Here is a 258390-nt window from a genome sequence, read left to right on the forward strand (position 1 = left end):
CAGCGAGCTGAGTTGCTCAGCCTGCGTCCAGGATGAACCAAGGCTCCTCGCTGACGCTCCAGTTTCAAAACAAAGCTTTGAAAGAGAACTGCATTCAGTGGAAAATCCCCCAGTAACAAGGCCCCTGGGAGCATTCAGGGAACACCATCTGTCAAGCATCACTCCCACAACCTGTGACCAGAACAGCCTTTCAGTGTCAATACCAATCGCGATCATCACATCCTGTGTCTTTAGACAGTGGTCCTGGACCCTGTAAAGCCCTTCATCCGGGCTCAGTTTGGCCCCGTACGACTCTCTGAAGTAGGTGAAGCAAGGGACTTTCAAGTAACTTAGTCCTGTGTTAGAGATGGGGACTCTGAAGCCCAAAAACGTAACAGAGGTGGAAAGAGGGATACTCAGAGCTTTAACAAAGTCTCCCGAGCAAAGTTCGATGAGCTCCCCCACGCCAGTGCATCCCACGTGCCCCTGGCAGACGGCTGTCCAGCTGGCTGCACCACAGCCATCTAGGCGCCACCACAATGATGCTAGAGGTCTTGGAGGTTACCCCAAACCTGTATTTTTCATTTTCCCTAGTGATGCACAGATTTGGGGACCACTGCCCACCATGCCATCTGCACAGAATCTGGGAATCCTGGAAACTGCAGGCTTAGAAGGACCATCAGAGCTCCAGGAGGACACTCACCTGCCCAGTGCAGTTGTCTCTCCGCAGCGTCCACAACTGCTGAGGATACGGATGGTGACGCGGTGACAGAGACCACCAGTAGTCACAGCTTGAATGAAGGAGCAGCATCGTTCTCACATAACACTCCAGGGCTGATAGGGCAGCTCCTTAGGCTTGGGGACACAGGACTCTTCTGCTTGAATTTGTAGGGTCTACTGATGTTTGGGCATGGCAGGAAGCAGACTCCAAGCTGGAGGTCAGCGTGCAGGATCCACACCTGTGGAAAGGGGTACCGGCTGGATTGAGCAGAGGGAGGAGTCGGGCTGTGATACGGGCACGGCCAAGGCTTCAGCCGACCCCTTGGAGACCACTGAGGCTGTGATATCCTTTCAGGTTTTTCATACTGAGACGAGGGAGCCAAGCCTTTATACACACACACAAGGACTAGTCGTTGGATACTGGCTGCCCGTGGGAGAGGATATGACCTTGGTCCAGAAGACTCTCTTCAGCTGAGGGCGATTCTCAGCATTGGCTCATAGCTGAGGGTGGGCAGCTGTGGGAATGAACCCTTCGCTCCTGAAAGGTAATCTGAGCAGCACATCACAGCACCCACTCTGAGACTGTTACATGTTGAATTGTGCTCCACCCCCCCCCAAAAAAATCTGTATGTTGAAGTTCTAACCCCCAGTACCTCAGAATGTAAACTGATTTGGAAATAGAGTTGTTGCAAATGTAATTAGTTAAGTTTAAATGAGGTAATACTGGAGTAGGGTGGATCCCCCCCAATCCAACATGGCAGCTGTCTTTACAAAAAGGGGAAGTTTAGGGGTGCCTGGATGGCTCAGTTGGTTAAGCGTCTGACTCGGTTGTGGTTCAGGTCATGATCTCACGGTTTCATGGGTTCAAGTCCCGCGTCAGGCTGTGCACTGACAGTGAGGAGCCTGCTTGGGATTCTCTCTCCCTCCCTCTCTGTCCCTCTCCAGCTCACGCTCTTTCTCAAAATAAATAAATAAACTTAAAAAAATTCAAAAAGGGGAAATTTAGACACAGGAAATGCACACAGGGAGTACTCAGTGAAGAACAAAGATTGGGGTGATCCTTCCACAAGCCAAGGAACGACAAAGATTGCCAGCAAACCACCAGCAGCCAGGGGAGAGACATAGAACAGCTTCTGCCTCACAGTCTCAGAAGAGACTAACTGCCAATACCCTGACGTTGGGTCTTTGGCCTCCAGAACTGTGAGACAATAAATCCTGTTGTTCAAGCCACTAAGTCTGCAGTACTTTGTCATGGAAGCCCTCAGGAAACTAATATGAAGATGTTGCTTTCATCCATATGGTCTGCACTCCAGCCCAAGGAGAAAGAAAAGGGAGAAGGCAGACAGACCTCCTCCCTCACCTCTAGTCATATCCCATTGGTCACAACTTGATCACATGGCCACATTAGCTGCAAGGAAGGCTGGGAAATGGAGTCTTCATGCTGGACAGCCACGTGCCCAGGTAAAAATTCTGCTACTAAAGAGGAATAAGACTGTGAGTAAAATGAAGTGAATCCCTTCAAGGAGGTCAAGTAAACTTGGTCAGGGGGGAAGGGGGCAGACATAACAACAAACACTCCACCTAGAAACTTGCTAGGAGGTCTCCAAGGAAGGAAAGCATATGGGATTTTGAGAGTAGAAAATAAATCCAGTCTGATCCTGCCTGAGAGCTGGGGAAGCTTCCAGGAAGAGGTGACACAGGAGCTGGTCCTGGAAGGGCAGAGAAGACATTCCCAAAGTTTGTTCTATGGGTAGTGTACAAGGAGCTCTACACCCATTCTCTCATTTCCTCTTCAGAACAACCCTGCAAAGCAGCCACTCCTATCTCGATTTCGCAGAGGAGGAATTTGAGCTAAGTAGAGAGATTAAGTAACCTCGACAGGTTTCTTGTCAAAGGTCCCATGACTAGTAAGGGGCAGAGCAAAGGTACAAACTAGGTCTTATAATTCCAAACAAAGGTCCTATTTGTAACCCAGATATCATTTTGGACCCCCCAACCCCTGAGATCTACACAGGACGCTGTTAGGAGACAGAGTCACAGTTAAGAACAATTCTATCCAACGTGTGGGCACATTCTCAGGGACTCATTCATCCATGGTCTCCTATCTCTGCCTCCAGAGTTCTGGGCCTTCATAAGCTGTCTGGCCCTTCCTGGTATCAAACTGGATTTAAGCCCTTCACCAGTTTTCTAAATAAGTAAGTAGAATGTTTAACTAGGAGAGGTAGGGGGAAGGGTCACAGCTCTCCTGCATGACCATTTCCTGACCCCAAACCACAGCCCCCATGGCTCTCCCCAATAGCCTCCACACCCAGCTCTCTTTCAAGCTCCACCACTCTCTTTGATGCCCTGGTGATCCAGGAAACCTTTGTTCAAATCCCTCATTGATAGACTGGGCTCATAATTTACTTACTGATGCTCATCTCTGCAGCTGCCTTTCTGTGCTCTGGTCTGTACACCTGGGGCTACGTATATGCGAACTACATTTCCCAGGCTCCCTTGCCTACTGGCTTCCTGGTTCTTTCCACCAATGGAAAATGTTGTTGGTTGGAGATGAGCAGGTGGGTGGGAGGAAGTGAGAAGTTTCCTCCTCTGGCATTCTGACTGGTGGGATGGCTGGGGCTCACTACAGTGAGAGCAGCTGGGTGACTCTGGACACCAGCCACCCTGACAGAAGCAGCTTCGTTTCAGCAGCCAAGGCTGAGAAGGCACCTCTTCAACTGAGCTAGACCTCACTGCAACGACACCCCCAGCAGGGCAGCAGCTCCTGTCGGGCACACCAGTAGCTGTGGTGCCCGAGCATCTTCCCTATTGTTCTTCCTGCCCTCCTCCTCCTTCTCCTTTTTGTTTTTCCAGCCCTTTTAACATCTTTATAACAAAACCCTGAGTTAAATTCCCTCTGTTAGAAATACCTAGTGTGAGGGGCACCTGGGTGACTCAATTGGTTGAGCCTCCAACTTTGGCTCAGGTCATGATCTCATGGTTCGTGAGTTCGAGCCCCACATCAAGCTTTGTGCTGACAGTTCAGAGCCTGGAAGCTGCTTCAGATTCTGTGTCTCCCTCTCTCTCTGCCCCCTCCCCTGCTCATGCGCGCGCTCTCTCTCTCTCTCTCTCTCTCTCTCTCTCAAAAATAAACATTTTTTTAAAAAAGAAAGAAGAAGAAATACCTAGTGTGTTTTTTATTTCCTGACTGAGCATCTTCAACCTCAATGAACATTTTAAGATTTTTTCACCTCTACTTTTCAGGAAAAAGATGAAAATATATTTGACTATCTCTCTATGCCTCCAGTGAGTCACACTGATATCTGTGCACATGTTTTTCAGGAATATGTATTTTGTGTTGTTAACACAAATGGAACATAGAATACTTGGAATATTACTATAAATAATAGTCATTCAATTACTGGGCCATCCTTGTTGTTTAACATTAATTTTCAATTGCTAAGAGAGACCTGTTAAAGCCACCTCAACTGAACTTTTGGAGTTTTGAGCTACTGTTATCCCTCTAATAGTAGTTTCCCCAGGGCACTTCATAAAAATGCCACCTCCCCAGGGGCGCCTGGGTGGCTCAGTCAGGTGAGCATCCTTGGTTTTGCCTCATGTCATGATCCCAGGGTCGTGGGATCGAGCTCCATGTCAGGCTCCACATTGAGCATGGAGCCTACTTGGGATTATCTCTCTCCCTCTCTCTCTCTCTGCCCCCACTTCTAAAATAAAATATAAATCAATTAATTAAATAAATAAATAAACATACTTAAAAAAAATACCACCTCCCCCTTCAAAGCAGATATCCGTGTGTGGATGAATCTCTTCTGCCCCAACCCAAGCTGGGAGGTCTCTCCAGACAGATCGAAAACAAAGTCATGTCCCAAGCTGAGGACTGAGAGTGGTGTGGCAATAGCCAAATGTTGTTCCAAGTTGATACAAAAGGTCAGAACAGTCTTCGAGTGGTCCCAACATCTCCTTGTGTCCAGAAGCTTCTGCTCTGTTGCTTAATTTAAAGAATTAAAAAGTTGTGCCCAGTCTAGATAAGGAAATCACCCTGGATTTGGGGGATCTCCTAATACTCTCGGGGTGCACTCCAAGGGCCACACCCCAACCAGTTTCATCAGTGTTTTCGCCAATAAAGTTCTCTCCCCAAATGGAATTCTCCTATCAGCTATAAAGACACGGCTGCCTCCAAGGTTTTTACTACTTGCCTCCACTGCCTCAAGCAAAGATAACAGTACTGGAAACAGTTCGGTGGCTGAAACCATGAACATCAAGGCCACCTTCGATCGCCCTGTGGTCAGTAAGCACACATCTCTCCCCACCTCCAAGACGTCACAGCATAGAAGGGTCTGACAAAGGCACAGCTTTGTTTGGATACAGCCTTATTTTGCCAGTTATCTTGTGTTGAGGGGTGCAAAGAAACAAGTTGGAAATCAGTGCTGCCTGGAGGCCAGGGTACCTTTGGTGGCGGGAGTGGGGGGAGATGTCTAGCTGTTACTTGCGTTAGGGCTGGGATTGAAGTAGGAAGGAGTCGGAGAGCCAACGGACGAAGTACCAAGACAGGCTCAAAACATACTCTAAACCAGGACCCAGGGAGGATCTCTGTGTAAACAAGAGCGTACCAGCCTCCATGGAAACTTGGGAAGGAAACATGACCTTCCCCTGTTCTCACACATCTTTCAAATAATGGTGGTTGCATCACCCAATCCTTAACATTCAGAGAAGCAATATATGCCTCACGGGCCTGAGTGTGAATACTGGCTGTGGCTCTTATTACCTATGTGTCTTGGGCAAATAATGTAATCTTCCGAGCCTCAGTTTCCTCCTATGTTAAAAAAAAAAATGGGGGCAGTAATGCCTCCCTCAAAGGATTGCTGTAAGGATGAGATGAAATCACGAATCAAGGCACCGTGCCTCACTTCTAGAAACACTGGACAACAGTTTAAAAAATTCAGTCAGGTCTCGACAATAAGCACACTGCCTGGTACTTAAAGGCCCGTTAAACGCTTGTTGGCCCCTTGACCCATGCCCCCACGGCCCCTCTCCAAGAACCCTGACCCGAGCTGGGCCAGCTGGGTTTTGTCCATCTAAAATTTGTAACAGGTACAAGAAATTCTGGTTCTCTGTTGGTGCTTGAGTCAAGATGACGGGTAAGAGCTGAGGCGGTCATTCTGTGTCCTGTACCCAGAGACGCACAGAGAGCCCATGGACAGAGGGAAAGAAGAAAACAGAGGAGCAGAGTGGGAAGCAGAGATGAGAAGCCACTGCCAGAGAAGTGGGGGTTGGGGAGAAGTAAAGAAGGAGGAGAGAAGGAGCACATATTTGCTTTTCCTGAGACACCCTAGGATCCTCCCACTGAATCCCCTTTTTGCCTAAGCGACTCACTGAGCCCAATCTAAGACATCCGTTCCTTCGGGTTTCCCCTCAGCTCGCCGATTCCTCTCCTTCCCTCTGCTTATGGGGATGCTGGTTCTTCCCAATGTGCCCTCCCCTCCCCTCCCCTCCGGGCTTCTGGATAAAATACCATATGCGAATATACTTTTGACCTGCAAAGCACTGTACAGATCCTAGCCATTATTCATTCATAGATCTGCCTATATCTTTGTCTGCTTCATGGGATTAGATCTGAGATAGGAACCATGTCTACTTAAATGCCCCCCAAAGCACTTGGAAGTCTGCTGGCCCTTGGAAAATGTTAAACAACTCCAAGTTGAGAAATCGCAAACACATTTCTTTTTCTAAAGCAGAGGATGCAGATTTCACAAGGAAAATAAATATGTTAAGAAATTACTCAATTTCTTAACTCACGTTCCCAGCTGTTCTTTGGAAACACTGTGGATGGCATTTGGGGTGATTAACAAAGAAGAAATAATTTATGTGAGTGTCTGTGTGCTGTTTCTTAGAGTAGCTATTAAAAACACAACTAACGAGCATGTGTTTTTCCATTCTCTGGAAAGCAAGAAATATAGAGCTGTTTTTACTCAAACTTTTCCAAAGCAAATCACCTTTTGTGATGGAAAATGTTGCCCTAAGGAGAGAAGTTTTCAAAAAAATTATGAGTGAGTGAAAAAAAACAGCACCAAAGAGAAGCCCTATTTAATGAGAACAAGAACCTTGCTTAGCAGGCCTGAATCTGTTTGCCGCCTCTGTTAATCAGCTGTCTCTCACCTGCATGAGCGTTGAAGTCAGACAGACCTGGGTTCGAATCCAGCTGTGCCTGTTGTTAGCTGAGTAGCCTGGGATATATCATCACCTCTCTAAGCCCTGGTGTCCTCAGCTGTAAAATGGGGATGAAATACTTTCCTCACAGGCTCCTGGAAAGACTAAATGAGGTTGTGTATTTAAAGTACCCACCACGTTGGGGCTCCCGAGTGGCTCAGTCGGTTAAGTGTCCAACTTCAGCTCAGGTGGTGACCTCATGGTTCGTGAGTTCAAGCCCTGCGCCGGGCTCTGTGCTGACAGATTGGAGCCTGGAGCCTGCTTTGGACTCTCTCTCTCTCTCTCTCTCTCTGTCCCTCCCCCATTCGAGCTTTCCCTCCCTTTCTCAAAAATAAACATTAAAAATTTTTTTAAAAATAATAAAATACCCACCATATTGTAAACTTTGAACACTGCACTGTTTCTCTAGTTGTTCCAAAGGTGCATAATCCCAGTAAATAAATAACACTGCTCTGTAAAGCACCTCCTGGGTCTAGGGACCATGCACTTCCTAGAGGCGCTTGCTAGAATATTCTAGACCTCAAAACTGAGATCTTCGGTCTCTCGTTCTAGTATCTAACAGAATAGGGATTGGGTAAAGAAAGGTAAAGTTTTTTCTCATTTTTATCATTCAAAACAACGTTGCCAAGTATAAAAGAAAGATGGGGAGGAGGCCCCATCTAGACGCATGATACCAGCACCTGCAATGCACGAGGCGGGAAATGTGGGGAGAAGGAGGAAGAGGGAAGTGGATTGGGAAAGAAGGGAGAAGAGAATCTCAACTTTATCTGTAATTTTTTAAATTTTTATTCACATAAAAATATTTAAAGCAAATAAGATAAAATGTTAAGAGTAATCCAAGGTGATAGGTACATGGACGTTTGTTCTAATATTCTTTGTACCTTTCTGTATGGTTCACTGTCAAAATTACGTCTAACTACACGAATTATCTATTATAACCATAATAATGTTGCATGTAAAGGACTTCACTAGGGGTGCCTGGGTGGTTCAGCCGGTTGAGTGTCAGACTCTTGGTTTCGGCTCAGGTCATGAGCTCACCCGTTCGTGGGTTCAAGCCCCGCATCAGGCTCCACACTGGCAGCACGGAGCCTGCTTGGGATCCTCTCTCTCCTTCTCTCTCTACACTCCCCCCCCCACTCTCTCTCTCTTAAAATAAATAAATATACTTTAAAAAAATAACTCCACCAGTATCCTGGCTACCCTCACAAGTGATGTCATTTATATCCTGGCATCGTGTGTGTGTGTGTTACTTGTCTTTATGCATGGGCATCGCTATTTTACAGAGTGTCACGTATGATCCGTGTCCACTTAGGGGTATGCAAGGAAGGCAGAGTAGCAGCCCCGGGGCGGGGTGGGGGGGCGGGGGAGAGGACGGAGGGGTTCATTGGGCAGTTTGCTTAACATACATGAAAGGGCAGAAATCTGATTGCTCTCATTACAAGCATTCTGGGCTCTGTGGTCTCAAGTGCAGACAGTCTCAAGGATTTTTGGTGTCGTTTTTATCAGCCTGGATGTTAAATCTGCAAGTTCTACATCATAACATATCGTCTTTCTGCTTTAGCTCATCATTGGTCACCGATCCATCGGTTCATTCTAGATGTCTATTGAGCATCTCTATGTACCTGACCCTGTGCTAGGTTCCAGGAAGGCGAATGGGTCAGGCCAGGTAATCCGTCCCCCCCCCCCCAATAACTCAGGGACGAATGTGAGAATCAGACAGGTAAGCAGCTCCTAAGAGGTTATGCAAGGTGATGAGGGATGGAGAGAAGCAGCAGGTTTGGGGGGTGAGGGGTAACTCCCCAGGAGGGGGGATAGCTGGAGGAAGTCTTAAAGGGAAAGTAAGCGTTTGCTAACATTTCAAACTTGGGAGATCGCTTTAAAATCCAAATGTTTTGGCTTCTCCTTCAAAAATCTGAAGATCTGGCAGGACTGGAGAAGAGCCCCCCAGGGCGAACATCAGCTAGACCTGAGCGGAGGGCTGTGGGCCTGAGCAGAGGAGAGTGGGAGGTGAAGGAACTCGGTGGCCAAACCTCTTTAGACCCCACTGGCACCACCTGCACAGGGACCACCTTCACACGTGCCTTTGGATTCTCACAACGTCAAGAGAAAGGGCGCTTTGGCTCCTCCCGGCAGAGGAGACTTGATTCGGAGAAGCTCCTTTCCAGGATCTTTGAGGACAGAGGCAGAATTCAAAGTCCACTTTCTGATAATAAGTCCAGGCCTCCAGCCAGAGCCCTTCTCTAGGCCAGAGGAATCTGCCTCACAGGGGAGATACTGGGCACCAAGGGAGGCCACTTGGGGAGATAGCCATAGTCAGCTGCCTTCAACTTCCAGGAACCTAGCCTAAGAGATAATCTCAAATTTAGAAAAAAAGCCTGTTATGTGTAATAGTGTTCACCCCAGAACGATGTATACTCTTACAAAAACGGACACAAGCTAAGCGTCTAACAGTTTATATAGTGCCTTGCCCAGCCTGGGCCTCGGCAAACATCTCTCAATTGAGCAAAAAGAAAATAGTTAATATTATGTATTAGCCTCCTGGTTTTGGCCCAGGTCATGATCTCAGGGCCCCGTGAGATCTCGGGATCAAGCCCTGCATCCGGCTCCATGCTGGCGGCTCGGAGCCTGCTTGGGATTCTCTCTCCCTCTCTCTCTCTTACTGCTCCTCCCCTACTCATGCATTCTCTCTCCCTCAAAATAAATAAACTTTAAAGATTTTTTTAAAAAGGTAACTGGTATGAAATCACCGTACAGGTGGGAAACACCTGAGAGTTGATCGGCACCAGGGATTTCCGGAACTAACTGTGTATCACAAACTCTGGGGTAATACTTTTTAAAAGTAGGTGATGTCATCCGGCCGCTCAGCTAGCAGAGTGGACAGGCTGAGGCTCGAACCTTCGTGTGACCACTATGCCACATGGTCTTTGCAGGGTAGGACATAGGAGCCGCAGCAAGCACTGATTCCCCGGGGTTGCTGTCGTGAAAGAGACCCCCCCGCCCCCGGTAATCCCCGGACCCAGCACCTCAAGCCTGATCTTGCCAGTGGTCCTGAGGTTTTCTTGTGTGTTTGTGAATCCCTACACACACGATAAGTTCATGGTTGTGGACTATTAGAGTCAGGAGACAGCTTAGAGATGACGTAGTTCAACCCTCTCTTTGACAAATGAAGACACTGACACCCAGGGAAGTCAAGGGACTTGCCCAAGGTGACACAGCCAAGCCCCAAGTCTGTCTTAGCTCTGCTGGGACGAGAACCCAAATGCTTTGGCTTCAAGCCCACTTTCCATTTTTCCCTCCCTACGCTCAATTTTCCCCAGTGCCATTTCATTCTGCTAAGGAGAATCAGCAGTCCCAAATAAGCGAGAAAGCAAGCTTGTTTTGTGCCCTAAAGATTTTATTTCCAATTTTCAAGGGATTATTGAAAATGACAATAATATTAAGTTATTAAAGCAATCCCATGTAAAATGAAAAAGTCACTTCTCAGAAACCAATTCCCAAGTCATTTTTCTGAAATTAGAAGAAAAAAAGAAAGAAAGAAAACAAAACAAAACGAAGGTTAGAACAAGGCAGGAATATCACAGTCGATCCAAACTAAACACAGGTAAGGTCCAGGGCTGAGCCAAAGGAGGCCGAAATAGCCAGTTTCTTTCAATTACCCACATTTTCTATCCCCTAATTTAAATGAAGACTGTCATTTTATTGGCTGGTCACCCTTTAAGAAATTTGACCCCGTTCATTTATTCAGGTGTGTCCCCATCTCCAGCACTCCAGAGGAAAGCAGGTGGTCCGGCAACTCACTTGTTCCCCTGGGCTCCTCTGTTTATATTCAAGGAGCCACTCATTCCTCTATTCGATTACTTTTCACTTTCCAACATCCCTAAAATCCAACTTCTACCCACCACTCCAAGAGCATAAACTTTGGAGTCAGCCTGAACTTGGGTTTTAAACCCAGCAGGACCATAAAGTACCTGGGTAGCCTTGAATATTTGAGCTCTCCAAGCCTCTGTTTCCCAATCTATAAAATGAGGATAATAAGCATATACATGACCTTTGTGAGAAAGAAATAAGATTATGTGTGTAGTAACTAGCACATTGTTAGTGCTCACTCAATAAATTCCGGTTTTATCCCACACAACTCTTCCTGTGACACACTTATCAATCAACCCTTTAGCTCAGGAAACCTTGCTGGTTAACCACAAAAGATTCCAGGTACTTTAAGATTTAGAGGACACAAAGGGGAAATAGTTCCCAAAAAATAAATGGAAAAGTAAAGTTTTCCCTTAAAAAGGAATCAGAATTAGTAAACCTAAGAAACATGAACAGAAATGGAGTTGGACAAGACCCCAGTTAAAGGCACTGAGAAGTCCTGCAGAGAGAAATTGATATCTCTTGCTTAACTAACTAAGCATTTCTTAAGCTTATTTGGCCACAGAAACTTTTGACAAGTAATACGTATTAATTCCCAAAGAACCTGCGTTTTCTTAACACACATTTGGAACTGGTGGTCATTATTTTAAAAGTATTAATAGCTATCACTGGTCAAGTTGACTCCTCCAGGTTAGGTATTTCAATGACTTCGTCTCCACTCACATGTACATGAGGGCCGTTGTCCATATGAGGTGGCGGTCTCTAAGGATTCACCCAGAATCAGCAGACAGTAAGGTAAGGCTCCAAGTCTGCCCAACTTGAAGCCTGTGACCTTTCCCCATAACTGTATGCCCTCCCAATTTTGTCTGATTTCTATCCCCTTTTCCCCAAATTGAGCCATAGTTAGTTCTCTCTCCTTAAGTTCCACCAGCTCAAACATTTACCCAAACTCCATGATGTAGAAAGTTCTCCTTTAGTGAGCAAATACACACCATGAGCTCACGAGGCACTATCCAGAACTCACCTGCCTCCAGACGCTTCTTTCAGAGTGTCTCATAGGACGTGCTTCTGGAAATGCTTCATTGGAGTCTCTGTCAGAAGCCAGAGAAGAGGTGGAATTCTGGTTGTTTTCGTGTAATTGGAGTTTGATTTTTCTTTCCTGTGTGAGTGAGGTCGAAGTCGGGGACCAGGTTCTTACACAGCTTCATTTCCGGTCACGAGTACGGCACATCTCTGAGCAAATCCTCAACACTCTTCTCAAGACTTCTAACGTGCCAGCTATGAAATAAACAGGGCATTCTAGATAGGTAAGCTTTGGCATTCCCGACAAGCACTTAGGCAATGAGATAATCTGAGTTTATTTCATGCAGACTTAGGTTCTAAAGTCCAACTGCTTGGATTGGAATTCAGGCTCAACCACTTACTGGGTGACCTTGGACAAGTTACTTAACCTCTGTTCCTTGGTTTCCTCATCTGTCAAATGGGGTTCAGTAATAGCAATGGGAACAAGGCCTGGCACGTGTAAGGTGTGATAATTGCTGTCATTATCAGCATGGGCCTTGTTACAAAGTGCTGCCTGAGAGGTTACAAACCCCCACATGCCCTGTTTCTGGACAGAGCCTACCTCTCACCCAAAAGTTCCGTTCACTTCTCCCCTTTCTCCCCGTTCCTCCTCTCCATTCCTCCCCACTCCCCACCCCCAGCCCCCCACTCTGAGTCTGAATCCCTCCAAGAAGAGTTTCTGAGGAGTCTTAATGGAAGATTCCCTGCCTGAGGGTAGAGAGGCCAACCTCCCACAGCTGGACTGGGCTCACAGTGACCAGTTGAGCCACCCAAGGTCAGGGGCAGCAGCAGGGTCACCCAAGATATTGAACGGGTCACCAGCCCATTCATGAAGGCCTGGCCCCTGCCTGTCCTCAAGCCTTAGGGCCTCAGGCCTATTCTGAGGGCAGAGTCCCCCTGCTCTGGTGGGCTCAGCCACCTGGGCCTCACAGCACCTGGCTGCCCACAGCTACCCCCAGAAGGGGCTCACGGCGACAGGGGGGTTCACTGCTGCATCTGGACCAGGGAAGAGCTGGCAAGGGGAGGAGGGACATGCGGGAGTGGGCAACTGTTCCATGCGCTAGGGATTTCTGCCACAGACTCATTACAGGATGGTAACGCGCAGGCGCTGGGGAGGGAAACAGGTGAGCTCAAACAGCCACACCACAGTGCCGCCTACGTGTCCCGTGTCACCTAGCCCATCTGTGCCTCAGTTCCCTGAGAGGAAAAAATGAAATCATATGTGGAAGGCTCTTGGAAGGATGGTAAGCTGGCAATAAATCTTAGCTATTTTTATCAACCATTACTCCTTTATTCCTCACAACAATCCTCTTAGAGACTATGTCCACGTCCCCAGTGAGAGAACCAAGGTTCACGGAGCCCATAAGCTTTGGAGGCTGGGTTCAAATGCAGCTCTGCCCCCACCCCAAGTCCATGGTTAGCAATGTCACCACCCACCCTGGGGCGTCCCACTGCCCCTCTGCCCACATTATTCTCCGGTACAGACAAAAGCTCTACAGTCTGTCAGTGCAGCCAGCATCTGGGACGTGCGGGGCACCGACCACGGGGTCAGGGAAGCAATGGGAAGGAAACGACATCATGTCTACCCTGGTGGAGCTTAGGGTCTGTGACTGAGACAGAAACCGATCGAACCAACAGGAGCGAGGGCGTATTGAACTCCAACTTTGACCTAATTAAGACAAATTAATCGAACAAAAGGAACGATTCAGTTCTTCAGTCACGCGAGCCAAGTGCCCAACAACCAATGCGGCCAGTGGCTACCGGACTGGTCCGCACATACATGGAGCGTTTTCATCTGAATTCACGGAGTCTTCTGTCGGAGAGCATTGCTCAAGAGGAAAGGAGCCAAAGCTCTGATCTCCGGGGGCTCAGACACAAAGAACCGGCCTGGGGAAGTGGCATCGGAGCTGGAAATGAAGGATGAGGGGAAATCCAGTGGTGAAGAAGGTTGGGGAAAGGGCAGGAAAGCAAGCTAGGTGGGGGCAAGAGCGCCCATAAAAGCCTGTGCTGGGAGGGAACCATGAGACTAGGGTGCAAGAGAGGAAGTACTGTGGTTAAGAACAGCAGCTCCAAGGGGCTGGCTGCCCGGGTTTGAGTCCCAGTCCTAGTCTTCCCAGCTCTTGCTGTGTGCTCTTGGACAAGTGACTTGACTTCTCTGTGCCTTCCTTCCCTCCCCTGTAAAGCGAGGATAACAGTACTTCCTGCCCAGGGTTGTCCTGAGGATTGAAAGAGCCTGGCACATGTTCAGTGCTGTTGTTTATGTGTTTGCTATCATTATTATTATTATTATTGGTATTATTATTCCCGGCACAAGATGAGATTGGGAGTCAGGCTGTGCGGGCTTGTGGGCCATGGGAAGAATGTTGGTCTGTATCCTAAAAGCAAGGGGAAGCCTGAAGGGTTTTTTGAAATAATTATTTAAATCTTTATTTATTTATTTTGATGGGGGGGGGGAGAGAGAGAGAGAGAGAGAGAGAGACAGCGGGGGAGGAAGAGAAAGAGAATCCCAAGCAGGCTCCGCACTGTCAGTGCAGAGCCCAACGCAGGACTTAAACCAACCAATCAACTGTGAGATCATGACCTGAGCTGAAACCAAGAGTCTGATGCCGAACCGACTGAGCCACCCAGGTACCCCAAGCCTGAAGGGTTTTAAACAGAGGGCAGAGGGTGGCTGTGGGCAACGAAGAATCCCAACCCATGTGAATGTGGCAGCCGGGCACGGGAATGTGGGACAATACCTCCTGGCCTTGCAATTTTCCAGAAGAGGCTGAAAATCCAGGCTTTTGTATGTAAAACACCCTAACTTTTTTAAAAGCAGGCCTCTTACTCTCAAATTTTTAAATGTCTTGCGGGACAAACCAACCACCTGCTGGGACCTCTGGTCTACCCACAATCTGCAGATCCCCAAACCCCAATAAGCCAAAGCCTGTAACTAAAGCCCCATCACCTGGTGAGTCAACTGCTCCAGGAAGAAACCAATAGATTTCCTGGAACAAAAGTGGCACATCAAAAGAGTCGCCAAATGAAACCTGAACCAAACTGCTACACGGTGGGGCTAGAGGCCCTCGGGGCCTGACTACAAAGGGCCCAGTGGTAAAAGTGTGCATTAACAGCACAGCCTTTTTATTTTCACTTTTTAACCTTTTGGTGGTAAAAAAGAAAACTGTAGGAAAGCCAATATTCTCTTCTCTCTGAGGTTGTTAAACTAATGTATGATCGGCCCTTCCATTGAGTTCATCCGTCCTTCCCTTCAAAAAATACAGGGAGCAGGTGTTCATTTGGGAGGTCTGTGGTTCGTGTCATTTCCTGGTGCCTGGTTATAAAACAAAACCACCTAATCAGGACATGGCATAGGGTGGGAGAAAGAGAGGGCGTAAAGAGGAAAGACTGGTGTGATGAAGAAAAACTCGAATGAAAGCCTTAGGTCTGAGCAAGAATTGGGTATTTTGGGTTCTCATTCTGGAGATCTAAACCTTCACGAGAATAAAGAAACATCTGATGGTCTCTAGCATCTTATTAAGTCCCTCCTTCCCCGTGCAATCCCTCAGTCCGGAAGGAAAGATGGGCCTTGGGTTCCTCGGGGAACACTTTATGAACACCAGGAAAGTGGAAACTGAAGACAGAGGCTTCGAGCACTTCCTCCAAGGGTCGAGCCAGGGAAACATCAATGAGGAAACACTGGATTGCTCTCTCCACAGGGTGGGAACTTTATGGGATGAAGTATGCCAGTTTGGCCTGGCACTGAATCGAGCCGGAGATTGGAGCTGAGGCTGAAGGCTGCCAGCCTCCTTTCCAACCTTCCCCAGCGCCCCCACACCTCTTGTAGAGGACAGAAGGGTGGGTTATGGGCTGGCTTATGGGGCCCATACGTCACGCTCCAGCTTTGAGAGCAGAAGAGGAGAAAGGGTCGTGATAGACACACACAGCATGTTTCCAGATCTGCGGTCAGGGGCATCTAAATTAGATTAGGGCAGAGCTGCTAACCCGTGGTCTGTAGATTGAAGTTAAGGGCTCCCTGGAAAGCATAAGAGACTCTTAAAAAATGAGAACAAACTGAGGGCTGATGGGGGGTGGGAGGGAGGGGAGGGTAGATGATGGGTATTGAAGAGAGCATCTTTTGGGATGAGCACTGGGTGTTGTATGGAAATCAATTTGACAATAAATTTCATATATTAAAAAAAAAAGGGGGCTCCCTGGACTTGGACGAGAAAAAAAAATTATCTGATTTTCACTAACCTCTAACTGAAATGAAGCATGCCTTTCTATTATGAGTGGAGGCAACAAACCACAGCGGTATTAGCCGTACCTGTGACCTTTCCACAAGTTGAAATCACAGATACTCTAATATCACATTTCATTTGTGGCAGAAACCTTGAAAGAACACCTATGTGCATCATTCCAGAGAAACCATGGTAGTGATTAGACTCGCTGCCGGGTCTTGTTATAAAATACATTAATAAAGAAGCACGTATATGACTATATCACTATTTCATTTTTTAAAAATAGGTTCCAAGGCATAAAAAGATTAATAGTCCCTGGGCTAAGTGATGCAGGTGTGGTCTTTTGAAGGCTTGGTTGCTTAAATTTATTTATGCACTTATTTGTTTGTTTGTTTTTTAAAGTTTATTTTGATTTTTTTTGTTTTTTAATTTTTATTTATTTATTTATTTATTTATTTATTGTAATTTACATCCAAATTAGTTAGCATATAGTGCAACAATGATTTCAGGAGTAGATTCCTTAATGCCCCTTCCCCATTTGGTCCATCCCCCCTCCCACCATCCCTCCCCTAACCCTCAGTTTGTTCTCCATATTTATGAGTCTCTTCTTCTGTTTTGTCCCCCTCCATGTTTTTATATTATTTTTGCTTCCCTTCCCTCATGTTCATCTGTTTTGTCTCTTAAAGTCCTCATATGAGTGAAGTCGTATGATATTTATTTATTTTGAGATAAAGAAAGAGAGCAAACCAGGGGAGAGGTAAAGAGAGGAAAGACCGAATCCCAAGCAGGCTCCATGCCATCAGTGTGGAGCCCATCGCGGGGCTGGAACCCACAAACCCAGAGATCGTGACCTGATCCGAGATCAACAGTCAGATGCCTAGCCAACTGAACCACCCAGGCTCACCTTAAATTTAAAGGGCATGAATTTAAAGAGCAGGCAAAGGACAGGGGTAAGGGAAAGGCATCTCGGGCTAAGGAACAGCATTTGGGAGAGCCATGTTTTTCAGACACTGTAACTATCTGGTGGGAAGAGTTGAGGGGTCAAGAGGTGGACAGTGTGACTGGAAGCCCCTTTGGCTTGGGCCTCACCATCACAGAGGGCCCCAAATTCAGGCTCCTGACCCTGATCATCAAATGAGATTCTATGACCTTGGAACTCTTTTTGCATGTGTTGAAAGTGTTCATTAACCAAAACATTTAAAAATGTACCACAATTTTCCCAACCCTATTTTGACATGTCCTCATTTTTCTTTTTTTAAATTTTTTTGTTTTAACATCATACAAGTGACATAACTAGTATACCACTCATTTGCTGACTTCCCTGCCAACATCCAACCCCTTTCTCCTTGCAATAGTAGCTCAGATTTCTTTTGGAGAACCACCCCTCTACAACTGTTAGAAATGGGGAGGGCATATGACCCAGACCTGGCCAACCAGATCATAGAATCCCTAAGCCACAGTGATTGATTTAGATGTAAGCCTATCACAATAACTCCATCCCTCTGGTCTTGTACGGATTGTTTCAGGAATGGATACTCACCCAAGACGGTCCAATTGGAGTAAATCTTGGGATTTGTATAAGCACCACTGCCAAAAGAGTGCCTTTACTAGGCAGTATTGAACCTAGAAAGATTTAAGCCTACAGTAGGTAGCTAATGTGGCTATCCTACTACCATATAAAGTCCAAGAATGAAGCCAAAGATGGGAAAAGAGTCAGGAGATGGATAGAGGTAGGATTCTGGTGATAACACTCTGGATAAAGCCGGACCAAATCTATTCTGAACTTCTCAGTTAAATAAACTAATCAACTCCTTTTGTTCGTTTCTTTGTTTTGATCTTGTGCTGGTTGAGTTGGGTTTTCTGGAAACTGTAACCAAAAGAGTCTTAAGGGATACAATCAGACCTGATTTGAGAATGGACATGCCATCTGCTGGGAGAGGAATGATCAAGGCCATCCTGCACTGGACGTGAGAGGACCCAGGGTTTCAAAGTTGAAGACTACTAATTCACTTTCCCTGGGTAAGGCTGCAGTAACAGCCGGCCCCAGCTTCCAATGGCCTAGGATGACAATTTACTTCCCACATTGCTTGTTGACTGTAGGCTGAGGCTGGCCTTGTGGCTCCACTCCAAATCACTTCTCCATCCCAGGATCCAGGCCGGGGAGTAGCTCCTAACTTGGTTTCATGGCAGAAAGTAACAGAACAGTAACTGAACCACACAGTGCCTCTTAAAGCTTCTTCCCATTGGGGTCATATCTGTCATGCCTGCCCATATGCCATTGGCCAAAGCAAGTTATGGCCAATTCCAGTACCAATGGAAGAAACACTGGATACCGTGTGGCAATGGGTGGGGATGTGTAATCCTCTTACGAGAAAATCAGTGACTAACTGGAACAGTAATAAGATACACTGCCAAGACTTTGGGGGTGGTTTGGTTCAAGCACCTCATTACTCAGAGAGGAAACTGAGGCCCGGATTAGTTAAGCAGCTCACTCACAGTCACACGGGTCACCAGTGGCAGAACATGGATGAGGACCCCGGTCTCCCGGCTCCCAGACTAGAGCTCTCCCCTAGACCCCAGCTGCTCTCCTGAAGCTCTGCTTTGGCAAGTGCGGAGCGAATGTCCACAGTCCTCTCTGTCCGCCTCCATTCACTCACACAGTATATCTCCCAGCAGAGAGCTGGCTGATAGGGCCAAAGAGAAAGTTCTCCAGAATCTTTATTTGAGCTTGTTTCTCCCTGGCGTCCAGTAAGAAAAGAAAGCTGGTGGGCGGTGATCGAACAGAGCCTTGGAAGCAAATGCAAGAAATTATGATTCTGCAACATATTTGGATTTGGATTTGGAATTGGGGATTTGGGGCTCCTTCCTTTTATTCTGATTTTTTTTAACCAGCTTCTAATCCCACAGAGAATAAAAAATACTGGTTAACTGAATATCTAGAAGGTATCAGACACTGATAGATCTGATACATACGTAACCTTTGTTACATCATAATTTCTCTGATAATTTGGAATTTTTAAAAATATTTCTCAAATGCTTCTCTTCCCTCTCTATCCCCTTTTTTAAACACTCCTGAGAATACACAAAATGTAAGAGAAGCCCTGTTATCATGTGGGACTACTATCTAGACTTTTGCTCCGCCAAATATTCCATAAAATATATTTCAAGCTCTTAGTATATAAACTGATTACAGACGCTAAGGATTTTGGAGAAGTCACGGTCTGAGAAACCCATTCACCTTGACCCAACCAGGTCTGAGCTTCAGATCTGGGCAGAGCATTTCGGTTTGTGTTTAGCCTCCCAATGTCCTGACATTCCACTGGACCCAGTGACCTGCATCCTGTCCCAGAACTACTCCCAGTAGGAATTCCCTCAATGGAGTGAGGGGACCCTCTATACCCCAGGCTAAATGGACAAGCCAGGCAGGAGCCTTAACCAGTCTCCCTAGTGGGACCTCTAAGGCTCTGATCCGGAAAGATAGAGTATACTCACTGTCAGTAGTTGTTCCTATTACCACTGAGGAAACGGATGAATTCTACACTCTTCACTGGCCCTCACTGTACCCTCTCCCCTGCCTCCCTCTTCCTGCTCTCATCCCTGTGACTTTACCACCTCTATATTCCTTTCTCCCAGAATCGCCATGGATTCTCCAAGGGGCTCTCTTTACCAGATTTCTTCATTACCTCGTACATTAGCTTATCCAACCCTCAAGATAAACTGTGTGTGACAGACGCTGTTATCCTCACGATGCAGAGGAGAAAAGTGAGTCTCAGAAAAGCAGATGATCGATTGAGGCCATCTGGTTGTGGAGCCAGCATTTGAAACCACATCTGCCGGACTCCAAAGCCACAGACACTGAAATCCATTCATTCCCAACTATGACAGAGTACCTACCATGTCCAAGTCCAGTGTGGCACTAGAAATAAATGGTGGATAAGACCAAGCCCTCGTGTAGCTTGTTCAAAACTCACTCGACAAACATTGTCTGAGCTCCTTTCGTGTGCCTAGGCCATAGTTTACAGTCTACTAGTAAATGCGGAAAAATGCACAGGGCACTGACAGTGTGATTTGCTGAGTGCCGCAATACGGGTGAATAAGGGGTAGGTGAGAACAGAGAGGGGGAGTGAGAGACACAATACCTACCACTTGTCTAGGACTGGTTTTGACAAACCTTGGGGCCTACCCAACCCCACTCTCTCTAAATCTAATTAATCATCCCCTTACTGGATAGCTCATCAAAAGCAGGGACCTGCAGGGATTTATGATATACCGGCCTTTGTCCTGTTCTTTGCAGCTCTAAGAGAAATCCATCGGAGCACTGCCTTAGGCCAGAATCAATTTCCATCCAAGCAGACACGTGGATACTGGCAGTTTAGTAATGAGGGGGTGCTGGGAGAAAGCCTGAGACGGTTCTGGAGAAGTCCAGAGCTGGTTCTGCAGTCCATTACTGATGGTGAGTGAGAAATGAGGTCAGCTTCCTGACAGCAAGGCCCAGGAGAAGCAGCGAAATACCACAGAACCCCCATTCTCTGTGGTCCCCAGGACACGGCCTCTAAAAATAGACACACAATACCACTGGATCTGCTGTAGATTTCACAACTGCTGGCCCAGCACAAAATGTTTGGCTTTGGCCAAGGCAGGATGCAATGAAAACCAGCCGGGAAGCTTAGCATGACCAAGATCAACATTCACCAGGACAACAGCAATCCCTCTGTCCATCAGGCCTTGACCATGCAGCTAAGTCACCCACTGCCCTAAGCCCTTGTTCAGCTTGCTCTGCAACTTACAGAAAACTTGCCTTGCACGCCAGGGACTTTCTAAAACATTTCGTATCAGGGACGCTGGGGGCAGAGGTACTTTGTGGAAGTTTGCCCTGAGAACTAGAAAGTTAGTGAGAAATGTCCATGATTTCAGTGGAAGGGGAAACACAACTGCAAGTGTGGGATGTGGGTGGGATGGGATAAGAAAACATTTTAAAGAGAAAATAATTACAAACACATGAGATGGAGAAAGGGCATGGCCCGGGCTCGAAATGTGCAAGAAAAGAAAATGAAAACAAGAAAACATTTGGCATTATATGTGTGGATTTAAAACCAATTGTAAAGTTGACAACTCCACTCTACAGGCAGATATCTATTTCTATAATTTATGAGACAGTATTCACTGAGTAAGTAGCATGTGCCAGAAGCTGCTCTCGACCTTTTGTATGTATCATTCCATTTAGTCCTCACGCCAACTCTGCGGGGCAGACACTGAGACTATTCCCATTTTTTAGATAAGGAAATCGATTTGCACCCCTTAAAGCTGGAACAGAGCTTAGCAATCATCTTCAGCAGTGGTTAGTAGCTGACCCGTATATCAGAACTACCTAGGAAACCCTGTAGAATCCGGAGCCCTATTCTAGACACCACCACCCCCAGTCAGAATGAGAATAAGAGTGGGTCCAGGGATCTGTGTTTACAGAGCACCCCAACTGGTTCTCACATACAGCCTGCTCTGGAATCCACTTACCAATCCAACTGACCTCTTTGTTTTCTAGACTAGAAAATCGAAGCCCAGAGTGTTCTAATGGTGTGCCCAACATAACCAGTCAGCTGGTAGCAGATCCGGGACTGGAAGAGCCCAAAGCTTGGAATATGTCACTCTTGCCAACACATCATACATTCCTCACCGGAATTGTAAGTGGGGAGGAGGTGGTTTCCTCCTCTCCCACCAAATCACTACACTTACCACTGCGTTCTCCCAACTCTTGCCTAAACCTTTCAACTGAACTCAGTGTAGTTAAAGTTTCACTGAGCACCTGCTATGAGCTGCACACTGTATGGGTGCTAAGAATCCCATGATGAACGACACAATCATGGAATCTTGCCCTCATAGGGTAGAACATCTTTTTTTTAGAACATCTTTTTTTTAATGTTTATTTATTTATTTTGAGAGAGGGAGAGCACACACAAGCAGGGGAGGGGAAGGGAGAGAATCGCAGATGGGCTCCACACAGTCAGCACAGAGCCCGATTTGGGAACTGTGAGATCGTGACCTGAGTCAAAACCAAGAGTGGGACGCTTAACTGATTGACTCTCCCAGGCACTCCCAGAAAGAACATCTTTAAAATGTAACAGCTTACTGAATAAACTGGAATCAGCCAAAAACAATTTAATTTTCTCCTCATTGCCCCTTCAAAACCACTCTATCTTTCCATTCCCTGGAAATCCTAGACATCTTAGATGGATTCTATAGCTATTCTGGTCAGTCTTTGGTGTTAAAGGACAGCCTCATGCTTCCAGTAACTTGCAAAGTCCCATTCGGTCTAATGACAAAGCTCCAACCTCTCATCCAGTTAACAGTTTCTCCCCACTGTGGACTTGGGACTGGCTCAGGCTCAGAAGCTGCAGGGGAGGAGGGGGTTGTGTGTGCTCCTTTGCTGGTTCTTGTCTTTCTCCCTAGCTCACTATGCCTCTTTAGGCTCCTCAGGAAGGGGTGGGGAAGGGAAAGGGGCAAGGGGCTCAGGAATCAGTAAGCAGAAACGGGAAAGGTAAAGAGGTGAGGTCTTATGGAGCCAAGGTCATCTCTACTAGCCGAATTCATACCAAGGTCCAAACTCTGGTTCTTTTCCTCCAAGGACTTTCTCCCCACTCCCTTCTGCCAGTGATGGAATTGGCCTCCTGCAATTCCCTAATGAGGGCCATGCCTCTCCCTGCTGACCTCTCAAGCCCTGGCTTCTGCTATCCTATTCACAGATCCTTTGCTGGGGTCACCTTGTACCTTGCAAGGGATCTCTTGGGTGGGGACCCCTTTCAAAATGACACAAGTCTGGGTCTCCTTCCTGGGACCATATCCTGGCCCCCATTGCCATTGGGAGGACCGTTCACACCAGCATATGGTCCACCTTCCTATCTTTCTCAGCAAGGCAGCTCCTGTGGGCCCCTCTCTAGACCCTCCAGTCATGAGTTGTACACCAGTCACCGAATCCTTTCAATGCCAGGGAGTTTTCCAACTGATTCTCAGAAGTCCTCTTCGTCCAGCTTGGAGGAAGGGAAGAGAGGCACGCGCCTCCCTTCCCCCACTCTGAGTATGTATTCTCCAGCGTCTCTCAATCTGATCCTCCCCACCCCACCCCATTGTATGTCCTCTATGTGGCTGATAAGCTAAGAATTCTTTTCAATAAAAACTGATTTCACAATCTCTTAGCATGTACTAAACAGATGGTCTCCACTTTTAGGATTTTGCCAAAACACCAAAAGTCAAACTAAACATCCTGTGACACAAGAAATTATGAATTCAGGGTACCAAGGGAACATAACAGTAAAGGCATTTGAGGCCAGCCCACTTTACCCAGTCCTGAGGTCAATTACCAGTTCCTGCTTTTCTAGAGCCTTTCCAGAGGGCAAGTGAGTAGCTCTTTGCTACGGCTCACAATTCAACCATTCACTTCACCATACTATAGTATATATTTGACACCGTTCATGTGTGGATGTTGCACTTCTGTCCCTGGAGGTAGTCTAGGACATCTCTAGAATGATGAGGATGTGGATGTTGCCAAGGACAGTGATGATGTCAATTAACAATAATGATAATGATTAGGGGTGAAGGAGCAAAGGGAAATTATTAGTTTTTCCCTCTTTTCTATTAATATACTGTCCAGCCTTCTAGATCCAACTCAAAAATCTATCACTTCCACCAATAACCTTTCCAAAGATGTGACATATTTTATCGAGTACTTTCTGTGTGTTAAACAATCTATTGTAGTGGCCAGCCTCCAAGACAGTCCCCAGTAATCTTTGCCTTGTGGTATTCACACCTTTGTGCAGTCTCTGTCCTCACTGAATAGGGCTGAACTATGTTGCCAAAAGAATATTGTAGAAATGATCATGTGTGACATCTGAAGCTAGGTCATTTAAAGAAAAAAAAAAAAAACCACAATTTCCACCTGGCTGTATCTTTGAACATTCATTCACTCATTAGAAAGCCAGCTGCCATGTTGTGAGGGCACCAGGCAGCCTTCTGGAGAGGTCCATGTGGTGAAGAATGGAGGTCTCTTGCCCACAGCCACGCTGACTGCCAGCCATGTGCACGAGCCTTCTGAGACCTGGATTCTCCAGCTTTAGTTAAGCCTTCACATACTGCACTCCCAGCTAACACTTTGACTTTAACCTTATAAGAGACCGTGAACCAGAATGAGAGACTCTTTATGTCCAAGGTAAACAGCTCCTCAAGTGCTTACTCACAGACACTGTGTAAGATAATAAATGCTCATTGCTGTTTTAAGCTTGTAAGTTTTGGGGAAATTTGGGGCATAGCAAGAGATAACCAATATAATATGATGGTTAAAAGCAGGGCCTGCATTTACATTGCGTGCGCTCAAATCTCACCTATGTTAATCATGACTGTGTGATTTTGAACAAATCATTCAATGTCACTGAGCCTCAGTTTCTTCTGAAAAGTCAGGAAACAATGATAGTTGCTTCCTAGACTTTTAAGAAGATCAGATTAAATGTGCCTGTAACACAGACAGTCCAGGGACTGACATAACAAAGGCCCCAAATAAATATTAGCTATTATTTTTAAACTCCTCAAAAGCTTTCCTGGCATGCCACATAAAATGAGCCCTGCCTTCCCTGAATGCTGAGAGTATTTGCTTTTGTGTTTGCAAAAAACAGAAAGGGAATGGGGGTGGAGAAAACATCATCCGAGCACGAGTCACTATCCTGCGGACCTGCATGTATTATCACAGTTGATCTTTGCACAGTCCTCGGGGTAAGGGACTTGCAGCTTAGGCAGGTAAGTCATGTTCAACCTAGTATTTTGCCATGTATGGCTTGTCCAGCAGATGGATGAGGCTAGCCTGCCAGACGTCCATTTGCATGAGGGACCAGGGAAACCCCATTGGGGGAGCAGAAATTTAGCCAATTAAAGATGATCATAAATCCTTTGGTACTCCACCCACTGAGAGGTGGGATCTATTTCCCCTGAATCTGGGCTGGTCCGTGACTGTTTCTGACAAATAGAGTATGGTGGAAGTGACGCTGCTCCAATTCTAGATCTAGCCTCTGAAGAAGACTCACAACTTCTTCTTTGGTCTCTTGGAGCCTCCAGATCAGACCAGCCATCAGACAAATGCCACCTAGTGATTCTTTTTTTTTTTTTTTTTTTTTTAAATTTTTTTTTTAATGTTTATTTTTGAGAGACAGAGACAGACACAGAATGAGAGAGGGAGTCACAGAATCCAAAGCAGGATCCAGGCTCTCAGCTGTTAGCACAGAGCCCAACGTGGGGCTGGAACACACAGACCGTGAGATCATGACCTGAGCTGAAGTCGGACGCTTAACCAACTGAGCCACCCAGGTGCCCCCCACCTAGTGATTCTAGTTAATACCACGTGAGCAGCAGAATCGCCCAGCAGAGCCCTGGCCAGATACCTCTGTACAATTTTATGAGATATAATAAAATATTGTTGTTTTAAGCCGCTGAGTTTTGAGGTAGTTTATTTTGCCACGTAAGATAGAGGTGGGACATCTGGGGTCCACTTATTCCTAAGTGCCTATGGATGGAATTCAGGAAGTCTATAAATTTAGAGAAGAAAAAATTATACCTTTATTTACACAACCTGTAACTCAAAAATAGCATCATATTTTTATTTAGAATGTAGGCAGAAAACTACAGTAGGTATCAGCTACATCTATGACTTTGACACTGAGAAGGGATTTATAGGCGTTTCCCAACTGTCAGATGGGTTCATGGTGCACGTACACATGCACACACACACACAAACACACACACACACACACACACACACACACACACACAGTGTAAGAATGCTGGAAGAAAGAGTAGTAACACACAAGCAAGAGCCCAGGGCAATGGGCCAGTGTTACATGGTTGAGTCTGAGCATAAGGCTCTATTCACAAACTGTCTCTGACTCAAGCCTGAGCACTGAAATCAGGGAGGCTGCATTGAAAGTGGACCAACAGGCTGTTTAACTGAGATAACGGGGAGACTGAGTCCAAAGTGGCCCTGACGCAGCAGCTCAAGCAGACAAGTCAACAAGAGCCAGGGAAGAAAGGACAGTGTGGCCAACATCTCCAGACCTCTGAAAGGGATCCTGTGAACACAGGCTTGATTCTTCTTGGAGCTATTCAGACAGCGTTGGGGATAATCGTGAACCTATCTATAGTTCCACAAAGTACAAGGGGGGAAAAAGTAAAGATATTTTGGGGGCACAATTTGGCGGTACCATTTTTCCCCCATGTTGAAATGGCTTTGAAAACATGGCTTGTATGACATAGGCAAAATGATCACTGTTTGGCAGGGACTCAACAAGAGTCAGAACAGAAGAGATTGAGGTGATTAGTGGCAGAACCGGGATTCAGATTCATGTCTGCCTGGCTCCAGAGCCCACATTATTCTGGCAAAGTTGGCCCAGTGTCCCCTCCTATCACTCCTTCTCAAGGTTTCTTGGTTTTTGTAACACATCTTGAGTTCCCAAACACCTGTGTCACTGCTCATATGTTCCCTCTGCTGATCATTCTCCCCCAGTTCCTCCTACCCCCACTTGCACTCTTGAAAATCCTTTCCTTCATTCCATCAGAAGAGTTTACCATTCTCTTCTCTGTGTCTCGGTAACCCTTCATTCAGTATAGACTTTATCACATTGTGAGATTTGACCTCTTTGTCTCCCTGCTAGATTGCTAGTAGAATTATTAATAATAATAACCAACATTTACTGAACACTTACTAGGTTCTATTCCAAAGACCTAATATTTAAGTCATTTAATAACAGCCCTACAAGAAAGGCACTACTATTATCCCTATTTTCCAGACACAGAAACTAAAACATAGAGCTAAACCAACTTGCCCAAGGGCACTCAGCTACCAGAGGGCAGGTGTGGGATTTGAGCCCATGTCTACCTGACTCCCCACCTCACATTCTTCACCACTAGGTTATAAGCCAGAGACCATGTCATATCATTCTCTGCTTTCTCTGCACCCAACACAGGATCTGGCCCTCAGTGTAGACTCCGTAAGTAATCACTGGATGAACGATGGCATAAACACATCATCTTTGCTTGTGTACTGCTTCATCCAGCTCCAGGTCTGGTGCCTAGAGCATGGGAACATGGCCACTGATGTTGTTGATCGATCAACCAAATAAGTCGGTTTTCAGCTCTGTGCCTGGTGACAGTGGGGCAGGAATACTGAAAGGAAATCATCCTTCCAGACAAGAATTGTTAGAACTCTTAATTCTGGAGTCTCTGTTCTTCCCTGGGATCATCATCACCGAAAATACTTTTGAAAAGCCTAACCGGGGGTGCCTGGGTGGCTCAGTCAATTAAGCATCCGACACTTGATTTCGGCTCAGGTCATGATCTCACAGTTTGTGAGTTCGAGCCCCGCATCGGGCTTTGCGCTGACCGTGCAGAGCCTGCTTAGGATTCTTTCCCTCGCTCTCTTCCCCTCCCCCACTTGCTTTCTCTCTCTCTCTCTCTCTCTTCCCCTCCCTCTCTCTCTCTCTCTTCCCCTCCCTCCCTCCCCTCCCCTCAAAATAAATAAATAAACTTTATTAAAAAAAAAAAAAAAAAAAAAAAAGCCTAACAGAACCCAAACCCCTGCCAAGTTCTTGGACTGACTCCCTGATATCCTGGGGAGCCCAGAGAGCAGAGCAAGAAACGACTGAACGTGCAGTCTGTGGCATTCATGCTACACTTATTTTCCAAACCAGACCCAGAGGCCTGGTCTTGAAGCCAAAACTCATAAAAGGCAAGCTTAGCGTTCTTGAGCCACGACTTCAATAAAACAATAATCATAATGAGTTGAAAGAATCACTGCTTCTAGGCCATTATTTATGAGTCCCTGGGCCAGCCAGGCGGGTTCAGTGTAAACCCTTTTAGGTGTCACAGGTGACAGGGAAAGATGAGGTGTGGATACAGATAGAAAAGGAGGCCCCTTTGGCTCTCCTGGTGTTGGCCTTTTCTGGCTTTGCTGGAGGTGTTGGTCCCAGCCTGAGCCGCATGGCAGCCCACTTTCCCTAACCTGTTTTTCATCACCCACTGTGGTCCCAGGAGAGCCTTTTTACCTGCCAGGTGCACGGCTGAAGCGGGCGCGGGGAGAGGAACGGAGAGGCCCAGAGGAGAGAGAACGTCGGGGTGTGCAATCTGAGTTTATTTTGAAATAAAACGAGATAAGCCGTGGAGTTAAATTAAATAATAGCTATAAAAGGCCCAGCCCAGGACCTGGCACAACATTAAATGCTAAGAAGCTACGAGTTCCCCTTTCTTCTGCTAATCACAGAGCCATTGGCTCTGGCAAGACCTGTTCCGGGAACGTGCCTAACACACGGCAAAAGACACGCTGCGTTATTGTCCCAGTCGGGGCTAACATTTCAGCCAGTGTGCCCATACCAGTTTTTGTACAGTAAGTCTCCATCCCAGTTGGATCATGCCTGTGCCTACTGGTTATGGCATATTTTGAACATTACAACCGGTTTTCAAATACCTACACTTTGAGTCTCTACCACATGCCAGAACCCGGTCAAACAGCAGTGAAAGACTGGGTGAAAAGAAAAATCGAAAATGTCTTCTCTCTGGGCGCCTGGGTGGCTCAGTTGGTTAAGCGTCCGACTTCAGCTCAGGTCATGATCTCGCAGTTCATGAGTTCGAGCCCCCCGCCGGGCTCTGTGCTGACGGCTCAGAGCCTGGAGCCTGCTTCAGATTCTGTGTCTCCCTCTCTCTCTCTCTCTCTCTGCCTTTCCCCTGCTTGCACTCTGTGTGTCTCTCTCTCTCAAAAATAAATAAACGTTTTAAAAAACTTTTAAATGTCTTCTCTCCTATGGCACTTACACTCCAATGTGAGAGACCAGCAATATAAAGTAGTGTATGTAATATGTCGTTGGTTAGATGGTGATAAATGCTATGAAGAAAAAGTGGAAAAGGCATAGCAAGTATAGGACTGCCATTTTTGCAATTTTTCTTGAAATGTATACACGTAAGGAGAAGTGAGCAAGTCATAAGAGCTCAGCTCAACACATTTTCTTAAAGTGAACCTACCCATGCAGCCTGCACCCAGATCAAGGCACGAAACACGACCAGCGCATACGGAGTTCCTTCCGGTTGTCAGAGACAACTTCCCTGAGATGAGGGAGCCACTGGGGATGCTGAGCACGTATGACCAGCTCTCTGCCTCCTGGATTTGAGGTAAGACTGTACTTCTCTGCTTCCTGTCAGGGACAGCCATTCCTTTGCTTCTGGGGGCAGAAGTGACCAGGGTCACTTCTCCAGGGCCCCTACCATGCTGTGGTGATTGAGGAATCTGTGTTGCCATGGAGCCTCCATCAGCCTGGGCCCCAAGGGACTCGTGAACAGCACACCCTTGCCAACCCCCAGTGGGCATGTAGCATGGGCACAAATAAATCATTCCTGGGCGAACCCCTGAGATCAGGAGCTTGTTTGTTACCTCGGAGTAATGAACCCACCCTGATCGATAGTGAAGGTGACCTCTCAGGAGAGATCTCAGGAGACAAAGGAGCGAGCCTTCCAAAATCCTAGGGGAAGAGACAGCCAGGGATGGCGAATCCAAAGAATCTAAAACAAGGGTGCGTGTGAGGAGTGAGGAAGAGTGTCTCAGGATGGAATCCCCCAGAAGCGAAAATTTGAGACAGGAATTTGAAAGTGGCGGATTTATTTGGCAGTTGATCCCAGAAACCCTGAGAAGGGAATGAGGAAGTGAGACAGGGAAGGACAGGAAGCCATTAGAGGGAGGAGTCTTTCATGAACAGGTTGCCCCTGGGGCTCAGTTCCACTGGGAACCTCTGAGAGATGGTGCAGAATGTGCCCCAGAGCTGTTCCCCACCCCGGGGGGTGAAGGGACTGAGGTGCTCATTCGTCAACACTGGCCAATGGCAGAGGCTGGTCCCCAAGTGTTAGCTCCCAGGCAAGCCAGCAGGCGGGGCTGTAGACGCCCGTGGGGTGCCTCAGGCATGAGGTGGGATGGGAAGTGACAGGGCCAATGGGCAGGACACGAAGAGCATCTGCAACAAAGAGCGAGGAGGCCAATGTGGCTGGAGAACCAGCATAGGTATATAGACAAGTATAAATTACAGGAACCACCCAAAAACCACTGGCAACATCCCAGACTAAACAAATTGTTCCGGCTCTTACTCCTTCATCAGGACTCCACAACCCTTTCCTACCTGCTATCCTGCCTCCGGCCTCCCCTGGTCTAATCCATCCTTCATATGCAACCAAAGTGGCCTATAAAACATGAGAGGCTGTTTTATATGAAAGTGACACATCCCTGCACAAAATCCTTCAGTGGTGTTTCCCATTTCTGTCAGGACAAGCTCTGAGCTCTTGGGGTTGGCAGACAAAGCCCTGTGGGAGCTGGCCCTGCCCGTCTCAAAAACTCATCTCCTCCGCCCTCCATCTCCAGCCGCATCGGAAGGCTGAGCAACCCCCACTGCCCCAGTTCCCTCCACCTCCCTCCACCCGGTCAACTCTTATTCATTCATTCAGCAAACACTTATTCCGGGCATACCATGCACCAAGCAAGCTATAAATTATCAGACCGAGTCCTCCTATGCACAATGAAGCCTATCAGGGGGTGGGAGATAGGGCTGGGGCACAGCCCAATAATAAAAAAAAGTAAATGAAAAAGACAATCAAATAATAGTAAATGCAGTGAAACAAAAATAAGGGTTACATGACACAAAGTGATGATTCCAAGTGGAAGTGTTGTGGCAATTTTGACTGAATGGTCAGGGAAGCCTCCTGAGGAGGTGATATGTGACGTGGCTGGTCTGAATGACAAGAGGTTGTCAGCCAGGTAAGAACCAAGGCCGTGTGTTCTAAGCAGAGGAGTGACAAGTGCAAAGGCCCTGAGGTAGGAAGGCATTTGGAGTGTTAGCATAACTGAAAGAAGGCCAGTATGGTGAAGTGTACAAGCCAAGGGGGTAGGTAGGAGATGTGCGTGGAAGGCAGGGGCCAGGCCATCATGGATGGCTTTTCTGGCCATGGGAGTGCTGGACTTAGTCTTACCATCTTCTGTTCAGGTGACACCTCTCTGTGCTTCTCTCTCTGTCCTGTGGAGAAGGTGAAGGAAGGAGGGGCCCCTTCTCCTAGCACCCCTTTCATACCATAAATAATCCTTGACTCAGAGGTCCCAACAGTTGGATTGCTTCAGGCACTTAGTCCTGGCCTTACCTCTTCCTGGCTGTGTGGCTTTAGGCAAGTTATTCAACCTCTTTGTGCCTCGAATTTCTCCATAAATTTTTGTTCTATACTCTGAGTGGTATTGAATTAACTCACCCTTGTAGGTAAATTGGGAGAAAAATGTATGGTTTTTCGTCCATTTCATTGGGAGAAAACCATACATTTTTCTCCCCTCCCTTCCCCCGGAAGAGCGTGTTTTGAGTCCTTCCTTTGTAGTCGTTAAGAACCTGAGTTCTGAAGTCAGACAGCACTGATGTTGCATCTGGGTTCACTGCTTTCCTGAGCAATTTATTTAATTTCTGTGAGCCTTGGTCTTCTTAGTTGTACAGCTTACATTTGGCCCTACTGCATAGTGTTTAGGGAATGATTTTGTGAAGTAAAGTATTTAATCATTTACCATAGTCTTAGCACAAAGTGAGGCTCAGTCTATAGTTTCTGTAATTTCTTAACCAATCCTGCTGACCCTGCCTGGGCTTGGGCCGTCTCACTGCCTCCCTTCTAACAAGGTTAAGACATGCATCGCAAGGACCCCCAGCCACCCTCAAAAGTTCACCCTCACATTCTGGTGCAGTGGAAAGACAGGAAGGGGGCCCTAAACCAGGAACTGAGTCCCATCTCTGTCAGTGACCAGCTCTCCAACTTAAAGCAAGTCCCCTCTGTCCTCTGGGTTTCGCCACATGACTTAAGGCAACTGTCTTTCAAAGGGGTCTGTGGAAGACATGGTCCCCATGTGGCAGATGTGGTCCCCCAAAGATGTTCACATCCTAATCCCTCTAAATAGGTCACCTCCCTTTGCAAAAAGGACTTGGCAACTGTGATTAAGTTAAAGACTGGAGATGGGGAGATTATTCCAGATTACCTAGGGGAGTCCAGTTGATTACATGTCCTTAGAAGAGTTAGAGAAAGAGATTTAGTGACAAAAGCCAAGTCTCAGCGTGATGCCCTGTGGGTCTGCAGATACCACACTGCTGGCTTTGCAGGTGGAGGAAGGGGCCATGAGCCAAGGACTCTGAGTGGCCTCTAGAAGCTGGAAAAGGCCAGGAAGCAGATTCCCCTCCAGAGCCTCCAGAAGGAACACAGCTCTGCCAATACCATGATTTCAGCCCACTGAAACCAATTTCAGAATCGGACTGCCAGAACCCTAAGAGAATAAGTTTGCGCTGTTCTCAGGCACTAAGGTTGTGGTCATTTGTCACAGCGGCCATAAGAAACCGATGCACAGCCCGTCTGGGCAGGTTCTTCTAAAACCCCTCTCTGCCTGCCATTTATCCCGCCCCGACCTCTAACATTCAAGGTGAGTGACCTGGCATGCCAGCAGGTAGTTCAAAATTGAGCAGGGGGAGAAGTATAAACACAGGGCTTTATTACCCAGGGGCCAGGGTCACTGAACCTTCAGTAAACCACAGCCGGATGTCACCAAAACTGAACCTGGAGCTTCAGGATCACAGCTCCCCAGGACACCCAGAGCCTGAAGAAGGTCAAGGAACTTAATGATCTTTCCAATAAATACACGTTATGCTTTCCACCCTTACTCAGAACCAAAAGATTTTGTCCCGGCCAGATCCAGCCTGGCGGAAAACAGGACCATCCACAGGAATTTAGCATAGTCGTGGCTATTTCACATCCAACATGAAAAGCACTAAGAAATAAAAAACACAACAGCTTCTTTTCAACCATCACCCGCAGTACACTCATCCTCTGCGATTACCCTGTGTTATTGTTGGGTTCGTGTGTTTTTCTTTTTTCTCCATAAACAATGTAAGTTGCCTTTGCTTTTGAGAAAGTTCCTTGCATAAAATGCTGAAAAGGCGGGGGTGGGGGGAGCTTTCTCAGGATCCCTCCCCATGGTTTAAAACTGCTAGGCTCCAGGTTTTTCTACAGAGAAGTTCCATAAACATTCTGCCACGCAGAGGGCTCTCACCCAGCATCAGGAGCATTGACTTTGGCAGCCAGACGGGTCACCGGGGGCACCTGCTGAAGGCAGCCCTCTCTTGCACTGAGCAGAAGCTGAAGCTGTATGCAGAAGGGACCAGGATGGGCCCTGGCAGGGGGGCAGGGCGGAAATGAGATCTGAGGGCGGGGTCTAGGGGACCCCTAGGGCTTAATGGGACACACCTGTTAGAAACAGCCTCACCAGGGAGCCCTCTAGCCAGCTGGGTAGTTCCGGAAGACCACAGACTTGGAAAATGTGGACCAAGGAAGAGTAATAATAAAGAAGAGGGGAGTCTAGTGTGAGGACAAGGGACGGTGGGTTGGTGGAAGTGCGTAGAAAAGGAAGAAAAGGAATGGGACAGAGAGAGTGGAAGGAAGAAAGGGAGGGAGAGGAGAGGAAGGAGAGAGAAATGTAGTATAAGGATTATACATATTAGTTTTCAGAATGTACGGCTGGGAAAAAGATTCACCCCCCACTCCCAAACTCTGACATATTCTGAGAGATTCAGTGGTCTGTGTCGCCCAAAGTCTTCTCTTTCCTAGGACCCTGGGGCAGGGGCAGCCAGCCCCTCTCTTCCTAGCTCACCCTCCATTGCACCCTCCAGGCTTGGTTGGGAGCCCCCTGCCTCTAACTACTCAAATGTGCCCGCCCTCTGGAATAGGCTGACCAGACCCCACCATAGCAAGCTGCTAGGTCAACCGACAGTGTTAAATGCCTGGTGGAGGATTTGGGACCCAGCTAGCTTGTAGCTGACGGGTAGCTGGGGAGAGAGGCTTGAAAGGAACATTGGAAGGTAATGAAACTGGTGATCCCTGGCTGGGTGGATTACAGAAAAGGTAAAAGGAAAAAGCGTGGAGGACAGGAGAATTTTGTGACGTTCCGTAAGGAGAAGAAAGGGATGACCAAAGGGAGGGCTAGATACAGAGCCTTTACAAAACCAGATTGCCCGGCTTTATTGTCCCCATTTTCATTCTGGAACACATAAAAAAAAAAAAAATGATAAGATGAAAGTGATTCATAATCCTGCCATCAAGAGATACATTTTTAAACAACCTTACTGAGAATAATTGACACGCATAAAGGGCGTGTTTAAAGTGTACCATTTAGTAGGTTCCATTGTACGTCTACAACCGCAAAACCACCGCCACAATCGGGCAATGATCCTTTTCGTCAGCCCACAGAGTTTTCTCCCACCCTGTTACAACCCCTCCCTTCTGTTCCCTTCACATTCCATCTCCTGTGTCGGCTCACTAGCTATAATTTGACTCTTGGCGTTGTGAGTTTAGCGGATGCTCTAGGGTTCCTAACATACATCTCGAACTTACCACAGCCTTCCTCCAGGTGGGATTTTTTTACATACGTCAGCCTCTGTAATATATGCACGTATGCGTACATTCAATAAATCTTTATCCAGAGCACAGCAGTGCCAGGTACCGTAATAGGGCTGAGATCATAGTGGTCACCAACATACACATGACTTAGGGTCTAGGAGATACACCAGGTGAACAAATAACTTTATAATTACCATAGTTCTGAGCTTGTACCTTTCATGGGTCTTGCCTGCAATCAACACAAAACAACTCTGGCTTAGAAGGATATCTGGTGGCTCACCAGTTCATCAGAAAGACTGGAGACCCAGTCACTGAAAATATTCAGACAAGAGAGAAGCAAAATTCATGTGTAAACATCCTGCAGTGGATGCTGCCAGGGGCATCATGACCCCAGGACATTCATCACCTCAACCCTGGACACTCAATTTCTTCAGCATTGATGTAAATAACCTCCGATTATCTCTGTACCTCAAAGACTCACAGCTCCAAATGGAAAGTTTGTGACTGGCTGGGAATAAAAGACAGAATATCTGTGCCCCTTCCACCAAATAAAAAGGGTATTCCAATGATGGGGAGTCTTCTGTAAGGTCTTTGGACAACAGGTAGAAATGTCAAGTACACATTTAACCAGAGTTGGAGAGAACTCAGGAGAGAGGTCTGGGCTGGAGATAAACCCTCGGTGTCCTTGGCTTAGGGAAGGGGCATGTTGAGCCCAGGAACAGATGATATCACCCAGGGAGAGAGAACAGACTAAGGGGAGAGGACTGCCCATGACCAAGCCCTTGGGTCTGGTCAAGGAAGAAAAGCCCACACAGACCCCAAGAGGTAGTGGCCAGACATGTGAAGTAACGTGGACGCCAAGGGAGGGAGTGGGCCCCTGCAGTAAACACAGGCATGAGGTCAAAGGAGAAGAGGATGGAAAGATCTCAGATCTTGGAAACCTTGATGGCTTCAGCAGAAAAGGTTGTGACAGCACAAAGGGGAATTCAGGTAGAGGGGAGTGAAGAGGGTGGAAAAGAAGACAAGCCTAGGCGACGCCTTCAAGAATTCTGCCGTGTCTCAGAGGCAAGAGGTGAGATGGGCACTGGAGGTCTTCTTTTCTTTTTCTTTCCTGAACAGGAGAGACATGATCATGTCCAAGACTTGACTGGATAGAGCCAGGAGAGAAGGGGCTGAAGATACAGGACAAGGAGGGGGAAGATGGAGAGTATCTCATTCCTGGTCATTCATTCAACAACCATTACTGACCACTGAGCTGCATACTCAGGCCGGAGAGCACAGCGGTCCCCTGGAATGTCTGGATCTTGACTCTGCCCTGACTAGCTAAGTGACCTTGGTTAAGTCCTGCACCTCAATCTTCTTAGCTGTAAAATGAGACTAAAAATAGAACATCGTTCACACATTTGTTGTGACAAAGAAATGAGCTGAGGGGCGCCTATCTGGCTCAGTTGGTAGAGCACGCAATTCTTGATCTTGAGGTTGTGAGTTCGAGCCCCATGTTGGGTGTAGAGATAACTTAAAAATAAAATCATTAGTGAGCTAACTAAGATTTAAATTAAAAAAAAAAAAAGAAAATCAAATCTTTAAAAAAACAAAGAAATGAGTTAAAGCACAAAAACAAGAACACCAGTAAAAATGTCATAAGCATGTGTTATGTGCTTAATATATGGTTGTTTCCAACAGATGGGTAAAGCCAGTCCCTGCTCCCCACATTAGCCTGACACAGAAGTGAGGATAATAATTTTTTAAAATGTACTTTCCCTGTGGGATATTTCCCCCTCTGGATACATTAGTTTCTGTAATGTAGATATGAATGCATATATTTCAAAAATCTGTAACAGGCGCCTACTTACAATGTGCTAAGCACTTTAATCTTCCTGAATACTGTGAGGTAGGTCCTATTATAATCAGTCCCATTTTACAGGTGAGGAACAGAGGCCACAAAAGTTAGGTAACTTGCCCTGAGTCACACGCCCAGACAGTGGAGCTCCAGAGTCTGTGCGTCTAGCCGCTGGACTATCCTGCCCCCACTAGCTCCAGGAAGTCCAAGGGTAGTAACAGAGTGAGGCAAGATGTCCACAGCCAACAGGAATAAGCTGGAAAATGGGAGGCATGGTAGGAGACTCCCGAACAAGGCTCACCTACCCAGATTTATACTTTCACAGCTGGCTTTTGGGTGAGGCTGGCAGTGTCAGAGGCCAATGGAGATACATAAAAACAAAACCACCAAAAATACCCATTCATCTCTTAATGACAAGCTAGGCCCCTAGTGCTCTCTTAAGCACTCACAGTGCTCTCACTGTCCCTGGCTTCCGGGGCATCCACTCTAATGACTCCAACAGAAAAAGACCCTGTCCAAAGCCAGTGGGGAGCCCCAGGACCCGGATGGGGCTTCCAAAGCATAACAAGGCATGTTCGTGGGAGCCGGGCTGAGCCAGAAAGGGGTTTGCCTGCGGGCTTCATCTTGTATCCCTGCCGAGGGGCACCCCGAAGCTACCACAGCCTTGCATCAAGCCATTTCTGGAAGGAATTTCCATCAAGAAACAAAATGTAGAGATGGGCAAACCACCAGTGTGTAACTTTAATTGCTTCTTTGGGATTACGCATTTGCCCCAACAATGGCCCAAGCAGACTATAATGTTGGATTCCAAACTATTTGGGGTGGTTTGACACACCGCCCATCTAGAGCACGTGACCCTAAGAGTTTAAGGCTCCTCCTCCCCACCCCTGCTGGATTTGCTTAGAGAGATTTGAGCCCCTGCAGTAGAAAATGCCAAGCTGCACACACCATCACCCCATCCCTCATTCCTTTCTCCCCCTCTACTCCCCACCCCCGCCCCCCGCCACACACACACTTCTGGTTTCTGCCTTACATAAACGTATTTGGAGTTCTTGGCCAACTCACTCCAATTCTCTCCGGACAGGACTGCAGAACCTTAGAGCTAGAAGGGGCCATCAGGAAAAATCAGGCCAAGCTTATTCTGCACACCAATGCTACGTCCAAGCAGAGTCTGGACTAGAACCCCCAGCTCCCGGGACCAATTTCTCCTCTGTCCTCTGTGCTACACTGCCCTCTTCTGGCAGTGGAAGAAAATTAATTGCCTTTTTGGTCTGTGCCTCATTTTCAAGACCGTCGGGATGCTCTGACCCACCTCCGCAGGGTTGACTTTCTCTGCAGACTGACTCCAGGGCTTGAGGTTCTAAGCTGTGCCTCTCTTGGCAAATATCACTCACTCTCTCTTGCACCCTCCTTACCTCAGGGAGCCCAGTCCTCCCGGGGAAGGATGGGAGGAGGGTAGACATCCGAGCAAGGAGGTAAGGAAGCACCGTGGAACGGGGGCCAGGCTAAGGAGAGGGACTGCCCTGGGCCTTGGTTCTTGGCTAGAAGACCCCCTGTTCTTGGCGGGAGAAACCATGCTGCACGACGGCAGAACCCAAAGATCTCGTCTGATGGAAAACTGTGAAGTCACAGGCCTTAAAAGAGATTCACAAAGAGCCCGAAATTTCCGTTTCTCAGGGTCAGGATTTCTATTCAGTCATCTCATACCCTGCAAAGATCAAAATTCCAAATGCCTTTGACAGCCAGGCAACTGTCCTCAATGGATGGAGAAGCAGCGGTGTGTGCATGGTGGCAATCGTGAGAATCCACAAGACACAGGCCCACCTGAAGGTGCCCACACTCAAATTCTAAACACACATTCTGCTGGCCAACTACAGGCAGGCTCGTGTCACAAACCTCATAGTTTCAACGCCCTGCCTTCCAGTCAGTTTTAAGTGATATTTACTGAGCTCCTTATTACGTGGTAGGCACTGCTCTAAGCACTTTAACTGTAGTAACTATTTGAGCCTCACCCAACTCTATGAGGTGGGTGTTCTCATTAGCATCATCCCCATTTATAATGAGAAACTGAGGCATGGAGCACTGCAGTAACTTTCCCTATGTCAGACCAAAAGTTAGGTTAGGATTTGGACTCAGTCTGGCTCCAGAACCCCACCCCTAACCACCAGTATTATATACACAGTAAAAATATGTGGAGTTGTAGCCTTGGACATTATGGAGTGCCGATTTTCTCTCTATAGAAAAGGGGGTGTGATTTTTAGTGGACTGAGAGACAGACAAATGTGAGTCTGAATCCCGGTCCTACTGACTATGTGACCCCAGGGCAAGTTACTGAAGCTCTGTTAGCTGTAGTAACAAGGTCAACAAATCAAAGATGGCCATTATTACTACCTAAAATGATTGTCAGGATTCAGTGAGATAGTATGCGTTCAACCTGACTTGTGATATAAAACACAGATACACAACTATGGATGGCTACTGCTTATGTTAACCACTAAGCATACAACCCTGGGCTGAGCTGCTCTAAGGGCCAGTGCCTGCCTTTCTGGGCTAGCTGGATATGGGAAGGATAAAGGCCCTTCTACTAACAAGAATCCAATTAACAAAATCCTTGATCACTATCGAAGTTTTCAGAGGGAGCTAATCAGAGGGAGAGTGGACATATTACAAAGTTGTTTGTGTCATATAGTAATACATTCGTTGGTCTTTTAAATAGTGGGTTTTCTTGGTGTATTTCAATGGTGCAACTGGATTTATCCCTCCTTTCTGAAACACAACAGCTAAAAAAAAAAAAAAAAAAAAAAAAGTTCTTGTAGTCCCAATTTAGACACCAGATGGCGCTAAATTCTCATTTCAAGGGGCATCTCTGGCTCCCACAGCCCCCAGAACTACTGATTTGGGGCAACTCCACAGCCGAAAGTTGAAGAGTTTGAGCTACCCCCGACTCCTGGCTGGTGCATCCAGCCATCTTCTAAGAGTGAACAGTCCATATAAGGTTATATGAGACATCAGCCCAGCCCGGCTGACCTCCCCAGTGACAAAATCTAACAAATCACTTGCCCCACCCCAATAAGAAAGGGAAGATTTGAGCACCCTGTGCATGCCAGGACCATCCCAGCAAATGAGAAAGAAAGACCTATGTTCCCGAGTTTCTAAGAGTGACCTATGTTCCTAAGTTCTAAGTGGGACGGTAAGCATCTTAACGCCGGGATGTACCCGGTTGCTAACAGGCATTTCAACAGAACATTACCAGGTATTTAAACACAGGCCACGGTTTCCCCATAGCTCATTGCCCAACAGGTACTGCCCCTGGGTGTTGATGAACAACAAGCTCAGCACGCCAAGTGCCACTCCCCTTCCACCCAGAATGCAGTTCACTGCCTGCAGGAGCTCAGCTGTCCTGATCCTTTGCTTGCTCTAGGCATTTTGGAAATTTGCTTAGGCTTGGGATGGAGCCTAAACAAATACTGGGAGAGAAGAGAAGGAAGTAAGCCCTGCCTTCTTCTTAGTTTGAGAGCAGGTGGGGGGTGGGGAAGGGAGCAATGTTCTCTCTCTCAGATTCAGCCTCCCCATCTGTACAATAAAGGAGTTGGATCGAAACCCCTTTTCAGCCTTTGCTAATACCCGCCACATGTTATGAGTGAGGAACATTCACTGTTATGAAAAGGAATCACTGGTATGAAAAGGAATTAATAAAACTGAAATAGAGCCCTTCGTGAAGTAGATGGAGGTCACTGTCTGTGTTCTGATTTATGCTATTTTAAACAATAAAAAATGTGACTTTTCCCCCTGTATTTCTCCCCCACCCTTTTTTTCACTTTTTTTTTTTTTTTTACATTTATTTATTTTTGAGAGACAGAGCACAAGCGGGGGAGGGGCAGAGAGAGAGGGAGACGCAGAATCTGAAGCAGGCTCCAGGCTTTGAGCTGTCAGCACAGAGCTGGATGCGGAGCTCGAACTCACAAACTGTGAGTTCATGACCTGAGCCAAAGTCGGACGCTTAACCAACTGAGCTACCCAGGCGCCCCGTTCCCCACCCTCCCGCCCACCTTTTAAAAGGTTTTAATTACAAAATATTTCTGGCATACAAAAATGAATCAAGAAAATGGGGAGATGGAGACATACATGACAAACAAATGTAGCAAAGTGTTCATTGGGCTAAGGTGTACTCACTGGACAATTCTTTCAACTTTTCTCTTGGAATTTTCATAATAAAATGTTGAGAGAGGAAAGGCACTAAGAATAATATCATGAACACCCAAGTAGCCCCTACTTAGCCTAAGAAATCAAACAACATGAGTATGGATATTCTGTCTCCTGGTTGTTTCTTGATACTTTTACTATATGATTATTTTACAGGGTTTCTTAATTTTACATGCAAGTTTTCATACTGTGTATTTTCACTGAAGCTCTTCTTCTTTCAGCATTTCAGTTGAAAGATTCATCTGCACTGATGTGCAGGATTCTAATTTATTCACGTTTATTATTGTTTCGAGGTCCATTGTATGAGCAAGTGACAGTGTCATTATTGCATCCATTATTGATCAGGATGCCAGACCTTTTAGGTGTTTCTGATTTTTTTAGTCATAAGCTATTATGTCCATTCTTTACATGGCTCCATGTCACCCTGTATACATATGAAAGGTGGCACCACAGTATGGCATTCTGTGTAGTAAAAAACATGGCCTGTGGAGCTTCAGGCACAGATGGATCCAGGTGTTCAAAGTATGTCATCAGGAACCTGTCTGTTACCATGTCTATGCTCCACTTTCTTCTATGCTGGCTTCATTCTCAGGGGTCTCTCCGTATAAGGTGGCCCCTGGTGGCACTGGGCTTATGTCCTGCCAGCTAGGCAACCCCAATAGACAGAGGGCACTCCTTTCTAGAAAGTCCCCACAGTAGTCAGCAGGTCAGATGATCACCGGTGTTCATCTTGAACAAATCGGACTAGGAAAACGGGATTTCTCATTGGCCAAAACTGGGTCATGTGCTTGTGATGGTCATTCTTCTCTGAGCCAAATGGACTCAGAGTGGGGTAGAGGTGATTCTCTAGAGAAAACTAGGGGAATTATTACCAGTCAAAGGATGACTGGATGCTGGGCAGACCGCAACCAAGGTGCAGGACTTCGTCAGTCCCTCCCACAGGCACATGTCACACTACATGTGATTACGTACCGTGTCCCCTGTTTGTCTGGGACCCACATCTTTCATCCCGCCTCCCAGAGGAGATGCAGCTCATACCCAGTACATAATAGTCACTCGCAGAACCAATCCCTTGACCAAACTCAGCCTGAGGAGGGGCAAGGGCCGTCGAACCCTCTGCCTCTGTGGTTTTCATCTTCTCTCCTATGGACCCAGCCTGAGAGGCGAGCGGAAGAACCTGCACACCATGCCGCACCCTCCCTTTTCTCTCGGAGTCACTGAGCAGCAAGATGGAGATCCCAGAATGCACTGTCCAGTTCAAAAGTCCATGTGTACTCAAACATCTGCTGGCTATTGAACACCTATGTGCCACACAATTTTCTATATCCAGCAGGGGCAAGATTTATCAGAATAGGAATGTGTCCAGCCTTCTGTGACTATACTAAGAACAGGTGTACATTTTAATAGGGTGGATTTTATGGTATGTGAATTATATGTTAATAAACGTGATTTTTTTTTAAGGAATACCAAGGGTGATATGGCATGATTTATATGAAATTCATAAATGGGCAAAAGTAGCCTATGGTGATAGCAGCCAGAATAGTAGCTATCTTTGGGGGTTATTGACTGCAGGGCACAGGAAGTTTCTGGAATGCTGGAAATGTTGTATACCTTGATCTGGTGGTTCGTATGTGATGTGACATGTGGAGAGCTTCATTCAGCTGTGTACTTCAGACGTGCATGCCGGAAAGTGCCTGAAAGCACGCACGTTGTCCTTCAATGAAAAGTAAACTCCCCCAGATGCTAGGTGTTTTTAAGTGGAGAAAAGAAACCAGTCTACAGTAGTAGTTCAGAGCACAGGTTTTTAACTTAGACCACTGGGTTCTAAATCTGTCCACTTACCAGCTGTAACTAGTAAGTATCTGGAACAAGATACCTAACCGCTCTGTGCCTCAGTTTCTCCACCTGGAAAATGGGGATAACAATAGTACTTTCCCTAATGACTGCTGTAACAGTTGAATGAGTTTGTCCTTACATACCCTCAGAACAGTGGTTCTGAGTAAGTACTCAATAAATGTTTGTTATTTTTATTGTGACTGATGTGGGCGAAGCACAGTGATATCATTGTGGATACAGAGATAAAAGACACAACCCAGTCATCCGTGGAGTGCAACATCCAGTGGGAAGACAGACAAAAAAGCAGTCACAATGCAGAGGGAGGAGCCCTTTCATAGCGAGGAGCCTGGAACGTAAGAGCCTGTAGGAAAATCTCCCAAATTCATCCTGGGGTTCAGGTGCAGGGAGGTGGGGAGCTCTGAGTAGAAGAAGAGTGTGCAAAGGCACTGAGGTGAGGAATGGTTCCATTGATCGGTGCACCTACCAGCAGAGTACATGGAAGATAGGCTGGATGGCAGGGAGAGAGCAGTCAGAAAGCTCTTTCTCAGCCACACCAGGGAGCTGGAATTTTCCTCCGGAAGCCAAAGAGAAGACACTGAAGGATTTAGTGGAGAAGGGTCATAGGCAGATGTGCTTTTGAGAAAGATAACGCTGGTCACCCATAGGGAATTCCTTGAATGGGAGCCAGGCTGGAGACAGAGAGGCCACTTGAGCTGTTCCCGTCCCTCAGGACATGTACCGCCATTTGCACACTTATATCCGTTTCCTTCCATATTTACTGTTGGTCTCCTCCCAACTGGATCATGAGAATCCTGAAAGCAGGAAGCCTATCTTTTTTTTTTTTTTAAAGAGAGAGAGAGAGAGAGAGAGAGAGAGCAAGTGGGAGAGGGGCAGAGAGAGAGGGAGACAGAATCTCAGAATCCCAAGCAGACTCCACGCTGGCAGCACAGATCATGACCTGAGCCGAAGTCAAGAGTCAGATACTTAACCGACTGAGCCACCCAGGTGCCCCGGAAGCCTGTCTTGTTCTCAGTCATCTCCTTGGTGTCTGGCAGAGAGCCGTACTCTCTGAAAGTTGTTGAATGACTACTGAATGCACACCTGATATTCCTGTTTCCAGTTAATAGGCAGGGGCGCAGTGAGGGCCCTGCTGGAATTCAGACATCATCCGGTGATGGAGTGGAGAGGAGGCTAGGAGAAGTGGGTTGGGGCGGCTGTGTCAGGGCTTCAACAGGAGTGGATGTGGAGAGGCAGGGAGACAGGGATCCCCTGAGCTTCTGGCTCAAGCAATTGCAGGGAGCAGTGGCCCCACTTACTCCTGGGGGAAATCATGACTTCTGTTTGGAACCCATGAGATGTCTGGTGGGGGGTGGTGCCCAAATGTTACTCGAAAAACAGATCGATGATTTGGAGGCATGCTTTGAGGAGGACACAGGGTGATTTCAAAATATTTAACCACTGGTAAAGCATGGGTGCCCGCTCATCAGAACTAATGCCGGTCATGGGGCCGGTCCCTCAGGACCCTGCTGTGCCAGGGTGTTAACCTATTCGTTGCTGGACTGTATGTCTAGCGGTCCCTAGAGAGAATTGAGAGCTCAGGGCCACAGCTATTTACCAAGCAGCACAGAGCTATTTCAGTTCTTTTAGCTTTAGGTATGACTGCGCATGAGCGAGCCCCCAGAGCCCTCACTGTGTACCAGATGCTGTGCTAAGCTATACCCTCTCCCCCCGTGCCTTCATCCCGCCGTCCCAACCACCCTGTGAGTCATCCTTCCCAGTCTCAGGGATCAGTGTGCTGACAGTCTTGCCTAGGGAATTTCACCGCAGCCTCTTACCCTGGTGCTGGATCATCTGCAGTCTAATCGATACCGTCAATAACTTGTGCCTATTCCCTGTACAAAGGGTAGGGCAACCGGTTTACTGAAAGTGGGAACCTCTACCCATGAAGGCATTCCAAGAGACTTCCCACTGGCCTGTGGGAACCCTGTTCTAACCATCCCAGCTGAACCCGGGCAGAACTAGGCAATTCCCCTGTGCGCCCCGTTATACCTGCTATAGCACCTGTAATTCCCTGGGATGTCTACCAGTTTACATGCCCATCGCCCCCATTGAGCTGTAGGCCCTTTGGCCTATAGGCCCGGATCCGGACAAGGATCCGGTCACGTGCATCCTGAATTCACGTAGCAGAACGTCTAGCTGTGGGGTCAGTAATGTTCACTGAAGGAATGAGCAGGCATGTGAGCAAGACTGAATTGTGATTGTTGTCTGGGATAAACTCTGCCTCCAGCTGCCCCACCATCAGGACTATGTGAATTTGTAATACATTCTTTTTATTTTCACCACCTGAATTTAAATTCGGTTACTTCTCTGACCCTTTGTAGAGGTTTTCTACTACAATATTAAATAAGCATCTATTAAACCACTATACGGTCTGAGATTAAAGACTGAAGAAATGATGGCAAGAGGAAGATGAAGAAAATGCCTGATACAAGCGACTAACCTGAAAAGAAACCAGGACTTCATTTTCTCCATGCATGGAAATTCAGCACCGTCCCCAAATGGAGGCAAAACTAGTTATTAAACTAGTTATACCTTGCAACTCTTCTGTTTTAAAATAAAATCACAAACTCTTCTGTTTTAAAATAAAACTACAAACTGGGGTGCCGGGGTGGCTTAGTCAGTTGAGCGCCCAACTCTTGATTTCAGCTCAGGTCACGATCCCAGGGTCGTGGATGGAGCCCTGCATGAGGCTCCGCACGGAGCATAGAGCCTGCCTAAGAGTCTCTCTCTGCCTCTACCACTCATGCTGTCTCTAAAAAAAAATAATAAATTAAATTACAAATTACTTCTAACACCAATAAAGGGTCCATCCTGATTTGCAAACTGCTTTGGAAAAGCATCAGCAGAGTTGATGCTGTGCTGCCTGAGACCCAGAATGACTGACAAAGAAGTTCAGGAAGGAGGGGACCTCCAGGCAGAAAGGACAAGAGACCACATAGGCACTCAGGTCCTCATCTCCCTCTGTACCCTGGGTGGAAGAGAAAGGAGCCCCTGCAGCCCCTGGTTCTGCAACAGCAGCTGCACGGGTCAGCTGGCCCTGCACTGGTGCTGGTGGGGGGTGGCGTTCACAGGTTAAGAGCAGGACTGGGTTCAAATCCCAGCCCTACCACTTCCTAGCTAATGATCTTATGTGATGCTTCCCAGCCTGCTGCTCCTCTGTCAAATGGGGAACGATACTGCCTGCCTTCGGGAAATTTAGAAGGAAGATACAGGGACCTGTTAAGGGCTTGGCATGATGCACAGCACACGGGTACTCCATAAACAGCATCCGATATTAGGTGGGAGGTGGAGAGCAACCTGGGAAGGAAACCCCGGGGGCTGAAGGTCACTAAGATGGTCTAAGACCGTGGTTGTCAGGCCTGGCTGCACTTTACAATCAGACGGGGGCCTCGGAAATGCTAGTGCCAGCCCTCTTTACACGTACCGTTGAATCAGAATCCCAGGGGCCAGGCCCAGGCTTGGTTTCAAGTTCCCAGAAGATTCTATCAGGGAGTCGGGGTTGAGACCCTCTGCTGTGACTAAAAGTTAGAGTCAAACAGTGACCTACAACCAAACCTGCTAACAGTCAATCGAAAGTTATGTGCCCAGGCCTAAGAATGAAGCAATCTTGGTTTCAGAATCGAAACAAAGCCTTACAGCTGAAAACTTCCCTATCTTTCTAATTAGTGTATCAGAACTGCTAAATCCTCAGAAAGCAACCACTCCAGAAAAGTCGTAACAAAGCTCAAGTGTTTATTAAGAATTAAAAATACTGTAAATAAGCCATACAGTTCATTTCACAGTAAACTAAACAAACCTTTTTTTTTCTCTTAATTTTCTTTTTTTTTTTTTTCCTTTTTTCTTTTTTCTTTTCTGAAGGGCAAGACAGCCATTAAAGAACAGTACAGCTCGAAGGTAAAGGGAAACAGCAAAAAACTACAGAAAATGCACACCTTCCTCACTGACAGATGGGGGTCTGCCTTGACAGCAAACCTCTTCGTGGACACTGTGGTAAAATAAAAACATTTGGCCTCCATTCCCTGGGGAGACGGCCCAGGCCTTTGTGGACAGCTCTCAGACACATTTCCCGAAAGAATCCAAGGAGTCCCCTTTCTCGGGATTCTCAACCTGTGCATTATTTGGGGACCCTACCAAGGGATGACACAGGTTGGCCACGGGGGAGCTCCGTGGGGTGTTGTGCCTTCACATTCAGAACCATCTGGATTCTTTGCATAGTTACCTTTGAGATCACAGGATGATTCAGGAATGGAAAAGACACCCCACGCCACTGGAGGCGACCATCAAGTCAAGCAGCTGGTTCTTTTCAACCTAAAGCCCGAGGGGCTTGCTCCCCTCCCAATGGAGAGCTGACACTTGTGAATTTTAGCCAGTTTAAAGTGGAAGACGAGAAGTGAGTGACAGCTCATGAAAACTTCGGCCAGAAATATTAAAAAAAAAAAAAAAAAAAAAGGAAAAGCAATTTTCCTTAAAGACAATTAGAAAGAAAAGTGCCTCCTCCCCCCACTTTTTTTCCTTGAAATCTGCCAGCCAGGCAGGGTTTTCTGAGGTTACAGTTAATCTGCTTCTGTTAATCCTCAGTTGAAGCCATTCTTCTCTGACACGAGAAACATCCCTTCTAAAAGGCGCCCCTGATTTGCAGGGGCTGGGCCTTCCGCAAACCAACCAAAAGCAGAAGCGGAAAACTTGAGAAACCAATGGTGTGTGGTAATGATCGTAAATAAATTAAGCAGGCATGAGAATATAAAATGCCTTGGTGTTCGGGGGGGTGTCCACTGCTTTTTAAGAGGGGACAAGAACATGGTGGGGGGGGGGGCGGGACACGTGGGAGAAAACAACACAGTTTTTGGTCATGAGAAACTGGACTTTAAATCCGCACCCTGCAGACACAACTCGCTTAGACTTTTTCATGAATCTTTTCCACTTTCACAAACAACCTATCCAGGTCATTCCTCAGATCATCTAGCAAGCCCCTGGCTGATTCCAAGTTGTTCTCGTTGGTTTCTATTTTCACCGAGTAGGCGACCAAACTGTCCACGGCAGTCCTGAGCATCCTCAAGTCTGATTCCACTTGGCTGACTGAGGCTTTGAGGTTGTCTAGAGAAGAGAGTCTGTCCAGGAAGTCCTGAGGAGGCGAGGGGGCCGCCCGGGCCGGGTCCCGCCCCAGCAGCGTGTGCACCTGCTCTTGCACCTTCTGGAGAGCCTCCACAGTGCTGGGGAGCTCGCCCATGCTTCTCTTCAGCTCCTCCACGTCGCCGTAGAGCGAGAGCTGGGCCTCGCCCAGGCTCCTCACCGTGCTGGCCAGGCCGCCCGCGTCATCCTCCGAGGGGCCCAGGCCGGCCACGCGCTCCTGCAGGGCGGCCAGGCGCCGCTCCTGCTCCTCGCTCTTGGCCAGCAGGGCCTCCAGGCTCTCGCTGTGCCGCGCGGAGGCCGTCTGCACGGCATCCACTCCGTCTTCCACGGTTTGGAGCCTGGAGTCCAATCCCTGACTCTTTTCCCGGAGCGCTTCTAAGGCGTCAGAGTTTTTGTAAACCCCTTCTTCCGGCCTGAGGGCCTCAGTTTCCAGGTGGCGCAGCTCCTCCTTGAGTCTCCTGATCTCCTCAGGGAGGCGGGAGGTGGCCTCCTCCGACTGGAGAACCTTCTCCGTGAGGGCCTGCAAGGTGAGGTGCTCCGAATTGGCTGCCTCCTGGAATTTCTGCTGCTCCTGTTTGAGGCTCACCAGCTCCTTGACCTCTGTGTAGACGTCAGATTCCAAGGTCTGGAGGGTGCTTCTCAAGGCCTCGATGTCCTTTTCTCTGGACTTCACAGAGGACTGGATTTCCTTCACAACTTCCTTCAAGGCTTTCAGATCCTGCTTGTACCCCTCGGAGTTTTCCAGAGAGGCGACCTTCGCCTTCACGTCGTTGATTTCCTTCTGGCTCCTCTTCTGGACGTCAGTAAAGATGGCAATGTTGTCGTTGATGGACTTGGTGAGCTCTGTCAGCCTTTCCTCCACCGTGTTCTCAAGAGACGTGAAGTCCCGCTCCCGGGCATCCTTCACCACGTGGATGCCGTCAGAGAGGTCTTTGAGAATCTCGTTCTGGAGCTTCTGCAGAACTTCACTGATCCGGTTAATCTCACTCTCCCCTTGCTTCACAGCTTTCTCCGTGAGGTCTTGTTTATGCTGGGAGCTCCTCAAGATGGACTCAAAAGTCCCAAATGTAGCTTGAAGAGACAGCACCTGCAACCAAAATCCAGATGTTAACTCCTGAGAAGAGCTGAGAAGTTTTATGCAACAGGCTATATTTCTTTTTGTCTGCCCAGCTTCCAGGTCCCTCTTCTGGAACAGAACGATAATTGTCCTTGGAGAAACTTCCTTCCACACATAGTCCACATGGTTTGGGGGCCAGCCTGAAGGCCCGTTCCGAGTGCTCCAGAGATGGTTTGTAACCAGCCTGACCAATCGGCACTTTCCGTCTACCCACCCCTCCTTCCCTTCCAAAGCCATAGTGATTAGCCCAGGGATGGGCATGTGGCCTAAGGCAGGCCAGCAAGTCAATTCCACGACTTCTGTTAAAACTACTAGTAAAGAGAGGAACCTGGGTGGCTCAGTCGGTTAAGTGTTTGACTCTCGATTTCGGCTCAGGTCATGATCTCACAGTTTGTGAGATAGAGCCCTTCCGGCTCTGCACTGACAGTGCAAAGTCTGTTTGGGATTCTCTCTCTCCTTCTCTCGGCCCCGCCCCAATTCACACACACTCTCTCTGTCTCTCTCTCTCTCAAAATAAATAAATAAACTTAAAAAAAAAAAACATTGGTAAAGAAAGCTTTTTTCCGCTGGGATTGCTAGCCATAGGATGAGGAAAGCCTGGAGAGGCTCAGACCACACACAAAGTAGGCCAGTTTATGAGTCAAGGAAGGCAGAAGTAGAGACAGCAAGTTCAAGTTCTGAAGACACAATCTGAATCTCTGAATACAGCTACACCTTTAGGAATCTGCTTTTGAACTTCTTAGTTTAAGCCAATAAATTCTCTCTCTCTCTGTCTCTCACCCTCCCTCCCCCTTTCAGCCAGTTAGGCTGAGTTTCTGGCTCTTGGAACTGAAAGAGTCTTGCACCTTATCACAGGAAAAAAGCGGAGGCACATGGGAGACAGTGGGCTGGGAGGCAAGAGACGACGGCACAGGCACCTTCTAGCTGGGGGTCCTGACCAAGTCACTGTCCTCACCCGAAAATATGACTGTGGATCAGGCGATTCCTCAGCATTCTCAGACTTTGTGAGCACATTATGATCCCATGTGTCACGACACACTCGGTTCTAAATAAATTCTCCCCTAAACAAAGTCTGACCTGGGAGCCACTCCAGGGAGCGGTTTCATGCACCAAGGCTGACCACGTAAGGACCACTGACCTGGCCTTCATCCTGACGTGGTGCAAAGTGCCACCCAGGACACTTTATTGCAAAAAAAGAAAAAAAAAAAGGAATCTGAATCTCTCAAGTCTCCAGTTCTAACCACCAATTCACAGGAAACGTGCAAGAGGAAAACACACCATGCGGATGCAATCAGCCAAACCCACAACAGATCACCAGGACCTTCAATAATTAAATGGCATTTTTAAAGGCAGAAAGACAGGAAACTGTTACACATTAAAAGAAATTTAAGAGATTTATCATCCAAATGTAATGTGTGGACTTGTACGGATCCTGATTCAAACAAAGCAAGACGTTTTTGAGAGAGTCAGGGAAATCGGATTTTGAACTGGGTATCAGATGAGAATCAAGAATGACCAGTAACTTTGTTAGGTATGATATACTGTGCTTTGCCAAAAGGAAAGGGAGAAGAAGGAGCTCTTATTTGTCAGAAATAAATCCTAAAATACTCTAGGGGAACTAATGTGTCAGTAAAAATTAGATCCTGGTTCCACATCCACCGCGTCTGCCAGAGCAACGTGGGCCCTTCAGAGGGCTTAGACCTGAACGGCCAGCTTTTTCTGCAGGCTCGCACCTGCCTGTGTCCACCGGATCTTCTGAGTAAGGACAGGCCGCCTTTCTGCCCAGCCTACGGTCATTCAGCTGACCTGGGCTATTTCCCAATGCCCAGAGCATCTGAGAACAAGAGAGACCAGGGGGACAGCCGACAAGGGGTGGAAGAGACGGCTTCAGTGTCACCCTGCTCTGACTCCAGCCCAAAAAGGACAAAACAAAATGGGAGGGAAGGGGTGGGGAAAAAATGAAACGAGAAAAGCAAAAGAATGAGCATTATTAAAACTGGGGTTCATTACATTGATCTCTTCTGTTTATGCCTAAATACCTCCATGGTAAGAAGTTAAAACATAAAATAGCATGGGCCTCTGGAACCAGACTGCCTATGTTTAAATCTTAGCTTGGACACTTCCTAGCTGTGTGATCTTGGGCAAGTTATTTAGCACATCTGTGCCTTAGTTTCCTCGGCTGCTGGATGGGAACAAAAATAGCACCTGACTCATAGGCTCGTTTTGCAAGGATTAAGTGAATTAATATATACATAAAGCTTCAATTGTGCCTAACACATAGTAAATGATCAACAAACAGCAGATATGGTCTTCATTATTGTTTAATCTTTCTTCTGGAAGTAGCTCAGAAGTCTGGAGATTCTGAGACCATCCTTAGCTCAATGCCAAAGGGAAACACTATAGAAATGAGAACAGGACACCTGGGCTCTAGTCCCAGCCCCACTTATAACCAGCTCTGTGAGCACGAATAAGTCACATTCACTTTCCAGGTCCCAAGCTCCTCGTCTATTAACAAATAGGTTTCTAAAGTCCCTTGTGGCTTCCAACGGTCTGTGATTTTAACACAGATTAGAATCCGGTTCTCAGGGACTCGAGAATACTAGACAATTTCCCTGTTAAACCAAATATGACCTGAGCCATAAAGGGCACTTTGAGAAGGTACGGGAGAGAGATCACCTCTGAAACTAAATTATTCAATCACAGTACCTGCCGGTTCTACACAGCACTCAGAAAAGAGGCATGAACGGGTGAGCACAGTACCTGCAACGTAGCAGGCGTTCATTCAGTGTTTTCAGTGTTTTCTGAATGAATCAGGATTTAATTAATTAATTGAGCAAAGCCTGATGAAGAAGGAGCTGGTCCATTTCCCCTCTGATCCCTGTCACTCCTAACCTGGGCTGACTCTTTGCAAATGGCCAGGAAGCGGACTAGCTCAGAAATCATGGCGGAAACCAAACACCCCAACCTCCAACACTATAAAAAGAACACAGAAATCGCCCCCCTCCCGATGGTGCTGTGCACTGTTCATCTTTACATGCAAAGACCCCATTATAATCAATATGCAATGATGCATCTGTTCCCCCAACATATGCAGGGTGCCCACTACATGGTGGGCAAGACACCAGAGAAAAGTAATAGCTAGAACAGGATCCCTGCGCTCAAGGAGCTCACAGCACGAGGGGAGACGGTAGTAGCTGACCTTCAACGAGGCACTTACTGTGTACCGAAAACTATGCAAAGTACTTCCGAGACATCATCTCATTCCACCCTCATAATAACCTCCTGAGTTGGTGGCTCCCACTGATCTCCAGTTTACAAATGAGGAGACTGGGAAGCGGTCATGCTGAGCATCAAACTCCCAGAATGGGTGACTTCACCACTGAGCTCTTAACCTCCAGGGATGAGCCGGAGCAGAGGCGTGTTCCAAGTGCACCGTGGGCTCAGACGCTGCCTCCGCCACAAGCCCGGACTCCTCCAGAGTCAAAATGAGAAACAAAGAAATACAACCAGAGGACTCCGTCTTCTACAAACAGCCGCTCCTCTCATCCAGCCGTCCGTCGGAGGCCCGTTCCTACCTTACGCCACCCCGGATCTGCCAGGGCAACACTGGCCCTTCAGGGCCTCAGGCTGAACAGCCAACATTTCTGAAGTCCCCGCTCAGTCTTCCATGGAAGGACAGACCAGCTTCTCTGCCCAGGCTCCAGGCATCTGGCAGGGCACGTGCAGACGGAGGCCAGGTGGGCACCCACTACACAGAGTAGAGGGCTTCAGGTCACACTGCTCTGACTCCAATCCCAGTTCCAATACTTAAGGTCTGCATGTGACCCTGAACGATAACACGACCACTCCAGATCCAGCGGGTCCATCTGTGAAACGGCGCTAATAAAAGGGACCTGCTTCAGAGGGTGGCTGGGAAGCACTTAAAAGGATGCCTCGCCCACAATGGGGCCACCTGGGCGCCTCAGTCGGTTAAGCATCCAGCTCTTGGGTTCAGTTCAGGTCACGATCTCGAGGTTCCCTGCATCTGGCTCTGCGCTGGCAGCGTGGAGCCTTCTGCCTGCTTGGGATTCTCTGTCTCCCTCTCCCTCTGCTCCTCCCCCACTTGCACTGTCTCTCTCTCTCTCTCTCTCAAAATAAATAAACTTTAAAATAAAAACGGACGCCTAACCCGTACCGAATACTACTTATGAATAATAATATTGCAGGTCTACATTCCTGCAAAGGACCAAACCCCACCCCACACGGAGCATCATACAAAGTTACAAAGGGGCTCACACTTAGGTTGTCAGAGCAGCCAGCACTACTCTCTTCAGAGCAAAGGAACTTCTTCATTGGCCACCTCAGAGGTGCGGACAGAAATGGCCACACGCCGTGACAAATCCTAATACTGTTCTGGGCACATTCTGAGTTCCACATCACTGGAAGCAGCCTTAGCCGAAGACCTACTACGAACCTGGCAAGGCATGGGAAAGACAACAAGATGAACAAACGGTTGAGGGTGTTGCAGGAGCTAACTGCAGGAGGAACACTAGCCCTGCCACTTACTAGCCGGGAGACCTTGCCGTTACTCTGCCTCCTGGGTCTCACGCTCCTCATCTGTGCAAGGGGAGTATCCTAGTGCTTACCTCTTGGAGCTGCTGTGAGGGTCAAAAGACAGGAGTACCCAATAAAGACGAGGCATTACATAACAGCTGGCCTACATGCTAAATGAAAAAGAAAGGTCACTGTTTCAAGAGTCTACGGCCAGGTGGATTCTTAAAACTCTGGACAGAGCCCTCCCCTCCCTGTGTAGATGAGAAAACTGAGCCCCAAAGAGGAAAGTCATCTGCATACAGCTTCCATAAGAGGAGAGGTGGGAGCCGGAAGGGAAGGAAAGAGGGAGAGGCAGGAGAGAAGCAGAAAGAAGCCCAATGTCTTCAACATCGATTCAAGACCTCAATTTCATCTGGGCCTCAGCTTCTCTCTCCCGTCCTGCTACAGGCCAGGTAGCCACTGCTGTCCCAACATACTCAAGATAGAACCTCCTGCCTGTGTCTTCATTCCTTGTCTCAACAGTTATTGACCACCAGCTAGATCTAGACTGGCACCACCTTGGCCACTGGGCATACGGGCCTAGGCAAACTCTACACACTCTCTCCTTCGGAACTCACACAACGGTGACCCTCAACTGAGACCCACTTACGTGCCGCTTCGCAAAACCGGATTTGTCTACTGTACCTCTGTACCCCCCACAGGGCCAACACGCAGCCCTATCACTATCAGACTTCAATAAATATTGTGATGGATTGGTCAGTGGGTGGATGAAAGAGAGGAAACAGAGGCTAGTGATTATCCTCCAGCAGTTTGTCTACTTCTTAAGAATGACTTGACATTCAGGATAGGCAAAGCGGCGCTGCCTACTTAAATCCCTACAGAAAGTCACCTCCCTTGGCCTGCAGCATTGAGCAGGCTGACTCATTCCAGTTGCTCTGCCAGTCTTAAGAGGAAATTCCTAGTCCTGCATACTCCACAAAAGTCGATAGAAACTTGGCAGGGCAGGCAGCATGCTGGGAAAAGGAGGCAGCAGTTCCGGGCTCAGAAGTGGTGGCGGGATTTTTTGTTTCGATCATACAACTAACTTTCATTGAGCGGTGACATTCGTGGAGGCCGGAGGAGGAGGTAGGAGGCCAAGAGAGCTGCGCTTGGTGTGGAAAAACACAGACAGGGTGGAACGTGAGAAGCTTGGTGGCAAAAGTTGGGTCCATCCACACCTGAGAGAGGCCTCTGTGGACCCCCCCACTGGGCAGTGGCCTAGGCATTCTCATGCAGTTTGCCACTCACCAGCTGGGATCTTTATCAATTCACTTAATCTCTCTAAACCTCAATTTTCTGATCTGGAAAAAGGAGTCAAAACTGCTAGTCCTCCCTCCCAGCCAGGGTGGCTATGATGATTAGATAATGAGTAAGCCCTCTTAACATCATGTAAATGTGCCTTGTGATATTACTCACCAGTACCCTCTAGTATTTTGGGCCTTTCCTTTCCTCTAAAGCTGGTATATGCTATTTCAAAGGCCCACATGGAGACATTGGTCCACTAAAAGGCAAGGGGCCTGAAGATATGTAATATTTCATTTGAACTTCGCAAATGAGTATGATTACTTGTTTCTCCTTCCCCGGGGTCTGGATCTATTAAAACCTGGCTCAGACGTCTCCCACGGGAGAGCCCAGGTGTGGCCTTGCCCGAGGCTTCCAGGGATGCGCTGGCGTCCCTTCCAACCTCCTTTTCAGATAACTCTGCCCATTCAGCGGTTTCTAATCCAAAAAGAATGGGCTCCCCAGAGCCCGGCGGCTTCCTTACAGGTCACCGCTAATGCCCTGTGACAGGCCCTTGGCCCACCCTGGCTCGTTGGCCTGACCATCCTCCCAGCGGCCCATCCCTCGGGGCCCATTCCTCCGCGGCCATTAACAAAGAGGGTCTGGGGACCGCCCGGGAACCGGGGGGGGGGGGGGGGGGGGGGGGGGGGACCGGGGACGGGGCATCCCCCGGCCGTGGAGAGGGCCTCGCTCAGGCACCGAGGCCTGGGCAGAGTCAGGGGCCCGGCCGTGGCTCGGGGGCCGCGGGTGGGGGCCCGGGGTACCCACCTTCTGCTCGACGCCCTGCAAGCCCTGGCCCAGCTCCTCCCTCTGCCGGGAGAAGTCCTGGTGGCCGCGCCGGACCTGCTGGACCTCCTCCAGGACGTGGTGGACACACCAGCCCGAGAAGGCGGCCGCCGCCACCAGGGCGAGGTAGAAGAGAAAGTTGAGCGCCCGGCCGAGCCTGCGCGAGCAGGACGCCGAGGACGAGGCGGCGGCGGCGGCGGCGGCGGCGGCGGACTTGCCGCCGCGGTGGCCGCCCTTGCCGTGCGCCTGGTTCTGCGGATGCTGCGGCGGGTGCTGCTGCGGGTGCGGCGCGGGAGGCGGCGGCTGCTGCGGCGCCGGCGGCGGCTTCTTCGCCACGTCATCCGCGCCGCCCGACGGGTGGGCGCCCTTCTCCGAGGGGCTCGCGGCGCCGTGGCCGCCCTTGGAGCCCCTTTGTTTGGCCGAGGGCATGGCGGGCGCGGCGGCGGGTGAGGCCGCGGACTGCGAGGCGAGCGAGCGGGGCGCGCGGCCCGGGAACTTCCTCGGGCTCCCCCGGGGCTGGGCGAGCGGCACGCAGGCGCTGCTGGCGTCGGAGCGGCCGAGAGAGAGCCGGCGGGCGGGCGCGCGAGAAAGGAGGCCGGACGAGGGAGGAAGGAGGAGGGGGCCTGCCTCCGCCGCCGCCGCCGCCGCGGCGCCGACCCCGCCTCCCGAGAAGGAAGGCCGGGAGAGCCGAGCCGGGAGAGCCTGCCACGCACGCGGGGGCCGGCACGGCCCCTCCCCCTGCCGCCACGACCCCAGGGAGGGGGCCGAGCCGGGGGCGGCGCGGCGGGGTCCACGCGGCGGGGGTGGGGGTGTCTACGAGGCCCCGGGTGGGAGGGCCGAGGCGAGGGTGGTGGCCGAGCGCGGTCCGGGGCGGCTGGTGGGAGGGGGGCGGGTGTCCCGGCGGGGTCTACGGAGGCCGGGGCAGGCGACTGAAGTGGCCGAGTGGGAGGGGGCAAGAGGCGCGGACGTAGGGAGGGCGGCTGGCCTGGGTCTGCTGAGGCGGGGACCGGGAATCGAGGTGGCCAGAGGGAGGAGCGCAGGGCTGGGTCGACCGGCGGCCGAGACTGGCTACTGAGCAGGGCCACGAGGGCCCCAGGGATAGGCGGCTGAAGTGGCGGTGGCCCAGGCGGATCGGCGGGGAGGAGAGCCGGGGATGAGCTTTTGCCTTGGGCCGAGTTCGAGACCCCCTTCCTTCGACCTATTCCGAGAGAGGAAATGAAGCGGGGGGGAGGGGGGGTGCGGAGGGGGGCTCCCGGGAGCCCGGTCCCTGGGAGTGGGAGTAAGGAGGTGGGAACGGACACCTCCCGAACTTTGCCCCTGGGAGTTGGGGAAATCCCGCCTCCCCATCCATCCCATCCTCTAAGCCCGCCACGGGGTTGGGCCTTGACTCTTTCCTGGAGATTGAAGGCGGAGGCAGAAGGAGCTGTCGAGAAACCAGTTGGCTCTGCAGAGGCATGTTTAGGGAGAGTTAGCAAAGATTCTTAAGTCTATTCAGGGAAACATCCCACTTAGCATCCCACTTAGCCTGGTCAGTCCATGTCCATGCTGTTTACTTTTTTTTCTGAAGTCCTTTGCACCCCCATTTTCTCTTTAGGGTTCCTGCAGTCTGTCCATAGCCCAACTTCGGACGGACTCTGTGCTGTGCCCTGGGGAAGTCTGCAGGGAGGAAGATGGGGGCTGCCACCCCTAGTCTGGTTGAAAGAAATAAAACACATCTCGGCATTTAACAACTTAAATGTGTACTTAAACCCTCACAAACAGCCTTGTAAGGTAGGATTATTTTACCCCTTTTATAGGAAGGAAACTGAGCCCCCTCCCCAGCTGATTGGATCAAGGTCACAGAGCCATGACTTGAACCTGGATCTCTTTCTTCCAGAGCCCATGCTGCTTTGGAGTGGGAAGGAAAGGAGAGGGGGCAGGGAAGTTAAGCAACTTGCCTTCTCGCTGAGGCTAGTTGGTGCTGGAGCAAGGACAGAAGGCCACTGCTTTCCCCCCTGAACCTGGTGGCTGCTGTATGCCTGGCACTGGTGTGCCTGACGGTGCTGTAGGAACACTGTTTCCTCTGCCAATTTTGTTTTTAAAATAACGTTCCTTGTCCTTAAGGCCTAGTTCAAATGCCACTTCTGTCATGATGCCTTCCCTATAACACCGCCTCTCGTGACACTTAGAGACAGCTAATAGTTGCAAGAAGAGGCATTATATATCTTTATATATAATCATATAGTTCAATATAACAAACCTGTGTGGAGGGTCCACTCTGTGCCAGACAGACATCTACAAACTAGCCTCCCCTCCTTGAGGACAAGAAGCAACCACTGCTTCTACTTCTCTTTGTATCTCACCATATAAAGTGCTTTCAAAAATCTCTAGTGAACCGATGAACACATGGGCCTGCCCTCAAGGGGCCTGAATTGCATTTGGAGGAACGTGCAGAAACACTTCAAGGGCCAAATTATGTACTTGAAAAAATAAATGTAAAGGGAGCTTGGAAAGCATATCGTGGGGCTGTAGGTACATGGGGAAATCTTCTGGGGCAGCAAGGTCTGAGCAAAGCTGTGAAGAATGGATTTGCACAGAAAGAGAGCAGGGAGGGTATTTCTGTGGCGGAAACGGGGTGAGCCCACGATCCCGATCTGATGTGAAGGGAGTGTGTCACGATATAGGGAAGAAGAAGAGGAGTTGGGTGGAATGGGTCCAAATTGCAGAGGTCAGTAGAAGCCAGGCAGGCAGGCAGAAGAGGCATAGTAGTGTGGGAGGCCAGAGTAAATTACAGCAGGTTCTGAACTAGAAATATAATCATCTGCCCCAGACAGAGGAGCACCCACTCCAGCTAAATACAAGGAGTGATAGTAGGACTCTCCTAGTTCAAAAGAGCACATGACCTAGGAGCGGGGAAAGGAGATGGCAGAGACTTACTCATCAGAAGGTGCTAGAAAAGCCTTGTTTAAAAACTGTTCGGCTGAGTTCAGCTTGTGTTTAAAACCTCTAGCATGCAAAAAAGCAGTCCTCCTCCTTCAAGCACTCATCCATTAGGGCAGGGCAATGATAACCTTCAAAGGAGCTCTGGGGACCCAGCCCCACCTTGGCCTGGGAGGCAGGAGTGCTGCCCTTTTGACCTTAGTTCTGCCACCTTGAAGAACTTGACCTTGAGAAGTATACTTACCCTTCTCTGTGGATTTCAAGGTCAGCTCTTTGCATCTCTAAAGACCTTTCTTATTCTATTAATTTATTTCCTAGAGAAAAACAGGCATCTGATATCAGAAATAATTGTATATTTTTTTAAGTTGATACAGACCTTAGGCCAGAAAGCATGGAAGGTTTCTCAATTTTCTGCCTCTGCAGAGCACCGGAAGCAAAGCAGGTGGGGGAGGGGAGTGTTACTATTTTCAGCGTTTCCCTCTTCACCCTTTCCTCTGGGAGGCAGTAAAGTGTAATAGTTAAGACACAGCCTCTGAGGGGCATCTGGGTGGCTCAGTTGGTTGAGTGTCCAACTCTTGATTTAGGCTCAGGTCATGATCGCCCAGTTCATGGGTTCGAGCCCTCCATGGGGCTCTGCTGGCAGTGTGGAGCCTGCTTGGGATACTCTCCCCCCCTCTCTCTAGCCTTTCCCTGCTCGCTGTCTCTCTATCTTAAAATAAATAAATAAACTTAAAAAAAAAAAAAAAAAAGACACAGTCTCCGAAATAGACTGACTTGGTTTCCAATTCAGCTCCATGACTGACTGGAGAGTGTGACCTCTCTGAACCTCTGTGTCTTCATCTGTGAGAGGTGGGTAATAAAAACGACCTCACCAGGTTGCTGTGAGGGTTAAAGGAGAGACACCATATGATATTAGGCACATAGCAGGGCTCAGTGGCTAATACAACTTGCAGTGTCACTGAGCAAAAGTAGAGCTGTATAGAGCTTCTATGTCTAGATTTCAACCATTTTCTTTCATCACTATTTCTTGGCACCCCCAGCACCACATGTGGCTTATAGACCACAGTCGCTGATGTGTTTGACTTGAGAAAGCGGGCAGTGTTTCCTCTGAAGCGTGGTTCCACCGTGGTGTTTGGCGAACCCAGAGATCAGTGCGTAGTCGTGGATGTGCATCTTTTAGGGCCAGAAGGCGTCAGTGGTTCTTGGAGATTTCCATCCTCCTACCCCATTTTCTGAATCAGCACAGCATGCATTTAAAGGAAGTCTCCCTTCTCCTTTGCCTCCTGCTTTTGTTTACCTCTATCCCTTGTCCTCTTCTTCCCCCCTAAAGCATATTGGATGGTCAGGAACGTGGGTGGGGAAGAGGAGGAGGAGCTGGAGACATCTCTTCCTTTCCCCCAGCTTGTGCGAAGACACTTCTGAACACCCTCCGACTGCATGGACCATGCATTCTAAGATAGAGATTTGCAGGCCTGCAGCCCTCTTGGTTGTCTGCATTTTGGTTGGAATGCCTAAGGAGAAAGCCCCTACCACTTACTGTTGGCTGCCTCTTGGTTCCAGGTTGACAAGAAGCCCCCTGAGGCTAGGACAGGTGCCTGAATGCCCTGCAAACAGGGTGTGAGTTAGAGGTGGGGGCCTCCTGCGTAGTTGGCTCTGGAGTGCTAGGACACAGGCTCAGCAGTTCCCACCCTCAGGAGCTCCCCAACTCCAAACGCTCTAGCCCCGTGCCACAAGGGAGTTCTTTCTTGGAGCTCACAGCACTGTGCATGGCGTATGGACCACAGGCTTCACCTCACTGAGTCCCAGTTTTATGGAACATAACCGTAGCACCTACCTTATAGAGGCGATGTGAACATTAAGTCGATTTTCTCCTCCACCCCTGCTCCACTCAGTCTTCCTCGTCCCAGCAGTAACATCCATCCAGTTATTTAGGAATCATTCCTTGACTCTTTCTTTGTCTCTCACCCATCCCCACCCCCAACGTCCAGTGCAATATATTAGTAAACCTTGTTGGCTTTACCTTTGAAATACATCCAGCGTCTTCCGCTTCTCACCACCTGCGCCACTGCCACTGATCCAAGTCGCCACCAGCTCACGCTGGCCCCCCTGCTAAAGGACCCGTTGCCCGTGATCTGTTTTCAAACCAAAAGCCAGAGCAGTCCCTGAAAACATAAGCCGGGTCATGTCACAGCTCTCTCTAAAACCCCCCAATGACGTTTCATGTCAGAGTAAAAGGCAACGTTTTTGCAATGACCTCCACAGCCCCATGACAGGGCTGCTGCTGCCTCTCTGATGTGAACCCCTCTTAGCCCCTGGATCACTGACGTACAGCCACAGCAGCCTCTTTATCACCCCTCAATATGCCAGGTATGTTCCTACCATGGGGCCTTCGTAATGTCAGAACCTGCGTCTGATGAACCTTACCCCCAAGTATCCCCATGGTGGTGTCCTCCGTCACCTCAATTCAAATGTCACCTGTAGGTGAGCTCGTCTTTGACCATCTCATGGGAAATAACAACTGCCCCACCTGAGACACTGTTCGTCCGTCTTCCCTGTTTTTCTCTGACAAACTACATATTTGCTTCTTTATTTATTACCGCCTGCCTCTTCTCATTAGAGTGGAAGTTCGGTGCATGAAAACTTTACTTAGCTCACTCTTGTGTCCCCTATTACCTAGAACACAATGGCCAGCACATAGTAGGAGCTCAATAAATGTTATGACTTTCACATGAGTAAAATCCCTCCATGTAGGGCCTTCCCTTTCATAAGGACCACAAGGAGGGACAGTGGAGGGGAGGAACCCAGTGAGGAATGACCTCGTAGAATGTCAATATCATTATGATGATCTCAGGAATGGTGGAGGGAGCGGTGATGATGATGGCAATGATGACGACGGCGATGAGAGGGATGTCAGAGAGAGTGGTTGCTAACACCGTTAGGCTGCAGGGTACCTGCCATATCACAGCAAGTTCACATTTACCGATCACTTACTGTGTGCCGGGCGTTATACCAGGGGCTTAACATGTATGACCGCCTTCCATTCTCAGCGAGCCTTTGATCGAGATGCCACAGTAGTACCAATCCAGTTCACCAATGAGGGTGGGCAACTTGGACAGGGTGACACAACTTGAGAATGGTAGGAATCATGGCTAGATTATTGAGAGCTCACACTCCCATTTAGCACATGAATGTATAGACAGATAAGAAAACAAACCTAGTCTGATGGAGTAATTTATCCAAGGCCTTTTGCTAAAATCCACATGTTTAATAAGCATCATGAATCTTGAACTGGGAAGGAGAGGACAGGGCTATATCACTGGTTATTCACCGCCACAACGGCTCCCTCTCACCATGCTGCTCGTGGATGTGTTTCACCCCTTAGGTGTGCTGTAGGGGAAAAAAATAAAAATAAATGAAATGAAATGAAATGAAATGAAAATTATATATGTATAAATCCTTCACAATCTGACCCTTGCTTCTCACCCTAGCCTCATTTCTCCCTCAAATCCCTTCCTATTCTCTGTAGCCAGACTGAGCTCTCCTACAGTTGCCCTAATTTGCCATATTCTCTAAGGAACACAGCTTCCTTGACCCTTTTCCTGCACCCCCACCCCCAACCTGCATAAAATGTCCCTCCCTGGTGCTTCTCCAGTTCCTAGAGGGTCATAGCACCTACCACAATGTATGGTGATTGCCTGTTTATGTGCTGTCATCCACACTAGAGCTTTCAGGATGGAGACTAATCTGTTCCTTTTCTTATCCCTCGTGCCAGGCAGCTTGCCTGGATTGTAGGAGGCACTCAAAACATGCTGGATGGATAATTGCATGGATATGACAGTATGTAACGTACAATGCCTTCTGATTCTCAGCATCCTGCGCTGTCAGACTACCCACTCTTCAGGGGGTGAAATGTTGGGAGTGTCTCAAAGTCTTGAAAGTTTAGTAGAAGTGGGTAATATGTGCAAATGCAGTGTCTTATGATAGGTTCAGACAGCATGTTACAAATGTATGTTGCTAAGTTAGCCAGATAAATATAAGAGGCACATGGCTATGATGGATTTCTAACTAAACAGGATAGAAGAGTTGCTGTAAAAACCCAGCCCCGCAGAGAACATTTTCATTCCTGCCCCAGTCTTGCTCAAGAATCTCCCATACCTCCGTATCACAGTCAAAGCGCAGGACAAGGAGGGGGGGGGGGGCGGGGAACGAGGGTATGGGAGCTACACCTCCCCTCCCACCTAGGATTCTATTCGACCCACCTCTCCCTGCCCCACAGCCACCTCCAAGCCTTTGTTCTTTGTTCAAGCTCTTCTCCCCGGCCTTCCAATCTGGAAGTCCCAGCAGCCTCCTTCTAAGGAAAATCTAGTCCCTGACCACCTGTCCCCTGCCCCCATCAGTCCCTCCATCATTTGGGCTCCTCAGAATGAGAGAGAGTGGTAAGGATACAGATTGGGTTTGATCCTATCTGGAAAACATACTAGGGTGTATGGTGCTGGAAAGTTACCTAACTCGTCCTCAGTTTCCTCATTTATAGAGTAAGATGAATACTTTGCAGGATTCATGGGAGATCACACATATGAAAAAGACCATTATACCTGTAAGCTTCATATACATAATCATCATTCGTGTGTGCCAACTAAATAAAGCTAGCCCTTCTATAATTCCGAGCCTAGCTGGATATTTTCAGCAATAGAAAAAAACCTAAAATACCATCCATAAACTGTGGCTTATAGTACCAATGGCCTAGGGTTGTGGTAAGATTTCAGTGAAACAATATCCCTAAAGCACCCAGCATGCTCTGTTTCAGCAGAATGGAGATTAGTATGTAATTAGCGCAATATCCTATCCCTACCAGGCCCTGAATCTCTAGAGGGCAAAACCTTGTCTGTCTCATTTCACTGCACCGTCCTTAGGGCTATTGATGCATAGGTAACTGACCCAAAAAGTATTATTTTCTTCTGATTCATGCATTGAACAAATCTGAGCATCTGACCTAGGCAAGGGGGCTACAGCAATGATGAAGCAGTTCAAAATCCCCATCCTTGTCGAGCTTTCATGCCAGCAAGGGAAACCAGGTAATAGCACATCAGTAAAATACAGTATGCCAGATGGTGCTAAGGGGGGTGGGGAGGGAAGTAAAGTGGAGAAAGGGAAACAAGAGGGCTGTGGGATTGGGGTTGCTATTTTTTTTATTTTATTTTATTTTATTTTATTTTTAAATTTTTTTAACGTTTATTTATTTTTGAGACAGAGAGAGACAGAGCATGAACAGGGGAGGGGCAGAGAGAGAGGGAGACACAGAATCCGAAACAGGCTCCAGGCTCTGAGCTGTCAGCACAGAGCCCGACGCGGGGCTCGAAATCACGGACCATGAGATCATGACCTGAGCCGAAGTCGGACACTTAACCAACCAAGCCACCCAGGCGCCCCTATTTTATTTTTTTTTTAATGTTTATTTATTTTTGAGAGAGAGAGAGACAGAGTGTGAGCAGGGGAGGTGCAGAGAGAGAAGGAGACACAGAATCTGAAGCAGGCTCCAGGCTCTGAGCTGTCAGCACAGAGCCCGATGCGGGGCTCGAACTCATGGACTGTGAGATCATGACCTGAGCTGAAGTTGGATGCTCAACCGACTGAGCCACCCAGGCGCCCCGGGTTGCTGTTTTAGATCAGTTGGTCAAAGGGATCTCACTGAGAAGATGACATTGGCGTAAAGACCCGAAGGAAGTAAGGGAGCCAGCCACGCAAATATCTGGAAGAAGAGCCTTCCAGGTAGAGAAAAGAGTGATTGCAAAGGCCCTGAGGTGCATCTGAGCAGCAGAGAGGAGGCCAGTGTAGCTAGGGTGAGTGAATAGTTCATCCAGCAAGTATTTATGGAGCCCCTACTCTTTGGGGAATAAACAAATGAGCACAATATCTGGCACATAGTCAGCTCTTAGCACATGTAACTGTTTTCATCACTGTCGTTATCACTATTTTCTCTGGATCTCTCCCACCGTCACCACTTGGCAGTATCCAGCCCCAAACCTGGCATCTAATAAGAGCTCAGTAACTGCCTAGTGAACTGAATCTCACTGTCCTGTGCAGGCTGGATCCCTAACCATTAACACCCAGTTATCCCTTGAAATTGAACGGTACCAGAGACTTATTGTTTCCTTACATTGGCCTTTTGCTCTGAAAATCCTTAGGTCTTAAAACGATACCAGAACTGTATGTAAATGCAGTATTCTATTGCTTTGGTTGAATTCCTCAACCTGCAAAAAGGTAGGGAGGGGAGTCTAGTAGTTGAGATTCTGTGACTTCTGATAAGCCCTGGGCCGCTTCATTTCATAGGGACCCCTTAGGGGAACAGACATTCCGGGTTTATCAGCTTTGGGCTATCACATGGGACCCAGCAGCCAGAACTAGGTGCCTGCTGTTTACAACCCAGATGAGCCTCGGAAAAGATTTCACCTAGAAGGGGGTGGATGAGAGTGAGGCCACTAGGTGCTCCCCGGAAGCTTTCACACACAATGATCATCACAGTAATTCAGGAGACCTGTCCAGCACGTGGAAGAGATTGAGTCAGTAATGAACTAATGAACTCCCCTCTGAACCTCTGTCAGCCAGGAGATTTCAAGTCTCTTGGAAAGGCAGATCCTTAATGACTCAAGGCCCTCTTGCTCCAATAAGCCTAGGTCCTATTGTTCTTTCTTCAAGTGAAAGAAATCCCACCCTTCTTTTGACCTATTTGTCAGAAGTGAAGGGGGAGCGGACGAGCACTCCACTCGGAGGAAACTTTCAATTCAGTTGCAACACAACTTCGGTGCGTTCATCTCCCGCCCAGCCACCCACTCAGAAGCTCAAGCCCCTCCATCATCCAGAAACTTCCAAGACCCCGCCTTAAAATACTGCACTTTTAGGGTGTGACCGGTGTACCAAGCAGAAGTGCCCTTCTTCCGTTGTCACAGTGTTACCTCTCGTTCCCAAACACACCCTCCCCCTTGGCAGGCTGGCTTGCTTCTCCATCTCTCTCTCTCTCTCTCTCTCCTCTCGGGTACCATGCAAGTTTCTCTTTTTTTTTAATGTTTATATTTATTTATTTTGAGAGAGAGAGAGAGAGAGCAGGGGAAGGAGGGACAGAGAGAGAGGGAGAGAGAATCCCAAGCAGGCTCCGCACCATCACTAACACAGGGCTTAATCCCATGAACTGCGGGATCATGACCTGAACTGAAATCAAGAGTCGGCCACTTAACCGACCGAGCCACCCAGGTGCCCCACCATGCAACTTTCTATCTTCTAGACTGAATAAGTTTGTTCTTCTTTTCCACCTACCAAATCTGCTCTTCCAGGAAGAGAGCACTGGCTTAAGAGTAAGAAAGTCATTTTAGAGAAAAGTAAGACCTGGGCCCAGTGTGTTTTCATGATCGACTTAAAGTCACATAGCTTACTCCTATCAAGAGTTAGGGTTTGAGACACATGCTTCTGATTCCAAACTCCTCTCCCTTTCTCCCCATCCTCACTGCCTCTTGGATGAGTGACCTCCAAAGAATACCGATTAGCCTCCTAATTAGCATTCCTCCAAGGAGTACTAATTAGCACCCAAAAATAAATATTTGGTGTCAACTTATATGCAGGGCAGCACGGAAAACTGTTTTCAAGTGAGTGCTATAGAGAGGCCAGTTCCAAAGTACTTGTCAAACAGAAGTGATATCAATAAATATTTGTCAAATCGCTGAATGAATACCAATGGCATGAAGTTAAGGCAGGTGGATCTTCGGAGAAGTGATGGCATTTTCCATTCTGGAGAAAGGAGATTCTTTCTCTGTAAACAGATTTGCGTGAGAATTTTCTTTCATAAAAGTGACTCTGCCTGCCTTATTTTCACAACAGCCATCCTTGGTTTATAGACTAAGCTGCCCAGGAGCTGGGGTTATCTTTGCTACTGAGCCAAAGTGGCCTACAGTGAAGCCAGATTTTGCCTTTGCCAAGTTTATGAAGGCAAGACCCTTGGGAAGTCCAAAGCTTCTCTACATTTCTCTAAGGAAGGAAGGTTTGTCTCCAAAAAGGTATAGCTTCTGGGAAGGCTGCTGAAATGTCCGGAACTAAAGGCCACCTGGACCTCTCTTTGTTTCTCATCCTGACATGTATTTGCATGTTTTCTCTAGAAATATCTTGCATCAGTTCATCTCAAAGGCAGCCATGAGGCAGGCCTGGCATGGGCCAAAGGCTTGGTCAAGAGGAAGAAAGGAGAATTAATTAAAATGTCAGGTGCTGAGCCAGGCATTTTATACTTGATTTCCCACTGATTCATCACAATCCTATAAGGTAACTATTAAGTTTGTTTAGGACAGAAAAATAAGATTCAGAGAAGACCAGTGGTCTGCCCCAATCACACAGCCTGCAAATGGCATAAATGGGATTAAAACCTATGTCTGCCTGAGTCCAGAGTCCATGCTCCTTCTACTCTCTCTCAGAGGCTTCCTGGACCTACAGTTCAATTGGGCTTGGCATTGACACCTCCCTCAGTCTGCTCCCTATTCATCTGACTAGCTTTATCCCCTGAAGTTTCCCATATCAGCAGTGCCCAGGGAGCTTTTTAAAAACTAGGTAAACCCTAGTCTCATATCAACCTACCAGTGGAAGAGCCTAAACATGGGTACTTCTTTAAAGCTGCCTGGTCAACAGGTATGTCCATCCCTGGTTAAGAATCATTGCAATATATTGGGGCACCTGGGTGGCTCAGTCGGTTAAGCGCCCGACTTCAGCTCAGGTCATGATCTCATGAGTTCAAGCCCTGTGTCAGTCTCTGGGCTGACAGCTCAGCCTGGAACCTGCTTCAGATTCTGTCTCCCTTGCTCGTGCTCTCTCTCTCTCTCTCTCTCAACGATAAATAAACATTAAAAAAAATTTTAATAAAAAAAAATAATCACTGCACTAGACGGACCCTTTATTCCAGAAAACCTCTACCCCACCCCCATATATGCCCATACTTCTCTCTTCCTCACCATTTTCCATACATATTCCTTAAATTCGGCAAATCCAGTTTCCCTTCAACAACCCCCACCTCACCTCTCCAGAGCAAAATTCATTCTGTCATCTCTACAAATCAACGGAGAAAGGAAGACTTCATTAAGTCCAATGTTGGCAAAAAAAAAAAAAAAGAAAGAAAAGAAAAGAAAAAAAAAAGACCCATTTAGATGCTCAGCTCACCCACACACTACAATAAATTACAAATAAATTAAATCATTCAATACAAAGTTTCAAGCCTAGAAAAACAGGAAATAAATAAAATGAATATTAGCTTAGAATATGGGTAGGGGAAATGGAATTGTAAGCATGAGAGGAAAAGTTTTTATTAAAGGGAAAGTGGATCCGATTTAACTACACAAAAATGTAAAGCTACCTATTAAAGAAGAAGGATAGCATATAGGAAGAATTTTTGCTGTAAATATGACAGACAAAAGTTAGTAATATTATCTTCTAAAAAGACCATACGAATAGGATAAGAGCTCTGAAGATGGGAAACTATCTTGTTTGGTCTTGTATTTTCTGTGTCTATGGACACTTGGCCTATAGTAAGGCCGCAGGATTTTTTTTTACCCCAACACCCAGGGTTTGTTGTCTCACCGCTTCAAAGAATGAAGAGGAGGACACAGAATAAAATGAGCAGCAGGCAACAGTTTATTAGAGTTTAAGAAAGAATAGAATGAAAGGTCTCTTTGCAGAGAGGTCGTTCGAAGGTGAATACCCGCGGCACTAGGCATGGGACCTTGTTTTATAAGGTTCTGGTCAACCCTCCCTCCCCTTCCCCCTTGTTCCTTCTCACGTCCTACACTTATTGACTCGATTGAGCTCTAGGTGCTGGGTTGTCCATTCCTGACTGGCTCAATTCCATTGTATGAGGGGCGGTCTATGGCCATATTCTTCCTTGTGGGGCATGCGTTTTATGGTCTACTTACTTGTAGTCAGGTCTTTTGTCAAATTCCTGAGGGAAACCTGAGGGGGAGTAGGTGGGGCCTGTTACATTCTTAAGAGGAACCTTACACCAGAGGGGGTTTGGCCGGAGTCAGACACTCCCAGCCTTGTTCCAAAATATGTGTTTTTCCCCACCCAGGGACCTCAGGTCCTAACCTTTCCCTCTCTGCCTACTGAATCCTATCTTTTCCTATCATAGTAGTACTTGTTGAAGAAGAGATTTTTTTTTTTAGCCTAAAACCTCAGGAGATTGAGTGAAAAAAAGAAGACATAAAAATCAGTCACAGAAGAAGAAATATGATTATTCAACACATGGGAGCATATTGCAGACCTCACTTGTGATATGAGAAATAGAAGTATTTAAAATACTGATGGGCTATTATTTTTGTCTAAGAAATTAGCTGAGATTTTTTTTTAACTATAAAATATAATACTAAAGCGAGTGGGATGAAATAGCCCTTTAATGCTGTCATTGATTCAGCCACTTTGAAGACTCGTAGAAATGGGAACCAGGTTCTGATAGTATTGAGATGGTCACTGTAATGGGAATTACTGGTTTTGTCTGACCAGAAACTCAACCTCCCCCTTCTGACAGACCCCATGACCCTCAGACAATGCACCTATCCTGGTCAGCCTTCACTGGGATTCTTCAAACCAGCCCTGTCTGGAAGAGAAGCCCTTTTTCCCCTCTGGACATGGACATGATTGAGGACATGATTCTGGAAGCTGCCAGTAGTCTCTGGTAATTTGGAAGGAGTATATCTATAGTAGGAAAAAAATAGGTTGGTTTGCAGGGAATCCTGTTAGCATTAGACTCCCCGGTCCCCGTCATTCCTGAGGTCATTTTCTGTGTCTGGGCTCTTCTCACAGGGTAGTGACCTGAGTCCATCATCTCTCCCACCCTTAGTGTACCATAGTAGGCTCTTTCTGGCTTTCAGGCCCATGCAAGTCTGAAAACACTGCAGATCGGTGCCTCTAACCACCCCCCGCCCCTGCCGCAGCCCCCGTCCAAGGGCCAGTTGTTACACATTTACCAGCACATCACTTTCCTTTAAGGTACCTGGGCTGGATTTCTGTCACTAGCAATCCAGAGAATATTGGGCAATGCAGCCAGAGACGCTGAAACCCAAATCCCACCTGAGACTTTTATCTCCGGTTTACAAATGGAAAACCCTCCCCAGGCGGTCCCCAAGGGACACAAAAGCCACAGGGAGTTTTATTTTTATTTTTAGCTGGGCTTTAGGCTGTGCATGAAGCTGTTCGGCAAGGTCACAGCCAGACACTTAGGATATTGGGTAAGCCATTTTGCAAGGAAAGGTGACACAGTGCATATCTGTCCATGCTGGATGAGATGCAGCCACAGAGAAACAGATCCCAAGAGAAAGTCCATTTGCCTCTGAACCCAGCAAGGAGTCCGGGAAGGAGCCAAGGAGGATCCCAAGCCTGCTTGCCACAGGGAAGAAAAGAGAGAAAAATAAATAAATAAATATAAATATAAATAGATAATTAAAAAGCCCATCCAGACCTCCTCCTGGAATTCATGCTCTGGGTCAGGTTTCCCTCAGACTATATTCAACAGATTGGCCGAAAAAAGAGAACGATCTCCATCTCCAGACTTTTTTCTGCCTGGTGCCTCTGCCCACCGGCAAAGATCACCCAATGAGTGCCTGGGCCTCTGGTTAATCACATTCCGCCTTCACCTGATGCCTACAAAACTCTTTTGACGGTAAGTGGGAGCATTACAACTGTTGATCCCTTCTACATCAGTGACTTCATTTCTAAGAATTGCTTGTAAAGAAATTATACAAAATAGAGGAAAGGGTTTAGGTACAGACTTGTTTATTACTGAATTATTTAGAATCCGGGGGGGGGGGGGGGCGGGGAGAAAAGCCTGAAATCCACACAAATGTCTAACAATAGGAGAATGACTAAGTAAATTACAATACGCAATCAGAATGTATCACAGTCATTAAAAATGTTTTGAAAGGATTATAATAATATGGAAAAAAATCTTACGTTAACTAAGTAAAAATTCAGATTTAAATTTTATATTCGGAATGGCAATACAAAAAGAGAAAAGGCCAAACTAAATTGTGCATTGACTGAAAACTGGAAAGGTGTACTCTAAAGCATTAACTGTGGTTTTCTTCTTTGGGTAGTGAAACTATCAAAGGTTTTTAGTTCTGCTTTTGCCTATATTTTCCAAGCTGTGTTTAATAAACGTACAGACAAATAGATACCACTTAGTATGTCTCAGTGTTTATCCTGGGCCAGGCCTACTACATAGCACATTTCATAGATTATTTTGTTTAAATCTCCCAACAACTCTCTGAGGTGGCTACTTTCATTATCTCCATTTTACAAATGAAGAAACTAAGGCTCAGATAACTTAATTATCTTGCCCAAAGTCATATAGCTGATAGCCAGGGTTTTAAGCCTGGTCTGTTTGATTTCAGAGCCAAAGCATCTTACCCACCCCACTCTCCTCGATAAGAGAAGAAAATAGATAAATAATTTACATATAACTATATATGGAAATATAGATATTAAACTTCTTTTAAGCAGTAGATCCATTCTTCAAGGTTAATTCAAGACTGATCTCCTTTGTGAGAATTTCTACTTCCTGCCCCTAAGCTCTTATGCTGATGTTTGCTCCCTCCGTTACTCTTACGCTGTCCTACATTATTGGCAGTCTTTCCACATATAGCATTTATACCTCAGGTAGACCAGAAAGCCTGAGTGAAGGAAAAGCATCTTCTCCTCACTCTGGTTCTTTTCTCCTTTCCTACCTCCTTCATTTTGCACCATACACTTCAGCTGTGATCCTTCTGCATGGTAAGACAAAATAAGCTAGGGTGCCTGGGTGGCTCAGTCGGTTGAGCATCCGACTTCGGCTCAGGTCATGATCTCCCAGCCTGGTGGTTCAAGCCCCACATCGGGCTCTGTGTCTGATAGCTCAGAGCCTGGAGCCTGCTTCGGTTTCTGTGTCTCCCTCTCTCTCTGCCCTTTCCCATACAGCTCTGTCTCTCTCTCTCTCTCAAAAATGAATAAACGTTTAAAAAAATAATAAAACAAAATAAAATCACTGTAACTAAAAAAAAAAAAAAAAAAAAAATGAGCTAAGACTCCCAAATTTGTGTCTAAAGGGAAGTTGGAAAGCCTTACCCAAGATTTCCACTTACTTTTGTAAGTTGACTTTGTTATGGCTGTTGCTACCTCTAACTCCTGACTCCACTGCCCCAGTTCATTCAGAAAATGGTCTCATCTTTGCTGTCCCTGACCCAGGTGGAAACTCAACCCCTTCCTCCTTTCTACAGTGAACCCACACTACAGGCCTATCTGAACATGTAGACTTTATCAAGGATGTTGGAGGGCAAGGACAGGCTTACACTGTTGCAACTCAAACAACTTCAATATGAATATTAAACATCCCTATGAAAACAAAACAAAGCAAAACAAAACAAAACAAAACAAAACAAAACCCTTTGGCTACCAGGCCCTGGAGAAGTACTATTTATTGTCTGCTTTGCTCTACGAGTATCTCACGTAATCCTCTCCCTTCCTCCCATTGCTTTCCTACCCCACCCTCCCCCCACACCCAACTCCACACTCCTCCATAATGCACAGCTATCCTGCTCACTCAAGCCCCAAGCTCCAGACTCAGCTCAACCTTTCCAGGTGCCCCACCAAACAAAAGAACCTTTCACTGAAACTGAATCCACTCTGCTTGGACTGTTGTGTTGCTGGACAGCAAACATTTTACCCTCCTCTATTACTCTCACATATATAAATTTCATTGAGAATCTGCTTTGTGCCGGATGCTGAAGATACACAAAATTGGAAAAATACACAAACGATAATCCTTAAGAACTTAATGATTAAGTTCCTTAAGAACTCACAGCTTATAGAACAGGTAACCACCATACCAGACCATTGATGCTATAACTGAAGAAGATGCAAAGGGTCATGGGGCTCAAGGGGAGGGTGCATCCTGTAAATCTGGGCCTCTTAAAGAAGCAAGGGCCAGACATGAAGGAGTCTTAAGTTCTGAGTTCCTTTCTCTAGCCATGGGTTCAGCTGATGTTCCTCACATTTATTTCCCTTCCAAAAGCTTCTCTTGGGCTGTGGCTGCCAAGATTCTTTCCACTGCAATACACAACATACAGCAATTTATGACAGACACTAATCCAACAGCCCTGACTTGCCCTTAACTCCAATTTGAAACGTGCAGCACATTAGCCCTGCACCATCTCTGCCGCACCCTGCCGGGTACCATGGGCACCTGCAAGACCACCTGGTGGGCTGAGCAACAGAGGATATTGAGGATTCGTCCAAAGAAAGTCAACATGCGCTAAATGTTCACTCAGTCAAGTCAATTTTCAGCCTAAGTTTCCTGTTTCCTGTTCTCCCCGCTTTCAGAACCAAATGCAAACCAGAGCTCTTCTTTCAGATTCTTTAAAAGTAAAGGGGGACGAGGGAGGGCCAGTGATCTCTGTTATCACAAAGGAGGTTGCCTGTCTTGACACTAGTTTCAAAAGTTCGTTTACAAAATACTGTGACTGTGCTTTATTTTAGCCCTTGCTTGAATTTTAAGCATTGAACATCTGGTTGTCAAGACACTCAAGCTGCTTATCATAGAAGTTCTAATATTTGTGGAACCGTGGGATGTGCTATTTATTGTGCATGCTCATTACAATATCAGGTCTAATCCTCATAATGAACTTACGGGATAAGGGGCATGTCTTTTCTTTAAAACAGAAAAAAAAAATTGAAGCTCTCAGCATTTTCCCAAGAACACGGGGTTGATAAGTAGAAGGGCTGTGAGTTTTGAAGCCCGCCTCATTGGAGTCTAAACTCACGGTATCGCTCACATGCATTCATCAATGGAAATAAGAATCATAATGATTTTGAGGTCTCTTTTCCTAGTAATTTGAAACGGAAAACCAAATATGTCATCTTTTAAGGGTATAATCAGGATTTGCATTTACCCTAGCATAATATACTGCCATTAAGTTCAAAGTTCAAGTCGTAATTATTGTTGTATTCTGGGTTGAGATATTTAAAAATTTTTTTTTTAATTACAAAAGAGATATATGCTCATTGTAAAATTTAAAACTTTATGAAGTGGGGCACCTGGGTGGCTCAGTTGGTTAAGCATCCAACTTTGGTTCAGGTCATGATCTCACGTTTCATGAGTTCAAGCCCTGCATCGGGATCTGTGCTGACAGGTCAGAGCCTGGCGCCTGCTTCAGATTCTGTGTCTCCCTTTCTCTCTGCCCCTCCCCTGCTCACAGTCTATCTCTCTCTATCTCAAAACAAAACAAAACAAAACAAAAACCTTTAAGAAGTATAAAGTGAAATATAAATGTCAATAGCCCACAAAAATTTGAATAAACACTTCACCAAAGGAGATCTATAAATGGGAAATAAGTATATGAAACATGTACATTGTTAATCATCGAAGAAATGAAACTTTAAGCCATCCATTAGAAGAGCTAAAATTTAAAACAATTTTTTTTAACGTTTATTCATTTTTTGAGAGACAGAGAGAAACAGAGCGTGAGTGGGGGAGGGGCAGAGAGAGAGGGAGACACAGAATCTGATGCAGGCTCCAGGCTCTGAACTGACAGCACAGAGCCCAACATGGGGCTCGAACTCACGGACCATGAGATCTTGACCTGAGCGGAAGTCGGATACTTAACCGACTGAGCCACCCAGGCGTCCCAAAGAGCTAAAATTTTAAAGTCTGATCATGCCAGATACTGGCAAAGATATAGACAAACAGAAATGCTCATACAGTGCTGGCAGGATGTAAAATGGTGCAACCACTTTGGAAACCAATTTTTCAGGTTATTAAAAAATTAAACCTACACCTACCATATGATCTAGACAGTCCACTCCTATGTATTTACACAAGGGAAATGAAAGCATATGAAAACACAAAGACTGGTACACAAATTTTCCTAGTGGGTTTTTTGTTTGTTTTCTGGTTTTTTTTATAATAGCCCCAAGCTATTAATAATCCAAATGTCCATCAGCAGGTGAGTGATAAGCAAATTGTGAAACATCCATACAATGTAATGCTATTGAGTAATTAAAAGGAATTAATTATTGATATACTTAACAATGTGGATGAATCTCTAATTTTGTTCAATGAAAGAAGCAAGACGAAAAACAAGACATATTGCATGATTCCATTTATGTAAAATTCTGGGAAATGCAAACCTTTAGTGACAGAAAGCAGATCCATGGTTTCTTGGGGATGGGGGACAGGGAAGAATGGCAGGGAGGGCTTACAAAGGGATGTGAGGAAAACTTTTGAGGGCAATGGATATATTCACTATTTGGATTGTGGTGATGGCTTCATAGCTGTATATGTATGTCAAAACTTATTAAATTGTACATTTTAAATATGTGCAGCTCATCGTATGCCAATTATACCTCAATAAAATGGTTACACACACACACACACACACACACACACACACACACACTCACTCACAATTAATAGCCCCTAAACCCTCTCTTGAAATTACCACTAATATCAATTTTATCATCATCTTTCTCTAGATTTGCATAGCAAGAATCATATTATACATATTTTACAACTGGCTTTTTTCACGTGGACGTTTTTTTTCACATGAGTGTTCATGAAGCTACTTCATTCCTTTAAATGGTTTCTCAGTCATCCAATACTTGGATGTTTTGTGATAGCACACAGGCTCTCTATTTGTGGACATTTAAATGACTTCCAGCTTTTTCTAGAGATTTTTTTTTTTAATCAAGACAGTTATTTCCAGAGTTATGAACACCTGACTTAGAAGCTTCCTGCTCTTGGAAACAGTCCTTTGCTGGTGGTTTCTCCTGCTCCACCCCAGCAGCCAGCAACCAAGCTGTTCTGGCCTACTTGCTCCACCTGGTGGGCAGTGTAGGAACTGGGCAAGGCTTATTATTTCTCCTGTGCGAGTGGTTCTCCCGGACTCCAGTTTGCCCTTCTGAAATCCATCTTGCCCTGAATGCCACGGTGATCTTTATAAACACAAATCTAATTCTCTCAGTCTCCTCCTGAAAACTCATCAACTAAAATTAGCCTGAGCCCCTTATCAGAGCATACAAAGTGTTAACTACTCCAGCCCCTGCCCAGCTTTTCAGCCTCAATTTTGGTAACTCCCCTCCTGGCACTTTGTACTCCAGAAATACATAATCAGCTGTGGTTCTCTAAATACACAGTGCTGCTTTCTACATCTGTATCTTTGTACCTGCTATTTGCTCTCCCTGGAGTGCCACTGTGTCTTCTCCTGTCCAATAGGTGCTTGGTAAACTTCTTTTCACCTTCAAAACCATACTTACTAGTCCCTTGCCTCTCTGCAGTCTTTTCTGTTCCCTCCACATGAAGTTGATCACTTCTTCCAACTGTGCCTTGTATATACATCCAATTCCACGCCTATAACATTTTATTATAGTTACCTATTTGTATGTTTGCCTCCTGCACCAAACTGGCTCCCTCACTAAACTTGAGAACCACAACTATCTCTTGGTCACTGTGCATCTTTCACGGTGCACAGAACAAAGGAAGGGAGGCTTAATAAGCAGACACTAATAAAATGAACTGACCACATCTGCAGCCTAAAGGGAATGGTGTCGAGTGCTTCTTTTTCTCATGAATGTAGAGCCTGCCAAAGTTAGGATGCCATTGGTTGGGACACAAAGTCCAGAGGCTGAGACCAGTCAGAGGGACCACACACTCTAATCTTTACCAAATACATTGTCAAGTGATATCCACCACTTGGTTAAGCCCGAAGATCCTTGGAATTATCCTGAACCTAGCATTCCTCATTCAGTACTTGGGGAACAAACAATGGGGTATGGTTTGCAGTTTACAGCCTGGTGCCTTTGGCTGCCACAGGGAAACTGTTCCAGTAAATGCAGAGTTTCCTGACTTTTTTTTTCTTACGTCCCCAGGAGAGAAACTATGGGGCCATCATGACACCCCCATGTGCCTTATTTGAGATCCAAAGGAAGACGTTTCTTTCTTTTACTCATTCATTCAACAAATATTTATTAAGTGCATCCATGGTTTTAGGCACCATTCTAGGCTTTTAGGATACGTAAGGAACAAAACAATAATCCCTGCCCTTTCGGAGCTTAATGCTAATGGAAAAAGAAAGACAATACTAAAAACATAATAAGTAAGTGCATTTCATAGTGCACATAACTGGAAGTTAAGTGTTGGGGAAAAAGGAAGAGTCAAGCAGTGTACCCCCAGGACAAGATACAAGGTTCAAGATTCACACTCATTTGCTATTCAGAGGCATGCTCCATCCACAGGGACCAGGCCACCAGCAAGACCCCATCTCCCAGCACCGTCTCCAGCCTGAATAATTGTCACAGCCTCTTAACTGGCGTCCCTGCTTCCCTCCTGCCCAGCCATACCTGGTTATTCTCCCAGCAGCCAGCATGGTTCTTTTAAAACATGTGCAACAACCTATCCCTTCTCTCCAACTTCTTATCACTTACTTATCCCTTTCTTATCCCTTCTCTCTCACTTCTTATCACTTACAGGCTGTGTGTGATCTGGCTTGGGTTAGCTCTAACCTCATGTCCCACCCCTGACCCTTTCCTTACCAGTCACTCTTCCTTAAGTATGCCAGCATGCTTCCATATCAGGCCCTTTGCATTTGTTATTCCCCCTACCTAGAACATTCTTTCTTCAGACATCTGCAGGCTTATGCCCCCACTTCCTTCAGATTTCTGCTCAAATATAAGTTTAGCATTAAGGCCTCGCCTGACCAAGCTCCCTAAAATAGCATGCCACACCTGTCTGTCCATCTCCTTACCTTGCTTCATTTTTCACCATAACACTTGTCACACCTGAAATTATCATATGGATCCATTTATTTCTGTGCCCCCTTCCTCCTCTACTAAAATATGAGCTCCTTGAGGACAACGACTTTGCCTACTTCATTCACTGCTTGGCTCTCCAGATACAAACAGCACCTGGCACACAGCAGGTTCTCCATGAAAGTTTGCTGAATAAATTAATGATAACTTGCCTGACTCTACCTCACTCAGTGGCCAAGTAGGACATGCACATAAAGACACACATCCCTTTAAAGCCTCTTGTTCCTTTTCACTCCTCTTCTGAGTCTTAACAATATTTTTAGGAAAGCCTGCCTCCCATCTTCTCTTTTCATTCCCTTGAAGAAAATAAAATATAACCCTTTCAAGAGTCATGTCTGATAAGAATCTGATTACTGCTACAGTTATTGTGTTGCACACTAACAGAACTGTCTCCTGGATACCAAGCTGTGTGGGAACTGATAAAGCCAGACCTCGTGGGGCCTGAAGCATGAGCAACCAAGGTCAGGGAGGGAGGATGACTTCCACCTCAGCACGGAGCCCAAACAGAAAGTTCAGAAGCTTCAGAAGCATACAGAGTTAATCTACTTGGCATGGATCCTGGCTGTCCTATGGCTTACAGGCAGAGGTGGCCAACCATCTCGGTGAGCATTGGATGTAGACACTCAGGAATCTGAGTAGGCGGGGACAAGCGGGATTAGTGCTGTGTGGCCTCTGTAGGCTCAGAGGCACATTTTGCCGCTCAGGAATATCTGGGCGATGCTTTAAAGGAGATTCATTTCCAGCAACACAGTTGGGAGGCCCCCATGCTGTCATAATTTAAGTACAAGAAGGAAGTGTGACATCATTTTCCACTCCCAAGCTTGTGAGGGCTGGGACTCTAGGCCTATACTTTAAAAAAAAAAAAAAAAAAAAGTGCAGAGTTGGAGATCAGAGTTAGATTTAAAAGCGAACCAGATAAATCAAGCTTCAAAGTCATGGAAAAGGTCAAGAAGACTTTAGTAAACATGCCCCCAAATTCTGCTACTACCTCAGTTTTTCTTTCTTTAAATTAGCTTTTTCCTTCAAACATGCTGGAGCAAACATGCTGGAGAAGTTGTTGCAAAAACTATACTCATTCTTTTTCAGTTTTATTTCATTGCTGGCCTTGTATTTTTTTTTTCCAATATAACCAATTGCCGTTTTGAAGACATTATTGCTTGAACAGTGTTTTGTGAGTCACCTAAGGAACTTTAACTAGATATTCTTGTAAAGTATCCATTGAAAATTTTTGGAACATTCACCCGTTTACAAATCAAAACTGCTCAACAGTAAGTTGTTTGTTTGAGCACTGATATCTACTATGAGCAGAACGATCTTGGTTAATCCATTTGCTGTGGCCCAGAAACTTCTGCCTTTGGAGAAGAGAAAGTCAGAGAAGGGAGGAGTGTGAAAGGATGGGCTGAGGGGTGACCCTTGTCTGTTTGGAACAACACCATCAATCTTCTCCAGGAAAGTGGTTGTTAATTGGACAGTAGCCATGATAAAGACCATTAATTCTGACTGATGGCATCTGGTGAATTAAGAGCACTTTATGTTCTTTCAGCATTTGGAAGTATTTCTTCCAACTGCTCCAAACTGCTTCAAACCAAATATCACCTAGTTAATAGAAAAGTAGCAAATTAGCAAAATATGCACACGAGTGTGTGTGTGTGTGTGTGTGTGTGTGTGTGTGTGTGTCTGTGTGTGTTGAGGGAAGCAGGCTTATTCATTTTATTATCCCTCCTTGAAAGTCTACTGTGGCCAGAGTAGTTCTGGAAGAGTTGACAGTGGAAGGGTGGGGCGTGGTTATAAAAGTAAGTCAAACTTGCTCCTTACTTTCAAGACAGGAAAAATTCAGAAGAGAAAAGAACATGAATAAGAATAAACTCATAAAGGATGCTGTAAGTAACACTTAAGGTCACTTTCACACCTGAGATTTTATTATTCTGTTCGTTTATCTGTCAACAAATACGTATTCAGATCACCTAAGGGAAATTGAAACAGGGGCCCACTGGGCAGAACAAAGAAGGTGTAATTACTTCCAAGTGTGGGGCTGTAAAACATTATAATGCAGATGGAATCTAAGCTGAATCTTAAATGGTGAGTAGAAATTTGGGAAGTAAATTTGTGGGCTCAGTGGCACTGCAAGAAGTATGTAGAAGGTTGGCCACAAATTCAAGGATCAATGGGTGGCTTGATGTCCCTAAAGCATAAGCGGGGTTTGTGGTAGTTTCAAATTGTGTCTACAGGGGTGCCTGGATGGCTCATTCGGTTAAGCACCTGACTCTTGACTTTGGTTCAGATCATCGTGATCTCAGGGTTCATGAGTTTGAGCCCCACATCAGGCTTTGCACTGACAGCACAGAGCCTGCTTGTGATTCTATCTCCCTCTCTCTCTGTCCCTCCCCTCCTTGCTCTCTATCTCTCTCTCTCAAAAAAAATAAATTCAATAAATAAAATAAAATTTGTCTACAAATTCTTTGAAGCCCCTCCCACGGTAGGCCTAAGCATGTTATATATTATATATTGTATATGCTATATGTTATTATATATAATGTAAAATGAAGGCATATAATATAGTTATATTATTACATAGTTTATATATTTATCATATATCATATATAATAAATGAAGGTATATAATTATATTATACATAATATATTATGTATAATAAATGATATATTTATGTTTGTAAATATATACATAAATAGATCACTCATTTTATACATTGTGTATAATAAATGAAGGTATATATAAAATTATATATATATATATATATATATATATATATATATGAAATAAGTCAAGGTAAAGCCAACTGTTCCAAATCTAAATAACAGCTTACATCTTACTGTCATAAAGTCCAAGTGGGTATTTCTGACCAGAAGGCAGTCAGGGACCCAGGGTCCTTCCATCTTGTGATTCCTCTCTTCTAGGCTTCCACATTATCTGCACAGTCCATGTATGGGGAGAGTGGTGTTTAAGAGCCAGTCTAGGGGCACCTGGGTGGCTCAGTCGGTTAAGCATCCAACTTCAGCTCAGGTCACGATCTCACGCTCTGAGAGTTCGAGCCACGTGTCGGGCTCTGTGCTGACAGGTCAGAGCCTGGACCCTGCTTCAGATTCTGTGTCTCCCTCTCTCTGCCCCTCCCCTACTCACGCTCTGTCTCTGTCTCTCAAAAATGAGTAAAATGTTAAAAAAAAAATTAAGAGTCAGTTTAGAAAGTGGCACACATCACTCCCCTCCATTCTATTGACCAGAACTCAGTCACGTGTCAATATCTAAACATAAGGGAGGATGTGCAACAGGGGGAAAAGAAAATGGATATGCATGGTTTGTCAATTTCTGGTGCATGTTCATATTACCTACATTTCACTTTGCTTTTGCAGGATTTCCGGGTAATTAGGTATTATTATTTCTATTTTTTTTTTTTTAGCGTTTATTTATTTTTGAGACAGGGAGAGACAGAGCATGAACGGGGGAGGGTCAGAGAGAGAGGGAGACACAGAATCTGAAACAGGCTCCAGGCTCTGAACTGTCAGCACAGAGTCGGACGCAGGGCTCGAACTCACGGACCGCGAGATCATGCCCTGAGCCGAAGCCGGGTGCCTAACCGACTGAGCCACCCAGACACCCCTATTATTTCTATTTTATAGGTAGAGTAGCTCAGACTCTGTAAGATTAAGCAGCCTGCCTAAAATCATGTAACTAATAGATAAGACTACAATTCAAATCTAGGTTTATTTTAATAAATCCAGACTCTTTTATGCTAATTTCTCTTATGCCAATTTCTCCTACCCCTGCTATTCCCTAAAGAAATATTTAGATTGTTCTGTGTCTTTATAAGTAGTTATAACTGTTTGAAACACTGCTTGATCAAACATCAGTTTTCACAAAGTTCTGTGTAGTCCTAACTGGTCCCTAATCTTTCTTGGTTTGCCTAACATTTATTTCAGCTTATCCTAGCTCCAGAAAATCTATCTATCTAGATTTTCCTCAAGAACCTCTACATTCAGCATTCATGTATCTTTTGTTCTTCTTTAATGGGACAACCAGATTTTTTCCAGTTTAAACAGATAACAGAATACACTTCCTTCTTCAATTTCACAATTAGCTCTCCAATCCCTCTGATTAACTTGAATATTTCCTGGTTTTCTTTTTCTTTTTTTTTTAAGTTTATTTATTTATTTTGAGAGAGAGAGAGAAAGCGTGAGCAGGGGAGGGACAGAGAAAGGGAGAGAATCCCACACAGGCTCGATGCAGAGCCCAATGCGGAGCTTGATCCCACAAACTGTGAGATCATGACCTGAGCCAAAATCAAGAGTCAGATGCTTAACCAACTGAGCCATCCATGCGCCCTGAATATTTCCTGTTTTTCAAGCAAAACAAAAAGAAGACAAGAACAGTTATAAAGCTTATCAGAGTTAATTCTCCTCTTAATCATTGATCTTTCATCAACTAGCTTTCTGCCCTCCAAACCAATATTTAGAAGTTTTGCCTCTAAGGTCATCTCATTGATCACTATGCACAGCACTGAATGCCTGCTATGGGACGGGCATTGTGTAAGAGAATACAGACTGATGTAAAGATAGATTATTATCTGACAGAGGGTTTGGGGCAAACATCAGCATCACTTACTGCAGGCTTCAATGCACCGCAGGAGTACCTCCTGTTCTCTTAACATCTGAAGAGAGGCGCGTTTGGATGAGGGCACAGCTCAATGTGCTTCAGAAGAAGAACCCCCATCCCAGGTTCTTATGGAGCAGGCATGGCAATGACCATATTCAGAAGACACAGGGTGGTCTCAGCCATGGCCACCAGGCAGTCTGCGTGTAAGAGGTGGCTGTTGAGAGGACCACCAATAAACACCAGTAGCCCAGGTAGACCTAAAGCACTAGTGAAATTAAGCACAACCTCTCCTGCTCGTGAAGAAGAACACCTCAAATACCAATCAGTTCACAATCAAGCAACATGGGATGAGCATCCCAGTTCAGTAACTGGATATTCGAACTGCCTGTCTCCATACTTATAAAGATGAGTTGGAGGGGTGACTGGATGGCTCAGTCGGTTGAGCGTCCGACTCTTGATTCCAGCTCAGGTCATGATCTCATAGTTTGTGAGTTCGAGCCCTGCATCGGGCTCTGTGCTGACAGTGTAGAGCCTGCTTGGGATTCTCTCTCTTCCTCTCTCTCTGTTCCTCCCATGCTGTCTCTCTATTTCTCTCAAAATAAATAAAAATAAACTTAGATGAACTGATTACAGTCCTTAAACACAAGGAATTCACCGTCTAAAATGAGTGACTTTCATGTAATCAAATCATTACAAGGCACATGTGATTGATAAACGCTTTAAAAGTTTGCCTGAAGTCTGTTTTTTCCATCTAGTGGTGTTTAGCAAGATTTCTTGGGTGACAATATTGCTAACAGGCTGAGGCGGTGTTTTCTTCACGGAGAGAGCAGATGTGCCTAAAGGCCCAGTGAATCATGCAAATGAGTGAAGTCAGCCACTTGAGAGCCCCAGGGTCTGTGGCATGCAAATTCTGACAAAGTATATCTGGGGGCTGAAACCCACTCCTTACAATGCCCTCTACACCAAGCTTTTTTCAGTTCTGGGCCCACGCAGAAATCTCTGAGCATGTCTGCCTCGATCTAGAAAATGCAGTGAACTGCTCATCTCGAGGAACCTCCCAGTCTGCATGTGGCACCAGAGTGAGCCCTTTACTGCCATTTTTGAAAACCGTAAAAACACCCTTGAAATAGTTTAAACCAATCCACGTTTTTAGCTAAGCAATACCAAGTTTCTTCCACATCAGTTAGGCCGACTTCAACCAAATTTTTCTACAGTAAATTTAACCCAAATAATGTGTCTATGGGCTTGCATCTAATCCATTGAGTTAACTTGAGAACTTTTTAAAAAAAATTTTTATTGGTCATTTATTTGTGAGAGACACAGAGACAGAGTGCGAGTGGGGGAGGGGCAGAGGGAGAGAGACACAGAACCAGAAGCCAGCTCCAGGCTCTGAGCTGTCAGCACAGAGCCCGACATGAGGCTCAAACTCACCAACGAACCATGAGATCATGACCTGAGCTGAAGTCGGACACTTAACCGACTGAGCCACCTGGGTGCCCCAGCTTGAGAACTTCTTATCCCTGTCCCTCCTTAGATACCACTTTCTCTGGGGAGCCCTGCCTGGTCCTCAGCTCTGCACTGTATGCTCCCCCATGGAAGCCTAGATTGACCTTTATTTGTGAAGGGACAATTTTCAAAAAGTTAAAAACGTGACTGTATAAAATAGCAGAAACATAAGGTTTAAAAAAAGTATTCATTTTATTAATTAAAGGGGTAGCCAGTAAAACGATAAAGCCGATTTAAGGAGCATTTGAGCAACAGAGGTTTACATAAGTCATCACAAAGGCATTAAATCTTAGAACAAGGTAAGTGGGTTAGGTACCAAGTTGGCTAATGTCTTATAGGGCAATAAGCAGGAACCTCTAGGGTCATCTCTTCTATGGAACAGAAATCATTTCATTCGTATTGGTAATAGACAAAAAGCATCTGTGTTGTTATCAGTTTTCAATAAATTAATGTCTTCTTTTCCAAAATTGTAAAATATCTGAACCAATAGTAAATAGAAAGTCCAAAAAAGGTACACAGTGCTAGCAAATCGGTTAATCCTAGAATGGGTCTGCTCTACCACCACACAGCACTATATTGAAAAGACATCCAATAATCTGTTTGACCTGTTTCTTTTTAATTTTTTTATCATTTCTTTATTTTTGAGAGACAGAGACAGAGCACGAATGGGGGAGGGGCACAGAGAGAGGGAGACACAGAATCTGACGCAGGCTCCAGGCCCCGAGCTGTCAGCACAGAGCCCGACACAGGGTTTGAACTCTCAAACTGTGAGATCATGACCTGAGCTGAAGTCGGACGCTTAACCAGCTAAGCTACCCACGCGCCCCTTGTTTTGCCTGTTGCTAAGGTTTTGGACAATGTTTGGGTACATATCTACATTTGGGGGGAATTGTTCTTCATGTAGTGTATATTATTATTAGCTACAAAGAGCAGTTGCTAACCTCTACTGAGCACCCACTGTACCAGGCATGTGCATTTTCTCACGTGCTTAAAACGAAGGAAGAGGCATCACTACTCGCCCGTTTTACAGATGACACTGAAACTTAGCCAAATTAACCTGCCCCAAATCACTCAGCTTGTGAAGAGCAGGCATTAGAACCCTGATCTGCCTATTTGACTCTACGTCTGGGCTCTTAGCCGCTCATACCACTCGTCATAACTGTTCATAAAATAGCCCATTTATTTACCTGTATTTTCCTCTGGACTGTGAGTTTCATGAGAGCAAAGATCGTGGTTCCTTGTTCATTGATATTTTCCTTGCACCTATTGATATCTAGCATATAGTAAGCACTCAATAAGTATTTCTTAAAATTAAATAGAACATGTAAACGCAGAGAATCAGATTCCAATCCTAATACATTTTTCATCAGCTCTTTCACCCTTCTCTTGTAATTAAAATATCAGTTACAGTCCTTATTTTCACCTTTTATGCTCATCGGTAATAATGTCCAGAACAATGGTTGGGGTGAAGTGCTTAACCGATATAGTCTTTATTCATTTATAGAATTGTTTATAAAATAAGCATTTGTTGAGTGCTTCCTACATGCCAGGCTTTCACTAGGCATGGTATAAATTGCTCCCCCACTAAAACGTAACTTTATGAAATAGAATTGTGTCTTTTTCGTTTAACTTTTTTTTTTTTTTAATCTCCAGTACCTGGCAGAGAGACTAAGGCATACTAGGCACTTAATCAGTAGTTGCTGATTGAATAAATGAATAAGTGTTGAAAGAGGGATCACTGCAAGCCCTAGGCATCTTCCTGGGTTATTTCTTGTGTGTCCCAATTAGCAAATATCCATCTAGAATGTAATTCCCCTAATAAAATGCCATTAGATGTTAACTTTTAAAGTATAAATGATTCTTTCTTACCTTTAATGAAATTTACCGAACTGTTCATCTGGTTTTTTTCTCTCTTGCTCAGAGATCCTTTCTCTTCCCTTCCCCTGCTCTGCTGGGTGTCTTGGGAGCAGGTGGGCGGGGGTGGGGGGGGTGGGGGGGTGTTGAATCCTGGATACCCCATTTCCCAGCCTCCCTTGCTAACTGGCTCCAGGCTAGGTTTGGCTAATGGTGGTCCTGGAGGGAGATAGGAGGGTGAGAAGAAAGGAGACACCCCTACTCCCGCCCCTACACCCGTCCCTCCTCCTCCCCTCAACCCTCAACCACCAACCATTGGAGGAAACCTCTCCAGTGTTGGCTTATCTCCTCTAGAGTTCTACCTTCTTCTCCTCAGTCCCTCCTTCTGTGATCTCCCCTCCCACTGGGCGGCCCCAACGCCCAGGCTCTGTTTTTGTCCCTTTGCTCCTTTAGCTCTAGGGATGGATGTAGCTTCCCACTGATTCTCTAATATGGGTTGTTTCACCATTCCATAAAAGGACTTTTAGCTCTTCCTGTGTATAATTTCTGCTGCTTATGGAATTCCCTCAATTGAACTAAGTGGAATAGACTTGTTTTTCTGAAAGGATCCTGACTTACTGGTCTACTGAGTAGAGAATAGCAATATTCACATTGATATGTGAATATTGAGTGATTTGTTAGGCTCTCTCATTAGCTAAGTAAATGGCTCCTGTAACCACCTGCTTGGTGGATTCAAATTAGTTCCTTGGCATAGTTTTAAATCATCACATCTCATACCTTTAAGTTGCTCAGGACCAATTAAAACTGTAAATATTATACCAGCAAATAAAAGAGTGTAATGATAGTAGCTATAGTTTATTGATCCATACAATGTACCTGGCACTCTACTCAACTCTTTATACATATTATCTCTTTTAATTCTCCAACAAACTGTGGGGAATGTGTTCTAGTCAAGATGTCTAGTAGCAAATAATAGACACCTACTTTGAATAGACATCTCAAATGCTCCTTGGTAGTTCATGGAGTTTAGATGAAGGCTGAAAAACCAGGCTTGAGAAAGAACTAAAGGATATCACCCACAACTAAGACCACACCACAGGATGATCTGCTAAGGACTATCATTTGGGATGCTGGGCCACCAAAATAACAAATGGCCCCCACAATATCATTGTCCCCATTTTACACCTGTGCAGATAGAGACATATGTATAATGAATGCTACCACATGGCTCTAAGCCCTCTGGTCTGCCTGAATCCAAAGCACTCCCTCTTTCCACCATACTACATTTGTTTTTTTATATATGGTTAGTTTGTACCTTAATTGATTTGCTCTTGAAAGTTTTGATCTACATAAACTTGTAAATTTTTAAAATTTTTAACTTACAAATATAACCACTATAGCCTTCTTTTAAATAAGTAATTCGGTTTCAGTATTAATATCTATGTGTACACAGTTATGTTGTACTCAGCTTTTCAGGATTTGCTGATTATGTACATGCAGGTGAACTTGTAACATAAACAATGTCATGGCCAGGAATGCCTTATAATTGTCCTTTACTCCAGATTTTTCTTGTACTATATATATATATATGAAGCAGATTCATACATATGTATGAGAGAAACATAAACAGCTTCATATTTTAGGAGAGTTGGCAGCAATCCATTCTCCTTGCTTTCTGGAAAACACAAGCACCCTTCTAGAGTAATGGAATGTGATTATAAATACTTCAGGCACTTAGTTGATACAGAGCTGGTATGCTTGTTGACATGTCGTTATGGAAATTAGATAATTATGTCACCAATGGGTAATACGTTGCATGTGATACTGCACGCGCGTGTGTGTGTATGTATACGCGCATGTTTGTAGAGTAGCCATGAAATGAGTTCTGGTTTCTATTCTTGACCTGCCAATTCAGTGAGTCACTGAATATCTCTTTGGTCAGTCATAAACCCTCAGTGCCCTCATGTAATACCTTCCAGTAGGACACAAAGGAACTCAGGTAAAAGCTACAGACATCAGAATGTCCAGGGCTCTCATTTTTTCATCCTCAAAAGGTAGTATAATTATTTAAGACTCATACCACTTTGGGAAAGAATGCCTGTCCAGTTTACCATCAAAAGAACAAAAGCCTTAGAGGTCACATGTTGGGGCACAATATGCATTTTTATTTTATTTTATTTTTTTTAACATTTATTTATTTTTGAGACAGAGAGAGACAGAACATGAACAGGGGAGGGGCAGAGAGAGAGGGAGACACAGAACCTGAAACAGGCTCCAGGCTCTGAGCTGTCAGCCCAGAGCCCGACGCGGGGCTCGAACTCACGGACCGTGAGATCATGACCTGAGCCGAAGTCGGACTCTTAACCGACCAAGCCACCCAGGCGCCCCACAATATGCATTTTTAAATGAAAGTAAACTCCATGTACTTGGACTATCTAAGAATTGGACTTGAAGGGAAAACCCTAAAAAGTAGTAATTTTTACTTTCACAGCAGAAATAATTTTGACATACCATAGTGAGGGGCCTTTTGTAAATATATTCCTTTCTATAGTTGATATGAAAAGTTCCATATCTTATCACGACTTTTAAAAATATGAATAAGATAAATATGTATTGGGTAGTGTTCATAGCTCACCACCACTAAGGTATATTTAAGAGGACATACAATGATCATCGTATAGCTGTGTGAATTATAGAGCAAAGAGTGAATAAATACATTCTCAGTGTAAAAGAAATAAGCCATTGGTATGTATATAGAATAAATCAGGAACATCTCCCAACTTACTTCCTAAACAGTTTGGAGGGTAACTTTTTAGTCCATTTCCATGCATTTTATAAATACAGAATAGACACATGTTCTCTCACATACAAGCTCTCCCTTAAGCAGAAATGGTATCAATCCCACAATCATTGTTCTATAACTCATGTCTTTATGTTAAACAGTCTGTGTAAGGAGACACATCTCTTAATCCTTTCCTTCATGTCTCCTGGGTTTTGCCTCTTACTTTAGAAGTTCTTCCTGCATCCCACTTGTATTCCAATTTATTTTTAAAGTGGGGGTGGGGGGGTGAGTGTTCATCTGTGGTTGAATGGACTAGGCAGGCACTTAGAGAGTGACAGCCTCCTGGCCCAGAGGTGGGGCAAAGACAGTGGCTGTCTTGGCCAGGGCTCTGTGCCAATACCTCTTTGGTTTCTCAAAGGTGCTCCTTAGAGCCTCACCTCACCTCGGCCCCTCCCACTCCCTGCCCAGCCTTGTCTTCAGTCCCGGTCCTCCCTCTCTTTGCTTTCCAGGGGACAACAGTGGTTTCCAGGTAAGTGAAGGGGGCCCATGGAGGGTGAACAGGGACAGGTGCTTTCTAAAAATGCTTTTCCTTTTAGTATGTGAGAGGAGAGGGTCTGGGTCTGTATCTAGATGTGAGGGTGCAAGCAATTGAAGTGAGAAGCAACCTCCAATTTTATACTGATTCAGTTCAGAGAAGTCAGGGGGAGAACCGTTTCTGGTGCTTTGGAAACTTAATCAAGCACCAACATTTTGATAAACCATGAAAACTGCTCAATGATCTAAATCTCCTTTATCTTTAAGACCAAAAGAAAAAGAATGACAAAAGTCGATGAGAAGATGTGGTCAAATTTTGAACATTTAGTCACCAGTTTATATCAGTCAAACTGTTTTTTCTTCTTTCTACTTTCTACTGTCTTTCCCCCCAACCCTTACTGCTTTTTAGTCCTTCCCAGCACCTTAGGATGGAGAGCGGAGAGCGGGGCTCAGTCAGATGAGCGTCTGACTTTGGCTCATGATCTCACAGTTTGTGGGTTTGGGCCCCGCGTTGGGCTCTGTGCTGACAGCTCAGAGTCTGGAGCCTGCTTCATGTTCTATGTCTCCCTTTCTCTCTGCCTCTTCCCCACTCACACTGTCTGTCTCTCGAAAATAAATAAACATTAAAAAAATTTTTTGAAAGATGGACAGGGGAGAGAAAAAGAGATGGGATTCCATGTAATCAATTTTTCTACTACAATGGAGTCATATCTTATGTGAGGAGGTTAGTTTCCAAAGGAAGAACCTAAGGTCAAAATCAGGCGCAGTCAAAATTATCTTTCATAGGTCCTTTGGTGGGCCTTTGGTGGGCCAGTTTTGTTTTGTTTTGTTTGCCTGTGGCATTGAAACAGATATGTTTCTTCAACTGAGCACTAGAGAAAATAATTGATTTGCATTTGGGAACAGGTGAATGGGAAGTAAGTACCTTTAAACTCTAGACTGATGTTCCATGGGGTGAAATCAGGACCAGCTACATAATTTGCAAGGTCCACTGCAAAATGAAAATGCGGGCTCTTTATTGAAAAATTGTGAAGAATTTCAAGATGGCAGCAGCAGAGCATTAAACTAAGTATGGGGCTCTTCCAAGTGTAGAGCTTTGTGCATCGGCACAGTTTGAGACACCCAGGAAGCCAGCCCTGAGTAAAAAGCTTGGAACCTAATGTGAAGCTTGGAAACTGAGATCACCTCAGGAAGAGGAGCCTCACGACTCCCATGGAGAGAACAAGGGGCAAAATCACTGCCAGTGTTTAAATTATTCTGTCCTGCGCCCTGCACCCTGTCCTATCTGAGCACATATAGTTGAATTTACATGATGCTCAGTCAGCGCAAGATGCAGAACCACAATACAAGGTAAATGGTTGAGACGCTGCAAGTCCATATTAAAATTACATTTGGGGATTTTCTGATTTTTTTCAAGGACTCGCTATAATTTAAAACTCAGATTTAAGATGTGTAAAAAGAAAATGAGTATTTCTATGTCTCCATCCAGCAATAATTTTCATCAGCCCTTAGTCATGTGCCAAAGGCAACAGAACAGATTTAGACTATTGTGTAATTTGTAGGTGGCAAACCAACTGCATTACTACGAACTTTCTAAGTTGTTCCAAAAGGAACGTTAGAAAAATCAGGTGTGAAAATAAAAAATGTAACTTACTAAAGAGGTTGCCTCTGACGTTTTTTTCCAGAAGGTCGTGAACATAATCTGAGCAAGGAGGATTTTATTCTATGACTGCCTGAACTCTCTGAGCAAGAATGTGAAACAAGGCTCATTTTGAAGGGAACTGCCTAATATTTTATAGTACTATATTTTTTTCAAAGTGTCTTTTATGTGCAAGCCAGTATGAGGGCAGCTGGCCAGGTAATTGACCAAAAGGTTTCCAGAGAGCAAGTTATTTAATGTCAAAGTAGCAGTAGATTGTGCTTCCAGGATATTTCCTCTCTGAGCTTGGGTCTCTGATGTTACCCCGCCCTTTCTACCTTAAGGTTCTCACCCCAGCACATGCCGAAACTTGACTCATCTGCTTTGACAAAAAATTGCTTCCTTGTGGCTTTGAGAATTATGTATTTGAGCTTTAAAATAAGTGCCAAGCCTAGGGTCAGGCAGCTGGTCACCCAGGTAGACTGGACAACTTTCCTGACTCATGCTCACCTGCTCCAAGTTATGTAAAAACACAAAAACAACACTCATCGAGCACCTATCAAGCTAACAAGAGAAGCAAAACCACAATGCGTCATTGTCACAGTGCCCAAAAATTGGGAAAATGTTTTTGGTTAAGCTATTGTGGAGTTTTTAGGGTGGTGATGGCGGTTGTTGAGTAGCGGTTACTATTTGGCAAGAATCGAAATCAGAGGCTTCTGTCATCCTGACTGCTGATTCCAACAAACAATATAAAAATGAGCACGTTCACAAGAATGAATCTATGGGTGGCAACAGCATTCTCTCCTTAATCTCTTGGTTGGTATCAAGTTATATATTTTAGAAGAAGGGAGGAGAGAGTGGCATAAGGAGACACAAATACAAGTTTATAGATATCAGCCAAGTTTGTTCAGAGTGATTTGTCTAATAGTTTCAATAACTAACACTGACTAGACTTACTGTGTATAGCTCTGTGCACTTCACATGCTTTATCTTGTTACATCCTCACCATAACTGGATGAGATAGTTATCATTGTTATCCGTTGACCAAGATCTCACGGTAGTTAAGTCAGAGCCAGGGTTGAACCCAAAACAAGTCCATGTTGTAACACCAAATTATTCCATCTAGGATAACTGGCCTTTTTTTTTTTTTTTTTTTTTTTTACATTTATTTGTTTATTTTTGACGGGGGAGGGGTGGAAGGGCAGACAGAGAGAGAGAGAGAGAATCCAATCGGTTTGTTTATTTTTGAGTGGTGGGGGGAGAAAGAGGGAGGAAGGGCAGAGAGAGAGAATCCCAAGCAGGCTCTTTGCTGTCAAAACAGAGCTGGTCCCTGGGCTCAATCTGGTGAGATCATGACCTGAGCCAAAATCAAGAGTCAGACGCTTAGCCGCTTAGCCGACTGAGCAGCCCAGGAGCCCCAAAGATAACTTTCTATCCTCCTTTAAAATGTTGCTTGTCTGGTTCAGTTTTGCCTCCACAATTCGGACATGATTTCAGCACGAAATTGAAATATTTCAGCCTATGCAAAATTCACTGCATGACACTATATCCCAAGCAATGCCAATATTCAGAAGACACAGTGGTTTTTATGGCTGCGGTTGGGGGAATGTTGTTTCTGTACATCCTGAAGCACACCCACAAGAACTAAACAGAGCCCACCCTGGGACTGTTTATTTACATTAACCCTTGTCAAACAGAGAGGTGCTGCCAAGCACTCTAGAGGAAGTGAGATGCTTTATCTTTTGCGTGCACACTAAGTTTACGTCTTCAGAGAGCCTGGGTGGGTGTGACTCCCAAAAGCTAATCTTTCAGGCCAACCATATGCAAATCTGGGCCGGTGTTTATGTGGAGGTGCAGACACAAACGTAGGTGACACGGCTGGTTGCTGACGCGCGTGGGAGCGCACTTGCCCTGTTGTCTATTGGCTTGTGCTGTGCGGAAGGCGTGATGGTGGGCACCCAATCTGGATCGCCCCGTCTAGATGAGGGGTGTTCGGGTAGAAGTTCCACCCCGCGAGGGGTAGCTTGTACCATTATCCACGCAGGTGCGCCCGGGGGCCAAAACAGTCCTGCGCTTCTCGGGAGCAACCACGAGTAGATCAGCGCGCAGCCTCGCCCCGCCCCAACACCCCGCTCCGCCCCGCCCCGGACTCCCCTTCCTAGGCCCCGCCCCCAGCTCCCGACAGCCCCGCCTCCATCTCCGGGAGCTCCCAGCGGCACGGCTGTCCCAGTTCCGTAAACACTTTTCTCCCCGCCCCTAGCAGTTCCCCGGACTGCACCACTTGAAGCCCGTGGGGGGGGCCCGTTTCCTCTGGCATGCAAAACACCGTCAATCCAAGCTCTTCTCGGCCTCTTTCATGCGAACGTGAGGAAAAATGTTCGGTAGTAAATCAAATCTGTCAGAGCTCTGCTATCGGAGCTTGAAGTGACTTGGATTTCCCCCTCTCCCGTGGTCCGTCTTCCCCCTCTCGCCGGTTACACTGCTACGCCTAGGCTGACTCTTCGAAGTCCCTCCCGGCCCTTTAAATACCGCGTGGGGGGGGAGGGGGGCGGGGAGGTTGGGGGTTGTTGGACTGGTGAGTGAGTTTTCGAGGTGTTTGAGCGGTGTTCGGTGAGGGGACACCAGAGATCCTTGATCCAGGCTCACTCAGTCGCCTTTCTCCTCCACCTGTCTCCGCGCCAGACCCGGTGCGTATCCATCCCGGGGGAGGGGGTCGCGGGTTCTGAGGTGCCGGACCCGGGTCGGTGGACGAGGACATCTCGCCACAGGGCAGCCGAGGGCCTCCCCCAACCCACCTCGGAACTCTGTCCTGGGACGCCGGTGCCAGGGGGCGTTAAAGTCCCGCTTCTTGCTCCCCCCATCTCCTTGTTTGACCTCAAACCGCCATCCCGCGTGGGAGCGGGGAGCGGGTACAGAGTGGCCGCGGCGGGTGTCAGGGTGGCCGCGGGCTTCGGGCCCCGGAGGCTGCGGGGTCGCGGCCGCTTGGCCGCCGTTTACAACCTGCTGGATCCGTGCCAGCGACCGCGCTGCGAACAGCTTTCCACCATCCGGGCCCCGGGAAGGTGCCCGCCTCGCCTGCGACCCCCTGCCCATCTGGGGTGGGCGAGCCGGGCTGCGGTGGGGGCTGGGCGCGGCTCGAAGCGTGTGTTTGGGGTTTGTTGCCGGGGTTTCCCAGGCACTCTGCTCGGCCTCCGCCGTCCCCTCCCCCAAGGGTTTGTTTTGACAGGAAGCGTGCTGCTGGAGGGGAGGGGGGGCTGGAGGATTGGCCTGGGGGTGTGCAGACTCCTGGGGCGTCCCTCTACGGTCAGTTGGGGGAAGAGGCGGGAGATGCCAGTCGGGCCCGGGCTCGAACCCCTGGCCTCTCGGGGATGGCTTGTGCTTCCCCAAACTGCTCCTCTGGGTGGCTCCATGGGGTGGGTGGACGGACAGCGCAGATTGGAGGTGGCACGTGGACGAGCATGGTTACGTGTTTTCGTTAGTATTTGGAAAAGCTGTTCCATTAAAGGAGCGATTTCACAATGATCTAAAGTTTCCTTTTAAAATAAAAGTATTCAAATGCAAAAATCTAGTCAACATAGCAGTGATTGACAAATTAGGGTAGAGATGTGGAAACAGGCGTCAGCAGTGGTACCCAAATGACTGAAGTTTGGGAAATAATTATCTTAGGTGGTTGTTCTGTTACATTAACCTTGAGAAACCAGACAAGTTGTCCTTGTCCCCAGTGGGCCCCTCAGCCCCCAAGATCCCTATGGGCCCCATGGTCTGCAGCCCAGCCAGAGACCTTGCTCTTTGCTACCATAACCAGGTTATCGCTGTGGTTCCCACTTTAGGAGGCTCTGTGCCTGCCTTTTCCTCTTGCCTCCAGGGATTTCATCCATCATTCTGGCAGCCGGTGGAGGTTGCCTCACATGCAGTGGCCCAGGGCTGAAGATACCCAGTCACATGTGGAAGCAGCTTCAATGCCATTTTGTGAGGGTTTGGGGCCCCCAGAGGAGGAAGCACAGGTACTAAAACAGACCAGCCAGGGGTGTGAGGAAAAGTGTTTCCAAGTGTGAAAAGTGCCTAGAAATCCTTCCCCCTGATGCTGTCATGTTATGTGTTTCGTGAACATCTGTTTTCTTAGACAATGACTGGCTTGTTGGCTTTTATCTAGCTCTTTGTTGGCTCTAATTTGATGAAGACCAGCATTCTGTAGCTGAATGGAGCAGGAACCTATCTCTCTGCTCTGTGGTTTATGCCTTGCTGCATATGAATAACTTTTTAGCGCTGCTGGCTGGGCCTGGTTCTAAAGCAGCGTTTTGCAGAAGATGGAGATGTTCCCTACCATCTACAATTTTTTTTTTTTCCTTCAGAGCCCAGTCTTATTCCTCTGACTCCTTGCCCTTTACTACACATATGTGAATGCTTGTCTTTGCGTGTGACCTTGATCTGGTCTTCAAGGATGACATCCACTAGATAGTTCGTGAAATTTCTCATTTCCACCACTCAGCCTTAACCGGATGGTCTCCATTCCTCATACAGGGCGTTGTTGGAAAATCTGTGTAGTTCACTTCAAAATGTTTTTGATACTAGTTGTAAGCAGTGAAGACTTCTGATGATATTTGAGTTTTAACTAGGGATTTTGCAGTGCTTAAAGAACGGCTCCCTGATAGAGGATTTTCCTTTACTCTAGTGGGGTGGTTGAGAATTGTTTTGGATAATAGACTCTTTCAGTGATGCCCTTCATGGTATAGCACTTTGAGCAGCCACCCCGGGGTAAGGTCAGCTCGTTACCACATATGTAAGTGTCCACGTGGTGTTGGGTAGATCGATTTGGCAGACAGAGAATGGAAAGAATGAACAACACACTACATTTTCTCCAGCCATCCTAGAGTGGTAGAAAGTATGGGCTTTAGGGATCCATGACCTCGATTAGAGTTGTGCCTCTGCCACTGCTGTGACCCCTAAAGCAAGTAATTTAACTTCTCTGAGCCTCAGGTTCTTATATATAAAATAGGGATAATAGCAGTACCTTAGCTAGCAAGGTTATAATGATTCAAGGAGATAAAACACTTCAAATGCTTATGGGGGCTGGGACATAATAAGCACACAATAGCTATTAGCTCTGATTGTTATTATTTGTTATCAATGAGCATTAAGAGAATGGAAAGACACGATGTAAACATTGCTTTAAGCTCTGGAACTGTAAGTCTCTGCTGGTTTGAATTATTGGTGCCTGGAAAATGTGTTTGGAATTGGAAAGGGGAGACAGCCCTTCCTGTAAGCAGCTTAAAAGTTAGTGGGGAGCCAGTTATGTAAACAGCAACTATAGTACTTTAAGTGACTGCATAATGGGAATATGAGCAATGTGAGTGAGGCAGGAGAGAAGGAAAACCTAAGTGGTAATATGAATAGGAGTGTGGCCTAATTTGTTCATCAACGATATTCCTTGAGCTCCCCCTCTATCCCAGGAAGTGTTCCTAGCTCTAGTTGGCTGATTTAGATGGAGTGGGGATATCAGGGAAGGTCACTTTGAAGTTGTAACATTTAATTTCAAATCTGAATGACAACAAGGAGCCAATCACGTGGAGATCGGGGAGATCATGCTGGGGCGTGGCGTGGGGGGCACGGGATGCGGAGAGACTCTAGCAGGTGCAAATGTTCCAGAATGGGGAGTTTGGCAGGTCTGAGGAACCTGAAGAAAGCCATTGTGTCTGTAGCAGGAAGGGTTAGGGGGAGAGTGATACAGGATGAGGTGCGTAGAGGCCAGATCACAGAGGAATATAAACCATTGCCAGGAAACTTCTTAAGAAAAGGGAAACCACCTGGAGATGAGCTCTTAAAAGGGATGATTTATTTTGCCTCTTCTGAAGGGCTCTGGCCTATTTCCTGTTTTATTCTCTAGGCACTGTTCAAGAAGGACATTGGGACAAGTCTGTCTAGAAGAGCTTTTGTAATAGAGTGGTATCTAAGCTATCCCAGCGGTGGGAACAATCAAAATCTAAAAACTGCAGGAGCCCAGACTGTTCTGAATTAGACTTGAAATTTTGGTTTAGTACTTCTCTTTTAATTTTCCGCTTGGAAATAATTTCAGACTTACAGAAAAAGTTGTAAGAACTGTACAAAGAACTCCCTATCGTCTACCTTTTACTCATAATCACCTGTTAACATTTTGCTGCAGTGCTTTATTGTTTTCTCTTTTTCTCTCTCGTTAAATTAGTTGAGAGAAAGTTGCAAACATCATGGCCTTTAATTCCTAAATATATAATCACAGTACATGTATCAACTTTAGTAAATTAACATTGTTACACAGACAGTAGGTTCAGGTATTGTTACCTGCTGTCATTTGACCCAGTAATAGCATTTTTTTTCCCTCTGGTACAGGATCCAGTCTGGGATCATCTGTTACACTCAATTGTCAAGTCTCTTTTCATCCGGAACATGTCCTCAGCCTTTCTTTGTTTTTATGACATTGACATGTTTGGAAATCATAATCTCTTCTAGTGGTAATAAAATAATAGTTGGCTGTCAAGCACTTACTAGGAGCTCAAGTACTTGACATAGACTATTTCAGTTCATCTTCACAGCAATTCTATGAGGCAGATGTATTAATATCCCCATTTTGCAAATGGCAAACCGGAGTTCCCTCTCTCCAGTCAGTAAATATCAAGAATCAGGATCAAGAACCCAGTCCACCTGACTCCAGAGCCAGTGTTTTTGCCTCTTGGACGTGGACATTTGCGTTGTCACTGGTGGATCTTTATAATCCTGAACCCATGCAGGACCATTTGCAGATGAGTCTGCTACAAAAAGGAAATAAAGAAGTGAAGTTGGTAGTGTGGACACAGGCTAAGGAATCAACCCATTTCGCCTCCATCTGTGGTGGGACATAGGACTATCCCCTTCAGGTTCTTGCACCCATTTCCCTTCTCTCTAAAATGTCAGTGGTCATATTGCCATTCATTCAACAATAAATGTTTAAGTGTCTGCTGCATCCCAGTCATTGGTCTTGGAAGGAGTTCCATAATATTGAATTTATTATTATTAAATGAAGAACAGTGCAATGAAAAATGTGATTATTCTCCTTGATGGTGACCCACTATAGTATTGGAGGCTGTGCTTGGAGTTATATGCTGCTTTCACCTTTGACTTTACCTTTGGCCAGTAAGTAAATCCTCCAGGTAGGATGAGAAGTGGTGTTTCTGAAAAGCTGTGTGGTTTGCTTGTAATTCCCAGCGGTGAAGTTTAAGTAGATCTAAGTTTGTTGGTATGAGAAACATTACCTCTCTTAAAGAAATAGACTGGTTTTATTATCACTGTTGTAAGAATCCAAAATAGTTTTTAAAGCAGTCTAATTACCCTCAAGGCCTTTTGAGTCAAGTAGCTTTGTCCCCAGATGACTTATATGGTAACCCGAGACCAAGAAAAGTAAAAACAGATGTGAAGGAACTTGCAGAAGACCATTTACACTGGGATGGGCCATTTGCTTTTAGCTTTTGTATTTCAGACAAGCGCAAAAGTTCTGTCCTGGGTTAACTAGCAGTGTTATTTTATCATCATGGGATAAAACAGTTCTCCCCTCTAGAGTAGTTTTTAATGCCTGAAATGATGATGATAGTAACAAGAAAAAATGCAAATAATACTAATAATAGTCATCATCTGTATCCAGTTTTCTCTGTGTCAGCCACTGTTCCAAGCACTCTATATATACTGACTAAATGAAGTCTCACACTTGCCCTATGCATTGGGTGTTATTAGTATGCCTTAAGAAAACAGCAGTTTCCTTATAGAATAATAATGGGCATTTGGGCTTCAAAGAAAAGCTTCTCCTTGGATGCACTAAAGCCCATTTGTGCTGTGGAGGCTTCTGCCAACCAAACAAGAGTTTCTAAACATTTTGAAGCTTTTATTTTATGTTTTCTGTTGCATCCCCTGTGCCAGAAACTCTACTTCCAGTGAATTGTTGGAAGGAAGCATAGTTGCACATTAAGTATGTCTGCTGTAAGCACATTTAATGTCTCAGAACTTCCAGTGAAGCCTCATGGAACTCTGGGTTTATAGCATTTTAGCAATTCCTAGTTGAAAGGGACCTTACAGCCAGCCCAACCTGCTCAGAAAAATGAGGTGAAGAGAGCCGATGTGATGTGCATAAAGTCACACAGCAAATTAATGACAGACCCAAGCCTCAGACTCTAGACTTATAACTCCTAGCCTACATCTTTTTATTTTTGAACCTTTGTACTTTGCTGCCTTGTTAAACACAATTAAGGAACCTACAAAGTGTGCTGTTCGGCTGGAGTAGAAAAATGAAATGGACAGTTATAACTATTAACCTAGTTCATAAATTCCAACGGATGAAAGCTTTTATTCACCTTTACTTGGAAAAACAGCCAAAGTGAAGGAAAATTAAGAGTAGAGCATACAGAGCACAGTTGTTATAGTGGAATTACTGCAAAAAATAATAAGACGGAAACCAAGTTTAAGATCAATAAGAGCATGGCCAGGACCAGGGAATATTGAGTCTTACACCTACTAAAGAAAGTTTAGGTGGTAGGTTCCCTGCTCCAGTGCTTGAACTGTCACAGTACAAGGCCTGCAAGTGTGTGATATCAGTTTGCGAATGTTCTGGTTGAAGCTGTACCAAATGGGATTCAATGATTCCGATTCAGCTGACACCAAGTGAATACTTGTCACGTACTTGACACTGGCGATGGACGAGACACAGGCCCTGCCTTATTAAGGAGAGTCAGAAGTAGCCATGGGAGGAAAATAGCTGTACAAGGGACTCGACTCTGTGGTGGAGATACGGGACGTGTGTTGCAGATGTACAAAGAAGAGTGTCTGTCATTCACTCTGGCCAGAGGGTAAAGGCTTCCTGAGGAAGGTAGCATTTTCAAGAAATGCCATCAGTGAGACATAAAATGTTGGCAGAGAGAGAGAGAGAAATCTAGAGGAAAGGGCAAGTATTCCATTTAGGATTGGGGTTTGGTGGCAGTGGAAGAGTTAGGGCAGATCCCTTTCTTCTGTCCTCTATTCCCTTCCCCCAGCAGATGGGAATTAAAGCTCAAATAGAAATGGGACACCTGGGTGGTTGGTCAGGCAGCCGACTTCTGCTCAGGTTATGGTCTCACAGTTTGTGAGCTCAAGCCCTGCATTGGGTTCTCCACTCTCAGCACAGACCCTGCTTTGGATCCTTTCTCCTTCTCTCTCTGCCCCTTCTCTCTCTCTCTCTCTCTCTCTCCTCTCCGTCAAAAATAAACATTAAAAAAACAAAAAACTCAAGTAGAATCTAGCTTGCCTGTGGTAAAGGAGGTTATTTCCCCACTGGAGTTGCAAGGGTCCAGGTTATCTTATAGCCTGTGTTCGTGGTAGTTGGCGTTGGGACCCTAGGATAAGGCAACTATCTCTACATGGTAGCTTCCTGGCGGCTTCACTCAACTCCTGGCACAGTCAGCCTCCAATTAGCGCTTTTCTGTTTGTGAAAATGATGGGCCGAGCAAGGGCACACTTTTACAACTGGCAGGACTGAAGAAAGTTGTTTAAGGGAGGCCAGGGGCAAATGCCCTTGGGCATTTGACCTTTTAATAAGTCCCTCTCAGGTTCATCCTTGTCTCTGTTACCACACACGGGATTAAAAAAATGGCACCATGTCTCTCAACAAAGGCTAGATTCCCCCATAGTCCCATGCGGCCTCTCCTTGTGCTTCCCCAATGCCTTGTTTCCCCTTTTCTCACGTTCTGGCCTCTGGCACACACAGTTGTAGGTGACTGGACTTCAGAGACAGAGGAGTAGGACCTTGTCTCTTCCATTCACTGTTACCTTTCCCTGTGCTGCTACACAGTGCGCACTCAATATATATAAGGAATCATTTGAAGAAACTGCTCAGGATTTCCAGACATACTATGTGCAGCCGTGGTTTCAAGTTCTTGCGGCTTTCAAAGCTCTGTATACCTCATTGCCTGGGCTGGTTCAGATTTAAAGAGACTCAGTGAATCCTTACTATCGTTATTGTCTATTCAGGATTTGAGGTGCCTTCCTCCTCGGGCCCAAGTTTCTTCTCTGTTTCAGCTAACGCCACACATATCAGAGTCAGTGCCTGCTGGGCTTTAGTTGAGCCTCCTGGGCTTAGGCCAGGGTATCCCATGTGCCCAGGATCCCCTTTCTAGAGGGTGACTGGGCCCAAGTGCCCTGCCTTTGTCTGGGAGGCAATCTGATGTTCCAGAATAGCACTGGATGTAGATAGAGTCAAGGGACTGGTTTTACGGCATGGTAAGTCCCCTTGTCCCGAAGTCTGTTCCACCGACCTGTGAATCAGGATCTTTGATGCCTGTTTGTTCATGGGGTGGTAGTGGGTCCTTAGTCGACTGTCAAATGCAGACCCAGGGTCAGGCTTTAGTCTTTATATGATGGCAGTCCATGGGAAAATGGAGAACGTGCAGACTTGCCAGCCAGAGATTTTAATTAGTCTTCTCCCTTCCCCAAGGGGCTCATAAGGAACCAAAGAGGCTGATTTCAAAACTATTTTATTTAAAACAAAGCCAAAGGAACAGTAAGAATAGCTACAATGTGAGTGCCATGCTAAGTACTTTACTAAGATTAATCCTATTTAATCTTCAAGACTGAACCCTATAAATTCAGTCTTTCAGCCCAGTTTTACTCATGAGGTAGGTGGGTAAGTAAGTGACTTTCCCAAGGGCACATGGCAAAAGACAGCAGCAGCTTCTAACCTAGGTGGTCTGTCCCCAGTGCCCCATCCTCTCATACTCTTAACTTGCCATGTTTTAGCAACCCAGGAAGAGAGAGATTGTGTGTCTTCTGTACACTTTTAAGGGATCTGTTATTGCTGAGAGCTGCTCCTCATTCACACTGCGTCTGTCCTGAGTAAGTTCCCACTCAGGGCTATGGGGTCCCTTTTCTGGAAGGCTGTCTTGGTGGCCTGGCCGGGCTGCTATGGGAAAGGAGAGGTTATCTTCTGGGGCCTTTCCAACACCATGACACGTGTGGGCAAAGCCGTCTATGTTGGAAGAAGCATCCGGGATGCTAGTGGAAGCCCCACAGAGTGTTGACACAGGGTCTGTTTGTCTATGCAGGTGTTATCCCACACTCGCGTGACACAAAATGCCCTTCAATGGTGAGAAGCAATGTGTGGGTGAAGATCAGCCAAGCGATTCAGACTCTTCCCGGTTTTCCGAAAGCATGGCTTCCCTCAGTGACTCTGAGTGCTCCAGGCAGAGTTTTACGAGCGACTCTTCCAGCAAATCCAGCTCTCCTGCTTGTAAGCTGACGGGGAGCAGGGGCTAGGGGTGGCCGAGGGGAGGTGGTTCTAGACATGTGTGCTGGATTTTAAAACTCCTAAATGAATGAGAGCAAAGTATAGACTCCCCCGGTTTCTAGATGTACCATAATAGCACTGCAAAGGCAGAAGTAAGTAGCCACTAACGTTTACCACCTAACCATTTTTATTTTCATTACAGTCTCTGATATGCTTTGCTTTGACTATAAATCAGGTCCATAAACCCCACCTGTCTTTTCTCTTAAGCAGTGGAAAGCCACTCCCTCTTGAGATCACTTCTTGGACACATTCAAGGATAAATTCAAATTGGTCTTCTCTAATCATTGCCGATCTAAATGAAAGGAAACATGCCCCAATTCAAGGGTCAGGCAGGAAGTGAAATAATCTAAAGGGTTTCCTACTGATTTCAAAAACTGTTGTGCAAATCACCCCAGAAAAGTAGCCACGAGGAGAATTACTACACCAGGGGCGTAAGAAAGAGTTTAAAAAGTGGCCACAGTGCAGGAGACGTCTTTTTCCCCTTTTGTGTGTGACAGCTATAAAGGTGTGTAAAACCAGTGTTTTTTCTTTTTCTTTTTTAGCTTTTTAATTGACATCTTGTATAGGAAATGTAACATCTTAAAAGACAAAGCAAATGTAGAAAGAAACAACAACATAATCAAATGCCCACTTCAAAAAGTTTGTTCATTTGTGTTTAAATTTGTGCAATCTCATTTTTAAAACATGTGGAAAGTACATGAGTGTAGAGAAAAGAAGATTTTGCCTATATCACCCAAAAGCAACAGCTGGCAGCACTTTGTCACATTCACTTTTCACATTGACACATGTGTATATGTAGGTGTAGACTGTTTTCACTTAGAATTATAATTTAAACGTTTACCTATGAGGATATACTTTTAAAACATTTAGGGGTGCCTGGGTGGCTCAGTTAGTTAAGTGTCTGACTCTTGATCTCTGCTCAGGTCATGATCTCACGGTTCATGGGGTTGAGCCCCATGTAGGGTTCCACATTGAACTTGGAGACTGCTTAAGATTCTCTCCCTCTATCCCTCTCCTCTGCTCTCTCTCTCTCTCTAAAATAAAAAAAAAAATTGTTTTAAATTAAAAAAATGTAAATTACTTCATCAAATGACTATATAATAAATTTATTTAATCATTGATTTATCATTGGACATTTAGTTAATTTCCTTTTTTTTTTTTTTTTTTTTTTTTGGCTGTTACGAATAGTGCTTTATGGTACATAAAGCCTTTCCAGGAATTCCTTTGGATACAATTGGATTATTGGACCCCAGAGTACAGACATTTTTGAGAAGAATCTTAATGAGCCAGAGAATTGGGAAAGGAATTAACTAGCAGTCACCCAGCTTTCTGTGCTTTTTGTCATTTTTTATATTATATATATGGGGTTGATGCCTCCAACAGGGTACCTAGGCATCTTGACGAGGGACTTTGCTAATTCCATATATCACCATTTTTTCCTCTTCTTCCCCCTCCTCTTCCTCATGGTCTTCCTCTTCTTCCTCCTTCTCCTCTTCTTTTAGAAATTATTTTAGGTAGCAATATATTGCCAGTCAGTATTGTTTTTTGAGGAAATGATTTTTAAGTAATTGAAGCTAAGAGTTCCAATAGTGATTTTTAAAAGACATGACTTATTAGAACAATTTTCTAGAATAATCTTTAGAAATAATCAGAATAATTCTTTATTTACTACTTCTGACTGAAAAGTAGATTATCCAGTTTACCAGATTAATTTTATTTTAATCATCTACATTTATTAAGTTCTTACTATGTTCTTCTTTACTAATCACCTCAAGACAGCCCTATGAGGACATATGTTATACCTAGTGAAGTCGAATGATAACAACCAATTGGTAAAAATTGGAGCCAAACCCAAGCATTATACTATACCACCTATACTTTTAGAAGTTATAGTTTTAAGAAATCCATTATTTCATTTTGAATGTGCTTAAATTAATGAGTTATGAATTACAGAATAAAAGTAGTCTTATCAAGTTCCTGCAGAGTACGTGTAATAAATGCAGATATCAATAGGTACTAAAATATAAGGTGATTTAATAAAAGAAAGGTAACTTATAATAGCTTCTATTAATAAGATAGTCTCTAAAACACTTGAGAATTTTTTTATCAATAGAGTAACTGAAACTATCAAAGGAGTTCTTAAATTTTTGAAGTCTTAAGTAGTAAGTAAGCAGAGGAATCTACCCAATTTAGTATGTATTCTTCTTACTTGTAAAACCCTGCATGTGTATGTTGGGATAACTTACACTCTGTCTGCATTCGGAGGCTTCACTGGATGACAACTTTTCCATGACACGAACCGGATTTTGTTTTTCTTTCAGCAACAAGCCCTCCCAGGGTAGTAACATTTGACGAAGTGATGGCTGCAGCAAGGAACTTATCAAACATGACACTTGCTCATGAAATTGCTGTAAATGAGAACTTTCAATTGAAACAAGATGCCCTCCCTGAGAACAGGTAACCCGGAGGCATTTGTGTGTGTAAACTGAGCTGCAGATCCTCACACATACACACACACACACACACACACACACACATACACACACGTTCATACTGATTCCTAGAAGTCTTGTAAATATCCACTGAGAGTGAACATTGGTTAGTTCTCTAACAAGGTCTTATACTTGTTTTCAAAACCACTCCTCTAGGGTACATGTTACCCATAATTTTAGAACTCAGTGTGTACGTCACTTTCTGTGGAAAGCGTTTCCTGACACTCCTGAGCATACCAGACCACATTAAATCCCCTTCCTAAGGACTCCTGTTGCCCCTTCTGCCTCCCTTTGTTAAGAAGTCTTTATGTTCAGTGTCTGTCTCTCCCATGTGACCAAAACACCATAATGGAAGAACTATATCTATATCATTTGGGGCTCTATCCCCATTGCCTAGCAGAATGCCTGACATACAGTACGTACTCAAGAAATGTTTGCAGATTGGCTTATTAAAAACTGATATTCAGGTTGTAAAAGATAAATCAATGTAGCTGAGCTGCCAAAGTGCTAAGAACAGGTGATCCAGAAGCGTCTGGTGGTAGGAATCACAACTACATGGGCACCCCTGGTTAACCTCAGTCCCCGCCCCTCCCCAAAACCCGGGGACCCTTAGTAAGAGCCACACCCTATATCCTACCTCAACCTCTCTGACTTTGTTGGCTCATAAATCCCCTGGGACAGAGAAGAGAAAAGGCTTGAGGCCATAACTACAGGTAAGTCATCTTTAGAGGCAAAGTTAGCTCATGAATAATGGCATTAAATCTTCAACCTCACAGTATCATTTATAAATCCAGAGGCATTCCTTCTATCAGTTAAGACAACATGTCATATTTGATTCTATTTAGAGGTTTTATGCTTATTTGTTTTAAAGCAGGAAAAATAGGAAACGTAACAACTTTCCTTCTTTAAAATCCAGATTGTTTGTAGTCCTGCTCCTGAGGACATTATTCATAATAATCACTAATATTTTTTAAGATTACTGGCCAAAATAGGTATATCTGTTTGGTTTTCCATGGTAACTGCATTTCACCACAATCCTTCATACCAGCTCTACTGCTACACCCCTAGGCCAGGCCACCATCATTGTCTGACCTCTACTCTTTCAGTCCTAATTGGTTGCCCTGTCTCCGTCCTTAGCCCCCCATAGTCTATCCTCTCCATTCACACAGTAGCCAGAGTGATCATTCTGAAGGGTTAATCAGAGAAGGTCATTTCCTTCAGTGGTTTTCTATTACACTTAGAATAAGAAACCCAAACTTCTACAAACCCATATGTTTGGCAGAAAGTATGGCAGCAAGGCTCCACTTCCTGGCCACGTCTTTTACTCCTGCCCCTCCTGCCTGCTGCATTTCTGCCAAACTGGCTTCCTTGCTGACCTCGGAGTATACTGGCTTGATCCTGTCCCAGGAACTTTGTCCTTCTTCCTTCTTTTTTAATGTTGTTCCCCTAGATTTGCACTGGCTGCTTTTTTTCTCCTCATTCAAGTCTCAACTGAAAGGTCACTGTGCTAGGGAAGCGTTCTTCAACCTCCCGGTGAAGGCAGCACCCTCTCCATCACTGTGTACCACACTGTCTTACTCTGTCTTCCTCATGGTTCTGAAATTGCCTTATTCATTTTTAATGTGTTTTGTTTTTGTCTTTCTGTCCCTGCTAACAGATAAGCTTTTTGAGAACAGACAACTTTCTTTTTTACTACAGTAACCGCAGCACCCAAAACAGGGCCTGGCACATATCGGATGTCATATAAACATTTATTGGCTGACTAATAAAAATGAATGCTTGAAGTTTACAATGTGGGAGTATTTGTGCTTTAAATTCAAAAGCTGTGAATACAGGCCATAGCAAAAGCAGTTGAGGATCAGGCAGACTCTGGATTTGAATCCTGGCTCTGCTGAGACCATTTCTGAGCCTCACGTTCCCCAAGGACGTGATGGGGACTAAAACGCTTCAAATGCGTGCTCATGGGCATCCGAGCGCCTGGACCATGAGGATTTTGATACTCTGGGAAATAGGAATACCTCTCTCCTTCCTTTTCTGCCTTAGCTGGAAAATGTGAGCAAGGAAAGCGAAATGCAAACTTAGGACAACTAACTTTATTTAAAAATAAAATAGCATGTTATGAGCTGTTGATTTTTCAGATGGCTTTTTACAAATGGCCAAGTTGTTACCTTTTAAAATGTGGCTGACTCTCATATTCTACTAAATGTTGTCTTTGGGGGAAAAGACTTGGCAAAATATGTCTGATTTCTGATACTTAGCAAGAATGCTTGTAAATGATTTGATTGATCTCATTCCCCTCCCCCCCCCACCCCATCATCCTCCAGAAAATTAAAAAGCTGAAAAATATCTTTCAGCCTTTAGGAAACCTTACATTTAAACTCTGATGTCCCTGCAGGAGCTATAAAGTTATAGCTCTTCCTTGGTCGATCCATTCAAGCCACGTACATAAGGCTGGTAAAGTCAAGAGTGAAAGTCCATCCCAGCAGTGTTTGCCTTTCTCATTGTTCTGAAGTTGCTCAGGAGGGTCAACACTAGAAATAGCATTTATGCTGAGTAAATCTAGTCAGGAAACTAGAATAAGTTTTAACATTTAAAGTTGCTGAGTAGAATATAGCATTTGCAGTTATGGAAGCAATTTTAACTCACACTCCTCAGAAAGCTGATTTTAATGTCTCATGGCATTATTGTATGTTTAGCTATTTGTACTCTAAAAAGGAAAAATAAGGACATGTGCATAACTATGAAGTTATTAATTCATTTATCATGCCTTCATCAAACACTGTATGCCAGGTACCGTGCTAGGTACAGTGGCAGGTACTTAGAAGAAGTTACGGCCTCTGCCTGGGAGAGATGTGTGCCCTATGTAGAGGATGGAGACACCTAAGTAAGTACAGTGCAGGGAAATATGTGATTTTCCTAAAACTGTTGCCAAATGGTGTAGGAGTTCAGTAGGGATGTGTATTTAAATGTGCACCTATGTTAGTGCAGTGACATAAGGGGTGAGGCAAAGTGGCCACCTATTCTATTGTGAGCTCTTCCTGGGAAGGTTCCTATTCCAGCAGTGTGGTCTGGCTAACTTTAAATGGGACATCTAAGCTGCGGTTGGCAGCCTGTCCCATGCATGTCTCCTTGGGGCCAACCTGTTCTATTCCGTGCAATGAAACTTTAGCTGTTGAGGAAAGAGCAACTTTTCCATAGCTCAGACCAAAAATCTAGAACACGTCTAAAGATCCAAAGAGCAGCTGGGCAAGTTATGGCATCTCCTAAAGGTACGATTTTAAGAACTTACTGAAAGCTGTAGCAAGAAGGCATTTTTAAAGTCGAGGGGAAACTCCTAGGACAGGATATTAAATGACACAAGTGTATACTATACCTATAGATTATTCTCAACTATATAAAAACATGCATTGAACAAGGGAAATATGTCAAAAGATTAAAATGAGATTATGGGCCGTTTTTATTCTCTGGTGGTTTTTTTTTTTTCCTTAATTTTGTAAGATTTCTACAATGAGCACATTTCTTTCATAATCAGGAAAAATAGTGCTTATTTTTAAAAACAATTCATTTCCTTCCTGTAGCTTGGCCAGTCGAGTGAAGCACATTGTCCACCAGGCCTTCTGGGACGTCTTGCAGTCAGAACTGAATGCCGAGCCTCCGGAGTATGAACATGCCATCAAACTGTTTGAAGAAATCAGAGAGGCAAGTTGATGTTGTCTGTATTAATTAGTAATTCTTTTCCCCGAAGACTGTTTTTGTGTCCTTCAAAGGGTGCTGGAGATCCTTTTTGGAAAACTGAGTAAGTCCGGTCACTGGAAGGGTGTTTTCCGAAGTGCACTTCCCCGGGGCGGGGTGGAGGCAAGGGAACTCTGGCGGTGGAAGGAGCGAGCGCAGGGTGACGCTTAGCACACAGAGTGGTTGGTCACAGCAAGTCAAGAGCACAGACTCAGGAGCCAGAAACCTGGTTTAGCAATGGGTTTAGCAACAGCTTTCCAATCCTTCAGTCTTAGCGTTCTGAGAATTGTAAGAATTAAATGATAGGGCGGAGTTTTAGTGAACATTCACGAAGCCCTTGCTCTATACCATACGCTAGATTATTCATTTATCGTTACCATAATGCTGTGAGGTAGTTACCACTGTTACTCTTACTGAATAAAAAGGAGCTGAGTTCCCTCACTTGCCCACGGTTACCCAGCTTTGAGGGATGGAGAGGGATTGGAATCGAAGTGCTCGGGCTCAGAGCCCGTCCTCCTAACCATGTGCTGTGTGTGTAAGCACAGTGTCTGCTGTGTGGTGAATACTCAGGATAGGTTGCCTGAGGAATATATAACAAATACCTTATACATAAAATATACTAACGTAGCCCATGGGGTGTTTCCATCTGCTCTTCTTTAATTTTTTTTTTAATGTTTATTTATTTTTGAGAGAGAGAGAGGCAGAGTGCGAGTAGGAGAGGGGCAGAGAGAGAGGGAGGCACAGAATCCGAAGCAGACTCCAGGCTCCAGGTTCCGAGCTGTCAGCACAGAGCCTGATGCAGGGCTCAAACCCACGAGCCGTGAGAGTGAAATCATAACCTGAGCCAAAGTTGGACACTTAACCAAGTGAGCCACCCGGGCGCCCCTCATTTGCTCTTTTTTAAACGGTTCTTTGGAGCCATGATCTGCAACTTATTCCTTCCTTACGTGGTTTATTTGTAAACTTTTTGAAGTTATTTCAGTAATACTGCTTCCTTGCCAGTTGCTCTCATTCTGGTAGTTTCAGTAACTTCCCATGAGTAGTGGCAAGTTGGAGGGGGGCTTTAATGCAGAAGGTAGAGCTTTCTTTTTAGATTTGAGACACTGGAGTGCTCCTCTGACCCACCACCAGTCAGTGTAGACTTCTGTGGCACCCAGGGCATTAAAATATGGACAAGGAGCTTGGTCTTCTAGACACTGAAATAAAAAATGACAACCCTTATTCACGTAAGAATGCCGGTAACTTTTCTTTCCTTTCCCTGTGTAGATTCTCCTTTCTTTTCTGACTCCTGGTGGCAACCGGCTTCGCAACCAGATCTGTGAAGTTTTAGACACAGACCTAATCAGGCAGCAGGCTGAGCACAGTGCTGTTGACATCCAAGGCCTGGCCAACTATGTCATCAGTATCATGGGAAAGCTCTGTGCTCCTGTGCGAGATGACGACATCAGAGAGCTGAAGGCTACCAACGACATCGTGGAGGTGCTGAGGTTAGCACTTTCCCTGCTTGCATTTTCTTTCTTTTTGTTTGTTTGTTTATTTGTTTATTTATTTTTGAGAGAGCGAGCACAAGACGGGGAGAGAGAGGGGGAGACAGAGAATCCAAAGCAGGCTCCAGGCTCCGAGCTATCAACGCAGAGCCCAACCCAGGGCTTGAACCCACAAACTGTGAGATCATGTCCTGAGCCTAAGTCAGACACTTAACCGATTGAGCCAGACAGGTGCTCACGGCTTGCATTTTCTGAGAGTACCTTTCAGTTCATTCAAAAGGGAAGTGTGGAGGGGCGCCTGGGTGGCGCAGTCGGTTAAGCGTCCGACTTCGGCCAGGTCACGATCTCGCGGTCCGTGAGTTCGAGCCCCGCGTCAGGCTCTGGGCTGATGGCTCGGAGCCTGGAGCCTGGAGCCTGTTTCCGATTCTGTGTCTCCCTCTCTCTCTGCCCCTCCCCCGTTCATGCTCTGTCTCTCTCTGTCCCAAAAATAAAAAAAAAATTGAAAAAAAACAAAAGGGAAGTGTGGGAATTGAGGAACACAGAATAATTTCTGGTCTTCCAAAGGAATCCTTGACCCTAGAAGAAACCAGAGAAGCAAGGAGCAAGTCAGTCATTTGCCCTGAACATAGAATTTTCAGATAGAATGACCTAACAAAGTTGTTAGTTGGTCTGTGGGGGGCCCTGGAGATGCAGTGAGGAAAAAGACAGATACAGTCTCTGACCAGGGAGTTTACAGTCCAGTGGGAAAACAGACCTCGGACAAGGAATTGCAATTGTGGTAAGTGCTATGGGAGGGGATGTACAGGGGATTAACAGAGCTTCTAGCAGAGGGACCTAATCCGGTCAAGGATCTAGGAAGAGGTCTTTATGAGTTAGGGTAATGGTAGCTGCTATGACACATAACCCCTGAACTCTTGGTGATTTAACCAGTATAAGTTTCTCATGTCACAGTCTGAAGCAGGGGTTCTTGGTCAGGCAGCTTTCCACATGTTATTTGGGGACCCAGGTTCCTTCTATCCTTGATCCCACTGTTGCCCAAGGCCCCTTGGAGTCCTGTACATTCAGCTAGTGAATGGGAAAGAGATCGGGGAAGGCATACCCAGTGTTCAACCTCTTCAGCCCAGAAGAGACAGATTCCACTGACTGTAACCAGTCCTGTGGTCCCACCTAGTTTGAAGGAGGCCTGGGAAACGTGGTTGCTGTCTGGAAATACATTTCCCTAGCCACAAATATATACTGTGGAAAAAGAGCACAGACCTTTGGTGGTCACCTAACCATTTCTGCCACTGCTTCCCTGAGGAAATGAGGTATACTTTAAGATTGTAAGGGTCTAATTCTGGCTGTATAAACAATAACTTCTTTGTGATCCCAGAGGAAAGAGGAGTCTATAATAGTTTTCACCAATGAGAGGAACTCCCCCCACCCCCGCCTTTTTTTTTTTTTTTTTGTGAATACAGCCACGTTGAAAATTAAGTTTTATGTAATAGTATTGGAAAGGTAGGAGGAGGAAACTGGTATGCGTAGAGCAGGTAACTTACGTTACTAACTGGGGCAAGTCGATAACCTCTCAAAGTCACACTTTACTCCATCGGTGAAATGGGCTGTATGTGTCCGTAGAGTTGTGTTCAGCTCTGGCATACAGTGACTCTTCAGTTGCAGAATCCATGCTCTGAGTTACCTTATTACCCACGTGTGGTATCCCATCTGTGGTCTTCATCTTGGTCATCTATCAAGCACCTACTGGGGACCACTGTTCCCTCCATGATGCGTTCATAATCTCATCGACTCTCTACAACATCCCTCCAAGACTGATCTTGTCTCTTCTTGCACAGATGAGGAAACTTGCACGGAGAGATTGAGTAACTTATGCCTGGCCACAGAGCTGGTCAGTTGCAATGCTGCATTTGAGCCCAGGCGTGCCCAATTCGAAACTGAAGTATTTTTCCCCTGTGCCTTACTTCCCTGTCCTTTTTCTTCCTTTCTCCCCACCCCACCCACGTTCCCTTAGGAGGAAAAACCAAGTACACTATGTACAGACTCCTTAAAAGTTTAGGGCTTTCCAGTGAAAATTCCTTCTTGAATCTTTGTCTCATTGTTAAGACTCATTGCTTATGCTTTCTGCTGTCTACCAGTTCACTGCTGGGTGTAATGGATCAGCTGGAGGTATTGTATTTGCTAAAGCAAATGCTCTTGAGATCTGTGAAGAATAAAGTTGGGATGCATGTGTAATGCCTTCTATGAAAAGTGGCCTTGCCAATGGCAGTTGGAATTTCAAAACCATTTGGGGGATGTTTATATTTTCCAGCCTGTAAAATAGATTGCAGTTAATGAATTTCAGCTTAATTTCTTAATCACCTCTTTAACTATTTTCACTCTAAAATTTTTAGACAAATATTTCATGTCCTGGACCTCATGAAAATGGACATGGTCAATTTTACAATTAGGAGTCTTAGACCACATCTTCAACGCCAGTTGGTGGATTATGAGAGAACCAAGTTCCAAGAAATTTTAGAAGAAACTCCAAGTAAGTACAATATAATGTGTATATGTTGAAACTAAGTGGAAATATGATGCGTTATATTTTGGTATCTTAAGGAGTGTCACTAAAGAATGTTGACTTTTCTGTTAAACATTTTTGTAACTTCTAAAATTGACATCACAAATTTATAGCTGTTTGCTGTGTCTCAAGCACTATTCATTTCTTTATGTATTAAAAAATACATATTTATTGAGCACTTGCTGTGCCCCAGATACTAGGATTGCTGTGGATCCCAGTTGCTGTGGATACCGCAGTGAACAAAACAATGTCGTGACCCCTGGGGAGCTGACATTCTAGTAGGCATGACAGACAAACAAATAAGCATGTATTGTCAGATGTGTTAAGTGCTATGAAGAAAAGTAGGAAAAAGGGCAGATAGCAATGGGGCAGGAGTGGGGGAGGTGGTGTTTTTTAAGACAAGGTAGACTGAGATGAGAAGACCTCTCTAAGAAGGAACGTTTGAGCAGAGTTTGCAAAGGGAAGAGGAAGGGGCGTATGAAGATGTGAGAAAAGAACATTCCAGCCAGAGGGAGCTGCAGGTACGAAGGTGCTGAGACAGAAGCGTGTGTGTGAAGTTGGACAGACACACCACAGATAGTGTGGCTGGAGTAGAGCAGGCAGGGAGAGAGTGGGCGGAGACGAGGCCAAGAGGTAGACAAAGGTGGGTCATACAGAACCTTGCTAGGAAATGAGAGCTTAGAGTTTATTCCAAGTGTTGACAGGAAGTCATTGGAGAGTTTTGTGCAGGGGAGCAACATGTGATTTGCATTTTTAAAGACCGCCCTGGCTCCCGGGTAGAGAGAGAATAGATGGTACGGGAGCAGAGAGGGAAACAGGGGCACCATGTAGGCGGTATTGTGGCTGCATGTGCAAGAAATAATGGTTCACCTGGCAGTGGTGGAAGTAGTTAGACGGGGTCAGATTCTGGATGTGTTTTGAAAGTTGAACAAGACGATTTGCTGGAAGTTGGATGAGGAGAAAGGAGAGGAGGTGATGATGCTAAGGTTTTCACGTGAGCAGTAGGGTGAACAGTGATGGTTGTTAGTGGGGTGGGCAACTAGGGGAAGGCAGGTAAGGAGATGGTATGGGATCGGGGTTCAGGTTCACGTATATGAACCTTGAGACCTTACATGGCATCAACATGGGCATGTCAGGTAGGTGTTTGGATATAAAGGACTAGAGTTCAGGGGAATGGTGGGTACTAGGGATATACATTCAGGACTCACCAGTATATTTGTGATAGATCAAGCCACAAAACTGAATAATAGTTAACATGAATAAAATGCTTTCTATATGCCAAGCACTTTACCTGTATTAACTAATTTGATCTTTGTGACAACTTCAGGAAATTACCCCCCCATTTTATAGATGAGGAAACTGAGACACAGAGAGGTTAGATCACTTGCCTCCATAACACAACTTGTAAGTTATGGAGCTGGGACTCACCCAGGTGGTCTGTGTGCACTGTTCATACTCTTATCCACAGTATTGCACTGGGTGAAATTACCTGGGAGTGAGTGTAGATACTGAAGGGGCCTGACCTGGAACTCTAGAGCATCTAGAGATCGACAAGAGTAGACGGATCCAGCAAAAGAGACTAGGAACGAGTAGAGCTCAAGAGGAAGGGACGGAACCAGCAAAGGTGACTGTGAAAGAGCAGCCAGAGAAGTGAAGGAAGCCAGGAGCAGGTGATGTTCTGTAGGACAAGTGAAGAAAGTGTTCAGACAGTGAAGGCATGATCTGCTACGTCATGTATTGCTAGGTGGTCAAGAAAGATGAGGCCAGGGCTTGACCGTGGGTATGACTGTATGAGAATCCTTTATAACCTTGATGGGAGCAGTTGCGATGGACTGGTGGGCATTAAAGTTGGACTGGAAGAGGGGTCAAGAGAGACTGGGAGTAGAGAAAGTAGGACCTCAATGAATCCTCACAGTTACTCAGTTAAGTAGGTACTGTTAGACCCCTTATTTCACAGGGGAGGAAACTGAGATGCCAGATGGTGCACAGCTGGTAAAAGGCTGGCTGACTGATTCCTTCACTGGCAGACTCTTAACGCTGGCTTCTGGGCTGTAATTAACCACAATATAAGGCCGTTAGGTGACCCACCCACCTCATCCCACCCCTCTTGGACGGAGCTTTTCTGTTAAGATAGTCAGTAGGGTAGCCTTAATTGTAAACAAAGCCAAACAAGTGCCACTTTTAAAGGGACTCCAAGAGCCTGAAGCATGTCCGGGGAAGAGGGCATGGGTTACGAAGGGTCACATGAGGAGCCGTCCATGAAGCTGTGTGTATTCTGCTTGGTAACGGGATGCGCCTGGGCGGTGAGCATTGCCTTCCCTGTTGGTATTGAATCAGGGACTTCCGGTTAAGTTCTGCAGGGCAGACTAGGATCCACGGAGGGGGTAGCAGGCAGCCAGTTTTGACATTTATAGCAGCTACAGCTGTTTTAAATTTGGAATGGGCCCCTCTAGTACTAATAGTACTCAGTGCCAGCTATCATTTTGTTGAGCACTTATTATATGCTAAGTCCTTACTATGTGCCAACACTCTGATTAGCCCATTCAAGCCTCACAGTAGCCCTGTGAAACTGGTACTATTATCACTCACTGTTTACAGATGAAGAAATTGAGGTTAAGGTACTTACCCCAGGTCACTGCTGAAGCCTGGATAACCCAGGCATGTCTCTGCCCCAAAGCTTGTACGCTCAACCGCTACGCAGCACTGCCTCTCTCCAAATGAGACACTGACCGCCTTTGGGGGATCTCCAGAGGGGGCGCTAGCACTGAGTGGTGGATATGACTAGATGACTTCCAACCATCCTTCCACAACAAAAATTCTGTGACTTCAGGGCTGTATTGTTTTAGCTCTAAAGGGAGAGAGGGAAACAGAACCCTGCATAGAACCTGAATCTGAAACCTGAACTACGGTAACTATGTTCATAGCAGTGTTTTCCTTTCCAGCACGTTATTGGTTGGTTTCATTTGTGTGCCTGTGTACATGTGTGTGTACAGGTGTGTGCAAATGTCTCCATGTCTCGAATCAAGATAGCTTGTCATTTGGAGCGAATTCCTTAATATTGGGTTGAATGACAGTTTTGATCATCTTAAATGATTTGTTTCTGTCCTTAAAACTCAGGCTTAGTGGGGCGCCTGGGTGGCGCAGTCGGTTGGGCGTCCGACTTCAGCCAGGTCACGATCTCGCGGTCCGTGAGTTCGAGCCCCGCGTCAGGCTCTGGGCTGATGGCTCGGAGCCTGGAGCCTGTTTCCGATTCTGTGTCTCCCTCTCTCTCTGCCCCTCCCCCGTTCATGCTCTGTCTCTCTCTGTCCCCAAAATAAATAAAAAACGTTGAAAAAAAAATTTTTTAATAAAAAAAAAAAAAAAAAAACTCAGGCTTAGTGACCTGCATTTGTACGTTTCACATTGACTTGGATATTTCCAGAGATTTAAGAATAGAATATATCCAGTTGTGCATATAGGTCATTATTGCCCAGCTCTAAATATGTTCCCAGAGAAATCAAGAGTCCAGGAAGCAGAGTGTATGTCAGCTGTTAATTATATCCTCAAGTCACTTTGCCAAAAGTCGGCCACTGTGCCCTAATATCAAAATAAGAGCCTCACAGGCACATGCAGAAGGACAGAAGAGTTGGATTTTTGTGTGTATGTGATTTTTATAAAATAATTATTGGAAAGTTAATAGAGAGGAGTACTGTAGATTTCTGAACTGATTTCAGAAAAGATTTTATTTTGCCAACAGAGAGATTTTATGTAATTGCCTGATTTACAAGTCTTAGGCACTGATTGGTCACATGTACAACATCAACAAGATGACCACATCAGGTCCAACAACTAAATTACCTGTGGAAAGAGTAACAGATTACCCCGAGGGGGCCAGACCACAGGTAATTTCTAAGATACTCAGCAAGGAAAGGTTTTTATTTATTTAGATAATATCTTATATATGATAAAATATTCTCATAGAACTTCATTTCATGTGATTCTTTCAAAAATCCTACGAGACGTAAATATTTTTCAAAAACCCATGAAACTGCATTGTGATTGTCTTTGCCTGGCACACAAGGCAGTCAAGGACTACTAACGGAACATTCTGAAGATGAGCCAACTGATGCTGAGCGATGGCCTGCCCAAACACAAGAGCTCCTAATAAGTAGGGGAGCGAGGACTGGAAGCCAAGTCTCCCGCATCCAAGCCAAGATTTAACCAAGCTGCTGCTTTGGCTGCTTTCTTTGGATTTTTCACTTTTGTGTTACATCAACTGGGTTGTATGGCAAGCAACAGAAACTAACTCTGGCTGACTTGGCAAAAAAGGAAGTGAATGGAAGGACGGGGGCAGTTCACAAAAAAAGCTAAAATACCTGAGCCTGAACAAGGCCAGAAACCAGGAGAGCATCAGGAACCTGGGCAGGAAAAAATAAGGGAAAGTTCCCAGCTCCATCATCAGAACCGTTAACGTGTACTTTAAAATGGGCTATCCTTGGGGCGCCTGGGTGACTCAGTGGGTTAGGTGTCCAATTTCAGCTCTGGTCATGATCTCGTGGTTTGTGGGTTTGAGCCCCAAGTCAGGCTCTGTGCTGAGCCTGGAGGCTGCTTCAGATTCCGTGTCTCCCTCTCTCTCTGCCCCTCCCCCACTCACACTGTGTGTGTGTGTGTGTGTGTGTGTGTGTGTGTGTGTGTGTCTGTCAAAAATAAATAAACATTAAAAAAATTAAAAATAAAAGAAAGAAAGAAAATAAAATGGCCCATCCTCGAATGCTATAGTCACCCTTCAGGTCCCAGGAAAGTCTGATGGGCATGTGATTCTGCTAGGCCAACCCCAGGGGGTCAGGGGGCTTTCCTGGTCAGGGGCCTCTTAATTGATATTCACAAAAGAAAGCATGGAAAGAGGGAAAATGATTTCTCAAAGAAATCAGTACCAAGGGACACCTGGTTGTCTCAGTCTGCAGAGTATGTGACTTTTGATCTGGAGGTTGTGAGTTCAAGCCCCATGTTGGGTGTGGAGCCTACTTAAAAAAAGAAAGAAAGAAATCAGTACCAAAAGAAGGGAGGTGAGGTGTTGATAGGCATAAAAGAGCGGGTGCCATGGATAAGGGAACTATATTCTTCTAACTGAAAATCAGGGTAGTTAATCTGAATATTTTCCAGAATACTGAAAAGGGGAGCGATCTTTGCACAACATCGGGGCTCCCATTCACATATTCTGCACCATTCTCTTAGTTTATGTGAATACTGCCTGCTCAGAATTGTACAGGCCATCCCCCAAATCCAGGATGTGGAGTTGTTGCCTTTTTAGGGGTCACTCAGAGTTCAATCTCAGGTACCAGATTTCATGCTTAGCTACCATATTAGAAGTCAGCAGACTTCAAGGAATTGTATTCCTTGAAGAATCTATATATGACTACGCTCGATACATTCATCTTGGAAGACTCAAATACTAAACTCATTCATACTCAACGGGGAGGTTTTACAGGACATTCCCCTGACTACTATTTCTAGTACTAAATAGCACAATCAATGGCTCTTACATAATGTAAATATTTGTATGTGTGTTTAGTGTTGATGAAGCTGTATGCGACTTCAACCTGCGTTTACTAGGGTTAGATTCAGTGACTTAGTTGGCCAGTCCATAACCTGTATCCCTTTTTTAAACTTCATTGGAGTATGCTATTCATGCAATAAAAAATGTGCCCACTTTAAGTGTGTAGTTCTGAGTTTTGACAAAAGAATATGCCGCTATAACTACAACTACAAACAAGATATGAAACATTTCTGTCATTCAAAAAGAACCCTCTTAACCCTTGTAGTCAACCTCCCCCATAAAGGTAGACACTGATAAAACTTTCATTATTGTAGATCAGCTTCGCCTCTTTTAGAACTTCATATTAAATGGAACGACACTCTGTGTTCACTTTCTTCTCCAACTTCTTTTACTAAACTAGTAAGATGTTTGAGATTCATCCATGTTGTGTATGTATCAATAGTTTATATTACTGAGAAGTATCCTGTTATATGATTATACCATACTTTGTCCATGTACCTGTTGATGGACATTTGCATTGTTTCTGGTCTTAGGCTACTATGAATAAAGCTGCTGTGAACATTTGTGTACCAGTCTTTGTGTGTGCACATGTTTCCATTTCTCTTGTGTAAACACCTAGGAGTTGAATGGCTGGGTCATTATGTTAAATATGTGGTTAACTTTATAAGAAACTGGTAGTTATTTTCCAAAGTGGTTGTACTGTTTTATACTCGCCATCAATGTATGATAGTTCCAACTTGCTTTACATTTTCACCAACACTAGGTATTATCAGTCTCTTAAATTTGACCCTTTATAGAGGGTGTGAAAGTAGTATCTCATTGTGGTTCTAAGATACATTTCACGGATGATGAATGATGTTGAGCATCTTTTCACATGCAAATAGCCATTTATCTTTTTATGTGAAGTGTCCATTCAAATCTTTTGCCCCGTTTTTAAATTTGGTTGTCTTCTTATTGAATTGAAGAGCTCTCTATATATTCTGGAAACAAATCCTGTGTCAGATATATGTATGTGTTGTGCAAATTTCCCCCATCTGTGTGTGGCTTGCCTTTTTCATCTTCTTAACACTAACCTTTGAAAAAAGAGAAGTTTTTAATTTTGACGAAGTCCAAATTATAACATTTTATTTTATTTGTGGATTTAACGGTTTGTCTACAAAATCTTTAGGTATCCCAAGGTCATAAAGATTTTTTTGAATATTTTCTTCTAGAAGGTCTATAGTTTTAGGCTTAGGAATCATTTCAAGGTAATATATTTCAAGGTTCACATTTTTCCATAGGTGTATCTACTTCTAGCACCATTTACTGGAAAAAGACTATCTTTTCTCTCTTAACTGCTTTGGCAACTTTGTTGAAAATCAATTGACTATACATTTGTGGGTCTGTTTCTAAACTCTTTATTCTTTTTTTTAATTGAGGTATAATTTGCATACCATAACATTAATTTTTTAAAGTGTTTAATTCAGTGGTTTTTAGCATAAGGTTATACAACCGTCATCAGTATTTAACTCCAAAAGATTTTCATCACCTTATGAAGAAACCCCATACTCACTACCAGCTTCCCATTCCTCCCTTCCCTTAGCCTTTGACAACCACTGGACTACTTTCTGTCTCTAATCTCTGGATTTGCCAATTATGGACATTTCATATAAATCACATCATACAATGTGTGGCTTTTTTGTGTCTGACTTCTCTCAGTATAGTATATTCAAGATTTACCTATGTTGTAGCACATATCACTTTTTTAAATGTTTGTTTGAGAGAGAGAGTATGCACACAGGAGGGACAGAGAAAGAGGGAGAGAGAGAAATCCCAAGCAGGTTCTGCTCTATCAGTACAGAGCCTGATATGGGACTCTCTCCCACGAACGGTGAGATCATGACCTGAGCCGAAATCAAGAGTCGATGCTTCACCAACTGAGCCATCCAGGCGCCCCTTTACTTCTTTTTTTTTTTTTAATTGTTTTTTTTAACGTTTATTTATTTTTGAGACAGAGAGAGACAGAGCATGAACGGGGGAGGGTCAGAGAGAGAGAGACACAGAATCTGAAACAGGCTCCAGGCTCTGAGCTGTCAGCACAGAGCCCGACGCGGGGCTCAAACTCACGGACTGCGAGATCGTGACCTGAGCCGAAGTCGGACGCTTAACCGACTGAGCCACCCAGGTGCCCCTACTTCATTTTTTTTTTTAATTGGATTCTATCCTATTCTGTTGATCTATATGTTTTCTCCTAGCCAGTACTACACAATCCTGATACTGAGGCTAAGCCTTGAAATCAGGCAGTGTTAGAGGTCCATCTTTGTTCTTCTTTTTCAAAATTGTTTTGTCTATTACAGGTCCTTTGAATTTCCATATGCTTTTTTAACTAGTTTATCAGTCTCTGCAAAACTGCCAGCTGGGATGGTGACTGGAATTATGTTGAATTGACATCTTAATAATAGTGAGTCTACTAGTTTGTGAACTAGGTATCTCAAATCTAATTTGTTTCAGCAATACGTTTTATTTTTTATTTTAAAAACAAATTTTTTTAATGTTTATTTTTGAGAGAGAGAGACACAGAGTGAGAGCGGGGGAAGGGCAGAGAGCCAGAGAGAGAGGGAGGTATAGAATCAGAAGCAGGCTCCAGGCTCCGAGCTGTCAGCACAGAGCCCGATGCGGGGCTTGAGCTCACGAACCGTGAGATCATGACCTGAGCCGAAGTTGGACGCCCAACTGACTGAGCCAGCCAGGTGCCCCTGTTTCAGCAATACATTTTAGTTTTGGTGTACCAGTCTTGTACTTACTTTGTGAAATTTAATCTCATTTATTTTATGTTCTTTGATGGTGTTATAGATGGTATTTTGTAAGATTTTTATTTTCTAGTATATAGAAATGTAATTGGCTTTTGAATATGCACTTTGCATGCTGAGAACTTGCTAAATTCACTTCTTCTAGTAGTCTTTTTGGAATATTCCTTAGGGTTTTCTGTATCTATAATCACACTGCCTGCAAATAAAGACAGCTTTACTTCTTTTTAAAAACCTGTGTGCCTTTTATTTCTTTTTCTTGCCTTATTGCACTGACTAGGACATCCAATCAGATGTGCAATAGTAGTCTTGAGAGAGGGCATCTTTGCTTTTCTAGGGGAAGAATGTTCATCGTTTGACTCTTAAGTATGATATATGTCATACTTAAGCCATGTCAGCTGCAGCTTCTCATAGATGTCCTTTTCTGTATTGAGGAAGCTCTATTTCTAGTTTGCTGAGGACTTTTATCTAAATAGGTCCCATGTTAAATTTGGTCACATGCTGTTTCTGTATGCTGAAGTGATCATTTTTTCTCCTTTATTATGATAATGTGCTGAATTACAGTGATTGATATTTTTCTTGTTTTTAAAGTTTGTTTATTTATTTTGAGAGAGAGAGAGTGCGAGTTGGGGAGGGACAGAGAGAGAGAGGGGGAGAGAGAATCCCAAGCAGGCTCAGTGCAGAGATCTCACGAAACTGTGAGATCATGACCTAAGCCAGAATCAAGTCAGATGCTCATCCGACTGAGCCACCCAGGCGCCCCCAATATTTTTCTAATGTTAAACCAAGTTTGCAATCCTGAGATGTTTATCCCACCCCTTATTCATGGTGTATTACTTTGCCTTACTAATACTTTACCTTGCTAGTGCTTTTTTAAGGATTTTTGCATCTATATTTTTAGAAAGAAATCATTCTGTAATTTTCTTGTAATGCCTTTGCCTGGTTTTGGTATCAGGGCAAAGCTGGCCTCATAAAATGAATTGAGAAGTATTCCCTTTTCTGCTTTCTGAGTTTACAAGAAACACCTTGCACTGTGGGCATCACTGTGGGCATTAGTAAACATTTTACTGGATGACGGTGGGGAAGGAAAGATCGCTTCAGGCCTGGAAGACCAATCAATTTGTCAGTCTGAAGGAGATTGAGCCATTCCCTAAACCACGGTTACTTCCAGAGATGCTGAAATAAATTGGAAACCTACTGGGTCTCTCACGCCAGACACAGAGAGCAGAAGTTTTTGAGCACCCACCGTGTATTGGTGGAAAGTGAAGTCAGGTGCTGTGTGCCTGGGCCTCCATGGATCCTGGGAAATTCTTAGGCAAATGTGCCTGTAAAGCCATTGCTTGTTCTTATGTTCCTCCCTCCTAGTAGACTAAGAGCTTCTTGGGTGCAGGGAACATGTTCACTCATCTGTGAATCCCTGACATTAAGTACGGTACCTAGTGTATAGTAGGTGCTCAGTTATCATTGGATAAATGAGTAAATGGAGAGAATTACTGCCCACATGAAAAACCAAGGGTGCAAGTGTCTCCTGGGGTTGACCTTGCTTTTGGAGCCACATAGAATGGTCTGTGTACTAGCTTGTGGGAGTGATAACTCAGCAGATCCCTTAGAGGAAAGCTGATGATGCTTCACTCTAAACTCACGTCCTTTCTGTTTTACCAGCCATACTCCATTCTGGCAGTGGACTAGATCACCTGAGGTGTTTAAACACAGACGCCTGAGCCCCATCTCAGACTGATTAAATCAGAATCTCCAGGAGCTGTATGCAAGATCTTTTTTTTTTCTTTTTAGAGCTCCCCAGGTGATTCTAAAATCAGCCACGATTTGGGAAGCACTACGGTACACTGTTGCTTTTGTTTGAGATAACTAAAAGGGCTTTTAAATGTGTCAGCTGTAAATGATTAAGAGTGCAGTATAAATGCTTATTAATGCCACATTGTAATTATACCCATGAAGATTTCCTCTGTCTCTCTCAACCGCCCCCCCCTTGGATATCTTTTAAATAAAAGACTGCATGTCTTTTACATCTTTATGAACAGAATTTGAAAAACCCACAACGTTTGCCAACTGAGGAGACACAAAGTTGCAAAGTTCTGGGGTCGTGGTGTTCTAGTGTGGCAAACACAGCTGCTCATAAATTACCTCAGTTCAGGCGCTGGGTCTGAGGAAGAATTTCAGGGTCATTATTCTTTATTTCATTCTCTGGTGCTTTAAAAGAAAAAATCCACACCTGTGTTCATACTGCATTTTTTTTTAAAGCAGTTTCCACCTTATAAATTCTACTAAATATACAGTGTTATAAGAAATGTGGTATAAAAAGCCAATTGTTTCTACTGGGAAACCTTAGAACTGGGTTGAAAGTAAAGTGCATGCATGTGCATTTTGGGAAAGGCATAGCTCTAAATCACTCAGGGGGTCCAGGACCCAAACATGTTTAATAATCAATGCCTTTAGTCTAAATACCTTCTCTGCACAAAATTCAAGATTGCGTGTGAGTTGGCTCCTGCCTGCCCATCCAATACCACCTGCTACCAGTCTCTTCCCCCGGGTTTTCTGTGGACCAGCAATCAGATTTGCCTGTAGCATCCAGAATGTGCCATATTCTGTCACTTTTCTGGGGTTTTGGATGGGCCATTCGCCTGTCCTGGAGTGACAGCTCTGTCCTCTGTCTTGTATCTTCAGGCGTCAGTCCAGAGCTCTTCCTTAGAGTCTGTCCCGGACAACCTCTGCTCTCTCCACTTCCGTGTGCCTTCTAGCATTTATCATGTCTGCTGTAATTGTTAGTTCACAGCTCCGTCTCCCCATCTGGACTCTAAGTTCCTCAAGGGCTGTGCCTGTCTTTTCATTCATGGCCAGTTCCTAACGTAATGTCTGTCATGTAGAATGCACACATGGAGGGATCTGTCAGCTGTAGGACAAATAATGTGGCCTCTTCACTTTCAGGTGCTCTTGATCAAACTACAGGATGGATAAAAGAATCTGTAAATGAACTGCTTTCTCTTTCTGAGACGGCTTTAACTCCTGGGGCTGAAAATAGCTCTAAGCCAAGCCTGAGCCCTACACTGGTGCTAAATAACAGTTATTTAAAACTGTTGCAGTGGGATTATCAGAAGAAAGAATTACCAGAGGTGAGTGATTTTTTTTTTCTTCCCTCAAGTCTTCCAATATTTTAATTCTTAAGCTAGTCTGTCTAGTGTTGCGTGTGGTTTAATGACTTTCCTGAAATCAGATGAAATGGGAGTTTGGATGTAACATTGCTTGTTTTACATTTTCATGGTATTGAGCTTCCCTTTCTATTTTTACATTTAAAATAAATATGCTAGACACTCATGACAGATGGAGCACGTCTTCAGGAACTGACAGAAAAGCTGAATCAATTGAAAATTATTGCCTGCCTGTCCCTAATTACCAACAATATGGTGGGTGCTCTTACAGAAGGCCTTCCTGAGCTTGCAAACAGGTTAAAAAGGATTTCAGCTGTTCTACTCGAAGGCATGAACAAAGAGTAAGTTCCAATTTTTATCTGCTCATCCCCGTCTTAAGGCTCTGCACGTGTTTCAGAGATGGCACATAACCCTGGACGTCTGCGTGTGATATTCAGGACTGTGCTTTAGGGAAGCTTATCTTACAACTTCTTTTTCTAGAATTTCTTTTGATATCTGTGAAGGCTTCGATGTCCTTTCATAGGGGAGGGAGAGGTCCTTTCCATGACAAGTGCCAGGGTGAGTGTCCCGTTTCCACTTGGGACGGGCATGGACAAGAGCTCTTCTTTGACAGCGCTGTGAACCAAACCCACAGAAACCAGAATTCCGAGCTCAGTGTTCAGAAGGCCCTATCAGGGAGGCTTTCCTATTCAGTTCTGACTCCGTCGTCTTTCTGCAGTGAAATGGGTACCGACTTCACTGATCCAGCCTGCTGTAAAGTCTTCAGGAGTAGTGACCTCCTGTCCTTCAGAGACACTACACAAGTCCAGGGAAGGACTTGTTTTCGCTAAATTCATTTCCCAGTGTCAAACCTTCACTGAACACTAGGATTCCATTTAGATTTTGCATTTAGATCATCCTGGTGGGAATCCTATCCAAGTCAGAAAATTCCTAGTCTTAGTCAATGATCACATGTTTTCATGGGTCTGATATGGGTCAGCTCCTCCTGCTGGTTTCCCTTTCCGGTGTTTTCAAGGCCTTACGTTCTTCCTTCCTGTCTTTGAAGGGAGATGCACCTATCCTGCTGCCCATTACTCAGAAAGCACGTAAATTACCTGATAAAATCCCAGAATATCAAGAGCCAAAAGGAGCCCGAGTGGTTACAGCATCCAGAGTTCTCAGAGAGAGAAAGATTTACCTTAGCTGCATAGTGAGAAAAGGGGAAACCAAGGCCCTGCCCTTTCTGCTGCTTCTGTGCTAAGCATCCAGGCTCATTTACTTCACATTCCAGGACCCAAGACCTGTAATGAAGAGAAACCTCCTCTGGGCTTGCAGCTGGTCTTACCTTGGCATTTCCCCATACCGGGTAACTTACTTTCCAGGAATTTTTATTTATTCGAGAACCCACAATGCTGCTCAAGTATTAATATAAAGCATATAGCAAAGTGGTTACTGAGAAGTCAGGCTTCAGGTCAGACAGACCAGAGTTTAAGTCCAAGCTCTGCTATTGACTTGTTAGGTGCCCTTGAGCAAGTTCCCAAAACACTCTGAGCCTCGTTTTCTCATTTGTAAAAAGAGATAACTGTGCCTGCTTACAAATGTGAGACATTAAGATGATTCCTTGTGAAGTACTTAGGGAGGTGTCTGGCCCATGGTAAGTACTTGGACAATGTTCACTGTTAATGGTCTGTTGTCAAAGCATCTCCTGTATACATGCTTTGCCTCTCTGATCGCTTTGTTTTGTTGAATCTCCCACCTCCACCCCCGTTCTCTCACCCTTTAATTCCAACTTTGCATGTAGTTATCTTAAAGACCTTTTCTAGGGGCGACTGGGTGGCTCACTTGCTTGAGCATCCAGCCCTTGATTTCAGCTCAGGTCATGATCTCATGGTTGTGAGATTGAGCCCTGCAACAGGCCTCCATGCTGCATGTGGAGCCTGCTTGGGATTCTCTCGCTCCTTCTCCCTCTGCCCTTACCTCACTTGCATTCTCTCATGCTCTCTCTCTCTCTTAAAAAATAAAAAAACAAAGACCATTTCTGGACAGCAAGAGACCATTTTTAATGATCATTCCTCAATAGTGTGGATCCAACACATGCCCTTTCTCATTACCTCTTTTTTTTTTTTTTTTTTTTACTTTTTAAGTAACCCCCTACCAATTACTGTTTATGATTTTCTGGACTCTATGTATTTGGGATTTTTGATTGGTTACTTGAAAGTAACAGTAGGAAGGAGCTTCTTATCTTTGATCATGAGAGGTCAAGAATTTTAGGTAATTTGTCATTATGGTATTAATCTCTGAATATCTTCATTTCTTGTTTTTGATTGGTGTTATAGATGCACTGTTCAGGCATGGATAAAGGAATTGACTTTACCTCATTGTATAAGCATAGATTTAACAACAACAAATCTATGAATAAATCCACTCAGACCCCAGGGTTTATTCTAAGGAGTAAATAGGTAATTTCTTTTCCTTTTTGATGGTCCTGCATGAAAATGAGGATGCAGACTTCTTTTCAGGGACCACACTTTTCTGAATGCTTTCCCAACTAAACACTACCTACAGAATTGAGTGCTTTAACCATTTAAAAAATCTGCTGCATACAAAGGTGGGTGTTTAGGAGAAGTTACCATATTCTAAGTTCGTGCTAATGGAAGTACTTATTGTCTGTATAAATGAAAGTGATGGACATTTGAAACAAGTTGGTATATTAAAAATAAATAAAAACTGATGAACAGAAAAAGTGTTACTGATGCAATTTTGTTTTGTTTTTTAGGACCTTTAACTTGAAGGAAGTCCTGAATTCTATCGGTGTTCAGACTTGTGTTGAGGTTAACAAGGCCCTGGTGGAGAGAGGTTTATCCATTTTAAATGCTGAGGTCCAAGCTAATCTTATAGGTCAATTTTCAAGCATTGAAGAGGAGGACAATCCTATCTGGTCCTTGATTGGTGGGTCCTCATGTTTTTATTGGTTTCTACTTCAATTCCAATTTGCTTTAACTTTATGGTTTTGACTAGTGTCAAGTGTCCGTTACGTTTTAGGCATAAACAGATTACCCATTCCTTTGGGAGAATACATATTAAAAATATAAAGAAGGAATTTGTACTTTCAAAGGTTTGGGACTCACTGCTTCTTCTGCGTGTATATGTAATAGAGTGGGGGGGGGGGTTTCTAGGGCCTTCTATCTTACTGTCCAGCCAATAGATTTTTTTTTCAATATATGAAATTTATTGTCAAATCGGTTTCCATACAACACCCAGTGCTCATCCCAATAGGTGCCCTCCTCAATACCCATCACCCACCCTCCCCACCCTCCCACCCCATCAACCCTCAGTTTGTTCTCAGTTTTTAAGAGTCTCTTATGCTTTGGCTCTCTTCCACTCTAACCTCTTTTTTTTTCCCTTCCCCTCCCCCATGGGTTTCTGTTAAGTTTCTCAGGATCCACATAAGAGTGAAACCATATGGTATCTGTCTTTCTCTGTATGGCTTATTTCACTTAGCATCACACTCTCCAGTTCCATCCACGTTGCTACAAAAGGCCATATTTCATTCTTTCTCATTGCCACGTAGTATTCCATTGTGTATATAAACCACAATTTCTTTATCCATTCATCAGTTGATGGACATTTAGGCTCTTTCCATAATTTGGCTATTGTTGAGAGTGCTGCTATAAACATTGGGGTACAAGTGCCCCTATGCATCAGTACTCCTGTATCCCTTGGGTAAATTCCTAGCCAATAGATTTTTATGGAGAAAATAACATAATGCTACCAGTAGTGTTAAAATCCTAGATCAGTGCAGCAATCCAAACCTAGCAATATGTTCACAGAAAGCAGGTACCAGTTCTTCTGTGAGCTAGGCTAAGTGAGCTGAGGCCTCTTTTTTGGGTCAGGCTTGAAAGAGACAATGAGTAAATGAGTAAAGAGGCTATGGAGCTGGCAGGCATGATTTGGGCCTTTTTTTTTTTTTGGTACTTGATTGCCAGGCAAGTGACTATTTCAGTGTCAGATCGTGTTGGTGAGTTGGGAAAATGGAGAACGCATCAGTGAGGACTCTTTCTGTGACCTGTGACAGAAGTGAACTAGCTTGAGCAAGAAGGAAGTGTATTGTCTCATATAACCAACAAGAGCAGAGCAGGACTGGCTACCTATACAGCTCAGTCGGAGCTCAGGCTGTGTCACTGGCATTGATTTCCCCACCTCCATCCCTCCGCACTACCCCCTTCGGGCTGGCTGTCTTCACAGATAGACTCTTTCCATCCTAGCAAGACACCTTCAGCTCTAGCCTGCATCTTTCCACCTTGGAGTCCAGAGAAAAACAAGGTGTTCGCTTCCCTGTTAACTCAAAGAATGACCCCAGAAATGAGTCTCATTAGCTCCATTTGTCATGACTGTACATCATGTCATGTTCTTGAATCCGTCACGGTGGTCGGAGGGGAAGGAACTTGAGCCTGAGACGTGTGTTCATTTCCTAGAACCAGAGTGAGTCCACTTTCCTTGTAACACCTGGTCTGAGAGTAGGGAAGAGATGATTTCCCCCAAACAGAATCCAGGTGCTATGGCCATAAGGAGGGGGGAGAGGATGATGTGGGGCACAAAGCAAGTGTCTGCTACAGAGAGTGAAGAACAAAGACCAGAAGGAGGAAAAGAGCACAGAATGGGAGCATACTAACATTCTAGGACTAATTTGCAAGTTTTCAAAGTACAACACTGACTTCCCTAAGCACACAAATACTTGTTATTATTTATTTGAGGCTCTCACATAGTTTCTCTCATCCTTACCCACTAGGGACATAGAATGCTGGGATCTAGGCCCCTTAAAGCTCAAGGCTTCAACCCCTCCCCAGAAAGGAGCAGTGCTGGGGAGCAGCACCGTGGGCTACTGGGAGGTGACTGTGGACGGCAGTGACAGGCACAGCATAGCCGCAGCCACCTGTGGCTGAGCCCTTCCCCGCCAACTCGTGTCTGTCCTCACAGCCCGTGGTCTCCAGCAGAACAGCCAATACCTGGGAGATTGTGTTCCTGGGAGGAAGAGGGGCAGGCTGTCTGCAGTCTCTTCCACGTGCTGCTAGCCCCCACTGGTGTGCAGGCCTCGTGAGGGTGGGACGCATGTCTCTCCTCTGCTGTATCCCTGTACCAGGCTGGACTCAGAGATGACATTTCATAAGTACAGTTGACCCTTGAACAACACACGTTGGAACTGAGCAGGCCCCCTTGCATACAAATTTTCTTTAATAAATACAGTACAGCACTGGAAATGTATTTTCTCTCCCTTAGGATTTTCTTTTTTTATAAACTTTTTAAAAATGTTTATTTATTTTTGAGACAATGCTAGAGACAGAGTGCAAGCAGCAGAGGGGCAGACAGAGGGAGACACAGAATCCGAAGCGGGCTCCAGGCCCTGAGCTGTCAGCACAGAGCCCGACGCGGGGCTCGAACTCACAAACCGTGAGATCATGACCTGAACCGAAGTTGGACGCTTAACCGCCTGAGCCACTCAGGCACCCCTCCCTTAGGATTTTCTTAACATTTTCTATTCTCCAGCTTATTTTATTGTAAGAACAAAGTGTATAATACATATACAAAATACATGTTAGTCAACTATGTTATCAGTAAAGTTTCTGGTCAACAGTAGGCTATTAGTAGTTGGGCTTTTGGGGAGTCAAAAGTTAGATGCCTAGTTTTGACTCCATGGTGGGGGAGGGTCAGTGCCTTTCATCCCCATGTTCAAGGATCCAGTTGTTTTGTGGAAGGGGTGAGGGCACTGGGGACTGAGACTGGGTGAATGTCTCTCATGTAACCAGCTGGTTGCAGACTAGGGACTCTCCCTGAGCCAGTCTTACTCTGGAGCTCATATTCTTAACTACTCCTGGAGGGCACTCCAGTCAGAACTGGAGCCCTGCTACCGGTTGGCATGATGGCCAAAGCATCCAGGTGTCCTCTGTGCCCTTGCTTTGGATAAGGGAAGTACTTGTAGTTTCAGAAGGGAGAGGGAAGCTGGGATGCCCCAGCTGGATGGCCCCACCCCACGGTGGCCTCTTAATATCCAGTAAAGCACCTTTTTTTTCCACTCAGCTATCCCCAGTCCAACTTTCCTGCTCTTTTGCAAATGCTCTTTTGCATTTTTCATAAAAAATGAAAGCATTTTTTAACCTCAAAGTATCATCGCCTAGCAACTCAGCTGACTCACGTCAAGGTCTCTTCTTCAATCCTGGAAGCCAAGGGCACGCCTTTGGCAGGGACTTGGTTTGGCTGCTCCTAAGTGGACAGACGCTTCTGTCATTTTCGTCTTGGCCTCAAAACTGACTCGTCCATAGAGGAGACAGAGCCACTTGTCAGCATAATAACAATTTTGAAAGAGTCTTACTCTTTCAGCAATCTTTCAGGAAGGTGTTCGAACTCTATCTGTGTTGAAAACAGACCTGGGCTTCTAAGACTTAGGTCTAACAGGAAATTTATTACCCAACTGACCCTTAATTTTCTGCTTGCAGAAGAGCTGGAGTAAATTAAGCACTCAGAGGAATCCTGGGTACATAAGAAGGACCAGTCGGCCATGGATTTCCTCCCCTGTTCCCAATACCCATAGTCTGCCCTCTTTTGTTCTTGAGTGATGCGCTCTTTATTTACAATGGGATACAGCTCCCACTGTGTTCTTAGCCTTTTATAAAGATAATTAGAAAAGTTTTCTTTCAAGCCAGGTTTTTTTCAAATGTGTATGGAAACCAGATAAAAATTATTTATAGATTACCTGCCATGGAGACTATTTGCATGCTTGGAGCCATCTCCGTTTTTTTTGAAGTGATTTTCAATTATGCAAGTGATACACGAATGGTTTCTTCTTGTTGACAAATTACAGGTCAGACCAAGTCCTCTTTGATTGCCTTCGCCCACCCCGGTCTTCCCTGACTCTGTTGTTTTCAATTGGGTGTATTCACCTTTACGGAGATTTTTCATTTCATTCTCACCTCGACTCAGTCAGCATCTGTGATGTGCCTGCCATATGCCAGACCAGGGATATAAAGATCCCTCACCCTCAGAGGGCTCCCCATCTAAGAAGGGAGAGAGACACACGTTCCCAAGTAACAGTAATATAGCATGATTATCTGACAGATGTTAGGGAAAGCCATGGAAAGGAGGTAACTTTAGGCTTGGCGTTGAAGGATGCTTTGGCCTTTGGGCAGAGATGAGGAGAGAGGGAAGAGCAGTCTAGTAAGAGAAAACAGTTCTGGCTAAGACAAGGACATGGGACATTGGGACTTAGAGTTCTAGGTCAGATCCGGTTGTGATATGTGACTTTTGGGAGAAGTGTTTGGAGATAAGAGTTTCATTCATGTCATCATTGTCCATATTTGGTGGACTGTGTTCTCCTTAGCAAACTTTACTTTGTGAAGTTTCTGTTTCCACGGCCAAAGAAAGTCCTCGGGGCAGCGTGGCCTGTGGCGGGTCTGGTTGGTCTGGTATTATTTGCCTGATACTGTTGCAGCCCAATTTGTTTATGCATTCGCATCCTTTTGTAAAGTCACCTCACACGCAGATGCATCGAAGCAGTGGATTAGGAGGACAGAGAAGATGGCCAACTGGAGTGCCAGTTGGGGCAGCCACTCCTCGGTGCCTCTAGATGGTTGGTCATAGGTGGGGTAACCGTATAATTTATTGTCCAAACCAGGACGCTTTTTAGAGCACTCTTGTTAATTATGCCAGGACAACAGGTGTAAACTTTGACTGTTCTGGGAAATCCTGGAAGTGTGGTCCCCCTTGGCATGTGGTATTTTGGGTGCCCAAGTTTGCCTGACTTCTAGATCTTTCTAGAGGAACAAGAAGTTTGGATTTCTATGTGAAATCCCCTGATTTTAAATGGTTTCTGTTTTTAAAAAAACACTGTGTGGGGCCAAGCCGGCAGAGCTAGCTTACAAACTCAGCTGTTGTGTACATAACTAAAATTATGGACATTAGGTATTGAGTTTTTGTAAAAGAGGCCCCGTCTTGCTCTAAAAGTGTCCTGCATTTTTTTTGTCAGTTAGCCATTGCTGTGTGACAAGCCACTTCAAACTCCGTATTTTAAAACAACACAAATAGTTAGTGTTGCTCACAGGTCTGTGGGACAACTGAGTAGTTCATCTGGTCTTGGGGGCTCGCACAGGCGTATTCAGACAGCTATGGCTTGGCTAGGTTGCTCTGCTGGTCTTGGCTGGACTCTCTCAAGTGTGACAAGGTTGTTGGCTGTAGGTTGGTTTGGGATGGCCTCGGATGGAACAGCTGGGCTTCCTTCGATGTGGTCTCTCATGCAGCCCTGGCTTGTTCACGTGCAGTGATGGGTGGAGAGAACAGATGTGGACCATGGCTCTTGGAGCCTCTGCCTGGAACTAGCATACCAACACTTCTACCGCATTCTCTATCAGCCAGAACAATCTATAAGGCCTCCTCAGTTCCAGAGGTCTCCAGCCTTCCATGGAAGAGCTGCAAAACCAACTTGTAAAGGGCATGGATACAGGGAGGGCAAAGAATTGGGAATATTAATTGCAATTTACCTACCATAATCACTATTCTCATTTCCTTTTAAAAACTCATATTCTGTAATAAAGGGTCAGATAAAGATATTTTATTTTTCTCCAGATAAACGAATCCAACTATACATGAAAAGCCTACTTTGTCTTCCAAGTCCTCAAAAATGCATGCCTCCCGTGCCAGGAGGCCTTGCTATCATTCAGCAGGAGCTAGAAGTGCTAGGCTCTCAATATGCAAACATTGTGAATCTCAACAAGCAAGTGTATGGACCATTTTATGCAAATATACTTCGAAAGCTGCTCTTCGGTGAGGAAGCCATGGGAAAGGCTGATGCTTCATCTGCTAACTAAAGAGGAACTGACATTGGATGCGAGGTTGGAAATCTAGCACTTTGGTACCCAGTCTGTTTCCACCAGTGGCATTACAGATGTGGCACATCCTCAGTCCTGCTTGTGGTGCAGCGTTAGCCTGAATTTGTGTAATCCAGTAATATTAGCATTGCAGAAGACATGCACATCATAGAGACCCTATTCATGCATCATTTTCAAGTTCAAAAGAGATGTTTTTAATGGACAGAAAGCAATTTATAATTAATTATATTACCTATATAATACTTGTAAATGTTTTCTTAAGCATTTATATGTGGCTTGTTCATTCAACCTTTAAGGAGTTGTATTTCCTCACTTGTCACTATGAAATCTAATGATTTTTAATTTTGTTACAACTTCTTAAAAGGGTTGCAAGTCATGAGAATAACCAAGGGGACTGATGTTCTGAATAAATGATGTGACATAAGCACAATTGTATTTGAAATGTACGATTAAATTTTATTAATGTGTAACAGAAACTTACATAGTAAGTTTATGAAGCCCAGAAATGTACCAAATCACATTTTATATTACCAATTGCCAGTATTTGTCTAGAATTTAAATTTATTAAAAATATTTTAAAGCTATGTACACATTTTAGGTAAAACCTCTATTGTTCATTCAGTGAAAATATATTTTAAAAAATCCCTTCTAAAATTTTATTCTAGAGGTTGGTTTCTGCCTGTAACTTACCCTGCTCTCTGAGAGAAACAAGTTTTGCACAAATTTATTAGTGAATGTCCTTGCATTTCTCAGGCCATTGGTAAGGTTTATATAAGATGTTAATATTTTTATGTAAGGCAGGAGTGGTTTGAATTGGTTTATTTAGAATAAGAAGGGAATTTAACAGTAAACGAGATCCCCAGGAGATCCCCCATTGTCAGTGAAGTTCACATGTGAAAACGAAACAGTTGAAGTTTGGATTTTTTTAACCATATAACTTGTTAGCAAATGCCTCCTGTGCTGATTAGATTCTTACCCCGCTATGACCAAGATGCTCTTCTAAGCATCACTATCATTTGACATTCTTGAGCATTAAGTCAAAACTTTGCCAAGCTGGCACTGGTTGTCATTGGGGTTTTGGAGAAATCTGTTTGTCCGAGAATTACATACTTCTTCGAAAATGTTAAGGGAAGCACTACAGTCTGGGCAGACTCCATCTAGAAAGTACTTTATTCCCATAAAACACCTTTGGATTATTTTGTTTTCTAAGGACCCACTGAATCTTAGTAGTCTGGTAGGGAAGAGTGGGTAGGAGGTCAAAAGGAGGAAGTACTCTTTTTTACCTTACCTCCTTTTCCTCACTCTGACCTCCACCATTATGGTGTTACTTTAATTAAAGTTCTAGGACATGATTGTGTGAATAAATTATCTCCAATCTTTACATGTTGGAGGGATCTGCCAAAACTTGAGGAAATTTTGAAAGTCTTTTTTTTTCTCACAATGACCAATATATACATCTGCCATTCTACCCATCTAAGCAGCTGTTATGAGTAGAATTTTCCTGAAGAGCACATCACTGGTCTTACCCATTTCCCCCTGTCGTCTTCCTGTATTTCCCTTCTGCCCATGTATTCCTGTGCTTAGAAACCATAAGGTGCTGAAAACAAATTTTTTTTTTCATTTTCTCTTAAGTCAAGGTAGTTTTCAATTGTGTTCACTTTGGAGCGTGGGTGGCAGAGGGTTCTGACGTGGAAAAGTAATGTGTAGTGTGACTTTTTGTTGCTTTCCGAGGTAAACCACATACTTAACAGGAAGACTGAGTGGTGTACTTTTTTATTATCAGATTGGAACCCAGTTGGTATTCTTGTATACTTGATTATACTGCAATTGCCAGCGGGAAAACAATGTGCAGACATTTTTAAAAATGCATTTAAAATGAAGGGCATTCTGCTTTTTTTTTTTTTTCTTTCTTTCTTTTTTTAAGTCCCAAGGTAAATCTCAATGTCTCAAGTCTGGATTTAGGCAACTACATTTATTAGGATTTTTAAAAGCATATCCCTTAGCATGTTGTGTTCTTTTTTTTGTTTTACTTAAATGTTTACTTCTACTTTTGAGGTTTTCTTAACATGGTCTTGTTTTGTAATGTCAATTTTATTAAACACCATATACACATTTTCATTCTTCTGCTAAAACATGTATTGTGTGCACTAGTTAAATTTTAAAACATTAAAAATTATTTGAAGATAGCCAGTGTCTCTTTGTTTTTTGTATTTTTTTATTTTTTGAGAGAGTGAGGGTGAGCGAGAGAGAATGAGTGGGGGAGGGGCAGAGAGCGAGGGGACAAAGGATCTGAAGTGGGCACTGTGCTGACAGCAGAGAACCTGACACACAGTTCAAACTCACAAACTGTGAGATCATGACCTGAGTTGAAGTCTGATACTTAACTGACTGAGCCACCCAGGTGCCCTCTTTGTTTTCTAAACCACCTTTTGGTAGCTCAGGGCTAGAATATTGCATAGTCTTTATTGTGGTTCTTCTACAATGATTGTTCTGGTGATTGTCAGAGCCTTACAGAGATCAGGTCATGTTCACTCAGTCAGTCAGGAAATACATACTGAGCATGTACTGTATGACCAGAAGTATCCTAAGTGTTGTGTGATACACAGATGACTAGATAGACACCGTCCTCAAGAAGCTTATAATCTAGGAAGAAGGACAGACTCGTGAACAAAGTATCATAAAGACAAAAACAAGTACATACAGTGCTAGAGTAAATACCATCCCATTCTATTCCATGGAGATCATTCTTGAGCTACAACAGGATGGGTCAGGAATGGCCAGGAGGCTAGGAAAGGGGAAGGCACAATAAGTCAAGTGCATGGTGAATATAGTGGGGTGGAGAAATGGCAAGCCAATGACTAGCATATGGTAGAAGAGTGGAGGTGAGGAGAGGTGAAACAAGAGAGGTAAAAAGATTCTGGGATGTTATGCTAAAATTTTGGGGGTTTGTCCTGAAATAGATAAAGAATCAGAATCTTTTGAAATAAGAGAGGGTTGTGTTTTAGAAATGATGTATTTGGAAATTATGTTTTGGAAAGATTACCCTGGCAAAGAACACTTGCTGTTGGTGCGGGGATATTCCTCTGTGTGGAGTGTGAATACATATATGCACTCGCACGTGAACACATGGTATAAGCAATGGAAATGGACCCAGGCCTGCTGAAGCAGAAAGGGAGCTTACTGCATAGGTATTAAGGACCTCATGGAATCGTCCTAATCTGGGGAGTCAGGCTTGGAAAATGGGTAGGAACCAAGGCAATGCAAGCTGCAGGACTCTAGCCAAGCTGGATGCAGTCCTATGGCTTCAGAGATTTATTTCTCTACTGTCCTTGCTTCTTTGCCTAATTTGCTCAAGATTCAAAGTCCCAGGTATGAACAAGCTGTTAGAAGAATCTAGTCCAAGTTCCCAGGCTCTGATTTGCAGGAGATGGAAGGAGTGAATAGCTGACCCTTGGACTCCCATGGTCCCATCAAGGTCACCCAACTAGAGATTACTTCCAAATGGAAAAGAGTTGTTGAGGAGCAGAAAGAGAAAAAAAAATCCATAAAATATACATTTGTGAGGGCTTTAAAATTTGGATGTGAGAAATGTGTGTGACCACCCACCCAATCCCACATTGCCTCTGAGAATAATGCTAAAAGATGATTCAAGGAAGGGCAGCGGCATGTGAAGTCGACCATTATTGGTGTGTGTGTAGATGAACTGCCAAACGAATAGCTCCCAGATCTCAGTGGCCTCATATACCCACATTTCTCAAATTATAGTTCAAAGCAGGGGTAGGGTGGTGGGCTGGGGGAGGCGCTACTCCATTCAGTAGTAGAAGAAGCCCAACTTCCAACCGTCCTGTGACTGCTGTCCCCTAGCTCTTCAAAGTCTCCATTCCCTCAGAAGATAAGGAAAGAAAAGGATTGTTCACTTTTACTCATGGTTCATTGGCCACAACTCTATCATGCGGACTCATCTAACTGCAAGGGAGGCAAGATTATGGGTCAAGGAAGAAGAGGCTGATATGTTGGTAAGCATTAGCAATCTCTACCTCTGGTCCCTCCAGCTTTCTTAAATAAGCCCCATCAATCTTCTTTTCATGAAAATAGGTTTAAAACCATGTGCCCGTTCTGATCTTTTAATAGTAGTTCTCCAGAGCGCCATGTTGAGAGGATTTTGAAGCCAGATCCATGGTGAGCAGTAACGAGTTCTGTGCCTGGTTGGCAAAGTATGCCATGGGTGTGGAGTGCGCCACCTTTGTGCAACATATTTTTATTTCTAACTCAAACCCTTCTCGAGACTAAAGTTCAACCTGTTCCACCTCTGGGGATGTTAAGTTCCAAAATTTTCTACTCATGGCTTAGTAAAAGTAGCATGGGACTGAGAATCACAAGACCGGAGTTTGAATTCATTTCCTCTACTTAATAGCTCTATGAACTCAAGCCAGTTTTTTAAATCTCCTTGAGCCTCTGTTTCCTACCCTACCTCACAAGAGATGTTGTGAGAATCAAATGAGATAATGAATTCAAAATCATCTGCGAACTCTGAAGCATAATTTAGTCAGAATACATTAAAATAACTGTAATTTATTAGTCCTAAATCTCTTTCAAGCTTCAGGAGGTTTTAGTATTGTGAGATGTGATGGTCAGGTACTTAAGTACACAAGAGCAGAAATTGTCATACCTCATCAGAACCACGGTTCGTTAAGCCCAAGATTGTCATTGGCAGAGAAACTCAAGGGTATGTAGAAGGCTGCAGTTATTGTCCTTACTGTCAACTGCAAAGGAAAGTGATAAACCCAACATGTTCTTATTTTACTTGGTAATCACTAATGACTTTATCCTCCATGATTTAATCTAACCTTTTAGAAAGTACGTTTGCTATTACTGACTTGTGTCTTCTTGTTCTCTATTTTTGGGGTGAAGCTTTATCTTGTTCATTTCTAAGTTTATGCGTCTTTCAGATCTCAAGAGAAGGAACCGAGGGATTTATTGCAAAGCTTTAAAAAGAAGAAAGAAAACACAGGAATCTGTCTCACCAGCTGCACTTGCAGGCTTGATGGAGGATCTGAATATAATTCTTTATTTTTTATTATTTACAGAGTGTGGGTGGGAAGAGAGAGAGAGAAAGAGGGAGAATCCCATGACCCTGAGATCATGACCTGAGCTGGAATCAAGAGTTGGACACTCAAATGACTGAACCACCCAGGTGCCCTTAATTCTTTTTTCTTTCAAGTAAAATAATAATAGCCACTGAGCACTTACCATATGGCAAGGAATACCCTAAGCGCTTCATACACATGATCTCCTATAACTGCACAACACCCTGTAGGGCAGGCTTTATCTTTATTTCTATAGATGCAAATGAAGCTCAGATTAGCTACAGAAGTTGTCCAAGGTTACAGAGCTGGTGGGTGTCTTTAAACCCACCAAAGAGTCTAACCCTGGAATGTGTGCGCTAAAACCTTTTGCTATATTGGTTTCTCTAGGTCATCCGATCAAAAGTACTTCTCACTGTTGTGATGCTACCAAATGCTTCCTTGGTGTTTTACTTCACTACTTCTTTCTGCGGCCGCCCTCCCTTTTGGTACCTCTTAATTAATAACGTCCCAGGAGAGAAGTGATTGGGTCTAATTGCCGTTAGTCAGTACAGACACTCCTCTTCCCTACTCTCCTGCACTGGGTAGGGGCCACGTCAGCTCCCCTACATGGCTGTCTTTGGCAGGTTCCTGACCCAATCAGTTCTTACAGCATGGTTGGGTCCCATGACACAATGCAAGGCTGTTTCAGAGAAGGGCTTTGTGGCCATGTCAGGCAGCAAAAGGCTTCAGACCATCCACCCTTGATCAAAACGTAAGCTGTTTTTTCAGATTACAGTAGAGGTTTCGGCCCGTGTTCACCCTCACCTTGCTGTTTATGAAATGATAGGCTTCACAGAAGCCCTCTTTGCCCTTGCCTTTTCAGACTGAAGAGCCCATATTCTTTCTCCAACATTGTTCTAGCCTTTTCTAGTTCTATTGTGAATTTACTCAAGTTTGGAAACCAGGATCACACATGTTTTCTCCCAGTCTGGATGCATCAAGGTTTTGAAGACAGGATAATCCTTTTTTGTTTACAGTGTCTTCATGTTGAAGCCTCTCAGAATAAGGTCTTATTTCTTTAACATGGCATAAGGGCTAACAATGGCCCAGTCCCAATGGATCTTTCTAGTGTCACCTACAGACACTTCCTTATAGACAAGCCCTATGGAGATCACACTCAATTGCCAGAATGTGGTCCTATGTAAAGTCCTCAAGCCATTGGTCATGCTGTTTTTCTCTGCTTGAAATATCTTCTGCCACTCCATCCATCCAGGGTGCTATTATGATAGAGCAATTGAAAGCATGTCAGATAATTATGGATTTAAATTCTAGCTCTGCTTGGCGAATTTCTTAATCCCTGTGAACCTTAGTCCTCTTCGCCTGTCAAGTGGAGATAATCATACTTACCTCCCTGCGGTTGATCATTAAATCAGAGAATGCACACGAAGTGGTTATTCCAATGCCTAGCAAAGAGTAAATGCTCAGTCAGTAAATGGAAGCCCAGCTTGGACACCTCTGCTTCCCCCTTTCTTTTGCTGTCCTTTAACCAATGCCCCTTTTTCCTTACCCACTTCTCCACCGCATCAGTCACCTTCTCATCTGGCTACTGCAACACTATATACTTAATTGATGGTACAATATTCCAAGATGTCAGCCATTTTTCTTTCTGCGATTTCCCTTCCCCAAATACCCAGCCTTCTATTCAAACCACGAATCTTTTTGTACTAATATCTCAGGAAAAGAATGTGACAGCAGAAAACAGAAGAGTCAGGAGACTGTTCCTGGCTTTATGGTTTTTAAAATTCAGTTCCCTAGGGAATCAGAAGTCACGGGTTGACCTGGGGGCAAGTGCTGATACCTGGTAGGGGTGAGAGAGGGGAGGCAGGGGTAATAAGGGAAGGATTGCAAGGATTGTAGCAGCTGTGGTCTAAGCGCCCCAACACCAGTGTCAGCTGTTGCCAGTGTGGACTCTGGGTTCACTGCTACCTGATTCACCTCTTTTCAAGAGAAACAAACAAACAAATCAAGGGTTTTTTTAAATGTGAAATACAATATCGAGTTTATTATCACTCACTACATTATTTTCTTTCAAATAATTTATTCAACAAAAATTTATTCAGGGGCAAACAGTGAGTTAGAACCTGGGAGTGCAAAGACAGACAAGATGGTTTCTGTTCCAGGAGCTCCGTAAAGAATTAGATGCATAAACATAGAATATGGTATCAAGTGATATGTCTTATGTTAAAGAGTGATTTCCAAAGTGTGATCACTGGGCCAGCAGCAGCAGCAGCAGCATCACCTGGGAACTTACTGTAAATGCAAATTTGCAGGCCCTGGCCCAAACCCGCCTAATATCCAAGCTGAGGTTGTTTTAACAAGCTCTCCAGGTGATTCAGATGCATGCTAAAATTGGAAAATCACTTTGAGAATAAAAAGCCAAGAGGACTTCGGAGCAGTAAGCCAACACATCTGAGCCAACCTTGAGATCTCTGCCATCTAAAAATCACTTCACAGTCCCTTCCAGCCTAGATTCTAAATAGGTTGCTCTCTGGTAATTCACAAGGATGATACAAAAGTGTATGTGTCCTTTTAAGTGAACGCATAAGATCTTCAAGAATGGGGTTTTTAATTAACCTTTAAAATTTTTCTTTCCCTTCTCCTACTTTCAGATTTCAGCACAATACTTTGGAGATACAGGCACTGAAACTTACTTGAAGCAGCTAATTTGGAAATTAACCTCGTGAAAGAGTTATACAGTCACGATGAGAAAACGGCATTTGTGTATTTACAAATTTTCATAATTTACTGTGGCAAAATATACAGAAAAGTTAACCATTTTTTAAAAAGTTTTATTTATTTATTTTTGCGAGAGAAGGTGAGAGTGAGCAAACTAGTGGGGTAGGAGCAGAGAGAGAATCCCAAACAGGCTGCCATCTGCCAGCACAGAGCCCGATGTGGGGCTTGAATTCAGGAACCACAAGATCATGACTTGAGCAAAATCAAGACAGATGCTTAACCTACTGTGCCACCCAGGTGCATTAGAACCATTTTTAAGGGTGCAGTTCAGTGCCCTTAAGTACATTCATGATGTTGTACAACCATCACCACTGCTCCATTCCATAATTTTTGCATCTTCCCAAACTGAAACTGTGCACCAATTATACAATTGTTGATATCTTTTGCCTTGTTCTCTTCCCATGGGAGTTTTTTCTATTGATCTGAGTTCATTCTAAAGTACGGCTATCAATCCTTTGTCTTCTTCCAACTCATGTTTTTAAAGGGCTCTATTCATGGTGAATTTTAAAAATATGTTCATAAAATTCTGCATTTTCATGGAATAATAAAACTGTGGTTACAATTATATTATCAAATCTATGAATATTTTCCTTTAGGATTTCTGTGTTGCTGTCCTTGAAGGCTTTCACAACCTCAATCTTATGAATACACTTAACCCATAGAGGATTTACTTAGATGTTTTTTTCTAAATGGCTAATCAGCTATTCCGACATCATTTATTGGATAACTTGTCTTTGCCTACTGATTTAAAATGTCATATTTTCATACTAAAATTTTCTGCATCCTGATCTTTTCTCTAGTCCTTCGAGAATATAGCACAGCCTTAACTACCGTCCTGTTATGCTCTACTCTCCAGGGAGTTAAATCCCCCTCACTTTATGTCATTTTGATGGTTGTATAATATCCCATCACACGCACATAATTTTTTTAACCAACCTCTTAATACTAAGCATTTGTTAAATTTCCTATTTTCCAATACCATACAACCTGTAGTTTTGGATTGGATTAAACAAAAATCTCTGCAGCCGTGGCTCAAGTTGTGCAAATTACCCGTCTACCCTTTTCTCTGAACTGTTTAAACAATTAGAACGAATACGCTTTACTGGTCTGAATTATGGGATAATTGGCACCGAATCCGTCCCCTGGTCAACATTATCCGACAGAGACTTCCAAGTGACACCAGGGGGCGCAGTTTCCCAGCTCCGCCTCAGCCACATCCGGGTTCCACCGCAGGTTCGGGCCGGGAGCAGGCGGAACGTTTCTATCACGCCACCAATTAACCTGCGCGGCGGGGACCATTTAGGCCTTCGCGCATCGCTCTTACCGGGCGCTGCGGTTTGCTTGGGGCAGCCGAAAGCGGGCGTGGCGGCTCTGCTGGCTTCTCCCTTCGTCGTGAGCAGCACAGCATGGACGTGCTTGCGGAAGAGTTTGGGAACCTGACGCCGGAGCAACTGGCTGCGCCCATCTCCACTGTAGAGGTGAGGGCTGGGCACGCGGAGAGCGGAAGGGGCCGGGAGCGTCCGCAGGAGGCGTTGCCCGAAGAGCTCGCGTGGCGGAGGGGTGGGGGGGCGGCGGCGGCGGCGGCGGCGGCGGCTTCTGCGCATGCTCAGCGCGACGGAGCGGGTCTCTTCCGGAGCGGGCCGCCGAGTGCACGTGGAGGGGCAGAGCTCGGAGGAGCGGGACAGTCGCCCGCACTCGCGGCCTTCGGCTGGGGTGGGGGTGGGGGCCCTTCAGGGGTCGTGTGTGTCAGGGAAGGATTGGCCCTCGCTCCCACCTAGTGGGACGTAGTGTACGCTCCCGGGTTAGAGGAGACACTGAGGTCCAGGGAGCTTAGGCCACCTTCGTGGGGTCCCGCTTTTGCCGGTGGTGGTGAAAGCAAATCGTCTGAATCCCAGGCTAGTAATCCTTTTAACTTGGAATTCAAGTTTGGGCTTTAGGAGTATTTTAAACGCCCTGGAAATTTACTCACAACACTTTGAAAAAAGAAATTGTGTATCAGAAGTTAGAGATAACTGCCCTCCAGTGAGCTGTCTAGAGAAGTTCAGCTGTGGACGTAGTCTTATTTTCTGGAAAACCACATGTAAACCCTCTGGGCCTCAGAGGCTTTACCGTCATGGAATGGGGGAAATGGAGAAATCGTGAAGGGAAAGCTTTCAGGTAGAGGAACAGGACACTTGAATATTGGTGGGTGACATAGTAGGTCAGACCGCCTGATGTTTTCGAGGAACTACGGTAGTATTAGAGTGAAGAAAAGTGGAGGAAGAGAGATGAAAAATAGGTCGGCGAGGGTCCTGATTATGAAAGGTTTTGATTTTTCATAGACCTCCGAAGGAGCTATGAAATGCTATTGAAGGGATTAAGCTGGAGAGTGACATGATCGGTGAATCTATTGGATTGTAATCTTTTCTTTATATTTATTTGACAGATTAATGAGGTTATGATTAGTCTGTCAGATTCAATACATGAGTGCCTACAACACATTGATGATCATCAGGCAATACTGGATTTTTAACTCTTTAAGAGTTAATAGTAAGAGCCAGCATTTACTGACCACTTGCTATGCGGCAGGTTCTGTTTAAGCCTAATATGCATTGTGTTACTGATTTTCTGAAATAAGCACTATTTTCACCCATTTTGCCAATGAAAGACTTTGGAGGCCCAGAGAGGTTACATAATTAATCCAGTGTCAGAAAGCTGTTAAGTAGCTGATCTGGATTTTGGACTCTGCCAGTCTGATTTTAGTCTTCATCCTTAAGATGAAAAGACTGCCTTTTCAAAGACCTGAAGGAATAAGCTTAGAGGATTTGTAAATCTTGCCTGACTTCGCACAGCTGTGAAGGGACCAGAACCACAGTTCCAGGCTTCTGATTCAGGAATAAAAATTCCTCTTCCTGACCCCCTGTGTCCAATCCACCATCACATCTTTAGGCTCCTGCCTAGTAAACCCATTCAAGTCTGAAGCTTCATTTCTGCTATTGTCCAATCTGGAACCACTGTCCTGTCCTACTTCCTAGGCTGCCAACTTGTCTCACTCCAACCTGTTCTCTGCTCTGTAGCCAGAGCCATTAGTTTAAATGATCATATTGCTTCCTTGGTTAAAATTCTTCAATCTCTGCCCTGTGCTCTTAGGGCAAAATCTAACGTCTTGACCATGTTTATAAGGCTGTCCTCAGTCGGGTCACTATTTACTTACTTCTCCAGCCTCTTTTCCCACCACTTTCTCCATCCTGCCCTGAGATCTTTCTACTCTACTTTGGATTTTTGTCTCATTCCTCATTATAGATTTACATACAACAAAATGTACAGATACCAAGTGTTCAGTTACATTTGTTTTGACAGTTATGTATACCCAAATAACTACCACTCAGTACAAGATCTAGAACATTTCCATCACCCTAGAAAGTTCCCTTGTGAACCCTTTTGAGTTTATAGCCCAAGCACCTTTACTATTTATTTATTTATTTATTTAAGACAGAGAAAAGGAGAAGGGGGAGGGGAGAGAATGAATGAATCCCAAGCAGGCTCCATGCCCAACGCAGGGCTTGATCCCAAGACCCTGGGATCGTGACCTGGGCCAAAATCAAGAGTAGGATGCCCAACTGACTGAATCACCCAGGCACCCCTCCTCCAAGTGTACTTTTTGATTTCTGTCATCATAGATTAGTTTTGCCTGACTCCCTTCTTTTTGTTAGTAGACTAACTTTTTTTAGAGTAGTTTTAGGGCCGCAGCAAAATTGAGAGGAAGATACAGATCTATATACTCCACAAATCCCCTGCCCCCACATCTCCTCTTTCTTGAAGAATGTTTTTTACTTTCTCCAGATTGTTTGCTTCCCTCCCTGAGCATTCCCTGCCACCCCTTTTTGCTGGACCTGTCTTTTGCTCAGGAGGTGTCCTGAGAATAAAATAAAGTATGAAGAATGCTTGGATCATCAAGAGATTAAAGTATATTCTGTTTAAGAAATCTGTGGTGTATGTGTGTGTGTGTGTGTGTGTGTATTTATACATACATATACATATGTATGTATATATATATATATGTGCATACACATACATGATTTCCATAAAAGTGGTTAAAATTTTTAAATTGTTCTTTTCATTTTGATTTATTTTCTTTTTCTGTGATAAAGTAAGTCATTTTTGGTATATTAAAATAACTTGTTGTAAAAATATTGTGATTGCAGCCACAGAGTTCTGATATTCTTGTTTTGCTTCACAGGAAAAATGGAGGCTGCTTCCAGCATTTTTAAAGGTAATCGTGTAATATTTAATACTAGTGGTTATTTTTCAGATGAAAAAGGGCAAATTCATCTTTTTTCAAAGATTAAATGTTTATCATCAACTAATAATTTTTGACTTTGCACAACTATGTGATTTGTTATATTTTGGAAATACAAGGAATTAGACCATGACTTAACCTATGTCTAAGGTGCTAGTTGGATGAGTGGTAATCTAATTTTAGAGAAAGGCTGTAGTATATGCAGTAGCACAGTGGTGTTGGCAAAAGTGGTGATGCTCCAGGTGGTCAGAGGTCTCCCAAAGGAGGTGAGACATAAACCACATCTCGGGAGGACAGGATTTAAGCAAGCAAAAAAGGTACAATACTGATAGCATGCCTTGATACAAGTGCTCAAGTGGAGCCTCCATGGCATCTGTAGGGACCAATGACTAGTCTGTTTGGCTGGAATGGATGAGTGGATAGTCACAGAGACCACTGAATATAAGGTTAGTCTAGGATCTAATTCAATTTTCAAGAGCTTATGCTAAGAAGTAAGGGGTACCACAATGATAGATCATTTGACACCCACTAGGATGGCAGTGATCAAAAAGAAAGGTAACAAGTGTTGATGAGGATGTGGGGAACTTGGAAGTTTCCTGGTGGGAATGTAAAATGTTGCTTTGGACAACAGCCTGGCAGGTCCTCAAATGGCTAAACAAGAGTTACCATGTGATCCAGCAATTTTCCTTATTTACTCAAGAGAAATGAAAACACGTCTTCACACAAAAACTTGTACACAAATGTTCATAGTGGCCAAAAAATGGACACAACCCAAATGACGATCAACTGATGGATGGATAAATAATATGGTTTATCCATACGGTGGACTATTATTTGGCTGTAAGCTGTAAGAAATCAAGTGCTGGTTTACTACAGCGTGGATGGGTGTTGAAAGCATGTTAAATGAAAGAATGGAGACTTGAAAAATGAGTAGAGTCTTATCTGACTTAGTTCTGTGTTACAGGCAGAAGAGAGAGTGCTGGGAGGGGATGCGGGGGAAGCTGTCAGGGTCGGAATTCTGACCAGATTTGAAAGCCATGTTAAGGACTTTGGCTTTTCTTCTAACAGCAATAGGAAGCTATCTGAGAGGTTTTAAGAAGAGTGACCAAGAATGAAATAAAGTTGTAATAAGGTCAAGGGAAACCTTTTTTTAGTTATAACTCTTTTGTTTTTTTTTAAAGAAACTATATATAAGCAGAGGAGAAAGGGTGATTTATCATTCAAAAAAAGAGGACACAATTGGTGGCACAAGGTCCAAGAAGAGATGGAGGGTTCAATACAGACATAAGATTGGTTATTTAATTCATTTGTTCATTCATTCATTCATGCATTTATTCAAAGTTGGGATTCTCCTTTACTCGCACCACCTTGACATTTATTTGTCCAAGAATAAAGGTATGATGATTTTAGTATATAACTGGAGACAGGAACACAAAGCTTAGGCTGCCAGTGCTGTTGGTCAACAGAATCAAGGCTCTGTTCTTGGGCTGGGATGGCACCTGTGAAGAGGGACAAACATACTTAGTTTTGTACAAGTACCGGATTGGGTGTGTTTGACTTAATAGCATTGCTTTACGAAGATAAAAATTACCTTTTGCGTTTTAAGTTGATGAGTCTGTAAGGTGGCCTTGATTTTTTTATAGTGGTGGTGTAATATCCAGAATGAGGGAGGCAGTGGCCCCATGGTGTGTTGGTCAGACTGTTGAGAACATTGTCCATGAGTTCAGGGTGCCCGTGTTAGGAGGAACACTGACCAACTGGAGCATGCCCAGGAGCAGGCCATCTGCTGTCGAAGGGTCTGGAAAGCGTGCATGTGAGACATAGTTGAATAGTTCCTGTTTGGCCTGGACATGACAACATGAAGGAGAGTTACAGTAAATAAACAGACTGTCGAGAGCAGGCCTTTCTCTCCAGAAGGACAGTTAAGTCCAAGGGCTGGAAACTGGAGGAAGGCAGACCTCAGATCAACATAAGGTTGAATTTCTTCCCCCAATAATTAGGACTGCTTCTGAATGGGATGGTTTCTTTGTAAACCAGTGAGATCCCAAAAAGGAAGTGTAATTAAAGCAAAGGCTCTATGATTATGTGTTAGGAATGTTCTAGCAGTGCTGAACTCAATTGTGCTTGAAGATTAATACTAAAAAAAGAGAATACATACGGTCCTTTTAAATTCTGACATTTTGGAGTCTTTGTTATTGTTTCAGTGTTTTCAGTAGCAGGACATGTAGTATCTCTGCAAATTCAAAGTATGCAGAGAAAATCTTGCCTTATTTGTTAGCTTATGGAGAGTCGTTAGGTATATTCAGATATTCCTATCTTGAATTCCAAGTGTCGGGCTGATTCTCAAGGAGGAAAATTTGAGGGGTATTAGTAGGATGGGGGAGAGATGGAATGAGGACACATACGTGTAAAATTCTAAGTGAAATTCATGGATTTTTTTTTCTGTCTTTGGTTTTGAGAAAAATCTGAAGAAATCTGTGGTTAGAGTCGGTAACATAGGGTGTTAATTTGTCACTAACCTACTTTTTATTTTTTGTCTGTTTAGGTGAAAGGCCTCGTGAAACAGCATATAGATTCATTCAACTATTTCATTAATGTGGAGGTAAGCAGCAGGGCCTAGAAGTAGAGAGAGGGGCGCCTGGTTGGCTCAGTTGGTGGAACATGCGACTTCTGATCTCAGGGTCATGAGTTGGAGCCCCATGTTGGATGTGGAGCCTACTTAAAAAAAAAAAGTAGAGAGGAGAATTGATTTAAGCTAGAGACATTCCTAATGGTGTTCTTTTCCCTACAGATAAAGAAGATAATGAAAGCCAATGAAAAGGTTACAAGTGATGCTGACCCCATGTGGTACTTGAAGTAAGGAATCAACTACTCTTGATTTGCTACTTTGATTACGTCTAACATTTTTTGAAGTGAATATGGTTGTTACCAAAACGCTATGAAAAAAGCTCTCCTTATCTGTTTAATAAGGAGGTAATTATCAAGTGCTCAGTTTTGAATCAGTAAACTAATTATAACAAGTAGAGTTAATGGTTGAGAAGTACTGAAACTATTAAGGTTTAAACATTTTTTAGAACAATATTGAACTGCAAGAAAAATTACCGAAGTAATAGAGTTCCATATTATCCTGCACGCAGCCTATGCTGATATTAACATCATACAGAACCATACCATAATTAGCAAACCCAGGAAATTAGCACTGATAATAATACTGTCAACTAATCTGCATGTCTTATTTCCAGTTTTCCCGCTCAAGTCTTTTTTTTCAGGCCCAGGATTCCGTCCAGGGCTCTACGTGATGATTAGTTCTCAGGTCTCTCCTTAGTCTCCCCAAGCCTGTGACTGTTCCTCACACTTCCTTGGTCTTTTATCACCTTGTCACTTTTGAAGAATTTTGATCCAGCGTTTTGTAGGAAGCTCTTCAGTCTGAGTTTGTATGATGTTTGCTCATGATTCGATTGGGTTGTGCGTTTTTGGCACAGAAGTAACGTTTCATGCCATTCTCACTGCATCATGTCAGGGTACAGGTGTCAGTATATTTTACTATTGGTGGTTTTAACTTTTCACTTGATTAAGATGGTATATGCAGGTTCGTCCACTATAAAGTTACTATTTTTCTTTTTGTAATAAGTGCCTTGGGGGGAGATCCTTTGATTGATACTATGCAAATACCTACTAACTTTAGCCTGCAAGGACAGGTCTTACAAGTTATTGCTGTGTATTTGCCTGTTGGTGAGGATTTCTTGCTATCGCTCCTTATCCAGTAATACTGGAATTCTGTTGTAAAGAAGAGCTTTTTCTTCCCTTTATTTATCTCTTTAACTTTATTTATATTAATGTGAACTCTTGTATATTTTAATCTATGGATCGTAATCCAGCGGTATCATTTTATTGCTTAACTTGTCCCAGCTTTGCCCAAGGGAGAGGCTTCAGGTTGATTTCCATGTCCTTTTGGCACACTGCTGCTTATTTTCAAGCACTCCTTTACTTTCTGGCACCATGAGATGTGGTTGATCTGGTATTTTCCCTGTCTTAGCCTGGAATCCACTGTTTTCCCAAGAAGCCCTACTCTCTTTTTTTTGGATAATAGTGTTTAAAAATCAAGATAGGGATACTAAAGCCTTGGTAGGCAGAGTAAGGAAATATATGTGTATATACTAACCTATGCATCCACACATCAATATTTCTACGTCTTACTCATTTTTACATATATTTTTAAAATCCCACTGTACGAACACCTCCTGTTTCAGTCCACCTCTGCAGGACTCATTCTAACTAACCTCTTTCCTTATTTGTAACTTTTATGTCTAAAATGAGAAACCTGGCTCTCATTGACCACTCTATTTTTACTTATTTATTCAATCCTAGAATATACGTAGTTTCAGAATAGCTAACTCATACCTCTGTGAGAATAAAATTTAATTAGAGTACAATATCCGTGTATTGCTTCTTTGTCTTTATCTTTACAATATCCAAGCAACATGCTGTTTCCAAAGCTACTTAGATTTGTCATTTCCTTTCTCACCTTCTCAGGGCAGTTAGTTATGCATTTGTAAGGCAGGAAGGTTTGTTTTCCATTTTGGGTCCCCTTCTGCATCCTGATAGGTTTTAATTATGCATTTAACTTTTGGACTATGTGAAATATGGTTGTAAGAGTGAGAGCTATATAAAAAAGTATTTTCGGGGAATTGTCACTCCATTCCCAGTTCTTTCCACACTGTTGCCAGACTCCCAGTAGGTAACCAATCTCCTTAGTTTCTGTTTTCTTCCTGTGTTTCTTTTGCCATAACGAGCATATACAGATGGTCCCTGACTTACAGTGCTTCAACGTAAGAATTTTTCAACTTAACGATGGTGTGAAAGCTATACGCATTCATAGAAGTTGTACTTTGAATTTTGAATTTTGATCTTTTCCCAGGTTAGCAACATGCAGTACAATCCCGTCTTGTGATGCTGGGTGGCGACAGCCACAGCTCCCCAGTCGGCCCCGCAGTCACCAGGGTCAACAACGATACAGTTACGATCCTTCTGTTTTTCACTTTCTGTACATATTCAGTGAATTCCATGAGATATTTAACATTGTATTTTAAAACAGGCTCTGTGTTCTATGATCTTGCCCAAATGTAAGCTAATGTAATTTTTCTGAGCACGTTTAAGATAGGCTAAGCTAAGCTGTGATGGTTGGTAGGTTATGTATATTAAATGAATTTTCAACTTAACAACTTTTCAACTTATGTTGGGTTTATTGGGCTGTAGCCAGACTGTAGGTCAAGGAAGAGCTGTATCTTTTTTCCTCTTATAACCTCTTCTTTCTTGTATGAATAATAGCTCTTTTCATTAAATAATCATCTTCAGGGAGCTATCTTTCCAGTATTTTTTAAAAAGAGATTTATAGCAATTTCTTTAAAAATACTCTGATAGTATTTTCCTTCCTTTGTAGAACTGTACGTACTATGACTTCAAGATCTTCCAATTATAATTTTTAATTTGTCGTTCTTAGCAAGATAAGTATTTGTCAAAGTGTAATCTTTGCATTTGGGAGGAAAATAGCTTGTTTATATGTTTGTTGAAAAGCTGTAACTGGTAATGGAATAATTTGCTTTTCAGATATCTTAATATCTATGTCGGGCTCCCTGATGTTGAAGAAAGCTTCAATGTAACTAGACCGGTATCCCCCCATGAGGTAATTATCTACCTTACCATGATTGAATTTGTTTGCCTTAACTCAGAGTCTGTGCCCTTAATATATGTTCTTGAAATGACTTTAAAATAGGGGAAAATATCTCTTATGAGACAAAGCTAACCAAAATAAATTAGCACTTGTATAATACTATATTAGGAAACAATTCTGCAATGTTTAGTTTTTCATTTAATCCTAGTTAATCTGTGCTGTCATATAGGTATGTCTCCTGTTCGTGTCCTGTTCTAAGCTTTTGGGCAGCCTTCCCCCTGCCCGCACTTGTTCCCTGCCCCAGCCAGCCACTTGTGCCTGGTACAATGTGCTGTCCATCTGCACAGGTGACTGAGCACATGTTTTGAGGGTCAGCAAGCATTGTGTTAGGCAGAGGAGACCAAGGACAGGGGCTCACAGACCATTAGAAGAGATAGGTGGGTAGGAAGAAAATTTAATTACCAGGATTTTAGCAGAGCTACAGACAAAGGGTTGTGGAACAGGTCTGTTGGCTTTTAACACATTCCACATTCTTCTTGAAATTCTTCTACTTGGTGTCCATAATTGGGAATTGATTCAGGAAAGAAAATGATTTTTGTAGATTTATCTAGTCTGTGTCGATGTAGAACTAAAATGTAAAGCAATTAGGGAAAGTAGCAGAGTAATCTTCATTAAACAAGTAAGTTAGAAAGTTAGGGTTGTTGTCTGAGCATTGTTAAACAGGAAGTACGATCAAGTAACCAGATATTTCACACAGGTAAATTTTGTTACTTAATCACCGAGTTTCGAGTGTCAGTTGAACATTTGTCTTGTGCCTCAGCATTGAGAGATATACAAAAGAAATGAGACCCTCTCCTTCCTCAAGGAGCGCATACACTTGTGGAGAGCGTAAACTAACAGAATACTTGAAACAGACACCAGGGCTTGCACACTTGACTGCCTGGAAGGGTAAGATAGGTACAGTAAGTGAAGTTGTGTTGAGGTTTGGAATGTTGGAAAATGTGTGCACCAGTATGGCTTTCCCCGCTTCCCCATTCCTTCTCCATTTGCTGGAGTTTTCTAATTATTTTAGAACTAGGCAGCCAATTAGCAAATTCCACGTCCTTTTCTGAACTACATCACTGAGCGTGAGAAGAGAGAAGGCAAAGTAGTTTGAAGTAGTTTGAGAAGCCTGAGACTGCAGTTGTCATAATTTTTCTTCCTGATGGTGGAGAAAACATACGGGCATTATTGCAGTAAGAGAGAAAGGGCATGAAGATTCTTGGAGGGATTTTGATCCTTGGAGAGATGGGGAGAGTCGGAGAGCAGGTGGGTGGGCAGCCAGGGCACCCACAGCAGGAGGGGGGGCAGGGCGCGGCTGCAGAGCCCCCAGCACAGCCCAGTCCTGTGATAACAGAGAGGCTGAGGGCGGCAGAGGGAGCTCACGGGAGTAGTTTGGGGCCTGTGGAGAGGGTCCCTGTGTTTACCACATCTGTTGAATTTCATTTCCATTTGAAGGAGAGGAGTTTGTTAAAACACACACATGTTTACCTATCATGGGTGTTACATTAGATTTTTAATAAAAATGAGATTCTGTCTGTAAGGTAGCCTGTACCAGGAACTATTCTAAAAATATGTATTTATATCCTTGGGAATTAAAATGATTCTCATTCCCTTTGTACGTAGGAGGAGACCAAGGTGCAGAACTGAAGTGGTACAGCCAGTGTTTGGGCATAGACGGCAGGGTGCACACTCTGAGCCTCTAGGCCACACCGCCTTTGGAGTGGCCTGAAGGAGACAGCTCAATCTAATTAAATATAAAATACTCATCAGTAATAAGGGTATCTAATATTTTTGGATCTCAGGCATTGGGAAAGAAAGGCAGAAAAAGTTTAAACCTAACTGTCTTTGGTTCACTTGAAGCCAGAGGGAGGATTCAGTACCATGAATTGTATGGTTGACGTTCAGAGAGATTCTCTTTTTGAGAGTACAAGCCACCTGATCACCATCAGTAAACAGGGAAGTCGTTGAAGATTTGGTGGAGTGTGCCGTGTCTGACTATGTGGTCACGGCTCAGAGAAGGGCCGAAGATTTGGTGGGGTGTGCCATGTCAGAGCATTTAGTGAGTCATCACCTTGTCAAACTAAGGCACACACCAGTAATCTCCAGAGTTCCCCAAATGATTCAGAAATTGTAATATGATGTCATGAACGATTTGTGCTATAAGATACCACTTGTTAAGGAATTTTGTGAACAGGGGCGTCTGGGTGGCTCAGTTGGTTGGGTGTCCGACTTTGGCTCAGGTCATGATCTCACCGTCCGTGGGTGTGAGCCCTGCATTGGGCTCTGTGCTGACAGCTCAGAGCCTGGAGCCTGTTTCAGATTCTGTGTCTCCCTCTCTCTCTGCCCCTCCCCCGCTCAAGCTCTGTCTGTCTCTCAAAAATAAATAAATACTAAAAAAAATTTAAAAACAAAAGAATTTTGTGATACAGTTTCTGTATGTGTATACTTTAGGTATCATACTGGTTGTTAACCACATTGGTAACTACACTGATTAATTTCCATGGACCCAGTTGTCAAGGAACAGTCTAACTGCTTCAGAGATGGGGAGCAGACTGATGATGGCATCAGATAGTGAGAAGAAAGTCAGTACCAGATTTATTGTTCCATTTTTGGGCTGATAGGGCAGAGATGCTGTGGGGATGTCTAGATCAGTGGCCAGCATCGTTCCTCATGGAGAAGGTAGGCTCCTCACTCCCAGTGCCCTTAAAGCAACACATGGAACAGACCCAGTTCAGCATAGGTCATACTGCTACCAGAGACGGAGTTCTTGGAAGCTTCAGGACTCTTTGATTTCCAGGGAGAAGGAGCACTGACTGTCTGATTCTCTTTCAGTGCCGTCTGCGGGACATGACGTACTCTGCCCCCATCACAGTGGATATTGAATATACCCGAGGCAGCCAAAGAATCATCCGTAATGCCTTACCCATTGGCAGGTGAGAAATGACATCTGAGTTAGAGCCACACTGCCTGCATTCTAGCCCTATGGGGTGACCTTGAGCAAGTACTACAGTTCCCTTTGCCCCATTTCCTCATGTGAAAAATGCGGGAAATGGTGTCTGCTCCATGAGAGTCTTTTCTGGGGATCCAGTGAGTCAGCCGAAGCAGAGCACTCGAGCAGTGTCCAGTGCAATGCTGTGGTGGTTTTTGTTTTTAATTGTGAGATCTTTTCTGTAAAGCTAAGGAAAATGCTTTCATTTCCTTCTGAAATCCAGGCTGTTAGGGAACCATTAGATAAGATAGCATTTCAGTGAACCAGGCTGTTAGGGAACCATTAGATAAGATAGCATTTCTCTATAACTAGGCAAATATACTGACTCATCTGTAGAAATGGACAAAACCCACGATATTGGGAATTTGATAATGGTGTCGGACTTTAAACTTCGTGCAAACCCTTCCTGGCCAAGTGTTTTTTTCACCCTTCAGAAGTGCTAAAGGCATGATAAATATCCACAGGTTCAGTGAATATGCACCATTTGTTGGTCACTTGTGATACACTCTGCTGGGTAGTCCAGTAAATAGAAGATACTTAGATACAACTCCTATTGGCTGTCTTCATTCCCAGTTGCCCAGGAAGGCAGGCTTGAATAGCTGTGGTACCATTTGGTATGTGCTGTGGTAGGTCCAGAGTAATGGAAACACACAGGTTTAACAAATCCTTCCCCCATAGTGTCCTAAAGGAAGGGGCTCTTTGTATTGCTTCTGTCCTCACTCTTCAGTTAGGAAAATAAGTTGGGATATTAGAATATTAATCTTTGTTTTAGCAGGACTGTTTATCAGCGTTAAGACCTTTCCTCTTTCTCATATACAGACCATAGTGTGTCCAGTTAAGTCTTGGATCATTAATAAATTATTACCCAGATTGAATATGGTGAAGGGAGGACTAGAGAGACAGGAGTAAAGCATAACTAGTACGATTTAGGATTTAAATCACAGTTAAGAGGAGGCAAGGAAGGGCATGCATGTAACTAGTGTTTGGTGGACACCTGCCATGTGCCGGACTCCGGGATAGGAGATAGCATTTTTTGCATTCCTTAAAGTGACCTTTGTGAATTAGAGTGCTCATATGTTCCATGCACTGTCTGCATTACAGACATTACCTTGTGTAAGTGTTGTGTGGGGTTTGTTTGAACTAAAAAGATTTCCATTTAATACAAGTACATCAAATAGCACATGAGAACATTTGCCACAAAGCAACCCCCCATCCCTCCTCCCCCAGTCTTATTCCCAACCTCGTGACCATTTCTCTTATTCTGGTGATCATCCCAGCCAGATCTTTAAACGCTGTGTTTATACCTTTATTTCTTGGTACGTCAACTTTAGACACTATTTATTACAAATTCTGAATTTCTCTGTTTTAGCCTGAAAATATCCTTAAGTGGACCTCTTTCTGAATGGTGACTTCACAGAACGCACAAATTAGCTTGATGGGGACTTTCGACACTTTGCACATGCCCCTCCGCTGTCCTCTGTAAATTGCAGGTGTGCAGCTATCTGTCCAGTCATCTTCCCTTGTTGGCAAGCGGCCTTTTCTTCTCTCTGGCTTTTAAATCTTTGTCTTTGATGATTGTATCTTGACTGCTGTGTGTTTTGATGTGGCTTTCCTTTTATGTATTCTGAGTAGATAGGATTGTGTGAGTTTATGGCTTTCATGCATTTTTGAAAGTCCATAACCACTATGCTCTCTTTGAATAGGACATCTTGCCCATTGTGTGTGTTTTCTCCATCTAGAATCTGATTAGATGCCTGTGAGACCTCTTCACTCTGTCCTTTCCCTCTTATGCTCTGTGATACATTTCTTCCCTCTGTCTTTCTGAAATATGTTCTCAATAATTTCTTCAGCTCTCTTTTAATTCAATAATTCTGTCTGCAGCAGTGGCAGATCTATTATTCAGTCTATTCATAGATTTTTGAATTAATATTTTTCATGTAGAAGTCTTGTGTAGTTCTTTCTTAAGATTGCCTGGTAAGTCCTGATAGTCTCTTGTTTCTTACTTTGATTCATTGTGGTATTTCTGCGTAACAAATGAGGGTCCCTTTGTTGACCATGAGTGAAGAGTTGCTGCCGTTTCTGAAGACCAAAGTTTGTCTGCAAAGTTTGAGGAAAACCAACATTGGAGTTTTTGTTATCTGAACTAGAAGAGCAATTATCTGAGGAAATACTTCATTTCACTTGGCTCTTGATGTAACTACCCCTCCTCTGCCTTTTCTAAAATGTGAAAGACGAAAGCAGACCCGTTCGTGACATTTTGCCAGTGACAGTCTTTATGTGATATTTTCTTTTACTTTCAACAGAATGCCCATAATGCTGCGTAGTTCAAACTGTGTTCTTACAGGGAAGACGCCAGCAGAATTTGCCAAACTGAATGAATGTCCTTTAGATCCAGGTATGTGTGATTCCTTGGATTGTCTCCTGCTCTCCCACCCTTTTTTGGGCTTGCTTTTGCTGTTGGCTTTAACATTTTTTCTGAAAAACAATACCCACCTGAACTTGGACAAAACTGTGTTCACAGAACGTCTGGAAATTTGGCCCCAACTTTATTCTGAGGTCAACATTTCTAAAAGGAGTACTGTTTCCTCTTTGATTGCAGGTTTGAAACTTTAACATTCCAACATGTGTTTTATTGTTACGGTTTGTCACACTTTTGTCTCTGCCCCATGATTTCTTTTGGTATGCGTAGAAATTCAAGAATAATCTTATGAAGTTACTTGTTTAGCTAGGTGGAAAAAAGTTCACTTCAGCCTATTTTAAATGCAATAAAGGGGCAAAAACCAAAAGTCTTTTGTTAAAATTTTAAAAAATTATATGTTTGTACTCATTTCTAGGCAGTTTATTTTGTAAAGTTTCAAGCTTAGCACTTAACAGAAAAATATTTAATTCCTTAATTCACGTTGACTTAATTTGTAGTTGCTTTACTCTATTCCTTTAAAGTTACACTGGTGTAGAATCATAGAAGATTTTGAAAGAGGTTAACAAAGAACAAGACTGTCCTAGACTATAACAAAATGGTGCATAAGTCAATATATTGCTTTTTTTGTTTATATTCTGAAATTAAAATGAAGTCCACTTTATTTTATTCTGAATTGTATGCAAAAAAAGCTATGATAATGTTTTCTGGGTTTTATTGAGTATAGAAATTTTAGGAAACATAATCTTAGTCTACTGTTGTCACTGATTTGTTAGAAAAGGTAGGCAATTTTGAATTTATATTGAAGATTGTTGCTTATTTCTGTGCTTAAGAAATCTGAAGACTATTTAACACATTTTTTTCATTCACCTCTTGTGTCTGTCAGATGCTGATAATATGTATGCCAGTAAGATCTGTTCCCTGTCTTCAAGTTTATTTTCTTGTAGCGCATTTTTATAAAATCATTTGCTGATATGGTCATCAGTTCATAAAACGGTATCAGCAAACCCCTTCTAATTGAGTGTTGGCCAGTGCCATGGAGCAGAAGGTCACAGTCGTTACTAAATCACACTGTCAGAAGAACAGGTGGTGAAACTTTTCTTGTTTCCTTTTGGCAGGTGGCTACTTCATCGTTAAAGGAGTAGAAAAAGTGATTCTAATCCAAGAGCAGCTATCTAAGAACAGGATCATTGTGGAGGCTGACAGGAAAGGGGCTGTTGGTGCTTCAGTTACCAGGTACGGAAAGCAGGGATGGTATTAACGGAATTATCAGTATTTCTTAACATCATACGATTGTCTTTCAGGACAAAGGTAGCCAGTTATGTCTGGTAACAGGCAGCAAAATACTTATCTAACTGTTCAGTTTATTGTGTGAGGAGTATTGATGTAAAATTTTTAGCAATGAAAAGTGTGTAAGACCTTGGTCGAAAGGCCACTAGTTATTTTATTCAAGTTGAATTTTGTTGCATTAAAGGAACTTTGAAAAAAGAAATAATAAAACCACTCTTCAGTTTTCCATGTTGTTTTTACTCTTTGATCATTCTACATGTGTATTCCTACATTGAATATAATCACAGATTACTTTATATTTAATATTTTTTGGATTCTGTCATGGACTTAACATCTTATTGTTAGTGTTCTTAACCATCCTCTTTCACAGCATACTCCTTTTCCTACAGCAGCATCTCTTGTGTCCTGTAATTTCTTTTCACTAATTTATTGTCACTGGTAACTTGAAATTTGCAAATTAATGAGTTTTGGGAATAAAAAATATCGTAGCATAGTTATGATGTCTGTATACAATAGTTTGTTTTCTGATGACCTGTAATGAATTGCTTAACTCAGACTTTGTGCCCCTTTCTGATGGAGAGGCAGCTAACAATAGTGGCCGTTTATTGAGCAGTCAGTAGGAGCCAGGCAGAGTAACGGTGCTCTACATTATTTGTCCCCTCAGCCCTCCAAGATAAGTGAGCTTATCTCCATTTTACTGCTGAGTAACAGGCCTTGGGCTCAGGGTCCTACTGATCGGAAGAGGTAGCCAGCATTTGAACCCAGATCTAATAATTCTGCGACCCATGTCTTCCTATTTTACTACTTTTTGGAACCAGGGATTTGGGATTTGAATCCCAAAGTTGTTCAGTAGCTACGAGGCACTTGGGTGGGCAGTTACACATCTTCTCTAAGCCTTTGTTTCCTCATACGTGATTTGGAGACACTACTTGAAAATAAGTATTAGTATGTAGGATATGAGAGCCAGTATAAGTGGGGTGGGTATGTAACATCACATGTATGTAACAGGTGATCAGTAGGAGTTACTATTGTGACTGATTAAGCTTGGAGCTGTTATTGGTTTTTTTAATGTTTATTTTTGAGAGAGAGAGAATGTAAGCTGGGAGAGGCAGAGGGAGAGGGAGACACAGAAGCTGAAGCAGGCTCTAGGCTCCAAGGTGTCAGCACAGAGCCCAGTGTGGGGCTCAAGCCTGCAAACTGCAAGATCATGATCTAAGCCGAAGTCGGACGCTTTACGTCGACTGAGCCACCCAGGCATCCCTGGTTTGGGTTTTTAAAAAAATTTTTTTAATTGTTTTTAAGTTTATTTTCTTTGAGAGAGAGAGCACATGCACGCATGTGAGTGAGTGAAGGACAGCACAGAACCTAGCACAGGGCTCAAACCCATGAACCATGAGATCATGACCTGAGCCGAAACCAAGAGTCAGATGCTTAACCGACTGAGCCACCCAGGTGTGCCAGAAATGTTTTTAGATCCATTGGTAATTTTGTAGTTAATAGAGATACCAATAAAAAGGGATTTCTTCATTTCTTTTGGCTTCAATGTATAATAAGAGTGTAGATATATTTTACTGAATTGTTGATTTAAACACTCCTAGTACATAGGGGCTCATTTTGAGGTTTATCTTTGGAAATGTATAAAATTGCTCATGAATATACCCCACACTGAATCAAAGCAATTCAGGTGGAATCAAAGTGAAGTAAATCAGAATGAATTGGTGAGTGTCACTCGTTGACCCACAAAACTTTCACCATAATCTCAAAGCTAAAGAAACATCGTAGTAGATTTTAAATATTCATGGAAGTGGCGAGTTGTGCATTGTTAAAAGGCATCTGTTAGGAAAGACCTTTCAGATGGTTATTGATTGGTAAACCTTATTGATCATTGCTGTTGCATGCGACTAGCTTGAAACCAGGCAGGGACACAGTTTAACCAACTTTTGTTTCCCTGTAGCTCTACCCATGAGAAAAAAAGCAGAACCAATATGGCTGTAAAGCAAGGTCGATTTTATTTGCGGCACAATACTTTGTCAGAGGATATTCCCATTGTAATCATATTTAAGGTAAGGCTGCAGGTACCTACTGGAAATTGTTTTCATACGTTTCATACGTTTGTCTTCATACGTAATTAGAAATTTGGAGGATAAAGAGTTCTAGGAATAGAAAGATTTGTGGCATAGATAAATTGTCAGGTATGTAGTATATTTTAAATTGAAAGCTACTAAGATCAGGATTCAGATATTAAAAAATACTATTTTTTAGTAGCTACACAATTAAAAACTTCAAGGGTGTAAAGTGAGAAGTAAACCTTCCACCCACCCATACCTAACCACCTAGTTGTTCTACCCAGGAACACCACTGTTACTGGTTTCTTGTGCATCTTTCTAAAGACAGTCTGTGCCTGTACTAGCACATGAGTACATGCTAGAGTTCTGTTCTGTTTTTTACTTGCATGCATTGCACACCATTTTTCATTTAGCTTGTTTTCTTTTTTGCAACTTCTGTCTTGGAGATTGTGTTATTAGTTGGTACAGAGCTACCGCATTGTGTTTGACAAACTGTTCTATCGTGGCTGTACCACAGTTTCCTTAATCATCCCTCCATCGGTGGATACACACATCTCTTGCTGTTATAGAAATGCTGTAGCATCACGTTATACAGGGGCAGGGGTATCTGTAGGCTGAATTCCTAGCAGTAGACTTTTCTAGGTCAAAGAGTTTAAGTTTTTTTTTGTTTTTTGTTTTTAGTGTTTATTTTTGAGAGAGAAAGAATGTGCATGTGGGAAAGGCAGAGAGAGAGGGAAAGGGAACAGAGGATCTGAAGCGGGCTCCACTTCTCACTGACAGCAAAGAGTTGGATGGTGGGGCTGGAACCCACAAACCGTGAGATCACAACCTGAACCGAAGTCAGACATTTAACCAACTGAGCCACCCAGGCGCCCCCCCAAGTTTGTTTTTTTGTGGACTCGGGAGTCTGGTGTGTTTCTACATAAATATGAATTTTAAAATTGATTTTTTTCAGCTTGTTTATGAACTGGTGACATAGAATCCAAAAGATATTTTCACACAGAAATTATGTTTAAATGGTATATACTTGTGACTGCACAGTAGCCCGTTTAACCTGCTCTGGGACCTAAATGTTCCCCACATTTTATGAGCACTTGCAGTATTAGTCACTAAGCGAAATTTAAAAATACCATCATGTGATACAGTTGACCCTCAGCATTTGTGAATTTTGCACTTGTCAGTTATACGTGCTGAAATTTATTTGTGACCCTGAAATCATCACTGGTGGTGGTTTTACAGTTATTCACAGACATGCACAGGCTCAAAGCAGTGACAAATTTGAGTCCCCAAGCTCTATGTTCCCAGCTGAGGTCGAAGAAGGTGACATTCTGCCTTCTTGTTTCCACTCAAGCTGTAAACAGGAGCCCTTACCATGGTCTCTTTAGTGCCATGTTTTTTCACATTTTTGTGTTTTTGGGGGAGGGGGGATTTTGCCGTTTAAAGTGGCCCCCAAGCCAGGGGCTGAAGTGATGTCTATCTTTTCAAAGCACAAGAAGGCCATGATGTGCCTTATGGAGAAAACACATGTGTCAGATAAGCTGCGTTCAGGCATGAGTTAAGTGCCGTTGGCTGTGAGTTCAGTGCTAATGAGTCAACAACATACATTGAATAAGGTGTCCTTAAGGAGAAAGCCATGTCAAACAAGGTTCTGTATTGATGGGTGGAGGAAAACCTAACCAGAGGCCCGCAGGACACAAGTGCATTTCCCACTGGTGCAATGCTTCAGTGTTCTCTCATTCAGGGTTTGCAGTGCCTCCGGAGAGCACAGCAGCCGAGGAGACCCGTGCCCAACTGTGTATGGGCCAGAAGTGAATCCTGACTAGAGCTGATCGAAATGAAGAGTTCAGTTTAAGTCAGTACTGAAGAGATCTTGAGAGTGGGGACGTGGGGTGATGTTAGGGGTTGATAACACCTGTTTCTCATTTAGAGTTAACTTACTTTGGAGTTAAATATTCCTGCTCGGCAGTTAACGATATCTGAAACCTTTTGGGGGCTGCAAGGGGAGAAAATAGCCTCTGAGATGGAGGTAACTAAGCTGGTTAAAAAGGAAAAAAGCATTTGGGTATACACCTCAGAGGAGTAAGAGAGAAGGACTTGAACTTGTCTTGTTGGACTTGTGACCCGGCCAGGGCCCAGGAGGCGGGGAGACGGGCCCCTTCCTGTCAGGCTCTAGTTGGTCGCTGGGAGGGATGCCCCGGGCTGTTCCTGGGTATTGATCAGCTGGGTTCTCTAACTCAGGAAATAACTGCATTCTGAATGCAATTACATGGAGAAGATTGTAGGAGATTTTTTTTAATGTTTAGTGCAACTTAATGTGCTTATAAGTTCTCTGAGATGCTGGCATTTATTTTCCTTTTAGGACAGTGATGATTGACGATGATGATCACAGTAGCAGTACCATTATATTGGGGGGGGGGGCAAAGAGAAGTCTTAAAATGTACTTTTCATTATATTTCTTCAAGGTTTATATTTTTAAAGCATGGAAGTAATTTTGGCATTTCTCGTAAGGATCCCCTAGTACCCTGCAGTGTCTTGTGTCCATAGCGGTGGTTAGTGGGTAAAGAGAATTTCATCTGACTGTGTAGAATTACATCTCCAGCAGAGGGCAGTGTGTTCCTATGCATCAAAGGACTTTTATGGATGTTTTAGAGGCTTAAAGATGCATAGGACTGCATTCCTTAGACCAGAAATTACAAATTAATTCTAATGCTCATAGTCTTCTGTCATTCACCTGGAAAATATATCACTAGACACATGGACACATTAAAATCAGAAAACCTTTATTAAATACTTTTTTGGCTAGGTAACAAAATTTTGATAAGACCGTTTCTTTCAAATTTATTATGTTGCAAATGTGTATGTGTATTTAGAGCCAACTTAAATCCTTTTTAAAATGGGCCTATAAGTTAGCAATATGCATTTTTAGGTAATGTGTAGTTGAGATTATACAACAGTTCTTGAATTGTACAAATTTAGAAAGCCACTGAGAAGCAGAATTCCATTTTCAGCTACACTTTTTTTCAGACCCTTTTTCCTTTGCTTTTGTAATATATACATGGGTTTCATTTTATTTTTTCTGCTTCACTTACCAGTGAATTGTGAATAGCTTTCTGTATCTGTAAATACAGAGCTACATCATTATTTCTGGTAGGCATTGTACAGAAGTGTGGGTGGTATAATCTATTTAACCAGTTTCTTGTAGGACAACATTCAGGTGCCATTTTTTCCGAGTTTTCCATCTTAGGCACAGCCCTGAGTATTCTTCCACATACGTGTTTGTGCATGTTGCTGACTATTTTGTGAGACTGAACTCCTGGGAATGAAATTATATGTGTTTTTAAAAAACTCGGTGCATGTTGCCAAACTTTCTTCCTGAAATGTAACCTTATATTCTAATCAGCCACGTGTAAGAATTGAAACAACCGATTTAAAATTTTTCTGTTTGAATAAACTAAATACATTGGTCGCAGGTAGTCACATTTTGTGGTCTCCCGCTAGAGGGATGTTTTAAAAGCCTGATGGAACCTTGTTTGATAACTTCTAAGACTTTTCCATCTGGGGAGCAGCACGGGATTTGGGAGAGCTTAGCACCAGACAGACATAGGCCTAGTTCCCACTTCTCCACTTGTTAGCTGTGTGACCTCCAGACAGATTTCCCAGTCTCCCTGAATCTTGGATAACTCCCCTATAAAGTGAAAATTTCACCTGAGAGGGTTGTTGTGAAGAGCAAAGGAAATCACGCATATTTTGAAAAGTGGATGGCCTAGAAAGAAGATACTGTTTCTCTTGCCTTCGCTCTCCTTATGCAGGAGCAAAATAAACTGGGCGACCAGGAAAGTCACATCATTTCTCTTTTTGTGTTGTGTGGCCCTAACACAGACCTTGACAGTCATTAGGACTTGATGGTTGTTGATTGTAAGCAACAATTGGCTACAAGTGACAGAAGCAGCAGGGTTTCCAGGTTTCATGCTGGGTCTGAATATGATGGCTAAAGCTTTTAAGACCTAGATCAGCCTTATTTATGGACTTGAATCACTACAAAGGTTCTCCTGCCCATGAATCTTTTCCCCCTTTACATTTTGAATTCCCAAGTATTCAGCAGTTGCACTGTGATGGCATCTGTAGTCTGAAAGTTTTTACAGAAAAGATCAGATTTCAAGGGAGCTGGGCATTGTTTCTTGGAAACCAACTTACATTAAAATTGTTGATCTTTGAAGAGAAAAAAACTGCGGAGTGAAAGAGGGCTCTTACAGTTCTTTTATCTGCTAAGACCACTTTGAGTAATAATAGATTGATTTCTGTCTAAAGAAAGATTAGAGACTTCTGAATATTAGGTATTTGAAGGACTTAATCCCTTCCCGTCTTTCACATGATATATTTCAGCATATCCCCATCAGTGGGCAGGTTTTTCTCTTCTGCTCATTAGCGTCTGTCTTTAAACGTCACACTTGTAGTCACACTTCGCGGCCATCCAAGGAGATTTCATGCCGCTTTTTAAAGAGCATATTCTCTTATTTTTGTTCATCTTATTGCTGATGGCCAGACTGGGTGACCTTCTGCTGAAACGTATTGTCTCTGCTAATTGTTCATAAGGTCATTATGTAGCACTTATTTCTGACTTATCAGGTGAAATGATTTCAGATATCTGGAGTACAAAGAGTTCCATATATAAAAGCTAGTTTTCAGATGTCTAAATTATGTCTGCGAAGCAAAATGGTTGGGCATTTTGCTATCGTTTCCATAGCAATATGCCATTTATTTGTAGCTGTGACATCCCAAGGCTAAACAGTCACAAAATCAGTTTGGTCTTTGGAGCTAGAGCGCTTTTGATGATGACCTGAGTTATCACCCTGTGGTTCAGAGACCCAGTATAGGAAGAGTTTAGTCCTTGTAGAGCAAAGCTTTGCCACTGATGATTCTTTCTGCACATATGGTGTCATTTACCATGTGCTTGGCATATCTTCACTTCATGGCTTAGAAATATTTGGAGGGCCTAAGCAGTCTGTTTAGATCCATGTTAGAACACTTGAAAATTTTATGCAGTTATCAAATTACCGCTTAGATTCAGCCTTGGGACAACTTGAAGCAAAAATTCATAATAATGTCAAATGAGGAAGGACTTTTTCATTATTATTAAACACCAAAATGGGTGATGAAGTATATAGTCTCTCCCATTTGGAGATTTCTAAACTAAAAATTAATTATTAAAATAATCCAGGTGACCTTAGTTCAGAAGATTTAGATGTTGACATGCCTAAAGAAAGGGGGTGGATCCAGAAAGCTACTGCCAGTTCAGCTCCAAGATTCTTTTTCTGTCCCAGTGAGACCTTGTCCTGCTGTATTATCTGGACGTACTCGGTTTAGCATCTGCCCATATAGCTCTCTTTTAGTGTTTGCACTTTTCCTCTGAGAGGGTAGTGTATTAGTTACAAAGTTTTATTATCAAAGATTTTAGAGAAGGGTGATTGGATTCTACTGCAAATTAGTTGCCCTAGTATTGTTTTTCTTATATTTTTATTCCATTGAAATCCACATAACATTCTTTTTTTAAAAATTGTTTTATTTATTTATTTTAGAGAGAGCGCACGCGTGTGAGCACAGGGGAGGAGCAGAGAGAGAGAGAGAGAGAGAAAGAGAGAGAGAGAGACAATCCCAAGCAAACTCCACGCTGTCAGTGTGGAGCCTGATGCAAGGCTTGATCTCCTGAACTGTGAGATCGTGACCTGAGCCAAAACCAAGAGTTGATGCTCAGGCTACTGAGCCACCCGGGTGCCCCAGAACCCATATAATATTATTTTGAGATTGACAAGTGGAAGTTAATTTATGTTCTGATTAGCTTTTCACAGAGAAATAGTCTCTTCTGGTATCTCTGGCTGGCTTCTTGCAGACCAAGGAGGAAACGTATACAGCTGTCCGTACGGGCCATAGCTGTCAGAGCACATGCACTCAGTGCTTGTTCAAAGGATAACCTAGGGTCTTGTTTTTGTTTCATTTGTTTAAAAATTAGAAGTGATCATTTTCGAGGATTGCTCTCCTTTAATCCATGAAGTGCTGAGTGTCTTAACGAATTTATGTCATTTTTAAACAGTGAAGTTTATGCCTAGCATCGACGTGAACAAATGCATCATTTTAATTAGAGATAAAAGGACATGAAAATCAAAGTATACAAAAGAGATGTGTGTCCTGAGAGCATCTTTATTGTTCACTAAACAAAAAAATGTTTGGATGAAACAAGTTACACGTTTAAAAAGGGTTTTTTTTTTAAGTTTCAGTAGTGAATCTAATGGCAAAAGTTGGTCTGTTAGTTTTTGTGCAAATTCAGCATAGTTTCTGTCGTCAGAGATTTGGCAGTTGCTTGCCTGGGTGGCTCAGGCTCAGGGTCTTTCATGAGTCAAGATGTCAGCCAGGGCTGAAGTCATCAAAGGCTGGGCTGGGGCGTGGGAAGGTCTGCCTTCATGGTGGCTCCTCCACATCAGACCTTTCCATAGATGGCTCCGGTGTCTTCATGACACTGCCCGCGGCTAGCTTCTCTACCCACCCCCCCACCCCCACCCCCACCCCAGAGGAACACTCTAAGAGAAAGAGCAAGCCAGAGGCTGCAGTGCTGTTTCTAACCAGGCTCCGAAGTTGTACTCTGTGGCTTCCACCTTTTTTTCTCTAGAAGCGAGTCATTAAGTTTAGCCCACACTCGAAGAGGAGAATTATTTTTTTACCTTTCGTAGAGAGGGTCAAAGAATTGGCGAACCTTTTCTAAACCGCTACGGTTTGCCTCAGAGGGGGGACACAGCATATATTTAGCTCCCCGCCCCCCGAAAGCTTCGAACTTTCAGTAAGTTGACATCTGATCCTAAAGCATCCAGATGGAATTTCTGGATCAGAAATTGCTCAGAGTCAAACGGAGGACTGTAGAATTGTGAATCTTCTTGTTACAGAAATGAAGAAACTGAGGTGGGCAAGGTGACGGGACGGTAGTGGTTGTGAGGTCTGTCTTTGACCTTGCTTTCGGATGGACACCTGAGATCCCTTGACCTAGAGAGGTGCCCTCTCTGTTGTACTCCGGCGCGTGTTCTCGATGTTCCTTACTGGAACTTGAGATTCAGTTTTCCCTTTCTCCCTCGTGTGTGGAGAACTAGGAACCAGAGCATCGAATCCTCACTAGATAGTTATTCCTGGTTCTGTTTTCTCTGCATAGCTAAAGGAAGAATTTTAATGCAAACATAACTTTTCCCCTAACTTCTAAGAAGCAGATTCTTTCTCCGCCAAGAGAGGTGTAGTGAGATTATGCTCTATTTCTTGATGTGGCAGAATTCCAGGCAAGTGTGTGAAGGAGTGAGCCTTCGTGCCATATGGAATCTACAAAGACCTGTGCTGCCGGCTGCCACCTTGAAACACTTAAGAGAAGCGGGTTTCCTAAACCTCTTGAGTGTGTTTTTAGTGTTTTAAAAAACCTCTTTTTAAACTTGCGTAAAGGATAGCTTGATGTCTCCAGACTAGTGAGGTAAAACATCCTTTAAGAAAAATCCCTTTAGCCTAAATGTGAACGATTTGACAGTTCTCAGAAAAATTAGTCTTGTGACAAAATTAATTGGGGTTCTGTTTGTTTTCAGCAATGTGTATTTTCTGATTAGTGCCCTTTGGCTGTTTTGGGGTTTTTGTTTTTTGTTTTTTGTTTTTGTTTTCAGTTTGTTTTTGTAATTGTGACCAGTGTCTCCACTATACCTTCCTACCTCCTTTTTTCATGATGAAACTCCTAGGCTATTTAAACATTTTAGAAGATGACACACATGCAAAAAGTGCTTGAGAATGTTTGTTTTCGTCTTCCGAATCAAAATTTCTGTTTTCAGGTTCTTCTGCAGCTTGTGCTATGGCTGCCAATGCCAGATGGCACCGTTTCTGAGAAAAGAGCTAGCTTTTGCTTAGAAGTAATACCCACAAACAATGCCGAATTAGCATAAGCAAATGTCAGTGAGTTAACACAAAGCCAACACTCTTTCTATCTTTTCTTTCCTTCCTAGGCCATGGGTGTGGAGAGTGACCAGGAAATTGTACAGATGATTGGAACAGAGGAGCACGTGATGGCTGCATTTGGGCCCAGTCTGGAAGAGTGCCAGAAAGCTCAGATTTTCACACAGATGCAGGTGTGTCTTTTCATGTCGTCCTTTGCTATGAAAGGGAATTGGAGATTTAATGCTGCCCATGGATAAAGCATCGGATGCAGTCACTTCTTGGGGTGTAGGTGTGGGAGGGTGTTGGGGAGGACCAGTAGAGAAGCTTCTTTGACTTGTGCTTTAGGAATTGGAAGAAGGAATTTGCCTTGACAGATTATCAGCCTGTGGTGTCTAACTTGGAAGGGGGATATGTGGCCAAGAGGCTTTTGTTCTGATATAATAGCAAGTGTGCTTTTTTCATTTATTTGCCCAAATGATTTATGATTTTGAACTACAACAACTCCAGTGTAGAAGACTTTTTTTTCCCTCAGTTCTCCTCAATTTCCCTTTTATTCCCTACTTCCAATTGCTTTCGGTGTCCAGTGTGGTCTGAATCCCTTTTTCTGAATTTCCAGTATCATCAGCAAGAAAATTCAAGATCAGAAACCCTTTACCAGGGTAGAGCTCTGTAGAGCCTTCATCGACCTGCTAAGGAATTCCTAGTTGGAACCTGGGGATTTTAGGACACAACACTCAAAGATGAAGACAGGGAGATATATATGCTAAACATAAGAAAATGAATTGTACTTCCTGCCCTGGTGACAGGGAGCCCTAATGCCCACATTTAGAATGTTTAGTCCCACATTTGTAAAGCACTTTGTTCCATGTAAAGTGGTGGCCTTACTCATAGCCCTGGGAGGCAGGGATTCCCTGCTATCGAAGCACAACAGACTGTTCTTACATATCCATACGTACATTGTTCTGTGGGTTACTTTCAACAAGGTGTAAATTCCAGGCTGCTTTTTCCTTGTTACCCAGGATGCTTGTAGAGGTAGCATTTTCCCACTTACATCTGTTAGTGTGTGTTGATATTTTCTTAGAGCCAGAAAAACATTCAAGAAGGTTGATCGTTGTATGTCAGTGTATATATAATCCCAAGGCACAAACCAGTAGGGATTATTATTACTGCCTTCCTCTTTTTATGCAGTTAAGTAATAGCTCCAGTTATTGGGCAGGTGGCATCAGGAGAAGTTGTTTGGATCTAGGAGGTTCTATCTGTGGTTTTTATTGAAAACGAAATATTTAGTGTTCATGAATCTTTGTTTCCAACTGGAATTGTACTGTATAAAGGTTCCAAGAACATGAAGAGGAAACGTTAAGAAACACCCAGGAGTTGGCTCAATGTGGGGAGATACACTCTCTCCTTCAAAGCTACGAAATGCTGAGGAAGAGCAGTTTACCTTAATGGTAGTTCAGCGGATTCAGTGACATCTGTGAACATTCATTTTATAACAGATAGCATCGTTGTTGCTCAGATAACCCTGTAACAGCATGGTGTGGCTTGTGTGAAAAGGCTAAATAGTGGGTTGAAAAATCACTTATTTTTTTTAAATAGGTGCTGACAGAAAGTGTTAGCTAACTGAATGAGAGAAGTTCAGTTAAAGGTGAGGGGAATATACAAACAGGGGGTGTAAGGTTGACATGGTTTGTACTCCGTGTGCTGGACTAGAACATTGATTAATTATTTGCAGCTAATAAGAGGCTATAGAGAAATGCATACTCCGAAATGGTTGGTAAGTTGAACACGAGTTCGGGCAGTGTGGCTATTTGTTATTCTAAGTGAACGCGGAGCAGATCTGCGGTGTATTCTTCTATAATAGAACTTTTGACAACATGGCACTTAGTGGATTGCTAAACCACCTGCATTGTGTTTGTGTTTAATGCCTCCCCTCTCAGTCTCTCCTCCATTCCTTCTGCCCACAGAGCCTTTTGCTGGGCCTTGGTCACGGATGTTTTCGATCATCCTTGTCAAGGGCTGTGGTATAGAGAGAAGAAATTATTAGCCTTTTGGAGGATAGGATGCACTTGGGGGTGTCATCTTGGCCTAGTCATGACCAGACTGGGCTCTTACCCCAACCCTCACACTATGAACCCTTGGCAACATTATTAATTATTTTAGGGAAGAGCTGACTTTTGCTATATAGAAGGGATACTGGGCTCCCCTGTGTTCCTCTGTTTTTCCCTCAAAGTGAAGGATCTTTAGCCTCTTTCCCAAGGGAACTGGAAGACCAAAATTTAATGAGGACAGCTTAGTTTAGGGACGACTGAACTGCCTGTCTCTTGGCAGTTCCCACTGACCGTGGGCTTGCTTTCAGTAGTTACTCGGTCCCCACTTGCTGCTAGGTCCCTGCAGCAAGGCTTGGCACAGTCTTAGTTTATCATCTGCTCTAACGGATGTTTAACTGAGAAGATCTTGGGTCTGATGTCCCGATCTCACCACGGAGGAGTTCTGTTCAGTTCCTGGCCCTGAACCAGTCAGTAGGAATCAAAGAAAAAGATGACACAACGTCTAGTTGGAGAGACATACCCATAAATAATCAAATTACGGTGTGGTCTGAAGTGGAAAGAAAGCACTTAGTTCTTTATCCATAAGGAATTCAAGTAGAGAAAAAGGAGTGGGGTTAGGAAGGCTTCAGAGAGGAAGTGATACCTGAGCTAAGTTTTGAAGCACAGAAAAGAAATTTCCCAGACATTCAACTGGGGACAGGAAGTTCAAGATAAAGAATCAGGAATCCTAGCCCTCTCTTCTAACGGAAAGCCAATTTAAAAAAACAAACAAACAAAAAAGTGCGTTCATTTGTTGCTACAGAATAATAAGAACCACATCATCTTCTTGAAGAACTTTTTATTATGGGAAAACCTCAACACATACAAAGTATACAGATTAGTGTTATGAATCCTCATGTGCCCACCACACAGCTTTGATAATTACAAAACGCTTTGACATTCTTGTTTCATGTAAATGTCTACCTACTCCTCACCAGTTATTTGATTAGTTTTTAATACTTCATTTTTATATGTACATTTCAGGATACATAAATTCTAAGTCTTAATTGCACAATTGTGCATAATTTTTATCAGATGTAGTATATTTTTCCATTACCCTGGAACGTTCCTTCATGTCCCTTCTTAGCTACTTTTCACCTCTGTCCTCTGATTTTCTTCCCCACTGTTCTGATTTTTCACCACAGATTAATTTTGCCTGTTCTAGAACTTTATAGGTGGAATTATGCAGTATGTACTTTTCTGTGGCCAGTTTCTTTTGCTGAGTGTACTGGCTGATACTCATCCAAGTTGTTTTTATGTCATTTATCCACGCAGTTCCATTTTATTACTGAATAGCATTCCATTGTATGAATATACCACAGTTTATTTTTTCCTGTTGATGGGCACTTGGTTGTTTCACTCGGGATGAATAAAGCTGCTGTATGCATTCCTGTACAAGCCTTTGCCTGGACACTTCAGCATTTCTCTTGGATAAGTACCTACAAATAGGATTGTTGGATCAAAGAGCCATTGTGAATATAACTTTTTATAAAGTTGGAACTGCCACACCTCTTTCCCAAGCAGTTGGACCATTTTGCAGTCCCACCCCCCTGTGTGAGAGTTCCGATTGCTCCGCGTCCTCACCAACATTTGGTCTTGTCAGTCCTTTTAATTTTAGCCATTCTACTAGGCGTTTAGTGGTGTCTGTACCATTGTGGTTTTAATATGCGTTTCCCTGATGACTACTGATGCTTAACACTTTTTCGTGGACTTACTGACTGACTTTCTTGGTGAAGTATGTTCAAATATGTTGCTCGTTTTCCTCGTTGAGTTGTCTTTTTAGTATTGAACTTAAAAGTCCTTTAAAAAACATTCTGGATATAAATCCCTTGACAGATTTATATATCATAACTTTTTTTTTTTTGGTTTGACTTACAGTTATTGATTTCTGTCCTGTGTAAAGAAATTTCTCTTACTCCAAGGGCAAGAATATAGTTCTAGTATTTATGCTTATGTCTAAAATCCACTTAAACTAATAATTTTATTTGTTGTGAGGTAGAGGTCAGAGTTAATTTTTTACTTTGTAGCTGCTTAATTGCTTCAACACCATTTGTGGAAAAGATTTTCCCTTGTGGATTGAATTGCCTTGGTACTTTTGTCAAAAATCATCTGACCATGAAAGCATGGGTTTATTTCTGGATGTATTTTCTTCCATTGATCTATTTGTCGTTATGCCAGTATCACACTGCCTTGAGTACCATAGCTTTCTAATCAAAAGTAGGTAATGTAAATCTTCCAACTTTCCTTTTTCAAGAGCACTTTAGCTATTCTAGGTCTTTTGCATTTCCAAGTAAATTGTAGAATCAATAGATTTTTGGTCAGTTTGGAGAGAATTGTAACAGTAAGCCTTCTTAACACTATTAAACCCTCCCAGTCCATGAAAATGACATAACCCTCCATTTACTTAGGCTTTGTTTTCTCCCAGCAATGCTTTGTAGCTTTCAGGATAGAGGTCTTAACATGATGTGCTTCCTTTTTGAGGGAAAAGAAGCACAGCTCCAGAATGTTAACTGTGGACAGTGGTTCTCTCTGGGAGGAGGATTGGTGGCTGCTTCATATACGTAATGCATGTGTGTATATACGCATAATCTGTTCATTTGTATATTCTAAATTTCCTACAGTGATCATGTATCAATTTCGTAATAAGAAAACTATAAGGGAACCAGTGTATTGGACAGCATATAATGCTTTTTGTCATTGATCTGTGACAAATGTTGATTTTTGACTAAACCTCATGCAGCATTCTCTATAACCAGAATCCTTGTCTTTTTGCTTATAGTGTTATGTATGGGTTGGTGTTTAATAAATTTCCTCTAGTGGTGTCATTCAAACATCATTATATTCTGTTTTTATAGGCGTTAAAGTATATAGGGAACAAAGTAAGGAGGCAAAGGATGTGGGGAGGTGGACCAAAGAAGACCAAAATAGAGGAGGCAAGAGAACTCCTGGCTTCTACCATCCTGACGCACGTCCCAGTGAGTAGCACTGAACAAGTGTGAGCTGTGGTCATTGTGGGGTCCTTGTGTTGAAGAATTTTGAATACAAGTTTACATTAGTTAAAATCTGGTTCTGTAAGAAAAGAGAGACTCTGAAAAGGACTGGACTGCCCCCATGGAAATAATCTCCCATTATCAATGGTTTATTTGTACTTTGGGAATGTTAGTTGTATTCCATCATTATCATCCTGTTTACTCTCTTGTGGTTCTTTTGATCTAAAATTACAGTTTTTTATATTCATACCTATATTAGTGCTGCTACTAGATTTCATGGTTTTGAAGGGCAGAGATGGTGTTAGATGTTTTTTTTTTTTTAATTTTCACATATATTTCATACATATATATATACATACATATGTGTGTGTATGTATATATATGATATATATATATTATATATATACATATACATATATATATTATATATATACAATATATAATATATATATATATATATGTTTTTATTTATTTTTGAGAGAGAGACAGAATGTGAACGGGGAAGGGGCAAACAGAGGAGGAGACACAGAATCCGAAGCAGGCTCCAGGCTCTGAGCTGTCAGCACAGAGCCTGACGTGGGGCTTGAACTTACGACCCATGAAATCATAACCTGAGCTGAAGTTGGACGCTTGACCAACTGAGCCACCCAGGAGCCCTAATGGTATTAGATGTTTTCAAATGAAGCAAGCTTATAGGGCCTTGCTTATTTATTCTTTTTATTGTAAAATACATATCAAAATTTACCATCTTTAAGTATACAGTTCTGTGGCATTAAGTACATTCTCACCGTTGTGCTACCATCATAGATACTTTTTTAAAATACTAGATGGTTTATCTCCTAGACCTTGAATTTAATTTAATTTGATTTGGTTTTAAGTTTATTTATCTTGAGAGAGAGCATGCAAGTAGGCCTTTGCGCTAATAGTGATATGGGGCTCAAACTCACGAACCGTGAGATCATGACCCAAGCTGAAATCAAGAGTTGGACACTTAACTGATTGAGCCAGCCAGGTGCCCCATAGACCATGAATTTTAGAGTTCACATTGTCCAGCCACCTTTACTTACAGTACAGATTCTCCAGTCCAGACAAGCTGGATGGTTTGTCTTGCCACCCAGCTGGTTAGTAGACAGAGAGCTAGAATCCATCTTTTGACCCTGGAACCTGTGCTTAATGCAGTTGACCCTTGAATAAGACGGGTTTAAACTGTATGGGTCTACAGAGAAAGACAGATACCATATGTTTTTACTCTTATGTGGATCCTGAGAAACTTAACAGGAACCCATGGGAGAGGGGAAGGGAAGGAAAAAAACAAAAAAAAAGGTTAGAGTGGGAGAGAGCCAAAGCATAAGAGACTCTTAAAAAATGAGAACAAACTGAGGGCTGATGGGGGGTGGGAGGGAGGGAAGGGTGGGTGATGGGTATTGAAGAGCACATCTTTTGGGATGAGCACTGGGTGTTGTGTGGAAACCAATTTGATAATAAATTTCATATATTTAAAAAAAATTAAAAATAAACTGCATGGATCCCCTTATATGTGTTGTTTTTTTCTTTCACTAAGTACAGTGCAGTACCATAAATATATTTTCTCTTCCTTAAGATTTTCTTAGTCACATTTTTTTCCCCTCTTATTTTATTGTAAGAATACAGTATGTAACAATCAAAATATGTGTTGACTGTTGATGGTATCAATAAGGCTTCTGGTAAACAGTAGGCTATTAGTAGTTAAGTTTTGGGGGAGGTAAAATTTGTACATGGATTTTCAACTGTGCAAGGAGTCGATGCCCCACATGCCTATGTTGTTTAAAGGCCAGTTGTATTTACTTTTTATTAATTTACCATTAAACAGAGATTGGCCATGAGGGATGTGGGCCATGAGGGAGTAATCATTCCTCTCCATTTACTATAACGTTACCCTTTCTAAGAGATAGAATTATTTATTAGACATTCTTACTAACCAAATACTGTAGTCTGGCTTATAATGAGTGTATTGTTCATGTGTATTCACGAAAGATCTAATTCTAGGGTTACATACTCTCCCTTCAGGAACTGATCATAAAGGAAAGTCAAGGGATCTGTGGAAGTGGACAGTGATCACCGAAATACATTCAGATTGGATTTTCTTATTTTAAAACACCTTGTTGGCTAAATAATATACAGATCTCTGATTCTGCCATTTGTATGTGTTTTGACTAATTCAAAGAATTAGAAAATTCTTAATATCAAAACTAGGTCTCAATAGAATTTTAAATTCTGGATGACCATTTAAAAGTCAGGACAGCTACAGTGAGTGTCTCTGGCTCCCCACTGCTTTTCCAGGCAGCCTCTCTGTCTCCAGCAGAGACAGAGACAGTCTCTTGGACTGCCTCAGTGCCTCAGGACCCAGGGAAAGGAAGTGGTAACTGCGAGTCCATGGGCCAGCCCAGGGAGGGTGGTGGGCTCCACCTCTTTGAGGGAATGGCATGAAATGTACGGGGAAGGAAGGAAGGAAGGAGTTGATAGTGGCTAATGTGCATTGTCTCAGAAATTTTCTCTAACTCCTAAATTACAGGTTAAAGAATTCAATTTCCGAGCAAAATGTATCTACACTGCAGTGATGGTGCGAAGAGTGATTCTGGCCCAAGGAGATAACAAAGTGGACGACAGAGACTATTATGGTAACAAGCGATTGGAGTTGGCAGGACAGGTGATTTAATTACTTTATGTCAGCGGGCCTGAGCTTCAGGTGTAGGTGTGGGGTTCAAGGTTTTTCAAAGCATTAATGCTTATTCAGAATCCCAGTATTAAATAAAACGGAGCCTCTCTGGCCAAGGTGAGGTATAAGGGCTTATTTCTCTACCTGCTCTCTCTTTCCCCGCCTCTCCTCTGGGGGATTCGTAAAAGTTTGCTCTGTAGCACAAAGTGTAGACTCTAGCGGGGTCCCTGATGATCTTGCCCCACTGTACCTTTCTAGCCCTGTCTCATGCCAAGGCAGGCCACTTGCGTCTTCCCAAACACTCCATGATGCTCTTTCATCCTTCCACACCTTTGAGTTCTGCCTTCTGCCTAAGTTGCCCCTCTCCCGTGTCCCTTTACCCTCCCCCAACTGAGGAGCTGCTATCCATTCTTCATTCTTGGAGTCACCCTCTTTGAAACCTTCTGTGAACCCCAGAAGTTAGTTGCTCTGTCTTCCAAATGCCAAAGACACTTTGTTCAGGTCTTTATTTATATGCTAAAGTCTACATAATTCTTTACCTGCAAGCTTCTTCCCCCTGCCCTAGACAGTAAGCTCATTGGGTACAAGAATACTTTATATTCATCTTTCTAATCCCCCTGTAAAGTGCTAGGCACCAGAGATGCATTGGTGAGTGACACTCTCTGAGGCATCTGCTCTCAAGAGTGCATTTTGGTAGGGGAGACAGTGAACAAGTAAACAGCAAAGAAATGAGATGATATTAAACAGTCATATGTGTTTAAAGAAAACCTCCAAGTAGGCTAATGTTAGAGAGTTGGGGTGTTGGTGGAGGAAAGGCATGTTACTTTAGTCAGCATGATTGGGAAAGATCTCTGAAAAAAGTGCTGTATTTTAAGCTGAGCCCTCAGACATGCCTCTGAGAATTGAATGAGAAGAAACCAGTCTCAGGCAACCTTGGGAACTGCATTCCAGCAATAGCCCTTTGCACATGTGCACAGCCCTGCACAGTTCCAGCACCAGGGGGCTGGAGGAGGATCAGGGCAGCTGGAGTACATGAGGCAGTGGGGCTGGGGGGGGTGGGCAGGGAGGGTGCAGAGGACATTGGAGAACTAGTCTGTGGGCCATGGAAGGGGTTTTGGATTTCGTTTTCCTTGTAGTGGGAAACCACTGGAGAATTATAATCACGGAAGTGACATGATCTGATTTTTATTTTAGAAAGCGCTGATATGGAAACGAACAGGCCAGGAATGAGCCAGTTAAGAGGCTGTGACAGTATTGCATGTGACAGATGTTGGTGGCTAGGATAACAGATACTACAACTAAAACTTTAAAAGTAGGATTAAAAAGTGATAGCAGTTTTAGGTTTTGGAAGAAGGTTAGTGTCTGGACTACTGGGGAAGTTCTGTGTGGTTAATGGTTGATGCTAGCAGGTGGGTTTTCCGCCACCTTCAGATTGACCTCTGTTCAGGGTATCATGGGTATCCCCACCACCATCAGTCCCAATTTTTAGCTATTTAATTGGCAAAAATCATGCTGTTAAATGAGTTCATTAAAAAAATGTTGATTATTTAGAAGCATAAGTAATGGAGTCAGGAGAGGAGAGACTATCCTGTTGCTTAAAAAATTAGAATTAAAAAGAGAGTTCCCGTGTGCAAGAAAACATTGCTTTATAAACAATGTAAAGACATAAAAGGCATTGTGTTGGCAAAAATGTGTAAAAACAATAGCTGCTAATTTCACACCCCATGGGATGAGGGAGTATAAATGTGCTTCAGCTTTAGATAACAGAGCTGGATCCACTGCCCAAGTGGGTTCACAGAGCTTTCCCTCCGTCTCTCTGCCACCAGAGGGCTGGCAGGCCAGCCGCCAGTAGAGGTGTTAGCAAAACCTACCGATTTCAGGCTTAATCTTTTCACCTACCTTTTCTTTTTCGGTAATGTGTTCATTATTTGCTGAGCATTACTCTATTCTTTGTCTGCAAATTTTTTGTTTCTAATGCAGCTTGCTTTGTATGGGTGAGATATGGAACGGCACCAAAAATCCGGCACCCTGGAAAGCCAGGGATTTCCACCCTGTGACAAAAGAATGCCGTCTTGACTTCAGAGATTGCCTAATCCCAGCTGTTCTGATAATGTAATTAAGGCTGCCTAATGTCTTTAATTTTGCAACCAGTTTGTGTGAAAAGGAGAATTTGGCACTCTGAAGGCTTAACACTAAATAGCAATCTCAAGACGCCTAATTAGAATTCTCTGACATTAAGCTAATTGGTGAAACTGTATTTCAGCAGCTTAACTTCTTTATTAATTTTTTTTAGCATTTTCATTGAAAATCAATTGATGAGCTGTCAGCATTTTTTCCTTAAATATAATTTGCTCTTTAGTGTTCCTGTCGCAAGCTGGCTGGAAGGCCTAATACTAGCAATGAAAGGTGTTGAATATTATCACCAGCGTTTCATCTCTTTTAATCATTTTACTCTTGACCTAAATAATGTGGCTTATTGTGTGACTTGGCCTTGTAGTTTCCTACTGCCCTGTGAACTGGAGAACGTAATTTCTCTTAAACCAAAAATCTAGAGGGGGAGAAATTTAATGAGGCAGTAGTTCTGTGGAGTGTGCTCTTAATGTTTTACTTGTTTAGGACGAGAGGCGTTTCCTTGTGTTTGAATCGGGGGGCTATGGCGAATTCAGCTGGGATCCAAGAAACTTTGTCATAATTTGAGACACAAAAGTCTAAGTGTAAAGGACTAATTAAAATAGAGCTGAGCCTTTGTGGTTTAGGTTAAGGGCATTTGCTTCTGTTCAGGAGGCTTATTCAAGTTCCTTTTGCCAGTTTCCACAGGAAGTTGCTGCAATGGGCCTCTTCATCCTGCTCACCCCTCTGCACCTGCTTCCATTCCCATATTCTTTCCATGAGTGAAGCTGCTGGGTCTGAGTTGAAGAAAGGATTAAGCTCTCAGAGGAGGAAGTTTTCTTTTTATAACACTTCTGACATGGTACATTCAAGTCCAAGGTCCTGGCTTTCCTCTCTGCAAAGTTGATTTTAGTAGAAAAGTGGAAGGACATGTCCTAACTTAAGGGGGAAAAGCATAAAATCACATTCCACTTTGGAAATTCTTCAGCAGTTAGTAGCTCGAGGAGAAAACTCATTTGCTTTGAATATCTTCTTCGTTATGAGTCCAGAAGCTACCTATGGGTTATAAACATTCAAGAATATAGTCAGTATGGAACTTGGATAATCTTGAGCTTACATGGTTTCGCTGAGTTCAGAATTCCCACTTCAGTATAGTGTATATATGATGCCCCCATGATATTACTTTAATGTTTTTTTAGGTGACTTAGATTACAAAGACATCAAGCTTTTTTCTTTCTCTGTAAAGGAAAAAAAAAAAATGCCTACAAAAGGGAGAAAAAGAAACTAACGCAATTAATTGTACAGAGGCACTTAAGTGTTTGTAGTATCTATTATATTTGATTTCAACGTGAAGAAGCGTACCTGCTGTTTATTTGTAGTGAGCCACCAGTTTAGTTTCGGGAACTTTTTATAGATGGTATTCTGGTTATCTGTTGCTGTGTTGCATGCTATCCTAAAACTGTGGCTTAAATTAACAACCATTTCATTATACCTCACAGTTTTGTGAGTCAGGAATTCAGGCAGGATTTGGCTGTGTGATTCTTTTGTTTTACATGGTGTTGATGGAGGTCAGTTGGTGGTACTCTGCTGTAGGGTGTGGGAAGGGTGGAAGGCTGGTCTTGGCAGGGCCTGACCTTTCCAGTGTTGTGGCAATGGAGTGGCTCAGGGCTCCAGACGAATGTTTCCTGTGAACAAGACACAACCAGTACAGCCTCAATGACCTAGTCTTCAGCTTCGTTTATTTCTACTCGATTGGGAAAAATCGGTTACAACCTCCACCCAGATTTGGGGCAGTGGGAAGATTTGGGCCACACTTCTCAATGTGTAGTTCAGGGGTCACCCAGAGATTTGTAAGTTTACATACATAATTGGGGTTTCCTCCCTGTGGTTCTGTGATTTTCCCCTTTCCAGCTATTGTGGTAGCACAGATCTTTTTCCTCTGGATCTTCAATCCAGTAAGACTTTGGGTCTCTCTCTGAGTATTAGCTTCTCAACGTAGCTTTGACCCTTCTTGCCAATGTGGCCTCCCCTTAATTGAAAAGCCTTAACAACGGGAAATGCACCCAGTGCCATTCACTTTTGAGACATGTTGGCTTTCCTCCAGTTTCTGCCTGCTTTTAGACGCTCTTCAGTGGCCTCAGATAGTTTTGATATTTTGTCTGGAGTTTATAACTATTAGCAGATGAGCCCATCTGGTAGGAGCTTCCCTACCAATTCTGGAAACAGAACTGTTCTTGTCTGTTCTTATGACTTCCTATTACATCCCATTGACTTGGTTTCTGTGGTTATACTATTTCAGATAGTTACCATGGCTTAATATCATTTAATATTTATTATGTAATTTTTAACATGAAAATAAAAATGTTACATAAAGTTTTGAAAGGTACAAATAAAATCAACGCCCTCAGAGCCACTCTCTGACTTAATAATTCTTAATAATCAACCGTTAATACCATTCCGTTAACCGGTGTATTTCTTCCTTACTCTGTTTCTCTCTTCCCCTTGTCCTGAATTTTTGCACTTTTTTTTTATATCCTCTGAATTTTTAATTTAAAAAATGTAATATATATTATTAAAGTATAAGTTTTGCTTATTTTTGAGTTTTATAAAAATAGATTCATACCATGTACCTTTTTCTGGAACATATTCTTCATTCAGCATTGTTCTTAAGATCTGTATTGTTGGGTGTCACTGTACTTCCAGTTTTGTATTATATTCCATTGTATATGTGGAATATGATATGATATAGATGATAAATAACACTTTATCCATTCTACCAGTCAAGACCTTTGTATGATTTCCCTTTTTAAAAAATATTAACATTCATATTTATTTTTTCAGGTGCCCATATGCAAGAGTTTCTACAAATAAGATTGCCAAATCCTAGAGTCAAGTTCAATCTTCAGTTTAACTGGAGAATGTCAAACTAGTTTCCCAAGTATTTGTACATTATACCATTTATGAGTTCCTGATCATCTCCTTTCTATGCCTTAGTATCAAACTTTAAAATTTTTGTGGTATTAATTTGCATTTCCTTTATTACTAATGAGGTTGAGCCTCTTTTACATATGCTTATTGACCATTCCTGTTTTTCCCTCTTTGAAATGCTTTTTGGGTTGTTTGCATTTTCCTTATTGATTGAGAATTTATTTATTTATTTTTTGTAATTCTAGGTTTTGCTGGTGGTTTCCTCCTGGTGACTTTCAACTATATATTCCTCTCTATTTCTCTCCTTTAAATTTCTTTTAAACCAGGAATTAAATTGAGAGACTAGATCAAATTCAAGTTCTTTTTTATTTTTATTTTTTTGGCTAGAATGCCATTGTACAGTTTGCTGTTATATCCTATCAGGAAGAATATGACTAGTTGTATCTATATTTGGTGCCATGGGAATTGATCACTGGGAATTTGATCCCATGGTGCCATGAGAATTGATCATTGGGATCTTTCTCTCATGTGAGAGAGAGAAATTCCAGGGAAATATCCAGTATTTGGGACCCTGATTCATCTGTGAAGTTCCCCATCAACTTTTCTCCTGATGGTTTTATTTAACAGCTGATGATGATTATTCCATTATCCATTGTTTAATTAGGGCATGGAAAATAGTGATACTTTACTCTTTCTGCTTATTTTAGCTAGAATTTTTCAATAAAGAATACTTTTCAGTATCATCTCTTTGGTTTCCGAGACATAATTTATATGGAAAAGGCAGAATAAATGCTTGCTGGATTTTTTTTTTTAGCCAGTTTACAGAGTATTAATTTAGCTCTCTAGTTACCTCCACAGATGAAGGGTTGTTTTTTTTTTTCTTTCTATCATCATAAACTTAGGAATTTTAACATTTTAATTTAAATGTTAGAATTACTGTCTCCGTTAAAAAAAATAATAAAAAGCCTGCTAGTTTTTGATTGAGATTGCATTTGAATTTATAGATTTGGGGGAGAATTGACATCTAAATACTGAGTCTTCTAATCCATGAACATAGTATATCTCTGCTATTGAGATTCTCTTAATGTCTCTCAGCTTTTTGTATACTAACCTTATATCTTACAAGCTTGCTAAACTCATTGGTTCTAGTAGGTTTTTTTTTTTTTTTAAGACTCTTTGGGATTTTTTTTTATATGGACATACATGGTATCTGCAGGTAATAACAGTTTTCCTTTCCAACACTTACATATTTTTTTTCTTGCCCTAGTGTACTGAATGGTACTGCCAATACAGTGTTGAGTAAGAGTGGTAAGAATGGGTATTCTGTCCTCTTCCCCAATTTTATAAAGCAAAGCTTTCAGTTTCCTGCCCTTCCCAGTGGTATCTGGCCCCTGCCATGTACGAGTGCAGAATCCTTGACCCAGGCATGTTTCCTGCTCCTCTCCCAGGGAAAGATGGTTTGGCTTCTCCTCCTCTTTCCTCTGGCCTTGTACCTTTTCCTGGAATTGGTGACCAGAGGGTTTGCTGGCCTCCCTCCAGCGGTAGAATGCTGTTGCTTGTTACTAGATGTAAGACTTAGGATGGGAGCAGGGGGGCTTTCCTCTCCACTGTTAGGGACAGATGACTTTTGCTTCTGTCCTTCTCTCAGTGCAGGTCACCTTTGCCCGGAACTATTGGTTTCCTGACTTCTCCAGTGACTTAAAGATTTTGCTTCATGTGAGAGAAAGTCCAGGGAAATCAGGTTTTATTGCTTGTTCCAGTGAAGGAATCTTTCTCAGGTCTTTTGCTTTACTTCAGTCTTCCATGAGCACTCCACAGCAAAGAACTTGGGGATATGGATCCTCTTGTAGGTCTGAGGCTCAGAAGGCATCTAAGCTTCCATGGTAGCCCACATTTGGCTTGTAAGAAGTCCTTAAAATTTTGACTGATTTCTTCTTCTGTGGCAGACTTCATCTCTGTCATGTGTCCCATCTCCCTTGGGAGAGACTGTTACCCTTTGTATTCAGCTCACCTGGGTGCCTTGCAGCCTTACCTCTCTGTTGAACCCCAGAAATGTATGACTTTGTAGTTGATTTATCTGTTTTTGTTATTAGAGTGGAAAGGATGTTGTCGTGTGACTTTCTGCATCCTACTGGATGTGGAATTTGCAAACTTTCTTAAGCTCTCTACTCCCTCCAAATCCTAGCTTTCCTTCCACCTCTGCTATTCATCTCTTTCATGAAATCATTCATTAATCCTGTTTTCCAATAATCTTACATAAGGGATTAAACACTTTTCTTTTTTTTCTAGCATTGGCTGAACTGTGTCGTTTCGGACTTTACTTTGGTCTCTATTGCCTTTACATCCTTCTCTGCTTATGTAGACTTATGCCCAGACCATTGGTCTGATGATTGGTGTGAGTCTGTGGTCCAGTTTTCACTGGTCTGGAGAGGAATGAGTAAAGATGGATGATGTGAGTTTTGTCAAACAAATTGTATTTACTTTTTTGTGTTTTTCTCTTGAGATTATTTGCTCTGCCATTTTTTGATGTTAAAATGTGTTTTTGAAAATGAGATGATGTCAGTACATGGGTGTTTTTTATTTTATAACCTTTTTATTGAGAAACATTACAGACAGAAAAATGCATAAAACATAAATTTCAGCTTAATAAATTGTTGTAAAACAAATAGCTTTGTAAATAACACTCAGATTGAAAAATAAAATTTCAACACTTTAGAAGGTCCCCACCCCCAACATATCCCTATTTGATTGAAATCCTCCCCCTCCAAGGTAAGACCCTTAGCCTCATTTTTATGGTATTCACATCCTTGCTTTTCTGTAGAGTTTGGCCATCAAATTCTAGTTCAATTTTTGCTGGTTTTGAACTTTATGTAATGGAATCATACTATATATATGTATATATATATATATATACATATATATAGTATGTATATATATATATAGTATGAATATATATATATATATATTATATACATATACGTATATGTATATGTATATGTGTATGTATATGTATGTATATATATATGGCTTCTTTCACTCAGTACTATGCTTTTAGGATCCAGCCATGACTTTGTGGTTATTTTTTGTTCATTTTCATTGCTCTATAGTGTTCCATTATTTCGAGTATGCTGCAATTTGTCCAACTAAATTATTACTTGTTTGACTTCAAGTTTATAGCTCATACAAATAATGCTGTGAATATCTCCTGTACTGATGCACATTTTTGTAGGGCTGTGGTTCTCAAGGTGCCCTTCCCCCACCAGCAGCTCCGGCATCTCCTGGGAACTTGTTAGAAATGCAAATTCTTGGACCTATTGAATTAGAAACTGTAGGGGTGGGGCCAGCAATTTGTGTTTTAACAATCCCTGAGCGTGATTACCATGCATGCAGAAGTTTGAGAAGCACTGCTGTGGGGGTGTACCTGGGGAGGAACTGAGGGGGCTTAGGGAAGACTAATGAATGGCAAACTGTCCTCCAAGTAGTTGTAGCAATTTACATTTTTACCAGGGATATAGGAGAGGTCCAAAAGGCACCACATTTTTTGGTGTTGTGAGACTTTTTAATGGTAATTCTTCTCTGCCACTCCCCTTTTGGGTTTTAATTATCTTTATCTGTAAAACTGAAACTTAGGTCACTGGTCAGTGAAATCTAAAAGTCTGGAAGTGACTGGTCTAAATGAAATATATTTGAGTACAGAAATTTTGTCATCATTTTTGCTTTACTCCCAGTGCCTAGCATAGTGATAAGCGCATAGAAAAGTACATATTTATCCAGTTGAATTTTAAAATATTTTTTCATTGTTCAGCAGTTTCTCTCTTTTTTAAAAACAGTTTAATAAGGGCCTAAAGTTTATCATACAGACTAGTAATGCATTTTGAAAGTTCACTGTATACTTTTTTTTTCTTTTTAGCTTTTATCACTTCTTTTTGAAGATTTGTTCAAAAAATTTAATTCTGAAATGAAGAAGATTGCAGACCAGGTGATTCCTAAGCAAAGAGCTGCCCAGTTTGATGTTGTGAAACACATGCGTCAGGACCAGATCACCAATGGCATGGTGAATGCCATTTCCACCGTAAGTCTCCACGCATTTGTTGAGGTTTTTGTAACTTATTTATACCTCTGTTCAGTGGAATGGAAACTGAAAGTACTTTGGGAGTGTAGGTGAAAAAATAACATTTCTATTTGGAGGATGTTTACAAATCACACATTTTTGACCTTGAAAGACAGTCCATAGTTTAAATGTTATCACTAGGAATCTTGTTACTGTGTAACTTTATTGCCAAATTATAGTCTATGTTCTATAAGGCCGTAAGAAAATAGACTCTTACATAGAGGAAAAATCTTTTAGTTTAACTGAGAATAGCCCTTCTTTTAAAGGATACTTCTTCCCCTTGTTTTCTGTAATAAAACTGATATATTGCAAGTAGGTTTATTAATGACAGTTTTTGTCCAAAACAATACAAAATGTTTCATTTCATTGTAGGTTTATGTTCCTCCTAGGGCTAATCAGCTGTTCCTCATGTGAGTGATGAATTCAGGCCTCGGCAGCTGCTGTGTATTCAGGGACCCTGGCTGTTCATAAAGGGTTATCAGATAGGTTTTTGCTCCCTTTCTTAAAGCATAACAACTATAGGTCTATCTGATGAAGTCTAGTTGTGTTTTGTATGCCAGACATAAAATTAGTTTTATAGATGGGAGTTTGCCCCGACAAAAGGATAATGTGCTAGAACACGTCGATTCCCTTAACAATGACAGAATTAGTGGCAGACTTGCTTCAGTTCTTGTCTTTAGAAACTAGCAGGCGGGTCTGTGTGAACTGTCCTTGCCGTGACAGCTACCTCTAACTTGACACGAACTGGGCCTTTGTGCCTATTTAGGCACATTAAACTCTTGTGGCCCAAACTTGTGTGAAAGTAGCTCCCTGGACATTTGAAGAGAAGCCTCCAAAGAGCACTTGAACGCACATCAGTTAGAATTACTTTTCCTCGCTTTCTGACCCATGATTTTCAGGTCCTGATAGCTTTATGGAGTAGTTCTTTTACCCCTTAGGGACACGGCTCTACCTCCCAGAGATAGCCTGCTTATTTGAAAAGGCCTTGTTGTAGGTGTACCCCAGTCTGTAGGCAGCCAGAAAAACTTGTGTTCTCTTCCTAAATTCTGTGTTACTGTAAGTAGAATATTTGCAACAAATACGTTTTCTCAGAAGAGCAATTTTTAGTCTCCTTGTCTGTTTCTCTCCTCTCCCTTCTTGTAATACTCACGCAGAAGACTAGAACAAACCCTCTTGTTGGACACCTTGGCTTCACTTCCCATCTACTTCCCGTTTGCCAGCAGCTGCTGCCTTATTTTAGCTCTGTGTGGAATATTTATTTACCTTCCTCACACCTACTCTCTGGGCATCAGTCCATTTGCTAGTTTACCCTCATTCAGAGCAGAAAAGGAGTTCACTGACGAAGCAATGCAAAAACTTGTGGAATAAATGTGTTTGCTCTGTTTCTTTGCTTTGTAAAATGTACAGAGCTTCTTCCTAGAATTTAACTCTTTTCCATGTTACCAAGAACTCAAAGTTTCTGCAGTGATAGATCTTTATTGTAATGATGATTAAACGTTAGTTCGTGAGGGAACTGCCCCAGAGTCACACATTTGAATTCAAACAGATCACCTTATCTCCTTCTGAAACTCTAGCAGTTTTTCTCCGTTAGAGTTTTTAGCTTGGGATCTGCGAGCCCCCCTGTAAGTGAAATGTTTTAAAATTTTGTGTTCATGGTCCTACATGCATTTTTCCCAAGAGAACAGACACAGCTTTCATCAGATTCTCAAAAGAAAAATGAAGACTCACCGTTTAGCAGATGTAGTCCTTTCTTTTGACTCAGATTATTGAATCAGTGATTTTTTGACATTTTCTACTTTACTTTTCTACGCATACTCTTTTCTACTGCTAGTTCATGTTACCATGAATTGAAAATTTAATTATTGCTAACCTTCATCTTTAAATTATCTTTCAGAATATTTAGTGTATATGTTTATTTGCTACAACTATAAGGTGATAGATTTAATATGATTCAGTATATTGAATGCAAAGGAGATAAACTGAATTTAATGTTGAAGATTTATTTCCTGTGAATCTATTTTAAAATTGACATGACAGCCGCAGAGGATACATAATATTTCTTCATATGAATATATATGCAGTTTTTAGCCTTGATTAAGAAGCTTACAGTTTATTCATTATCCCTGATAACTGCTATTGGAGTCATTTTTCTGGTCCTTTTCTATTAGTATATTTTCCTCTAATTAAGACAGATTTTGGAAGACATCCAAATAATGACACATTCCAACATGAAATTATCTCTTTGAGCTTCCAGCTACTTTTACCTTAAAATATGTGTAGAAATTGCTAGTGTTCTGTTAATTAGCTTATTGCTTCCAGTGGAAGTCTCTGGTTGAACTGGCTTGCCAGGATATAATTAGTTCTTCAGACAATAACTGCTATGACATGGTAAGGCTGATACATCACAGCATTCTGGCCTGGTTGCTAGACATAGGTGATATTCATTAAATCCCTAGAGAAATCCTAGGGAGTGACCAGGCTAAATTTTCATTTCAGTTGTGATATTTTGATTCTTGAATATGCACTGTGGCTCTCATTTCACAAATAGTTCCTGTGATGAACTTCTTAGAGGGGCTGGAAAGTGTCAGGCAACATACAAACAGATCAGGGGTGGTCTTAGGTCTTTTTATATATTTATTTTCCTCTACAGGGAAATTGGTCCCTAAAGAGATTTAAAATGGACCGCCAGGGTGTGACTCAAGTGCTGTCTCGCTTGTCGTATATATCTGCACTGGGCATGATGACAAGAATCTCTTCTCAGTTTGAAAAAACAAGAAAAGTGAGTGGTCCTCGATCCCTTCAGCCATCTCAGTGGGGAATGCTCTGTCCTTCGGACACTCCTGAAGGAGAGGTAAGGGACCTAATGAGTCTCTGCTGTGTCAGAGGTAATATCTGTTGGTGGTGTTCTAATTCTGCCCCTGTCCCCCCCAGGCCATATCCTTTTTTTTGGGTCAGTCACTCTCTGGCAGAGAAAAAATTGATGCAGCCTGTCAGGACGACATCAGTGTCATTCCAAAACCAGTACCTACAGAGGCATTCGATTTAGTACCTCACCTAAATAGAAATATGATCCCAATTTTCTTGTTTTAGCTTATCCCAAGAATCAAACCATGCAATGAAGAAGGGATGAGAATGTGAGGGAAAATTGGGAGGCCCATCATCTTTGTTCACGAGGATCTCTTTTTATAAACAACTCCTTATTTTCCTTAGGTGTGCTTGGCGGGCATCAGGTTTTTGCCAGGGCAGCCAACAGGGAGCACAGAACCAAGCAGCTTAAATAGGTTTGCTCCCCCAGCATCACCATTTCTACATCACGGCCCTTTGTCCTTCATGCTGACCATTGTTGGTTTTACCCGATTCTGTTCGTTGTGAACTGTGAGTTTCCGGAGGAAGGAATCTTGTTAGGTTCACATTCTACCACGAGTTCCTAGCACAGAGCCTCGTCCACGGTAGAGGCCCCTTAGATATATGCTGAATGAATAAATACATTAGTTATGACATGTAAAAGATGTAAGTTCCAAAGAGTAGGAATTTGTTATGACTTGGGAGAGGTGAAAATAGAAGGCCAGGCAGAGTTACAATTTTTTAGAAAATTATCATTCGTCTCCTAATTTATCTTAAACCCTATGGAAATGCACACTACAATTATGCAGCTTGTCACATTTGCATAACTTCTACTTCTTGAGCTTTGGAGCACTGAATTTCCCGGAGATGGCTTCAGCTAACTTGTGCATCACTGTAGCAGATGGTTTTGAAGAATGGAAGACAATCTTTACATGTCCCATGTCTCAACTGTTCTTTTTTTTTTTCTTACTTGATGTGTTATGTCCTTGTTCATATTTCATCTTAGATTTTTGGGGGGTTGTGTAAAAATTCAAAAATATTTTATTTACTTTTCATTTTGAAGAAACTTCAGATGTACACAAAAGTTGCAAAATTGGTACAAAGAATTTCCATAACCCCTCACCTAGATTGTTCAGTTATCAGCCTGATGAAATTAAAATTGATAACAGTATTGTAATCTATAGATTACAGAATACATTACAGATTATAGAATCTATACCTTATTCAAATCTTGCCACTCATCCCACCAATGTCTTTTTGCTGACCCAGGATCACTCACTGCTTTCGGTTACCATGTCTCCTTAATCTCTACTCTGGAGCATTTCTTGGGTCTTGTCTTTGCCTTTTATGACCAAGAAGCTTCTCATGAACCATGAGATCGTGACCTGAGCCAAAACCAAGAGTTCGATGCTTAGCCCACTAAGTCACCCGGGTGCCCCATCCTTTACTGTTTTTAGTGTCCTCTTAATGACTGACGTTCCGCTGTCTGGGAATAACAACTTATGTAGTCAGCTTTTTTTGAGGATGCATTAAACGATGCCATCATTTTTTGCCATTTTAAATAGTACTACGCTGACCACTTCTGTGGCTAAATCTAGGTTTATATCCTTGCTTATTACTTTAGGGTAAATTCCTCTGGATATACGTTTTTAAGTCTTTTGTATCATCCCCAAAGTGTCCCCTACAAGGCTGTACTGCTTTAGGTTGCTGCCAGCAAAGCGGTGAGCTATTTTCAGACACAAACGGTACTTTGTATTACTAATGGTCATTCTTAGAAATGACTGTCCTTTGCTTTTTAGGCATGTGGTTTGGTTAAAAACTTGGCCCTTATGACACACATCACAACTGACATGGAAGATGGACCCATTGTTAAATTAGCCAGTAACCTGGGAGTAGAAGACGTGAATTTATTATGTGGGGAAGAGCTCTCTTATCCAAATGTGTTTCTTGTCTTCCTCAATGGTGAGTATATCACAGATACCTGTTGATCCTGATCAGTCTCTGGGTGGGGAGTAGGAGGGAAGCCATTATTATCCAGGTATTTAAAGGACAAAGGTACTTCAATTCTGGGCCCAGGGGCCTTAATTTAAAGGTAGAAAAATGGTAACAGAAGCAGTCTAACCCACTGGCTGGGGCATCAGGTGCTGAGGATCCCAGGCCAGAGCTCAAGGTAACATTGCAGACACTGGCTGCGTCCTGCCCTTCCACAGATGACCGCTAGGCCAAAGTGGAAAAGGCTCAACATGGCCTCTTTAAGTTCAAGTTAAATATGTGAGACATTCTGCAGAAACAGATCAGCCCTGACAGCACGTTGACTTCTATTCAGCCACTCGGTGATGGATTGTCAGCAGCCTGTCGCGAGAGGTCCCTTTTTTTCTGCTCGTGTTCCATTTGCTTCTTTCATCCCCTCTGAGTCCTCCAGAGCCTTGGCAGCAAGCGTGCCTCATCCTTGTGATTTGGTGGTCTGGGTACCTGTCCCGCCACACATCCTGCAGGCTCGTCCTGACCGCTTAGCTCCTGTGCTCTTCTCCTTTTTCCTTCTGTTCAGGGGGCATTAGTCCTTCACTGTGTGGGCAGGTGAGAAGCAAAACAGGGCTGTTCAGTACATCCCAGCGACCGAGAGAGCTCTTCCTCTGCAATGTCGCCCGGGACCTCTCTGCATCCTCACGCTGACCCCAGGGTGCAGAGTCCATCCTCCTCATTGCACAGATGACGATGATGGAAGAGTGGTTAGTAGGAGCCGGGCAGAGCTCGAAGCGCTTTACGTAGGATCAGGTTCACATTACTTAATCCTCACATCAACCCTTTGGAAGGGATAGAGCCAGTGTTCAAACCCAGGGAGTCTGGACCTCGAATTCATGCCCTCCGCGTGGTGCTGACCAGTGAGGAAAAGGAGGCTAATTTTTGCTACTTCAGCAGGCACGGGGCAGGGCTGCCCTGAACTGCTCGGCTGTGCTGCTTTCCTACAGCCTGTGGACCGGCTGCCTGAGTCAGTAACTGAATTTTCAAATGACTACTCAGTGCTGCTTATCGTCTTTATCAGGTAGATATTTTAAACCAGTATAGATCTGTTTTTCTGCCTGTTGTAAATTTTTCTCTTTCTGCTTAGGTAACATCCTGGGCGTCATTCGGGACCACAAGAAGCTAGTGAACACGTTTCGACTGATGCGAAGAGCAGGATATGTCAATGAATTTGTTTCCATCTCGACAAATCTCACGGATCGATGTGTCTATATTTCCTCTGATGGGGGAAGGCTGTGCAGGTATAAGTTGCTAAAAAGAGTTTTTTAAGTTTACTTCTGAAAGAAATACACTTGTTTTTGTTTTTGAATCCACTTCAACCTGTTTCATTGTTGAGATAAACTTAATTCAGTTAGCAGACCCCTCATGAATATGCATCTGGGTACTGAGGATTCAAAGATTAACAGGAATCTGTCTCTGCCCTCAGAGAGCTCAGTCGGTGGGCAAAGGCAGAAATAAGTACTAATAACAACCAACCACACTAATAATAATGCTAGCTCGCTGTTACTTAGCATTTTATTAGATACACTATGTGTAAGGCTTTAACTACATTCTGCCCTGTGGGTTGGATTGTTTTTTTTTTTTAGTTTTTTTTTTTTTTTTTTAACATTTATTTATTTTTGAGACAGAGAGAGACAGAGCATGAAGGAGGGAGGGTCAGAGAAAGGAAGACACAGAATCCGAAACAGGCTCCAGGCTCTGAGCTGTCAGCACAGAGCCCGATGCAGGGCTCGAACTCACGGACCGCGAGATCATGGCCTGAGCCGAAGTCAGCCGCTCAACCGACTGAGCCACCCAGGCGCCCCAATTATTGTTTTCATTTAACCAATGAGGAACTGAGTTTTAGGGAGAGTAGATAACTTACCCAAAGCTAGATGATGGCGGGGTCTGTTTTTCACTTGAAAGTCCTCACAATTCATTTGACTCCAACAATCATGATTTTTACCCACTGTATTCTGTTGCTATGAACTGAACTTTAAAGGATGAGTGGGATTGTGTTCCTTGGATGAAGGAGGAAAGGAGAAATGCTGAGGAATGGCAAGAATAAAAAACGTGGAGGCATGAGGAAGTAGCATTAGGCCCAGTAGAAAGTAGGTGTCTTAAGTCATTCAGTACATCTTAAGGGCCTGTTCTTCACGGGTACTGGCCAGGAGGTGGGGGCACAAAGACGACTATGACAGGGTATCTGGTCTTTGGGGGATATTCGGGGACATCAGCTGAGGATGTTACCTTATTCATAAGCCTCTGTGTTTTACTGTGGCCCTTCATTGTGGACCTCAGGTAGTGTTAGGGCACAAGTTAGTGAGCCAGCGATGGTTGGAGTGGTGAGAAGGGCTTGGGCTTTGAAGTCTGTCACAGCTGAGACTGGGCTGCCATTGTCTGTCCAGCATCCAACTTCTTCCAGTTACCCTCCTCATTTTCCTTTGGAGACTGCTCCTCCCTCTTCTTGGGATGGTCTGTCAGGTACCCTCTCCTGCTCAGCCACAGGTCAGGCACATGACCCAGGTAGACCAGTCACACTGTCTCCTCAGATGATTTGGATCTCAGAATAGCTCAAGGAAGAAGTGGTTGGAACTGATTCGTCCTGATGGCAACACATGCAAGAGACTGCCTGTTACTCCTTCTGTCCTGGATCCTTAGGGTCTGTCGTGAGGCTGGGCATTTCACCATTTTTCCCCCTAATTTTAGAGCATGAGTGAGGGAGAGAAGGGCAGAAGGGGAGAAGGGGAAAGAGAAAGAGTATATATCTTAAGCAGGCTCCATGCTCAGTGTGGAGCCTGACATGGGGCTCAATCCCATGACCCTGGGATCACTACCTGAGTCAAAATCCAGAGTTGGACACTCAAACAACTGAGCCACCCACCACCCACGCTCCCCTGTTTTGGGGATTCTTAATCCTTCTAGTAAATTCTTACACTTCCAGTAAATTCCTTTAAATTTTTTGTTTTGTTTTAGTAAGTTCCATTTTTGTGTAAATGAGCCAGAATTGGTTTCTCTTCTTTGCAACCAAAGAACCTGAGGTGATGGACGTACCTGAGTTTGAATCCTGACTTCCTACTTACCGACTTGGTGGCTCTGACTTTATTACTTTCCGTGGCTGAAAAAATGTAAATAATAATAATGCCTCCCTAGGATTATCCCAAGAGCTGACTGATGGAAGGTACGGTAAGTGCCTTGTAGGTGCCAGGTTCACATTAGATGCTTATTTATAGCTATTAACATATTCAGTCAGGGGTAGGGAAAACCATGACATTTTCTTAGGTCATTCTGTTTGAGGAGTTTTCTCTTTCCTTACATCCAGTGTATTATGAAATAGTCTGAAAGAAATGAATTCTTTTGTTAGTAGTCATTTTATAATGGCATGACGTAGAGCTGGCAGGATGAATGTGTAGAATTTATCGAGTGAGTAGAAAGTGAGGGAGGGGCGCCTGGGGGCTCAGTCGGTTGAGCATCCGACTTCGGCTCAGGTCATGATCTCACACCCTGTGAGTTCGAGCCCCGCGTCGGGCTCTGTGCTGACAGCTCAGAGCCCGGAGCCTGCTTCGGATTCTGTGTCTCCCTCTCTCTCTGCCCCAACCCTGTTCATGCTCTGTCTCTCTCTCTCTGTCAAAAATAAATAAACATTTTTTTAAAAAAAGTGTTTTTTTTAATAAAATTAAAACAAAAAGAAAGTGAGGGAGCGGAGTGTGACCCTTGCCCTGCACCCGTGTCCGTCCTCACTTGGGCATCTCTCCGCCTGAGCTCCGTGCAGCCCTCGAATGAGGTGGCAGCGTCTCAGCTTCCTTCCCCGGAAGCCAGGATTTCGAGGTAATGTTGATTTGCATGAAAAGTTCTCTCAGTTCATTTCTCAGCGACTTGTGTTCCCCTTTTGTAATTGTGTAGCTCTTCTTCTTAACTGTTTAAAAGCGCTCATTAGTCCTCCAGTAGCTATTTGGACTTTCGGGTAGGGCGCACAAGTGTCTGGGGGTGGCTCACTCCCCGCTGTAAGAGCTGCTTATCCAAATAGCGACAGCCCTTGACGTTTCGGTGCCGCGTGCCATCCTTTGTGTCGGCGTCTCCTCGTGGTGGCGAAGCCCTCGGAGGCAAATCACCCCTGACAGTTACAGGTTAATCTACCAGAACGTGGAAGCCAAAAGCTTTCTCTACCTTACACCCATTCTCTCGTTAAGAAGAAACTCTATTTTCTTTAAACGTGTAGCCCCTCTTTCGGTTCGTGTGTAGCTTTACGTGACCTGCCAGCGTAGCCCAGCGGTGTCTGTCCAAAATGGAGCCACTCTGAACAGCTGATGTTCATCAGACCTTTGCTACAGAATGCCATTGTTGTCCTCAGTGACAGTTCTCTGCTGCCGACCTCTTGGGTGGTAGATCACGTATTCCTATGTGAAATCTGAGGAAATGCCTTTGGTCTGATGCATCTACACGGTTTTTAAAACCAAGACATTAAAGATTTGTTTCCTCTTTCAATCTTACTGAGTATTGTTTTTGCCTTGCCTTTTCATTTAAAACTAAGTATTTCCTAAGACACTTGGGGGAAATACTGTGTGTATATATATGTGTGCACATGCACATATACACACATGGGCTGGTGTGTGTGTCTTTTTGTGTATATGTGGGAGAGAAAATAGGCCTCTGTGCACTTCACACGTGCAGAGACTACCCGGTGTCCTCAGGCAGTCCAGAAATCAGGTTGATTGTATCTCTAGCTTCCTTCATTTTACTGTAGTAAACTTCCTTGCTGACTTAATTCTTCTCTTGAACTACTGTGAATTTGTTATTTTTTTCCATTCCAGACCCTACATAATTGTTAAGAAACAGAAGCCTGCAGTCACAAATAAACATATGGAAGAGCTGGCTCAGGGGTACAGGTAAATGGCCAGAAGCAAAACTTCTCAATCTCCTTGATACTCATGCATATATGATTTGACCAGCGGTGGCATTTTTTGATCTGAGCTTTTCAGAAAAGTATGTTGTCATTTATAGTCTCTTAATTCCTCTCTACTAAATGTTTCAGCCTTTTAAAAACCCATTCCTCTCTATGTGAATTTGCTTAGACTTTGTAAAATATTAGCAGTTTATACTGCGAGGACCACAGGGTGTTGGCGTAAATTAGCACACTGTGAAGTAACAGGGATATGTTGATTTACACATGGTGGGTCTCTCATCACAGGAGCTTTTTAAAGTCCTAGGAGATATTTTCAGAAGTGGGGGCCAGATTGACAAGTGTCATAGATGTTTTACTGTTTTTATTTCAGTGATTTGAGATCACTGTATGCTCCAAGAGTAACATGTTTCAGGCATCCCAATATAGTGACACTTTCTGGGAGAGAAAGATGCCTTGGGTGTAAATGAAAGCCAGCATCCTCCATTATCGCATGTAAAACACTGCAGTGAAATGCTGTTCAGTCATGTACATGTCACCAATATTTTCCCAGGAATTTTGAAGATTTCTTACACGAGAGTCTGGTTGAATATTTAGATGTGAATGAAGAAAATGATTGTAACATCGCACTCTATGAACATACAATTAATAAGTGAGTAGGATCCGTAACAGCCATAATTAAAACCTGTTCTGATTATAGAAAGAGCTTTCTTTTCATTTCATCTTTTCTGTTGTGTTTCCTCTTAGTAGGAACTGTTAGAAGTATACTGTCTTATAATAAAGCCTTACCCATCCTTTATCCCGCTGTAAGACTATCACACCAACTGCTAACAGTCTTTAGATTTCATTATCTTTTCCATTCATTTTACAGTTAGTGTGTATTTTTTGAAAGGAATTGCTTCTCTGATTTTGATATTTGATTACTGTCAAAATTGAACTAAGAGGTCAGGCTACGTTAAAGATGTATTTCTCTCTTCTAGAGAGGACACCTGAATTCTTGTCAGTGCAGGAATTCCAGACGTTATATGTTCTAAGGATGTCTCTAAACTTATGTGCAATATAAACAAAAAAACGGTACTATGTTCACAATGTTTCAAAAATAGTGATATTTTTAGAAGCATCTGTTCTCTTTAGAGGACAGTAGAGGACATTCATAGAACTTCCTGTCTGATGCCCAGGACTGATGATACTGCTTACCTGAAACAGGAATTTTCTCAGTTATATTGTTTAATAGGTAGGAGTTTGTTACTGGCACCTGATAACTATTTACGTCTTCAGTCAAGAAAGTACTTTTCTGTTTTCTGCCACCAGATGAAATGTACCACTCCCTTTTTGTCTTATTGTGATTTAGTAAATAATGCTTTTCAGTCGGAATCTTTGTTCCTTAAAGGCGTGACTGTCTCAAAGTACTATTTTTATAGTGCCAGGTGAAGACGGAGTGGACATAGAGGAGAACCGTTCCGTAGTAACCCCTGTAGAGAACTGTTCTGTAGTAACCCTGTGAATAGCAGCGCGTCCTTGTCTCTCAGCCTCTGCTGCTCTCCTCAACACCCACATCCAGTGCCGTGGCTCATCATGTCGGCCTCTGCCGTATCCCTGCAGTCTGACCTCTTTTCCCCACCTGCACCTACCGTGCCAGTCCAGGCTGCTGCCATTGCCTGCCCGGGGCCTCGCAAAAGGCTCCTGACTCTTTGGCACTACTTCCCGCACAGTCTGTTCTTAATAGATGAAAGTGGTCTTTTCCCGACTCTTCTCAAACCCCCAGCGGCTTTCCCTCTCCCTTGGAAGTCCTTGCAGAGGCTTCAAGTTCCTGCACCATCTGCCTGCCCCACCTGGTGCCTGCAGCATCCTCTCCTCCCCCTCCTCCCTCACTGTGTTTAACCACACTGGGCTCTTCACACCTCAGGCGTGCTTCTGCCTCAGTACCTTTGCGCTGGCCGTTCCCTCGCCTGGAACACTCATACCCTGCATGGCTCACTCTTTCAGCTCCCCCAGGTCTTCACTCGGGTGTCACCTTCTCCGTGCTTTTTCCTGATGACCCCATTTAGAATAGAAACCTCTCCTCTGTGCACACCCCTCTTCACTGCTTTATTTTTCTAGTGCTTATTACCTTACAATAAAATCTGTGAAATGTGTATTTTATCGATTTATCTGTGTATTTATCTTTCCGCTAGAAGCTTCACAAAGGCAGGGACTTTTCTCTGTCTTGTTTGCTGTGATAAGGGAATGCAGCCATTAGAATCAGTACCACCCAATCACCAAGCTGACCCATACATCAAATTCATTTTATTTTAAAAATAGAAAAAAATTGACATCCTGTAATTCGTACTTATGATCTTTTTTTTAAATGTAGACAAGCATAAAGTAAAAAGAATGAATCCCCTTCCTTCCCCATCCCACCAAACTCCAGCCTCCAGATGTAATCAGTGCTAATGGTTTGATGTACTCTTTCAGATTTTTTTCTAAGGGAATACAAACATACCTACACGGTCACTCACAGTGTATGGGACCAAGGCAGCATAGTTTATGTTTAAACTTGATTTAAACCTACCATCATTACCAACTTCATCATTCTGAACATTTTTTATATTAGCATATGTGTATATACCTATATAAATATATTACTTCAGTTTCTTTATATTACATTGTCTGACTACACATAAATAGTTTATTTAACCTGTTGTTGAATATTTAGGCTGTTTTCTGATTTTTCTGCTGTTGCAAACGACAGGTTACAGAATCTTGATTTGAGCTAAATTTAAGGCCCTTAGGCACATTGACTAGAAAGTCTCCTATTTCCTGTTCAGGACAGAAGATTATGGTGGTTTTAATTTCAAATAATAGTATTCCTTTTTGTTTTATAGAAGTCAAAATCAGAGCATTTGGACTTTGAATAATTATCAGAAGATACATGCTCTTAGATGTATTGTTATGAAAAGGTCTTTACCTTTTTCATTTTCAGCTTCAATCTGCATAGTTTTTATTTACATGAAGAAATTGGCCCATATTTCAAATTGGCCAATATTTAAACAAAACTGTACATTTTAAATGAACTGTTATTGTAAGCCATAAAATGTCATTATAAGCAGTTTCTCTTTTAAATAAAACAAAACCAAACCTAGAGCCCTTTCCGTCTCTGCCGACAAAGGCCTAACATATCTGAGAGAGTTGGGGTTCTGCCAGGTCATAAGGTCAAAACTGTGTTCTTCAAACCAAGAGCCACATGGACAACATTCTCTCCAACCAAGCTAGGAACATAATTCATATGTATACTGGGGGAAAAAAAAATCATGATGGATGACTGGATAAGTGGGAAATCTTTTGCCATGTGCATTGCAACTAATTTTCCACAATGGGTTGGCCTATCTTGGAAATCACTTCACAGGTACTATAAACCATTGACATTATTTTTTTTTTTTCTTAGTTTATTTATTTTTTGAGAGAGAGAGAGCAGGGGAGGGGCAGAGAGAGTATCCCAAGCAGGCTCCACGCTGTCAGTGCAGAGCACGATGTGGGGCTCAAACTCAGGAACCAGGAGATCATGACCCGAGCTGAAATCAAGAGGCAGATGCTTAACCCACTGAGCCACCCAGGTGCCCCAGCCATTGAAATGACTAAAATTATGTCTTAGAAATGCTTGAGGAAGGAATAGAGGATCAGCAGAGACCACAGACACTGGATGTGATGACTGTTACTTTCAGCAAGACCCAGAAACAGTCTGGCTACCCTTTCCTTTTAAAATACCTGAGCTGCTGTATCATTTAGCCAAAACTGGTATTTTTGCAAAAATGTGTTACAAAAGTAATGAAGATTCTAACACCTACTAGATAAAGTCTTCCTTTGTGTCCAGTACCTACAGCTCAGCTGTCTAATAAAAAAATGTCATGCAAGCCCATATATCTACGTTTTCCAGTAGCCACTCTGAAAAAGAAACAGGTGAAGTTAATCTTAATAACTGTATTTGACCCAGTGTATCTAAAATGTTGTCATATCAACATGTAGTCAGTATAAAAATATTGAGATTTTATGTATTTTTTTCCTTATTATAAGTCTTCAAAATCTGGTGTGCACTTAACGCACATCTCAGTTTGAAGGCTAGATGTTCATTGGAAATACCTGATCTGGTTTCATAACATTTACATTTGGAAAAGTAGACTCACAAGTGTAAGTTGTTACAAACATAACTCAGAGGTTTTGAACAACTGAACTGAGTTATTTAAATTTGAGTTTTTAATATGTAATTGAAATTAAGTAAAATGAAAAATCCCATTCCTTAGTTATACTAATCTAACTGAACAAGTGCTGAACAGCCACACTTACCTGGTGGTTGTGGTGTTGGTCCCCTTACATCTTCTAGTAACTTCTTCAGCAGGATCTATTCCTCTTGAAAATGGTCATACAACTTTGTCATTGATACAAGTTGGAAAAGGGCAGAAAAGCAACGCACTCAGCCATGTGGATATTTTTGGTATTGCATTTTGATATGCCCAATATATAGTGATTTCTTTATAAGGGTTATTGTTATTAGTATGTAATAATGTTTTATTTTCTTACAGGGGTATTTTGTACTATCTCCCTTCTCTTACATTTCTATAAGTAATAAGTTTCTATTACTGAAAAAAATAATTCATTTTATTATATTTTATTTTTATCAGTTTTACTAGCAGCAAACATTGAGGTTTTATATAAATTACATGTATTTGTGTATAAATTTTTATATTCATATAGACTTATAAATTTTATTATCTAGGTCCTTGGGGGACTTTTTTTTTTATTTGAGAGAGAATGAACGAGCAGGGGAGAGGGGCAGAGGGAGGGAGAGAATCTCAAGCAAGCCCCATGCTCAGTGTAGAGACCGATGTGGGGCTCGACCCCAGGATCATGACCTAAGCTGAAATCAAGAGTCAGACGCTGAACTGACTAAGCCACCCAGGCACCCCCATTGGGACCTTGATAGTAATATTTTTATACTCTTTAAGAGCTATTTGTTCTAGTCCTTGGTGTCTTAGATGTCTAATTTTTAATTAACAGAGATACCACCCACTTGGAGATTGAGCCCTTCACTCTTCTTGGCGTTTGTGCTGGCCTCATCCCATATCCTCATCATAACCAGTCCCCAAGAAACACATACCAGTGTGCCATGGGGAAACAAGCCATGGGTAAGATTTCCTTCTTGAACTTGGTTGCAAATACTTGGAAAAAGGCTTAAATCTTTATCCTTACTCCAGTAGTATGAAATGCTTGGTTAAGTCAGACATTGCTAATTCCTGAGTGTTACTGACCTCAGAGGGTTGCCTGTGAACTCCGCAGGGCTTACAGGTGCCCCGCCATGTTTGAAGCATAAACAGAAATAGAGAAAACCTCTCTGAACTTGTTCCTTTGACCAAACAAGGAGATATATAATAGATGTCACAGAATGACAAGGCGGTAAACATGAAGAGAAAAGCTCTCTAAAATGTCAGTTGTGAACCAGAAGAAATGGAAGAAAGAGCAGAAAAACACAAGGTGGAGGGAAGAGAGGGAGGAAGAGAGCCGAAGATGCATGGTATATATTAGAATGTGCTAGTGATGGTCAGGGTGACAGTCATTGCACCCATTACATCCTCATCCTTGCTCCCATAGCTTCTGAAACACCAGTTCGTGTCATACAAATTTCTGAATTCGTTTTTCTTCCATTTTCTTTCCTCTCTCCTCCATGTATCTATTGATTTATCTGTTCTCCATCCATAACACTTGTTGAACGTCATGTGTAGACCAGACAGTGAGTCTGGGACCTGAACATGGAGAGGTGAGACAGAGCCCTGTCCTCAAGGTGTTCACAGTCTAGTAGGAGAGCCCAACAAGAACAACTATAATTCAAGATATGTGATAGGTGCTGGAGTTGACCAACAGCTGCAGTCTTAGGGAATGAGAGCTGAAAGGTCACTAGAGGTTAGAGAGTAGGTTGTTTCCGAAGAATAGAACTGAACCGGGTCTTGAAAGACCCAGAGTATTTTTCACAGGCATGAAAATAGAAGCAAGCGTTGCATGGGGCATCTTGGTGCTTTGGTATGGGTGTTTAGCCTAATATGGGTATGGTGGCATACTGGGAGGGGCACCACATATTAACGATTTTTGGTTTTATCTTGAAGGTGATATGGCGAAGATACCAGGCCAAAACAAGAAAAAGTTTTGCTTATAAACTTTTTCTGAAATGTTTCTTAAAAATCATTTAAAAATGTTTTTTAAATCCTAGTGAGTTTAATAAGTTCTATTTTCATTTATGTCTGTGACATCAATATGGTATGCCATTTCTGGTTTAAAGTATGATACAAGGAGCTTCGTAAAGAAACTGAAAGGTTTTTGCATTGCCTTTGAGTAACCACCAGAAAGCATTTAGCTTCTCAGTTGCCAGCAATCAGCTGCAACTGACCGTAGCTTGACAATTAAGGAATCCTACATCTCATCCCAGATAGTGTATGTTTCTTTTCAAGTTTTTATATTGCGCTTTGGTTGGCAAAACATGTTGTCCTGCAACCATTTACCTGAATGACGTAATGCCTGGACAGTTCAGAATAATTCCCAGTGGGAAAATCTAAGCCGAGGCTCATCAATTTCCCCTTTCCCATTCATCCTCAGCAGCAGTGTAGGCTGATTTCCCGCTTGTGCTTGTGACTTGCTAACAAGTTGAAATATACAGTACTGAACCTTGTGTGTCATGAAAGGGCTATCACTTCTATTGGGTTTACCAAACCATTTTGTTTCATGATGTGAATCCTGGCTGAAACAATACACCTTTTGTGTAGAACCTTCAGCAGAATTAACGGAAGACTAATCACTTCATCGCTAATGCCACTCTTTGCTTGTGTTTGAACATTGAAACAGAAAGGGCTACGAATCTATCTCCACTTGGTGAATCTTTTTTTTTTTTTTTAAATAAAGAAGAGACTTGAAGGGAAGAAATAATATTTTTATTTTTGTAACTCGTCTCCCTACCAGAAAAAAAAAAAAAAGCCTTTATTTTGTGGCCATGAGTATCTGCAACGTTTGGTTAGTTACCACACACAGTTAAGCAGGATCAGTGTGTACAGAAAGCCAATTCAGTGTCTGTAGAGTTCTTTTGTAGTTTTCTGTGTGAAGGTTTTTTTTCTCGTTTTGTTTTGAGTGTCATTTGCAATTCATTGTCTGTGTTTTCTGAGGTTGGTGTATTCAGCTGCTCTGACCCTGGGTCCTGCACATTTAGCTCCTTGGATACAATCCTCTGACGTTACTGCTGACGCTAGGAAGACAAAAGCCACAGAATATCTTAAGTAATAAAAAAAAAAAAAAAAGCCTTTGTTACTGTTTGTTATTATAAAACACCTGACTGGGAAGAAAAGCATCAAGATAAAAGTACATTCAGAGTTGGCACATTACATGACCACGTTTCTCTTCGGACGCTGAAATAGCTGTAGAAGTACCAAGCTAGGTCTAGATGAAAACTCCCAAAAGGAACAAGGCCAGCAGAGGGAGAAGACCCACAGCAGAGGCCCAGGTCTGTAAAGCAGACCTAGCACTTTGAGTTGGACTTCTCGGAGTCATTTTAATTCCATGCAGTCTCGGCTGCTGGTAACTAAAAGTCGTGCTATCCCATTTTAAGTAGGAGCCATTGCTGAAGACTGTATACATCTCAGGGATTCTGTGTGAATGTTCTAAAGTATTATTTTCGTGCCGTTCATCCGTTAGTCCATATGGATAGTGGAAGACAGTAGCCCAGAATTAACACACTACATATTCTAGCCAACCTGGAAGATTTGCTGTCTACTTTTCACTACCAACCGTCTGCCCCCAGTGAACAGAGTGAGAAAATGAGAGAAAATCATTTTTCTGTCACTACCAAGGAGACCAAGATGAGCACAAAGCACAGACTGAAAGCCTCACCTTGTACCTAAGAGAAAGCTCGCTTTAGTCGTGAAACCCCAGCAGAGGTGTTTCTTAAATCTAAGGTTCTTTAAGTTGTTAATAAAGTACAGGCTTCCACACACCATCTTATTGTGCTACTAAGAAAGACCTAACCTTCCATGAATATGGCTCTGTTGTGACAAGGTTCCGAGCAAGAAGCCAGGTAGACGTGTGTGGAATTGGCGAGGGTGACCTGGGTCGCTCAGCGCTCCAAGTGAAGGCTGTGTGTCGGAGCTGCATTGGACATACTCCCTGGAACCAGACTCCAGTCCACGAGTCACGCTTTCATATCCTGCCCGTTTTATTAATTGGCAATCCGCTAGTGGAACACTTTCTCCTAGTTAAAGGGATCTTTCAGTCACTATCAGCTCAGTTCATGAATATGCATCACATACCTCCCCTAGGCCCGGTCTCTGCCCAGCCCTCCTTCACCTCCAAATTGCTCGGACTTTTTATCTGTTTATTTATTTATTAGCTCAGGAAGTAACGTAGCTTCTGTTTTAGTTTTTGTTTTCAGTAGATGCTGTTCCAGAGCAGATAGCTCCTTCTCTTGTATTCCCCACTTCAAAGTAGAGTGGGTTGTCCTAGAAGTAGCCTAGAAGATTTTGAGATCTTAGAAATACATAATATACAAAGATCCTCATAAAATTTTGTTTCATTCTACATCTTCCTCTACATTTCATTCAACTTTCAGTTTGATTTTCTTTTTTTAGAATATTTATTCTTTATCAATTTGGTGGGTACAGAATGAAAAGACGTCTTGACCAAATTATCCCTGACAATTGTATTTAGAATTTCACTGTTTGTCCAAAAAAAATTTATTTAAATCCTTGTCGGTATTTCAGATGTAAGATTGTATGATGTTTCCTGAGACTAGAATGCTAATAATGAATACTTAATGGAGATAAAATTAAACTGTCGTCCGGTTAGTAGGGTTAGCTTTGGAGGCGGAACAGGTGACAATGCAGAGGTCAAGGGATGTATGTTTGTGTTACTGCTAATATTAGTAGTATTGTTAATGAATGATGCCGCTTACTGACTACTCCGATGATTTATATGCATTTCTTCTTTTAATCATAATAATAATCCTGTCAGATCTAATACGTACCTTTTGTGTTTCTGGCAAGGAAACAGACTCCCACTTTGGTTGAGTAACTTCTAAAAGGTTACCTTATATCTTCTGTGCAATGTTATCTATAGAACTTACTAAAATTCTTCTCAACTGAAACTATCTTATTTCCTCACTTTTTCCTCTTCACTGCAGACCATGATCAAGGTGGCTTCCCTGCTAGACTGTAGGATATAAGCGCCTTCGAGACAAGATTAATGTCTGTGTTATTTATTACTGTATCCTTGGTGCCTAGCATAGTGCCAGCTCAGTAGGTATAGTAAGATACACAATCTGAGGCAGGCTGCAGGCTCTGAGCTGTCACCATAGAGCCCAACGTGGGGCTCAAACACACAAGCCGTGAGATCATGACCTGAGCCAAAGCTGGACACTTAACTGACTGAGCCACCCAGGCGTCCCAAAAGTCTTCATGACTTTGAATGACCTAAGATTTCTTAGAATTCAAAACGTGCAGGCTGTGAAGAAGAAAAAAATTAATCATTTGGACTTTCTCAAAATTAAACTTCTGCTCTATGAAAGATCTTAATCCACAGAATGGGAGCAAGTATTTGCAATATAGATATGTAACATCAGATAAAGGGTTTGTATCCAGTATATATAAAGAACTCTTCAGTGACAAGACAGCTCAGTTAAAAGATGGCAAAAACAAAAACCAGACACTTTACAAAGGGTAATAGTAATAGGAATGACCAGTAAGTTCATGAAAGTATATTCGTTGTTACTAGTCATCCGATAAATGTAAATTAAAACTGAGACACCACAACATGCTTATTAGAACAACTAACATGGGAAAGACATATTAAGTGTCAGGATGCAGAGCAGCTAAGAAGCACATACAGTGTTGGTGTGAACATAAATGGTGTAACACTTTGGGAAATTATTAAGTAGTTTTTTAGGTTAACCTTACCAAATCCCACTGCTCTGTATTTACCCAAGAGAAGTGAACAAAGTCTTGTGCATGAATGTTAATAGCAGCTTTATTCACAAGTGCCCCAAACTGGAAACAAGGCCAGTGTCCATCAGCAGGTGAATGGGTAAATAAACTGTTTATACGTGCAGCAGAATACTTCTCAGCAATAATGAAGAGTGAATATGATACAGCCACATGGATGGACCTTGGAGTCATTATGCTAAGTGAAAGCAGCAGCAAAAGAGTGTCCCTGCTGCATGATTCCCTTTATATAAAATTCTAGAAAGTGCGAGCTGTAATGATAAACAGCAGTGGTTGCCTGGGGTCATGGGTAGGGAGGGATCTTTTTTGGGAGTGTCGGAAGTGTTCTGGATCCTGATTGTTGTGGTGATTTTACAGAGGCATAAATCTGTCAGAACTCCTCAATACTTACACTTTAAATGATAAAGTTTGTTGGTTTTAATAACGTTCTCAAATAAAAAGAAACTGGACAAAGGAAGACAGAAAACATAAATTCATTAAACTTCATTTTATGTTTTTCAGTATGCATTTCCTTATATTCTCCTAAGCTACATGTATCTTTACCAACCTTTTTTCATCCTACCTTAAAACATGTCCTCACTGTTTTAACCTACATCTACATGCTTTCCTGTGCCAACCTGCAACTTAGGAAAGTTATGGTCAAGAAAATGCGATTTTGTAAGAAAGATTATGTCCTGGGTAATGAGGAAATGAGACTGTAGTTAGGGCAAAATGGAGCAGTGGGAGGGAGAACCCAGCTTCTGGTCTCCTTGCATTAGTTATTACGGAGACGCAACGCCCTTTTTAAGGAAGCTGAAAACAGTAAGAGGCATCCTATTTTGAGCCTGTGCTTCACCAGACCAGCCTTTTAATTTCTGCATGACATTTTCTCACAAAGCTTGCTTACTGGCAAAATAGTCATCAGGCTTTTTATAAAAATTATAGAGTGTGATGGCATTTTGAAGTTTTATGATAGAGAAGTCATAGTTTATAAATCCTGTTTTAACCAACACACCACACCCATCAGTGCTGTTAAAAATGTATATACACATGTGCTCCGACAAATTCTTCAAAAAGCCTTTAAGGAGGATTTCTATTAAGATCATAAGCACCAGACATTTGCTAAACCATTTTGCTGTTCATCCATTCAGTGGTCAGGTCAGTTGTAATGCCTGAGAATTATGTTCTGGGCCTGGTAGCACAATTTATAGCGGGATCTCCTCTCTTTCACCATTGTTTGGGGGTGCAGCCATCAATGCCTTCCCTGCTGCATAATAATGCTTGTCTCAGGTTTCAGAAGACGGGTTTGGCAGCCTGGTGGGACATTGCCTGAACCCTTGTCTCAAGCTGGGTGGAGGATACAATTGGAGCTGAAATCTCAACATAAATTTTAAACGATTTCATGTAAAAGGACAAACTTATTGTCAGTGAACTTTACCACGATCCAGGCAACAGTGATTTTATTTCTGAAACAGTGATCCATTACCAGGTATCCTGCCCAGTTTATTAGTTGGCACTAAAATAACATAAATTAATTGGCAGTTTAGTGTAAACTCAACAAAAAGTTCATGAGATACAGTTTAACTATTTTTTTCAGCTGAATCTTGATAAGTTTTCTAGAGATTTAAGTGCAAATATTTATTATAAAATTATGCAATTCAGTTTTGTTTACTGACACTTACTGAGCCTCTATAGTGAGCCCTGAAGGTTTCATGATTTCTTTCAATAGTAATCGGCAAGGAGTCCCATATCATTTTTGCTGCGTGAATATGTTATTTTCATCCCTGAATTGAAATCACCATTGATTTCATGACATGAGTACAGAGGAAAAGGTGAAGGAAATAATGAGTTTTGATATCTGCTCACCTTAGAGCTTAATTCCATTAAATGGCACATGGGCATCTTGGGACATGTGGGTATTGAGGATGTGTCCCTATGCAAGCATGTGAAAGAGAAAAAGTGACTTAAGCTACCTTCTTAGCCACTCAAGGGAAAAGAAGAGACACCTGGGAGAAGTTAAAGAGGCTCAGTAACCCACACATAAGTTCAGGAGTAGGGCAAGTGTGAGTCCCCATTTTAAGGTCTCTGAGTAGGAGCAACTATGTATTCACAAGACCATGAGAGTGAAACCCTTTTTTGGTGCAAGTCTCTGATCCTTAGTGAGCCCCTACGGGGGAAAGGGACAAAGAATAACATCCTAATTTCACTTCCAGTTGACAGGAACAACTTCCAAGGTCCCAACAGGTGGAAAGTCTGATTGCTAAGGACAGAAAAGCCTGTACCTGATTGGACAGGACCTTGGATTTCTTAGAGGAAGGGGCCACCATGCCTTTCCCCGTTTTATCTCCCCTGTTGGGTATAGAGTAGTTGTGTGTTCATTGCTTAGTAAATGAAGAGTTAAACAAATGGGTAAATCCACTCTTCTCTGCTCTCACTTTCCTCCTTTTCGTTCCTTTCTTTTCCTCCGTTTTCTCTTTTCTTTTTCATTTAGAACTTTTCTAATGGTTGATTAATTTTTATGAAATATATCCTTACCTGTCAGCACTCGGCAGTGGTTTCTAATTACCTTCTCATCCCAGTAGCTGGAACTGTATGCATAACATGCTAGAACTGAGTTTAAGAAATGTGGATTTACCTATGCAATTATGAAATGTGGACTACCTATGAAACCAGTAGAGACTGGTTCCTCAATGGGGTTAGGTTGGTATACTTTGGGTGTGATTTTTCCTCTTTGTAGGACTTTTTTTTTTTTTTTTTTTTTTAAGATTTATTTTTGAAGCGGCAGTTGGGGGGAGTGGGGGCGGAGAACAGAAGATCTGAAGTGGGCTCCCCACTAACAGCAGTGAGCCGGATGGAGGGCTCGAACCCACAAACCATAAGATCACAACCCGAGCTGAAGTCAGATGTTCAATAAACTGAGCCACCCAGGCACCCATGCAAATGTTTCCTCTTTTATAGGACTTTTAACCTTATGGAGGAAAATTGCTTTTAAAAGTCGTTAGCCACTATGAGGGTATTATTGCTTTTGAAATGTTTAACCTGAAGGTTTTCTTCATTTTAGTGAAATTAATACCTTTTTTTAATCTCGGTACACATGGCTACCTAATTATTTTACATAATAGAATGTACACTTTGTTTTGTCCAATATCAATGAAGGTACCATTGGATACAACCAGCGGAACAGAATCGATACTCTCATGTATCTGCTAGCATATCCACAAAAACCCATGGTTAAAACAAAGACCATTGAGTTGATAGAATTTGAGAAACTGCCAGCTGGACAGAATGCAACAGTTGCCGTGATGAGTTACAGCGGCTATGATATTGAAGATGCCCTTGTTTTAAATAAGGCTTCCTTGGACAGAGGTAAGTGGGTCTACAGAGCTCACGGTGTGCAGAATTAGGTATAATAAGGATAATCAGCTAAAAGTCACCTGGTGTCAAAATGTTAATGTCAGTTTCAAGTGATTTGAATTTTGTAACATACAAACAGGAGGTGGTTAAGTTTCAGTGTTGACTTTTTTAATGAATATTACATAGAGGTAATTTGTTAAATGTATTATTAAGTGTATCTTTGTTGTTGTTATTTTACTTTACTGGGGACTTGAGAGAGTTCCTCAACAGAAAACATGCAAGAATTTGTTTATTTCCTAGCAGGAATTATAATAAATGAAAAACGGTTTTTGGATAATCTAGTTAGTCAGCAACAAACTGAGAAGGCCATAGCAATATTTCTGTGTTAAAGGGTTTTTTAATTGTATGTCTCAACCCCATAATGTTAGACCTTTTTGTTAGCAAAATGCTAAAAGTTAAAAATACCCATGCACAGACCCCCGACCTACCAGTTCCTGTGCAATCTTTTTGTCAGTTTTCTGACAGTTTACTTTTGCAAGTCACTGCTCATGGTTTGTTAGCTGTCACCTGACCTGAAGTCTGACTCCTCTCTTCATAATCTTTCTCTTTTTCCTCCCTGGCATACTCACTCTGCCTTCCCCTTTACTCTCTGTAGTTGCTAGGCAGCCGTAATAGCACTCCTAGACATGTGTCTTTGGCATTAATGTTGGCTGCACTTAATTTATGCCTCTTTTTTTTCCTCCAGATGACAACAGCCATGCTTTAAAACTAGATGTTTTCCTTTCTGATTAACTGGTAACGTTTATGTGGAAATCTGAAGACTTTGTGATATCTGTCAGAAACTCTGCAACACCATTTAATGATCTGAGTTTACTGTCCTCTAGCTTTTAAGCTATCACCTGTAAATAAAATGTCCATTCACACTTGGAGGAAAACGCTTCTTGATTTCAGGCAGCTCAGATTCCCACTGCACTCTAACACGTTGCAGTTAATGGCCAGTGTACGGAATTTCAAGATCATGTAATGTTTCCAAAGCAGCTGGCTCGCTGAGCGGAGTTTATTATGGCCACACACAATTTACCAGGAGCCATAATGACTGAGACCTTTCTCGGAGACCTACTAACATCCTCATCTCCTGTCCAGATGTCGAAATTTGTCACTTCATCGCACGGTCACCTTCATATTTTAAAAGTTACATTCGAGCACGGAGGCTTTATTTAGAAACCCACTTTTTCCTGATTTTCTAAACCCACGTTCTTAGATTTCTTAATAAGAGTTCTGCCTTTGGTGGAGAATCGTAAGTGAAGGATTTTACAGCCATGCATTTATTTCATCAGTAATAGCTGACATTTAATCCTGAGGTGTCTCCCTATTTAAGTAAACTCTGACATGGCTCAGTATATCCTAGGGCTATTAGAGAGAGAATGCAGTTTAGAATAACTGCTTGGCCAAAGGGAGAAAAGAAAAGAAAAGAAATGCAGTCACAGAATCTTGGGTGACTCTACAGCAGATGGGTCTTCTTGAGGGATGCAGTGCGGGAAGTTTTTCCTCCACCTAAAGGTTTCCTTCTGTTCCTTTTGCTTATCTTTCATAATACTTATTTATTTATTTATTTATTTATTTATTTATTTATTTTTAAATTTTTTTAACGTTTATTTATTTTTGAGACAGAGACAGAGCATGAACAGGGGAGGGGCAGAGAGAGAGAGGGAGACACAGAATCAGAAGCAGGCTCCAGGCTCTGAGCCATCAGCCCAGAGCCCGACGCGGGGCTCAAACTCACAGACCGTGAGATCATGACCTGAGCCAAAGTTGGATGCTGAACCGACTGAGCCACCCAGGCGCCCCTCATAATGCTTATTTAGATTGTTGGTTGGTGTCAGGACTTTTCCCTCATTCACTAGATAAATGTGATCCAAAAGTATAATCAGAGTAAACTCTCCTCTTCGGGGCACAGGCAGATGATTTCTCCTGTTAAAATTATTTGCGGCTTCTTTTCATTTTCTCTCCTCTCTGGAGAAAAATTAATCTTTTTGTGCCCTTGTTTGGGACTTCCTCTGAGTGCCAAAATTGGAAAAAGGAAAACTTTTCAGAGAAGGTTAGCAGAAGTTATGCACCAGAAGGGTGTGTGGGAAGAATCTTGGTTGATCAGTAGACATGGTGTGTTTCCACACTGCCACCCAACTGGCTGGGCGACCTAGGCCACGTGACTTCCCTGGACCTCATTTTGTAGCACTTGTAACACTGTACATAGAGCAGTTAAGCTAGGTGGTCTCTGGGGCCCTTTCCGGTTCCCATATTCTGTGGCTCTGTGCCCTGAAAGAATCACAGTGATGTTCAGGTTTCTCTCACCTTTCTCCATCATGACAGGATGTATTCCATGCTGAAACATGGTTGTAGAGATTCCAGTGTTTATGTGGATAGTAGGTGTTGGAGAGTTTCTGAGCCAGTTCTTTGGATTATCAGGTTGCTATTTGGCCCATCCCAGATGACCCAAATGTAGAGCAAGTTGTGGGTCATTCAGTAACACAAATACATGTTTTCTCATAGTCGTGTTGGTGGTTCTGACCCCCAGTTTGGTTTCATTTTAGGCTTTGGGCGCTGCCTTGTATATAAAAATGCTAAATGTACATTGAAGCGCTATACCAACCAGACTTTTGATAAAGTGATGGGGCCGATGTTGGATGCTGCTACGAGGAAACCCATCTGGCGACACGAAATTTTAGATGCGGATGGTATCTGTTCTCCAGGTAAGAGCCCTTTTTAAAAACAATTTAAATGTATACTCTTTGCAACATGAAAGTTATGCATCATATTTCTGAACATTTGGTAACAGGGAAGAAAAAAATAACAACTTAACAAAACCACTTTCCTAACTCAAACAGCGTGGTCATTTTTGATGAATTTCCCTTCTAGTCTATTTTTCTACGCGTATATTTTTACATAGTAGTAGTTCTATTCCAGTTATACTTTTCTACTTAAAATTTTCAAGCACAGAAAAGCCACTTTAAGGAAATGTTTAAAACAAAATGCTTTAAGAGTGTAAATGCCATTTCCCTGCATCTACACTGGCGTTTTTCATCATTTGTGCATTTAACATGCAGACTGACTTGAGACTCTTCTTCCCCCAAAAGTGTGACTCCGTGATAATTACAAACTCGCAGTGAATTTTGTTGATGCCACCGCAGCCCCTGCCCTTGAGTCTTACAGTCCAGCGTGGGAGGCTGACAGTGACCAGAGGATCACATGTAAACATATGTCACGCCATAGCCAGGTTAAGGAACCCTATAAAGATCTGTGAGGGCATTTAATAGCAAAAGGATCTGACCTAGGCAGGAAGTGTAGGCTCGCCTTCCCTAACGAAGGGTGCTGAGATCTGGAGGATGTGTGGAGTTAACTAGTAAGTAGGGGAGCGGAGTGTGTCCTGAGCTGTGGTGTCCTGTAGCTATAGATGGTTAAAGGTTCTGAAAGGCCGGTGCGGCTCAAACAGGGAGAGGACAGGGGAGGGCAGTAAACAAGAATCTAGAGAGAGGAAGAGCAGGAGGTGGGGCAGGGCCCAGACACAGGCCTTGCATCATGATGCTGTTTTCATCACGATCCTAAAAGCAACACTACAGTCAGGTACGCATTTTGAAATGATCGTTGTGACCACAGTGTGGAGAGAAGAATAGAAAGGGGCCAAAACAGAGGGAGACCCAGCGAGAGCTCTGGCAGCAGAGCAGGAGAGTGGGGCCACAGCGAGGCGGAAAGATGGGCTGTGGTGGGGATGTTGCTGGGAGGGCAAAGCCACGTGATTTGTCACGATGGTGCCTGGGTGGTGGGTCCTTGCATCTGCTGTGGTGCCCACAGCCGCATGGCACACGGCTTCCTCTCCTCCTGGCTGCGTTTCTTTCTCGGAGAATTTTGCTCACTGTTAACCTGGGTTTTGTGTCAGAGAGCTAGCACCGTGACAATACTATAGAGTAGTTGGCCTTGGAGCTTACCAGGAAAAGATGCAAAGAAAGGTGAGAATAGCAGGAAAATCAAAGAAGTATTTTGATTGCCTCGTTGTCCGAGTGGGCAATGAGTGAGGACTAGGTGAAATAACTTAATAAAAGTAAGTGGCCCAGACTTGTTCTGACACCCCAAGATATATAAAATTGCCATTTATTGACACGAAGTTTCTCCTGTTAGTTTGGTTCTCTAAACCAGTTTCTTGATTTTTTTACACACTGATTTTTCAAATGGGCTGCCACAATTACTGACGAGCCCTGTTGAACTCTGGCTCATACCATATCGACCTTTTCCTTCCTTGTCTGCATTTCATGGACCAATCTAATCACCTAGTTCCATGCCCCAATAATGTGCGCATTCCACAGAGGTGGTAGCGATTGGACTGTAACACCCTTCTCTTTTTCTTAGGTGAGAAGGTAGAAAACAAACAAGTGCTTGTCAATAAGTCCATGCCCACAGTAACTCAGATTCCTCTGGAAGGAAGTAATGTTCCACAGCAGCCACAGTATAAGGATGTGCCCATCACGTATGTATTGGCTTCACCTTGGAAATACCTAGAAAGATTCAAAAAAAAAAAAAAGAGAGAAAGGCTAGGGGAAATTAGAAGTTAGCTCTTGGAGGGTTGGAGAATAGAAATTACAGTTGGGGGTAATAATAGTTGTCATGAAGACAGCGTGGCGTGGAAGATAAAACCAAGCTGTGGAATCATGTAGGCCTCCCACCCTGGGTTTGAGTTGTGGGCCAAATAGGCAGGACTTCCAGGTAGAGGGAACAGTGAGGTGAAGGCCCCTTGGGCAAAACAGCACCCAGATTTAGAGGACCAGTGTAGCCTGCTGGGGCTAGGTTGTACAGTACTTGGGAATTCCTTCGGTAGAGAGTGATAGGATCAGATGTGTGTTAAATAAGTAAATTAAACACACTGGCCACAGTGTGGCATCACTACTGCACGGGACTATAGCTGGGTTCAGTACTGGTCATGTGGTATGTTACCTTATGTGGATGAAGCACTCACACCTTGGCCTCAGGTTTTTCATCTGTGCAATGAAAGAGCTACACTCATTAATCTCCAGATGTCTCAAATACAGTGAAATTGGAGACTTCATGAGATGAGCCATGGGCCAGTGATAGCAACCACACTCTGACATAAAAACAAAACCGGAAGAAGTAACAAGATGCTTAGTCTAGCCAGGGTGATTGGAGTTAACTGAACTCTTGAAGTGGGGGTCTGGGGTGACACGGGAGAGCTGGGTTCCTGGGCCCTGGAAGGTAGTTCAGCAGACCCGTTCTGACCCACAGCTGAGCCCTGCTCCCGGCCAGTCACTGTGCCACTTGTATTGGAAACACAGCTGAAGTGAACCACGACCCTTCCCTGAAAGGAACCACACATAGTTAGCGGAGGCCTGCACAAAAAAAGAAGTCCATTGAATATCCTGATCATAGTGACTTCATTGAGAACTTTCGCTGTACCGGTTATGGTTGTGGGCAGTTTACCTGTGTTAGTTCACTTGTTCTGGCCACCACTCCATGAACCAAGTGCTCCTAATAGCCTTGTTCGAAAGACACAGAAACTGAGGCACAGAGAGGTAAAGTAATTTACCAAGGTCACACAGCTGCAAGCAGCAGAGTCAACATTTGAACTCCCACAGTTTGGCTTCAGAGCCCAACTCCTGCCCTCTGTGCTAAAGGCTGCAGTGCTGTGGGTGCCGTGGATTTGTCTGTGGGGTGAGTGGGAGCGCAGAGGAGAAACTGGGCTCTCCACTTCGGGGAGGGGTGAGGGCCCTTGCCCCGAATACTACAAAACAAAAAGCTGTTTCAGGGTGAGAAAGGTGGTTATGCTAGCTGGTTTTCATCCTGTCCTGGAGGAGGAGATCTTTTTTCTTCAGAACTCGCGTCCCCTCCTCCTGGGTTCTGCATTTAATCTAGTCTTTTAGGGACCTGACTCTCTCATTTTCTCTTCTGTCCTTCCATGTCTTCAGCCAGCTTTCTGTCGATTCCTTCCCCACAGGCTAGAAAGTGTGCTCCCATATTTCTTATCTTGAAAAGAAAACGAAACCTTCCTCAGGGCTCTGCGATCCTTCCAGGCTGCCAAGCATCCTGTTTCTTTGTCTGCCATGAGGGAGTAGCGTGGGAATGGTGTGTGCGGTGTGGGTTAAGTTGCCTTACGCCTGCCTCTCACAGTGTTTCCTAAAGGTTAGCCATCTCAGACAAAGACTGGAAAAGGGAAACGGTAACCTTTGGACTTAATGTTGAAAAATGAAAGGCACGTTTCAGAGTCCAAAATGGCAGGGTCAAAACATTCTGTGGTTGATCTTAAGTAAAATACGGCCTGTGGGTGATAGGTTCACAAAGGGCAGTTTGAAAACTCTGTTTTAGTGACTTGCTGTTAATATTAGCTACAAAGGGGCTACGGATTCATATATCGAAAAAGTGATGATCTCTTCAAATGCTGAAGATGCTTTTCTGATCAAAATGCTCCTGAGGCAGACGAGGCGTCCGGAGATTGGAGACAAGTTCAGCAGCCGCCACGGGCAAAAAGGTAAATTGTGTCACTCCTCGATTTGTTTACAAAACTGAAAATAGTATTTGTTAACCACGTATATAAGAAATGTGTAACTTTCCCCTGTTAAAAAAAATATACAGTGTGTTGGAAAAATCATTACATTGTTAGCCAGATTTATGCTGGTTTTATTTCTTAGACTTTGCTGTTTTTACTTTAATAGCATTGAAAAATGTACCATAAGGTTGCTTCTCTTTGCCATTTATTTCATTTTTTTGCAGCTGCTCCACCCAAAATTATAATTATGAATACACTCTAGACGACGTACCTCCTAAGATACAGGTAGACGTTCAGAAAATAAATAGCAGCACCTCTTTTTTGTGGAAGGTGCGTATGTGTTCCGCTGTCTGTCGGGTCCTAGTACCGTAGGGCGTCAGCACGAGCAGACAGCTCAGAATGGTCTGCGCCTGTGTTTAATGGTGAGCAGCCTGTGTGAGGTTCCCAGCTGGGGGGCTGTGGAGCTGAATTAGAACGCGGGTGTCCGGATCCCAGCGCGGCGCCCTCCTCATCTGCTGCACGTGGCCCCTCGCCTAGATATGTTTCTCCATGTGGTCCCGCTGGTGAGCCCTGCTCTTCCTGGGAGGTTACTGCTGAGTCTTCACGCGGTTGTGGCTCGGCGGTGTCTTGTTTTCGTATCTTCAAGAAACAGAGCACTGTGTCACTACTGATGAACTTGCTTTCTGTAGGCTCCCTCTTAGGTACGCATACCCGCATACCCTTGGCGGTTCAAAGGGGAACGTTTGCCCTGGGGGTCGAATTTGGGCCGCGTCTGCCACTTAACTAGTTGAAGAACAGCAGCAGCAGCAGCAGCTAACACTTTTGTGGCACTAACTGTGTGCCCGGCAGTGTTCTCAGCACTTCACACACACCGACTCGCTGGCTTCTCTCTCACACAGTCCTGAGAGGTCGCTGCTGTTTTTGTAGATGAGGAAACAGAGGCACAGTGACCTGAGTAGCTTGCCCAATGTCCCCAGTTGGTGGCGGAGTTGGTTTTCGAACCCTGGCAGTCTGGCTCCGGAGTCCGTGCTCCTGACTGACATCCCTGCTGTCCTGAGCGTTAAGCACTTGGCATAGTGCCTGGCACACGGTGGGTGCTCAGGAAGAGACGGCAGTGACCACTGACATTGGCTCTTTTGCATTCGCTCTCCAGCTTTGTGTCTCCTCTTTACTCCTAAATTCCTAGTGCCATGTCCTCGTGGTTTTAACTGATGGGCTTAAAGATAACGGCATATTCTCGCTGATCTCAACTTTTATTTGCTTGCCACACAAGTATATAAAATATTACAATTCATTTACTCAAATGAATCCATCCATAGTTGTCATTCCTTCCATCAGTGAAACTTTTCCAGACTAACACTGTTTTTTAGTTGACAGACACGAGATTGTTTTAGGCTGTCCGTATTTTGTTTAAAAAAAAAAAAAAAAGATTTTATCCATGTGAATTTGACACTTCTAATTCATATAGTTCCCTAAAATGCTAACTCTTAATACCTTTTGAGTGTTTGTAAACACTTCTTGAGATTCTAGTGTTTTCCAGTAATTAGCAGTGAAAATCAACTTCTCTGTATTGAAACTATTTGTCCCTCTCTCTTGGTCTAGGCAATTGCTGAGATACACTACTAAGTCATTCTGGGGTAACCATAATCTTATTTATAGCCTCTATTTTTCTTGACCTGTTCCCTGGACTGGGACAAAGCTTGAAACTCTTCTTATAAAATATTGGCACTGGACACTTTATAAGAATGCACACTGTAAGAGAAGGTCTCCATTTTCTGAATCAGTTTACAAACTTCAAATATCCCAAATCCTCGTGTTTTATTCCACCAGAGTGTTGTGCAAAGAGAGGAAGGCTGGCAAACATTTCCGTGATTATCCACTGTGTTCTAACTCCACTAAACTTCTTGAGGACAGGGATCACATTCTTAAATTCTTATAAAGCCTGATAGAGCCACTCTCATGGAGGGTACCTGATAGATGTGTGGTAATGGTTAAATATGTGAATGAACTGAAATAGGGAAATGAAAAGGGACAGATTCTGCACTCTTGATGGATTGATTTTACTCAGTTTTTAATCTATACATAGTATGTGAGTATGTGTGTGTATAGTATAGACAAAGCAGTACTTTTGAAAATGAGAAACACACTTGATTAGTAAGCTCCTATAAATACAGACCTCTACAGGTGCAAGTAATGGCAGTGAGTCTTTCTGCTGTAACATTTTTTCAAACTAATGATATGATAGGGATAATGTTCATTGACAGAAGTGGTTTCCAGCCTGAAGTGATGTGAAACTGCAGATTTTGGAGATCGGTTGAACCTTACTGGGGCTTGACTTGTACATCTCTATGAAATGGGAAGAAGCCCTCCTGGGGTTAGGTGACCTTTCACTTGCAGTGAGGAGTTTATCTTGCTAGTATTCTTTTCCAGATGGCTTTTAATCCAAGGATGAAAACCTTCTGATTAGCCTAGATTCCCTTGATATTCCCTTGTCTTACAGCTTCATCAGATTTATTGAAAAGATTGGGGGGAAATGGACAAACAAAACATAGGTAGTTTAAGCCTTAAGAGAGTAGTGGAGGGAATGATGTAGAACGCTTAACATAATTTTTGTTTCTTTTAAGTGTAGTTTTTTAATCAAGTAATAAATGCACGTGGTTTAAAAGATCAAATAGTACAAAAAAGGGGGTTTTGAACTGAAAAACACCTGTCCCTGCCTTTTCTCCAATTCTGCTTCCCAGAAGAGATTTCTTCTCATTTTTATTCTTCTATTTTGAAATCATATTTTTAAATATTTTTTATTTATTTATTTTGAGAGAGAGAGAGTGGGGGTGGCACAGAGAGAGAGAGAGAGAGAGAGAATCCCGATCCGGCCCCAGTACGGGGCTTGAACCCACGAATCATGAGATCATGACCTGAGCTGAAATTGGATGCTTAACCGACTGAGCCACCCAGGCGCTCCTCGAAATAACATTTTTAAACAGCTATTTATGTTATTCATCCATGTTTGCTATTACCCATTGATTTTCTGTTACGATGGATAGGAGGAGCTGGAACTTGGCTGTCTTTCCTTCTCACTCCCCACCTCCATTCCCTGCACAGGTTTATCGTAATGTTAGGTTACTTATTTCAATTGTATTATTACAACTATATAAATGTTGTTCACCCACAAACCAAGTAGTTGAGGGCATTTTCTTTATGGTCTAACTTTATTTTTTCAGAAATTAACAATATTTTTCTATTTTGCTTGATTTTCTGATTTCTGTTTCCATTCTTCTATACCATCAATAGTCTCTCAACACAGTTTTCCACACGATCAGTTGTCTGTTAGGACCATTTTTCTCCCCAGAAGACCTTCTCTGTAGCACCCCCATTCTTCCTGCTCCAATCTGTGGTGGTTTTCCTCTGAGCCCCAGCTTCCTAGCCAGTGTCTTAAGAACTTGATCGCCACAGGTCACAGGAGTTCTGGGCAGAACCTGGCTCAGGGCCGCAAGCAGCCTCATCTTCTGTGCCCCAGAAATGTTTTCAAGAAAGGGTAGGAAGCACTCTGTGCTGGTTTGCTTTAATCCCATATCACAGACCAAGGACTTACACAACAGAAAATGTATTGCCTCACAGTTCTGGAAGCTGAAGTCCAAGGTCAGTGTATTGGCAGGTTTGGTTTCTCCTGAGACCCCTTTCCGTGGCTTGCAGGTGGCCACTTTGTCCTGTGTCCTCACACGGCCTTTTCTCTGTGCAACTACCTCCTCATGTCTCTCTCTCTTCTTAAAAGGACACCAGCCATATTGGATGAGGGTCCACCCCATGACCTTATTTAGCCTTAATTACCTCTGTAAAGACCCTGTCTCTAAACAGGATCACATTCTGAGGTATCCTGGGTGATCTAGGCATGGGGGACACAGTCCATAACACACTCTAGTGGCAGTCATTTGTGAAATTCCCATCTGAGCCCCCTGTTTCTTGGCTCATCCCATGTCATCCCACCACCACCTGCCCCCACCACAGTGGAATAGTCTGTTCATTAAATTGCTGAGAAAGGATGGCAAGAAGTAACTTTTGTAAGATCATGTATATCTGAACATGTTCTATCCTCCTAGCTGATTTATACCCTGGTTGGTTATAGAATTCTCGATTGAAAAATTCTTTTCTCTAAGGATCCTGACAACATTGCTGTATTATTATCTAGATTCCATGTTACATTATTCTTCCTGATCTGTGTGTGTGTGTGTGTGTGTGCGCGTGCGTGCACAAGTGTGCTGTTTCTCTCCCTCTTCCCCTTCCTCCCATCCCCTTCCCCCGAAGTTTTTACTATCTTCTGTTCTTGGAATTCTAAAATTTTCATTCCTTGTCCTAGGAAGTCAGGTACCTTCTTATTCTGGAAGTTCAAGTTCCTTCAATTTTCAGATATTTTCTTATTTTGTTGATAATCTCCCTTCATCATTTTCCTTGTACTCTCATTGTCCATTTCCTTCTCTTGTTTTTCTTTCTAGGATTGATTGACTTTATTTTCCATATTTTTTTTCATGTTTATTTTTGAGAGACAGAGCGTGAGCAGGGGAGAGGCAGAGAGAGAGAGGGAGACACAGAATCCAAAGCAGACTCCAGTCTCTGAGCTGTCAGCACAGAGCCCGACATGGGGCTGGAACCTACGAACTGTCAGATCACGATCTGAGCCAAAGTCAGATGCCCAACTGACTAAACCACCCAGGCACCCCAATTTTCCAGATTTTTTAAAACCTATTGTATTTTAATTTCTAATCAAAAATATTAATTTATAGTCTTTCTTATAGCCATAAGTATATATTTTTAGTATTATATTTATTTTTAGTTTTAGTTGTTTGTTTTCCTTTTCAACTGTGTTCTGTTCCTAATTGTCTGTACTCCTTGAGGGGTTTCTTCCCCCTTCTCATTTGTTGTTGGGAAATTTTCTCTAATACCCGAAATGTCCATGAACCCTAAAAAGCAATTGGAAGCTTTATGGCCCAGGAATAGAATTTGTTGACTGGTGGACATCACTATAGGGGAATCAGGCAGTGAGCCATGATTATTGCCGGTGCCAGTTTCTATTAGGATCTTTCTAACTTTTGCTAGAAGGTTGGAGCTGGGAATGAGGGTCGCGACAGTACTTAAGACCATCAGCTGCCCTTCAGGGAGCCAGGTAGGGGCAGGGGGCTGGGACCCACTCTTTAGTGCACAGACTTTGATTTAATTCCTCTGTATCAGGCTGGTACCTTACCCTACCATCTGCTGTGCTTGCTGCCCTGGGGTGTCAGGTCATTGTGGTTCAATTCTTAAGGAAGGGTTGGGGGAGAATTGTGGTTTCTGGCTATTCAGGGTAGGGAATAAAAAGTCAGGGGCGCCTGGGTGACTCAGTAGGTTAAGCATCTGACTTTGGCTCAGGTCATGTTCTCACAGTTCGTGGGTTCAAGCTCCGCCTCGAGCTCTGTGCTGACGCTCACAGCCTGGAGTCTGCTTTGGATTCTGTGTCTCCCTCTCTCTCTGCCCCTTCCCTGCTTCCTCCCTCTCTCTCTCTCTCTCTCTCTTTCTCTCTCTCAAAAATTAATTAAAGAAGAAAGTAAAGAGCTGATAATGTCTTATATAGACATTTATTTTTACAAGTATTTATTAAGTATCTTCTAAGTGGTGCTATTCTAAGCCCTGGTAACAAGAAGTGAACAAAAGACAAAATTGCAACCTTGTGGGGCTTCCATTCTTGTGGGCAAGAGAGGTAAGGATACGTGTGGAGATAAAACAAAAGGGGACAATAGGAAGCATGTGGGGGGAAGGCATGTGGTTAAGAGTTGAAATTTTAGGTAGAATGGCTGGGGTGCTGCACCTTATTGAAAAGATGGCAATGGGAAAGTAAGGGAGCACACCCTCCCTGGCCAAAGAGCGTTGTAGGCAAGAGGAAGGCCTGAGGCTAGAGGCCGGCATGGCTGGAGCAGAACTAGTGAGCCCAGAGCAGTCAAAGCCATGCCGTGAACTTTGGCTTTTCCTCCGAGCAAGGTGGACAGCTGCTGGAGGAGTCTGAGCAGATGAGAACTATGATCTGACTTACTCTGGCTCCAGTGATGAAAACACAAAGTTGTAGGGGACAAGGGAAGGCGTGGTACCAGCTGAATGCTATCACAGTAGCACAGGCGGGGTTGGTGGTGAGTGGGGAAAGCGTGATGATGGGGAAACAGTGAGGAGGGGTCAGTTGAGGCACCTTTTAAATTCCAGCACCCACTGGAATTGTTGCCGGGTGCGGTGACTGAGCCTCACGCCTCCTCCCGCTCTTCACAGTACTTTGTGTCTCTGTTTCCAGAGCCTTCCAAGGAGTGGGGGTGAGGGCTGAGCCAGTTCTCCGCTCCACACTCTTCTGCAGGCACTTGGGTTTACCTTGCTCCTTGTGTTCACCATTTACTGCTCTTCACTCGTCAGTTCTCACAACAGAATTCTTATCTCTTGCCTGTTGTTTTTCTTAAAGGGCTGGACCTTAATTTTTGTCAACTTTCATATTAGGTTTAGAGAGGACGTGGAGATAAACAGATGTGTCCCAGCTGCCATGTTGACTGGAAACCCCTGTGTCTGTTACCTGAGAAAGCTCAACACAGGAGTGCCTGGTGTCCTCGGTTTTCTTCCCTGCACTTGACAGAACTGAAGTTAAGGGCTCGCTTCGGCAGCACACGTACCTTAGAACAGAAGTAAAAATTGTGTCTAACTTATTTTAACACCCAGTGAGAAGGATATTTAGAGCACCAACCTTGTATCTGGTGTCCAGAGCTTCTTGTTTTGATTGGCTGTTTTAATCATTCCGAAGATTGAAAACTGACTTAAAAATGTTCAAAGCTCACACACTCAGAATTATGGCATAAATGTGACAGTCGTTAGAGGGGATACTAATTGCATTCTCTCAACTCTTAATTATCTGAGCATAGCTTATCTTTTGCCTGGGTTATTAACTGTAGTCCAAAAGCCCTGAGGCATGAGCGAGCTCAGTACCTTCAGGAGACAGAATGAAGACTGTTCTGGCCAGTGAAGCTTGAGGAGGAGGAAGCACGGCGGCGGGGGGGGGGGGGGGGGGGGGGGGGCACGGGGGGGCACGCCCCGCCCCACAGGAACTTGTTCCACGTGGACCGGGAGCCGGTTGGGCTGTTGGGTGGTGAGCAGAAGAGAGGCATGAGGAGATCTAACTGCCAGTCCTAGAGGTCACCTTGGATTCCCATGGAGAGCAGATTGAGGAGGGGGAGGAGGGAAGCAGGTGGTCGGTGGTCCAGGCAGAGAGGATGGCTGTGTGTGCTCAGGAGGAGCACCGGACAGAGGGAAGTGGTAGACTCCGGGTGTGCTCCGAAGGTCCAGCCAGCAGGACTTGCTGGTGGCCAAGGTTTTGGGGGAGGAAGGGCAGAAACTGAGGGAGAGGATGAGGTCTGCGCAACTGCTGACGTTTACCAAGCAAGGAAGACTAGGGACGAGGTGTTCAGAGTTAGGCGGGGGTTGAGAGTTTGGGCTTCAGGTCTGAAATGTTTAGGAGACTCTAAGTGAAGATGGTAGGTGGGTACTTGGGATAGGTTAAGGCAAGAGATAAAATTTGGGAGGCATTTGCATGTAAATTTATAGCACTTTTTATCTTCTGCCTATTAATAATTTGTAAGCATTTTCATTCCCCCCCTTTAACCTTTACAGATCTAGTTCATGTTGTTACTTCTACTCTATAGAACCAGAACGTGGAGACTCAGGCGAGTAGTTTGCCTACTTCCGCTCAGTGCTGGCAGAGCCAGGATTTGAATCCGGGTTTTTGATCTGAGTACATTTCCCATTCTGTTAAAGCTGGTTAAAGGTGGCTCCTGTCTCTTGATATCCCACTACCACTCTGCTCCCAAGGTTGCCATAGTCTCTAGGAATCCCCCCTTGGGAGAGACAACCTTTTCTTGAAACTGAAATCTAATATTTCTTACAGCTTTTGTGTATCTCCTCCTTAAGGTGGTCATTTTCTCAAAACTCCCATTCTTGGATAAGCAGTTTTACAGGGCTTGCCTCTACCACCAGTTTGGAGTAAATACTGTCCCCACATACTTTATTCCAGAAATGTCTGCCAAACCCCCATCTTAAGACATACTCCTAGCGTAAAGCTGTATTTTTCAGGAATCCCTTCCTATCCAGGATCAACTCATTATAAAACACTGTCCCCATTTCCTTCTTTAATCAGTCCTCTGGCCAGGCTCTCATGGCCTTGGTTAAAATTCTATCAAGAATTTGAGCAGATATGAAAGGAAGTATTGAGCCCTCAACTTTGAGCATTCTCCTGATTCCTCTGGCTAGCTGTGACAGAGCCAGCAAAGAGGGAAGCCGAGGGACAGTGAGGACAGTGGGCTGGTTTGGAACATTCACGTGCAGCAGGCACAGCTGGTGGCGTCTGTGAGGAGCCATACGACCCAGCCCTTAGTGTGGGGTCCAGGGAGGAACAGCAGGAGGTCTAGAACAGCTGGATGTTGGCGAATGAGACGTCATGAACAGGATGGAGAAGGCAGTCCACAGCCTCAGCTGTGGTCGTCTGTCATTGTCATGAAAGGAGCTGATGGAGGTTCAGTAGTATGTGAATCTTCAGGACATGTGTCGCACCATGATCCCTGCATTGATTTGTTTGCCTTTTGGCCCAGACACATGCCAGAGTAAGAGCAGTGTTAGCTGGGCTTCTTTTCACTATTTTCAGGCAGGATCGTTTGGAAATTGTATCTTTTCCTTTGTAGGAAGGAAGCTGACATGTGTATTCTGTATGAGAAAATGTAAAGATCATTTGATTTAATGTACCTTTATGCCCATTTCTGTTTTCCTCCTGCATGTAGAGCATTGTATTTGTTATCTTTGGTGTTCAGAGAGCAAAATGTAACCCTGCACATGGCCTGATTTTTGTCCTTTGTTAGTAAACTTTTACAGAGCTGTTGTTATTTTAGCAAGGATTCTTTCAGTATACATGTAGTGTGTTGATCGTATTTCTACCCCTGTTGCTTCCCATAATTTCCTCTCTGACAATTAGAGGAGCCTTCAAAATCTAGTTTCACAGAACCTGAGTGTCTATCCTGCTCGAGCCTGATCAGTTTTAAGGTGGTGGGGTAATAAGTAGCTAAATGAAACAAATGTGTGGTGGAGGCTGTACCGTAGTAGCATGCTGTGTGTTGTAACCGAGCTCACGGAGAAGATTGAAGAGGACAGAGCGGGCAGTGAGCTGCGGCAGGAGTGTCAGCACCGAGTAGTCAGTTGGGAATCCGCACCAGTGCCGTGCGATAAGCAGACAGTGAGGTAGCTGATACGAGAAGGCCCACGAAGAATCAGAGTGTTGGAGCCGGAGCTGTTAGAAATGCGACAGCCTCAGCAAACAGTGTTGCCTTCTGTGACCTCCGGAGTGGAGGAGTACTAAGCCGAGAGCCACGTGGGGAAGGAGAAGTATTTCACGAAGGCAGAGGAGGCAGGATTCGCTCACAGCACACTCTTTAGATAAGGGAATTCCAATAGTCTTCTAATGAGAAATTCAAAGAATGTTAATGAAGTACAGCCTTCCTTTGGGTCTTTGGGAAGCCTGTTATATGTCTCCTCACTAAATGCCACTGAGTCAGCGCCCCCTCCCCGCCACCCCCCCCCCCCAAGAGCTGGGTCTTGAATCAAGAAGCTCTAGAGCAGTGCATTCTTTACTAAAATTGCAAAATACGAATTTGTTGTACTTGTTTACAAAAGAAGGACAGTTTTATTTAGTCTGTTTTCATCTCAGTTGGGGAGAAGTTTTAAAACCCTGAAGTTTTGTTCTCTTTCCCAAGTATTCTAGATTTGTAGATGCCTTAGAAGGACTTGGCAGAGTGATGCTGCATGGGGCAAAAGAGAGTAGAACGTGGTTCTGGAATGTTCTTTATGTTTTCTCATCATAGTCTTCATCAGTAGAGTTGAAGATAGAAAAAGACGTTCACATATAATGTGATTGGAGTCATGTTTAAAACAAGAGTTTTTATTAAAATCAAAATTACGTATTTAAGTCTCTTGAACTTTGGTATGTATAAGTTCTATATGAAGGGAACTCATCCAAGGCAGACATTTTTATCTTGAGCTTTGTGTTTTCTGATGGTTACTGCATTTATTAGAAGGACACGGGCACCTGGGTGGCTCGGTTGAGTGTCTGACTTCAGCTTCGGTCTTGATCTCGTGGTTCATGGGTTCGAGCCCTGCATCGGGCTCTGTGCTGACAGCTCACAGCCTGGAGCCTGCTTCAGATTCTGTGTCTCCCTTTCTCTCTGCCCCTCCCCTGCTCATGTGCTGTTGCTGTCCGTCTGTCTGTCTCTCTCTCTCTCTCAAAAATAAACATTTAAAAATTTTTTTAAAAAAGGCAAGCAGATTTCCCCCTTTAAAAAAAAAAAATTAACAGAAATTATGTTAGCCTAGGGAGTTCCCAAGTTGAGTATCCTTGCAGTGTACAGGCAAACCAAATTATTATATTTCCAGATTTCCTCCTACTTTTGCTGCCATTCACAACGAGGGAGGAAAAGTGGACTCCTTTGATGTGGGGGGGGGGGGGGGGGAAGCAATATATCACTTCCCTGAAAGAACATTTCTCAGTCTCTCATGTGAAAAAGGATTAGCACCTCCAACAAAGGTCCTGTAGATCACAGAATTGGGCAGCAATACCAAATAGTATTCCTGAGGAGAGGAAAAACTGTATTTGAGCAAGAGTGTTTGTCCTGGCAAACAGAAGCTTTTTAATAACTGCAAATCTGAGATAATGGCCTGCGCTCCTCGGAATCTCCCCCTAAATCCTCAGACAGCCAGTTTAAACAGAGCAAAGCCAACCTTTGTTTTAAAATAGAAGTATAGTCTTATCAAAATACAGTGTTTTCATGGACTGGTTCAGAGTATCTTTGGTTCATAAGGATCACGTATTTACAGATAAAATGGTTTGCAAGAGTCCTCTGTGACCCTCGCCTGTCAGCAGCAGTTCTGTTACAAAGCCACTCGCTTCTCTATTTTGCGTTAATAAAAGTTACTCATCAACTTGCTGAATTAACGTATTAAGATTTTGGTTGAGTGTGTATTAGAAGAAAAAAAAAACTACCCTGACTTCCCAACACATCACAGAATCCTTGTACGGTTGGGAGAAAGAGGCTGTGGGAAGTAAGAACATGTCAATTCTTGAGTGGCAGAAAAGCTGAGAGGAAAGTTCGTTGGTTAAACAAGCTTTGGTTAAAAACTTTGCTTTTTCCGGGTCTTAATTTATTTCCTTTTTCTGGATTCTGTTTTCTAATACCGAGAGAATGAAAACACTCTGATTGAAAATAATAATAATAGTACCTTGTACACATGTAGCACTTGAGGCCGCCTAAAATCCTCTCTGCCAGACTGAAGCTTCAAAGTCTGGATGTCTTTGGCTCCCTACTTTGCTTGATCCTGCCTGAATGAAAGATTCTAAGTGGGAGGGGAGAAGGAGGCCGAAGGAGCTAACAGTGTGAGCCCCAGAACAAGGTGTAGGATGCCAAGTGACCCTTCAGAATTTTGGTCTGAAAACAAATTCTGGGAACTCTTAGTTTAATGCTAGAAATCAGGATTATTTTATCCACATGGACCCCTTAATTGTAAGAAGATTTTATTTCATTTACTTTCTTAAGAACAAATTTTGGTCTTGGGTCGCTAGCTAGTAACCCTCTGACCTTTCAGTAAATATCCAACTAAAGCTTTGAAATTAGGGTGTTTAGTGTTTTATGGCCCAGAATAAAAATCTCCAATTCTGTTTCCAAATAGTGTAGCCTCAACACATTTTATTAAGCTCTTGACACATTGAGCCGTGTGTATTTTGTAAAGTTCCTATGGTTATTGTTTTACAATAGCTGCTTCCAGAAGCATTGTAAGGGTTTCAATTAATCAGCCCTTTGTGTGCTTCAGACTATGCAAATTTATCACATCAAACCATTCAACTGCTCATGGGAAAGCCGTGTAAAAACTGTATTGTCTTCTAGCGCCTCCTCTCATTTAGAGTGATGTTTTAATAAGAAAGCTAATCAAGTTTTCTTATGCATTATTTATCTGTTAAGATGTAAGGAAGAGCCAAATTAAAATTATGTCAACTGGGATATGGCAGGAGATGTGATAGATCTGGAAGTGATTCAACGGCAAAACAAAGCTAATATGATTCAACAGTTTTTGTCTCCTCCCCTCCCCCTGGGGATTATTTAAGGTGGTGGTGTGAAAAATAAAAGAAGGTCAATTCAGTAACTGGAAAGGAGGGAAGGAAGAAAGGAGGAACCACCTGTGTTAGCCTTTATGTTTCGATTTAAAGATTCACATTTCTGACTATACAAAGGCTTATCGAGATGAGTTTATTCAAAGCAAAAACGCGTTTTACTCGATACAAGTGGTCAAACTGGAAAGCACATCCCCGCGGCTCACCCCCCCCTTTCATCACTTAGTAAACCGTTTCGCTCTGGAAGTCTGCAGCCCGGGGCCTGTGAGTTGTAAAGTTGGTAGGGGACACCATCCTGATGATGTCCGATGATCTCAACAGCCCAGCCGAGTGAGCTCCTTTTCGGCCCCTTCATCCAGTTAGTGCCACAGCTACTGCTCCTTCTATTCATTAGGCTGGTCTCCTCTGCTTTGCTAGTTTGCTTCCTGCTGAGAGTAATTAGGTTTCTTATATAATAATAATTCCTTGTGTTTAGATGCTGCCTTTCTCTAAGGACCTTAAAGTACCTCTCAGACATTAGTTCATCTGGTCTTCTAACACAATTGCCTCATGAGATAGGTGCTAATTGTTCCCATTACAAAGACCAGACAACCAAGGCTCACCAGAAAGTGGTGCTTTCCCTCCCACAGGAACACTGTATTGCTTGAACCTCAGGGAGTCAAAGGAAGGTCCCCTGATTCCTTGATATTCTGCCTTGATCTGAGACTCCAGGGGGTGATGAGCCCTTTGCGGATGGAACCCTCTCCTCCCCGCCTCCCCAAGTCTGCGAACCTCATTAATACCAAGTAATACCATTACTTCTCTACAAAACACCAACACTTTTCTTACACTGGGACAGATAAAGAAAAATCACAGCAGCACTTCACCCCTCCTTAGTGCTGAGAGCGTTAAACTCTGCACAATAAATAGCTTATCTAAGAGGTGAGTACGCACAGAAGGTCAAAGTAGATCATTTTAGCCTCTGATTAGTATTATTTCAGCAGAACCCACTGCCCAATGTACTCTGCATCATTTAGAACATGAGAATGTCTCCAGCTGAATTGTATAAATGTTTTCGTTTTCAATATTCAGTCACTGAAATCTGTACAGGACACCTGTCAGGTGGGGTTGAGTCCTGAGCCCCCTCCTGCCACCTCTGACACAGCCCTCATCCGGAACATATGCTTGGTAACTGAGGGACAGGATCCTCTTTCCTCCCTCAGGAAAGGAAGGGTCCTAAGATACCAGCCTCAGAGTGGCCTACATCATCCAAAAGTGCTTACACGAGACAGTAGACTTACTAATAAAAGTTAAAGCAAGGGGGACCTGGGTGGCTCAGTTGAGTGTCTGACTCTTCATTTTGCCTCAGGTCGTGGTGCCAGGGTTGTGGGATCGAGCCCCACTTCCATGCACATGCTCCCCACCCCCCTCTCTGTCAAATCAAAAAATATTTTTTTTAATTAAAACAGTGAAGCAGACTGTGATGTTCAAGTGAGACCTGGTTATCAACAAAATAGAAAATGATTTGTTAGTCTGTTCTCAACACACTGAAGTCACATCAAAAAGAGCCCTCAGGGCGCCTGAGTCACTCAGTGGGTTAAGTGTCCGATTCTCAATTTCGGCTCAAGCCACGATCTCATGGTTTGTGAGTTCAAGCCCCACATTGGGCTCTGTGCTGATGGTTCGGAGTCTGTGATTCTCTCTCTCTCTCAAAATAAAAAAAAAAAATAAAAAAAAAAAATGCAGCTCTTGAACTAAAAATGTCATTACACTTTTCTCCTGCCAGTTCTATTCCCTTCCCTGTCTTGACATGGTACTAGAATGCTTTTGTTTTTCCTTATCTTTTGTTTTATCTTTTATTTTTTTCTATTTGAATTAAGAATGGTCCATTACACTAAAACTAGTTTTTAAAAAAAGAAGCCAAAAATGACTTGTGAACAAGTCATTTGCTGTTTATAATTAGAAATACTTTCTAATAATGATTCATTGGATTAACTCAACTTTCGTGGGGCAAACCTATTCTTAAAATGATTTATATGTTGTTCTGCAAGGCTACGGAAATAGAAATAACAAATTGGCGTAAGATCCTCCAGTGCTTAGGGGGTGGCACACAGACAGCTGTGACAGTGGGTCCCCAGGTTTGCCGTTCCTGCGTGGCTTGGGGGTCAGACTTGTGGGTTTAGACTCCCTAACTTCTTCACCTTTACATTTGAAATTAATATTGATGTTGATGGAATAATACATCACCGATGGGGTATCTGTGGAACCGTTGTGCTCTGACATTGTGTTCTAGTCTCTCCCTGTTACCTATTTTCAGCTCCTAAAAGGTCTGGAGTGTAGGCTGGGGTCTACTTCCCAGTTGGCCCCTGTAAGTCCATTACACATTCCGGGCCCTGTTAAACTGGTGCATTTGCATTTCGCTGCCAGGAGGTTGCGCTATAAACAATGGGGTTAAGACACCAGCGTGAGCCAGGGGATGAAATTTTATTTTAAAATCTGAAATGCTGTGTAAGCATTTAAGGTAGGAATCGGTAATTGTTTCAACAACAGCTTCCATTAGATATGGTTTATTTGTAGTCCATCGTCTTTTCAAGGATCCAGGGGAGTGTTAACACACTGGAGCGGACTGCATATCATTTACATTTTTAAACTAGCATTAAGGGAAAGTGACCACAACTTCTTAAGAGTTCTAAATGTTGGGAGAAATTTTATGCCTGCATCCTCAGAGAAAATAGTTTTAATGTTTCATTTGAAAATAAGACCAGAAACCTTCCTTTGCTTTGATGAAGGATTGGAATAATTCTGAAACTGAGAAGTACCTTTTTAAAAAAAAGAAAAGTCTGGTTCTAAGCCTGCGAGCTCTCTTCTCCCCGCCCCTAATGAATTCCGTAAAATACAAACTTTTAAAAATCATCTGTCTCATTTGAGATTCAAGATCATCAAATTCTGTCTAAATATTTTGTTTTAACTTCTAAGCTCATTATGGTTTCTTTGTGTTAACTTGTATTAAAATCTGTCAGCTATGACTGGTCTCATAAGCACAGTCAGCGGACCAGAATAAGTTAATTATTTACTTGTGTCACTAGTGCTCTTCATCTAATGAAATGCACAGCTGTGTTAGATCTGCAGTTGGATGTGTAGCTTCCATTGTTCCGCGAGTCAGCAGAGGGTAGAAGCCCCAGTGATGGAGAGCCCTCAGTTCTTTCTGCTGTTCTGGCTTTCTGTGTCGATTTCATGGATCTTTTATCATTCACTTTCACACAAAACAAACAACACAGGGCTGTCTGCTATGGGAACCATCTTGGCATATAAAAGGGTTTTCAGAGCCTAAAGTAATTTTAAGTTAGCTAAGATTTAATTTTTGGCTTACAGGTGCCCTTGATTTGGATGTGGCCAAAGCAGTTCCTATAATGGGATGGAAAAAAAAAAAACCCAAAGTTACTTACATGTATTTTTAAATGCAGGGTCAAAAAGGGGCTGATATAATTACTTCCCAAAAAGGAAAACCGGTACTACATTTTAATCGGGTTTCAAGCAAAGTTATTAGAGATTCAGATTTCAGGGGAAGGAGCATTGCTTTTGTTTTCATAGCTAAGTTAAGTTGGCTTGATTAACCGTGTCAACTAAAACTAAAAATACCAAAATGCAAATCACCTCTCTCCTCACCCTCCCCCCCATTATAAGTATTCCCTGCTTCCTCCGGAGCTGCTCTACCTCCTGCCCCTCACTCCCACCTCCTCATGTTGCCGGGGGTGGGGGGGGGGGCAGTGGACTCCGGCTCCCCCCTGTGAACTGCTACTGAAGGGTGCCGAGGTCTTCCTTTGGTTTTGTTTTGAAGGGATATAGCCAAACCCTCCACCTCCTCACCAGCCAAAGTGACATTCTCTCCAGAGCACATCCCAGGACCGGCCTCTGCAGGAACTGCCATTTTTAACATTTTGTTCGCTGCTACACAATGTTGTTGTCGGTGCACCTAGATTTACAATTTGATCTCTTTCAGAGTAGATTTCCCAGTAGCCCAAGGGTTTGTCAGATAATTTCAGTGTGGGCAAGATGGATTTTTGAAGGGAAGGAAGAAGGGGTCACACACTCTGCTTGATTTAAATTCTAAGACCTCGTAGTTGAATTTGAAATAAACTGAACTGAATGATTGTTCCTGTTCTTCATGTAGGAAAGCATACGTTCTTTATAATAAACAGTACAGTTTCAACCAAAAAGCCAATTATGGTACCTACGTGCTCTAGAATTCAATACCACGAACCTAATTACCATATTGTAGGCAGCCGCTGGAAATCGGGATATTAATAACCAATACTGAAAGCACATGGCTTTCTTTTTCTTTAGACTTTAGCTTTTGGTGATTAGGACACATCACAAAAATTTTATTTCAGAATAGTTGGAGTAATTATGTAGAAATCAAACAGGAATGAAGAATTTCTTGGAGAGCAGTTTCTGTGCAGTAGGTGCACATACTTGATAACTTTATATACAAGGGAAAGGGAATTTTATCTTAGTAAGTGTGAAAGGACTTTATTTCTCCACCCAATGCCATTGTACACTAGTTTTCCAATTTCAAATCGTGTAGGTTGTGGTTAACAATCTAAAAGATGCCCCATCCCTCCTACCAAGAAAATGAAATCAGAGGAATTAAGCAACAAAATCCCCTACAGGTTGGAATAATATGAAGAGAGTAATAAAATAATGTAAGAGACCATCAGTAGTGTGCATAGAACTGGTAGGTTTTTGTTCTGTTTTCATTCTTAGAATTACGTTTCTAATTCCAGTCTTTTCTTCCAAGAATAATCTGGCATTTAATTTTCTTGTTCAACTTTACAGCTTCAATCAAAGATCATTTTCCTAATGTGTTGTAGGTGGTAGGAATTAAAATTCCTTAGGGCAGTTTAGGCTCAGCCAGGGAAGCCCTGGCAAAAACTAGCCCATCAGCCAGTGCTCTGGGTGCCCTATTAGCAAGTCAGCCTCACACGGATCCTCCTTATCACAGTTTTTTAAAACCAAATGTGAACACATCTGTCAGACAGGTAGTTCTGTGTTTGGTGGAGGAGTCGGATTCCTGTGATTTGGCGGCGGGAGGTAGCAGATCGCAGACTAGCTGACCAGGAGCGAAATCGAAATCGCTGTTGACTTGAAGCTTCAGGGGCGGAGGCGGGGCCGGGGCCCAGCGGAGTTGTCGCACTTGGGTCTCCGTGGCGGGAGAGGTTGGGCGAGCAGCCTGACAGCACCAGCGGGTGTCACGCCAGCAGGCCAGTCCACAGGCTGCGACGCTCTCTGCGAGGACGGCCGTTTTCAAATTGTATCATCTGGCAAGATGGTGGGAAATGGCTCTTGTGACTCTTGATGGAGACCATGCAGAAGGCTGTAGAGATAGCGGTGGGGAGCTGCCAGTTAAGCACTGCAGTCTTCTTTTCTGCTGATGTGCTTTACATGGCATGAGATCTTCTCTCCCCCAGGTGTTTGTGGCTTGATCGTCCCTCAGGAAGACATGCCGTTTTGTGATTCTGGCATTTGTCCGGACATCATCATGAACCCACATGGCTTCCCATCACGAATGACGGTCAGTACGCTTTTCAGAGGTACTGCTTTTTAGGAAGAAGGCAGGAGTGGGTTCGTAGGGAGTGTTGGCCGTGAGAGCCTGAAAGTTATTTTTAGAAAGAGCCCTTTGACCCTTTTGCCAAATGAAGAGGTTCCTAGCTCCTGACAGTGCTAGGTTACCCTCCTCTAGAGAGGGAGTGCAAAGCATGCCGGCCCTTCCTTCAAGAGCAGTCTTCTGGGGGATGCACGTGCCCCTCAGCAAAAAGAACCTCTTGTGTTAACCTTACTGTATCTCCCTTCCATGGTTATTGTTTTGCAATCCTGGCTCCACCACTTACCGGCTGTGCAGCTTGGGAAAGCTGCTCAGCCTCTCTGTGCTTCATTCCCTCATGTGTACATTGAGGGAAAGAACAGTGCCGATCTCGTGGGGCTTTTGGGGGCATAAACTTGGATCCCACGCGTCAGGCTTTTCCAAGCGTCACACGTGAGAGAGTGGTAACTATTCACTGCCATTTCACAGCTGTTTGGGGAAGTAGGCCACAGCTAAACAGACAGAATTCCTATACCCCAGGAAGCTGCCCACTAAGGCTGTTTGACCCCACAGGTGGGAAAGCTGATCGAGCTGCTGGCCGGCAAGGCCGGGGTGCTGGACGGCAGGTTCCACTACGGCACTGCGTTTGGAGGCAGTAAAGTGAAGGACGTGTGTGAAGACCTCGTCCGCCATGGTTATAACTACTTGGGGAAAGACTATGTTACATCTGGCATCACAGGGTAAGTGTGTTTTTAGACATTTTAAAGAAAAGCGTGATTTTATTAGAGTAAGAGGTAAGAGCCCTTGTGGTACACCTTAGGATAAGTTTTACTCTTTTAAGAAATCGGACACAAGAAAATCTGAATTTGTGATGGAGGGGTTAGCTTAAAGCCACAGTGGTAATCGTTTTGCAATATATGAGTGGATCAGATCAACATGCTGCTCATTTTAAACTTGCTCACAGTAGAAGTCAGTTATATCTCAGTAAAACCGTGCTGGGGGGAGGAAATCCAAATCAGAAAACTGACAAGTTAAGGAGTGCTGTTCTTACTGGTGAGGCTATCATTTTAAAAGTAGAAGAGAGTTCATTTACCAAAATAGGATATCGATACAACTTTTAATTGTATATAATGTAAAATCCCATAACCACTGAACTTCCTCTGCGTTAACAGGATGAATATCAGGTAATTAGTGCTCTGACAGTGCTCTGATAATTAGTGCTCTGAGTCCTAGCATTTGTGTATTCGTTCACGATGTGTGCTAGGTACTAGGTATATAATGGGAAACAAAATAAACACGGTCCTTTAACTAGGGAGCCAACCACTAAAATTTGTGACTAGACTTACTGCAAAAATATGACAAAAAGACTTATGCAAAAAATTGACCAGAAACTGTGCAGATCCAATGAATGGATTTGATGGGCCTTCTAAACATCATTTTACTAACAGATTTGGATGGGTTATGCTCTGCTTCTGATAGATTACTTCAGGTTCTGTCTACACCGTCTTCCCCTACGCCCCAGCTAGCGTTTTCATGTGTTTGCCATTCATCTCAAGAGGCAGAGTTTGAGAAACATTAGTTGAGCTTATTAGTTGAAAGTTCTCCAAAGGGCTTGCGAATACATTCACCCACCAGCTTCACCCCTCGCCACATCCTTGAGATAACCAGGAGGGAGAATTGCGCACGGCTCTCTTCATTTGGGGATGGGGTGGCATTAGGTGACAGAGTTCCATAAATTCTGCCACGAGCAACCATGCTGTGGAGGATTGGAACCTTGACTCTCAGAGCTGGAAAGAACCTTGGTCTGACCCCCTTGTTGGACAACTAGGAAGACTGAGGTAAAGAGGTCATGTTATTACTGGGTGACAGAGCTGGGACAGGAGTGGTGTCTCCGGACACCCCATCCATTGTGCCCTGCACCCCACTTACCTGGCTGTCCTTAAGCCAGTGCGGTGGCCAGACAGCTAGAAAAGCCTATGGCGCTGAAAGTGGTGGAAGACAAGCCAAGCAGGAGGGACCAAGAGCTTTGATGGAACCTCTGCCGCACAGCTCGCTGCCTTTGCTCTTCCCACTCGCACATCGTGCTGTGGCCCAACGTACGGGGTTCAAGACGGGCCAGCGTGGCAGGGAGCGCCCTGGATCTGCCTCAGCCCGTTCCGCAGCTCTGATAAACCTCTCAGACCCTCTGTGCCTGTTTCTTCATTTTAAAAATAAGCCCCCTTTCTTCTGAGGACGTTCTGGGACGGTTCACATTGTTCAGAGGCTTTAATCCCCTGCCTGCTATTGCTCCAAACTACAGAAAAAAGGTTTCTCCTGTCAAAGCACTGAAATATTCACTGTCCTTTACAACTTTCACTATAGTTTTTCAAAGGATGCATCGAGTCAGCTGTATTGTAACAGACGTTTATTGAGCACCAGTTATGTGCCAGACAGGGTTAGTAGTGCTGGAGCCACAGTGGCAGAGGAGACCAAGTGCTTATCCTGAGGAGTTTACTTCAGGTGGGGAAGACAGGCAATAATCAGGGAAATACTAAACGTGGATTATAATACCAAGTGGTAATCCGTGCTCTGAAGAAGCAAAGCCAAGGTAAGCGTTGAGATAGCATAGGGGCACGGTGATGGGGTAGGAGCAGGACTCCTCTTTAGATAAGGTAGTGAGGGAAAGGAAAGTCTTTGAGGAGGTGAGATGCTTGACAGCCATGTGAATACCTGGTGGAAGAATGTTTTAGGCAGAGGAAAGAGTAAATGCGAAGGCCCCGAGGCAGACAGGCTTCCTACATTTGAGGAGCAATGAAGAGGCCGGTGTTACTGGAGTGGAATGCGCAATGGGGAAAGGCAACAGGAGATGAGTCAGAGGTGGGCAAGAACCAGATTATGTTAGACCTTATTGCTGTGTTACACAATTTGGATGATACAGATTAGTGCTGAGATTTACACTTCAGAAGGAATCACTCTGGTTTGTCTGTGAAAAGAAGATCGTTAAGGGATATGAGCAGAAGCAGGGACTGTGTGCAAGAGTCCAGGCAAGAAAAGGCAGTAGCCTGATGAGGGCGAGGACAGTGAAGGAGGGACCTTCCTCTACATACTTTTTCATAGTCTGTTTAAGGTTTTATTTCTTAATTAAACAGTGTGTCTTCTAACGTATCCATGGTGTTTTTATATTTCCAGATCTTGCCTTTTCATTCAGTGCACAATGAAAATCATTGTCTGCCACTCATTCATAAACCTGGTCTGAAGCAAGGCCCTGCCATTGAGGGGTCCTGGAAAAGGCTGTCTGTTGTTAGCCCAAACTTGGTCTCTTAGCCCAAAACTCTGACCTTTTCTTTCAGCGAGCCCTTAGAAGCGTACATCTATTTTGGCCCCGTGTACTATCAGAAACTGAAGCACATGGTGCTGGATAAGATGCATGCCCGGGCGCGGGGCCCACGAGCTGTTCTTACCAGGTAAGAGAAAAGCATTCACAAAAAGAATTTCTAATGCAGTCGAGTCTACCTTGCATTGCCCAGATATAGCAATAAGCTGAGTCCGTGAAGTTTCTGTTTCCCTGAGATGTCAAAATTTGGAGTGCTGGGCATCAGCAAAAGTCATATCTGTCTGGTTAGCATGAAAAAATAGCAGCCGATTAAAACTCGTTTCATAGGCACAAGAGCAGACCCATTGAAGGTCTTGCCAGTAGTCGCCTAACATGCTCATTGACCTTGTACCTGTTTGCAAACGTGGTTCTCATTCAAAAAGGTTCATATGTAAGAACGTAGACACACTTACACATCATAGATACACACGTGGATACTCCTGTGGGCTGCCATGTGTACACAGAAAACACATACGTACTTTGTTTGGGAGCCCAAGCCACAACTCATTTCTTAAAATTTCTGTTATTGGAGCATAAGGCACCTGTACTTGCCTGCTCATTCGAATAAGCTCCAGGAGGTCCACCTGTGCCCCATTCGCCAGCGCATCCTCAGTTCCAAGCACAGTGCCTGCGTGTTGATGAATGGGTATAATTGTTGGGAAGAAATTGCAGGTACTGTTTCACGTGTTCTTAGTGCTTGGTTCTTAGTATCACGTTGCTTGTACTATATCACGTGTACTTAGTACTAGTTGGAGAAGCATAGTCCAGGGCAGTAGTTCTCAACCACAAGCAAGTTTACCTCCGGGGGAGAGTTGACAATGTCTGAAGACATCTTGGAATGTCACAACCAGATGGGACAGGGGGCAAACTACTGGCATCCAGTGGGTGGCGGCCAGGAATAATGCTACATACCTAGCAATGCACAGGGCAGCTCCCACCACAAAGAATTACCCAGTTCAGCATGGTTCTCATGCCAACATCGAGGAATCCTGGGCCAGGAGAGGGAACACAGGCCTTGAAGCCAGAGAGACATGGACGTAAACTCGACTCCACCCTGTGGTTCTGCCACAAGCCTCAGACACATCACTTAGCTTCTCGCAGCTTCAGTTTTTCTCCTACGTGAAGTGGCGACACTAATGCCCATTTCACGGCATGCTGGTGAATGTCAGAGGTTTGAATATAGAATATATGTATAGTGCCCATCGATGGGGGATGCTCAGGAAATATCCAGTTCCCTGCCTGCCTTCACTGATCACGGCATAGATGTTACAATAGGGACAGGACCGGCGATGAAACAACTGGTATGTGAGTTTACTTTTATAGACCAAGGGAGGGGGGTGGAGGGCTAAATCCCATGATGCAGTTGCATATGGCTGTTGAAATGATAGACACTTGTGCTCAAAATTACAGAAGGGGGAAGAGAAGTTGAGATTCTCAGGACACCAATGATCCCAGCAGTGAGACCCTGCTTGGGTTGGGTGTATCTCTCCCCTGAGTGCAGTCCCTCCAGAGCCTTCATTTCAGTTATAACATCTAAGATCGATTCCAGAATAACAAGTGTCAAAACGGTTTTTGCTTCGTTGTGTAAAAAACTTACTACTTTAGTACTTTAGTGCATTCTGTGGGAAGACTGCCAACAGTGCATTTACCCATTCCTAGTCCCTTATCTCACTTCTGGGTTCTGCTCATGTATGATCCGGCCACCTTCACTTGTCCAGTGGTCAGGGAGAGAGGGACCCTCCTACCCCAGGTGTTCTGTCAGCAGGTAAAGACGTACATAAGGAAGTTTCTACTAATGGTGTGTTCATGTAGACTATTTGTTTCATTTAGACTTACTGTTTGTCAGTTTTTTATATGTAAATTGTCTTTCAACAAATAATCTACAACTCAAGTCTAGTTCCTAATGTAACCTTTAGCAACAACATAAGGTAAAATTTGAGCACATGTTGGCCCCGCTCTGTTTACCTTTCTCTTTGGAAAATCGGTGGCAACGGTAAAAAGTAAAAGATGCTGTGGGATAGAGCAAACAAGGTTTGTGGTCCACTCCTGCTCAAGGAGTGTCACCCCGAAATCAGCCAGCCAGGGAGATAGCTCACTTTTTCTTTTTTAGACATTGTGGCGTCACTACCTGGGTGGGGTTGCCTGTGTGGTTTCAGAATCCCCCAGTTGTATCTCTGAGTCCTAGATTCTTAACTTTTTCAAAGTATTCTCAAGCACGGCAGATACATCAGCCCCAGGGAATCCATTCAGGGGACTCCTAGCTCCCAGCTGAAGTGCCCCCTCTAAGGAGGAATAGTGTGTTTTCATACCTGAAGGGGACACACAGGACTTTCCCTGTCTCTGGGGAACTTCCCTTCTGGCTCAGGCACTCTGTCCTCCCAGATGATTCCTCGTCTAGTCCAAATTTTATAAAACTCCATTTGCTTCTTTCCATGTTTGTTTCTTAATAACCTGGAGCCGCTTCTCCCTGGAGTCCTGGCAGGAACTACTGGGGACCCAGGTTTCTTCCACAGTCTGTTCTGCTTAGTTTCTCCACTTGAAATAACAGAACTGAAATATCCCTGAAAATACTCAAAAGACCATCTTACTGACTTGAGGACTGTGCTATCCTAACAATAGTGATACCGCGATGGTAGTAGGAATGATAGCTCTGCTGCTTTATATGATTATATATTAGCTTATTATGTCATATAATATTACACAATTATTTTTTATTATCACTCAATTGTAATAACGGTAGCAATCACTAGTATTACATCTCCTCTCATTTAAGGCTCTTTGGGAGCCTTAAATTTTACATTTTGCAAATGCGGCTGAGAGGCGAGCTAAGCCCCCAACTCCAGGTCACCGTCTAGTTAGTGATTTGCACCCAGGCGAACCCTCCTCTGAAGCCGTGTGCTTTCCGCCAGCGTGTGATGCGGCCCCTCTGTTTGTTTAACGTAAAAATGACACGTTTGTCTAACTTGTTTCAAAGGCAGCCCACCGAAGGTCGATCTCGTGATGGCGGTTTGCGTCTTGGAGAGATGGAACGTGACTGTTTAATCGGTTATGGAGCCAGTATGCTTTTACTAGAGAGACTAATGATTTCAAGTGATGCCTTTGAGGTGGATGTCTGTGGGCAGTGTGGACTTCTGGGGTATTCTGGCTGGTAAGTGGATACCATATGTCTCTCACACCCCTTGCCTCTTAAATCACAGCTCAAGAAGTGACCCTAGAGCACACCCACATATTCTCCAACCTTCCCCATCCATGCATTCCTAGAATTGGGGATTTTATATGTACCTGTTTAGTTTGTCTACCTCATGTTCTGCTTTCTACACCACTAGAGGTTAAGTACCCAAGGAGTATAGACTTTGTTTTCTTCTTAATGTTATCTCGAACACTTTTTTTTTAAGTTTGCTTATTATTTTTTTTTCAGAGAGAGAGAGAGTTGGGGGTGGGGGGCACACAGAGGGAGAGAGAGAATCCCATGCAGGCTCCACACTGTCAGTGCAGAGCCAATGTGGAGCTCAAACTCACGAACTGTGAGATCGTGACCTGAGCTGAAATCAAGAGTCGGTTGCTACTCAGGTACCCCTCAGACACCTTTTATAACACTATTCACCTCTAAAAAATCCTAGCAGATTCACTGTTAGTTATGAGAATTATAGCATTTTATAACTAGAAACTTTTTTTTATTTTCTTAAGATTTATTTATTTTTGAGAGAGCGCAAGCTGGGAAGGGGCAGAGAGAGGAGGGGAGGACAGAAGATTCGAAGCGAGCTCCGTACTGACAGCAGCGAGCTCCACGTGGGACTTGAACTCGTGAGCCATGAGGTCAGGACCTGAGCCAAAGTCAGATGCTCAGCCGACCGAGCCACCCCGGTGCCCCTGTAACTAGAAACTTTAGAGAACGTGTGTTGAACAGCCTTATTCAACCTTAGGCCCAAAGAGCCGTGTGTGTTGTTCCACATTATATGGCAAATTGGGGACAGGCAGGACCAGGACCTGGTACCCTGACACCTGTTTGTGTGCTCTCTGCGTAGCAAACTGCTACACACTTGGGACTGAATTCCGTGATGGCAGCAACGAGGTCTGTCTCACTCATTCATTCAACAGCTTGAGGCTGCTAAGTGCCAGATACTCTCTGGGCCCCAGAATATGGGGGTGAATAAGACCAGTGAATGGCTGCTCACAGGGAACTTATCTCCTAGTTCCTTCTAACTGCATTCTCTCTTGTTTATACCTCCTGCAGCCTGGGGTCTGGTGGTTGCTTAGTGAAAAACAATTGCTAAATGATAACTAACCCTGCATATGGAGGGTAGCGAATAGATAAAGTATGTAAATCATGAAATTTGTCATTTCTGTGCAGAGTTGAGGACACAAAGTCCAGCTTAAAAGATGAAACTATGTATTTTTTGGTCTTTCCTCTTCATAAATGTTCCACTCTCCTGCCAAGGAACAACTGGTCTGCTTCGGGCCAATCCTGACCCGGAGCCCCGACTTACCTTGTAGGCAGGAGAGCCCGTAGCTTGCCGGTCTTGGCTTGCTTTTCTGTCAGAGATGAGGTCTCACGAGGTCCAAAGCAGGTGCTGCAGGAACAGGAGACAGTCTTTACTCCTTTTTTTTTTTTTTTAATTTTATTTATTTATTTTTGAGACAGAGAGAGACACAGCATGAACGGGGGAGGGTCAGAGAGAGGGAGACACAGAATCCGAAACAGGCTCCAGGCTCTGAGCGGTCAGCACAGAGCCCAACACGGGGCTCGAACTCACGGACCGCGAGATCATGACCTGAGCCGAAGTCGGCTGCTTAACCGACTGAGCCACCCGGGCACCCCAGAGACAGTCTTTACTCCCTTGTCACCCCTCACCTGCACTCCCAGAGCCCCTTTTCCCTAGGGAGGCGCCGTCCCCTGGGAGATAGAATTGGGCCCAAGTGAGTTCCAGGGATACCTGGGCCACCTTTGCTCCACTGAGTCTCCCCTAAAAGCAGGGACTTCTTGCTATCCTAAGCCTCCAGTCTCTTTGTTATTCTGAATAAAGCCAATCAAGAGTCAGAGTGAGGGGCATCTTAGGACGTAGTGTATACCTTGCTAGATTAATGACAAAACCTTTTAGCTAGTTATTTTATGGTTTTTGGTGTAGAGAAGTTGATGAGACTTGTCTGTGAAGAAATCACTTCATTTAAAAACAGACACAGGAGGTGGTCGTTTGCAGCTCTTTCCTTTCCTGAGGGTGCAGAAATGGGTGACATTATTAATCTAAGCATAAGCCTGGCTCTTTCTTATATTGGTGACTCGGGGTGGGGCGGGGTGGGGCGTCTCAATTCTGAGACGTCTGTTCGTCTTCTGAAATGCATATTGAATTTGCTTTTTATTGTCCTGGCTGTGTAACAACAGCCACACAAATGTGGTAGGAAGCTCCCTGGGACCAATTCCACTATGCTGAAATCTTCCAATTTGGCACAAGGATTTTTATGTAATTTACTTTGAAAAAATGGTACAGAAGAGTCACTTTATTAACAATAGGGATCACGAAACTTCAAAAAGAATTTCCAGGGCGCCTGGGTGGCTCATTCGGTTAGGCATCCAACTCTTGATTTCGGCTCAGATCATGATCTTGTGGTTCATAGGATCAAGCCCTGTGTCGGGCTCTGCAGTGACAGTGTGCGGCCTGCTTGGGATTTTCTTTCTCCCTCTCCCTCTGCCCCTCCCCTGCTCACTCATTTGATCTCTCAAAGTAAACTTAAAAAAAAAAATGTCCTTTCCTTTTCCATCCTCTCTGCTTTTTTTCCTGTGCCCACCACCTAAGACAGAAAGAGAGCAGTAGACTAGATTCACTCACAGACTTTGAAAACCTTCCTGTCTCTTTCACTGAATATTCAGGGAAACTAATGAAAGCAATTATTGATCTCAATATTATTCTGTTTAATTCTTCTTTCCTGCTTCATTTCTGTCTCATCTAGACATCATGTGATGGCAGTGCCTGATTTCGAAGCTCAGGTGTTCCTTGTGTATTTTAATAGCAATCCTTTGAAAAGGGGCTAAATCAGGTTACACGCCTTAAGGTCTTTCCTGTAATTAAACAGACCTGGATATGCTGTGTGTCTGATTTTGAGTGGCCTGCTTGTCCCCTTGTTGCCAACAGAAAAAAATCCTACCCCAGTGTGGTCGTCTAGCAGCCTCCGCGTGTGCCGCGCTCTGGCAGAGGAGCATAATGATGCCGTGGCTTTGCCATCATTACCTGCCCGTGCGTGCGGGCTGTGCGGGCTGTGCGGGAGGGGGCACGGCGTGTGTGGGAGGCAGTCGTTCTTTAATGAACAGCACAATGAAGGCTGAGTAATTAGAGCAGTTCAGAACCTCGAAACTGGCCTTTTGTCAGTGATTTGCACATTAGTAAGGCATTGCTATGGGGATGTTTACAGCAAGACTGTTGTTCTGCAGAAGACACGAAGGGCATAAGTCACAAAAGAGAGGTCTGGAAGGAAAACAGAAAAAAGAAAATCCCTATTAAGATAATTAGCTCATAGAGGACATTTTACTGGACAGCGATTTCTCCTGTGAAGCCACAGCCACCTCCTCCTTTTGCCACCTTTGCCCTAAGAAGTGAGTTTACGTAACTGTTGTTTGTGTCAAGTTTCTTCCTTTTGAAATTGTTCAGACACAGGGTAAGGTAATATAATAGCTTTTAATTTATATATGTGTATAAATATATGCATTTATATATGTACATACATACATGCATAGGAGCATTTTAAGTGATGGAGAAATATTTAATAATAAAAAAGATTAGTGGGCTTTCTGGGTTATGAACCAGCAAGTATGGAAGTTCTGAACAGATAAGCCTGGGTTGAAGTCACAGAGTGACCTAGAATCAGCAAGAAGTTGCTGCAGTTAAATCCATTTCTCCAATTTAATTAAAGCATCCACATGATGCCTGAATAAATGAGGTCAGCCAGGCACATTAAAAACATAGTTCTTAAACAGTAATGTATTGGGGCGCCTGAGTGGCTCAGTTAAGTGTTCGACTCTTGGTTTCAGCTCAGGTCATGATTTCGCGGCTTCGTGGGTTCAAGCCCCACATGAGGGGCAACGCAGAGCCTGCTTGGGGTTTTCTCTCTCTCCCTCTCTCTTTGCCCCTCCCCAACTTGTGCTGTTTCTGTCTCAAAATAAATAAACTTAAAAAAAAAATGTATTAAGGAGGTCTTTAGAAAAAAAAACGTTGTTACATATGACTTTGGGGGCTTCATATATTTCCTGAAACCCATCCGATGACCTCCTTGGGACCAGGCTGTTGAGCAAACTTCTTTTTTGACTCCGGAGTGTGTCCTGAACACCTTTATAGTTCAACAAATATGAGTGTGCATCATCACGATTAATGACTGCCCAGCATTCTTCTGTGTAAATGTCCTGTAACTACAAACCAGTTCCCTCTTGGACAGTCTCCTGCTTTGTGCTGTTACAAACCGTGAACGTTCTCATGCGCTCATCTTTGCCACTTGGCGATGAATCAAATAATATGCACGTTTACACTTTTACTCGTATCGCCTTACTGCCTTCCACTATGGCCCTTCCTGCTCACGATGGAGTCCCCTCCAGTTCCTAGTCAGCACTGAATCCTCTAAGCCTCAGTCCATATTCATCTCTTGCGCTCACTTACGCACTCTGTTGACTGCCCCAGACCCTTGAGGTACAGGATGAAGTCCTGTGTTCATCTGAAACCGCAGAAGATAGTTCACTTTCTTCCTGGGGACTCTTCATCATTTGTAGCCATTGATTTAAAACCTAGGTTTAGTGAACTAGCTCTTCCTGAAGGAAGAGAAAAGACAACCCTCCTTGGCATAGCAGGCATGTTGATTAGGAGCACGGGCTGTTGTAGGGATCAATTGGGAATACGTGCACACAGGGAGAGAACGTTGTAAGTGCAGTAGCTTCTCCTACTGATAGAACCAAACTTGAAGAGCACTGGAAAAATAAATCGCATTTGATTGGACACCACATTCCATATGAAAGTCTTATCTTCCCCATCACACTTCAAGTGTCTCAGGGACAGATCAAATTGTAATTGTTGAGCATCTTGCCGTGAATAGTACAGTAATAGATTTTTATCAAATACATGGAGATTGAATCGATTTAAAAAGCTTTCCACAATGCCAAAGTCTAAATCTGAGTAACTTCGAGATGGCTCAGATTTCTGGGCCTCATTCAAAATAAGTAAATAGGCAGATGTTTTGCATCTTAAGGAGAATGGTCTAGAAGCATGGTAGTAACTGATTAAAATTGCATGCTTTTAAAACTGCAGGAGTGATACTTGTTTTGGTTTTTTCTTTTGTTTCCTCGGATGCTGCTTTTCGGGAGGTGGGGTGCGGGGGCGCATGTCTGCACATATTTGATAGCAGGACTGAACCCTGACAAACAGAATAGAACTGATGGGATGGTGGTAGACTTTTGTAGAGAAACTTTGCACTTCTACACGCAGGCCTTGGTTTCTGAGTCCCCGTCCCTCTAACACATGCGGACTTGGGTTTCAGGTGCCACTACTGCAAGTCCTCGTGCCACGTGTCCTCCCTCCGCATCCCGTATGCCTGCAAGCTACTCTTCCAGGAGCTGCAGTCCATGAACATCATCCCCCGGCTGAAACTGTCCAAATATAACGAGTGAGGATGGAAACGGTGATTACTTAAAGAGAACAATCGCTATGTCTGACACAGTGGAAAGCAGAGGGGATTGAGGATCCTGCTCCTGTGAACAATTCCTTTGAATGTTCTCCCTCAAAAAAAAAACAAAAAAACAAAAACAGATGGAGAGGCTTTCTTACACTGAAGACTGACTCCGCGGCCTTGGGCCCTGGGAAGGACACCACCAGTATGGACTGGGATGCAGTCTCTTCGTTCCTGTACTGAATTTGATTCACAAGTGGACGTGACCTAAAAGATAAACTTTTATTTATGTTCTGGTATCTTGAAATCAACTCATTAGACTTTCCTCCTTAAAAAGAACATTTTGGGTTAATGTTCCCCACAGTGCCTTCCCGGCTAACAGAACTCAAGACTCTATGACACCTGTAGGATCTGAAGTCTGTTGGAACAGTTGGCATGGCCTCTGTCGAGAGGGCTGATTAGGAACAGTGTGTGAAGGGAGAGGACGAGCGTGAAGGGGGGAAGGTCGAGAGCAGCGGATGAAGGGACGGCTCTCTTACCTGCTGTTGTGGGCATCTCCCCAACTATTGAGTCTTGCCTTTAGATGCCCACACATTTTCATCTTGGTGAAATGTAATAAATGTATTCCTACCATCTTAAACTTACCAAGGAGGTCCCCTTCTCTTATGGACCCAAATGCTCTTCTTTTGAACCTCCATGATCATACTATGCAACAATATTTGTTGAACCCCTGAAAATAAGCCCATGGGTGCTTTGTGATTCATTTGTGCCTTCCATTCCTGCCAGGATGTTAGCCGTCCATTTTCTTTTTAATCTGACAACCTTCTTCACCCTTATTTCCTTCCAATCTGTTCTGAATCTCTCTGCCCTGAAGGCAGGTAAACAAGGATTGTTTATAAAATAAGTCAGAAAAGCTTTCAGTAATGGTCTAGGGCTCCATCCGTGGCATGTCACACTGAAGATGTTTCATAGAATGTTAGTAGGTACCATGTGCCAATAAGAAACAAGTGTCAGATAAGGTTGGGAAACTGGATGTAAGTTAAACGTATCCAGAACTTTTTCAGAGCCTTTACCAAGCTCTCGGACTCTCCAAAGGAGGGATGTGCCAGGAGCCAGGCTAGTCACTGACTTGAGAACCCAGCCTGAACAGCACTTCGTCTGCTTCACAATGAAAAGCTCTAATTCTGGTGTAAAAGTCCTAGAGGCTTTACAGTCAAAGCAGAATGGATGAGGGACACACAGTAGGTGAGTGGGCCTTCTCAGCCCTCACCACATGTCTCCAGTCATTTCAGGGGCTCCATAGGTGTTACAGGGGCAGAGAACTTTGAATGCTGGGTCGTTGGTTTCCTTTCTAGTTCTTAAAATTGACAGTGCCTAAAGATTGCTGTGCTAGATGCTGTTATGCGCCGCGGTAAGAAACCCGAATTGTACCTTGTGGGCTGTTTAAGGGGTTTTCTAGAGTGATTTTGACCATTTCCCATGATGGGACAACTCCACTTACCAACTTCGCCGGGAACACAGTTGCCCTCCAGTGTGTGGCACACCATTTTGGGGAACACTCGGGGCCGGTGTGGGAAGAGCCCCTGTGTGCTTGGTACAGGCCCGAGCACGCCATTTATCATTCTGTGCCTGCCATGTGTGAGGCAAGGTACTGAGGATAAAAAGAGGGCAGGCGACGGCCTCCACCTGGTGCTCAGAAACCAGTGAAGGAGGCGGAGACTTCAGCCCTGCAGTCAGTGCTGGGAGTTAACCCCAGCAGTGCTGAGGGTGTTCCTGAGGCAAGATGATCACCTGTGCTTTGGAGACTTGAAAACACTTGACAAATGTGAGTATTCCCTTTATACAGCCAAAGAAACTGAGGCACCAAGTGGCTGAGTCCCCCAGCGCCCCACCTCTAATGGGGGAATAGGATGGGCCTTGGGACCAGGCTTCCTGACTCTGAGCGCATTGTTTGGGATTCATCTGTGATTCTGATTTTCAGTCACCAAATGGGACATTTTATTCAAGTGCCACTGAATGGTTGTATTTCTTAAACATCTTTTTTCCCCCAAAACAATTCCAGGCAATTCTGATCATTCTGAGGGCAATCGCCTATCCTTTTAGGAAATTCTCTGTTCTCTAACAAAGATCCAGAAAGTGTGGGTTCCAAACAGAGACCTCCTTAGAGGAAAAAAACTGTGTCAGGTTGATATTTCAAAAACCAGCAGATTCTACACTTGAATAGGTGTTTGACTCTGCGAAATACTGTAATTGAAAGTGGTCAGAATTGCTGAGTTAGTCCTGCTGGAGTTCTGTTTCTTACAGCTATTCGTAAGTTCCTTGTTTTAACAACTACCAATTAGATTTCTATTTCCGGTAATGACAGAGTAAACTTTGACAGGCCACCCTCAAAGCCTGTTTTCCCTCGAGGCTTTGCCATGTTGGAAGGGGCACAAGGATGAGGGGCTGAAAACCACATGAGAGCCACTAAGAGGCTGCAGCCCTGACCTGAGCTTTCGCAGAGTCCAAGAGCTGGAGAGACGAAGCTGTGAGCTCAGAGTTGCCAGGACGCCAGAACAAGAAAGGCCAAGATCCTAAATAGAAAGCAAGCTCATTGAGGTGAGCCCAAACTTCTGTACCACTTTTCCCCTTGTATTAGTCTATTTAGACTGTCACAACAGAACACCACAGACTGGGTGGCTTACACATTTATTTTCTTGCAGTTCTGGAGGCTTAAGTCCAAGATCAAGGTGCTGACAGGTTGGGTTTCTGGTGAGGACTCTGTTCTTTCCTGGCCACAGACGGTCACTTTCCCACTGTGTCCTCTGGTATGTGCTAAGAGAACAAGTGAGCCCTGATGTCTCTTCCACTCCTTGAAAGAATGCCCGTCCTGTCAAATTAGGGCTCTTGTGACCTCATTTAACATTAATTGCCACCCTAAAGGCTCTATCTCCAAACAGTTACATGGGAATTTGGGGCTTCCACATATGAATTTGCAGGAGGGGGACACAGTTCAGTCTGTAATACCCCTCAAGTCATTTGCCAACTCATAATGCACAGGTTGAAATGCTAGCAGTATGTGTTCAAGCTGAATGTGCCCAGGACTTCCACTCCCAGATGGATACACGCCCAGTAGAAATGTATCCATATATGTCATCAGTAGGCACGATGTTCCAAAATGTTCCTCATAGCATCATTTGTGATGGCCCAAGTTTATAAATAACCCTGGCCCATTGACAATAGAATAAATTTTGGTATGTTCGCACCATGGAACACTAGCCAGCAATGAAAAAACTGTTACACTATCACAGATACATCTCACAACTGTAATACTGGGTAAAAAAAAAAGGTTGAACACAAAACAATACATATTGGTTCCATTTAAGTTCAAAAATTGACAAAACTAACCTAAGATCTAAGAAATCATGATAACAGTTCCTGTGCAGGGTGGGTGGCTAGTGACTGGTGCAGGAAAGGGGCTTCTGGGGGCTGGTAATTTTTTTTTTTTTTTTTTTTTTTGGCTCGAGTGTTCTTTACATGACTGTTTATTTTATGAAAATTCATTGAGCTATATACACTCAGGGTTTTTCATTTTTCTAAATATGTTACACTTTTAAGTTTTAAAAAAGGACACACATTCTAAACCTGTGTTTGTCTCTTATACAGCATAATAGCTGTATAAGACTTAATGGCTTTGTCGTCCCAGATAGAACATACTGTATTCTTTTAATTCTCTCATCTTCAAAGTGGGAACGATAGCAGTGCTGACACCTAGGGCCATTTTTAAGATGACATGAGATAGTACATCTAAAGGGCTCAGCACAGTGCCTGGCCCACGACAGGTGTTCACAGACGTTTGTTATGTTATATCATTGACCATATTCCCTTCGCAGCGCTGCTGGGACCGCCCTTCTGTACGGCTTCGTCAGGAATGAGGACAGGCAAACACTGGGTCCGCTTTGGAAGAGAGAGTTTGGAAACTAGGAATAAGTGCAGAAACTGTACGGTTTTGCAAAACCTATTTGAGAAAGCCTCCATGTTTGGTGGCGATAGGAAGGAAGGAGGGTGGGGGATCAGAGAACGCGCACTTCCCCGGAACAGCCATTTAGCACAGACATCAAAGTGAGGCCTGTCGTCGGCGCGGGGAGTCCCGGAATCGCTTCCCGAAGCCCTCAGAACCAGTTCTCAAAACGCTTCCATGTGGTGAGAGTCAAGAAAAGCATTTAAAAAAAGAAAGAAGAAAAAGGCCTTGATTGGGTGCTACATAATGAGATAGTTTTCAGCTGCTCCAGAGCATTTGGGGCCAACACCTCCATTTGCACTAATGAGTCACATGAGAACGAGCACATCAGGGCCGGTGGCTGGGCCTGGCCGCTTCTCGGCCGACTGAGTAACAGAGAAGCCGGTTTCTGAGAGACCTGTAAATAATTTGTGAAACGGATGGTCAGAAAAGTGATGGTAAAAGTAGCACCTCTTTACCATCCATATTTACTCCAGATGTGTCTTGAAAACAGTTTATTTCATTTGCTGACCAAAAGTTGGGTTTTTACTACATCAGTCCCATAGGGCCAAGGTTGATGGGAAATTAAAGTCAAGCTTTAAAGAGACAGTTTTTGAATGGGAAGAACAAACAAATGGTGGCAATCCAGAAGTATATTCTGTGTGTTGCCGAAACCAAGCCACCAATCTGGATTTCAGATGTAGGCTCCAGAAGCAATTACGAGATTTGCTTCATGCACATCAGATTTATTGTGATCAAGGTATCATGGCAGAGAATTTCAGAACAACCTGAAACTCACATTTTCACTCCCAAGTCCCACTCAGACCGTGGTCAAAGGAGTTCAAGTGGTTCTCAAGTCAAGGTGATAGCTCTCGTTCCATGCACAATAAATTTTGAGTCTGGTTGACTCCCAATCGTTCACGTTAATGGGGGCAAGGAACCATTTGAACAAATTAAAACATGATAGATCCAGGTTCTTCTGTTTTGGATGCTGGGGTGAAGCTTACATTCACGTTCTTAATACAACTTGAGTGGAGGTTTGGTGCCTTTGCTGTGCTTGAAACAGTGGCTCCTGTGAATACTGTATTTGAAGAAAGTGGGGTAAGAATGTCCTTTGCAGTTAAGTAATGATGACAGACCTCAGAGAGTCAGGTAGCCTAACAACTACTGGGAGGTTCTAGGCCAGTGGCTCTCAAACAGTGGTCCTGGACTGGCAGCATCAGCATCACCTGGGAATTTGCTAGAAATTTGGGTGCAACCCAGCAATCTCTTTAACAAGTCCTCCAGGTGGTTGCAACAGAGGCTTCCTGTCGTAAGCAAGCTACATGATGAGTTTTGCATCCATCCCATCCTTGGAGCCAGCCTTTGGATGTTTAGGGGTACCAAAGAACCCCCCTCTTGGGAACTAGCTGCCCGCTTCCCTGTCTTTCTTGCTGGTGGTCCACTCCTCTTTACACGGTATGTTGTACTGGACTGTTCCTCCTACAGGCTGTAGCCTGGAGCTTTCCGTTATCCCTTCCGTAGCTCTCCCGCAGAGCTGCCGACCAGTCGCACAAAGATAGCCCACATCAAAAGTGGTCTTTCTGAAATCACTCCTTGGAAAGCTGCAACGTCTGTCTCTGTCCCGGCTGGTCGTTGCAGTCTGCCAACCAGGTCCTTGTCTGTTCGGAATCAACAGAGTCAGCAGAGATGCCCTTGGTGCCGCAAGACTTCCTTAGGGTCTGCAGGGGTAGTCTGGTGCTGTGATTTTCCAACTCTTTGCAGATGCTGTGCCTGCAAGAGTGGGGAGCCCCAAGAGCAACTTATCTGCTACCCTGAAAATGAATGGATGGGGGTGTTATCAACAGAGACAGAAGCCACTCTGCCTTGTGTTGTTCGCATGTGAATGCAACAGAGGCACCGCCATGCCCTGGGCTAGAGCTGGGAGGCCCAAGTCTTCTCTAATATTGGGTCTCAGTCTTCTTAGGCACTCAGTAGGGTGTAACCTTCCTATCTGCCTCATCCACCTCACACAGGCCTGGGTAAGAACAGTACCTACCCCATAGGTTTGCTGTGACAAGTAATGAGTTAGTTCAGGTGAAGAGGGCCTTGGAACGGAGAGCACAGCCCCAACGCAAACAAACCCTCAGTAAAAGTTACCTTTCCTCTACTTATATTTGTAAACACCAAACTAAACCAGAGTTTCTCAACCTTGGCACTATTAACATTCTGGGCCAAGTAATATTTTTGTGTCAGCCACTGTCCCGTGGATGTCGAGCAGTGCCTCTGGCCTCCACCCACTAGGTGCCAGTAACACCCCCTAGTCGTGACAATCCGAATGTCTCCAAACATTGCCAAATGTCTCCTACAGTTGAGAACCCCGGAACCAGACAATGCTAATGAGAGTGGTTTAAACTGCAAAGTCAAGGAGAACAATTCCAGCTTCAATTTCAGGTTTAGTTCCTGGACTGGTTCTCAGTAAACGGATAGCTGCTGTGCTTTTGGATAACCGAGGCATTCTACGAACAAATGTTAGCATGACACAGCCCTTGTTTTTTCTTCAATGTACCAGTTGTAAGTGGCGTAAGATAAAACTGACGGCCATCATATCGGCCATCATGTTAAATAAGTTTCATCCCTGTTTTAAAATGTGCTTTTATACATTTGATGATAATGTTAAAATTACTAACAAATAAGGTAGTTGTCATTTCCATTTTTACCCATGTTTGCCTGATGTTGTTTGAGATCTAACCTATTTTTTTTTTTTTTTTTTTTTTTTTTGTCAAAGACGCACCCTGATTTTCACCATTTACCCCATCAAACCAGCTTCGCATCTGCCTGCCTACAAAGACGGCAGGGACTGTTCTGTCCTCAGTCCACCCCAAAGCCAAAGACTCTGCCATCCTTTGAATGGGGTGCTAAGGCCCTAGAAGTCAGTGGGGTGAAAAGCCCCCTCCCAGCAAGCTGACGTACCGCCCACACTTTAAGGTGACAGCAGTAGGGTCCCCCGAGCAGCAATCTCAGCAGCAGCAACTGTCTTTCTGAGTTACTGGACAATTTCCTTCATCATTCCTCTGGGTCCTGCATACCCCAAGTAGGGCTACAACCCATCAGGACCTGAAATATATCAACGCTGGTCCAGAAAATGAAACAGAAGGCTGTTTGTGATTCATTACCTGCTCTGCCTGCAGGGAGAGTTACTCTAATTACCGTGCTCCATGTCAGATGTTACAGAAATCTAGGAGTAAATATTTATAGAGGTTGAGACAGGCACAGTTCTGAGAGTACAGATGTTGTAGGACTTTTTAAGTAGTCAGGGATGTAAATGCACATACATGTGCTTCTATTCTGTGTCTGGATCCCCTTAGGCAGTTCCCTAATCATTCATGGCAGGCGACTCTGCTAAACCTGAATTTGGCCTCAGACCCTTGAACGCCAAGCTCAGCCAGCCATAACCCACCAACCAGGAGGCAAGAGTGTACTGTGGTTGAAAGCAAGGACTGCAGTCCTTCAAATCCTGCCTACCTTCAAATCCTGGCCCTACCATCTACTGGCTAGATGATCTTGGACGTCTTATTTAGCTTCAGTTTCCTCATCTGTGAAAAATGAGGTGATAATAGTACCTACTCATAGGGCTGATTTAGTCTGTTCATGTGACCCCCACAGGAAGTGTTCAGTATATATCCGCTATCATGTGTGTGCCTTTGGTCACAGTGGAGACTGGGTTGAAGGGTGTGGTTGACTCGAGGTAAAGCCATGGCCAGTCTTGGAAAATGAACAACTGATTCACCCAGTACTGAGTTAGGAGTACAGTCTCTACGTGTGAAGGAAATTCAGAGCATGCATATGGCATCGCTGGCCTTCCTGTCCGGCATCCCTGCTCCCTCGAGTTACCAGATTGTGTATATACATTTACATTCGGCAGTGTGCATTGAACCCCACGTTAACATCTCCCGCATAAGAATCCGATGACCTGCGTAAGAAAGAATTTGTGTATGAAGGAATCTTTGGCTTATGTGCAAAGGAAAAAGTCTCCCTTGGAAAAATGCAGGCCTTACACATTTCGCAGACCTTTGTGTCCACAGAAACAGTCACTGGCAATTAGGCAGCCGCTGAAAGATCAGAGACAGGAGCCCGCACATGAAACAGAGGCAGCGCCTGAAGATCGCCGCCTTCTATCTCTGAGTTATGGGCGGCCAAGGTTGCCTCCCCCTGGGCCCAATATGCTCTGAGCTTTTCCTGCTGTGGACGGAGGCCCCAGGGACTTTTATGCACCCCAGTTTTCATGCAGCTTACTGATCCCTTTTTCACATGAATGAAAAACGCCTTTGATTTTGAATACTCACGTCTGTTTTGTGTAACACTTAACTGATGTGCCAGAATCATTCTGTACCTTAAAGGGGGTCTTGCACTGGGTTATTAAAATCAGTCCTTCTGTGAAGAGTCACTTTGTTCACTTAAAGGATAACCACCCTGCCTTTCTTAATGATGCTCATCTCGTTAAACCTGGATTAGAGAAAAGAGGCAAGCAGACCAGCAGTCGGAACCCGGCCAGAGCCCGTCCATGAGTTGGTCCAGCCACAGGAGAGGCTTCAAAGAAATATTATCTGCTGATCAGCTGATCTGGAGTCATCTAAGCCTTTCAGACCTGCCTTCCTTTGGGAACCCTGCTTTATTTAGAGCATTAATTCCAGTTACAATCCTGATAAGCCAATAGAGATCTTGACCCTGTGGGTTCACTTCATTTGTTCAGATGGCATAATGTGCTGTTTCATTATCTGTGGAATTCTCCATCTCTAGAGAGGTCCATGGAGTTAAACCATTAATCCATTCAACGAACATTCTCTGTTTCTTCTAGGAGGAAGCCATTCTAAGTCCTGAGAATGAAGTCATGAATCAAATGCTCAAAATTGGGAGGGAAGACAGAAGTTACAGTACAAGAGGTGGGGGTGGGGGAGAGGCTGCCATTCACATATGTAACTTTGGCAAGTTCAACTACATGTTCAGCACTGGAAAAGAAGAGGAAGGGTAGTATTTAAACAAGGCTGGCAACTCTGCTCTCACCTCCACTCTCCTTTTGAGTCTAGATAGTCCTGCCTCTCACAGTGTGAAAATCTCTGCTGTAATGTGAGTCTCTAGAGTTCAGACAACTGTGGGTACTGGTCTTGTATTTTATACGTTTTGGGTCCTAAATTTAAGATACTGCCTTATTGGGTGCTCAGCCAAAGAAATAGCCAACTCTTCCAGTGCTGAGTGGCTTAAGTTGTCTTCAAGAGTAATTTTAACTTACGGGGTTTTCACTTCAAATGCTTTTCATAGAAGCTAATGCCTCAGTGAGACTAGATTCCTCTATCATAACAGCCGAAGGGAAGCCAGTCTGTGACATCATAAAATGGGAGCTTCTGAGCAGTCAGGACAGCTTTCCCAGAGGAGGCGACTGCCAGAGCTGGCTTTGGAAGAGTGAGTGGACATTAAACAATGAATGGAAAGTCTGGGGTGGGACTGGTGGGGAGGAGGAGGAGAAGGAGGATGACGACAATGATGACCATGGTTGGAGACAGCAAGGAACTAGAACTGACAGGACTTTGGAAGTCAGAGAAAGAAAGGAATCAAGGAGGACCTCTGAAGTCCTGGCTTGGACACCCGAGTGGGTAGTGAACCACCAAGATGAGCAACAGGCAGAAAACCAGTGATGGCGGAGGGATGATGTGTGCCATTTGGAGCACACTGAGTTGGGTGCCTGTGAGACACCAGAGTCAGCCATGTGACTGGAGATGAGAGGCAGGAGCTTCCATGGCAGAGTGGGAAGTCGCCGGTGATAAAAGGCATTGGGATGAGTGTGACACCACCCCCCAGAGATGCACAGAAGGAAGAGGGCCAGAGATGGAACTTCAGAGACACCAACAAGCATGGATGGGCATGGAGAGAAGTAGGAGCAGCAAACGAAAGCCAAAAACAACAGTGTTCAGCAACCCAAAGAAGGGTTTTGAAGGAGGAGTGGGGATCCAGAGTGGGGCACCAGGGAGACAGGAAGAGGAAGTCTGAAGGCATCCACAAAGGGGCTAAGCATGTGCAGAGGTGGAGGGTGAGTGGAAGGTGGCAGTTTAATAGGGTGCCATGGAGCCCCTGGTCTCCCTCCTACTCAGTGGTCCACAGAGGCCAACACCAAGAGAACACCTCTGACCTCTAGAGAGCCTCTGATATGAATGTTTTAGCGCCCTTTCCAAGAGTTTTCTCTCCATCAGTCAGCCTCAAGTCCCCACCGTCAGACTCCTGCAGGCAGGTCTCCTGGGAGAATGCGTTAACTAATTAATTAACAAATGAACACCCTGATCAATGTCATGACTGATGAGATTAGCTAACTTGTCTTCTCAAGTCCCTAAGGGGATTCACAGAGATCAGGAGGAAGAGGTGAGGGCACTAATTGAGGAACAAAGCAGGCAGACTCTGCTAGGGGTCTCCTTCCCCCCCACCCCACCTCCACCCCTAGAGCGGGGGCTCTTGGATTCAGGATCAAGGGAGCAGGGAGGGAGATAATGAGAACATGGTGTCCTCCCCACAAGTCCCATGGTTTTGAGTCTGACCAACTTGATCAATCTTGCTAGAGGAGGAAATTTAGATTGCGCTATGGACTAGCCCCTTTGTATAACATCCCACCGCCCAACCCTGCTAGGTAGGCATTATTCTCCCCCATTTTATTCCCCTCTAACCAGATGTGATGGGAAGGATGTCTTAATACCAATTAGTATTCTAGATTTTTTTCTATATATAGTTACACAAATGCGCACACACACACATGCATGCACAATCTATTGTTTGAACTTGAATCATGGAAAATTCCACATATCTACAAGACTGGAGAAAAGAGCATAGTGGACCTCCATGTACCCATCACTCAGTTTCAACAGTTATTAATTCATTACTGATTTTGTATCTGTAACCATCCACTTTCCCCTCCTAGGTTGTTGGGAAGGAAATCATGGATTTACAAATATCATTTCACCCACAAATGTTTCAATGTGTACCACTAAAAGGACTCTCTTTAAAAACCATAATCAGGGTACCATTGTCATGCTAAATAACAAGTGACAATAATCTCTTTTTATCCTTAAATATCCAGTTAGTGTTCAGATTTCCCAATTGTCTCATAAATATTTTTCCCAGGTATTTTAATTGGAATCCAAATAGTTCATATTAGTTAATGTTTTTTAAGTCTCTTATAATCTATGCTGGTCCCATGTCCCTATCTCTTTTTTCATTCACAATTCATTTAAGAGCCAGAACATTTGCTCTCTAGTTTCCCATAATGTGGACTTGGCCGATTGTATTTCCCTAGTATAGTTTAACATGCTTCTCTGTACTCTGCATCTTCTGTAACTTTGCAGTTAGATCTAAAGGCTTGATTGGATTCAAGTTTGATTTTTGTAACAAGATTTACTCATAAGTGGCTGTGGTCATCCAGTTGGAGGCACATACATCTTGTCTCTCTTTCTGGGATGTCAGCAGCCACTGATGCCCCATGCTCCATTTCTTCAGTAGAGGTTGCAAAATAGTGATGTGCTGATTCTATCACTTCTTCATTTATTAGCTAGGATACACCTGTTTAGAGGAACTCCCCTTCATCAACTGTTTCACTACCCAGAGATATATTTTCATTTAGTGAAGGCTGGGTAAGTGCTTGCTTCTTTTCCTTTACCCACCAGTTCTCAAAATAATGAGTTGTTTCCCTAGCATCCTTTCAGTGAGACCAATGAGATACCAGTGAGGGGACCAGTGAGCTTTTGGAGGGTATTATTATGAACCCATAAATTAAGCCTATTTCATGTGTCCCAATCCATTGCAATTATTATCTTTCTGAGGCTCAAACTGTCCCATCTTTGGCCAAAAGAAACTATTCAAGTTTGCTCTGAGTCCTTTGGATAGAAACCCAGGAGCCCTTGAAAACTTCTTTGCTTTGAGGTATGCCATGATGTTCCAGTCTCCTATTGTACATTTCCTATCCCAGGACTGAACTTCAACAATTTCTCCAAGGAGCACCATCTTCTTTTTGTGAGAAATGATATTTCAAGACCACAGTCCACGAATGCTGATTACTACTGAGTAGGTAATTGTTTCTAGGTCTTTTTGCTGGTTAAAGATAAGCGAGAAGGGGAAGGAGAGAGAGAGAAGGGGAGAGAGGAAGAAAGGAAGGGAGAGTATATCATGAGTTCATGCTATTACTTTCAATTCAGGACTACAAGGTTTCTTAATTTCATCAACAATACATCTATTTCCACACCCAACTCCCTAATTCCCAGTTCCTAACAACACCATAATTAGTATCCCAGAATGCCTGCACTACAGTCTCTGACTAGCAATACCAACAACAATACGACTACTGAAGAGAATTTAACATTCTTGTGGTTTTAATCTTTATACAGTACATGTCACTAGGGATATATAGTCAAATTACTAGTTGAACAGTAATTTAGAATTGTTTTCTGTGAGGTTTCTGCTGATAACATATAAAGTTAGGCTCAGTTATTTCATTTTGGCTTTTAGGAATTTTTAATTTCATTTCATTTTATATTAAGTCTTGATTCTTTTCCTGTTCTCTATAACAATTTCAATGTTTTATGTTTGTATTTTCATTGTTTTTAAGATGTAGACATATATCCTCCAGAAAGAGAAACATACTACATATACTTTTCCAACTTGATTCTTTGACCTAATGTTATATCCATGCGACCCCTCCATAGTATATGGAGCATATGGGTCTGTCAGTGGGACCAGATATTCCATAGTATTTTGTAGCTTGCCTTTTATCACCTAGTTCTCCAGGAGCTTCTTTTCCCCATCCCCCAAATGTCTTAGAAATACGATCAGATGCCCACTAGCTTTATGGGTAAGTCCTCATGGCAATACTTCTCAGGCTTTTGGTTTCATCCATCAGTGCAAGACTACACATACATGGTCCACCAATTTTAGGTCAAATAACACAGAGTGTTAACAAATTTTGTAAACAAAAAAAAAAAAAAAACAATATTTTAAACTATTCCCACTTGTTTTAAATCTGTGAAAGGGATGATATCTGTCATTTTTTAACCCAGGATTTATATGCAGCTTGATGATGAATGGCTGGAGATCAAAGTGAGAGTCTCCATCAGTCTTGTCTTGTTTTTCTCAACTATTACTTTTCACTCAGAAAATCTTAAACTCACATGTATTCAGTAGTTCTGATCGTTCTGGATGCTCATTGTGGAAAGTGTTTCTATTACTGCCTTGAACCACTTCCAAACTTAGCAGCTTAAGACAGTAATTTATTTCTCATGACTCTGTGGGTCAAGAACCTGTGCGGGCTTGGCCAGGCGGTTCTGCAGCTCCATGCCATGTGTGTCCAGCTGGTGGCTGGTCTGGGCTAGACAGCCCAAGAAGGCCCCACTCACATGCCTTTATGGGAAGTTAGGAGTGAAGCTTTGGGGAGAGAGGGCCCAGGTTTGAATCCCAGCTCTGCCACTTGTTACTACATGCATGGACCATTGGATAGATGACCAGAGTCAACCAGTCATGGATCATATTCTGAGAACTCCTGCCTCTGCATGACTTGGTATAAGAATTCTTGGAATAGGGGGAGCACCTGGTTGGTTCAGTCGGTTAAGCATCCGGCTTCAGCTCAGGTCCTGATCTCATGGCTCATAAGTTTGAGACCTACGTCGGGCTCTGTGCTGTCAGCAGAGGGCCCACTTCAGATCCTCTGTCTCCTCTCTGCCTCTCTCTCTCTCTCTCTCTCTCTCTCTCTCTCTCTCTCTCAAAAGTAAATATACATCAAGAAAAAAAAAAAGAGTCCTTGAAGTAGCTTGGGGTTTGGGGGGGCAGGAGTGAGGATAAGGCCCAACTTTCACAAACTTCTTAAAGATATTTGTGACCATAAAAATTTTGAACTATTGATGTAAAGAAAGCACACCTTCGTTAACCATTCTGAATTGGCAACCTTGTAGAGGGTTCCTGAAAGAGGATATACCAGAGATTATAATCTGTGATGTAAAAGGAAGTTAAAATCGGATGCTTTGGGGTCCTCTATCTTTTTTTTTTTTCTTTTTGACTAAAGCCCCAAGGTGAGGAAAATAGAGTATCTTCACTTCCTAAGTCAAAGTGCTAGACCCTCTATGCAGGGCATGCTGAGATGATGAAGCCTGTTCTGTCAACTTCAGGAATCACCCACCTCTATTCACAAAGGAAGGTGGAGAGGTCACAGGGGAAGGATTTCTTTGGAGAGAAGAATTGGGTTGTTTTGGCATTTTCCCTTCCCCTCACCTATAAGGGATACTGGGGGAGGGAAATTCTTTCCTCCCTTCAACCCAAAAGAGAGGAACTTCAAGGGTGCCCAACAGGGGTCAAATCTGAAGCATGATACAGGCCTAAGAAAACAAAAGAGAGGCTGAGCTCATTGGACTGAGAAAGTGGAGAGGGACAGGGCTGTGCATGTTTACCGATGACAGGGACAGAGATGTGTGAGTTTCCCCAAGGACCAGTGGACTCACAGAAGGAGGCTGCCTCATGCTATTGTAATGGGGACACCAGGCAAGAGAATTGCTTGTGCAAATCCAAGAGAGCTAGAGAAGGATTATACTAGTTAGGATTTAGTTTGCTACAAGTAAGAGAAAATTTCTCTTAAGACTTAAAAGAGAAAGGAGTTAATTTCTCTCAGGCAAATGTAAGCAGGCCAGGGTTGGTATGGTGGTTCAAGTCATTAGGGATCCAGGATCCTTTGGTCTCGTTCTGCTGTACTCAACACATAGCTTGTGCCAGACGGCCCAACGTGATTTTTCTAGCTCCATCCATTCCCTCTGCATTGCAGCCAGCTGTGAGAAAGGAGAAAAGCAGTCTCCCCAAATCTGGGGACAAGTCCCAGGAATTGCACACATGACTCTCACTAACATACTATTGGTGAGAACGTGGTTATAGGCGACGGCCAGCTACAAGGCTGGGAAATTTCATTACTCTAAGTTGTCATGTGTTCAGCTAGTTGGGGACTCTATTTCTGAGGAAGGGGGGGAAAACTGATATTGGGGAGTAATTAGTAGTCCCTGTCACATTGGTAGACTGCCCACAATTGAGAACTGAGTTGTAAAAGGCTGGGCGTATGAGAGACATTACCCGGGTCAAAAGGAATTACAGGAAGTTCCCCGCAAGGGCATTACCAAACACATTCTCATAGTGCCGTGTGACAGAATCAGCAGCAGTGCAGATGATAATTAAACTCACCATGTAGGGCTGTGCCTCCTTTTCACCAAATTGTCTCTCCCAGCAGACCTCAAGTCAGAATTCATGATCCGTAAGTGGCAGTGGAACCGGTAAAGTAGAAACAATAGAAGCCCCCTTTGCCCTACTCCAGGCTTGGGTCCAGACCAAAGTGAAGAAGGGAAGGAACTGTAATTAGTAAATTAGGTAAGAGCTTGGATTTTTAAACTATTATTCTGCACTTTTACTTATTTATTTATTTATTAACAATTTAAGTTTATTTATTTTTGAGAGAGAGGGAAAAAGAATCCCAAGCAGGCTCCGCACAGCCAGTGCAGAGCCCAGGATGGGGCTTGAGCTCACGAACCATGAGATCATAACCTGAGCTGAAACC

At 43.7% G+C, this 258390-nt stretch overlaps 3 protein-coding genes and 1 long non-coding RNA gene across 11 annotated transcripts in view; 3 read left to right on the forward strand and 1 right to left on the reverse strand.

Moving 5' to 3' along the window:
• Positions 1–46174: 46174 nt before the first annotated feature.
• Positions 46175–56023, reverse strand: CKAP4 (cytoskeleton associated protein 4). The gene is made up of 2 exons (XM_042993084.1): positions 55328–56023; positions 46175–48676 (listed from the first exon to the last, which is right to left on the reverse strand). The coding sequence occupies exons 1-2, from the start codon at positions 55772–55774 to the stop codon at positions 47354–47356; spliced, it is 1770 nt and encodes a 589-aa protein (XP_042849018.1). The 5' UTR covers positions 55775–56023; the 3' UTR covers positions 46175–47353.
• A 36619-nt stretch (positions 56024–92642) lies between these two features.
• TCP11L2 (t-complex 11 like 2) lies at positions 92643–134148 on the forward strand. Its single transcript, XM_007096461.3, has 10 exons — positions 92643–92729; positions 101112–101296; positions 103675–103810; positions 107424–107544; positions 108844–109064; positions 111452–111588; positions 122887–123071; positions 123267–123448; positions 125863–126035; positions 131700–134148. Exons 2-10 carry the CDS (start codon positions 101140–101142, stop codon positions 131939–131941), a joined length of 1554 nt encoding a protein of 517 aa, XP_007096523.2. The 5' UTR covers positions 92643–92729; positions 101112–101139; the 3' UTR covers positions 131942–134148.
• Positions 134149–141045: 6897 nt separating this feature from the next.
• On the forward strand, positions 141046–243462 carry POLR3B (RNA polymerase III subunit B). Of its 3 annotated transcripts, none has more exons than XM_007096459.3 (28): positions 141046–141302; positions 144044–144076; positions 146649–146705; positions 146895–146959; positions 149711–149786; positions 152649–152749; positions 155109–155200; positions 156340–156457; positions 158466–158574; positions 166593–166715; positions 171467–171586; positions 174153–174287; positions 183244–183405; positions 186095–186295; positions 188088–188250; positions 189398–189551; positions 193101–193175; positions 193743–193841; positions 198221–198348; positions 206326–206535; positions 209115–209273; positions 210925–211042; positions 212910–213052; positions 230714–230817; positions 231400–231566; positions 234156–234269; positions 237153–237326; positions 242690–243462. In XM_007096459.3, the coding sequence occupies exons 1-28, from the start codon at positions 141231–141233 to the stop codon at positions 242817–242819; spliced, it is 3402 nt and encodes a 1133-aa protein (XP_007096521.1). In that variant the 5' UTR covers positions 141046–141230; the 3' UTR covers positions 242820–243462. The 3 variants fall into 3 exon arrangements, with proteins under 3 accessions (XP_007096521.1, XP_042849020.1, XP_042849021.1); XM_042993087.1 differs by lacking the exon at positions 141046–141302 and adding an exon at positions 141623–141719; XM_042993086.1 differs by lacking the exon at positions 193743–193841.
• Positions 243463–252170: 8708 nt separating this feature from the next.
• LOC122240449 overlaps positions 252171–258390 on the forward strand; it is a 20475-nt gene continuing 14255 nt past the window's right edge. For 2 of the 6 annotated variants that reach the window (XR_006220202.1, XR_006220197.1), the window contains exons 1-3: positions 252171–252236; positions 254782–254880; positions 258067–258203. This is a non-coding gene — a long non-coding RNA (uncharacterized LOC122240449). The other 4 variants (XR_006220198.1, XR_006220201.1, XR_006220200.1 and 1 more) reach the window with 4 other exon arrangements.

Source organism: Panthera tigris, chromosome B4 (assembly GCF_018350195.1).
Source record: "Panthera tigris isolate Pti1 chromosome B4, P.tigris_Pti1_mat1.1, whole genome shotgun sequence".
Lineage (NCBI taxonomy): Eukaryota > Metazoa > Chordata > Mammalia > Carnivora > Felidae > Panthera > Panthera tigris.

What these genes read in the sequence shown, in the direction of transcription:
- TCP11L2 (XM_007096461.3), top strand. Translation starts at nt 101,140, where the DNA reads ATGCCCTTCAATGGTGAGAAGCAATGTGTGGGTGAAGATCAGCCAAGC. An exon ending in CAAATCCAGCTCTCCTGCTT is followed by an intron (nt 101,297 to 103,674) that starts GTAAGCTGACGG and finishes TTTTTCTTTCAG; the next exon opens with CAACAAGCCCTCCCAGGGTA. An exon ending in TGTTTGAAGAAATCAGAGAG is followed by an intron (nt 107,545 to 108,843) that starts GCAAGTTGATGT and finishes TTCCCTGTGTAG; the next exon opens with ATTCTCCTTTCTTTTCTGAC.
- POLR3B (XM_007096459.3), top strand. Translation starts at nt 141,231, where the DNA reads ATGGACGTGCTTGCGGAAGAGTTTGGGAACCTGACGCCGGAGCAACTG. An exon ending in GAGCTGGCTCAGGGGTACAG is followed by an intron (nt 193,176 to 193,742) that starts GTAAATGGCCAG and finishes ATATTTTCCCAG; the next exon opens with GAATTTTGAAGATTTCTTAC. An exon ending in TATAAGGATGTGCCCATCAC is followed by an intron (nt 211,043 to 212,909) that starts GTATGTATTGGC and finishes TGTTAATATTAG; the next exon opens with CTACAAAGGGGCTACGGATT.
- CKAP4 (XM_042993084.1), bottom strand. Translation starts at nt 55,774, where the DNA reads ATGCCCTCGGCCAAACAAAGGGGCTCCAAGGGCGGCCACGGCGCCGCG. An exon ending in TGCAGGGCGTCGAGCAGAAG is followed by an intron (nt 48,677 to 55,327) that starts GTGGGTACCCCG and finishes TTTTGGTTGCAG; the next exon opens with GTGCTGTCTCTTCAAGCTAC.